Consider the following 288,358-nt stretch of genomic DNA (forward strand, 5'->3'; position numbering starts at 1 on the left):
TCCACTCTCTGTTCACAGAATACATATTTGAATCAAAAAGTCTTACGAGATCCCAAAGGCACTAGAAAGTGTTGCCTTACTCTGGCCTCAGAATCAGCCCTTAAGGCATTCAGATCCAGCTGAAAAGCCCATGAGAGTATTTCAGGCATGGAAAGCCAAGACACTATGGCAAAAAAATGACCTAAATGAAAGATCTCCACGAGTGAGATCCCCGTGGAAAGAACAGGTCATCAAAGAAGGAAGTACCTTTCTCTGAAGGGAGGAGAGAACTTCCACTTTGACTATGACCTGGTCTAAATATGATCAGAGTCGGTGAACTCAAAAGGCTTCCATAGCCTTGGCAACTCATGACAAGAGCCTAGGGTGATTACTGATGCCAAAAACAAAAGTGTCAATTTGTTAAGTCAACAACAGGAGTCACTGTGCACTTACTCCTCATGTAGGATCTTTGTCCTTAATGTGCTGTACATTGTGATTTAGTGCTATAACTAGTACTCAAATAGTATTTTTCACTTTGTGTTTCTATGTGGGTGCAAACTGTTGAAATCTTTACTTAATATATACTAAACTGATCTTCTGTATATAAAGAGAATTGAAAATGAATCTTGATGTGAATGGAAGGGGAGAGAGAGCGGGAAAGGGGAGGGTTGTGGGTGGGAGGGAAGTTATAAGGGGGAAAAGCCATTGTAATCCATAAGCTGTACTTTGGAAATTTATATTCATTAAATAAAAGTCAAAAAAAAGAAAGTGTTGCCTTACCCTATGAAAATAATCTCCAAAAGGAATCTATAATTATGATGGTTGTACTGATAATGTTTGACCTGGTAAAAAACGTTCTAATTGGCATCACTGAATTTCTAAGCAGTATTTTAACTTTTCTCACAAATGTAAAGAAAATCCTGGGAGACTGGAGTTCCCTCTGAATGAAAAGAAAAGAGAGAAATGAAGATAATATCTTACCTTTGAACTTCAGATGCTCTCAGGTAAACACATGACATGATGGAGCTGGCATAGCCTTCTAAAAACCGTGAGGGGAAGGACAAGTGAATGGTTGAGAAGCTAAACTGGAACCCTGACTCCACTGAGCAGCAGAATTTACCAGTACTCCCTAGACTTTTGATTATGTAAGATCATAAACCTTCATTTGTTTGAGACTCTTTCATTCAACTACTTTATTATTTACAGCAAAACAATTTGATTGATGATATGGTACTTCTACTGGAATCTCCAAAAGTCACAAAGGATCACACAACACTATTTACCAAAATGATTCTGCTATGTATCACACTGATCGTGCTCTACCTTGTTTTTCCACCACACTAATTTGTCTCTACCACCCTAGTATCTGGTAGCCTGGAAGAAATCAGGAAACACATCTCAAACAGCATTCCCCACCACCCAACAGAGAAAATGAACAATAGTACTCTCCCTCAACAATGTATTTCTCAATCACTTTGTTAAAGATTTTATGTCCTATATCCTCTGAAGCAACATAGTAAATAAAATAGGTAAATTTGATAAATTCTCTCCAATATTCTCTGTGTGTCTTTATATTCCTTACTTCATTTTACCTAAGGAAATATGTGGCATCCCAACTTCACTTAACATGAGCTTCACTTAACCTGAATAGAAAATTTCTAAGCACTCCTGTCTGTTAGACAGACAGGACTAACAGAACTTCTAGACAGGGTATCCATTACAATAAATTTAGCGTGCTCTAAAATTAGGTTCTTTCTTCCTGGAATAGCACATAGAGAAGTCATTCCCAAGAGTGGGATGGCTGGGTCATATGGTAGGTCTATATTCAGCTTTCTACAATATCTCCATACTGTCTTCCACAGTGGCTTACTAGTTTACATTCCCACCAATAATGGATTAATGTATCTTTCCCCCTACATCCTTGCCAGCATTTCTTTTTTGTTGACTTCAGTATGAGAGCCATTCTAATGGGGGTAAGGTAAAAATCTCATTGTGGTTTAAGATTGCATATCCCTGATGGCTCGTGATTCTGAGCATTTTTTTCATGTGTCTATTGGCCATTTGAATTTCCTCTCTTGAAAAATGTCTATTGAGGGGGCTAGTGCTGTGGCACAGTAGGTTAAAGCCCTGGCCTGAAGTGCCGGCATCCCATATGGGTGACAGTTTTAGTCCCAGCTGCTCCTCTTCTTTTTTAAAAAAATATTTTATTTATTTATTTGAGAGGTAGAGTTACAGTGAGAGGGAGAGACAGAAAGAAAGGTCTTCCTTCCATTGGCTCACTCCTCAAATGGCCGCAATAGCCAGATCTATGCTGATCCAAAGCCAGGAGCCAGGAGCTTCTTCCGGGTCTCCCATGTGGGTGCAGGGGCCCAAGCACTTGAGTCATCTTCTACTGCTTTCCCAGGCCACAGTAGAGAGCTGGATTGGGAGAGAAGCAGCTGGGACTAGAACCAGCACCCATATGGGATGCCAGCACCCCAGGCGGAGGATTAACCTACTGCGCTTCAGTGCTGGCCTTGCTCCTCTTCTGATCCAGCTCTCTGCTATTGCCTGGGAAAGCATTGGAAGATGGCCCAAGTCCTTAGGCCCTGTACCCTCATGGGAGATCCGGAAGAAGCTCCTGGCTCCTGGCTTCGGATTGGCACAGCTCTGGCCATTGCAGCCATCTGGGGAGTGAAGCAGCAGATTGAAGACCTCTCTCTCTGTCTCTGCCTCTCTCTGTAACTCTGTCTTTCAAATAAATAAATAATTTTTTTAAAAAAGAAATATATCTGTTGAGGTCCTCTGCCATTTCCTGACTAGGTTGTTTGGTTTGTAGTTGTTGAGTTTCTTGAGCTCTTTATAGATTCTGGAAGTTAATTCTTTGTCAGTTTTACAGTTTGCAAACATTTTATCCCATTCTGTCAGGTGCCTCTTCACTTTGCTGAGTGTTTCTTTTACAGCACAGAAGCTTCTCAGTTTTATGTAATCCCAGTTGTTAATTTTGGCTTTGATGGGCTGTGCTTCTAGGGTCTTTTCCAAGAAGTCTTTCCCTATGCCAATGTCTTGTAGGGTTTCCACAATGTTCTCTAGTAATTTGATGGTATTACATCATAGATTTAGGTCTATGATCCATTTTGAGTGGATTTTTGTGTAAGGTGTAAGGTAGGGGTCTTTTTCATACTTCTGTATGAAGGAGATCTAGTTCTCCTTCTCACTTCTGTATGTGCAGATCTAGTTTTCCCAGCACCATTAGTTGAAGACACTGTTTTTGCTCTAGGGATTTACTTTTGCTCCTTTGTCAAAGATAAGTTAGTTGTAGGTGTGTGGATTAATTTCTGGAATTTTGATTCTGCTCCCTTGGTCTACATGTCTGTTTTTATTCCAGTACCAGGCTGTTTTGATTTTAACTGCCCTGTAATATGTCTTGAGGTCTGGAATTGTGATGCCTGCAGCTTTATTTTTATTGTTTAAGATTGCTTTAGCTATGCAGGAGTTTCTTGTGCTTCCCTATGAATTGGGCATCATTTTTTCTATATCTGAGAATAATGTTATTGGCATTTTGATTAGGATCACATGAATCTATAAATTGATTTTGGTAGTATATTTTGAAGATGTTTATTCTTCCAATCCATTAACATGGAAGATTTTTCCACTTTTTAATGTCTTCTTCTATTTATTTCTTTAATGTTTTGTAATTTTCATTGTATAGATATTTGTCATCCTCAGTTAAATTTATTCCAAGGTATTTAAATTTTTGCAGCTATTGTGAGTGGATTGATCTTAGAAGTTCTTTTTCAGCTATGGCATTGTCTGTGTATATAAAGCTATTGATTTTTGTGTGTTTATTTTATATCCTGCTACTTTACCAAACTCTTTTATGAGCTCCTAAAGTCTGTTCATGGAGTCTTTTGAGTTCCCTATATATAAAATCATGTCATCAACAAAAGAGATAGTTTCAGTTCTTCCTTCCCTATTTATATCCCTTTGATTTCTTTTTCTTGCCTGATGACTCTGGCTAAAACTTCCAGGACTATATTGAATAGCAATGGTAAGAGTGGGCATCCTTGTTGGGTTCTGAATCTCAGTGAGAATGCCTCCAATTTTTCCTCATTCAGTAGGATGCTAGCTGTGGGTTTGTTATAAATTGCTTTGATTATGTTGAGGAATGTTCCTTCTATACCCAATTTGCTTAAGGTTTTCATCATAAAAGGGTGTTGAATTTTGTCAAATGCTTTCTCTGCATCTATTGAGATGATCATATAGTTTTTAGATTTCAGTTAGTTAATGTCATTTATCACATTTATTGATTTTCAGATGTTGAAACCATCCCTGAATGCCAGGAATAAACCCCACTGGGTGAATGATCTTTCTGATGTGTTGTTGAATTCAACTGGTTAATACTTTGTTGAGAATTTTTGCATCTATGTTCATCAGGGATACTGGTTTACAGTTCTCTTTCTCTCATGTATCTTTTTCTGGCTTAGAAATTAAGGAGATGCAGACTCCAAAGAAGAAGTTTGGGAGGATACTCTCCCTTTCAATTGTTTTGAATAGCTTGTGAGAACTGGAATTAGTTCTTCTTTAAATGTCTGGTAGAATTCAGCAGTGAACCCGTCAGGACCTGGGCTTTTCTTTGCTGGAAGGATCTTTATTACTGATTGAATCCCCGTCTTGGTTATTGGTCTGCTTAGGTGTTCTATGTCTTCATGACTCATTTAGGTAGGTTGTATGTGTACAGGAATCTATCCATTTCTTCTAGATTTCCCAATTTGTTGGCAAATGGTTCTTTATTGTAATTCCTGATGATTCTTTTTATTTCTGTGGTATCTGTTGTTATGTTACCTTTTTCATCTCTGATTTTGTTGAATTGGGTCTTCGGGACTTCTCTCTCTTCTTTTTTCTTTCTTTTTTTTTGTTAGTTGAGTCAATGGTATGTCAACTTTGTTTATGTTTTCAAAAAACTAGCTCTTAATATCATTGATCTTTTGTATTATTGTTTCAATTTTATTTCTTCCTTAATTTTAATTATTTCTTTCCTCATACTAATTTGAGGTTTAGTGTTTGTTGTTTTTTTTCTAGATCCTTGAGATGCATTGGCAGCTCATTTATTTGGTGACTTTCCAGTTTCTTGATGTAGGCACTAACTGCTTTAAACTTCCCTCTTAACACTGATTTTGCCGCATCCCATAAGTTTGGTACAAGATATTGTCATTTCATTCATTTCAAGAAATTTTTTAAATTCTCTTTTGATTTCTTTTATGACCCATTGTTCATTTAGGAGTATGGTGTTCAGACTCCATGTGTTTGCATATGTTCTCAAGATTTTTGATTTGTTGGTTTCAAGCTTCAATCCATTGTGATCAGAGAAGGTGCCCAGTATGATTCTGATTTTGAATTTGCTGAGATTTGCTTTATGGTCTAGTATATGGTTTATCACAGAGAAAGTTCCAAGCACTGCTGAGAGGAATATGTATTCTGCAACTGTGGGATGAAAAGTAGATATCACTTAGGTTCATGGTGTCAGTTAGTTCTGTTGTTTATTTATTTTCTGTCTGGTTGATCCACCCATTGATAAAAGTGGGGTGTTGAAGTCCTTCGTTAATATTGTTTTGGAGTCTATGTCTCCCTTTAGATCTATTCACAGTTCTTTTAAATATCTAGGCATGCTGCAATTGGGTGTATATACATTTATTATAGTCATGTTGTCCTGTTGTATTGATCTGTTAATCATTGCATAGCTTCCTTCTTTGTCTCTTTTACCAGTTTTTGTGTTAGTCTACTTTCTCTGATATTAGGATGGCTACACCTGCCTTTGTTTTTTTTTTTTCTATTAGCATGAAATATCTTTTTCTACCCTTTCACTTGCAGTCTTTGTGTATCTTTGTTGGTGAGGTATATTTCTTGTAGGCAGCAAAGAGATGAGTCTTGTTTTTTAATCCATTCAGCCAGTCTGTATATTTTAACTGGAGAGTTGAGTCCATTTACATTCAAGGTAACTATTGATAAGTAACTACTTGACCTTGTCATTTTTCTGTGAATATTCCTATTGTTTACTTTGGATTTCTTTTATACTTTTACTGGGGGATGTTTTTGTATTCATTTTCTTTCATGATTATGGTTTTTTTTTCTATATTTCTATGTATAGCACATCCTTTAGCATCTTTTGTAAGGCTGGATGCATGGTGACAAATTCTTTCAATTTCTGTTTGTAATGGAAGGTCTTTATTTAACCTTCAATCATAAGTGAGAGCTTTGCAGAGAATAGTATTCTGGGTTGACAGTTTTTTTTTCTCTTAAGATATATAAATATATATTGCCATTGTCTTCTAGCCTGTAGGGTTTCTGATGAGAGGTCAGCTGTGAATCTAATTGGAGCTCCTCTGAAAGCAATCTGGTATTTCTCTTATTCACTTTTTAAAATCTTCTCTTTATGGTTTAATGTAGAATGTTTGACTACAATGTGTCGTGGTGAAGATCATTTCTGGTCATATCTGTTAGGAGTTCTATATTCTTCCTGTACTTGGACATTCCTTTCTTAATCCAAATGAGGACTGTTTTCTGTAAATATTTCACTAAAAAGGCCTTCTCATCCATCCTCACTTTCCACACATTCAGGCACTCCAAAGACTCCAAGATTCGTATGTTAGGTCATTTGATAACATTCCATAGATCTCAGGGGCTGGCGCTGTGGCACAGCAAGTTAAAGCCCTGGCCTGAAGCACTGACACCCGACATGGGCCCCAGTTCTAGTCCTGGCTGCTCCTCTTCCAATCCAGCTCTCTGCTATGGCCTGGGATAGCAATAGAAGATGGCCCAAGTCCTTGGGCCCCTGCACCCACATGGGAAACCCAGACAAAGCTCCTGGTTCCTGGCTTTGGATCAGTGTAAATCTGGCTGTTGTGACCATCTGGGGAGTGAACCAGTGGATAGAAGACCTCTCTGTGTCTCTGCCTCTCTTTGTAACTCTGTCTTCAAAATAAATAAAAAATAAATCTAAAAAAAGCAGCTGTTTTGTGTCCTCTGGACAATTGTACCCTAGTGGAACAAGATATGTCTAATAGTACCCAACATGCTGAGTTATATACTACTTTGTTGGCCAGAAGGCATGCTTTGCAAGAAGGCCAAAGTCAAGATCATTGTTTACTAACTCATGCATAGTTGTGAATGGCATAACCCTATGGTCAAATAAACAATCACAAAAAATATGAAGTTTAATGGAATTATTTCTGGTCCAGAAACTTGTTTATATAAGACCTCCAAATATATAGAAATGTTTTACTGATGTATCAGTTCACCAAAAGGACAACAATTACAGGTTTGCTTTTAATAATGTAGTAGCTACACTTGCCAGACCAGCTCAATTTCCTAAGATGGTCATACAAAGACAAAATAAAGAACATAAGGCTATAAATAACTCCTGGAAGGGAATTTCCATTTCAGAAGTTCATAATCAGGACTCAGAGGGATATATCATGCATATAATTGGTTTAAAGACAAAAACATACTTGGGCCAGCATTGTGGTACCAATGCTACCACCTCTGACACCAGATCCCATATGGAGCACGGGTTTGAGTTGCAGCTGCTCTGCTTCCAGTATAGCTCCCTGCTAAAGTGCCTGGGAAAGCAGTTGAAGGTGAAGCATGTACTTGGACCCATGTACTGACCCAGATGGAGTTCCTGGCTCCTGGCCTCAGCCTGACTCAGCATCGAAAGTTGCTGGCAGTTGAGAAGATAATTCACAGGTAGAAGATCTCTTTATCTGTGTTACTCTGCCTTTCAAACACATATAATCAATCTTTTTTAAAAAAGAACGTACTTTCACACTACAGTAAACTAGACAATAAGTCATTGTGAAACTTGCTTTAAGTTTAAACACCAGTATACAAATAAAAGGTTAACTAACAAACCAAAGATGTATTCAGATCATTCCAACAGAATATTCAGGCCCTTTGCCTAATGAAAATATTTTTAAGTTTTGCTGTATCCCATTCCCAGGCAAGCAAGCTGAGGGATTTAACATTATAAAACCTGTAGAGTCATTAGATATCTCATGTTGGCATACCTAACATTGAATCTGACAAGGAACTAACATTGAATCTGACAGGGAACATGCTTCACAGCTAAAGATGTTCAACAATGGGATCGATCCAAAGACATATTTAGAACTGCCTTATAATACAACTGCCCAAGATACATTAAATGAGTTAGTGAATTGTTTAAAAACAGTTAAAACTAATAAGGGCTATTAACCTTCCAATTTGGAATAAGAACTTATGAAAAGTTAGCTATTGGGGCTGGCCCTGTGGCACAGTGGGTAGAGCCACCACCTACAGTGCCAGCACCCCATATGGGTGCCAGTTCATGTCCCCATTGTTCATTTTCAAATCCAGCTCTCTGGTATGGCCTAGAAAAGCAGCAGAACATGGCCCAAGTGCTTGGGCCCCTGCACCTGTATGGGAGACCTGGAAGAACCTCCTGACTCCTGGCTTCAGATCAGCCCAGCTCTGGCCGTTTTGGCCATTTGGGGAGTGAACCAATGGATGGAAAAACTTTCTCTCTATCTGTAACTTTACCTCTCAAATAAATAAATAAATAAAATCTGAAAAAAGAGAAAATCTAGCTACTTATTAAACTCTAGAAGTAGATATACTCCAGATACTCCTCTAAAAGCATTTTTTTTGAGAGTCAGCAAAGTTAGATTTATTGACATATGTGGGCAGGCAGGCAGCCAGAGGTTGACTGCTGCTGCTAAAAACATGCTATAATTAAGATAAACTCAAACATTTTTTCAACCATCTAGACAAATACTTTATACTAAAATCCTTAAGGAATTGAAACTCCAATAATATGTCCCTAAACATGGAGATATTTTAACCCAAAATTTAGGAAATACTCTGTGCTACCACAGAGAAAGGAATAATGGGAATGATTAAGATTAAAATACTCTTTTCTTTTATGGGATAAAACTGGTTTATGTTTATATCTCATTTAATTACTACTAATATTTTGACTTCAATGATGTGTTCTTACCAGCGATCTGTATGTCCTCACAATCAGGCATAGATTTTTTTTTTTTTTTTTTTTTTTTTTTTTTTTTTTTTTTTTTTGACAGGCAGAGTGGACAGTGAGAGAGAGACAGAGAGAGAAAGGTCTTCCTTTGCCGCTGGTTCACCCTCCAATGGCCGCCGCTGCAGCCGGCGCACCGCGCTGATCCTGGCAGGAGCCAGGAGCCAGGTGCTTTTCCTGGTCTCCCATGGGGTGCAGGGCCCAAGCACCTGGGCCATCCTCCACTGCACTCCCTGGCCATAGCAGAGAGCTGGCCTGGAAGAGGGGCAACCGGGACAGAATCCGGCGCCCCAACCGGGACTAGAACCCGGTGTGCCGGCGCCACAAGGTGGAGGATTAGCCTATTGAGCCAAGGCGCCGGCTAGGCATAGATTTTTTTTTCTCTGCCTGCCCTGGATCTGCCAATGCTTAAATTATGCTACCTACCTACTCTTGTATATAATTGTATATAATTTATGCACTTTGGGAACATGAAGTTCCAAGGGGTGACATCTCTTGCTGTACTCCAATTAATGATTCCACTTGGTCACTGTTTATCAACATTCCTTCAGCAAGTCTGATAATGCAAAGGAACAAGCATAGGTCTCACATTTTAGACATGGAATCAAATAAAAATATTACTTGTGATCCCCTTTTAAAACTTACACAAACCTGCCATATAACAATGGATCACTTGACCTAAATTTCTCTAGATTATTTAAATAAATAATTTATTTGTTATTTATTAATTATTAAATATTCTCTAGATTATTTAGATTATGGGGAACATTATGACTACTCAGATTATGAAAAAGGTTCAGGTTTGATGATAGTAATTCAAAGGATGATAAGGATCACAAGAAAGATGTTGCTGATTATGAAGCTAACTCTATGACTTCTACTTTTTTTTTTTGTTTTTTTTTATCTTTTATTTAATGAATATAAATTTCCAAAGTACGACTTATGGATTACAATGGCTTCCCCCCCATACCGTCCCTCCCACCCACAACCCTCCCCTTTCCCACTCCCTCTCCCCTTCCATTCACATCAAGATTCATTTTCGATTATCTTAATATACAGAAGATCAGCTTAGTATACATTAAGTAAGGATTTCAACAGTTTGCTCCCACACAGAAACATAAAGTGAAAAATAATAGATGATTTTTTTAAATGATGATGAAATCAGATCAGACCTATTGTCATGTTTAATCCTAGTGAGAGTCAAGTTGGGAATTACTTTTTTTTTTTTTACAGAAGATCAGTTTAGTATACATTAAGTAAAGATTTCAACCTTTTGCACCCCCATAGAAACACAAAGTGAAATATACTGTTTGAGTACTCATTATAGCATTAAGTCTCAATGTACAGCACATTAAGGACAGAGATCCTACATGAGGAGTAAGTGCACCGTGACTCCTGTTGTTGACTTTACAAATTGACACTCCTGTTTATGGCATCAGTAATCTCCCTTTGCACCAGTCATGAGTTTCCAAGGCTATGGAAGCCCCTTGCATTCTCCGACTCTTATCTTGTTTAGACAAGGTCATTATGACTTCTACTTTAAAAATGTACTTTTGTTCTAAATAATACCTTTCCAAACATCTTTACTTTAGAGATTCCACCTTTATCTTTTATTCAGGAATATCCTTGGGGAGTTTCTTGGGATTATAACCACACCACTTCCATTACCAAACTTCTCAGTGTTCTACATCCACTAAAACCTCTATTTGTGTTACAGCTACACTACAACAATTTGTCACTCACTACTGATCTTCTCTTCTCCTCTTCAATATCTCGCATCCCATCTTTATCATTAGTAAGTGGCAAATTAAGTCATAAGTAGATATATCAAGAATTCCTGAAGTTAAAATACAATTACTATAATGTTATGATACATTCACCCACAATCTAGCTCATCAGTTTTTTTCATTCAGCAGACACTGATAAAGCCATTCACTGTTCCAGGTGTTAAGATTTCAGAAGCTAACAAAACTCATCAAGTTTTACATTTTGTTGTATAATATGCTAGGTAGCATAAATGCCAATAAATAAACAGGAGAGCAGAGTATTGCTGTATTAGACAGAATAACCAAGAAATCACACTCATATTGAATGGAATATTATAAAAATTCTCTTTTTGAAATATCACTCATAACATCTCAGATCCCTTCTTTAAGAGACTGTTGAATTTTAAATATTTGCTTTTCCCAAAGCCCATTACTCTCTCTCTCTCTCTCTCTCTGTGTTTTTGTTTTGTTTTGTTTTGTTTTTTTGACAGGCAGAGTTAGACAGTGAGAGAGAGAGAGAGAGACAGAGAGAAAGGTCTTCCTTTTTCCATTGGTTCACCCCATAATTGGCTGTTACAGTACCCACTGTGCATTCTAGACAGAGTCTAGAACTATCTGAGTTCTCTTCCCCCTCTCTTTTCTGTCATATCATTCTTCCAAGCAGCAGACATTAATCTTCCAGCAGGCAGAGCAGTAAAACAGTGCCCTCTGGTGTTCTTCTTACATTACTCCAGCTCCTAAATCCTATTTTCTTTGAGAAAAAGAACTCAGGAAAATGAAATACTGGCAGCTTTCATTTATATTATAGCTGGCATTTTAAAGAGTACTTTTAGGAGCAGGTGTTTAGCCTGGTGGTGAAGACACCCATATCCACACTGGAGTGCCTGAGTCTGATTCCTGTCACCAGCTCCTGACCCAGGCTTCCTGCCAACGCAGATCCTGGGAAACTACAGGTGATGGCTCAAGTAACTGGTTTCCTGCAATCCACGCAGGAGACCTGGATTGAGTTTCTGGCTTCTGGCTCTGGCCCCAGCCCTGTTTCTGTCATTGAGGGTATCTGAGGACTGAGGCATACAGCTCTCACTCTGCTGTCTCTGTACTTTTCAGATAAATAAATTCACCTTTAAAAAAAAGAATGAATGAATGAACACTTCCTACCTATTATTTCATGTGGTTGTGCAACATTTTCCATAAGACCAGTAGCCTGTTGAGGGTAGGAACATTTTCTTGTTCCTTGTGTGCTTACAGAGAGCAGTCTTTCCAATAACACACCCATCATGTAGGCAGGGAGAATTCAGTAACTTCAAAGAATAAACCCCTATGTTACAAGAAAAACAGACATTATTATGTCCTTGTTATTTACAGATAGGAGGGCACTTCTAAAAGTTCATGGGAAAATGGAATTCAAGAATAAGTTAAGGCTGGTGCTGTGGCATAGTGGGCTAAGCCTCTGCCTACAGTGCCGGCATCCCATTTGAGTGCCGGTACTAGTCCCAGGTACTCCTCTTCTGATCCAGCTCTTTGCTATGGCCTAGAAAAATAGTAGAAGATGTCCCAAGTGCTTGGGCTCCTGCACCCACATGGGAGACCCAGAGGAAGCTCCTGGCTCCTGGCTTCAGATCAGCTCAGCTCCAGCCTTTGTGCCCATTTGGGAAGTGAACCAGCAGATTCCGATCTTTCTCTGTCTCTCCCTCTCTCTGTCTATAACTCTACCTTTCAAATAAATAAATAGATAAAACAATAAATTCATTTTGGAGCAAAAATGGTTGAAATATGTGTTTATGTGGGATCTTCAAAAAGTTCATGAAGAGGTGGTATTTAACCTAGCACTGAAGATGCCAATGTCTCATAATGGACTTCTTGGATTCAAACCCAGCTCCGGCTCCTGACTCCACCTTTCTGCTAATGTGAACCCTGTGGGGGATATGATGATGGCTCAAGGAATTGGATTATTACCACTCACATAGGAGACCTAGGCTGAATTCCTTGCTTCCAGCTTCAACTTGGCCCATCCTGGCCATTGAGGACTAAATTTAGGGGATTAACAAGTAAATAGGAGTCTCTTTCTTTCTCTCTCTTCTTTCCCCTCTCTCACACACACATGCACACACACACACACACAGTCTAGGAGAAGACAGTTTAAACAAAGTGGAGAGAGTACAGTTTCAGGGAAGAGTTAGGGACAAAAGGGCAGAGGAAACTATGCAGATTAGAGGGACAGTTTAGACCTACGTAGAGGGTATAGACTTGGGCAGCTTAGGACTCCAGCAGCTGATAGCCTCTGCAGCAGCTTTGTAGAGTGAGATGAGATCATACTGCAGTAGCCCAAGCCACTGTTGATAAAGCTGCAGGAAGAGTCTAGAGGGAATATAGCTTGGAGCCCCATGGGGGATAGTGTACTTGCCAAACTAGAGGAGAAAAAAAATGGGAGGCACGTTTCTCTCGCCCCAATCACCCTGCAAAAGTGTGCTGTAACAAACCAAGAGAGTAGGCCCCATTTTGGACATACGTAACAGATGCACCAGTTCGTGTCCATGCCCAACAACCAACAAAGCAGAAACTATGAAGTTTAGCTGAGAGAACTGACATGGTCCTGGGTGCATGTGACTGCAGGAGGCTGTGTGCCAGGACTGTGAAAACACTGAGGCTATGTGGGAGGGCACAAGGTGTGGCTGCGACTTTAGGCAGTGTGGGAGGATCCACATGCCCAGAGCTCTCAGGTTACCTGGTGAGGGACATTGCTGGGGAATATGAGCTTACAATGAAACTACACAGATCCTTTTTGTAGTCCTTGTAGCAAAGTGGAAATAATAATATACCCACTGGGGCTAGCACCAGGCACTGGTCTCTTTTGAGGAGAGGAGGTAAGCAGAGTCAATGCCTACAGAGAAGAACAAAACTCCACTTTCATTTAAAAAAAAAAAGGAGGGGATTTATCATTCATAAACTGGATGTGTCACCTTAGACACGCCCTTCACCCTGGAGAACTGTATAGAGCTCCCTGGCCACCACACACCTCTAGGTATTCACTGAAAGCAGACACTCCACTAATCCACACAGACATAGTGCAAAGATAAAAGCTGCCATAGCAAAAAAAAAAAAAAGAAGAAGAAGAAGAAGAAGAAGAAACCAACAAGTATTTCTACAAATGTCAAATGACACGTCAATTCAAGAAACAAGAATAAGGAAGACAATATGATGCCCCCAAAAGAACTCAACACTTCAATACTAGATTTTGAAGATAGAAGAAATGCCAGAAATAGAATTCAAAAAATTGATCATAGGTTACTCAGAAGTAATCAGACAAAAATACAGTAATGAAATTTATACATTACATGAAAGAAAATTTCTCCCACAAAATTGAGATCTTAAAGAAAAATCAAAGTGAAATCTTGAAAATGAAAAATTTAATAGAACAAATAAAAAAGGGAGTGGAAAACCTTAACAACAGAATTGGTGAAGCAAAAGATAAAATATCCAATTTAAAAGGAAAAGCACAGGAAATTATACAGTCAGACCAAACACAATAAGAAGAAATTCGAAAAATAAAAAACACTATTAAGAAACTACAGGATACAGTCATAAGACCCAACATATGTGTTAGGAGTTCCAGAGATGTGGAAAAACAGAAAGGATCAGAAGGCCTTTTTGGTGAAATAATAACAGAAAACTTCCCTAATTTGGAGAAAGAAAGGGACATCCAAGTAAAAGAAGCACACAGAACCCATAATAGACATAACCAGAAAAGCTCTTCACCACGATACATAAATCAAACTCTTCACAGTAAAACATAAAGAAAACACTCTAAAATGTGCAGGAGAGAAACACCAGATTACTTTCAGAGGATCTCCAATTAGACTCACAGTAGACGTTTCATCAGAAACCCTACAGGCTAGGAGAGAATGGCAAGATATATTTCAAGTCTTAACAAAAAAAAAATGTCAACCCAGAATACAGTAACCTGAGAAAGCTCTCATTTATGATTTAAGGTGAGAAAAAGACCTTCCAAAACAAACAGAAATTGAAAGAATTTGTCACCACTTGTCTAGCCTAGCAAAATATGCTTAAGAATGTGCTACACACAGAAACACAGAAACATGGTCATCACTACAAAAGAAGGTAAAGGAAGAAAATCTCCGAGTAAAAGTATACTGCTGCTCCTCCGCACGCGGAGGAGCCGCACCGGACCGGGCGCTTGTTGTTCCCCTTTTTTTACAAGTCCTTTCTATAGTAAAGTAAGAATAAGTAAACAGCAAACTCCCAAAGCAAGAATGAGTAGAGAGAAATGAGAAAGAACGAAGTAACAAACTTCCCCGCGAACTCTCCAACGCACTCTCCAACCAACCCACACCACCATGCCGTCTCTCTCCTCCTATATAGTCCTCCTCTGCCAATCCCAACTCGGCCGCCCACACGCCGAGCACGCCGCTCTCCTCCAATCAGGAGCAGCTCCTGTAGCTTGTCAAGTTGGTGAGAGGCAGCTGGGTAGAAGCCGTTTACTCCTCTCCCAGTGCCATATTGTGGGAGAGCAGATGCATAGAATAAGTCTTAATTTCAGTAACAGTCTAGTCCGAGTTGCTCCCCACAGTATACAAGAAATCCAAACTAAACAATAGGAATATTTATGGGAAAATGGCAGGGCAAAGTTGTTACTTATCAATAATCACCTTGAAAGTAAATAGCCTCAACTTTCCAGTTAAAAGACATAGACGGGCTGAATGAAATAAAAAGGAAAACCCATCTATTTTCTGCCTACAAGAAACACAACTCACAAACAAAGATGCACACAGACTGAAAGTTAAAGGATGGAAAAAGACATTCCATGCTAACAGAACCCAAAAAAGAGCTGGTATAGACATCCTAATATCAGACAAAATAGACTTCAACACAAAACTGTTAAAAAGAGACAAAGAAGGACACTATGTAATGATTAAGGGATAAATTCAACAGGAAGATGTGACTTTTGTAAACATATATGTACTTAATTACAGGGCACCTGGTTATTTAAAAGAAATCTTAAGGAATATAAAGGGAAACATAGACTCAAATACAATAGTAGTGGGATTCAATACTCCACTTTCAGCAGTGGACAGATCAACCAGAAAGAAAATCAGCAAGGAGTGGTTTACACGATGGGCTGGGGGCACCAGGCAGTCCCATACAGTCTCTGAGCTGGGCCACACGTTGTTTTCTCTGGACAGTAGCACTGGGCCACGGCTGGGCCTGTGGTCAGCTGTGGCCTCCCCCCAGGGACCCCGCCCCACCCTGGGCCACTGTGAACAGAGCCGTGGGGGTGCCGGTTCTGGCTTTAATTTGCTGAGTGACCTTCAGCAAGTCACTCAGCGTCTCTGGGCCCCTGAGGTGTCCACGGTTTCCTTCAGCCCTGCTCGAGGTTCGAGCCCACACAGGTCTAGTGGGCTGAGTCATGTTCACAGCCGTGGAGCCAATGGAGAGGAGGCTGCTGGGGTGGGCCGGGCCCTAGCTATGCCCTGCCACCTGGCAGGCTCGTCATGGGTGCCGTCACCTCCCTTCTGAGCCTCAGGGCTGTCGGCCACCGCCGAGGCGGCTCCGTGGGTTAGCTGTGAAGGGAAGGCAGGAACTGACACGTGAGGACGAGGCCCAGAGCTGGTGGTCGTGTGGGCAGTGAGAACGAGCTCCTGGGTCCTGGAGCCCTAGGATGGGACAGGCCACCTCGCGCACACCGCTTCACCAGCCTTCCTCACTCTTCCACGGTTCCGAACGAGGTGCCCAGGGGCTGTGTGTGGCCAGCAGGTCCCATCTGGGTCCTTGTGAGGCCTGGGGACCAAGGCACGAGGGTTGTTCCCACTGTGTACGCCTGCGGCACCCTTGGGTCCTAACTCAGGGGAAAGGCTCACGGCCCAGGGCATGCTGAGTGGGCGCTGAACAGGGGACAGGCTGTGCGCAGTTCCGGGGAGCCCCCTGAGCTTTTTCTGGAAGGAGCTTCCATCACCAGAGCTGTGCTCTTGCAGCTGGGTGAACACCTGCTGGTCATAGCCCTGGGCCATTCCTACGGAGGTGGGCAGCTGGGCTGGGAGTGCCAGAGGCACCCTCTGGGTCCTGGAGTCCAAAGAGCTGCAGAGCAGCCCCGGAGTGTGTTGTGTGCGCACCGGGTAGCTGGGCCACCACTGAAATAAGCAATAAGTAGATTCCTGGGATCGGTCAGTCCCCTGCAGGTGGGCCTTGAAGCGACCTTCCCTTCCAGAGGGCAGTGACCCTGTCCCTAAAGTTGTGTGGTGTCCAGGGACCCGCGGAGCACATCCTGAGAGCCCTCCTGTCCCTTTCTGCCCCGCTGGCAGCCCCTGGCTTGCTAGGGTGGGACTGCCTGTGGGACGCATCTGAAATGGAGCCACGACCGCGCCTGGGTACAGCTGGTGGCCGTTTGGCCGCAGCTCAGGGTGATGCCCAGCTCTGCCACTAGCAGGGCGACACGGGGCCAGCCCCTCCCTCTGGAGCTGGGGTGCTGAGAGCCCCACCGTGAAGTCGGCCACTGGCCCAGCCCCGCTCGGGGGCCTGCCACCCTGAAGTCAGAATCTGCTGAGCAGCTTTTAGGCGGGCGCATTTCTACCCACGAGTTATGCTACACACCAGTGTTTAAAGAGAAAAAAGTGACCTTTCATTTTTTTTTCCTGAGACTTGAGAGTGAGCAAACTGCATACTACTGAATTTTTAAAGAGCAGACTGCACGACTGCGGAGCGGCACAGGCGTCTGTTCACGCCGTGCTGGCACAGCGCTGGCTTGAGGCGGTGCCCGCAGTGAGACCCGTAACCCCCCGCCCGCAGCCGTAGCCGCGGGTGTCCGGCCCGTTTCTACCTTCTGTTGAACCACTTTGATTTGGGGAGAGAAAATAGAGCTTTTTGATAGTGTGGTAAACACGATGATTTTAACTATTTTAGTAAAAGGAGTAGCAGATAGCTACAGAACTTTTCATCCTACAGTTGCAGAATACACATTCTTCTCACTAGTGCATGGAACCTTCTCTAAGATAGATTACATGCTAGGCCATAAAACAAGTCTCAGCAAATTCAAATGAACCTAAATCATAGCATGCATCTTCTCAGACCACAATGGAATAAAGGTGGAAATCAGCAACTCAGGAATCTCTAGAACATATGCATACACATGGAGACTGAACAACATGCTCCTGAATGAACAGTGGGTCATAGAAGAAATCAAAAGGAGAATCAAAAACATTCTGGAAACAAATAAAGATGACAACACAACATATCAAAACTTATGGAATACGGACGGGGCCGCGGCTCAATAGGCTAATCCTCCACCTAGCATCGCCGGCACACCGGGTTCTGTCCCGGTCAGGGCGTCGGATTCTGTCCCGATTGCCCTTCTTCCAGGCCAGCTCTCTGCTGTGGCCAGGGAAGGCAGTGGAAGATGGCCCAAGTGCTTGGGCCCTGCACCCCATGGGAGACCAGGAGAAGTACCTGACTCCTGCCATCGGATCAGTGCAGTGCGCCGGCCGCAGCGTGCCAGCCATGGTGGCCATTGGAGGGTGAACCAATGGAAAAAGGAAGACCTTTCTCTCTGTCTCTCTTTCTCACTATCCACTCTGCCTGTCAAAAAAAAAAAAAAAAAAGTATGGAATACAGCAAAAACAGTGTTAAGAGGAAAGTTTATAGCAATACGTGCCTACATCAAGAAACTGGAAAGGCACCAAATAAATGAGCTATCAATGCATCTCAAGGACATAGAAAAACAACAGCAAACTAAAGCTAAAATTAGTAGGAGAAATGAAATAGTTAAAATTATAAAAGAAATAAACAAAATTGAAGCCAAAAACAATACAAAAAATCAGCAAAATGTACAGCTGGTTTTTTGAAAAAATATACAAAATTAACACACCATTGGCCCAACTAACCAAAAAAAGGAGAGAGAAGACCCAAATTAATAATATTAGAGATGAAGAAGGAAATATAACAATAGATACCACAGAAATAAAAAGAGTCATCGGAAATTACTACAAAGAGCTGTATGCCAACAAACTGGGAAAACTAGAAGAAATGGATACATTCCTGGACACACACAACCTACATAAATTGAGCTGTGAAGACACAGAAAACCTAAACAGACCCATAACCAAACCAGAAAATGAATCTATAATAAAGACTTTCCCAATAAAGAAAATCCAAGGACTACATGGCTTCACTGCTGAATTTTACCAGGCATTTAAAGAACTAAATCCAATTCTTCTCAAGCTACTCAAAACAACTGAAAGGGAGGGAATCCTCCCAAAATTCTTTCTATGAAGTCAGCATCACCTTAATTAATAAACCTGAAAAAGATACAACAGAGAAAAAGAACTACAGACCAATTTCCCTGATGAACATGGATGCAAAAATTCTCAATAAAATTCTAGCCAATCAATTCCAACAACACATCAGAAAGATCATTCACTCAGATCAAGTGGGATTTGTCCCTTGTTTGCAAGGATAGCTCAACATTCACAAACCAGTCAATGTGATATATCACATTAATAATCTGAAGAACAAAAACCATATGATTAACTCAATATATAAAGAGAAAGCATTTGATAAAATAGAACACCCTATCATGATGAAAACTAAGCAAACTGAGTATAGAAAGAATATTCCTCAACACAATCAAGACAATTTATGACAAACTCATGGCCAGCGTCCTAATGAATGAAGAAAAGTAGGGAGCATTCCCACTGAGAACCAGAACCACACAAGGATGCCCACTCTCTCCATTGCTATTCAATAGCGTCCTAAAAGTTTTAGCCAGAGCCATTAAGAAAAAGAAATCAAAGGGATACAAATTGGGAAGGAGGAAGTCAAGTTATCTCTATTTGCAGATGGCATGATTCTATATACAGGGGCTCCAAAAGACTCCAATAAGAGACTATTGGAACTCATAGAAGAGTTTGGTAAAGTAGCAAGATATATAATCAATACACAAAAATCAACAGCCTTGGGGGCTGGCGCTGTGGCATGGCAGGTAAAGCTTCCACCTTCAGTGCTGGCACCCCAGATGAGTGCTGGTTTGAGCCCCAGCTGTTGTACTTCCAGTCCAGCTCTCTGCTGTGGCCTGGGAAGGCAGTGTAAGGTGGTCCAGGTCCTTGGGCCATTGCACCTGCATGGGAAGACCTGGAGGAAGCTCCTGGCTCCTGGCTTCAGATAAGCTCAGCTCCAGCCATTGCAGCCAGATCAGGAGTGAACCAGTGAATGGAGGATCTCTTTCTTCTCTCTCTCTCTCTCTGCCTCTCATTCTCTCCCTATGTAACTCTGACTTTCAAATAAATAAATCTTAAAAAAATCCCACAGGAGAGCTCAAAAAGCTAAAGCAACCTTATACAACAAAAACAAACCCAGTGCATCACTATCAGATTTCATGACATACCACAGGGCAGTTATAATCAAAACAGCCTAGTTCTGGTAAAAAAAAAAAAATAGATGGATAGACCAATGGAACAGAGTAGAACACCAGAAATCAATCAAAGCATATACAACCAACTTATATTAGACCAAGGAGCTAAAACCAATCCCTCAAGCAAGGACAGTCTCCTCAACAAATGGTGCTGGGAAAACTGGATTTCCACATTTGTAAGTATGAAGCAGGACCCCTACCTTACACCTTATACAAAAATCCATTCAAAATGGATTGACCTAAATCTATGAACTGATACCATCAAATTATTACAGAACATTGGGGAAACCCTGCAAGACTCTGGCATAGGCCAAGAGTTCCTTTATCATACTTAGTGAAATAAGCCAGTCCATAAGGGACAAACACCATGTTCTCCCTGATCTGTGATAACTAATAGAGCACCTGAAAAGAAATCTGTAGAAGTAAATTGACACTTTGAAAGCAATGACTTGAACAGCCCTTGTCTTGACTGTTGAGGAAGTTTTTTTTTTTTCATACTATTTGTTGAACTCTTTTTTTTCCCCCACAGGCAGAGTGGACCGTGAGAGAGAGACAGAGAGAAAGGTCTTCCTTTGCCGTTGGTTCACCCTCCAATGGCCGCCGTGGCCAGCGCGCTGCGGTATTTGTTGAACTCTTAACACAGAGCTAATCATATGTGCATAAAGTATATTGAAAATAGATCTCAGTAAAAAATAAGAGTGGGAATAAGAGAGGGAGGAGGAACAGTGGTTGGAGTATGGGTGGGAAGGTGGACATGGTAGGAAGAATCACCATTTTCCCAAAGTTGCAATTATGAATTGTATGAAGTTTGTAACTATAAAGCTGTATAGTTCTGCATACATTCTATGGACTTACTTCTAAAAGTACAGTTTAAAGACTTGCCATGGGACCCTAAATCCCCTTAAGCTGGGTGGTAAAAATACCACCTTTAACTTAAAGTGATCATATGGATAGGATTAAGCGTTAAAGTGATCACATAGGCCAGTGCCTCGGCTCAATAGGCTAATCCTCCACCTAGCGGCACCGGCACACCAGGTTCTAGTCCCGGTCGGGGCACCAGATTCTGTCCCAGTTGCCACTCTTCCAGGCCAGCTCTCTGCTGTGGCCAGGGAGTGCAGTGGAGGATGGCCCAAGTGCTTGGGCCCTGCACCCCATGGGAGACCAGGAGAAGCACCTGGCTCCTGCCATCGGATCAGTGCAGTGTGCCGGCCACAGCACACCAGCAGCGGCGGCCTTTGGAGGGTGAACCAATGGCAAAAGGAAGACCTTTCTCTCTGTCTCTCTCTCTCACTATCCACCCTGCCTGTAAAAAAAATAAATAAAAAAAATAAAGTGATCACATAAATAGGATTAAGTGTCTGGTAATAATGATATTAGATAGAATTAAAAAGGAGTGAATGCTCCAATATGGGACACAGTCCACTAGCAGACTCATAGAATGACAATCTCTTTAAGTAGCACTCTGACCTCAGAATCAGCCCTTAAGGCATTCTAGTCTGGCTGAAAAGCCCATGAGAGTATTTCAGGTATGGAAAGCCAAAGCACTGTGGTAAAAAATGTACTACGTGAAGGAAAGGTGGGTGAGACCCCAGTGGAAAGAAGTCATCATCAAAGAAGGAGGTACATTTCTCTGAAGAGAGGCGAGAACTTGCACTTTCCTTATAGCCTTGGCTAAACACTGATGGAGTTTGTGGATTCAAAAGGCTTCAATAGCCTAGGCAGCTCATGTCAAGAGCCTTAGGTAATCACTGATGTCATACATAAGAAAGTTAATTGTAAATAAACACCAGGAGGGGCTGGTGCTATGGCATGGCAGGTAAAGACGCTGCCTGCAGTGCCAACATCCCATATGGGCACCGGTTCAACTCCTGGCTGCTCCACTTCCAATTCAGCTCTCTGCTATGACCTGGGAGAGCAGTAGAAGGTGGCCCAAGTCCTTGGGCCCCTGCATCCATGTGAGAGACTCGGAAGCAGCTCCTGGCTCCTGGTTTTGGATTGGTGCAGCTCCAGCTGTTGTGGCCAACCGGGGAGTGAACCAGCAGATGGAAGACCTCTCTCTCTCTCTCTCTCTCTGCCTCTCCTTCTCTCTTGGTGTAACTCTTTCATATATATTGATAAATCTTTTAAAAATTAACAACAGGAGTCACTGTGTACTAACTTCCCATGCAAGACTTCTGCCTCAATGACTTGTATTATGAAAGTTAACTGTAAAACTTGTTCCCAAAGATTTATTTCATTTTAGTGTATTATGAAGATGATATGAACAGCCCTTGTCTCGACTGTTGAGAAAAAAAATTTTTGTGTGTGTAAATTGTTGAAATCTTTACTTAGTATACAGTTAGTCTTCTGTGTATAAAGTTTTGAAAATGAATCGTAGTGCAGATTGGGACTAGGAATTGGAGAGGGAGAAGGAGGAGGGGTGGGAGTGTGAGTGGGAGGGCAGGTATGTTGGGAAGAATCACTATATTCCTAAAGTTGTACCTAGGATGTGCTTAGCATGAAATTTGGATTCCTTAAATAAAAGCTTTCTTTGGGAAAAAAAGAGAGCTCTTGAAAAGATGTGCAGTATATAAAAACTATGCAAAAGCTGGCAAGCCTCTTTTCCCCCACTATCACATCCTCCTTCTTCCTAATTAAACACCGCTTCATATAACTCAAGATTCCATATGCAGTCTGAGTAATACATTTATTGAGAATAATATTCGAGTACATGCAACTTTTATATTATTCCATAGCTCTCTTTCATAGTACACAAATATTGAGCTTTATAAAATCCCTAAACATTTCTTCCTTGAAATGCTATTAAGCCAGATTGTTCTTATTCTTTAACTTTAAGACCAAAGACAGACTGTTTGTATTTCAATTTATTTATTGCATTGATTTGAAGGGCAGTAAAACTGAGTGAGAACTTCCATCTACTGGCTCACTCCCAATTGCCCACAACAACCATGGCTGCTAGACTACACTAAAGCCAGGAGCATGGAACTCAATCTGAGTCTCACAGGGATGGCAGAGACCCAACTACTTCAGCCATCCCCACTCCTCCCAGGATGAGCATTGGCAGAAAGCTGGAATCAGAAGCAGAGCCAGAACTTGAATCTGGGCATTCTAATATGAGATGCAGACATTCCAATATGAGTCTTAACTGCCATGCCAATGGCTTGCTCCAGACCATTTATTTTCTCTGAAGTCTCAAGGACTTTTTGGAAGAAAATTGTAAGAAAAAAAAGGGATTTAAGTAATATACAAGAAAAATCATATGTCCTTATTTGAGTGCTATTAAATAAAATTTTAACCCTTTCTTCATTTCTGTCTTATAAAGCAGTTAATAAAATTTCAAAACCTGGAGTTAAAAATGTAAGTCTTTATAATTAAACCAAAAGAGGCTGAGGAAGAGATGAAAAAGATGCCCCTTCCTTCTCCTGGTACATATAAAAAGAGAAATGCAATTCTGCATCATAAGCTACTGAAAATAACCTGATTTTATAAGCTTTTAAATTAAGAAGGTTCCTAAGAATATCAATTTATTCTACTCAGCAATATGAGGACTGCAAATGTCCCTAGCTATCACTAGAACCTCTTCTATTCTTTGTTAAAAATAAATCCATTTTCTGTTAATATACTATTTGAACCAAAAGGCCTTGTAAGACTCCAAAGACATTGAAAATATTGACTTAAGGGGCTAGGGTTGTGGTGCAGCGGGTTAAAGCCCCAGTCTACAGCATCCCATATGAGGGCCAGTTCTAGTCCTGCCTGCTATACTTCTGATCTAGCTCCCTGCCAATGTACCTGGGAATGCAGCAAAGGATGGCTAAAGTCCCTGGGCCCTGCACCCATGTAGGGGGCCCAGGAAGAAGCTCCTGGCTCCTGGATTCAAATTGGCTCAGCTCTGGCCATTGTAGCTGTTTGGGAAGTGAACCAGAGTATGGAAGACCTTTCTCTCTCTATCTCTACCTCTCTCTATAACTCTCTCTCAAGTAAATAAAAATAACTCTTTTTAAAAAAAGGGAAAGTATTAACTTATCCTGTAAAAATAACTTACAAAAGGAATTTGTAATTTTTTAAATTTAATTTTTTTATATATTTGAAAGCAAGAGAGAAAAACACAGAGAGAGATCTTCCATTGAATGGTCCACTCCTCAAATACCTGCAACTGCAAATGCCTGCAACTCAGACAGAAGCTGAGAATTCAATTTGATCCTCCCAAGTGGGTGGCAGCAACCCAATTACTTGACCAGGGAGTGCATTAGCAAGAAACTGGACTGGAAGAGTTGAGATTTAAATTAAAGCACTCCAATATGGGATGTTGGCATATCAAATGGTGTCTTAACCACTAAAATAAAAATAAAAAAACTCATCCCCCAGAATTTGCAATTCTGATTGTCTTATTGGTAAGATTTTGACCTGATAAGAATGTTATAAATGACATTTCTGTATTTTACCATATTTACATCTTTGTTATATTTTTTAAATCTGAGAGTCTAAGATAGTTTCATTTATATTAAAAATTGTTTCAATGATGGTACAAGTATAAGCATGACAGACAAGGGAAATCATTCTACAATCAGAAATAAATACAGATGTCATTAAGAACAACCTCTTTCTTGATGTGATCATCCTGTCACAGAACAGGTATCTAGTCCCCCTGAGATACTGCATCACACTAGGGACCCAGGGTTCATGGTGCTGCTCATCACTATGAGCATTCAGCAATGACAGAGCTAAAAGAGCCTTGCTAAGAGAATGGCTATGCTGCTGGACCCACGAACATCAGCAGGGCCACTAACATTTATTATATTAGCCCTCTGGACAAGAACTTGGATGTCCTGATGAACAATATCCCCAGGGTGAGTCATCTTGTTCATGTGATTGTTGACAATGTTCTCCAAAATCAGAGCTTTTGATGAGAATCACATGAATTCTTATGAAAGGTCCATCAACATAAGTCTTCTCCAGACTCCCTTGTTAGCAATCTTATAATCCCAATTCTTCAAAGTCTCTGGTCATCTGACCAAATAATTAATTACTACCCATTAATCAGTATAGACCCTTATCTTAGGCCATTTCAGTCTCATAGAGATATGAGTCTTAAAGTTCTATGCCCTGGCAAAATTTCCTAAGTCAACCATTATCAACTGTTAGAGTATTATGCATAATGCTTGTAAAACAAGCTAAAATTATCCTCCTCCTTCTCCAGAACGGGTCATAGGAAATCTCTCCAATAAGTGAAAGTGGGAAGTAACTGCAACATTGTGTGCCTTTAGGACCAACTTGAGTCCAATGCTATATAAACCACTTCTGTCTGATAATGCTATCCTCTTAGTTTTGTCCAGCTTTATAATTCTGTGGATCAGGTAATATCCAGTTCATAGTGAGAAAATCAGACAGCACAATCACCTGCAGTGTCTCACAAGCAGGAATTTAATCCTAACCAGGTTTTCCACCACGATTTCACTATAGGAATGCCATAGCCCACAGGCTCCACTAACATCTTACACAGACACTTAAAAACCAGTCAGTCCATAAAAGGAAAGCATGAGCTGTTTATCAAGGCAGCCTAGATGAAATGAAGAGACTTTCCTTGCAATAAGCTCTCCTCAAAGCTGGCCGTCTTTTAAGTCATGCTATTAATAAGTGAGGGCTTCCCAAAAATGGAGGTGCCTACTTTGGCTACCTGGTTCATCTCATTTCTCCTTTAGAAAAAGAATCCTAAATTCTATCTAAGAACCATGCAATAATGAGCTCAAGGAAACTGAGACTCTCCCTCTGCTCCAGCAGCTAATCCATGATTGAAGTAATCCCATTCCCTTTTCCTAGAGACTGATCTGCAGTGCACACATGACTTGGCTCTGGTAAATGAGACATGAGATTAAGAATCCTGGGGGGCTGGCGCTATGGCATAGCAGGTAAAGCCACCGCCTGCAGTACTGGCATCCCATATGGGCGCCAGTTCAAGTCCTGGCTACTCCATCTCTGATTCAGCTCCCTGCTAAATGTGCCTAGGAAAGCAGCAGAGGATGACTCAAGTTCTTGTGCCCCTGCACCCACATGGGAGACCCAGAAGAAGCTCCTGGCTCCCAGATTCTAGCTCCTGGCTTCAGATCAGCACAGCTCCACCCATTGCAGCCATCTGGGAAGTAAACCAGCAAATGGAAGACCTCTCTCTCTCTTTTTCTCTTTCCCCCTCTCTGTAACTCTGCCTTCAAATAAATAAATAAATCTTAAAAAAAAAAAAAAGAATCCTGGGAGACTGAGACATGAGATTAAAAATACTGGGGGGCAAGGGGGGCAGCACTGTGGCGCAGTGGGTTAGCGTCCTGGCCTGAAGTGCCAGCATCCCATATGGGCACCAGTTCGAGACCTGGTTGCTTCACTTCCAATCCAGCTCTCTGCTATGGCCTGGGAAAGCAGTAGAAGATGGCCCAAAGTCTTGGGCCCCTGCGCCCGCGTCATGGGAGATCCAGAGGATGCTCCTGGCTCCTGGCTTCAAATCAGCACAGCTCTGGCCATTGCGGCCAACTGGGGAGTGAACCATCAGATCAAAGACCTCTCTCTCTCTCTGCCTCTCCTTCTCTCTCTGTGTAACTCTGACTTTCAAATAAATAAATCTTTAAAAAAAGAATACTGGGAATGATTTTTCTCTGGATAAAAACAAAGAGAGTAGAGTGAATAGAAGACCCTTTGCTTTGTGCCTTCAGATATTATAATATAAAGACGTGACATGCTGGAGCTACCAGAACCATCTTGCAACCGTGATTGCAAAGACACGGGAATGACTGGCACTGAGGCACAGTAGGCTAAGCCTCCGCCTGCAGCGCTGGCATCTCATTTAGGAGCTGGTTTGTGTCCCAGCTGCTCCTCTTCTGATCCACCTCCCAACTAACGCACCTGGGAAAACAGTAGAAGATGGCCCAAGTGTTTGAACCCCTGCATGTACATGGGAAACCTGAAAGAAGCTCTTGGCTCCTGGCTTCAGATCAGCTCAGCTCAGGCTGTTGTGGCCATTTGGGAAGTGAACCAGTGGACAGAAAAGAAAACCTCACTCTCTGTGTCTCTTCCTCCCTCTGACTGTAACTTTACCTCTCGAATAAATAACTAAATAAACCTGTAAAACAAAACAAAACGAAAAAACACAGTAGGTAGACTGGACTAGAGCCCTGCCCCCTGCCATCACCGAGCAAGCAGAACCCACCAACCCCTAACAGACTTTTGGTTATATCAGACAATAAACCTGCATTTGTTAAGCCTCTTTTATTCAAATATTCTATTATTTTAGGCAAAACAACCTAATAAGTACCTCCATTGCCACATCCTAAAATCATAGTGGATCACAGAACACCATTTACCAAACTGATCCTGCTGCTAATCACAGTGCTTGTGCCTACCTTGCCTCTCCTGCCACACTACTTGGTCTCTACCACCCTAGTATCTCATCCTGATAGAAAACAAGAAGCCCATCTCAACTAGAACATCCACACCAACCTACGTGAAAAACAAATCTTGGCACTCTCACTCAAGAACACATTTCTCCATAACCTTGCTGAAGAGTTTGTTTTCTGGGCCCTCTCAGGGAGGGAAGCATATGATAAATTCTAACATTCTTCTCTGTCTCTTTGTTTTCCTTCTTTTACATTATCTAAGATAACATCTAGCATCTTCATTTAACATGGGTCATTTTTGAACTTGGGTTTCTGACTATGAATAGAACAATTTTAGCTACTCCTTTCTGCTACAGCTAGTACAACAAATACAGAACCTTCTAGTGAGGGCATCCAACAGGATAAATTCAGCCTAATCTAAAATTAAGTTATTCCCTTGCCCTAGTACTCACAGAAGTCATTCTCATGAGAATTGGTCCAATTTTTATCAGTATGCATTAGGAAAATATGATATTACTTTAGTATATAACCTTTCTCCCTTCACATTTAGTAATTGCCCCTAACTGCTTAGTCTGAAGATAATCATAAATGTGAAGACAATAGGGATGGTAGAAGACAGGAATGAGGAAATTGGCTTTCCCCTTATAGGGCTGCTGCTTATGCAAGGTCCTTATATGGTCTTCAAATCAGCGAGTGACATCCATATCAGATAGGCGAGAGAAAATGTTTCAGTCAACAAGTTAAAATTAGTCAAGATTAGAGATTTATGGCTACCTGATTCATCTGAACTTTTCAATATATCCTATTCTTTTCCAATCAATGTCCTAAGAGACCTGGTGTTCCTGTGATGTTAATCAGTGCTATAATTGGAAATCCACAGGGTCAGATTCTTAAGTTGGCTTCTGGCTAGTTTAGCCACAATGAATTAATTAATCTTCTACCATGAATAAATGAATTAATGAATCTTCTACCATTGTCATGGAATACCCTTGGGTTACAGATCATATCATGAGCCAAGATCTGAAATTCGAGTTTGCCATTCTCTTTCATTAAACTCCCTGGAACTTTTAGAAGCAACTACTTATCTCCACAGACTCTGAATAACCCATGAACTTAGTCTTCTGATAATAGCTCTATGGTCCCCAAGGTCTTGCCTTCACTATTTATTTTATTGCATGAAGTCAGAGTTGATTTTTTTAATAACTGATACACTTCTGCACAACTGGAGTTGCTCACCCTCCTTAGTCTCATCTGAGTTTTCACTGACTTCTGTTTTGACCAGTTCTGATATATAATCCCAGACTGACCCATTCATTTCCTTGACGGTCTGTTTTCTTACATCACTACAGGAACTGTTTTTTTTTTTTTTATAACATTTGCTATCGTGGTAAGTCACTGAAATAAATTCTGGTTTATTTAAGATGTTAAGACATTCATTAAATACATAGATCACAGAATTATAATGACTATAGGTAAATTTGTACAGCTTGGAATTTTAGCCAAACCTAATAGTATTACCGATCTGGTGACCATTTTCCTTGCCCTCAGCCCAAGGATGCAGACTGAATCATCAATGCCACCCTTGGACACAGGATGCCACCCTGACTTGGTTGTCATTTATGTCCCAGAGAATTTATCATACTTGCAACCACTGCTTTCACCAGAGAGAGTCCCTTGGAAGTTAACAGCTTTTAATTTAAGGTCTTAGACACAATTGAGATAGGTGGAGCCTGAGTTCTTTGCCCATTCTTTAATTGTGAGAAAACATGTTCAAACTCATAAGATGGTGAATTCCCCAGGTATAAGAAGAGAAATTTAATGTCAGGCATAAAAATAATGAAAAATATCCACTATGAACCTAATTTTGGACTCATTTGTTTTGTTTCCTGACCTAAATGAAATTAGGGACAGGAATCCATAGCTTTTCCAATGAACTTCATATACAGAGAAAAAAGTGCAGACATGTCTAAAGTGATATTTAAAACCCCTCTTCTCCTAACTCGGGTTTGCCTCAAACCAGGAAATAGGCAATGGATAAAGGGAAAGGGTTTGCTGCTTCCCGTTTCCCTTCACCATCCCTTCTGTCTCTTGCTAACTACTGTATCAAGCCTCCTCCATTGTCCAGCTTAGATGGCAGGGCTATCTGGAGCCACAGATGGTATTTTAGTACAGTTACCATCTGACACTGGTACCCTTCCAGCTCATCACCTTAAAAAATTTTTGTTTTATTTATTTGAAAGGAAGAATTACAGAGAAGGAGAGAGAGAAAGAAAGAAAGAGAGAGAGAGAAGGAAGGGAGGGAGGGAGGGAGGGAGGGAGGAAGGAAGGAAGGAAGGAAGGAAGGAAGGAAGGAAGGAAGGAAGGAAGGAATCGATCTTCCATCTGCTGGTTCACTCTCCAAATGGCTACAACAGCCAGGGCTGGAGCCAGGAGCTTATTCCAGGTCTCCCACGTGGGTGGCACGGGCCCAAGCACTACAGCCATCCCCTGATGCTTTCCAGGCACATTAGCAGAGAGCTGGATTGGAAGTAGAACAGCCAGGACTCAAACCAGCATCCATATGGGTTCAGTACTTCTGTTCTGAATGTCAGAGTCTGAAGTTGGTACAGAGCATTACACAGAAAAAGAGGGGGAGTGGGGATGAGTATGTTGTGCAGGAGTTAAGATGCCAATTCAAATATGTGCATCCCTGGGGCCAGCACTGTAGTGTAGTAAGTTAAGCTGCTTTCTATGATTCTGGCATCCCATATTGTGGGGAGCAACTCGGACTATACTGTTACTGGAATTAAGACTTATTCTATGCATCTGCTCTCCCACAATATGGCGCTGGGAGAGAAGAAAACAGCTTCTGCACAGCTGCCTCCAGTTCAGCCAATAAACTGTAGGACTTGCTCCTGATTGGAGGAGAGCAGTGTACTCGGCATGTGGGCAGCCGAGTTAGGATTGGCAGAGGAGGACTATAAAGGAGGAGAGAGACGGCATGCACCAGGAACATCTAAGGGGAACATTTAGGGGAACACCTGTGCAGCCCCCGAGAGAGCCGGCCGGCGGTGTGCCGCTCCCCTGCGGAAGTGGGGAATGTGGCCAGGGGGAACCGCCCTTCCACGGAGGTGGAAGGGACAGTAGCCAACCCGGGAAGAACCAGCAGCAAACCCGGGGACGGCCGAGCAGACGAAAGACAGCGCAGGGTCCTGTGTTGTTCCCCCACGAAGACGGGGAGCGACATAATGGTGCCGTGACTCGGATATGAAGCCTAGGCAGGGTTTAGTGTCGTTCCTCCATGAAGAGGGGGAGCGACATAATGGTGCCGTGACTCGGATAGGAAACCTAGGAGGGAAGAAACGGGAAGAAGTGGAAAATACTGGAGAGAGAGACTAGCAAACAGCCTAGGGAAAAGCCGGATGAAAAAGGTGCCGGAAGAAGCTATTGAAAGCCTAGGCATAGACTCAGATACGGACTACGGGGGGAAGTTGGGAGAAATCTCTAAGGTTGAAAGCGAAAGTGAAAGCTAGAACAAACAGACTCGGATGCGGACTGTGGGGAGAGGCCAGGAGAAATGAGGGAGGAGTATTGTTGGAGGAAAGCTTGGGGAAACATACCGGGTAGAGAAAAATGTTAGGGAAATTGAAGCCGCGGGGGGCAGGCCGAGGCGGAAACGAAAGCCACTTTGGGATTCTCAAGTTAGCCCGGGAATAGGGGGCGAAAAGTTAAAACCAGAAGCAGAAACGTAAGCCCGGTTGGGATCCGTCTGATTAGCCCGGGGAGCAAAGGACGGGAAGCCAAATCGTGGGGCGGAGACGTGAGCTGGGTTGAATTCGCCAGGTTAGCCCGGGGAACTTGGATTGAATACTAGTGGCGGAGACGCAAGCTACGCTGTGTGACTCGCGGAGGCTGCCGCGCGCAGACAGAGCGTGCGGGGCTCAAGTAGATAGGGAACACGGGGCTAGTGAGAGACCGCGGAGTGTGCGCGCGAAGCCGAGCCGCGCAGAGCCGCGAAGCCGCGCAGATGAGAGAGGCGCGGGCTGAAGCGGCTCAGAGCCGGAAAGCTGCCGAGAAGCGGCCTCGGGGCAGGCGCCGGGAAGCTGCGGGGATAAGAGAAACAGAAGTTTAGAAGTAAAATGAGAAAAATAGGAATGCTGGAAGATAGAAGTAAAATGGGAGAAATAGGAATGCCCGGAGATAAAGAAATAGAGAAATAGAAAGGCCTCCCCACAATATGGCAATGAGAAAGCTTGGATTCGGTCTGCCTGATTAAGGCGGTAAGCACCAGCAGGCGGCTCGACCAGAGTATGAGCTGCAGGTCACCGAACACAGGCACGCATCAGCGCCTAAAAACCTCCTCACAACATGGCGAAGAGAGGACCCAGATTCGGTTTGCCTGATTGATAGGACTTGTAAGAACCTGTGGCAACTCTAGCAAGTAGAGCAGAGTGTGTGCCGCGGGACACCAAAGACAGGCGCGTATCAACGCCAAAAAATAAAAAGAAAGGGGGATCTGTGGGGAGCAACTCAGACTATACTGTTACTGGAATTAAGACTTATTCTATGCATCTGCTCTCCCACAATATGGCACTGGGAGAGAAGAAAACAGCTTCTGCACAGCTGCCTCCAGTTCAGCCAATAAACTGTAGGACTTGCTCCTGATTGGAGGAGAGCAGTGTACTCGGCATGTGGGCAGCCGAGTTAGGATTGGCAGAGGAGGACTATAAAGGAGGAGAGAGACGGCATGCACCAGGAACATCTAAGGGGAACATCTAAGGGGAACACCTGTGCAGCCCCCGAGAGAGCCGGCCGGCGGTGTGCCGCTCCCCTGCGGAAGTGGGGAATGTGGCCAGGGGGAACCGCCCTTCCACGGAGGTGGAAGGGACAGTAGCCAACCCGGGAAGAACCAGCAGCAAACCCGGGGACGGCCGAGCAGACGAAAGACAGCGCAGGGTCCTGTGTCGTTCCTCCACGAAAAGGGGGAGCGACACATATGAGCTCCAGTTCGAGTTCCAGCTGCTCAACTTCCCATGCAGCTCCCTGCTAATGGCCTGGGAAAGCAGTGGAAGATGGCCCAAGTACTTGGTCCCTTGCATCCACATGGGCAACTTGGAAGAAGCTCCTGGCTCCTGACTTTGGAGCAGCCTGGCTCTGGTTGTTGTGGCCATTTGGGGAGTGAACCAGCAGATGGAAAATCTCTCTTTCTCTCTCTCTGCCTGTGCCTCTCCGTAACTCTGCCTTTCAAATAATGGATAAGTCTTGAGAGAGAGAGAGAGTGAGAGAGAGAGAGAGAGAGAGAGGAAAGGGAGGAAGGAAGAAGGGAGGGGAGGAGGGAGGGAGGGAGGAAGAAATGTCTTTTGCAATATTTTCCCAGTCTGCAGCTTATCTTCCTTTCTGTTGACACTAACTTCCACTGAGCAGAATGTTTTTATATTATCCATCTGTGTTTTCATGCTGTGTACTTTTTCCATTAAATTCCTTAGCACATTAATCATAGTTGTTTGAAATTTATGGTCTGATAATTCCAACATCTCTGCCAAATGTTGAGTCTGGTTCTGATACATGGTCTGTCCATTCAAACTGTGGTTTTGCCTTTTAGTGTGCCTTATACTTCTTTACTGAGAGCCAAACATGATATGCTGATAAAAGGAACTACAGTAAACAGGTCTTTAGTGACGTACTGCTAAGGTATAGGGGAAAGGGAAGAATTCTATAGTTACATGGTTTGATTTCAGGGAGAACTTTGAACCTGTGCCACTGGGCTTTGAACTCCACGATTCTCAGTTCTTTCTTTTTTTCTCTCTATCCCCCCACCCCCAACTCCTTTAGGTGGTAAAGGATGGCTATAGGATGTTCGGATTAGGTAGAGCCTTTCTCTTGGACTGGTTAAGCTCTGGTACAAACCACAGGAAGAGAGTTACCAATTGTCGCTCCCCCTCTTCGTGGAGGAACAACACTAAACCCTGCCTAGGCTTCATATCCGAGTCACGGCACCATTATGTCGCTCCCCCTCTTCGTGGAGGAACGACACAGGACCCTGCGCTGTTCTTTCGTCTGCTCGGCCCTCCCCGGGTTTGCTGCTGGTTCTTCCCGGGTTGGCTACTATCCCTTCCACCTCCGTGGAAGGGCAGTTCCCCCTGGCCACATTCCCCACTTCCGCAGGGGAGCGGCACACCGCCGGCTCTTCTCGGGGGCTGCACAGGTGTTCCTTCAGCTAGATGTTCCCCATAGATGTTCCTGGTGCATGCCGTCTCTCTCCTCCTTTATAGTCCTCTTCCGCCAATCCCAACTCGGCTGCCCACACGCCGAGTACGCTGCTCTCCAATCAGGAGCAAGTCCTACAGTTAATTGGTTGAACTGGAGGCAGCTGTGCGGAAGCTGTTTACTTCTCTCCCAGCGCCATATTGTGGGAGAGCAGATGCATAGAATAAGTCCTAATTCGAGTAACTTAGTCTAGTCCGGATTGCTCCCCACACCAATTAAATAGTTCCTCTTGAAAGCAAGCTTTGTTAAGAACAGAATGTTCTAGGTCATCAAAGAGGTACCTTTCTCTGAAGAGAGGAGAGAACTTCGACATTGACTATGACCCTGTCTAAATATGATCAGAGTCGGTGAACTCAAAAGGCCTCCATAGCCTTGGCAACTCATGACAAGAGCCTAGGGTGATTACTGACGCCATAAACAAGAGTGTCAATTTGTTAAGTCAACAATGGGAGTCACTGTGCACTTTCTCCTCATGTAAGATCTCTGTGCTATACATTGAGATTTAATGCTATAACTAGTACTCAAACAGTATTTTTCACTTTGTGTTTCTGTGTGGGTACAAACTGTTGAAATCTTTATTTAATGTATACTAAATTGATCTTCTGTATATATAGAGAATTGAAAATGAATCTTGATGTGAATGGAAGGGGAGAGGGGAGCGGGAGAGGGGAGTGTTGTGGGTGGGAGGGAAGTTATGGGGGGGGAAAGCCATTGTAATCCATAAGCTGTACTTTGGAAATTTATATTCATTAAATAAAAGTTAAAAAAAAAAGAAAAGAAAAGAAAAAAGAACAGAATGTTTTGCCACACTTCAAACTAGTTACTTTTCCACTCCCCCTGATGGGAGCAGCAGGGGATTTGCCTCTGACCTTCATTGTGAGAATTCATGGAAGTCAAGTTCACCCAGTGTTAAGACTGGTTCCCCTGGAATTCATAACTCTCAGATTAATCCAAGATACATCTCCAACAAATTTGTGAATTAAAATTCAGGTTTCCCTACCTCAGTAACGGTTCTTGAAGGGGCAGGCCTCTAGTCTGGTAAGTCAAGATGTTCCGTACCTGTCTGTCTGTGTCTCTCACTGTGGGGCAGCGGCTTCCCCTGTGACCTTACTTCTCTCATGGCCTAGGAAAACTGTTAATTTTGCAGTTTGTTCAGCTTCTTGGTAAGATGGAGTGTTGCTTTCTAAAAGTCCTGTTATTCTTAAAGAAGTCTCTATAAAAATGCAAGTCTCTCTTCACAGAAAGTAGACAATATTTTTTACCATAGGGAAAAGAAAATTAGCTCTCAGCTTAATGCTCTTCACTCCCTCCCCTCCCCACTAACACCCCCCCCTCCCTAGCCAGAAAGTGCTTGCTGCATTGCAAGCAGAAGTGCTGGCATATAAAAGGCATGGGACTGGGAGACAGGATGGTCTTTTCTGCTTCTGGACATCCCTTTCAAGGAACAAATGTTCTGTCAGGTTGTCGCGAGACTTGTGTGGGAGAATAGCAGAAATAAAGATGGAGAGGTAAGCAGGAGATTACACAGGGCCTAACTGGCTAGCTACAGGGTATTCTATACATCTTAGCTCTTGGAGATCTTTATTTTTTTATTTTTTATTTATTTTTTTATTTTTTGACAGGCAGAGTGGATAGTGAAAGAGAGACAGAGAGAAAGGTCCTCCTTTTGCCGTTGGTTCACCCTCCAATGGCCACCGCGGCCGGCGCACCGCGCTGATCCGAAGGCAGGAGCCAGGTGCTTCTCCTGGTCTCCCATGGGGTGCAGGGCCCAAGCACTTGGGCCATCCTCCACTGCCTTCCCGGGCCACAGCAGAGAGTTGGCCTGGAAGAGGGGCAACCGGGACAGAATCTGGCGCCACAACTGGGACTAGAACCTGGTGTGCCAGCGCCGCTAGGTGGAGGATTAGCCTACTGAGCCGCGGCGCTGGCCAGAGATCTTTAAATAGTATAATGACATTTCTTTCTTTATTTAAAAAAGATTTATTTGATTTATTTGAAAGGCAGAGTTAAAGAGAAACAGAGAGAGAGGGCTTCCATCCACTGGTTCACTTCTCCAATGGCTGCAAGGGCCGAGGCTGAAGCCAGGAGCCAGGAGCTTTTTCCAGGTCACTTATGTGAGTCCAGGGGCCCAAGAACTTGGGGCACCCTCCACTGCTTTCCCAGGTGCATTAGCAGGGAGCTGGATGGGAAGTGGAGCAGCCAGGACTCAAACCGATGCCTATATAGGATGCCAGCACTGCAGGCCGTGGCTTTACCCACTGTACCACAACACCAGCCTCAACGTTTCTTTCTTTATAACCTACCTCATTCAATAGTGTTTTGGGGCAGAAAGGAAATGGCATTGATGTAGGTTCAGAAAGATCACTATGGGGGCATTATTTCCGAACTGGCATCAAGGAAATCAGATCGGGGGCTCTTTCAGTAACCCTGTAAGAAATGACTAGAACCTGAACTAAGGTAGAAGCAGTGGGGAGCAGGTGGGGGACAAGCTGGAGGACCTATTTAGGGCTTGCTGACAAGACAGATTGCAGGGACCAAGGAGACCAAGGGAGAGGGAGAAGTTGTGACTCCCCCATTTCTGGCTTGGGCAAAGAGGTGTAAGGTCTCAACACACACAGAAGGAAGAAGTCCTTTAAGGAGAGAAACATATGATGAGCTTCCCAACAATTGAGTTTGAGATAATCCCAAGGGAAGAAGTTCACTGGTAGGCCCATATATGGAGGTTAGGAGAGCCATTCTGATTACAGATACTAATCTGGTGTCATCCTCATATACGAGTGTAGTCAAAAAGCTCATGGAGGGGCTGGCATTGTGCCATAGTGGGTAAAGTCACCGCCTGAAATGCTGGCATCCTATATGGGTGCCGGTTCAAGAACTTCCCATGCAGATCCCTGCTGATGCCACTGGGAAGGCAGTGGAGGATGGTCCAAGTACTTGGGCTCCTGCACTCACCTGGGAGACCTGGATGAAGCTCCAGGCCCTGGCTACTGCAGACATCTGGGGAGTGAACCAGCAGATGGAAGATCTCTCCTCTCTCTCTCACTCTCTAACTCTGCCTTTCAAATAAATAAATCGTGTTTTAAAAGCTTACAGAAAATTTGAAATAATAGTATGAGCTTATTTTGGCCCAAATAAAATTTTGAAATCAATGCATGGTCTTTTTCATAATAAATATTTTCCAAGTTAAAAAGAAAAGGTTGCTCTAAAACTAATACTCTTAATTTCATTTTTCCCACAGACGTTTAAAAGGCCCTCTCATATAACAAGAAGTCAAAAGCCACGGTTTGGATGAGAAGGTGGAGTGGGAAAGGGTTTGGGCAGAATTTTCGAGATTACCAACGCTTATGGAGTATACTTAGAAAAGCACCATGAAAAGACTTAAAGCAGAGCAGCCTATTTTAAGAACATCTAGCACCCATAGCAAGCAGAGTTTTCCTCTAAAACATCAAACGCTCCGCCCTCTCTCTCTATACCCTATGACCCATGTCTTAAGCCTTTGCCCTCCTCTCGAAGGTTCTTTGCCAAGTTCCCTCCTGTGTACTACAGCCCCGCCCGGCCAATCCAACGTACCCCTCAGAAGCTGCTGAAAGACGAGCTTGGGAGGTCTGCTGAACAAACTGCCCTCCTTCTGCCCGCCTGTATCCTTATTCCCCAAGTTTGAGTCCCTTGAAGGGCTGTATGCCACTCATCCTGGCATCGCCAAGCGCACACGCCACGCTGTAACAGGTGCGCTCTGTCTCGCGGGCTCCCAGCCAGACTCCCGTTCCCTCGCCTTCCTCCACTCTTTATAAGCCTTCTTTTCCAAGGCTGGACCAAAACTACACGGGGTCACCGTTCCCGTCCCAGAAGCTGTGTGAGCAGCCCTGACCAGCAGGCGCGGGTCAGCCGGGCCCGCTCCCCGGCGAGGCCACCCCTCGGGCACCGCCCTCCGGGTTGGCGTCCTCGCGGACGTCGCCTCAGGCCCCGCCCCCGCCGCACGCCCCGCCCACTTCCTCGTCCCCGCTCAAGCGTCCCCGGATGCCAGAGCCCGCGCGGACCCGATCCCGAAGACATGGCTAACAAGGTAGCTCTCGCCCCGTCTTGGGCCCCGGGTCGAAGACAGGGAGAGCAGGACGTGGCCGCTGACCGCTAGCCCCGGGGCGTGCGGGGCTGCGCGCGGGACGGGATCCCGCTACCCGGGTGCAGCGGGGAGGGAGGGAGGGAGGCTCTGTTGCAGCTCCTCACTTTGTTGGCTGCTTCGGGGACTAGCGGAGCGGGCTGGGGGATGGGAGAACCGGGCGTGGGGGCCGGGCCTGGGCTGGTCGGAGCGGCCGTGGCTTGCAACCAACCAGTCGTCCTTGCAAGCGGCCAAAGCCGCGACAAGGCCAACGATCTGAACCCGGTGTTGCTCGCGTTCCGGTCATTGACTTCATAAGCGCGGCTGAGCAGAATTCCAGTGCCACCGAGCGGTGCGTTTTGTGAGGACTCCTGGATCCTGTAACATTTTGAGCACAAGTTTATCGACCGGTTGATACTCTGCTTTAACCCTTGCCTAACCGGCGAGCGGTTTACCGCGTTTCAGCGCTGTGCTTGGCTGTCGCAGCACGGATGGTAGAGTCGGGATTCCTGGGCGACAGGTTCCTGAAATGCACATTCGCCGTCCAAGGCAGCGTTATACAAATGATGTGAATAAATCACTCTGCCGTTGTTCCAGTGCTTTGCAAACTTTGGACATTTTCTTTTTTTTTTTTTTTTTTTTTTTGACAGGCAGAGTGGACAGTGAGAGACAGAGAGAGAAAGGTCTTCCTGCGCCGTTGGTTCGCTGATCCGATGGCAGGAGCCAGGAGCCAGGTGCTTTTCCTGGTCTCCCATGGGGTGCAGGGCCCAAGCACCTGGGCCATCCTCCACTGCACTCCCTGGCCATAGCAGAGAGCTGGCCTGGAAGAGGGGCAACTGGGACAGAATCCGGCGCCCCGACCGGGACTAGAACCCGGTGTGCCGGCGCCGCAAGGTGGAGGATTAGCCTATTGAGCCACGGCGCCGGCCTGGACATTTTCTAAGAAGATACGTGACCTTAACTTTTCAGAGTTTAACAGAAATGATGAACTTCGATCTTTCAAACTTTATAAGTTGGCATTTTTTTTTATTATCAAAATGTCTTTATTCTGAGAAGGTGAAAAGTTATTCCTATGATAATCGAAATGTTAAAGTAGAGCAGTTGGCCTTGGATCTGGAGTGGGGCTTTGTTTTGCTTAGATTTGTAAGGGAAAGGGAAAGGTAAGCAGCTTTCAAATATTTTTCAAAGGAGTGAGGCATCAGATTTAGATTCTGATTTATTTAGTTGTCACATTGGCTCAGTGTTGTGATTTTGACTTTGGGGATATTATTTTGAGATTTCAGCACATTGAAATGAAGAGATTGCAATGCTGTGTCCAGATTCTCTGTATTATCCAATTTAATATCTGCATTTTCATTTTTCAAGTGGTGCCTCCCAGCCTCACCCATTTACCCAAGCCACTCCTTGTTTCTGGATACAGTACACCTCTCCTTTTCCTCCTCACTTTGTTCTGCTGCTACTGATTGCTACTGATAACTTCTTACTTGGCAAAGCTGCCACTGTGCCAAGGACTGTTAGTCATAAACCTTTTCACACAGTCCTCCTAACCACCTGTGTGTATGAAGGGGCTTCAAAAAAAAAAAGTCATGGCAATTTGCATAATATGTTAATTTCCATTTGTCCATGAGCTTTCTGAAAAGCCCCCCTTAGATGTTTTATTACCGTTTATAGCTATGCTTTCCTCACTCATCAGTATCCAGTTTAAAAGTGGCGCATTCCCCAACCCACCACGGAGAGTGCATTCTTTTTCCCACTTTCCTCTCTGAAGGACTTTGTGCCTGTCTCTTTAAATCACACTTTTTCAGTTGTTGACTCTTAGGTCTGTCTCCTGTGAACCTAGTTGTTTGCAGCCTTGATCCTGTTAACAAATTTCCTAAGCATTACGTCAGTTGTCAACCTTCCTCATGCTGACTGTAGTCTCTGATGGTGTACTTATATAAGCCAATCGAGCTTTTCAAAATACTATTTTATTTTGTAGCTAATATTTTTAAAGTGTTATTAATGAGATAATCATACCTGTGTTTGTACCAAGTCTTCAAAATGCAGATATATTTTACAGTTACAGCATATCCTAGCTCAAACTGTTTTCCAAGTGCTCAATAACCACATATGAAAAGAATTAATTTATTTATTTGAAAGACAGAGTTACAGAGAGAAGTAGAGCCAGAGAGGGAGAGAGGTCTTCCATTCTGCTGGTTCACTCCCCAAATGGCCACAACGGCCAAAGCTGTGCTGATCTGAAGCCAGGAGCCAGAAGCCTCTTCTGGGTCTCCCATGTGGGTGCAGGGGCCCAAGGACCTGTGCCATCTTCTTCTGCTTTCCTAGGCCAGAGCAGAGAGCTGGATCGGAAGTGGAGCAGCGGGACTTAAACCGGCATCCATATGGGCTGCCAGTGCTGAAGGCTGGGGCTTTAACCTGCTGCGCCACAGTGCCAGCCCCCCTTAATTTTTATTTATTTGAAATACAGTAGACAAAGCCAGATCTTTCATCCACTGGTTCCCTCTCCAGATGCCCACAACGGCCAGGGCTGAGTCAGACCAATGTCAAGAACCCTGTCTGGATCCCTTGTGGCCTGAAATGTTGAAAACACAAAGTTTTCAAGTACTGCTGCCCTCATGTGTGCACATTAGTAGGAAGCTGGACCAGAAGTAGAGGTAGGACTCAATCCCAGGCACTGCAATATGGGATGCAAGCATCCCAAGCAGCAGCTTAACCTGCCACACGACAGCACCCACTCCATCAACCTGCATTCTTAACCTGTTTTTAATTATGCATTGTAGAGGATCACTAAATAGTTGATGAATAAAATTATAATCAAAAGAGGCTTTTGTATTTGATCATGTGGTCATTTCAGTTAAAGCTTTTTAAATGTATCCTGTTGATACAAAATCTCAACACAGTTCTCCTATCATTTAGATGTGTCTTTGTGAATCTGTGATACACTTTCCAAAATTAACATTCACTTGTATCTAAATTGACCAATTCATAGTTTAAGAGGAAAAACAGCTTACACTTTTTCTGTCCATTTCAGGTTATCAAGTGCAAGGCTGCAGTTGCCTGGGAGGCAGGAAAGCCTCTCTCCATAGAGGAAATAGAGGTCGCACCCCCAAAGGCTCATGAAGTTCGAATTAAGGTAATGATACAGCTAAGGCGCTGCAAGAAAAGACTTAAAATGAGGTCTCTGGGTAGAAGAGTAGATCTGAGGTCTGTGGAGGATAAGTCCCATCGGGGAGTGACAAGGAGATGGCGCTGAAGGTTATCCAGCTCTAGAATCATGCACCCTTGTCTCCAGCCTTGTGTTCTGATCTTGTGCTAGGTAGCCATCTATGTGGATAACTGGATGCTGCAGTTGACCTTGTGTAGCTTTATTTTCAGGTGACTTTCGGATGCTCTCCTTTTTGCTGATCCCATGACTCTACCATTATGGTGACATGTTGGAAACAAATGTTTTCAGTTTTGTCAGTAGGGACTTCAAATAAGACTGGGGAAGAGGTTGCTGATTGACTGGAGCAACAAGCAAGTAAAGTCGGCTTCTTAGAGAGCTTTCAGATGAGCTGACCTGGCAGCAGAGACCAGTGTCCAGGGAGTTTGTGTTCCGCTGCTTCTCCGCTGTGGCAGAGCAAGTTGCCCCTGGAGAGAGGCGCACTGCACAAAGCAGCCAGCTGGAGAGATCCTGGAAGCTTGATGTTTATAAAACTTCGTGTTTTCAGCATTCTGCTTCCTACTTGTTTTGATATAAAATTAACACTTTAAAGTAGTAACTGATAAATAAAACTAATATTGTAGGGGAAAAAAGAGTTACAGCTTTTTTTTTTTTTTTCCTGTGACATCCCTTTATCTGACTTCCAAACGTACCATACCAAAGTCATGTACCCCAGGATCATACCTGTGAAGTCAAGGAGCCCAGGACCAAGAACCTTTTGAAGGTCCTTTGTCCACCAGACCTGGGAATCTGAAATCTTACAGTACTTCGAATTGTTTTCTTCAAATTCAGGAATTAAGCTGGTTATGATTTTGCCACTGAAGATAATGTTTGCCCTGGATAGAAGAGTAGCAGTGAAAGGAGTGCGTTAAGCTGTCTTCTCTGAAACTGCTGACAGATGGGAAAGAATGTCTCTTTGTAAGTGGGCACATAGGCCAGAAGCAGAGGCATAAATATGAACACTCCAAGATTTGCCTTTCTGCCTTTTGGTGGTTGGGAAAAATGGTACTTAATAGCTAGAGAGATAGGGATAAAGGGCTTATTTAAGTAAAAATTATATGTGTTTTTTTTTTTTTTTTAAGATTTATTTATTTGAAAGGCAGAGTTACAGAGAGGCAGAGGCAGAAAGAGAAGTCTTCCATCTGCAAGTTCACTCCCCAAATGGCCACAACGGCCAGAGGTGGGCCTGTCTGAAGCCAGAAGTCAGGAGTTTTCTTCTGCATCTCCCATGTGGGTGCAGGGCCCAAGCACTTGGGCCATCCTCCACTGCCTTCCCGGGCCACAGCAGAGAGCTGGATTGGAAGTGGAGCAGCCAGGACTCAACTTGGTGCCCATATGGGATGCTGACACTGCAGGCAGTGGCTTTACCCACTGTGCTGCAGTGCCGCCCCCTATGTGTGCTTTCTAAAAAGGGAGTTGGTTCCACTACAAGCTCTGGATTTTGACCCAGACTCGAGTAAAGTGGCATGTTTCAGAAATAGTACCTTTGCAGCCATCTCATTTCCCAGCAATCAGGAGGAAGCCAGCAGTGAGATAGGCACAGCCTGTTTTGTGCACGGATGATGACACCTCTCCATGCCTAAAGATACGGTGCCTGTAAAATCCCTTGCACACCCTGCCTTGCAAATATGCACTGGAAAGGGGAATAGATAATCTGCATTTCATTGCCCATAAGTGTACCATGGCTTTTATGCACCTAAAATAATGCCGCTAGTTCTAATTGTTAAGATGCCGTGGGTTATCAGCACGTGCTGATTTTTTTTTAATAAAGATTTATCTATTTACTTGAAAGAAACACAGAGAGGGAAAGAGAGACTAATCCTCCATCCACTGGTTTACTCTTTTGTTTTGTTTTGTTTTTGACAGGCAGAGTGGACAGTGAGAGAGAGAGACAGAGAGAAAGGTCTTCCTTTTGCCGTTGGTTCACCCTCCAATGGCCGCAGCGCACGGCCGGCGCACCACGTTGATCCGATGGCAGGAGCCAGGTACTTAGCCTGGTCTCCCATGGGGTGCAGGGCCCAAGCACTTGGGCCATCCTCCACTGCACTCCGGGCCATAGCAGAGAGCTGGCCTGGAAGAGGGGCAACTGGGACAGAATCCGGCGCCCCGACCGGGACTAGAACCCGGTGTGCCAGCGCTGCAAGGCGGAGGATTAGCCTAGTGAGCCGCGGCGCCGGCCCATCCACTGGTTTACTCTTAAGATGGCCAAACAGCCAGGGTTGGGCCATACCGAAGCCAGCAGCCAGCAGATTCCGTCAGGTCTCCCACTTGGATAGCAGGGACCCAAACACCCAGGCCATCCTCTGCTGCCCTCATAGGCCATCATCAGGGATCTGGATGGGAAGAGGAACAGCCAGTGCACTAACCTGTGCCCACATGGGTTGTCAGCATTGCAGGCAGCAGCTTCACCTGCTACACTACAACGCCAACCCCACCTGCTGATTTTAGAGAGGTTAAAATATGAAAGAAATGTGTTTTAGAATCCATGAAATATATTAAAGTAAAATGCCTTTCATCTGACCTGTGCCTCACTCTGAATTGCATGCGCACACACTTAAATGCGGAATATTTTAATATGCTCGTAGATCTTCGCCACTGCAGTTTGCCACACCGATGCCTATACCTTGAGTGGAGCCGATCCTGAGGGGTGTTTTCCAGTGATCTTGGGACATGAAGGTGCTGGAATTGTGGAAAGTGTTGGCGAAGGAGTTACTAACCTGAAGGCAGGTAAGGAGAGGATTTGAATTATTTGATGGTTGTGGCTTATTTTATAGTGAAATGATTTTTCTGATGTTACACACAATTTATGAACAGGTTACTGCCAACACTTGCTTTTTTTCTCTCACTAGAAAAGCACAGATATTTGAGGGTTTTTTTTTTTCTATTTTTATTTTCAAGCTACTGTTTGTTCACAGCTCTTTAAATATATTTCTAGAGCCAGTTTTGGCAAACCAAGCAAGAATTTGTAAAGAAGCATTAGTGAGCCAGTATTTTGATGTACACAACCTCCTTGTTCTGCAGTTACTGTGAAAAGTTTCATTTAGATAACAGTTCTGAAAAAGACTTTTCTGATGGTCAGACAGTGTCTAGATGGTGTAATGTGGGTAAGGTTCTATAGCTTAAAGCTGTTGACTTTGGCAAGCCGCACCCGCTGACAGGGGTGAGAATTTGCAGGGCTGATGTATCCACTTAGAAACAGATGCTACCTCTTCTAGATAATGTCTTCGCATTTGTTTCCCAGGTGATACTGTCATCCCACTTTACATCCCACAGTGTGGAGAGTGCAAGTTTTGTCTTAATCCTAAAACAAATCTTTGCCAGAAAATAAGGTTAGTATATTTCTATTTTATTCTTAAAATAAGAGGTCATATTAACAATGGTAAGAAATAGTGTGGCAATTTATAACATGCATTTTACATACATTATTTCATTTCTGCTGCTAGAGTGTTTTATTTATTTGCTAGATGGAGAGACAGAGATAGAGCTCCCATCCGCTGGTTTACTCCCCAGATGCTCAGTAGCTAGGGCTGGGCCAGGCTGAAGCTGAGAGTCGGGGGCTCAGTACAGGTCTTCCTTGTGGGTGGCAAGAAACCAACTACTTGAGCCATCCCAGAGTGCTCATTACCAGAAAGCTGAAATCGGGACCCAGGCACTCTGACGGGATGCTGGCGTTCCAAATAACCTCTTAACCACTGGGCCAAATGACCACCTCTCACTTCAGCTTTAAAATGATACCACCATCACTGGTACTGGAATTGCTCATTTTCATAGATGAGAAAATAAAGACTCAGAAAATCAGGGGTTTGCCCAGGACTACCAGCTATCAAGATATAAAACAAGTTTCTGGATAGCTCCTCTTTCAATAACACTCAGCCAAGTTTTCCAGAATGTGTAGTAAAGAAGGACATGCTTGTGAGATTAAGCAAAGTCATTTTTATGAGCCATTTTATTGTCCATTAAATCAAAGTAGTAAAACTTACCTCATAACGCTCATAATGTTAATACCTGGGGAGACTGTAAGAGGTAACGAAACCCCTTGACACAGAAAAGATAGTTAATCTATTGTACTACCATAGCAACACTTGAATAACTGCTTCTTTGAGGCAGTCTTAAATTTAGGAGCAACCTAAACATCAGTAGGAGTATGGATAAAAGTGGTATTTGCGATGCAGTTGTGACATACCATCAAAAATGAACTACTACTGTTTGTTCCCTTCTTTTGTTTCTTTATTAAGGTAGAACATAATACATTTAATAAAATATTTATGGCATTCAGATCTTAAATGTACAACTTAATGAATGTTTAAACACACCTGCTGGTTAGAGCCCTCACCAGATTAAGAGAGGGAGCCCTACCAACACCCCACAAAGTCCCTTGTGCCCATTCCAAGGCAACATCTGCCTCCCTGGAAAGGTTACCACAGTTGTGATTTCCTCTACTGTAAACTGTTGCATGACCAGAATCTTGCAGTTGTGTGCTCTTTTGTCTGGTTTCTGTCATTCACAATGTCTGTGCAATATAGCCAAGTTGCTATGTGCATCAGAGGTTCATTTCTGTTGCTCTGTGGTAGTTGCATTCCAAATGCCACTGTTGATCCATTTTCCTGTTGATCAACATTTAGGCTGCTCCCAGCATGGGGCTGTTATGGTTACTGCTGCTCAGAGTATTCTTCCACATATCTTTTGATGGGTGTGTGCTGTACTTTGTTTTGTTTTTTTTTTTCCTGGGGTAGGAGTTGGCCAAGTTACAGGATGTGCATCTAGAACTCTCCAACGTGACAGTAAGCAGTTTACACTCTTGCCAGCGCTGTAGGACAGATCTGTTCTTGCATTTGTTTTCTAATAATGTTGACAAAATTAGCTTAGATTTTTGTAAAGGAAGATTCCATTTATTAACCCAGTTAATTTTCATAAAGTTTGAGCCAAAAAATATCTGACTGTTTTGACAAGGAATTTCAAGTACAGTCTTAAAAATTTTGTGGCATGTCAGGTATAATAATGGTGATGGGCTTTTTGTGGCTGTAACTTTTCAGAGGAAGAAATTCTCCCGAGGCCTATATTGTATCCTATGTCACCTTTTATTCAAGAAACTCCTCTGGGGCCAGCATTGTGGCACAGCAGGTAGAGCCAGCATCCCATATGGGTGCTGGTTTGAGGTCCAGCTGCTCCACTTCTTATCTAGCTCCCTGCTAATGACCTGGGAAAAGCAGCAGAGGATGGCCCAAGTATTTGGGCTTCTTGCACCTGCACAGAAGACCCAGAAGAAGCTCTTGGCTTTGGCCAGCGCCACAGCTCACTGGGCTAATCCTCCGCCTGCGGTTGCTGGCACCCCCGTTTCTAGTCCCGGTTGCTCTTCTTCCAGTCCAGCTCTCTGCTGTGGCCCGGGAAGGCAGTGGAGGATGGCCCAGGTGCTTGGGCCCTGCACCCACATGGGAGACCAGGAGGAAGCACCTGGCTCCTGGCTTCAGATCAGCGCAGTGTGCCAGCCATAGTGGCCACTTGGGGGGTAAACCAACGGAAAAAGGAAGACCTTTCTGTCTCTCTCTCTCTCTCTCTCTCTCTCACTATCTAACTCTGCTTGTCAAAAAAAGAAGAAGCTCCTGGCTTTGACTTAGCCCAATCCTGGCAGTTGAGGCCATTTGGGAAGTGAACCAGTGGAAGGAAGATCTCTTTCTCTAACTCTTTCAAATAAATATATAAATCTTTTTTTAAAAAGAAAAGGAAAAGAAATTCCTCTAGGAGTGACCATTTGGTTAAGATTCTGCTTTTGAGATACACACTTTCTTTGTCAGAGTGCAAGGGTTTGAGTCCTGGCTCTGTTTCCGATTCCAGAGCAGCAGATAATCCCTCAGGTTCTCAGGTCTCTGCTACCCACTTGGGAGACCAGATTGAGTTCCTGGCTCCTGGCTTTGACTTGGTTCAGTCCCAGCCTTTGAAAACATTTGAGTAGTGAGCCAGTGGATGGAGGATCTGCTTGTGTAACTGCTGGTTTTGGCTTTATCCTTTATAAAGTTATTTGCTCACAGAGTTTTATGATGGAATCTTACATTTTCCGATCCTAATGTTTTACCTCTATTTAAAACAAGTTTGGTATTCAATTCTAGAAAACTGTTGAATATTGGAAAACTTCTTATAAGTTTTGCTGAAAAGGCAATGCTGAAAGGTGCTAAATTATTAATAATAAGAAATATACTTTTGGTCTTATTACACTTTACTGGTCATTATTTTAAAAACTGATTTATTTCTTCTGTGACTTAAGAAACCTGATTCCTTTTTTTTTATTTCATTTAAGTTAAACAAATTTCATGTATTTCATATATACAGATTTAGGAATATAGTGATACTTCCCACCCTACCATGCCTCCTGCCTACCCTCCAATCTTTCTTCCTCCTCCCTCCCCAAATCCCACTCTTAATTTTTACAAAAATCTATTTTCAGTTTACTTAATGATCATAAAGTTTACCCTACATTAAGTAAAAAAATTGAACAAACAGTATGAAGGAAAAAATACTGTTCCTTAATGGAAGACACAAGGTCTGTAAACAATCATTGAATCTCAAAATGTCCATTTCACTCCAGTACATTACATTTTAGTTACCTTGGATCAGGGAAAACATATATCTTTTTGGGATGGGCTTATTTCACTAAGTGTAATGGTTTCCAATTGCATCCATCTTGTTGCAAAAGACAGGATTTCATTTTTTTTTTACAGCTGAGTTGTACTCCATAGTGTATATATACCATAATTTCTTTATCCAGTCAACAGGTGATGGACATCTGGATGGATTACATATCTTAGCTATTGTGAATTGTGCTTTAGTGAACATGGGGTACAGATAACTCTTTCATATGCTGATTTCTTTTGGATGAAACCTGAGTCTACCCTGTCATTTTCCTTTTTTGTTTGCATAGAGTCACTCAAGGAAAAGGCTTAATGCCAGATGGTACTAGCAGATTTACTTGCAAAGGAAAGACAATTTTGCATTACATGGGAACCAGCACATTTTCTGAATACACGGTTGTGGCTGATATCTCTGTTGCTAAAATAGACCCTTCAGCGCCTTTGGATAAAGTCTGCCTTCTGGGTTGTGGCATTTCTACTGGTTATGGTGCTGCATTAAACACTGCCAAGGTAAGAGAGCAGCCTGGGGTTCAGTTTATACCTTCTAATTCAGTTCAGCAAAGCGTTGCTGCAACAGTGACATTGACCTGATCTGTAGAAACCTAGTGATCTGCTTTACTCTTCTGCAATGAGTGGTTTATTGACTGTCTTCATATTTAGGTGGAGCCTGGCTCCACTTGTGCTGTCTTTGGCCTGGGAGGAGTTGGATTGGCAGCCATCATGGGCTGTAAAGCGGCTGGTGCATCCCGGATCATTGCCGTGGACATCAATAAAGATAAGTTTGCAAGGGCCAAAGAGTTTGGTGCCACTGAGTGTATTAACCCTCAAGACTTCAGTAAACCCATCCAGGAAGTACTCGTTGAGAAGACCGACGGAGGAGTGGACTATTCCTTTGAGTGTATTGGCAATGTGAAGGTCATGGTGAGTGTGCTTGGCTTCCTTTCAATTTGGTTGGTGGACCTGCTTTTTTTTAATGTGGTTTCTTTAAGATGAAAAATTGTTTTGTTTTTGCAAAGGAAAAAATTTCTTTTCATAAGAATTATTCTGATAGAAGAAGAGGAAAAAAACTGAGCTATAAATGGGATGGGGATACATCATCTCAGGGAAAGATGAAAAAATCTATTCCTTCTGATGCACACTAAGTGTATATGTCTCATAATTTATTAAATGAAAAGACAGAATAATGCAGTTGTAGAGAGCATTGGCTTTCAGATTAGGTACACATCCACTTGCTAACTCTGTGGCTTGAACAAACAGCTTTCCATTCCTCTAAGGCTCAGTTTCCTCATCTATATAATGTCAGTAGTGACAGCTCCTTGACACGAAGTGGGCACTCCATAAAGGTGTTAAAGGCAATGGAATTTCAGGTGAGGATTTACTTTTTTTAATAACAGAAAGCAAATAAAAGCTGAAGTTCTTTCAACTTGTATTGATATTTATCCAGGTTAATAATTTTAAAAATATAACTGTTGAAAAAAATTAAACATTAAATTTGGATGTTCTGTTGCGATTTTTTAAATAAAAGCTTTATGCCACCACCACCTCCTTTCCGACTGGAAGTTTCTGGGGAGGAAGTTATTCTCAGCAAATGTACTGACTTCAGTGTTTTGGTTGTATCTCTGTTCCTTCAGAGAGCAGCACTTGAGGCGTGCCACAAAGGCTGGGGCGTCAGCGTGGTGGTTGGAGTAGCTGGTGCAGGTGAAGAAATTTCCACTCGTCCATTCCAGCTGGTGACAGGCCGCACATGGAAAGGCACTGCCTTTGGAGGTAATTCCATGATAAGATGAGTACATTTTCTCTTGATATTTTCATTGGATTTTTGAGCCCAGGCTACCTCCTTCTCATTCCTAAGTTGTTACAAGGATATTTTAATAATAGGGTTTGAAAGTCAGTATTTATCCCTGGACTGGGCAGGGGCTCAGCTTCTTCTGAAGCCCCTGGACAGTTGTTACACAGCCTTTGAAAAAAAAGAAAAAAAAGTTCAGGGGCCAGCATTGTGGCACAGAAGGTTAAGCCACCTCCTGCAGTGCCAGCATCCCATGAGCTCCAATACAAGTCCCAGCTGCTCCGCTTCCAATCCAGCTCCCTGCTAATGGTTGGGAAAGCAGCAGCAGATGGCCCAAGTGCTTGGGCCCCTGCCGCCAACACAGGAGACTCAAATTGAGTTTCTGACTCCTGGTTTTGGCTTCGCTCAACTCTGGCTGTTTCAGGCATTTGGGGAGTGAACCAGCAGATGAAATATCTGTCTTTTCCTCTTTCTAAGTCTTCCTTGCAAATAAATAAGTTAATCTTTTTTTAAAAAAAATCTAGTAATGAGGAAGCAGTTGGAGGGTGGGCAGGGGGAGAAACTGTAGGGTCAGCCAGCAGCAGTGTCAGCCACCCTGTTGTTGATACCATGAACTTAAATAGGTTGTCCTATTTTTACTCATCTGTCCAGAGTGCAGTGATCCCTGGGTGTGAACATGTCTCTGTCTGAATACTCCCAATTTCAGCAGCAATCAATACTGTGTCTGAAGCTGAAAGTATAGTTTTTTATATTTTTTTAAAGATTTATTTATTTACTTGAGAGGCATAGTTACAGGCTAGGGGAAAGACAGAAAGACAAGGAGAGACAGAGAAGTCTTCCATCCACTGGTTCACTCCCCTAATGGCTGCAACGGCCAGATCCGAGCTGACCCAAAACCAGGAAGCAGGAGCTTCTTCTGGGTCTCCCACCTGGGTACAGGGACCCCAGGACTTGGGTCTTCTTCTACTGTTTTCCCAGGCCATCAGCAGGGAGCTGGATCAGAAATGGAACAGCCAGGATTCAAACTGTCGCCCATATGGGATGCCAGTGCCACAGCCAGATGCTTGACCTACTACACCACCAAGTCAGCCTCAACCTGAAAATATTAAACTAGACAAAAGCTTCCAACAAAATTGAGTAGCTTCCAGATTTACCATTTTTCAATTGTGTGATCCTAAAAAGCCCTCATGTATTTGAACTGCCAGCAGAATGCTGGGAAACAGTTTCTACCTTTTTGTGGCTGCTCAGTGAGGGAAGACAAAAGACATCGAAATGTTTTATATTTCCCAACATCTAAAGTTTTTATAGGCTGCTTAACAATACACTTATATCTCACTGTCTTCTTAAGAAAGAAAACTCAACATGGGTTTTGAATGATCCAGGTGCAACAAGATGTCTGTAATTAGCTCCCCTACCTCCTATTAATGCCACTTCTTTTGAAAGAAAAAAAGACTGGGAAAACGTGCTTAAATGAGTAGTTTGACCAGTTTTCCTTCTTTTTTTTTAAGGTTTTTATTCATTTATTTGAGAGGTAGAGTTACAGACAGTGAGAGGGAGAGACAGAGAGAAAGGTCTTCCTTCTGTTGGTTCACTCCCCAAATGGCCACAATGGCCAGAGCTGGCCAATCCAAAGCCAGGAGCCAAGTACTTCTTCCTGGTCTCTGATGCGGGTGCAGGGGCCCAAGGACTTGGGCTATCTTGTACTGTTTTCCCAGGCCACAGCAGAGAGCTGGATTGGAAGAGGAGCAGCCGGGACTAGAACTGGCGCCCATATGGGATGCGCCATGGCGCCAGCCCCAGTTTTCCTTCTTTACCCTACAGATCTTGCATTAGAAAACATCATTGTAAGCTTTTTACTTTCTAGAGCCTGGATGTACACCACAGCTGGGTTATCTCAGTGCACATTTGCAAAACATGCTTGCTGGGAGCATTAGAAAGAGCACTCCATGCCTGAGTGACTGAGCCAGGGGTCTTGGTGATAGCCTGTAACCGAAGTCCCATCCTAGCACACACTGGCTGAAAAAAAAGTAGCAGAGACATTAGCTGTCTGTCACCAGATTTCAGAGAAAGAAAAATATCCCTAGAATTTGTAGGTGGAAAAAAATTAAATTTGGCAGAGGATATAAGAAGGGAACTAGTAAAACGTCTTAAAGGAAATGTGAAATGTCCAAAGAACTCATAAAAGGTAGGGAGGCTTCTTTGTTGATCTATTGATTCATTCAAGATAAGGAAGAAATTAAAGCATCTAATGTTGTTAAAATCTCACTTAGCTGAAGAATTACTACTTTATTTCTTGATTTCATGTTTTTGTATTCCGAGATGCTATCTATTTTATTGTTGAATATAAAATCAGAGAAATAAAGTCTTGCATCCCATCAGCTTTTTCTGACTTAAAATGTTGTGAGTATAGAAATCTTTGCTGTTGTGGACTTAAGTAAACTTGTTGCTAAGATTTCTATCCTAGGTAGTTTAAAAGTCTCAACTGGCCAATCTTAATGAGATTTTAGTAAATCTTCATGCAGAAATATAATAATACTCTAAGGTGTTTACTTCTTTCATGACTAAAGGTCTGTGTCGAATTCTTCCTCTACTCGATACTAATTTTGAAGTTTTTCAGTCCTCTTCAATGCATCAAAAAATCCATTCTCCTAAATGTCACCCTCTCACCCTCTAAGTAGTAAGTATACAGTAGAAATCTGTTGAACAAATAGATGACTAGATGATTTCTTTCAGGATGGAAGAGTGTGGAAAGTGTCCCAAAGTTGGTGTCTGAATATATGTCCAAGAAGATAAAAGTTGATGAATTTGTCACTAACACGCTGTCTTTTGACCAAATTAATGAAGCCTTTGAGCTGATGCACTCAGGGAAGAGGTAAGCATTAGTGTAGAATGTAGTAAGATTTGGGGTTGATGGGGGAGCAGGTGTCAAAAATAGCACAATTTTAGTGGTGTCAGAAGATGAGGCATCATTAAAACCGTTTGTGTGTACTGCGTTTTTCCCCTACAGCATTCGAACTGTTGTAAAGATTTAAATTCTCATGGAGAACAAGTCCATCCTGTACCTTCCTTCTTGTCTGATGGGAGCAGCCTGATGCACAGGACAAAGATCCTCCACGCTCACACCTCTTACATCTTCACTAGTACCCCAGGGAACAGTGTTGTGCCACACAAATCATGGTCTCCTTCACATGTACAGTTGCTGGCTCACTAAGCAATTTTCTAACAAAATAAAACTAATCTCTGCATTGGTGTGGAAGTTGTCATCTCTGTTGCAGGCTCCATTTGTTCTCAGGCTTCCTTTCCCCATAGTTTGCATCCTGTTCAGGAAAGGAGGAAGACACGGGGCAAAGGAGAGGTTTTGAGCATTCAGTCTCTGCTGCCAATCCCAGTTAACACTCAGGGGACTTTGAAGGCCTTTACTAAAGCACAGATTTTTCCAAGGCATCATTGGCAGATTTCATCAGCATCCAAGTCAGCTTCTGTAAGAGTATCTTTTGGGGGTGAGGGAGGATTTGTTTATTTGAAAAGCAGAGTTACAGAAAGACAGAGAGACCTTCCAATGGCTTTTATTAGTCAAACCTAGTAATCTGAAAATGGTGACGTGGTTCTTTTAGTCTGAAAAGTAAAAAGAAGCCAAAACTGGTATGTTATCCTATGATCTTGTTAATCCACTGTCACATTCAGATAGTGGAGGAAATATTATGAAAAACACACACTCCTCCCCTCCACCACACACACAAAAAGTACAGGTGACCAGTTAGGTTTATATTTTCCCAGAAGTGTCCATGTACAGAATAGCATTTATACATTTCCTTTAAGTTACATGAAAAGGAATATTTTTATTATTATTTCATTGTATTTGAAAGGCAGAGAGATCTATCCACTGGTTCAACCCCCAGGTACCCACAACAGGTAGGACTGGACAAAGGCAGAAACTAAAAACCCAGAACTCAATGCAGACCTCCCGTATGGTGGAAGAGACCCAAGTGTCAGCCATCACCTGCTACTTCCCAGGTGCACATTACCAGGCAGCTGGATCAGAAACAGAATAGCAGGGACTCAAACCATGCACTCTGACTTGGGATGCCCACATCCCAAAAAGCATCTAAACTACCATGCCAAACACCTGCCCCTAAAAGGAATATTATTAACAATGTTCTTTGCCTTTGATTTTCCCCACATGACAGTGTAATTCTTTTTTTTTTTTTTTTTTTTGGCACAAGAGATCTGCCATGCACGTGTCTTCTGGTTAGATTGAAGCCTTTTAAATATTTTTTTCTGTACTTTCAATTAATAGTTTAAATGTTCCCTAGAGCAAGCCGTTTCCTCTGATGGCTCTTTGGTGCATTTGCAGCTCCCAGGCAGAGTGGCTCAGCTTCTCTCCAATTTTTGCTGAGAGGGCTGGAGACAAACTATGGGCTTCAGTAGCCCCAGCCACTGACCCAGGTAAAATGGAAGGAAGAACAAGGTAAAACTAGCTTCTAGCCCAACTGCAAGAACCATGTTTTGTTTTGTTTTGTTTTGTTTTGTTTTGTTTTGTTTTGTTTGACAGGCAGAGTTAGAGAGAAAGGTCTTCCTTCCGCTGGTTCACCTCACCAAGTGGCCACTACGGCCAGTGCGCTGAGCCAATCCGAAGCCAGGAGCCAGGTGCTTCCTCCTGGTCTCCCATGCAGGTGCAGGGGCCCAAGGACCAGGGCCATCCACTGCCTTCCCCAGACCAGCAGAGAGCTGGTCTGGAAGAGGAGCAACTGGGACAGAATCCGGCGCCCCAACTGGGACTAGAACCAGGGGTGCCAGCGCCGCAGGCGGAGGATTAGCCTAGTGAGCCGCGGCGCCACCAAGAACCATGCTTTTTACCCGGCTAAGTTTAGCTCAGCCTTCTAGGAACGAAAGTATACTGCTTAGGTAACTGCAGTACAAAGCAGTGACAGAGAGTAGTTGAGGAGAGTTAATGGCTTAGACTTTTTTCCCCCTTTATTTTTCTTCTGCATACTGCAGATATACATGCATGAACATGCAGGACAAACTTTGCATCCACCACTACAAAAAGCAAAGCAGTATAATGTTACTCAAGTTCTGACCAGACGATTAGTATTTCCATCACAGCACATATCCCTGACCTGGCAGGTTTAACAAGTATTAGCATTTCCTGGCTCAAAGAACAACTGTCCCAGAGATCCAGTATAAAGAACCAATTTTACAAGAATCTGAATACATAAGGACTCTTGGGTCATGGACCTAATAGTCCACCAATAGGCGTAGTCTTTTTAAGATTCTTTGACTACATCTTGGATCTAAGATGCTGCATCTACTGCTAAACCACCTGGTTTTTAGAACAAATAAGCAAAGGCTGAAAACCATTCACTACATGTATGTACACCCAAGATTATTCTGTCACCTTGGAAGGAGCGTTTGGACTTTTGAAATTGCTTAAACTGCTCTCTTAAAAGATCATTTTAGGGGCTGGTGTTACGGCACAGCAGGTAAAGCTGCCACTTGTGATGCCAGCATCCCACATAGGCACCAGTTAGAGCCCTGGCTGCTCCACTTCCGATCCAGCTCCCTGCTAATGGCCTGAGAAAGCAGCGAAAGATGGCCCAAGTGCGTGGGCCCTGCACCAACACTGAAGACCTAGAAGAAGCTTCTGGCTCCTGGCTGTTGAGGCCATCTGGGGAGTGAACCAGCAGATGGAAGATCTAACTCGTGGAAATAAATCTTTAATAATTTTAACAGTGAGTATTAACTTGCATCATACATTTTGTGCCTATTAGTAAAATGGACTTTTTAAAGGATCTTACATTTTGAAACATTTAGAATTTTCTAAGCATCTTTATGATTTGTAACAGGAAATTTTTCCTATGCTTTAACACTTTTAATAAATCTTTCTTGCTTTTCTAGTTTTAGCATGTTGGACTGTTCTGCCTTCTATTTAACCTACCTGGTCATATGCACTTGAGAAAGTCCACAGTCAGGCATGTCTGACTGAACAAGTTGTATTACAAGCAGAGGAACATACAAAGTACAACGTATGGGCAATTGGGTCATTTTGGAAGGAGATGAAGAAAAAATTACATTATGTCCAAAATTCTATTGTAGAGTCCATTAATGTTGTGCACAATTTATCCCAAACATAAATGGCTCCAAAAATACACATAGTGGTAGCTGGATTTATCCTATTTGAAAGCAAAATTATTATTACCTGGTCATTCTCAAAGTATGAATCTGGAGAAGCAGAAACATTGTCCATTCACAGAATGCTTCAGAACTTTCTCCGCTTAGCTGACAAGCTGCCAAGGAGGCTGATGAACAAAGTCCTAAAGGAACTCACTGTTCTGTGGGTTCTAAAGACACTTTGCTGACCCAGGGAAAACAGCCAAGTTTGGAGTCAATTTTGTTTTAATTAACATGCAAAATCAGGTGTTGTCATCAAATAAATAGCTTTTTGAAAAAGTATGCTGCAAACACATTTAAGAAAACATTTTATGAAGGAAATTTAGATAGCTATATAGATAATAAATTAATAGAACTATTCCAAGTGAACTGTGTCTGTAAACTACAGAACCAACAAGAACGTACAAAGTCCTCCATTACACAAGATACCCTTTGGTGGACTTTTAGGGGAACAAAAACAGCAGCCTGGGATCTCACAGATTGTTTTGTATCAGACAGGACACTAACGGGATTCCTGCTGTAGGAGGTAAATGTGCACACGCTCCTTTCAAGAAAGGGATGAAAAATCCACCAGACTCAAGGCCAGTTTACATGCACTGAAATACGCTTGACTGCCAAAGCATCGGGATGTTTTGAACAAACCAAATGTCAGAAACATACATTAAAATACATTGAAGAGGCTGGTACCGTGGCGCTGCCTGCAGTGCCAGCATCCCACATGGGCACCAGTTTAAGTCCCGGCTGCTCCACTTCCGATCCAGCTCTCTGCTATGGCCTGGGAAAGCAGAAGATGGCCCAAGTCCTTGGGCCCCTGCACCCACATGGGAGACTCAAGGGAAACTCCTGACTCCTGCGTTTGGGATTGGCACAGCTCTGGCCTTTGTGGCCATCTGGGGAGTGAAACAGCAGATAGAAGACTTCCCTCTTTCACTCTGCCTCTGCCTCTCTGTAATTCTGCATTTCAAATAAATAAATAAATAAATCTTAAAATACATTGAAGTCTTTCTCTAATCTACATTGCAATACTAAATGTTTTCAACTTTGGCTCTTTTCTCAGCAATCACCCAAAGCTCAACTTTGGTGATTTAAGTTTTTAAAAACATCTAGCTTCAGTTGTGTGGTAAGCAAACTTGCACTAGAGTCACATTAAATACGGAATAAAACATTGCTAGGTTGTCACAGATCACAGGTAAGTGGGTGATCTGTCCTCCTAACCACTCAATCTGGTTTAAAAAAAAAAAATTGTAGAAATCAGAAGCCTGGTGTCCTGATAGTTGGTCTTGTGCTCAAGACACCACAGTGCAAATGTGCTTGCAACTATGGAAGATGCTTATTCTTGGTGTGAGTTCATTGTTGGGAGTGGGATGAGGAGGCTGGAGTTACAGTGATAAGGCTGAGAATCTCCTTCCCCAAGAGATGGGACTCATCACTAAAAGCCTTTACAGTAGCAAAAAGGCTGGACTTCAGAGCAATTTCCTGAGAAAATTCATTAAAATATTCTGAACTACTAACAAACGCATTAGTGGGAAGTGAAAATACTTACAGAAATCCTTTCCTGAGTGTTCTACATACTGACTTTCTGGCACCTTTTTGTAAACTAACATACCGATGTTGACACTTTAAAATAACCACAGAATCGCCATATACAGGCAGTTCTATTGCTCACCCTGACCCTCGGAAATGGAAGAGCAGAACATGCAACCACAGCCACTGTATTCCCGCTGTCTCTTGCAAACTACTCAATGTAGACACTATTGTTCTGTTTTTCCTATTGAGCACCAAAAAGAAGACACATGAGGAGGCTGTCACAAAGCTCTGAGCAGCAGCCACCAGGAGGCCGCCTACCCTCGGATTTCAGACACAACAGGGCCAAAAATCTCTATGTGCAGATCCTGTGCTAGCTAAGCTCATCTTTCCCTGAGGGTTCATTTTTAAAACAAATGAAAAGACCACATAAAATTAAAAACTTTTATTAGTTTTAGCCTAAAACTTTATGTAACCTATATTATGAAGCAACTTGTTCCTAGAACATAGATGTTCAGATGTCATTTTCTAATAGAAAGGAGCTGGATAAAGTATTACATTGTACATCAACCGTCAGGACAAGAGCTGATCAAGTCCCTGTTTCTCATAGTGTCCATTTCATTTCAACAAGTTTCCCCTTTGGTGCTCAGTTAGTTGTCATCGATCAGGGAGAACATATGATATTTGTCCCTTTGGGACTGGCTTAATTCACTCAGCATGATGTTTTCCAAATTCCTCCATCTTGTTGCAAATGACCGGGTTTCATTGTTTTTGACTGCTGTATAGTATTCTATAGAGCTGGAAAACGAACCATATCGTAAGTGGTATGATGTTCTTCGGCAGCCAGAGAGCTCCGTAGAAGTGAAACACCACGTCTGGTCAGAATCTTTCACACCACCTCAGGTTCTCTCAGTATTTTAACTCAAGAAACACTAATACCCTCGCAAGATTCTCTGCATTCACTGCTGAAAATGTAGCTCAGTTTATGAAATTTAGAATGAAAAGCAGACAAAAATGACTTCAAATGTTATGTCCTGTGAATTGAAAGAATCAAACTTTGTAGCTATTATTGGGATTCACTTTGGTGCAGTAATCCTGAAATGAGTTCACATGTCTGGGAGGCTCAAACCAGTAAGTAAATATTAACAATGGTTAAAACCAACGTTCTCAGAGAGGGAGAAGGAAAATATCAATAAAAGACAGGAAAGGATGATGAAGAGTTCCTGTTAGATTGAAAGTGAACATATATAAGTGAATCCAATTTATTTAAAAAGATGCATTTGCTCCCTGAAAGATTCAAAATACCATTTTCCATAAAAATAAATCAAGACTCCTGGAGAAATAGCAAATTCTGAGTCTGGGGAAAGAAATTGAGACAATCTTGCTGTGGTAGGAAGTACACAGGATGGTGGTTCAAATGAGCCAAGAACAAGCTTAAAGACGCACCCAACTAGTCAGATACAAAACAGCTATGATAATTAAACAGAATTTTGAAAAATAATCCATGAGCTCATACTCACGGACACTCAAAATAACTGGGTAATAAATGAAGTACTTCTTTGTAGAAAAGGATCAGCTAAGAAATGTGTAGAGCGCCTGACTCGGAACATGCCAACCTGCAGTCACTGATGTAAAAAAATGATGGTTTTAGGCAATTCTCAATGAATACTAAAACCTTGAGTAAACAGTGTGTCACAATGGTCTCCAAATGTCTCCTCCAGATTACTTAAGAAGATGTTTATAATGAAAAGACATTCCAGACACCAAGTGATCAATCTTAGCATCAGCAGCAATTTGAAAATATTACTTGCCTCCTTAAGTGATGCAATGAATAGACCATACATCATGCCAGTGATATAGATCTAACTGGCTTGATTATAATACAGTTATTAAAATGTCAAAAGGGGTTTCTAGAATAAAGATTACACATCAATGAAATGCCATTGATTTGGATCCTGGATTTGAAAATAAAGAAAACCTTTAACAAATAAACATTTTGGGGGAAATTGAGAAAGTCTGAATTTGTATAATTACTTAACTCTGTATTGATGTTAAATGTCTTGGGCATGAAACTATATTGTAATCATGTGGGAGATTTTTAAGATTTATTTACTTGAAAGGAAGGGGATGGGAGACAGAAAGATCTCCCATCCACTTGTTGACTCCACAAATGGTTGCAACAGCCAGAGTTGGGCTGATCCAAAGCTAGGAGCCAGGAGCTTCTTCCAGGTCGCCCACGTGGGTGCAGGGGCCCAAGCACTTGGGCTACCCTCTGCTGGTTTCCCAGGCACATTAGCAAGAGTAGCCAGAACTCAAACCAGTGCCCATATGGAATGTCAGTGTCGCAGGCCACAGCTCTACCCACTACACCACACAGCCAGCCCCTATCCTTATGTTTTAAGAAACACACTGAAGTGTAATGGGTGAAGTGTGCTGCCAGTTCTTTCAAAAGAAAAATACTTGCAGAGAATGCAATGGTGGCAAAGTGAACAGTTGAAGATAAAAAGCAAACACACTTTTCTTCTTCTAAATTGTAATTCCACAGTTGTGGGAGGACTGTTAGTGAAAGTTAACGTAGGGGCCATCAACACAGGGCTGGCACTGTGGCATAGTGGGTTCAGCTGCTACCTGGGATGCCAGCATCCCATGTGAGTCCCTGCTCTCCAATTCCAATCCAGCTCTCTGCTAGTGCACCTAGGAAAAGAGCGAACGGCGGCCCAGATGCTTGGGCCTCTGCACCAACATGGGAGACCCAGATGGAGCTCCAGGCTCCCAAGCTTGGCCTGGCCCAGCCCTGGCTGCTGTGGCCATCTGGGAAGTGAGCCAGTGGATAGATCGAAGTTTACTCACTTGTTCTCTAACTGCCTTTCAAAGAAATAAATCTTTTACAAAAAAAAAAAAAAAAAAAAAAAGTTAACATAGAGGGAAGGCATTTGGCTCAGCAGCTAAGACGCCACCTTGGGATGCCAAGCAGTACCTGCATCCCATCTCAGAGTACCTGTTTTGTGTCCCAGCTCCACTCTCCATTCCAACTTTCTACTAACACTTTTCTGCTAATGCACACTCTATGAGGAGTGTGGGCCTCCGTCACCCAACATGGAAAACTCAGACTGAGTACCAGGCTCTTAGATTCAACCTGGCCCTAGCCTGGCCCAGCCATGGCTGTTGCAGGCATTTGGAAAGTGAACAAGTTGATGGAAAACGTGTGTGTGTGTGTGTGTGTGCACGCATGCACAAGTGTCACATGCATGCTTATGTGTCTCCTTCTGAAAATGACTAAAAATTGTTTTAGAAGCTAATGTAAGGGCCGGCGCGGCGGCTCACTAGGCTAATCCTCCGCCTTGCGGCGCTGGCACACCAGGTTCTAGTCCCGGTGGGGGCGCCAGATTCTGTCCCGGTTGCCCCTCTTCCAGGCCAGCTCTCTGCTGTGGCCAGGGAAGGCAGTGGAGGATGGCCCAAGTGCTTGGGCCCTGCACCCCATGGGAGACCAGGAGAAGCACCTGGCTCCTGCCTTCGGATTGACACAGTGAGCTGGCCATAGCAGCCATTTGGGGGGTGAGCCAACAGAAGGAAGACCTTTCTCCCTCTGTCTCTCTCTCACTAACTCTGCCTGTCAAAACAAAACAAAACAAAACAAAAAAAGCTAATGTAGAGGCTGGCACTGTGGCATTGGGGGTAAAGCTGCTGCCTGAGTCACTGGCATCCCATCTGGGCACAGGTTCAAGTCCCAACTGCTCCACTTCCGATCCAGCTCTCTGCTATGGCCTGGGAAAGCAGTAGAAGATGGCCCTAGTTCCTGGGCCTCTACACGTGCCTAGGAGACCCAGAAGAAGCTCCTGGCTCCCGGCTTCAGACCAGTGCAGCTCTGGCCTTTGCAGACAACTGGGGAGTGAACCAGTGGATAAAAGACCTCTCTGCCTCTCTGTAATTCTGCCTTTCAAATAAATAATTTTTTAAAAAAAAGTTAATGTAAAAAAAGGAATAATTTTTTTAAAAGTGGAATGCTGAAACTAGATGCTTTGTCACCTAAGCCTAATAAATGGCATTATTCACCAGTGTGGTGATTTTTCTTTTCACGAAAAAAATTATCCAGGTTTTTTTCTTGAGCTTATTTTCTAAAGCAGACACTGAAAAAGTTCTGTTAACATCACTTCAGTTCATAAAACGCTCCCCTAAATACTCAGCATCCTCTGCCTTTAAAGCTCTCAAAACTCAGCTGTCCTCGCACGCTGCCGCCAGACTGCTGAATTCAGCACAGTACCACAACTATTGTGCAGCCATACCCCGAAAAAGGGTCTTCACTCATGAGCTTGTTTCAGACGATGACACTTGAATCCAGGCATCCGACATGCCATGTGGGCAACCCAACCAGTACTTAACTGTTACACCAAATGCCCACCCCAGGATTCTAAATTGTGTCAGAGTGCAGAGTCAGTAAGAGGGGTTTGCTGTATTGTGATCCAGCACTCCCAACACTGCTTCTATTTGGTATAGACGCTAACTAAAAGGGAGAACACGGATGGATGGATGGATGGATGGGTGTAGAAGAGCCTGGAAAGACAGCGCTCCCTTTTACGACAGTGAGGTTAAGATTTTAGCGTGAACAGACCCCTCGAGAGGTCCTTTCAGAGAAGACAGCCCAGTTCCTGCCCATTTCCTATGATCACAATAGGGCACCTCTGACTGCGAGCTACAGCTTTGACAGTGACGTTGTCCCTCCCTAAAGATAAACAAATCTGAAGTCCCAGCTGGAAAAGGCTGAGCAGAAAGAGAAACAGACCATGGGGACTAAAGGAACCTATGAAGAGTTATCCCAGAAGTCATGCACCTGCCAAGGTGACCTGCTCCAAGCCCTACAGAAGGTGAGGCCACACCCTCTCATCTCCAGGGATGTTTTGGGCCCAAGAAATGTCAGAGTAGCTGAGAAGCACAAGAGCCAGCTTCCTGAACACCTGGCTCTCTTCAGGACCATCTCAGACCACTGCATGGGCCCTACTATGTCCACCCAGAGGAGGCCTGCTTCCTCTTATGGAGGCGTTGTGGGGTGCAGGTCAAAGCTGGAGGGCGAATGGAGTAAGTCTTTGTGCCTGTGAGTGACTACTCAGGAGCAGGCTTTTCCAAAGCCTGGATTGTCAGGGAAACTCATGCCCCATCCCCGTGCCAATCATGCCTGGCTGAGCCACTCTCAGATTGGAAAGAAAAGTGGAAGTATGGGTGAGGGGCAGCAGCACGCAGGGTGTGTGCGGAAAGCCAAGCACTGTCAGTTCCCGTCCATCTCTGGAACGCTAGGCAGTGACTGGGTGCACCATCCTGGCAGAGCTGGTTTCAGATGATGCAGTCGGCCTGCCTACCCCCACCCTTCCCTCTGAAGCCCATAACAAACGCGGCAAAGCTGATGACTGCACTGTGGGATAATCAGTCAAACTCTTTAATCTCCCTTTACACATTACATTAACATTCATATTGCAAGGCAGTCCATTCACAAATAGTACAGTTTGATAAAAACATCACGCACATACCCCCAAGAGTCTACCAGATTCAGTCACTTTACTAAATCATTAAAATAATAAAAGTAATGAAAACATTATCATAATTCTTTAAAGCAATAAGGTCTGAGGCACTCTGGGAAAGATGTTCTCTTACAAGTATAATGTGTCAGTGGTATCAAATTATATTACAAGACAGTCATCAGAGACCCAGTAATAAAGTACACTGTAATGACAATGACTTTATGATCTGGTATGTTCACTACATACAATCCTATGTGGACAACTGTGGAAAGGAACATAGATATTGGGCAGCTGGGGTCCTTTCTAAATGAGGTTCCTAACTACGCAAAGGTGAGGTGTGTTTTTAGCACACCGAAGACGCTGCATCCCTACTGCAAGGTTACAGTACGCAGAGACATTCCTTTTCCACCCCTACCAGGTTCACTAAAGGTTAGAGTCGAAGAGCTCAGCTGACTCACTGTGCTCACAGCTGGAGAGAGGTCAGAACTCTCTCCCCAGCATCCTCCACAGTGCGACCTCCCCCCTCCTCGCAGTATCTCCAAGGCATACCTCTGAAATCAAACAGAGGGGAAGAGGGCTTTTCCCTCCCATTTCTGACAAAACTGAGGTCAGAAATAGCAGTGTATTACAAAATCCTCGTGTCGTGCAGCCACATGGCCGTTTCTGCCATAAACTAGACTCAAAAAAACCTGATACACCTTCTTCCAAAGTGACTTTTCCCACATTCATGTACAGTACACACTGGTGAGATGGTCACGTTGAGTGAGTGCTTCCCTATGCACAATTACGCGGGGAAACAATTAGCAGAGGAGAGAGGGAGGCATTTCCCAAGAAGGAATCAGATCACTGCTAAGGACGGGTCCATGGACGACAGCAAGTAACCCTGTCAGCAGCATCGGCACAAACCCCAGGTCACATAGTGTTCCGTAACTATGTCTATGGAATTCAAAATGTATATATATTTCCATATATATATAATACAAAATAAATCTAAAGAACTGCTAAAGTTCCAAGGATGCTCGTCTTCAACAGTCACCTGGAAAGCAGCTGGCTCCTTACGGCTGGTTTGCGGCAGTGACAAAAGCAACTAGAAGCAGGTTTAAGTAAAAGTGCTCAAAGGGCAAATGAGAAAACAGGTGTGCAGAGATGGGGGCAGGGACTGAGTTGAGCAAGGTTTCCTTTATTCTTCTCAGCCTGTTCCAACTCAAGACAAGTTCTTGAGGACACATAGCAAATGCTGTAGTCTTATCTATCATCAAAACAAAACTAGTCATAAAAAATTTCCTCTTCCTTCTGTACTCTCAACAAAATGCACAGTACAGTAAGAAGGTAAATGGAGACGTCTCTTCTCATCGCAGGAGAAACTAGAATTGGGACATGAAGTGAGGCCGCGCACTGTCGAGCCGCCGGGTCAGGATCTCACAGCCAGTGTCCGTGACCAGCAGCGTGTGCTCGAACTGAGCAGACCGCTTTCCGTCTCTTGTCACCGCCGTCCAACCATCTGGCCAGGTTTCATCCTGCCACCCACCTTCAACAAACAAACAAAACAAATGAAGAAAGTCCTTAATTTGAACACTTAAACTTTTCTAAATTAACTGTCAAGGTAAGTACCTTATCAAGGAGCAAAAACAACTAGAAAATTCATTATTAAGATCCCTTCGGCTACTTCAACTAATTTAGCTCAAGCCTTTCCAACTTTAGTACCAAGGAACTCATGATATTTTCATTTTCTTGGGTGCTGAAACTTCACCTGTTTTTGTGTTTCCCAGGACCAAATCAAGATGGTACTTCCAAAATAAACACACTGCATCTCGTTTTAGAAGACACACTGATCACTCATCATAGCCTCTTAGTGGTAACCTGAATTAATGAAATCAGTCAGCTCTTTCCTAGTGTAACTTTGGCATCAGACTAAACCATGCATGGCCTGTGTATGCTGTGAAGGAAATAATGTGAATTTTTATATTATGACTACATTTAATTCCTGCTATGATTTTTAAATGCCAGGCACACCACCAGGCAGCAGGAATGGATCATACTGTGAAATTGTTTGTAGACCACACTGCTGTAACCAGAAAGAGGTGTAGAGAGGAAAGAGACTGGCGAGATGGTAAGAATATGAGGAGGCAGAGAGGCTGGAGAGGAACTGAGACCAGAAAAGGAAAGCAAGGGTCAGTGCAGGTAGCTAGCAGACAGTGACAGCAGTCGGGGAGTCGGGGAGGCTTAAGGAAGGGAGAGCAGAAAACTGAGGTCCAAAAGAATCTGAGGTAGAATGAGAAAAGTAATTCTGGTAAATATGTATTTACAAAGACTTTCTTGTTGCAAAATTAAATGTCAAAAAAAATTCAATATGTTCTTCACTTTGAGCACTCTTCGGGTGAAGCGTATTACGTGTAGACCTCAATGACTCACATGCACAAATCCCCAAACACTGCAAACACAAACTCTGCAGTGAAGTAACCTACTTTTGCAATATTAAATTCCAAGCTAAGAAGAAAATAGGAAGCAGCTTAAAGAAAGTTAGCTCATGTTTTGTTAAACAACTAAGGATGAGTAAATAGTTGGTTTTTAAATGTAATGACCTTTACATAACTGGATTTAAGACATACTTGCCACTCTGACTTTATCCTGCTCTGAAATATATCCTGCTCTTTAACATAGTCAAGTCAAACATATCTACCTTCTTTGGATTTGAGACTTTGCATTCGAGGGCTGGGATTTAACCTAACAAGTTACAGTAAAGTATCTGTTATTTTTTTTAAAGATTTATTTATTTATTTTGAAAGCCAGAGTTAGAGAGAGAGGAAGAGTAGACAGAGATCTTCCACTTGCTGGTTCATTCCCTAACCACAACAGCCAACCCCAGGTCAGGCTAAAAGCCAGGAGACAAGAACTTCATCTAGGTCTCCCACATGGGTTGGAGGAGCCCAAGTACATGGGCCATCTTCCACTGCTTTTCCCAGACCATCAGCAGGGAGCTGGATCGGAGATGCCAGTGTCTCAGGCCGTGGCTTTACGTGCTATGCCACAATACCAGCCCTTACTTGCTGTAACTGGATGATTATCTGAGCTGGCTCCATACAAACTTACTTGTTCACCACTGGAAATAGCACACTATGGCTCACCAAACAGGTGCCAGTTAATGAAACTATGTAGGACCTTCAAAACATTCATGGAAAATTGAATTAAAAGGTAAGTTTAGTTTGTGCAAAATTTTGAAATCCATGCACAGTCTTCCAAAAGTTTATGAAAAATGCACATTATAAAAAAACTGAAGTACTCTCATAGCCAAAAACACACTTTCCTCCACTGCTGATACACTTACTTGATCTTACAATTGGCTGCACGAGAACCTTACTCTCATTCTACAAGGATGACAGAAGCACTGCCTCACATTTGATTTGTGCATCCCTTTAAAGTACACTAGGCATTGCATGTAAATATAAATCATCTCAATTCTTACAGCAGTCCTGGGCTGCTTGACAAGATAAGGTTTTCAATTTTTATTTGACAGAAAAGGGCAATAAAGAATCAGGTTAAGAAGGGAGCCTCTACAACGACTTCCAAAGATCCCACTTCCTGGTATTCAGGCCCTGTGTGAGGCCCTCCTCTCCTCGGAGGTGGGCTGGATTCAGTGACTCACTTCTCAGGCAGAGATTATGAAAGTCACTCCCGAGGGTAAGTCACAAAAACACTGGGAGGACCCGGAGAGGAGATACCCTTCACTACAGGTGCAGAACACACAGGCCTTACTGGCACTGCTCATTCTGCGTCCCAGCCCCAGGAAAGCACGAGCAGAAAGCACGGCCCCGTTGTCATGATGGCTCCGACAACCTCACAAGGCCAAGTCTGCTATCACTGTGACCTGCCTATCACACAGGACTAACCACAGTGGTGCTGGGACAGAAAGGCTGCCAGGGCTACAGGAGTCTCTGTCGTGCTTTCTGCACGACAGCAGGATGCGACGAGACGATGTGAGGGCAGACCCTGAAGAGTTAAGGGTCACCTGTCGAGACTGAAAAATTCTGCCACACAACTCAGTCGGTGACTTGGGCAAGCTGCTTACCCCCTTCAAGGATCAGTCTGTGCCTCTGTGTGAGTCTAATGGGGATAAACGGCTACCTCATTACTATGGAGAATTCCACCACATAACCACACCTGCCCCAGGGTGGGCGGTTCAGCAGATGGTCTAACTTGTGTCTTCCTCCTCATTCTCTTCCCTGTCAATCAGGTTCTAGACAGGCATGATGTGGGATACTCTTGACAACAATGTACCCTTTGACAGGATCTTTATAAAAAGGGACCAGAATTCTAGTACTTCAGCATCTACCAACAGCAGAAATACCTCCTATGAGTATTATTTTCTCGTCAAGTCTTAAAAAATTTAAAGTTCTCTACATGAAACTCAATCAAGTTAGAGACGGGAAAGGGATTGGTAATGAAGCACAAAAAGCAAGCGGTAGACCAGACCTCTGATCTGATAAATAATCAGAAATAGGTAAAAATACAATTAAAGAATGTTAAAGTATCAATTTTCCTCACCTTCACAAATCATTGGCTCAATCGTAAATACATGGCCCGACTTCATTACTCCAACTGCTTTATTTTCTGAAATTAAAGGAAAAAAAATTTCAAAAGATAGTAAAAACCAGCAACTGAACAGCTCAGTAGAAAATAGTACTAACTTATATTCCCAACAATGAGTCTTAAATGACTTTCTCCTGTCCTGAATCCCTTAAATTTATCATTCAACAAACGGACAGGTAACCAGCAGTTTCAGGGCACATTCTGCTCAGGTTGTCCCTCGGCAAATCAGACATCCATGGGGTGGATTTCAAACACGAGCATCACTTCTGTAAAAGGAAAAATGCTATCATTTATGTTATTGCATGGTTCGAACTGTAATCACAGAACCAAACAAACTTCTATTACTCTTCCAGGTACAGCAATGTGAAGATGAAAGGAGAATAACAGATGGTTCAGATGCCAGAGGCCCCCCACTTTTCTGTGGGGGGACACGTTTTTGTCTGTAAAGGCACAGCCCATAGAAACTGCTATACAATATTCACAAAGTTTTCTAAGTCATCTTGTTTTCCTCATCTTCAAGGGGAGAGCAAAGCCTCTGCATGCTACCATATTTTCAGAAATGCTGGAGAAACCATTTTCTTCTAGGTAAAAAATAAATTCCATTCCTAAATACTGTTTTGTAGCTTTTTTGTCCAACTTCACTGATAGTATTTTTCAGGACCACCATGAGACATGCAGGTATGAACTAAAGTGTCCAGACCTGTCATCTCTCAAAAAATGCCAAAAATTTTAAATACAGGAATAGGCCTTTTCAGATAACCTAAGACAAAAATCGAGAACTAGCTTCAATTTCAGATTCAAAAACTGGTAGGGACAGCAAGTAATGCCTGCATTTGCTCTAACTGACCACTAGATGGCAAACGCATGAGCCTTTCTGGGTTCCTTTGTAAGGCTGTTGAAGGTCATGATCCCATTGGCAATCAGCAGCAAATGTATCCAATGTGACTCCATCTGTGGAACTCTATTCTTTCTAGAGATGGTCTGATCTCACCTACACATTTATATTCCTACACCCTCCTGGTGAACAGCTAGCATGTTGCTTCCTACTACCTTGGGTACTGCCAAAATACACTTCATGTAGATTCCAAATCCTGAATTTCACAAAATCTTTAAAGAAAAAAATAAAAATATTTTTGACTTTTTACTTCTAATCTAGTAAACTTTCCCTCAAAACTGTAAGCAATTTATTACACACACATAACCAGCATATATTCCCTTGGGGAATACCAAAAAGAAAAAATGTCAAGAGTATCAGTGTGCTGCCACAAAAAGAAGGAATCTAGAGCTCTGCTGTCCAATACAGCAGCACTGAGACTTCGAGCTACACAACAACCTGAAAAGATGGGCTCATCAGTGTAAAACACCCTGGATTTCTTTCTTTTTGTAAAGATTTATTTATTTCTTTGAAAGTCAGAGTTACACAGAGAGGAGAGGCAGAGAGAAAGAGAGAAAGAGAGAAAGAGAGAAAGAGAGAGAGAGAGAGAGAGAGAGAGAGAGAGAGAAAGAGAGAGAATCTTCCATCCACTGGTTTACTCCCCAGATGGCTGCAACAGCCAGAGATACACTGATCTGAAGCCAGGAGCCAGGAACTTCCTCAGGGTCTCCCACGTAGGGGCAGGTGCCGTCTTCTACTGCTTTCCCAGGCCATAGCAGGGAGCTGGATCGGCAGTGGAGCAGCCAGGACTCGTACCGGCGCCCATATGGGATGCCGGCGCCACAAGCAGCGGCTTTACCCACTACACCACAGTGCCAGCCCCAACACTCTGGATTTCAAAGACTAAAACAGAATGTAATCTCATGGATTACAGGGAACTAGAAGATAAATATAAGGGCAGGCATTTGGCCTAGTGTTTAAGATGCCAGAATTTTGTCATCGGCTTCTGCTCACACCCTGGGAGGCTGAAGGTTTTGGTTCAGGTGATTGGATTCCTTTCCTGCCACAGATGCGGGAGACCCACACTGCACTCCTGGCTTTGGCTTCAGCCTTGGCGCAGCACAGCCCAGGGCCACTGCGGGCTCTTCTCTACATCTCAAATAAATAAACCATTAAAAAAAAAAAAGGAGAGAGAGAGAGAAAGCCTATTTTGGTTCAAAAAGTCTTGAAACACATGCAAAGGTTTTTCATAATAATGTATTTTCCACAAACTTTCAGCTCCGGCTGTTGCGGCCATCTGGGGAGTGAACCAGAGATGGAAGACCTCTCTCTCTGTCTCTCCCTCTCACTGTCTGTAACTCTACCTCTCAAATAAATAAATAAAATCTTAAAAAAAAAGGAAATCACTCAACTAATATACATTATCCATGTGACTCACAAATACAGATACTGTATCATGTACTTTTAAAAAATTGTACCTGCTTTTAAATACCTATCTCACAGAATCATTTTAATATACATTCTAAATGTAGGCCACTATCATTACTTCCCAACCATTAATGACTTACATAAAGCAGCAAACAACCTTTCACTGAACAAGGAATTTTCTTAGTTATACAAGAACTTCCTGGTCCCTCTCTCATTTGGGTTAAGAATAGAGTTACAAACCAAGGCAGACATTATTTACATTTCAAAAGGTTTCCCTGCCATACAAAACTCCCCCAGCAGCTTCCTTTAACACTTCCCTAAAGGGATTACAACATATTTTGTTTTGTATAAACTCAATTTACACTTGAATGCTCATAAACATATCAAATGTATAAAGTGAAATACGCCTAGTGCCTGCCTCTGTCAGAACTAAGTAAATGTAATATGAAGCTCAGGTGGCAGCAGCTCATGTCAGTCGCACTACACTTTGCCAACATCACCATGACCCATGTCTCCTTCTCCCATAAATTCTGTCTCTCAATGGCCCTTCTCTAATCTAAATCCGAGTTCGCAGTTGCCATTGCAAGAGCTGTTTTCTCACTAAGTCCCCTGCACATATTCTTTCTCTCTCTCTCTCACACACACACACACAGTAATCAGAATAGGTACTTCCATTCTGAGAAAAGGAATGCACACTCAGGTGATTCAGAATTGTGATCAAATGATTCATAATGTATCATCATCATCATCATCCCTCAAGTATATATTAGGGCATTACATGTACTATTTTCCTGCACTGCTTTTGAGTGTTTTTCCTGTATTCTCAATCCTCACAGCAATTTCATGAAAGTATCAATCCTACTATTGTTCAGATGAGAAAATCCAAGCACAAGAGATATATGTGTTTACATAGCAATAGTGTTTACATAGCAATAGCTCAATATACATGCCAAATCCTCTCCCAGGTCACTAGGTGTAGACAGCTTTCACTTTTGGCACTAACTTAACAGGCTCACTTCTGCACATGACTTCTCTCTCAAGAAAAAAGGCCTTGTTTTTACACTTCCTGTGTGATTCTAGCATCCAGCTTTCAACTCGAGGACATGTGTGTTTATTCCTCCTCTGTCTCTATCATCAGATTGTAGATAACAGACAAACACTAAGAACTCAAATCAAACTAATTAAGATGGACTGATTTCACCAAAGGAATCAGAATGGTAATGGCCAGTCAAGGGGCAGAGCGCTGACTGTTCGCCAAAATTAATTTGCTTTCTTTCAAGAAATGCTGATGGAAAGTGAATGTAAATGATTTATGCCAATTCCAGCCTGTGGGGAGCAATCCGGACTAGACTAAGTTACTCGAATTAAGACTTATTCTATGCATCTGCTCTCCCACAATATGGCGCTGGGAGAGAAGTAAACAGCTTCCGCACAGCTGCCTCCAGTTCAACCAATTAACTGTAGGACTTGCTCCTGATTGGAGAGCAGCGTACTCGGCGTGTGGGCAGCCGAGTTAGGATTGGCGGAGGAGGACTATAAAGGAGGAGAGAGACGGCATGCACCAGGAACATCTATGGGGAACATCTAAGGGAACCCGTGCAGCCCCCGAGAGAACCGGCCGGCGGTGTGCCGCTCCCCTGCGGAAGTGGGGAATGCGGCCAGGGGGAACTGCCCTTCCACGGAGGTGGAAGGGATAGTAGCCAACCCGGGAAGAACCAGCAGCAAACCCGGGGAGGGCCGAGCAGACGAAAGAACAGCGCAGGGTCCTGTGTCGTTCCTCCACGAAGAGGGGGAGCGACACAGCCTGCCTCAATAAAATCTCTCAAGTACAGGCCTCCTCCAATCGTCCTTCACTCTCCCTCTACGGCATCTTCCCCACCAACTGTTGTCTGAAGGCAAGTCCCAAAGTACTCATGAAAGCCCTTCTTGGATAAAGATGAGCCTTAGTCACAGTGCAATGGCCCTGACCCCATGGTGACAAAACACACCCATTTGTGTGTTATATGAGCAAGAAACAAACTTGGAGTGTGTTTGAGCAAACATAAATTAGGGGTGAGGACATTTTCATGAGCTAACAGATTAATCAATACAAAACAGTAGGTCCTGTTTAATGTTTGGTTAGTACTTGTTGAATAAGTGAGCAGCATACGCAAAATCTCTGTGGACAGTACTTACTGGCATAATGAGGGACGTTGGGGGCTGTGTGGAAAAGCTTATGAATCCCATGCCCACAGTAGCTTCGAACAACTGAAAACCCGTTTGCTTGGGCATGTTTCTGAATAATGTTTCCCAGTTCTCTGTATCGAACACCAGGTTTCACTGAAAGGAAAAGAGAAAACTCATGACATGGAGTAACAATCACTAACATTTGGTAAGCAATTACAGTCCATTTGCCAGGAACCTCTCTAAAGGCTCTGTATGTCTTCATGCTGAAACTAACAGGTAAGGAGACTTGGGCACACAGAGGCCATGTGGCCAGCAAAGGACAAAGCCCTGATTCCCAGAGCAGCACCAGAGGTCCAAAAGAGGAAGACAGTTTGCAAAATTAAGAAGTTGAAGATAGGCATCTTTTTGCTTCCTCTAACAACAGGTAATAAAACAATGGAAAACACACCTCTCTTTAGATCCTTCCCTAAGGCCAAATGTTCTGTTCTAGTAAAGTGAGAAAAACATTGTATCAAGAGAAAAACAACGCCAGAAAGTTAACTTGAGTCATTCTAAGGTTCAGTCTGGTCAACTTCTCAAAGAATTACTTCCCCTGGGCTTCTTTATCTCCATAAAAATGATTCTCAAACTATTCATAGTTGCCTGTGTGGTAGATACTAGGGGTAACGTAAAAAAAGGTACTCTCATTCTATATTTCCTATTTAACTTTTATGGTTTTTATTACTGTTTTAATAAAAAAGAAAATGAAACACGTGTTTCTCATTGCTCTCAAGGCTCTCCTAGCACTAAGACCCCAGGAACTGGATATGGCACACGGCTGGGGGTGGGGGTGGAGGGTGGGGACTGCACAGATACAACAATACTGAAATCATCAGTATTCAATAAAGAACACCCCAGGCTGGCAATGTGCACAGGTCAGGCCCCCAGCTTCGATACTGGCACCCTGCAATGTGCACCAGTTCAAGTCCCAGCTTTTCTGCTTCCAATCCAGCTGCCTGCTAATGTGCCTGGGAAGGCAGCAGAAAATGGTCCAAGTACTTAAGCCCCTGCTACCCACACGGGAGGACAGGACAGTCCAAACCTCACTATTGTGGCCATATGGAGAGCAAATGAGCTGATGGAATTTCTCCCCCTCCCACTCCCCTTCTCTCTATTGCTCTGTCTCTCAAATGAATAAATAAATCTTTAAAAATAAAGAAAAACAGAAAATCCTTGTTGAGCAATCATGAGAGGACAGGAGATTTTTTTCCCTAATTCTCAAACTGAAGGCAAATTTGGTCCCAAGACTAGTATCTGGAGACATTTTGGCTGTCGCACAGGGATGATGGTGAAACTGACACCTAATGGGTAGAGATCAGGAATGTAGCTAAGCCTCTTATAACACACAGGGCAGGCAGGCCTCTACAATAAAAAATTATCAAGCCCAAAATGCAGACTGGGAAACTCTATTCCAGAAGGTTAATTTCAACAACTTTTCAAACTCTCCAGTGCTCTACACAAGAAAACAGTCATGTTAGTGTGAAGTAAAGGGCAGAAATGACTTTAAGGTATTGTTAGCACTTTTCAGATATCAAGCACCTATGTCCCAGAATTTCCTGGCTACTGTTGGGAAGACTCCAAGTTCTCATAGTTTCTTGTTAATAAGATCTAATTTTGTGTCTTTGTGAAATAATATTAGAGTTTTCTGATTATCTGAATCAACTCAGAGAAGCATAAAGGATATAGACACTGAACATATTATCCAGCAGATACACTAAAAATTATTTAAAACTAAATAGCAAACTAAACGCTGGGCCAGCATGTGACTTAGCAGGTAAAGGCAATGCCTGCAGTGCCGGCATTCCATATGGGCGCTGGTTTGAGTCTCGGCTGCTCCACTTCTGATCCAGCTCTCTGTTATGGCCTGGGAAAGCAGAAGATGGCCCAAGTCCTTGGGCCCCTGCACCCGTATGGGAGAATCAGAGGAAGCTCCAAGTTCTTGGCTTCAGACGAGCCCAGCTCCAGCTGTTACAACCATCTGGGGAGTAAACCAGTGGATGAATGACATCTCTCTCTCTCTCTATCTCTGCTCTCAAATAAATCTTTTTAAGAAAAACAAAAAAAAAAACACTAAACACTAAAGTTCTCACTTCAAAATATCACCAAGGATACTGAAGTTTTTGAATAATCATCAGTGAATAAGTAAAAATGAATTTTACATATTAATATACAAAAAAATCACATTCTTTCATTTTAATTTCTTCATTTTACTAAATTAATAAAAACTTCATCATCTCCCATCCATGCTAAAGAGTGGACTAAAAATGGGCAAGCGTGCCACAACAGGCTAAGCCACAGCTTGGGATACCAGCATCCCAAAGCACAGTGCCAGTTCAAGTCCTGGCTATACCACTTCTGATCCAGCTTTCTGCTAATGCATCCTTGGGCCCATATCATCCAAGTGAGAGACCCACATGGAGTTTCAGGCTACTGCCTTCAGCTTGGCACAGCCCTGAGTATTGTGGGCATTTAAAAGGTAACTAACCAACAGATGGAAGTATAAGGGTACACTCTCATGCTCTGTCACTCTGCCTTTCCAATAAACAAATAATAGAATGAGGCCTATTGAAGTAACACCTTGACAGTAGGGACTCCATTTTGGAGCACTTGAGACTCCATTCTGGGAAGATGCCCCCACCCCCACAACACACCGTGAGACGCTGGTCTGAAACTATGATCTAAAACAGTTGAATAATAGCAGTCCACTACATCACACTTGGAAGAGCATAGAAATCCCCTAGCATGATTGCTCAAGCTTGGAAGTGGATAGGCCACACCTGGGTTAATGATAAAAATGTAATTTGTTGGCCGGCGCCGTGGCTCAATAGGCTGGCTAATCCTCTGCCTAGCGGCGCTGGCACACCGGGTTCTAGTCCCGGTCAGGGCACCGGATTCTGTCCCGGTTGCCCCTCTTTCAGGCCAGCTCTCTGCTATGGCTAGGGAGTGCAGTGGAGGATGGCCCAAGTACTTGGGCCCTGCACCCCATGGGAGACCAGGAGAAGCACCTGGCTCCTGCCATCGGATCAGTGCGGTATGCCGGCCGCAGCGGCCATTGGAGGGTGAATCAACAGCAAAAGAAAGATCTTTCTCTCTGTCTTTCTCTCTTTCACTGTCCACTCTGCCTGTAAAAAAAAAAAAAAAAGTAATTTGTCTATGTCCTACATATGATTAAAACCAATATCTGGATTAACGTCAAAATTATAATTGAAATTGTTAAGATTGTAACTGGTATTGTCAAGATTATAATTGATACTAGTTTCGCATAGGTTTTAGGTCAGCTTGACCCCGGTAACCATGTATTCCTCCCTGTTCCTAGCAACCATGAATTCCCCTCCCAATTTTGTGGTTTTTGCCTTTATAAACCCTGTTGCTTTGGGCTTCAGGGTCGAGAGTTCTTTAGGGCAAGAGCCCACTCTCCACTGCCGGCAATAAAGGACCATCAAATTTTATCAATGTGTGGCGCTCCTTTGTTTGCTCGCTCAGGTATCTTTGTTGCACAGGTTACACATGCTAATGTGAAAAGGTTTCTAAGATATTAATAGCTGACAAACACCAAATTACAGAACATCACTAACAGCACAATTCTATTTAACCTAATTAAATGCATAAACATACATGTTTGTCAATGTTTCAATAAGGACACAGGAGAAAGCAAAAATCTAAATGTTAACAAAAGTGATGGAAAATGTAAGGAAAATTGTAAGCATGTAGGAGGACTGCTCATTTTTCTCTGACTGTTTGACTTTTTTATAATCAGGACATCATATTTACACAGGTGAAAGAATGAAAAAGTATAAATAAAAACTCCACTACAGAACTATCCACACAATCCTCTTCATTTATCACAGAAAGACTGTCACAGAAGAGCAAGGAACGCTGGGTAGTCATCTGGTCCACCCCCATCTAAGGATTCCCAAATCACCCAATCACCCTTAACCCACCCCTACTACAGCCAAAGCGAATCTGAGTAGAGGAGCACAGAGGCAGCAAACACACAGTCGCGCAGAGGGCACTCCTCATCGCCCACCCACACACAGCAGCACCAACGGGTGCCCGCACTGAGGCTGACCTGCATCAATGGCTTGCATGAGACACTCGTACGTGGTCTGAACAAGCTTCCGTGCTCCCTCATCCACTTCGCCAACAAAAAACGTCTCATTCAGGTCCCCGTGATAACCGTTGCGATACAGAGTAATGTCCACTGCAAAAGAAGGTACAAATAGGAAGACAACATTTCTTTTTCCCCCCCAAAAAAATTACTCTTAACATGATCGCTTCAAGCAGCCTAAAGAAAAAGAGCTATTGCATTCTCAAATTAGACACCAACAAACATACAGTTACTGCCCAACAGCAACTCCTGGAGTGCAATGTAACCACACTCACTGTGAAGAACAGGAGCACGGCCATGCAGCACAAGCCAGATGCTAGTTTTTTATGCTCTTAAAGTAACTGGACCAAGAAAAATGTATGCAGGATGCAATCATGCAAGATAAAAAAAATTGAGTCAGTAATAATGAATTGAGGACTTTGTTACATTTTGGCATTAAATAGAAAATACTATTCTCACTATCTTAAATAGGCTTCTTCCTCCTTTTAGGGCATAAGTAAACAGAAAAACTCAGAAACTGTTCTACACTTCTTTTTAGAAAAACTCATTTGCCTTTCACTTCTATGTGAATATCATCCTCTTTTTTCCCAAAAATATACATTACTGTAATAAATATACTCAATATATAAACTATATCATTAAAACAAATATACCCAATGTAGGGGGGCTGGCATTGTGGTGCCTGTTGGGCACCGGTTCACGTCCCAGTTGCTCTGCTTCTGATCCAGGCCCCTGCTAATGTGCTGGAAAAGTAGCAGAGGATGGCTCAAGCGCTTGGGCCCCTTCACAAACGTGGAAGACCAGGAAGAAGCTCCTGGCTCCTGGCTCTGGTCTGGCCCAGCCCTGGCTGTTCCAACCATTTGAAGACTGGACCAGCAGACAGAAGGTCGGTCTCTCTTCTCTCTACCCTTCCCCCTTTTTTAACTGTGCCTTTCAAATAAGAAAATAAATCTAGAAAAAGAGAGAGAATGAATCTGTGCAAATCTTTAACTATAATTAGAAAAATAATTTTAAAAAATATACTCACTGTGCATTTGTAGAGCATATAAAATAAATATTTTAAAGCCTTGAATTTTAATCAACCTCCACACTGTAGTATAGGTGGTTCAGCTTTAGCACAATAAGCACAGTGAAAAAATCTCACACACTACATATGTAAGCCAAATAATAGGATTTATGAAAATCTACGAAACTTTATAAACAGCCACTCTAACTAAAGCAGTAACAATTCGAATGAAAAACAATGCCACAGCTAACTCCACCATCACAGCACGCATCACCAGTCTGCAGCCTTTAACACCTGGGCTCATGCTTCCTCCATCTGAGGATGAAAGAGACTAATTTCACCAATGTGAACCTTAAAATGCCATCTAAGAGAGCTTTCTCCATCAGTACTGTTTTCTAATCACAGGGAGAATGTCTTTCCAGTTTCTTCCTCTACATCTGCAGGTTCCCAAGACACTAAAACATAGAAGCCTTAATTCAAAGCCACTTCCACTCAGGAAAGGCACTTCTATGAGATTTTCAGCTTTTTCTTAAGGTCTTCATATATAGCTAATAGTTTTTCTGCATCTATAAGAAAAACCTGTCCCGATCTCTTTAAAATCATTACACTTAAAAAAAAATCAATCAAATAAAAAACACTACTTTGGGACAGGTATTTGGCACAGTTAACATGCCTTTAGCAGTTAACATGCCTTTTGGGATACACTCATCCCATGCTGGAGTGCCTGGGCTACAGTCCCAGCTTCCTGCTAATGTGCACCCTGGGAGGCAGCAAGTAATGCCTCAAGAACTTGGATCAAGGCCATCCATGTGATGTAGCCAGACTGAGTTCCTGGCTTCAAAATAGCCCAGTTCAAGCTGTTGCAAGCATCTGGAGAGTGAATTACAAATGGGGGAAGATCTTATCCTCTCTTTCTAAATAAATTAATTAAAAACACACCATTTCAACATTACTTTCCCATGTCACTTTTCGCCTATTTATCAATCACATATGAGATAACAGGTATTAAAGAAAACATGCTAAACCAGGCACATCACACTAGAATTATCTTAAAAGCAACAGGTACAGAGACTGGCACTGTGGCACAGTGGGTTAAGCTGCTGCCTGTGATGCTGCCATCCCACAAGGGTGCCAGTTTGAGTCCTGCCTACTCCACTGTCCATCCAGGTCCCTGCTAATACTTCTGGGAAATCAGTGAAAGATGACCCAAGTTCTTGGGACCCTTAATCCATGTGGGAGACCTGGATGGATGTCCAAGATCCTGGCTTTGGCCTAGCCCAGTCCTGGCAGTTGCAGCCATGTGGAGAGTAAATCAGCATATCAAGGATCTCTCTCCTCTCTCCCTCTCTACCTCTCCTTTTCTCTGTAACTCTGCTGTTCAAACAAATAAATCTTAAAAAAAAAAAAGCAACATGCTTAAAACTTTAAGAGAGATTTCTGCAGATTCTCTCTTAGAGATGCTGAATTTTAAATAGAAAATAAGTAAGTACAAAAACACAAGTCACAGTCACACTGTTAAAACGTTACAGTTTGTTTACTCAGAGTGACAGAAGTCCCATGTACATAGTTCTTACCATTAACAATATCACCTTCTTGCAAGGGCCGTCTGTCTGGAATTCCATGGCAGATGACTTCATTCACTGAGGTACAACAAGACTTTGGGAAATTATAATAATTCAGAGGAGAAGGATAGCAATTTCTTGCAATGCATGCCTAAAATGAATTCAAATGCAGAGAAAACAATTTTCAATGTGCAGAAGGAAAAAAATTCTGGGTATGCAATGACTCCCCTTTTAAAATGTGAAAACTGTTGGGCAGATGTACTACAAAGAACTTATTTAGAAATAGTACTAGATATTATATAACAAAGTTTCACTGTATACACATCAGTTTATGGGTGACTGAATAATTTTAAAGAAAATTTACATATTTCAAATACATAAACATTTACTATATTACGATTCCATTTTAGAACTGCTTGTAAAAATCACCTTAAAAGATAATATTTAAAGCAAATACTAATAAGTACTTTTAATGCAATAATTTCTTATATACAAACAAGTCAATATCCCTATGATCAAAAAATGAATATTAGTATAATTAACAAATCACAAAATACTTCCAGGAACATTTTAATTACTACATTCCCGGGAACAACAAAGGAACACTATGAGAGAAAACGGTCTAGTTTCTTTTTTTTTAAATCTTTTTTTAAAAAATTATTTATTTATTTGAAAGTCAGAGGTACACAGAAAGAGAAAGAGAATCAGACAGAGAGGTCTTCCATCTGCTGGTTCACTCCCCAAATGGCCACAACAGCCAGAGCTGCGCCAATCTGAAGCCAGGATCCTGGAGCTTCTTCCAGGTCTCCCATGCGGGTGCAGGGGCCCAAGGACTTAGGCCATCTTCTACTGCTTTCCCAGGCCATAGCAGAGAGCTGGATGCGAAGTGGAGCAGCCGGGACTTGAACTGGTGCCCATATGGGATGCCAGCACTGCAGCCAGTGGGTTTACCCACTACACCACAGTGCCAGCCCCCAAAATGGTCTAGTTTCCACAAGTCTTCCATTACTTGGATGGTTCCACACAGCGGTAATCACAGTATCATTTCCATTTCCATACTGCCACACCGTCTTCAGGCTAATAATATTTTAGTGCTGGCATAAAATGCCATTTGTGGAACTCATCATAATTTTACTAGCAATTCCACTATTATTGGAAATCTACATTAATTTGAAACTCCCTCAATTACAAAAAAGAAAATCTTAAAACAAGTAACTACATGCCTGTGGCCTTTTCCTTACTTAGAGAATTAACTCTACATATCCTGTAGCAGTATAAATAGTTTAGCGCACAAAGAATCAATCACAAAGAATCAATCAACCAGTCATTGCTGCAAATGTTAACTCTATCACTTAGAAGCTCTGTAATTTGGGGACAGTGTTGTAGAGTAGCAGGTTCAGCCACCACCTGTGATGCCAGAATCCCATATGGGCCCTGGTTTGAGTCCTGGCTGCTCCACTTCCAATCCAGCTCTCTGCTAACACTCCTGGGACAGCAGCAAAAGATGGCTCAAGTGCCTGTGCCCTTGCCACCCATGTGGGAGACCTGGAAGAAGCTCCTGGCTCCTAGCTTCTGCATAATTCAGCCCTGGTTGTGGCAGTCATTTGGGGAATGAACCAGCGGATGGAAGATCTCTCTCTCTCTCTCTCTGTAACTCTTTTAAATAAAGAAGTCTTCAAAAAAAAAAAAAATGCATCCTTTGGACAATTTAACTTCTCTTTTCCCCAGTTTCCTTATCTATAAAATGGGGCTAACAGTACCTGCCCTCAAGACTTACTGGGGATATTAAATGAGTTAAACAAAGCAAGCACTCAAGAGTACTTGGCCAAATAAGAAGCAGTCAAAATGCTATTCCTGCATATTACACATTTCACAATAATAACTAATGGAATATCCTAAATCAGAATTTTAAAATTCTGAGTAAAACAATTTGAAAATATTTGTGTAGCTCAAGACATTCCAGCAAATTCTTTCAAATTCTAATTTATAATACTGACACTAAGCAAGAGTGTGAGTAACCACTTTCATCATCTCTGCACACAATGGAAATAAACATTTTTAAAACACTAAATTACTAGGTTGCATAGATTATATTTGTTTGATTACCAAAACAGGTTCAATCCATTTTTCATGTGTTTAATTAGCTACCATTCTCCCTTTGCAAAGGATCTATTCACATAATAATTCATCTCCTAGAATCTTAAGGTCTCTATGACAGACAATCTTCATTTTTTTAAAGAAAGTAATTCCTCTATTGCATATACTATATGTATACTAGACTCTGTTTAATGGCTGTGGATATGAAAGGGAACATCTGCTGCTTCAGAAGTCATATTCCTTTCTTATTTCAGAGTATTTGGTGCATACACAGGAAGGATTTACTTAAAGCACTGACAACATCAATCACTTTATAAAAGCTCAACTGAAGTGCTTATCAAGTATGTGGTTTCAGAAATGAGATCTTCCAACTTCACTTCAGACCTTAATGTCACAAGTCCTTAAAGATAAAAATACTGATGATTGGAATGTTTTCCGTATTTGTAACAAGGCAAAAATCTCCTTCCAAATTAGTTCAACCAAGTTACTTTAGAGATTCAGAATTTAAGTCTACTTAAATTTTAGAAGCCTAAAATTTAATAAGAATTTTTTTCCAAAGTAAAAAAAAAAAAAAAAAAAAAATGAAAGCTCTTACTAAATGTACAGCATGATCTATTTCTTCAGTAGTTACACCTGGTTTGATCATCCCCGCAGCAATGTCCAAAACTTCTCTAGCAAGCTGAAAAAGAGAAAATATGCAGAAAGAAATGACCCTGAAATAGAAATCTGTACTGTCTTAGATTCTGTGGAAGACTGGTAAAATGAATCTCTCCTTCAATAAAAATAATTTTGTTAATATAAACATGTCATTTCCTACAAAATTGAGCAAATTTTGTAGAAACACAAAATTATTAGCAAATAATTTAACAAGTGAGCCTAGGGTCAGCAATGTGGCTTGGCAGGTAAAGCCAACACCTGCAGTGGCGATATCCCATATTGACGCTGGTTCGAGACCCGGCTGGTCCACTTCCGATGCAGCTCTCTGCTGTGGTTTTGGAAAGCAGTAGAAGATGGCCCAAGTTCTTGGACCCCTACACCTGCATGGGAGATCTGGAAGAAGCTCCAGGCTCCTGGTTTCGGATCAGCTGCAGGTCTGGCCATTGCAGCCATTTGGGGTGAACCAGGGGATGAACGACCTTTCTCTTAGTCTCTCTGCGTCTGCATCTCTATAACTCTGTCTTTCAAATAAATAAATATTTTTTAAAAAGTAAGCTTGATTTTAATGCAAAATATGTATATGCTAAATAACCAATTGCTAAAGGTTGAGTCTTCTCACATTTCTATAATGGTATAGGAAAAAAAGGAAATTAAAAAAAAAAACAGAGAAAATAAGTGGTAAAGATACGAACTTCACTAGACTACCAGAGAAAATCAGTATTAAATCACTTTTACATAAAGTGTTGCATAAAAATCTTAAGTATCACATCGAGATGAACAGTATCAATATAATTATTTTTTTCTTTTGAAAAAATATAGACGTGATTTTTATCTGGTAAGTAATAATCACTAACACAATATCATAGGTATTTCAAAATAAGACCTTCAATACGAGCCAAAAACTTTGTCTTATAATTACATGTGAAAATAACAAAATATCACAAAAATATGGTTCTTTAAAAAAATACAAAGGTAATAGAAACAGAATGTCAACTAAATATAGATTTGCCACCAAATTAAGTATTAAAAAAACTGTGGCAACAACTATGGCTAATCAGCCTTAAACTGTAACAACCTGTATAAACCAGCAGGATTACTGACTGTGTCTGCCTCTAAGGTCATGCTTAAACATGTCCCAGCTAATAGTTAAAAGTAACTCTTACCCTACATACAAGTCGCATCCCTTCTATATCTTCAGATGAGAGTAATTTAATTTGAGAAGTACCTTTAAGAGCCTGTTCAGATTCAGACATTCCTGCAATGGAAAATCAGTAAGTAAAACCAAACTGAACAGAAATACCTAGTATTGGTTAGCATAACATATCCCAGATGACATAATAATAGTCCAGTCTATCACACGATATTTCATAATATTTCATAACGGCCCAAGTTAGTTTTTTTGTAAAAACAGTCTCCAAAAAAAAAGGAATTTGCTACACAAATTGAAGGAAGAATTCTAAAGAAAAAATTTCATATTGTTAGAAATCAGCCAATATTTTTGGAGCACATATTAAATGACACCCAGTGTGCTAATAAACTCAGTAAATGACTGACATTTGAATAGTGCCATAAAATTTACAAACTGATTTCATGATCACCATCTAATGAAGCATATATATCAACAACTGGCAAATCAATTTTTGAAAGGGAATCTTAAGTCAGTATATTTCAAACTGCAGTGTCACCATGTAGCAGACTACGCTATAGCTATAAATAAATACAGTAGGAGTAAATATTGCCATGAAATATTTTATTGTTGTTTACGTATACATGCACATATTCATGTTACAAAGTCTATGTCTCACTCTGGGACATAGTCAAAGAAGTTTGAAAAATACTGCCCTAAGAATATTAATAAAATTAGTAAGCTTAATTCAAATTTTACATACATTTAAATGTAATAAAGTCAGTAGAGAAATTAATTCAAAATATGATAAAAGTAATGCAATAAATCATCAACAAAATCTTCTTTATAAGTACTGGTAGAAGAATTTCAAGTAAAATATTAGCAAACAATACAGTAAACATGTATTATACTATTACTTTAATGAAATTCATACCAGAAGGCCGGGATAGTTCAGTTTAGCAAATCTATTCACCTAATTCATCACAGTCATAGGTTAGGAAAACAAAAATAAATGATCATCTAGAAAGGATAATTCTGATAACATGGTCGGTTACCACTTTAACATAAATACAATCTCAAGCCAAGAAACAGTATCACAGATTGCTTACTAGCAGCACTGTTATTGTAACACTGTTCTGGCTACACTAGCAAATGCAATTAAATGGAAAAATGAAATAAGATGCATAAAATTAGAAAGGAAAGGACAAAATTCTTATCAATTTCAGATACTCCTATATCGCCCTGGAACAGAAGAAACATCTAGCAAGTGACTAAAGGAACTGAGCAATTTCACAAACTACAGAGCAAAGATATCAAAATCAGTATCCTTCCCATAAACAAATCATAAGCTAAAAAAATACAGAAGATGCTATTCACAAAAATAACTGAAAAGATAAAGTAACAAACAAAGCCTTAGAAGACCTATATGAAGAAAATCTAAAATCACTAAAAGACATAAAGGAGATTTAAATAAAACAGAAAAACATACCCTGTTCTTGGATAGGTAGATGCAATATTGTAAAGGTGTCAATTCTTCCAAAATTAATCTATAAAGTTAATACTATCCAAATAAAAAAAATGCCAACAGGATATTTTTTGGAATCAGACAAGCTGATTCTAAATTTCATATGGGAAAACAAACATATAAGAATAAACAGGAAAATTCTGAAAAAGAGGAAAGATGGGGGCAACAAAATCTACCAAAGATTAAAACATTATATAGCTATAATAATTAAGAATTTGGCAATGGCATAATTAGACAAACGGGCTTATGAAACAAATTAGAATCCAAAAAAATAAAACCAAAGACATGAGAATTTAATATATAATGATATAGACTGCATTTCAAATCAGTAATAAAAAGACTGATTTTTTTCTGAATAACTGTGGTGTGATACCAGACATTCTTCTGAGAAAAATAAAAGCTGTATCCCTATAAAACTCCTAAAACTGGGGCCAGCGCAATGGTGTAGCAGGTAAAGTCACCACCTGCAGTGAAAGCACCCCATACAGTCTCCGGTTCAAGTCCCAGCTGCTCCACTTCCAATCCAGCCTTCTGCTCAATGCACCTGGGAAAGCAGCAGAAGATGGCCCAAGTGCTTGGGCCATTACACCCACTTGCGAGAACCAGAAGAAGCTCCTGGCTTCAGATCAGTGCAGCTCCAGTTGTAGCCATTTGGGGAGTGAACCAGTGGATGGAAGACCCCTCTCTGTGCCTCTGACTCTCTCTAACTCTGCCTTTCAAATACATAAATAAATCTTAAAAAGAAAAAAAAAAAAAGAAAAAAACTCCTAATGCTAAATAAATTCCAGATAGCTCACGAATTTTTTTCACAAACACAAAAAGACTGAAACCATAAAATACTGCAAGAAAACATGGGCAAATGCTTTGTAACCTCTGAACCAAAAAGGTTTTTCTGGATCACAAGGCCATACAAATATCTTAAAAGAAAACATTATTAAATTGTGCTAAATAAAAATGATAAACCGAGAAAAGAAATACAATACACATCAAAGGATTACTGACCTTAATACAGAAGGAAAATACAGAACGATATGAAAAACACTAATAACCTAACAGGGAAAGAAAAGGCTATCGATATGAACAGATAGCTCAAAAAGAAAGAAAATACAAATGACTTTTAACATGACAAGATGCTCAGCTTTATTTAAAAATGTACATTAAAATAATAGCAAAACACAATTTAATTCAGATTAGCAAAAACAAGAGCCCTGACAACACATTATGCTGGGGAAAATAAAGGAGAAAAGAAACTCACATGTTTTCAACAGGACTAACAATTGGCGTACTAGCTCTCAAAATCAAAACTGATCTACTCATTTCACTTTAAGTTAGCCTACAGACATACCCTCACAAGTAGACAAAGATGTAAATCTAAGAATAGTTACTGCAAATTGGTAGATGCAAAAACCTGAAATTAATCTAAACATCCATTGGTGAGAGCCTGGTTTAATAAACTGCAATACACCCACACAATGGAATACTTCAGTCAACAGCAACAAAAACAGAGGTGGCTTTAAATGGCCTTATAAAAAATATTTTCAAGATATATTGAAAGAAGAAAGAAGACAGCAAGGTGAAAAGGTATATATAATGTGATCCTTTTCATCTAAATGGAGGAAGGGGTTAAATACGTGCTCACACAGATAATATCTAGAAAGTTGTGCAACGGGCCAGCGTGGTGGTGTAGTGGGTAAAGCTGCTGCCTGCAATGCCAGCATCCCATAAGGGAGCCGGTTCAAGTCCTCTTCCAATCCAGCTCTCTGCTATAGCCTGGGAGAGCAGCAGAAGATGGCCCAAGATCTTGGGCCTCTGCACCAGTACAGGAGACTCAGAAGAAGCTCCAAGCTCCTGGCTCCTGGCTTTGGTTCTGCCCAACTCCAGCCGCTGGAGCCATTTGGGGAGTGAACCAGCAGATGGAAGACCTATCTCTCTGCCTCTCTGTAACTCTGCCTTTCACATAAATAAATAAATCTTAAAAAAAAAAAAAAGTTGTGCAACAAATTTGCAATAGTAGTTACTTCTAGTCTAGGGAGTAGGATTTACTTTTCAACGCATAACATTTTATTATATAATAATTTACCTTGTCTATATTTTAAAATACAAATCAGTAGTACTATATTTGAGAATATTAGAGAATAATAAAATTTCATCAATGGTATTCTATCATTCAGATTATCCTTTCCTTCAGTTTATCTATTTTTTTTTCTATTATTTTTTGACAGGCAGAGTGGACAGTGAGAGAAAGAGAGAGAGACAGAGAGAAAGGTCTTCTTTTTGCTGTTGGTTCACCCTCCAATGGCCACCGCGGCCGGCACGCTGCGGCCGGCGCACCGCGCTGATCCGATGGCAGGAGCCAGGTACTTCTCCTGGTCTCCCATGGGGTGCAGGGTCCAAGCACTTGGGCCATCCTCCACTGCACTCCCAGGCCACAGCAGAGAGCTGGCCTGGAAGAGGGGCAACCGGGACAGAATCCGGCGCCCCGACCGGGACTAGAACCTGGTGTGCCAGCGCTGCAAGGCGGAGGATTAGCCTAGTGAGCCGCGGCACTGGCCTCCTTCAGTTTATCTAAAATAATGAAGTTTAAATTTTAGACATATAATCATAAGAACTTTAGAGTTCCTCAGGAAATCAAGCAAAAATAGCTAAGTAGACCAAATCACATGAAATTGTTGATATTCAACCATTTTGGACATGCAAATTCAATAATTCCACACAGCCCTATTTAAATATACTGTAAGGCCTTGAGGTCAGAGACTATTCCAATGGACCTATGTTGCAAATTACCTAGATAGATACTTCTCTGGGTATCTTGCTATTATTATCTATAAAATGGAGAAGACAACAGAACCTACCTCAAGAATGCTGCAAGTGTTAAATGGAGTAACACGTACAAAGAACTTAGCACAGTGCCTGACACATAGTTAAGCAAAAATAAATACCAGTTATTATTAAAGAAGTACCATCATCATCATCTTCATCATAACTACCATTATCTATGCTACTGCTACTATTTCTCTATTATTGCTGTAGCCCAGAATCTTTAATCTGTAGTTAGGCACTCAGGCCTCTACAGCTACTCTACCCTAAATACACACATGTAGCAGGACATACACGACATGTTAAAATCAAATCTGGGAGGGGAGGGTTTTTTTTTCTTTTTTTAAATCTAGAGGTTAAGGTAACCACATAAAATGTAGTAAAATTCTGAATGTCTTCTTTAACAGCTACATAAAGAATGTTTTAAGACCTGGGTAGATTTCAAAAGAGGGGGATGAATCTTTAATTCTCTCAAGGTTCTTATGCGACTTGAAAGAACAAAGTTTCCATTTAGTAAAATTCCAGCACCGAACGTTTTCTACAAGAAAAGGGCCCCTTCCCTTCACAGCAGTCATCAAGCCAACACACTGAAAAACGAAGAACCAGCCCAGCAGAACTTACCTAGGGGATGATCAGCATAATCTGGCCTTTGAATGTAACTTGGCACTGGCCTTGTTGGCATCTAAAAACATCAATGAGATTAGGTAAAACCTATTTACTAACAAAGAAAATAAAACTGGGGAAAATGTTGAGGAAAAATGTTGAGGAAAAAGCTCACTCAAAAGTTTTTAAAAGAGAAAAGTTTTAAATGAGATCTAAAGTACTGTAACACAAATCTATCTCCCTCAGACAAGCTTGACTTAGCTAGCATTAGTGCTCCCCTTTCTTAGGAAATAAATCCACAAAAGGGAAAGAATAGCCAAGACCAGGAAGGAGCTGAGATTAGATGCAGAGCACAAGACTCCTGTGCTGGTTCAAGCGTACTGGCAAGCTGACAACAGTGAAGTACCTAGAAGTAAACATGCAGCAAACCCGTGTGCCAAGTGGTCATCTCTGGGAGGTGGGATTATGGAGACTTCCTTAGGTATGGGATATTTTCCCAAATTTTTAAAGTTAAAAATGTATCGCTTTAATAAAAAGAAAAAATTACAAATATACAGTTCAAATATTTAAGGATACAAAGTAGAATTCAACTTCAGTGAATGTTCTATATTAAAACTCTGAGTTCTATGGAGCTAGATTTCCTGGGTTCAAATCCTAGCTCTGCCCCTTACTGCCTGTGCAATCTTAGACAAATGAGGTTAATCTGTGAAATAGACATAATGCATCATGGGAGTTTAATGGTGTTTAATGAGGTAATATTAAAAAAAGGTATACATGGTATTCTACACATTAAAAAAAATGATAAAATAAAACTCTTAAACCCTATCTGCAAGAACATGGGAAGCGATAGGAGCTTTAGAAAAGCTATCTAAACTAAGGTAGAAATAAATATACATTTAAAATGTTTCAAAAATGGAGGGCAGGGTTTGGCACAGTGGGTTAAGATGCTGCTTAAGACACCTGCATCCCAGATCAGAATGTCTCCCCTCCTGATTCCAGCTACCTGCTAAGACACACCCTAGGAGACAGCAGTGGTGACTTGAGTTAACTGGTTTCCTGCCACCCCTGTGGGGGACCTGCACTGAGTTCCCAGCTCTAGGCTTGCAAAGTTATGGTGGTTAACTGGGGAGTGAACTAGCAGATGGGGAAATCTTTCTCTGTGTTTCTGTCTTTCAAGTAAGTAAAGACAATTTAAAAGAAAAATTTTCAAAAGATGAGTAATATAAATTACCACAATGCCAGCCAGAAAATATCTATTCCATCTTACAACATTGTGTTTTAAAATTTAGGTTTTAAATTTTAAGTTTTAGTCCTTTCATCTAAAATTTCACACTTCTCCCATGATCGCCAATTGTCCATACAAGCTCCCAAATGCTGACACACAAACATTAAAGAACTGGAATGTAAGTTCCTCTGCAAATTCAATCCTGATTATATGATGCACCATTGTAATACAACTTCTGTGTACCATTTTAAAAGAATGTTAAATTTTATTACCTTATTTACTCACCAGTGGATAGTGTGGTCTGAGTTTACCAGTATATCGATAACCTGCCCATGGGTCAGTGTTAATATCACCCTCCACAGACCAGGAAGACAGTTCTCGCTTTGCCTTTTCATCCTCTGGGAGACAGGTGAACAGAGGTGAGAGGTAGATAGAAAAAAAGAAACAGGAATGCTTCAATGGTTAAGCTACTGAGTGACACCATACTTTAATCACCATGTGTTTAAAACCCAACAAATTTCCACCCTTAATCATCAAATCTACTACTGTACCACTATAGTCACTACTCTTTTAATTCCTTTTAGAAGACAGAAATGTCTTGGAATAAAAGCCCTATCTAAACTCTTAAGTTTTTACACTGTATCAAATAGGAACAGCTCTTAAAACTGTTGTTCTCAAGTAAATGCTAAACATATTCCCTCTACAATGTTAATTAAAAGAAGGTCATTTTTAAAATATGATTTATGAGTCCTAGCAAAACCTTCCAAACTGACATGAGATGTTACAAGTGACTCTATGCTCCCATTAAAACAAACTAGGTAACCCCAGAACAAACCTAAAACCAAAACTAATAATTTCCCATTTAATGAGTAGTCTCCAAGTCAGTATTTCAAGTGCTTTGAAAATTTCACGACCATCATTTGCGTCTTTTCCAAAAGGGATAATAGAAACAGACAGGGAAAGGGGAGGGTCAGGGGAGCAATCTGTTCAAAGTTACTGAAAACAGTAGAGAAGTTAAGAAAAGATCCCGGTGTGCGGCCAGTGCCCTGGGTTAAAGCCTGGCCCTCAGCACTGGCATTCCCATATGGGCGCTGTCCCACTTCCGATCCAGCTCCCTGCAAAATGCACCTGGGAAAGCAGAAGATGGCCCAAGTGCTTGAGTCCCTCTATCCATTTGGGAGACCCAGAAGAAGCTCCTGGCTCCTGGCACTGATCGGCGCAGCTCCAGTTGCGGAGGCCATCTGGGGAGTGAACCAGTGGATGGAAGACCTCTCTCTCTCTGTCTCTACCTCTCTCTGTAACTCTGTGACTCAAATAAATAAAATAAATCTAAAAAAAAAAAGAAAAGAAAGAAAGAAAAGCAAGAAAAGAACTCCAGAGCTAGCACTGTGGCGGCCTGGGTTGCCGGTATCCCATGTGGGCATCCCATGTTAGCGCTGGTTTGTGTCCTGGCTGCTCCACTTTTTTTTTTTCCCCCAATAAGGAAAAAAAATCTATGTTAGTTTTTTTTTTTTTTTGAAGATTTACTTATTTATTTGAAATTCATAGTTACACAGAGAAAGAGGCAGAAAGAGAGAGGTCTGGCCGGAGCCACGGCTCACTAGGCAAATCCTCCACCTGTGGCGCCGGCACACCGGGTTCTACTCCTGGTCGGGGCGCCAGATTCTGTTCCAGTTGCTCCTCTTCAGGCCAGCTCTCTGCTGTGGCCCGGGAAGGAAGTGGAGGATGGCCCAAGTGCTTGGGCCCTGCACCCCATGGGAGACCAGGAGAAGCACCTGGCTCCTGCCTTCAGATCAGCGCGGTGCGCCGGCTGCAGCGCGCCGGCAGTAGCGGCCATTGGAGGATGAACCAACAGCAAAGGAAGACCTTTCTCTCTGTCTCTCTCTCTCACTGTCCACTCTGCCTGTCAAAATAAATAAATAAATAAATAAATAGTTATCAAAAAGCATCTCAAAAAAAAAAAGAGAGAGAGAGAGAGAGAGGTCTTCCATCTGCTGGTTCACTCCCTAGTTGGCCACAACAGCCTGAGCTACACTGATCTGAAGCCAGGAGTCAGGAGCTTTCTTGGGGTCTCCCACGCGGGCGCAGGGGCCCAAGTTGGGCCATCTTCTTTTGCTTTCTCAGGCCACAGCAGAGAGCTGGATCAGAAGTGCAGTAGTGGGAACTCAAACTGGTGCCCATATGGGATGCCAGCACTACAGGTGGCAGGTTTACTTGCTATGCCACAGCGGTGGTCCTTGCTCCACTTTCAATCCAGCTCCTTTGTAATACGCTTGGGAAAGCAACATATAATCCAAGTGCTAGGGCCTCCACATTCACGTGGGAGACATGGGTGGAAGTAGCTCCAAGCTCCTAGCTCCTGGTTTTGAATGGGCCCGCCTCTGGCCGCTGCAGCCATTTGGGGAGTGAACCAGCAGATGGAAGATCTCTCTCTGTAACTCCGCCTTTCAAGTAAACAAACAAATCTTAAAAAAAAAAAAAAAATTGCCAGCTCCAATGCAATACTCTCTCTGCAGACCATGTGGTCAACTACAGGGTCAAAGCACCTCGTGAAACAATGGACAAGAATGCAAACATACGGCCAATCGATTCACATCTCTTTGGAAGAGAATACATTTGCACTATTATATATAAAATAAAGGGATAAAAAAGAAGTTTCTGCAATGCTACTAAATTTTAAATATCTTCTCTGCTCTAGAGGTCAAGAAAACACTGTAAATGTTAACGTCAACAAGAAAACTATTTCTCACCCCAGCACAAAAATGGACTCCATTCAATGCCACCCAGAGTCAAGCATTATAAAAAATAATTCAATATACTAAGAAGCTGAGATTTGCTTCAGCTAGTAATTGAATCAAGTGATTTTGTCCGAAACATGAACCTCAAGAACAACTTTCCCATGGAACCTAGAACAGAAGAGCAATCAAGACACAGGATTTCTGCTTTAGTACGCTCCCGGAGAGTGAACAGGGAGAAGGCCAGGATGTAAAAGCGTTCAAAGCTTCCTGCTGATCTGCATTCCTATCCTTCCACAATCTATTTTCAAGAGAACTGAAAGCAGATCTCGAAAAAATAAGTTACCTAGACAAGTTCTTTACTGAATTCAAGATATAATTTATTTATAAAAACATACACTAGAAAAGGAAGTTATTTTACATGTTTAGGCTCGATCTGATCTGAGTCGTAAATGCTGGACATATAACCGATACATAACCTGAGCTGAACAGGGATTGGTGGCAAATTGTCTAACAACTGGTCTTTTTTTAAAATTATTATGAACATATAGGACATAGTAAATAAACACTAGTAAGCTGTCTTTCAACCATCACAATGTAATAGGTCCAGGTAAAATACAGGTAGTACCTGATACATGCAAGGTCTTGTCCAAAGTGCACTAAATATCCAGGCTTTATTGTTTAAGGTTCTATGTAGTTTTTTTTTTTTTTTTTTTTGACGGGCAGAATTAGACAGTGAGAGAGACAGAGAAAGGTCTTCCTTCCGTTGGTTTACCCCCCAAATGACCACTACAGCCGGCATGCTGAGCCAATCCAAAGCCAGGAGCCAGGTGCTTCCTCCTGGTCTCCCATGAGGGTACAGGGGCCCAAGCACTTGGGCCATCCTCCACTGCCTTCCCGGGCCACAGCAGAGAGCTGGCCTGGAAGAGGGACAACCGGAACAGAATCCGGAGCCCCAACTGGGACTAGAACCCAGGGTGCCAGCGCCGCAGGCAGAGGATTAGCCTAGTGAGCCACAGCGCCGGCCATATGTAGGCTGCCTCTTCAGCTGATACAAAATAACTGCACATGTCTCAGCTTTGCCCAGGACAGGATTTTTTTTTTTTTTTTTTTAAGATTTATTTAGTTGAAAGGCCAAGTTATAGAGAGGCAGAGGGGCAGAGGGGCAGAGGGAGAGAGAGAGAGACAGACAGACAGACAGACAGAGAGAGAAGTCTTTTGTCTGCTGGTTCATTCCCCAAATGGCTGCAACAGCCGGAGCTGCGTCAATCCAAAGCCAGGAGCCAGGAGCTTCTTTCAGGTCTCCCACGCAGGTGCAAAGGCCCAAACACTTGAGCCATCTTCCACTGCTTTTCCAGGCCATAGCAGAGAGCAGGATGAGAAGTGGAGCAGTCAAGACTCAAACCGGCACCCATCTGGGATGCCAGCACTACAGGCAGCAGCTTTACCTGCTACACCACAACGCCGGCCCCTGGGACAGGACTTTGTGATCAAAATTCTTTCAGAGATGATAATGAAGCAGTTGTTGAGCACTTACCATGCACTATACACGTATTTTACATGGATTTGCTTATTTAATCTACACAACGTACACTGTAAGTAATCCAGGGCAGGTGTGTGGTACAGCAGTTAAGTCCCACTTGGGGGGCTGGCACTGTGGCATACCAGACAAGGCTGCTCATGGCCTGAGATGCCAGCATCCCATATGGGCACTGGTTCTAGTCCCAACTGCCTCACTTCCTGACTGCTTCACTTCCAATCCAGCTCCCTGCTAATGTACTTAGGAAAGCAGCAGAATATTGCCCATGTGTTTGGGCACATGTACCTATGTGGGAGACCCAGATGAAGCTCCTGGTTTCAGACTGGCCAAGCCCTAGCCACTGAGGTCATTTGGGGAATGAAACCATGGATAGAAAGATCTCTCTCTAATTCTTTCAAATAAATAGATAGATAGATGGATAAATAATTCTTTTTTAAAAAAAATTAAGGAAAAAAAAAAAATCCCACCTGGAATCTAAGTGTCTGGGACCCTGCCACCCACATAGTAGCCCCAGAGTTCCAAACTCCTGGCTTTGACCTGACCCAGCCCGAGCTGTTGTAGGCATTTGGGGAGTGAACTACCAGATGGAAGATGGATCTTTGTCTGTCTCTGTATATCTCGTTCTCTCTGCCTTTGAAGTAGAAATTAAAAATAAAAATAAAGAAAAAAGGAATAATCCATGGCCACAAAGTTTCATGGAGCCAGTTCTAAAACCCTTTTTCTGTAATCCAAAAAAGTCAAGCATCCTAGTATGCAGGGGCAAAATAGAAGCAAAAGTACTACTTAGAGATTTTTTTTGTAAATATAGGATATTTATAGCATATTTATGGCTTCTCAAACAGTATCTATCATATTCTTCCTTTTACTTCTGGAAAACAGGAGACAAACACTAAAATTTATCGTGATACATTTAGAAAATGTAAAATAATAATCTTGAGATGTGCAGTGCTACAATCTCTACAGATCATTCTAAAAGTGAATGCTACATTAAGAACACATTCTGGCAGGAGATACAGTGTGGGACATGTGCACCCAAGCATCAGCATACATGCTTTTAATTAAGGGCTTGACAATCTGGTCTTTACTGTGATACATAAAGACACTCTAGGGGCCAGCTCCGTGGCATAGAAGGTTAAGCCTCCGCCTTCAGTGCTGGCATCCCATATGGGTGCTGGTTGGAGTCCCCGGCTGCTATACTTTTGATCCAACTCCCTACTAATGTGCCTGGGAAAGCAACAGCGAATGGCCTAAGTACTTGGGCACATGCACGCCATGTGGGAGACCTGAAGAAGCTCCTTGCTCTTGGCTTAGCCCTGGCCCAGCCCCAGCTGTTGCAGCCATCTGGGGGCTGAACCAGCAGATGGGAGATCTCTCTGTCTCCTACTCACTCCTCCTACCCTGGCTCTTTCAAATAAATAAATCTTTTTTAAAAAAAGCAATTATAGATCAATATGCCACATGAACATTAATTAAAAAACAGTCATCCTTAATCAGGGATCAGTATACACTACACTTTAAAAAAATTAAGAGAATATACCACTTTCAGGAGAACTACTTGTCCTGTTACCTCATCAATGTTTCTTAGAATAAAGTACCATCTTTTAAGATACCCTAGATACTTAACATTCTTTTTTCCTAATGTGTTTCCTGGTAACTCTTCTTGCTTTGAAGCCTGCCATTCTCTACACCATTCCCTCCTCTAAGGCTGTCACCCACAATGGTGTACTAGGGGTCAATTTATCAGGTTGTAAAAGGTACAGGGCTAGTCAGCTAAGGGTTATCTGCATCCAATATATCCCAAACGGATAAAGAACACCAAGCTTACCCAGTCAAAAAACCATCCCCACAAACCCAATAAGGCATCACCTAAAAGACGGCACTGCACTAAACAACAGAGGTAGAAGTGAAATCCAAACAGCCAAGTCCAGGCCTTATGTTCATTTTCCACAGGGTACACCTGCTATTTAGTATAGGTCAAACTGCAGTACCTCTGTCCTTAGAAATCCAGTACTGAAGATACGGGCACACTTCAGTGAATTACCAATCCTTGGGGCAGAAACATATCCTAAGCTCTCTTATTACTTAGGCTTGACCCTTTGTTCTTTCCCATGCTTTCATTTCCTGAGTATAAAATGTTAATAACAGGTTCAAAAATCTCTACAATGTATCTAACACATTAAAAATGGGACATGTAATGTATACATGTATGCTTAAATGACATTTAAACTTCTCTATATTTTGAGGTAACAAATCAAAATCAACAAATCCTTTTGTACTTGATAAACTTCACTTATACACATCATTTTCCTCCTGTTTAGCCACATTTCCTCCCACATACCATACATTTCCACTGAACACAGAAGTCACTTTATACAAGCACAGAAAGTACTTGGGTATCTTTTTAAAATTTTTATTTCCATGTCCTTCAAATAATAATTTAAATGACCTCAATTAGATGTGCTTTGATAAAACAATTTACCAAATTTCATTAAATCATCCAACTCCTAAAAAATACACAAATAGATGAGTCAAAGATACCAGCATCAATTTCAGTAAGCTGAAACAAAAACCTAGAATCAGGTGCTGTCTGCCATGCCTTCATCCAACAGGAATGCCTTTATCAATTTCCAGGGACTTATAACGGGCTATCTTAAGCCAGCCATAAGAAGTAGAAAAACCGGGCTGGCGCCGCGGCTCACTAGGCTAATCCTCTGCCTTGCGGCGCCAGCACATCGGGTTCTAGTCCCGGTCGGGGCGCCGGATGCTGTCCCGGTTGCCCCTCTTCCAGGCCAGCTCTCTGCTGTGGCCCGGGAGTGTAGTGGAGGATGGCCCAAGTGCTTGGGCCCTGCACCCCATGGGAGACCAGGATAAGCACCTGGCTCCTGCCTTCGGATAGGTGAGGTGCGCCGGCCACGGCGGCCATTGGAGGGTGAACGAACCAATGGCAAAGGAAGACCTTTCTCTCTGTGTCTCTCTCTCTCACTGTCCACTCTGCCTGTCAAAAAAAAAAAAAAAAAAAAAAAAAAGTAGAAAAGCCATTTACATCACAGCTGCATGAGTAGGGCAGACTGCAGTAGTTAAGCTGCAACCAACAGGTTCACTTTGTAGAATCACGTGTAGTAACTAAACATTAGACTATGGGTAACATTAAAACACCAGAAAAAAAAATACAGTCATCCCCAGAAAAAAAATACAGTCATTCCTTGGTATCTGTAGGGGACTGGTTCCAGCACTTCCCCTTCCCACTGTGGACCAAATCCTTAGACACTCAAGTCCAAGATCCTTGCATAAAATGTTCAGGGCAGGAGGCCAGTTCTGTGGGCGCAGAGATGAGCTGCCATCTGTGGTGCTGGTATCCCATATGGGTGCCAGCTGGCGTCCTGGCTGCTCCACTTCTGATCCAGCTCCTTGCTGATGGCCTGGGAAAGCACCTGAAGATGGCCCAAATCCTTGGACCCCTGCCACCACAAGGGAGACTCAAGAAGCTCCCAGCTCCTGGCTTCACCCTGGATTAGCCCCAGCAGTTGCGGCCATTTGGAATATGAACCAGCGGATGGAAGATCTTTCCCTCTCTCTCTTTCTCTGTGCCTCTCCTCTCTCTCTAACTCTGCCTTTCAAATGAATAAATAAATCTTTAAAAAAAAAATGGTCAGTGAAGACACTTGCTTTCTGAATATTTTCAATACATAGATGAAGAATGCACAAATGTGGAAGGCTGGCTGTAATGTAATTTTGAGTAGAAAAGGCAATGTGAATTGAAACTAGACATACAAAAAGTGAAGCCAAGTGAAAAGTTCACGTGTTCCCTGCCTGCAAAGTGCAAACACTTCTAGGAAAGAGAATGCCAAAAGTTCAGGTATGTATTAAATGTTGTTCAAGCAAAGCAAGATCCATCTATCCTAGCAACTATCTCCTGTTTTCATGTTAAATATGTGAACAAAGATGAACAAAGATATCGCGCAGCCATATTTTATATTCATAATTACCTACTTAAAAAAAGGTCATTATTCTAGTTTTCAGGATTATACTTTCAGAACAGTCTTGTCTTATATATACTTTTAGAAACAACAGAACTGTCTTCTGGAACAAAAGCCACATATAAGACAAACAGTGTAAGGATACATGATTTTACTTACTTGCTTTCTTATGTAGTAACTTGTGAGTAGCCCAACTTCCTTTAAAACATTCCTAAAAGATCAAACAAGGAAATTAATACCAGGCCTTTCTTAATTCAAAACATTTTTAAGGAATAAAAGATACTAGAAATAGTCATCTCACCAAACTAAATATCTGAAAAATATTCAGAAATAACACCTACTCGAAATTTCACTTCAAAAAGCAGTCTAAAATTCACTTCAAATAAGCAAGAAACATTAGACTATGTTAAATAGCAGTTATATTTCAATTTTATGTCACCAAACTAATCTGAAGTATTTTAAAATAACCATTAATCAATTAGTCAATCACACACATGAAAAAAATAACAAGGAGACATTTGCAGATTCTTCCATTATTTATAGGAAAGAGATTCCCAGTCAGTTGCACACACACAGAATACCCATCTTGAGCAGGTGCCATATTCACTACGGTGGACATAGGCTCTGAGGTAAGGGACTGTAACAGAGTTTACCACTGCTGCCCAGAGCCAATCCAGGCTTGGCACATCACTGAGTCTCAGTAACTTAGTTAACTGACAGGTCAGAATGGATGAGGAGCAGGCATTTAGCCTGGTAGTTAAGATGCCCTTACACCACATCCTAGTGCCTGGTTTCAAATCCCAGCTCCGGCTCCTCACCAATGCAGACCCTAGGAGGCAGCAATGATGCTCAAGTTAACGCCCACTTGAGAAATCTGGATTGTGTCCCCAGCTCCTGGCATTCTCATTCTCCTTCTGACTCTCAATCTCTCAATTAAAAAAGAAAAATAACAAAAAAAAAGTGGTTAGGGAAAAAAGTGGATAAAATAAAAAAATTCAGACTTTTCACTCACAAAGATATGTTCATGTTACATATTGTAGACACCAGTAATAAGTAACAAATTGGAGGAATGAATTCTAGTAATAAATCAGAAAATAATTTAACTGGACAATGATTTCATTTATGTTTTGTTTTTGTTTTTAGAGATTCTTTTATTTATTTGAAAGCCAGAGTTACAGAAAGAGGGAGAAACAGAGAGAGCAAGCTTCCATCTGCTAGTTCATTCACCAAATGGCTGCAATGACCAGGGCTAAGCCAAGATGAAGCAAGGAGCCAGGCGCTTTATCCAAGTCTCCCACGTGGGTGCAGGAACCCAGGCACTTGAGCCATCCTCCACTGCTTTCACAGGCACATTAGCAGGGAGTTGGATCGGAAGTGGAGCAGCTGGAACATGAACCTGTGCCCATTTCGGATGCTAGAGCTGCAGACGGCAGTTTAATTTGCTGAGCCACAGTGCCAGCCCCAATGCTTTGATTTTTATAGTTTCCTACATAGAATTCAAAGATATTCGAATAAATCATTAAAAATACTAAGAAAATTCACAAATTCCTACAAACACTGCACCACTGCAGTCAACAAAGAAGGCATAGGCAACAGAAAAGCTAAGGAAAAAAATGTGAAAACACCTAGTACTGTGCAGCCATCAAACCACATTACACCAAGGACAAAAAGGCTTTCCTCCCCCTGAGGTTTGCCCAAAGGCCCTGCAGCATCTGCACCTTCAGCTCCTCCGTCCTGGGCCAGGAGTTTCACTACTTACCCTTCACTCTCCTTGTAACCTCACAGCCTGCCACACTGAAGTCCAGAAAACCCCAGTACACTCACTCCTTCAAACTACAATCTACAATCTGAATAGATTTCAATTGTATGGAAAGGTACCAACAGCAGTAAGACTTTCCAGTTTTTAGGTTTAAACTAAAACTAAGCTAAGTGTGGCAGGCAGAAAAGATGTCACTATCTGCCAACAGGAACCTGTGAACAGGATAGCTTACTAGACTGATCTTCAGACAGAAGATTACCCCAGTTCATCCCTACGGGCCCAGTGTAATCACACAGTCCCTGCAAGGTAGAGGAGGGAGTCTGAGGAGAGAGTTGTAAGCACCGAGCATCAGGGAGAGTGCTGTTACATCACGTGCCTGAAGATGGGAAAAGGAGGGCACAAGCCAGAGAATGAAGAGAAGGGTACGGGTTCTCTCCTAGATCCACAGGGAACACACAACTGCCAACACCTGATTTAGTCCCAAGCCCTGGGTCAGACTTCTGACCTTCCAAACTGTAGGATAACACATCTGTTTTAACTCACCAAGTTTGTAATAATCTGTTATGACTGCTATAGAAAGCTTTTTAAGGTGGGAAATTGAGTTTATCCTTGCTACCAAACAGTGCAAACCCCTCCAAAGAGTCATAAAGTTCAGTTCTTCCCTACTCAGTTACAGCAAACTGGTAGAACAACATTTATCTACCACTACATCACAAAAGAGAGCTGTTACAAGAGTCTTCATCTCTAAATGGGATTAAGTGATTTCTTCAATATTATCACACCTACAGAGAATAAGAAAGGTCAGTGTTAAACCACAATGAAGACAACACAGTAATGACTATAACAGCTCCCATTACTGAATATCTGCACTATTTCATTTAATCCTCAGGAAACCTGACAAGGCAAGTGGGCTATCCCCATTTTACATGACAAACCTGAAGCACAGGCAAGCTAAGCAGTTTGTCTATCATATCACAGAACAATGACAAGGCAGAACACTCTGACATAAGGTCACTTGGCTTAAGGTCACACTTTCTCAACTGCTTTACTGTGTTTGTGTGTGTGTATAAATGTGTGTTATACTCAAAGCATTAAGTCAGCACCAAACTTGGAACTGAAAAGCACAAGTCTTTTATAAGCATAAAATTAAAAGCCCTAAAATTCTATCCTCAAGTCTAGGAAATGATGATAACCATTCTCTTGGGTTCTCAGTTACTTCACCTATCAAATGAGATTGACACCTCCTATAATGTGGGTTTGATTATCTCCAGGAGGAGATAATACAGCAGACTAAATGAGATAATGCAATTAACACCCACAAAAGTAGTTAAAGTGGTGTCTACTGGCATGTAGCCAGTACAGATCTGTTTCTAATAGGAATCTGATCTGAGAAATGTGTCATTAGTCAATTTCATTGTTTTGTGACCAGCACAGAATGTACTTATAACATCCTAGATAGTATGGACTATTACACAACTGGGTTACATGGCACATACCTTTGTAAGTGTGGAATGTGGCTAACCAAAATGTCATTATGCAGAGTGTGACTATTCCAATACATAGAAGCCATTGACATGCCAGTGCTTATGACTGGGCCAGCTGATGAAAATATCTTCAGAATATGTTGGAGAATGAATGCAGATTAACGTTATCATGTACATAAAAGCTTTTTCCAAACTGTAGAGAGAACCATCAGCTGCTTTCATTATTACATTCTGGAACAGACTGTACATTGCCTACTCCAGTCCTCCACCTGTAAGCTGCTACTTACATGTCCTAATACAAAGGGCTAGCTCCTCATTACTCATGGTAACTTACATGGAGAGGGCAAAGCCACATGATTTTAAGAAATATGACTTCAGTAAGCAGTTAAATCTTTTCTCTTCCCTCCCTTTCCAGAAACTATTACATATCAGAAACATAATTAGCAAAAATGGCAAGATAGCTAGTTTTTCTGTCTTCCAGTTTAGCCAGCCTATAGCAGAAATGTTTATGGCCCTAAGACTGTCTATAAGGAAAACAACAGGAGTGGAGAAAGAAGTGAAAAGAAAAGTACAGGAAGGGAAGATGTCCTAGAACTCCAGTCTCAGTCATTTTAGAAACCACAGGGTCCAGGCCAGCACTGTGGTGCAGCAGATTAGCGCAGCTCTAGCCGTTGCAGCCATCTTGGGAGTGAACCAGTGGATGGAAGACCTTTCTCTCTCTCTCTCACTCTCTCTCTCTCTCTGCAACTCTGCCTTTCAAATAAATAAATAAATCTTTAAAAATAAAAAAGAAGAAAAAGAAGAAACCACAGGTTGATCAGCACTGTGGCACAGCTGCTTAGGCCATGGCTTGCAGCACCAGCATCCCATATAGGCACCAACTTGAGCCCTTGCTGTCCCATTTCCAATCCAGCTCCCTGCTAATGCACCTAGGAAAGCTGCAGAAGATGGCCCAAGTGCTTGGGCCCTTGCACCCACGTGGGAGACCCAGATGAAATTCCTGGCTCCTGGTGTCAGTCTGGCCCAGGGTTGACCATTGTGGTCGTTTGGGAAGTGAACCAGTGAATGGAAATCAATCAATCAATCTCTCTCTCTAATTCTTCCTTTCAAATAAAATAAATCTAAAAAGAAACAAACCAGAGTCTGCTAGGCCTGAGGCAAAATCCTACCATGGCCATCATTTCTGAATGCCGGAAAACAAAGTTAGAGGTCTCTCAAGGCAAGTATTTGGCATGAAGTTGGGAAAGCTGCATCCCAGTCAAGGCGCCTGGATTCAGATCCCAGCTCTGCTTCCTGCTAGTGCATATCCTAAGAAGCAGCAGGTGATGGCTCAAATAGTTGAGTTCTGGCCACTCAAGGGAGACCTGGATTCAGTTTGCAGCTTCTGGCTTGAGCTTATCCTAGCTATAGCCCTTCTAGGCACTTGGAAAATAAATCAGCAGATGGAGATCAGGAAGGAGGGAGAGAGAGAGAGAGAGAGAGAGAGGAGGAAAAAGGCAGACTCTCTCTCTCTCTTAAATGAATAAATACAAGTAAACCAAAAAATTAAATTGGGGAGGTGTCTTCAAACGTAAAGCAAAATTACAGTAAGTTGAAACTAAAGAGACAGTATTAGAGCATAAAGCCAGTAAGTCTAGCATGTGAAAAATAAGTTTCTGAAAGGAAACTGAAAATGGAGAGCAAAGAAATAACTTAAAAGTTTTCCAGGCCGGCGCCGCGGCTCACTAGGCTAATTCTCTGCCTGCAGCGCCGGCACCCCAGGGTTCTAGTCCTGGTTGGGGCGCCGGATTCTGTCCCGGTTGCTCCTCTTCCAGGCCAGCTCTCTGCTGTGGCCCGGGAAGGCAGTGGAGGATGGCCCAAGTGCTTGGGCCCCTGTACCCTCATGGGAGACCAGGAGGAAGCACCTGGCTCCTGGCTTTGGATCGGCACAACGCGCCAGCCACAGTGGCCATTTGGGGGGTGAACCAACGGAAGGAAGACCTTTCTCTCTTTCTCTCTCTCTCTCACTGTCTAAATCTGCCTGTCAAAAAAAAAAAAAAAAAAAGTTTTCCATAATTGAATTACAGGAGTTTACAAGCTGAAAAGACCCAAAAAAGATAAAAACGGAGTACACCAAGGCATTCAACATGAACTTTCATAATACTGGGGACAAGAGAAGTTTCAGCAAGCTTTCAGAGAAGAGGGATGAAAATTACAATACTGGAAAAAATTATGAACCCCAATGGCATCAGAGTTTTCAACATTAGCAGCTAAAAGAAAACACAAAACAAGATTAAAATTCTGAGAAAACAATCTCCAATCTAGCATTTTATACCCAAACTAAAACTCAAGTTTCAGAATATAACAAGATAGTTTCACACTAAGCAGAATCTCAAAAACGTACTTCCCATACAATCTTTTTCAGCAAGCTACTATTGGAGCTATTTCCTGCCCCCCCCCCCAATAAACAAAACAAAACAGAATTTAACCTAAGAACAGAAAGAGTAAACAAACAAGACAAGGGCCTAAGAAAGACCTCAGGATGACATCTATGAAGTCAACCCAGGCATCAAGGAGAGTCAGAGATTTCCAATTTAAAACTGATTAAATACTAAATGTACTTACAAGTATTAAGAAGAGTTCTATACAATTGTAGGAACAAACAGTAAATGTTAAAAGAAGGTAAAACAGGAAAGCAGAATTTGTATACCAGTAGCATTTGACAAGGTAAATGAAGAATAACTTGTAGTTAAAAAGTTACAGAAGGGGCCAGCGCCATGGCACAGGTTAATCCTCCTCCTGCGGCGCCCACATCCCATATGGGCACCCGGTCTAGTCCCGGCTGCTCCACTTCCAATCCAGCTCTCTGCTATGGCCTGGGAAAGCAGTAGTAGATGGCCCAAGTCCTTGGGTCCCTGCACCCACATGGGAGACCCAGAAGAAGCTCCTGGCTCCTGGCTTCGGATCAGCTCAGCTCCAGCTGTTGCAGCCATTTGGAACTAATGGAAGGAAGACCTTTATCTCTGTCTCTCCCTCTCACTGTCTGTAACTCTACCTCTCAAACAAAGTAAATAAAAATCTTTAAAAAAAGTTACAGAAAGTTAATTTGATTAATTGCAGGCATTTTACCTCTTTATTAAGACAATAAACATAAGCTCAGTGAAGAAAAATATTACTTATTGTGAATTAGGATTCAATATAAGATATCCTTAAAAACATACATATATATGCCCACTGCTCAAGAAACCCATGTAAATTATCATCTAGTAAAAATCAATTTTAAAAGAAAAACAAAGAACTCCAAAATGAAACATGATTTACAGAAGATGAAAGCTGCCGATCTTCCACTCAACAGCAACTCTCCCACACTGCCACACGTTGTAGGCAGGAACCGACAGATATCATAAAAACACGGTATTAATATAACCGGTGGTCTACAGACACTGTAATAACTTCAAGTAGCTGGTAACGGCAACAAATAGCTTAAACGCTGAGATACTCAGGTGCAGCCTGACACTGGCAAGTGAACATCGTTAATGTTTAATGGCATCATCTAGGTTGAGTATCCATTTCAACATCTAATTCCTACAGTAAAATTCACAACTTTTTTGATTACTGAATCCTTTGAGAGCCTTGGGAAAGCAAATTTTATCCTTTATACTGTCCATGCTTCTAGGAATTTCTTTAACATCAACTTTTTTGCCGGAATCCCTGGCTGACACACCTTTCTTCATTCACAACTATTTTCCTCACTTACATCAAAAGGTTCACCTCACCTTCACCTCACCAAGTTCCTCCGCTGAAAATAAAGAGCCTCAGGAAAGGCAACGACAACAGCACTCCCTGGTCATCCCCATAAATTTCCTCTCCAAGTCCCTTTACATTCTAGTTAAATTTCACTTGTAGTATCATCACTTTTTTGCAGGGTATATTTCATCTATATCGGTCAAGTCTTTTTGATTGTCCATTTCTATAAAATGTCATGTGAGTTTATCACTGGGAAACAAGAAAGTAACACAACTACACACTTTGCTATCCTTGTGTGAACGCAGTGATACAGTGGTCAGTCACTGACAGCCCTTGATGGAAGCAGAGGGATCAGTCACTGATAAACGCAATATGCTATTATTTACCCAGAGACCAGGGGCTCAAGCCAGCAGTGAAGTCTGTGATTCATGTGATGACTTCCGCAATGTAAACCATGGTACTGGGGGTCCGTTTTTTTAACTAAACTGTGGTAACTAAATTCACTGAATTCATGCAGATCAAAACCACACAAAAAGAGATCTTCCTTTATGTAGTTAGCAACCTAATCCATTCTACTTATGAAACTTCTCTAAATTGGTTATATGGGCAAAATACTTTTCCATCACCCCAGCACCTTTTTAACCTCATAAAAGCTGATAGCTGATACACATTCCCTTAAAAAAAAATTAACAATCCTGTTCCAAATGACTCAAACACAGAAGCTTCCACACTAATTAGATAAAAAGAAGAGGCAAAAGGAACCATCAGAGAGCTAGTGTAAGAGAAGCATGTAAAATATTACAAAAATAAGTATAGTATCTCCACCTAATATTTTAATATTAGAAAAAAAAAACACACTGTCTACTTATTACTAAGGACAAGCCATAATCTATAAAGGTCTGTTAGAAGGGAAAACTAAGGTTATGGCAGTGGCTAAAATTACATACTTTGAAATCAGACTTGTACCCTAGGATGGTCATTTATTATCTTTAAGAAACTGGGGTGTGGGGGCCGGTGCTGTGGCATAACGGGTAAAGCCGCCACCTGCAGTGCTGGCATCCCATATGGGCGCTGGTTCATGTCCCAGCGCTCCACTGCCGATTCAGCTTCTGTTATGGCCTGGGAAAGCAGTAGAAGATGGCCCAAATCCTTGGGCCCCTGCACCCCCGTGTGAGACCCAGAAGAAGCTCCTGGCTCCTGGCTTGGCATCAGTCCAGCTCCAACTGTTGCAGGCAATTGGGGAGTGAACCAGCAGATGGAAGACCTCTCTCTCTTTTTCTCTCCTCTCCCTGCCTCTCCTCTCTGTGTGTAACTCTTTCAAATAAATAATCTTAAAAAAAAAAAAAGGAGAAGAAATTAGGGTGTGGAGATTCTTAATTATCTCTACATTTCATTTCCTTTAATTGTAAATTAGGGAAAATAACTGCATAAAATATGACCAATAAGTTCTCAACGATAATTATCAATTGCATTATTTGTAAATGCAATTTAAATTTGAAATTTGAAAAGATAATGAACTAGATATGTATCTATAATGTGTGTCAACTCTGTCCTAACTTTTGGTGTATGAAAATTTATGTGGGGCCAGCACTGTGGCATGAGTTAAAGCTGCTGCCTGCAGTGCTTTACCAGCATACCATATACTGGTTTGTGTCCTGGCTGCTCCACATCTAATCCAGCTCTCTGCTATGGCCTAGAAGGGCAGTAGAGGATGGCCCAAGTCCTTGAGCCCCTGCACCCATGTGGGAGATCTGGAGAAAGCTCCTGGTTCCTGGCTTCGGATCAGTGTAGCTCTGGCCATTGCGGCCATTTGGGGAGTGAACCAGCAGATGGAAGACCTCTCTCTCTCCCTCTCTCTTTTCCTCTGCCTCTCTGTAACTCTGCCTTTTAAATAATAAATCTTTTTTTAAAAAAAGAAAATTTATGTGCAATTAGACAACTAGTGATGACTATGGACTGCATACATGACCAGTATCCAGTGTTCAGGGATCCTGCACATTGGGAAAGGGGATACAAGAGCCAGGAGAGGGGTGAGCACTGTGGAGGAATGGGTTAAATCCCCACTTGGGACTCCAATATCACAGTGCCAGTTCAACTCTAGGCTCCCCTGCTCCTTGTCCAACTTTCTGTTAATATGACCTAGGAGGCAGCAGATCACAGTTCAGATGCTTGATTCCTGATACCCATGTAGAGATTTCAGGCTACCTTTGCAGGTTTTACTACTGCTGGCATTTGGAGCATGACCAGCAAATGGAAGGCTAATATGTGTGTGTGTGTGTGTGTGTGTGTGCACGTGAATGTGCACATGTGTATGTGTCTGCCTTTCAAAGTGATGAAAACAAATAAGCATTAAAAAAAAAAAAAAAAAAGACTCAGAACCTCACCACGTGGGAGACCCAGAAGCTCCTGGCTCCTGGCTTCGGATCGGCCCAGCTCCAGCTCTTGTGGCCGGTTGGGAAGTGAATCAGCAGAAGGAAGATCTTTCTTTCTGTCTCTCCCTCTCTCTGTAACTCTACCTCTCAAATAAATAAATAAAAATCTTAAAAAAAAAAAAAAAAAAGGAAGAAAATGTTATCAACTACTGTTGCCAGCACCACGGCTCACTAGGCTTTGCAATGCCGGCACACCGGGTTCTAGTCCCGGTCGGGGTGCCAGATTCTGTCCCTGTTGCCCCTCTTCCAGGCCAGCTCTCTGCTGTGGCCCGGGGGGTGCAGTGGAGGATGGCCCAAGTGCTTGGGCCCTGCACCCCATGGGAGACCAGGATAAGTACCTGGCTCCTGCCATCGGATCAGCGCGGTGCGCTGGCTGCAGCGCACCAGCCGCGGCGGCCATTGGAGAGTGAACCAACGGCAAAAGGAAGACCTTTCTCTCTGTCTCTCTCTCTCTCACTGTCCACTCTGTCAAAAAAAAAAAAAAAAAGGTAGAAAATGTTATCAACTACTAACAGTATGAATCCAGAGGGCCCTTATTCAAAGAAAGTCAGTCACAAAAGGACAAATACTGTCTTATTTCATTTGTATGACACATCTCAAATTCCAATACAGAAAGAAAAATGGTGGTTAGCAGATGCTGGGGATAATGGCATAGCGGACTCACTCTTTAACACAAACACAGCTTCGCTTCTGCAAGATAAAGAAGTTCTGAAGATGTTTCACAACAATGTAAATATACTTAACACTACTAAACTATGTACTTAAGAACTGTTAGGATGAAGTGTATGTGTTTGTTGCCATGGGTCTCCAAATCCCATTACACTGGGTGATAAAAATGTCATATTAAGTGTTAAAGTGTTACAGTGAACATTTAGATAGGATTATTAAGTGTCCAAGTGACCATATAAATAGTATCAAGTGTCTGGTAATTATAATAGAATTAAAAAGGAGAGAATGTTCCAACATGGGAAGCAGCCCACACAGCAGACTCATAGAATGACAATCGCTTTAAGTAGCACTCTTGATCTCAGAATCAGCCCTTAAGGCATCCTGGTCTGGCTGAAAAGCCCATGAGAGCATTTCAGGCATGGAATGCCAAGACACTGTGGCAAAAAATATTCTACATGAAGGATCTCTGTGAGTGAGATCCCAAAGGAAAGAAGTGGCCATCAAAGAAGGATGTACTTTTCTCTAAAGGAAGGAGAGAACTTCCACTTTGCTTATGGCCTTGTCCAAATACTGATGGAGTTTGTGGGCTCAAATCGCTTCCACAGCCTAGACAGTTCATGTCAAAAGCCTCAAATAAAGAAAAAAAAAAGAAAGAAAGAGCCTTGGGTGGTCACTGACATCATACATAAGAGTGTTAATTGTCAAATTCCTAACAGGAGTCACTGTGCACTAACTTCCCATGCAGGACCTCTGTCCTCAATGGGTTGTATTATGAGAATTAACTAGGATATTTGTTCTCAAACAGTTTTGTGTGTGTATGTCTGTGTTTCTGTGTGCAAATTGTAGAAATCTTTACTTGCAATAGAGTTGGTCTTCTGTGTACAAAGTTAGTTGAAAATGAATCTTAATGGAAATTTGTTGTTGTGGATTCGTTTCTGAGAGGAGGAACATGGTGGGGGCAAGAGGCGCAGAATCACCACACAGACCCTGGGAGTCAGGTGAAAGCAGGCCTGAGGCAAGCAGCCTGCAGACTCCTTTATTTCACTTGCTACAGCAGCTTATATAGCCAAGGCAGCCAATCAGGTCAAGGGGCAGTCTATGCCCTAACCAATCACACCCTGTTGCCAGGCAGTTTCTGTTGCCAGCCACCATCTTGGCATGGCCTTTTCATTCCACCACAGAAAATGGAACTGAGAAGGGGAGAGGGAGGAGGATGAGGGGTGGGAGTGTGGGTGGTACGGCGGCAGGTATGGTGGGGAGAATAACTATATTCCTAAAGTTGTACATATGAAATTTGTATTCCTTAAAAAATAAATTAAATTTAAAAAGTATATGTGTTTGCTACCATAAGTTTGGAAAGACATATATAAAAAAAAGTTACCAAACTGTATAGTATGCATAGCAATCACTCTATTTTGTTTGGAAAAAACAAAAACAACAAAGTAAATGTCTTCTATGGGCCACACACTGATTTAAGCACTTACTATATTAATAGTCACAAAAACCCTAAGAGATAAGTACACTTATTTTAAAGATGAGAAAACAGAGGCACAGGAAGATTAACTAATATATCCCCAAAACATACAACCAATTAATGGCAAAGTCACTTATAAATGCATGCCCTCCATACTCTTGAGTACATAAATAAAAGTCTAGAAGACAATCAGTTAAGATCCCTTTAGGATATTAGGATCATGCTACTTTTCTTTTTTTTTTTTTTAATCTTTTATTTAATGAATATAAATTTCCAAAGTACGACTCATGTGTTACAATGGCTTCCCCCCCATACCGTCCCTCCCACCCACAACCCTCCCCTTTCCCACTCCCTCTCCCCTTTCATTCACATCAAGATTCATTTTCGATTATCTTAATATACAGAAGATCAGCTTAGTATACCTTAAGTAAGGATTTCAACAGTTTGCTCCCACACAGAAACATAAAGTGAAAAATAATAGATGATTTTTTTTAAATGATGATGAAATCAGATCAGACCTATTGTCATGTTTAATCCCAGTGAGAGTTAAGTTGGGAATTGATAATTTCTTTTTTTTTTTTTTTTTTTACAGAAGATCAGTTTAGTGTACATTAAGTAAAGATTTCAATCGTTTGCACCCCCATAGAAACACAAAGTGAAATATACTGTTTGAGTACTCGTTATAGCATTAAGCCTCAGGGTACAGCACGTTAAGGACAGAGATCCTACATGAGGAGTAAGTGCACAGTGACTCCTGTTGTTGACTTTACCAATTGACACTCCTGTTTATGGCATCAGTAATCTCCCCATGCACCAGTTATGAGTTTTCCAAGGCTATGGAAGCCCCTTGAGTTCTCCGACTCTTATCTTTTTTAGACAAGGTCATAGTCAAAGTGAAGGTTCTCTCCTCCCTTCAGAGAAAGGCACCTCCCTCTTTGAAGACCTGTTCTTTCCACTGGGATCTCACTCACAGAGATCTTTTTGCCAGAGTGTCTTGGCTTTCCATGCCTGAAATACTCTCATGGGCTTTTCAGCCAGATCCGAGTGCCTTTAGGGCTGATTCTGAGGCCAGAGTGCTATTTAGGACATCCGCCATTCTATGAGTCTGCTGAGTGTCTCACTTCCCATGTTGGATCACTCTCCCCTTTATTTATTCTATCGGTTGGTGTTAGCAGATACTAGACTTGTTTATGTGCTCCCTTTGACTCTTAGTCCTTTCATTATGATCAATTGTGAACTGAAATTGATCACTTGGAATAGTGAGATGGCATTGGCACATGCCACCTTGATGGGATTGAATTGGAATCCCCTGGTATGTTTCCAACTCTACCAATTGGGGCAAGTCAGCCTGAGCATGCCCCAAATTATACATCTCTTCCCTCTCTTATTCCCACTCTTATGTTTAACAGGGATCACATTTCAGTTAATTTTCTTTTTTTTTTTTTTTTTTTTTTTTTTTTTTTTTTTTTTTTTTACAGGCAGAGTGGACAGTGAGAGAGAGAGACAGAGAGAAAGGTCTTCCTTTGCCGTTGGTTCACCCTCCAATGGCCGCCGCGGCCAGTGCGCTGCGGCCGGCGCACCGCGCTGATCCGATGGCAGGAGCCAGGAGCCAGGTGCTTTTCCTGGTCTCCCATGGGGTGCAGGGCCCAAGCACCTGGGCCATCCTCCACTGCACTCCCTGGCCACAGCAGAGGGCTGGCCTGGAAGAGGGGCAACCGGGACAGAATCCGGCGCCCCGACCGGGACTAGAACCCGGTGTGCCAGCGCCGCTAGGCGGAGGATTAGCCTATTGAGCCGCGGCGCCGGCCACATTTCAGTTAATTTTCAACACTTAAGAATAACTGTGTGATAATTACAGAATTAAACCAGTCATATTAAGTAGAACAGACAAAAAAAAATACTATGAGGGATAATGTATTAAGTTGTCCATTAGCAGTCAGGGCTATGCTGATCAAGTCACCATTTCTCATAGTGTCCATTTCACTTCAGGAGGTTTCCTTTTTGGTGTTCAGTCAGTTGTCACCGATCAGGGAGAACATATGGTACTTGTCCCTTTGGGACTGGCTTACTTCACTCAAGGATCATGCTACTTTTCATGTTACATGCTTCTGGTTTTAAATTACTGCAAAGATACACATACTATTCTATATTATGAAAAACCAAAGGGGACATTTACGTTTTGAAAAAAAAAATCATCTTAATGGAACAGCTAGACCTCTATCTCTACTAACAATCATCTCCCTGTATTTCCGTACTTGGACTGATCATTAAAACTAATTTACTTGCTACAACACACATGCCTCAGCTTGCTCCTACTTTCATAAACAAATCCTTCCCCTGAAAAAAGGTCCTCTCCTTGGCCTTAGCACACTATTTATCATATTTATATACCTTTTTCATTTGCCAAAGTCCAGTTCTTTTTTTTTTTTTAAGATTTGTTTATTTCTTTGAAAGTATTACAGAGGGAGAGCGAGAGACAGATTGAGATCCTCCATCTGTTTGTTCACTCCCAAAATGGCCACAATGAAGCCAGGAGCCAAGAACTCCATTCAGGTCTCCCACATGGGTGGGCAGGGACACAAGCACCTGTGTCATCTTCCACTGCTTTCCCAGGCACATTAGCAGGAAGCAGAGCACCTGCAGAGTGAACTGCTACTCAAATGGTATGTCAGGGTAACAGGCAGCAGCTTAATCCATTATGCCATAGTGCTGGTTCCTGAACTTGTTTTTAGCCCCTTCAAGAAGCTTTTCAGATCCTGTCTTGACCTACACATCACTTTCCAGCTACTTAACATGCTGCTCTGAAAAACCGCCCTTCAGCTGTTTCACTTGAGTCCTCCATCAGCAAAGTTTCTTGATGTCACCACTACTCCTCTCCAAGGAAAGATGTACCAATAGCTAAATGTACACCAAATACCCACATCTAGATTTCTAAATACATTATTATCAGAAAGTAGGGTTACTTACAAACAGAATTGATTCCAGATCTGGGATAGGGAAAGCATAAGGTAACTGATTTGCCTTATACCAGAAAGCTGAGAAGAAATCAGAGGCTAATGGGAGAAGCTCAAATGGATACAGAAACCATTCATAAAGGTGTGGTATCACTGATCAAATCGGAGACAACCCTGAACATCAAACATCTGCAACCACTACCTTAAAATAAAAAAATGTATTTACTTGAAAGGCAGAGTGACAGAAAGAGAGGGAGATACAAAGGGGGAGGATTTTCCACCTGCTAGTTCATTCCCCAAATGCCAGGCAGGGGTGGGCCGGGCCAGAGCCAAGAGCCTAAAACTCAGTCCAAGTTTCCCTCACCAGTGATAGGGAACCAAGTACTTGGGCCATTAGCAGTATCCTACCTCTTCTCTTGGCTCCTTTCGTCTTGCTCTCCTCTCGTCTCTCTTCTCTCCTCGTTAGCTCCTTTCCTCTCTCTCTCCTTCTCCCTGTTGTGAACACGTGGCTCTCTTGGCTTCTCTCTTCTCTCCTGCTCACTCTCTCTAGCCTCCTCTTCTCTCGCTCTCTCCTCTCCTCTTTCTCTCTTACTCTCCTTTTCGCTCTTTGCCCCTTTCCTCTGGTCTGCTGTGTTTTCCCCAATAAACTCATTCCCTTAAAAACAAAACAAAACAAACAAACAAACAAACCAGTATCCTACCAGGTACATTAACATGAAGCTGGACTGGGAGTGGAGTAGTCAGGACTATATAACCAGCACTCCGACATGGGATGCAGAGGTCCAAGCAGTGTCACAATGCACACCTTACCACCTTTTTACTGAAAATATTAATTACGTTACTATTTTAAGTGGAACATACTTCATTTACTAAGTGATGAGAGGAAAACTCTTCAGTGTGTGTGCTCGGAGGTGTTTATGAGGGACTCAGCTATTATATGATAGAATTAGGTGAAACCGCTACTAGGAACTCCTCTTGAAATGATTATCAAACAGCAGTGACGATGGACACTAATACCTCTAGAAGAGAGATTGCTGAGGAATGCATACTCTCACAGTGCCTCCGTATCACTCCATAGATTACATGCTAATTACAAAGTGGAAAATAGATATTAACAATGGTGATCTGTTAGCAACCTCCTTAACCAACTGATCAAATTGAGAACCCCCAGCAATGGAGCAATCAGGCATTATGTGCCTCCTGATATGATGCAATATGAAGTACATAGAATCACCTATGAGTCTTGTCAAAAGTGTTTAACCAGGAGCAGGTGTTTCCCATAGAAGTCGGGACACTGCTGGGAACTCCTGCATCTAGTATAGGTGTACCTTGTTTTGAGTCCCAGCTCTACCCCTGATTCCAGCTTCCTGCTAATGTGCATCCTGGAAGTCAACAAATGATAAGCATTTGAGTGGCTACCACCCAACTGGGGAACTGGGCGTAGGCTCCTGGCTCTAGGTTACCCCAACCCTGGCAACTGTAGCCATTTGGGAAGTGAACCACCAGACGAAAAATCAAACTTTCCTTCTTTTGTATAAATAAAATAAATTAAAAATAAAGATTAATTGTTTAACCAGAATCTAAGTAAGCATTAGGACTTAATTTCTGGCTTGCAGAAAATATAGGAAATAAAAAAAGACACTCAGAATATCAAGTAATCAAAATTATACATGACAACTAAGAAGTCTCTTCAAAAACTCCAAATGATGAAAATAAAGATGAGAGGAATGTTCTAAACTGAAAGAAGCTAAGAAACATGAAGATGAAACACTGTATCAGAACTTTCATAGGATCCTGAGTCCGTAAAATTAAACAAAAATCCAGCTCTTATAAAGATGCTCTCTCTCTCAAAAAAAAAAAAGATGCTTGGGATGACTGAAAATTTTGAATAGGACTGGCTACTAGACAATACTAGGGTGATTCTTGCTCCTTTTCTTAGGTGTAATAATGGCGTTACAGTTAAGAAACAAGAGTGACCTTGTCCGTGGAAGAAGCATGCTGAATATCTTAATGATGAGTGGTTGTGCTCTTATTTGCAAATGTTTCAACAAATACACACACATTTACACACAAAGACGTACAGATAAAACAGAGGAAAACATTAATTTAGATAATGAGTATACAGCAATTAGTTATACAGGCAGAGTATCCTTTCTCTGTAATGCTTACATAAGCAGTGTTTCCAATTTTTGAGTTTTTATGATTTTGCAACATTTGAATAGACTTCACTGATTAAGCATCCATACTCCAAAAATCTGAAATCCAAAATTCAAAAATTTTATGTCAGCACTCAAAAGTTTCTGATTCTCCAATAAAGATGTTCAATTTGTGCTATTCTCTAAACTTCAATTTGTTTGAAATGTCACAATAAAAAGCTGAGGGAAATTCAATGAAATAACAAAAGCTCAAGGTGGGAAAAAAAAAAAAAAAAAAAAAAACCTTGTCTACAACTCATACTAGTGATGTAGGCAGGCAGATAGGATAAAATTGATTACATTTGTGAGCTGGGAGGCCACGCCTTCACCACACCCCCTGTGTGATGGCTTGCCCCTACCTGACCCCACCTGTATGCCCACCTGCCAATCAGGCTACATAACCACTCTCTTTTGGAAGTGGATAAAAGACCTGGAACACAGTGGGCCTTGCCCCTTTATTCACCATTATTGCCCTTAGTTGCCCTTGTTGCCCCGCGCCTTCGGGGCATGCGCTAAGGCCACTCTCTCTGCCTTTGCTTCACTACCCCGGCTGCTAAATGCTTGCAGCATGTGGCTCCTGGCCTGCTCTCTGCTTAGTATGGACCCCAACTTAATTTCTAGACTTTTCTTTCTCCCTTAGATAGAGCCCTCATGCATTTCTCTCACTAAATAAAAAGTTTAAAAACCTTACCATGCTGCCTGATCGATCTATTTGAGCCAGTATTCAGAATTCTTCTCTGAATTTGTGGCAAGAACCCACACAGCTTGTTAGTTTTGGGAAATATTAATAAGCAAAACAGTTTCACTAGTACCTCCCTGCCATTTATCATTTTGCAATTCCTGTCTATAGCTATAAAGCAAAACATAAGTCCCTTGAGGACAGTTAATATTTTAAATTTTTACAAGTTTACAGATATGAAAATACATAAATGAACACTGCTATTGTAACTAACACAATACACCACACCAACAGAAATAAAAAATCCTGTTAATTTCCAGTCCTAGCCAGGATAGAAAACAAACTTTCTGATGAGAAAAGTTAAGTATGACCACTTTGGAAAATGACCTGGCACCATCAAAACAAAGCTGAACACATATCCCGTGACTCCTAGGTGGATAGCCAACAGAAACTGAAACACAGGCACCAAGAGTTAGATACAAAGTTTAGATAAGCACTGCTTATGGTATAGGAGCAAAACCTGGTACAACTCATATAACCATTAAAACAAGAATGAATAATTTATGATATATTGATTCACGGGACTATCAATGAAAATGAATGACTACAGCTACACACAACACGGACAGATCTCAGAAGATAATGTCAAACAAAGCAGGTGGCAGAGAATACTACAGTGATTTTGTTTATAAGAATTTCAAAAATGTCAAAATTAAACAATGCATTATTTAAGGAATCCAACATATGGAAAAGCAAATAAATGATAAACACACGATTCAGGACACAGAACCTGCTGGGCGAGGGATGCAAAGGAGCCTTCTCACCTGTTTTCCTCACAATGCTTTTTTACTAGGTTAGGTAGTAACACACGGGCATTTTACCATGTCATCTTGTTTCTTTAAATTTCATACATGATTTAGTAAAATAGTTTTTATTTTTCTCAACACCAAAAGCAATTTAGAATAAATACATAGATACTGACTTTAAGGCACTTAACAAACCTCAGTTCAAAAGTAATACTAAAATATTCATATAATAACTGCATTTATATTTTTTCTACGATTTAACACCAAACAATGCAAAGTTGTCAGAATGCAAATGGTCAAACCAATTCCCATACCAGTTAGTGAAATACTCAAATAATAAAACAAATCCCTATTCAGGGGCAGGGAAGTAGTCACACCATATCTAAATCTAATTTTAGCTATTTTGCTCAATGATTTAGGTTTGTAACTTGATGGCTAACCGTAACCTTCAGAATCTGACACAAAGTGTAGTCCTGTTGCATTTATATCCAGACAGATACTTTAATACAATTCCATAATACAAGTAAGTCTTTGTTGCCTTTCATTCTGTCATGATACAGGAAATGGGTAAAGTCATAACTGTACTTAACATTTACACCCTAACCACTCTTGAGAACCTTGAGATTATGACCCAAATAAATGCAGAGCCCACTGACAGGGTTTTAAAGAAATCTTTCCAACAAACAGCACAATCCTGATCCATCAGGAAGAAGTCTCTACTAAGCCTTGCAGCCAAACAAACCGGTTACTGAAGACAAAAGCAGAGAGAACTTACCTATAATGAGTAATCTGGGCAAGGTTTCACAGGGTCCCTCACCCAAATTCAACTACAGCTACTAAGCATACACACACACACTGAGGAAGGCAGACTTGGCTAGAGTAGGCTGAATTGTTTTCTAGTCCAAGCCAGAAACAAGACTGATACCAATCAAACAAATCAAAATAAGGAAACTTATAATTATGCTTGCAGCATGTGGCTCCTGGCCTGCTCTCTGCTTAGTATGGGAGAATTATCTGTCCAGACATGAAAAAAAGATTGCTTCACTTTAACTCCATGGGGTCAGGAGAGGTTCAGGATAAAGCAGAAAGGGTTATAATTATATCCCACTACATTTAAACTCTTGTGTGAAGAGAGGCACAATTGTTGTTGTATAAAGTATCCCTGCCTATGTGACATCTATCTAGAAGACTTTGCTCTTGATTTCACAGATAATTCCCCATTAATATAGAAGTATTTACTATGCCACTGCTTCTCCCTCCTAATACACAGTGTTAGGTATGTGCTTAGATATGCACTTCTCTCTGTCATCCCTACCAAATTCACTAAGACCAAACCAAAACCTCTGCAAATATACCAAACCTTCCAAGGGGCTCACCTTAAAATAACTGTGGTTAAGGATGGGCACTAGGACTTGTGGTTAAAATACCTATATTTCCCATTGGAGTACCTGGAGTTTGATGACCAGCTCTTGACCACAACTTTCTTCAATGCAGATCCTGGGAAGCAGTAGTGATGGCTCAACCTGTTGGGTTCCTGCTACCCATGTGGGAGACCTGGATTGAGTTCCCAGATCACAGCTCTGGCTTTACAACCATTTAGGGAGTGAACCAGTCGATGGGATTAAGAGTTCTCTCTCTCTCTCTCTCTCCCCTTTGTTCTCACTCTCTCTACCTCTCAAATAAACTAAAAAAAAAAAAAAAAAAAAAAAAAAAGTGTTGAAAATTTTTTCAATCCACAAATTAAGTGAACAGAAAAAGATTACATCTATTTCCTACAGCACTTCCATTTCCGAAATGATCAGAGTTTAAGACTTGTATAAGTTGACTAGTGACCACTGAAATGATGCCTGCCTTTTTTTTTTTTCCCTACAAATTCTACTATAACACAGTTCCTGTTAAAATCCCAGTAAAGGCCCACAAACCAACAAGAATCCACTGTGAGAACCATGTTCTAGACAGGACATACAATCAGCCTGGGAACGTTTAACCCTGGTTACATGTATAAATTCTACCATCATCAGGGACATTTGTTGAAGAGTAGTTAAACAGCTACTAAAAAACTGTAAGGAAGCAAGGGCATTTGGTGCAGCGGTTATAACACGGCTTAGGAGGCCCACATCCCATTCCAGCATTCCTAGTTCAACACCAGGTTCCACTTCCAATCCAGCTTCCTGCTAATGTGCACCTTGGGAGGTAGCAAGTGGATGGCTTATGTACTGGGTTCCTCCCACCCACACAGGAGATCCAAATGGAGTTTCAGGCTTCTGGCTTCAGCCTGCTCCAGCCCTGGTTGTTGTGGCATCTGGGGTATGAACTAGCAATCTCTTCTGTCTACACCTTTCAAATAAAATGAAAATTAAAAACAAAAAAACAGTTTAGACACGGGAACAAGGTCATGAAAAGAGCAAAGCTTGGTGTGGTGCTGCCATTTCTTCCTCCTCTGTGTCTCACACAGAGGTTCCAACACCACCATGTTGGGACAGAGCATTGAGAGGCTCAACCTATGTGGTCTGTAGGAGCCACAATGAGTCCAGAGAAGAATTTGCCATTTTCAGTGGAAAACAAGTGGAGGCTGCTAATAGTGGTAACTTTATATTTTGGATTTGGATTCTGCACTTTTCTTCATAGTATGCCACCAACCGCTTACAAAAAAAGGAAGCTTTAGTTCATTCATTTAACAGATAATGAAGAGCATTTCTCTCTTTGAAAAATGGATCAAACTCAAACTCATAGCATACTGGATATGTCTGTAAATAAACTTATGACATGAAAAAAATACTTTAATTGGAAAAAAACTATATTCCACCACAAGTGAACAACAACAGCACATCCATAACAACGAACTATTCAGCATTTACAAAGGATAACGTAAATGTAGCCAGACATAACATTCCCAACATACTGGTCAAGACACAAGGTTGGGGAAATTTGGTGAGATTACATAAGGCATGGTGCCATTTTAGTAAAAATATACAGAAGCACATGCACATAAATGTATGTAATATACAAATATGTTTATGACAATATGCACCAAAAATTTCAAAGAAATTATCTCTGGGTAACTAATGGGTTTTACTTGTATTTAGTATTTTTCTACAATAAACAGCTAGTGAAATTACTTGGTTTTAAAAAATCGTATATACATTTGCTTACAAACTCCAACAGCTGTACTCAAACTCGCCTACCTTACTGCAATTATCTAAGGGTGGTCTGAAGCAATATGAGCAATTTAAGAATTTAAAGAAAACCCCCACAAATAAAAAGTAGAAAGTAGCACTATCTCCACTGATGATGAAGATGAATTCCAAAACATCCTGCATTGTTGGGAACTCTGTTACTGAATAAGGAACAGTTTCACCTAGCAGGGCTGTGGCTCACAGACTGCCACATATCAGAAAGGCAATTCCTTCCTCAGCTTCCAACTTCAACCTCCAAGATTCAATTAATCACCTTACCTGCCACTTTCTTTGAAACAACGTGCTGCAACAATTTGTTCAACTTGTTCATAAATAATGCTTCCCAAATTTTTAAAAGCTTTCCTTAGAACTGATTTCAAAAGCATTATTTATGAAGTTACACGTATAATAAAACCATTTACTGAACACTGTAAGGCACTTTGCATACCCTTTTATTGACTTTCCCCTCAATTCCATTTAGAGAATTCTCCAGATAGCCTTCTCTTATAAATCAGAAGATGACAAGGACCCAAGGACACAGTAGCAAAGATTTAAACCAAAGTCCTACTCCAAACTCAGCCTCCTTCCATTCACACTACACTTACTTCCTTCCAAGTTCTACTGCCCTATAAACAGTTACACATCACTCAAGTTCTCAGCTGATCCTTTAACGCAGGACAAGACAGCAAGTTCCTTGCTATTCACTAAGTTAAACAGCAGCTTAAAAATGGAAAGGAAATTAAATTCAACCATAAGTGAATAAACAGCAGAACATCGATAACACATTACACCATTCAGCCTTCACAGAGGATACTTAAGTGCAGAATCTATCTGTCTGCTTTCCAAAGCAGAACCATTGATTTCTTCGATTTAATGAACTGAGTGCCATGTGCAAAACACAGCCTCTATCCTCAAAAAACTGAAGACAACACATACACACACTACTTTTAGGAATCAATACTTGTATCAAGAAAAACAACCAAACACCAGGAAATCTTGGAGAGTTCAATTTTCAAGTAAAACAGCTTCTACTCCTTTAAAGGATCAAAACATATTAAAATTTAGATATAAACATCTCTACTTCATTAAACACAAAGTATGGTTTAAAAATAAAAAAGAGCCAAAATTTATGAAGTTTAATGTGCTAAGTGCCTTACATATAAGCATTTTCTCTTTCCCAAAACCATAAGATAGGCACTACTAATGGGGCCCATGTTTAAAGGATGTAACAGAGCTTATTTTCCAAAGTCACACAGTTAGCAAATGGTAGAGTTGAGATTCAAATGCAGCACCCCTCTACTTCTGCCTTTTGATACATTTATTCATTGACTGAAAACACTTCCTGACCTTCAGCATACAAAGCATTGTACTATGAAATGATAGGACAATGAATAAGACAGCTTATGCAGGAAGTTCATCTGATTAGTTCATTTTGTTTTGTTTTAATTCAAGAGGCAGACAGAGTTCCTATCCATTTTTTGACTCCTCAATTGTCCACTACAGCCAGGACAAAGCCAGGAGCCAGGAACTCCATCTATGTCTTCTATATAGATGATAGGGACCCAACTACATAAACAATTACCTGCTGCCTACTACAGTGCTCTTAGCAGGAAGCTGGGGATGGGGCGTGGAGCCCAGAATCAAAGGAGCACTACAATACACAATGTAGGCTTCTTAACCACTAGGCTATTGACCCAGAAAGTTTTGTTTTCTAACAAGTATGGTGACTACAGATTGTATAAAATGTTGTAAAGGAAATATACAATGCAATATGACAGAATAATTGGTAGCATTACTTCTGTGCTGGGAAGGCCTGGAAGAATTTTGCAATCTGCTCTCAAAGACAAGCTGGGCAAGGACCAGAGATGCAAGGGGCACGGCTGAGAACACTCCTCGCTAGGAAATGATCAGAGAAGCAGCAAAGGAAAACCCTATTTTCACCACAGATGTGGAAACAGGCTCATAAAAAGAGACTTGATCAAGGTTGCAAGCTGGGATTGAAAGGAAAGTTGTGAATTCAGAAAACAACAGATGACATTCTGGGTAAAGAACATAAACACAGCCTCTACCCAGAGCAAGAAAGCAAGGCTTGACTCAGAAGAGTATCCTGCCTGTGGGACTGCAATCCTAAAGCAATGGGAACTCTATTTTAAAAGCTGATTGGGGTATGGCAGTTTCTGGCGACCTGGGAGTGAGTTTTCTTGCTAACACATGTACCAGGAGGTAACAGGTGATGGTTCAAGTTTTTGGTCCTTGGCACCCACTTGGAAGACCTGGACTGAGTTCTCAGCTTTGGCCTCTGCGAACAGCTTGTTCCAGTCCTAGCTATTGCCAGCATTTGGGGAACGAACCAGTGGATGGCAGATCTCTGTCTCTTTCAAATAAATAAAATGAACAGGTAAAATTTTAAAACCAGACTGTGGGAGGTGGTAATACAAATGAGGAGAAAGATAGCTGTGAGACCACTCTGGAAATGTTTGACTTACAGACACCAGAAATACACCTGCAAATCCAACATGGAATAGCCCCATCCTATTACACTGAATAAACCTGACAGGTTTCCACAAATGTGTCAGTTATTTTCCCACAAACCCCAGTGATTCAATGCTCTACTGAATGTCACCTAAGCTTGTTGAGCACGATTTCGTATTACTGTTTGAAAAATTTTACAGCGAAGTGTCAGTACGCATTAATTCACTCACCACTAGAAAACGCTACGTACTTTTAAACACTGTAAACTGTATTACTCGTCTCAGAAGCGAGGCAATTTTCAAAGGCAAACTATCGTTTAGGTCCAGATCCCAGATGGACCTCAATAAATAAGAATATGAACATTTAAAGAATCCAAAAGATCTGTATTGGGTTTGGCTTGTTGAGTAGACCCGAGGCTATTTTTAGATAAAGCACTCCATGTGTAACTTTTTCCAAATGATATCATCAAAGATTATATCCTATCTAAAACAAGACCTATATAACAGCTAAGATCTTAAAGCGATCATCTGCAAGTATTGTGACCTTAGGATTGCATTTATATATTGACTTTCATATGTTTACGTTTTTATCCATTTTATGCTTTAAACTACTTATTTGTATTTTCTGTTTTATTGCATTTGCTTTTATGCTATGCATTTACACTGTTATGTATGGCAGCGTGAAACCGTACTGGCACCCTTTAAAAATAAAAAACAAGGTCTTACATTGTATCAGCATTTCACGTTCACCGGAGATGAGAACCAACATGTCAAACACAAGGAAAGCGATCTTCATCGCCCTCTCTACAGGGTGAACACCGAAACTCAGAAAGATGAAGGAACTTGGCTAACTCAGTCTCGCACACGAATGAACCAGCCTAACACTGGACTCCTAACCAACCTGCTCTCTTCTACTGGGTCTCCGAATGCAGCTGGAACCCTAGTACCCTTCAGGAAGCACAAACACGAGCACACTCTCCACGCGGGACCCCACGCAACGCCGGGTTCGCTCCACTGCACAAAACTGATTGAAAAGCACTCCAGACTTTAGCATAACCCTCGAGGGCTGACTCGGTGGGAAATTGAGTAACAGCGATGACTCATCCGTTCATTTAGGGTTTTCTCAGTTAATAATCCTGGATGCAGTAACAGAAGCAAGGAACTACACAGACCCCTCTCTACCCCCAACCCCAAAGTTGCTCAAGTGTCCAAGCGCGGTAGTTAAACACAAAGAAGTAAGGCTGGAGCGAACCTCCTTCCGCTCCGAGGCTCAACCCTCCTGAAGCGACCCAAACCACAACGCCCTGCGGCGGGTCGCTTCGGACGCCAGGGACTACCCGTCCCCGCAGCCTGCCGCGCCCCGGAGCCGCCCCTACCTGCCCGGGACAGCCCACACACCTGGCAGCCCCCGCCCCTGCGGCGAGAACCTGCCCCTAACGCGGCGCCCCGGGGCGGCCGGGCGACCCGGAGCAAGTCCGCTTCCGCCCCGGCTCACGTGGCCGCCGAGACCGCGCCCCCGCCCCCGCGTGGGCCCGGAGCGACCCCGGCCGCCGGAGCCCCGGGACCCCCAGAGGCCGGAGGGGCGGCGACGCCGCGGGCGGGGGGAGGAGGAAGCGCGGCAGGAGGAAGAGGAGGAGCGCGTCCCGGCGGCCGCGAGGGCAAATGGGGAAGGGAGGGGGACAGAGCAGGAAGGAGGGGGCCCGGCAGCGGCGCCGGCGAGCGGGTGTCTACCTGCGAGCAGAAGTACGAGCCCTGAATACCCAGCTTGATGCAGGTGGGACACTGGAGCTTGGCCTCGCTGCTGCAGCCGTCCGTCTCGCACACGCGCGCCTCCACGGCCGCCATGCTGCTTGCCTGCTGGAGGAGCGCCTCACCGAGGAAGAGGAGCAGGGGGCAGGGAGGAACGGCCGCGAGGGGAGGGGAGAGAGCCCGAGCCGGGGGGGAGGAGCTCGGCGCGCCGCGGGCCTGGGCGCGGAAGAGGGAGGAGCGCAGGGCGGTGCGCGCCCCGCCCCCGCCCGCGCGCGCAGCTGGAGCCCCGCCCCGGCGCCGGCGCCCCGCCCCCCAGCGGCGACGCGCACGTGGTGGCCGCGAGGGCGTCCAGCGGGGGCTTGCGCCGGATTTGGGCCGAGGCGGGGGTGTCGGTGCTGGGCCGCGGAGGCCAGGTAGGTTCCCCGAGCACAAGCCCGCTCTGTCATAGCGGCAGATACGAGGTTGTCCTTACTGAGGGAGAGCCGGGAGCCCTGAGTGCTCGCACGTTCGCAGGCGGTCGGAGCGGGCGCTCCCCTCCTCTGCACTGCTGCTCCGGATCCTCCTCAGAAAGTGACGCCCTTTTTGAAGTTCTGCTTCTCCCTAAGCGGTGTGCGCTGTGAGGCGTCCCAGTCACCCCTCAGTCACTAAAAGAACAGCCAGGGAGCTGTCAAGGGGGCGGTGCGCTGAGATTTGCATGTGTCCTCCCCCGCCGCACCTCTCCCTTTCCCAGCCTATGCTGTTAGTAACACAACGACCGGATATTCTGCACAAGCAATTTTTTGTATTGTGCCAGTTGATGGTTTAAGCGGTAGACAATCTCCTCCGATGCAAACCTATGGGTCAATAGAATTCTTCAACAGTATCCCCTATCTACTATTTTTTATCTGGTGACCTCCTGTGGTTAAGAAAGAAAGAGAGGCTAATGTTTATTGATCATCCACTAAATGTTGTGAGCGTTGTTATCGAGTTACTTGAATTTTTCCCTCATATGTAACACCGGGAAATCTGGTATCACTTGTTTTTAATAATTTTGTTTTCCAGTGTAAATAATACAAATAAAAAATCAAATAAGTGTTCATATACATATATGTATGTATGTATGATATATACGTGTATATGTATACATTCAATATTTTAAAATGAAAACTGGACTATATCATGTTGAAAGAGTGGCATGGCAAAGAGATTTTCCATCCAGGAGTTCATTCCCCAAATGCCTGCAATACTGGGACCTGAGCCATTTCAAAACCAACCTGGATGACAGGAACCCAGACACTTAAAAGCTGTCATCTCCTGCTTCCCAGAACACATTAGCAGGAAGCTGGACTGGAAGCAGAGTAGCAGAACTCAAATCAGCACCCCAGTATGGGAAGTGGGCGTCCCAGGCAGGGGCTTAACCTGCTAAGCTACAATACCTGCCCTCACCTGCTTTCTTTAATTAGGATATTGTGAAGTTCCTTTATTGCCACTAAATATAATTTTCCCACATAATTTTTGGTTTTTTTTTTAAAGATTTATTTAAGGTTTATTTAATTATTTGAATGGCAGATTTACAGAGAGGTGTGGGCAGGGGTGTTCCATCGATGATTCACTCCCCAGTGGCCAAAGTTGCTGCAAAACCAGAGCTTCTTCCGGGTCTCCCACATGGCTGCAGGGGCCCAGACAGTTCGGCCATATTCTCCTTTCTCAGGCCATAGCAGAGAGCTGGATTGGATATGGAGCAGTCGGGACTCAAACTGGTGCCCATATGGGATGCTGGCACTGCAGGCGTCAGCTTTACTTGCTATGCCACAGTGCAGGCCCCACCACATCATTTTTTAAAGATTTATTTATTTATTTGAAAGAGAGAGAGAGCTTCCATCAACTGGTTCACTCTCAGATAGCTACAGAGCCAGGAGCCAGGAGCTTCCCCCAAGTCTCTCACATGGTTGACAGGGGCCCAGACACTTGTGCCATCTTCCACTGCTTTTCCTAGGCCATTATCATGGAGCTGGATTGGAAGTGGAACAGCTGGGACATGAACCTGCACCCATATGGGATGCTATCTTCATAGGTACAGCTTTATTGGCTACACCTTAGTGCTGGCCCCACTTTTGTCATGTCATTTAAATGACTACATAATGTTCTATTGCATGAATAACTTACTGAACCAAATCCACTAATAATAGATATTTAAGTTAATTTTAAGTTTTCTATGTTATAAGCAAGTATTGCATATCTCTTTAGCTAGAACTTGGCATGCATCTTACTTTATTTAGGAGATAGATTTTTGTTGTTGTTGTTGTTGTTTTTGTCTTTTGAGGGAGAGAGAGAGAGAGAGAGCTCTCATCCACTGACTTACTCTCCAGATGCCTGCATTGGCTTGGCGAGAAACTGGAACTGGATTATTTTGAGCCATCACTGCTGCCTCCCAGAGTCTGCTAGCAAAAAGAGTCAGGAGCTGGAAGCAGGCATTGAACCCAGGCATTCCAGTTACTGCATCAAAGGGTTTTCACTGTCTACTATTCATTATATAGTTAGCTGTATTTTCACATATGTCAGTTATAAGAAAATGTCTAGGGTCCCTTTTCAACACAGAATGGAAAATTAGTGTTAGCTGACTTGCAGATAAAGCAAAACTCACTAGGATTATTAATAGTAGCCAACTCACAAGAGGAAATTAAAGTACAGAGAAGGAAGGAAGAAGATAACTGTAACTTAGGTGATATCTGGGAAGATGGTACTCCCATAGTACTCAGCCAAAGAGGAACCGGGGAGGGACCTCTATGCTAGATTATACATGCTGTAATTGCTTGGGCTGCGCCTACTCCTGAGACAGGGATCTTGCAAGGCCAATAATAAAGTCACTTTCACAACCATTCCTGAGTGCTGTGCTGAGGATATTTTCCACATCAGTGCAATTCTCTGTAAAACATTATTTAAAAGAGAAATATAGGATGGGCATTTGGCCTAGCAGTTAAGGCTGCAAGACATCCATTAGTTGGGATGTCACCAGTTAATCAGCCTCAAGTGGAAGTTGCTCATTTGCTTGTAAAAAGTAGATAGTGGGAAGGGATTGTTCTCCAAAGAATGCCTCTCAGTAGTTTGCCAAGGCCTTTATGGCAAGAATTGGAGCAGTGTCCAAGATGTAGGAAACAGGGAGCAGGAAGGCGGTCCCTGCTTGTAGTGTATGTGCATTGTATGTTCAAAATCTGACTCAACGTGGTTTATTGAAGTTCTTTAACCATTCTTTGTACTGGTCTGGTGCCCTTTAAGTACGGTGTTACAAGATAAACTTTTCTGGAACATCCTGTGAAAAACAAGCTCAACAGAGTAAATTGTTTCACAGTCTCTGCCTTTGGTTCAGTGCTCCCTTTTTTTGCCTAGATATTACACTCTTGCTTGAAAGATGATTAAGATTCCGCATTTCGGACTGGCGTTGTGGCATAGTGGGTTAAGTCACTGCCTGCATCCAATATGGGCACTGCTTTGTGTCTGGACTGCTCCGCTTCAGAGCCAACTCCCTGGAAATGGCCTTGGAAAACAGCAGAGGATGGCTTAAGTGCTTGGGCAGCTCACCCATATGGGAGACCTGGAAGAATATCCTAGCTCCTAGATATGGCCCTGCCCATCCCCTGCAGTTGAGGCCATTTGGGAGTGAACCAGAGGATGGACGATCTCTCACTCATTCCCCCCTCTCTCTGTATCTCTGCCTTCCAGTTGTATAACTAAATTAAAAAAAAAAAATGGGGCAGTCTACACAAGAGCACCTTGGTTCAATGTCCAGCTTCCTGATAACGCAAACCCTAAGAAAAATCAATTGTGTGGTGGCCCAAGTAATTGGATACTTGCCACACACTTGGAAGATCTCGATTGTGATCCCAATTCCTGTTAACAGTCCAGCCCCACCAAAGCCGTTGTGAGCATTTTGGATCTGAACCCATAGATAAAAGCTATTTTTCTTTGTTTCTCTCTCTCAAATAATTTTCTTTTAAATTTATTTTTCAAGGATTACAAATTTCGTAAGTACAACTTTAGGAACAAAGTTATTATTCCCACCATACCTGCCCTCCCACCCCTCCTCCTCCTCCCTCTCCCCTTCCCAGCCCCATTCTCCATTAATTCATTAATTCATTTTCAATGAATGAATGAATTTTCAATTAACTTTGTACACAGAAGACTAACTCTATACCAAGTAAAGATTTCAACAATTTGCATACATGCACACCAAAAAAACTCATTGAGAACAGAGGTCCTGCATGGAAAGTTAGTGCACAGTGACTCCTGTTGTGTATTTAACAATTAATACTCTTATGTATGACATCAGTGACCACCTAAGACTTGACATGAGCTGCCTAGGCTCTGAAAACCTTTGAGTCCACAAACTCCATCAGTATTTGGGCAAGGCCATAAGCAAAGTGGAAGTTCTCTCTTCCCTTTAAAGAAAAGGACAACCTTCTTTGATGGCCACTTCTTTCCACTGGGTTCTCACAGAGATCTTTCATGTAGAACATTTTTGCCACAGTGTCTTGGCTTTCCATGCCTGAAATGCTCTCATGGGCTTCTCAGACAGACCAGGATGCCTTAAGGGTTGATTGTGAGGTCAGAGTGTTACATAAAGCGATTGTCATTCTGAGTCTGCTGTGTGGGCTGCTTCCCATGTTGGAACATTTTCTCCTTTTTAATTCTATCTATTATTACCTGATACTTGATCCTATTTATATGATCAATTTAACACTTAATCATATATATATATATATATATAAAATCACCTTAAAACTTAATATGATCACTTTAACAAGAAGGCATTTTTACCACCATGCTTAATGGGATTTGGAGTCCATGACAAGTTTTTAAACTGTACCCTTAGAAGTAGTCCATAGGAATGTATGAAAAACAGCTTTATACAGCTTTACAGTTACAAACTGCCTCCTCCCTTTCTTATTCCCATTCTTATTTTTTACTGAGATCTATGTTCAGTTGACTTTATACTCATATGACTAATTCTATGTTAAGTAAAGAGTTCAAGAAATAGTATGAAGAAAAAGAGAAAACTGAAACTTGACAGACAAGACAAGGACTGCTCAAGTCATCCATTCTTGAAGTCTCAATTTCACCTCTACAGATTTCATTTTAGGTGCTCTCTCAGTTCTCACAAATCAGGGAGAACATGTGTTATTTGTCCCTTTAGGACTGGTTTATTTCACTAATATTTCACTATGACATTCTCCAGATTCATCCATTTTGTTGCAAATGTCTGAATTTTCTTTTTTTTTTTTTACTGTTGTGTAGTATTCCATAGTTTACATATCCCGTAAATTCTTTATCCAGTCTTCAGTTTACAGGCATTTAGGTTGATTGCAAATCTTCATTATTGTGAATTGAGCTGAAATGAATATAATGGTACAGGTCACTCTTTAATATGCTGATTTATTTAAGTTAATTCCCAGAAGTGAGATGGTTGGATTTAGATGAGAGGTCTATATTCCCATTTCTGAGGTATCTCCATGCTGTCTTCTGCAGCAACTGCACATTCCCACCAAGAGTGGATTAGGGTATCTTTTTCCCCACATTATCCATTGCCAGCATTTGTTGTTTGTTGATTTTTGTATGACAGATATTCTGACTGGGGTGAAATGAAACCTTGTTGTGATTTCGATTTGCATTTCCCTCACAGCTAATGATCCTGAACATTTTTTTTTTATGTGCCTGTTGTCCATTTGGGTTTTCTCTTTTGAAAAATGTCTGTTTAAGTCCTTTGCTCATCTCATAACTGGGCTGTTTGTTTTGTTGTTGTGGTGTCTTGATCTCTTTGTTTTTGTATCAGTACCAAGCTGTTTTGATTATAACTGGTGGTATGTTTTGAAATCTAATATTGTGATGCCTCTGGCTTTGTTTTTGTTGTGTAAGATTTCTTTGTGGCTATTCGAGGTCTTCTGTGCCTCCATATGAGTTATAACATCAGTTTTTCTATATATGAAAAGAATGTCTTTGGTATTTTGAATGGTATCACGTTGAATCTGTAAATTGCTTTTGGAAAAGACATTTTGATGATATTGATTCTTCCAATTCATGAACATGCAAGATTTTTCCATTTTTTTTGTATCTTCTACTATTTCTTTCTTTAATGTTTTGTAATTTTCATTGTAGAGATCTTTGACATCCTTGGTTAAATTTATTCCCAAGCATTTGATTTTTTTGGTAACTGTTGTGAATGGGATTGATCTTAGAAACTCAATCTCAGCCTTGACATTGTGTGTACAAAGGCTGTTGATTTTGGGGTATTGACTTTATAGCCTGCTACTTTACCAAACTCTTCTCTGAGTTCCAATAGTCTCTTAGTGGAGTCTTTTGGACCCCTATGTATAGAATCATGTCATCTGTAAACAGGGATAGTTTCACTTCTTCCTTCCCGACTGTATGCCCTTGATTTCCTTTTCTTGTCTAATGGCTCTGGCTAAAACTTCCAGGACTGTATTGAATAGCAGTGATGAGAGTGGGCATCCCTGTCTGGTTCCAGATCTCAGTGGGAATGCTTCCAACTTTTCCCCATTCAATAGGATGCTGGCTATGGGTTTGTCATAAATTGCTTGATTGTGTTGAGCAATGTTCCTTCTAAACCCAATTTGCTTAGAGTTTTCATCATGAACGGGTGTTGTATTTTATCAAATGCTTTCTCTGTATCTATTGAAATAATATGGTTTTTGTTCAGTTTGTTAATGTGATGTATCACATTGATTGATTTGCAAATGTTGAACCATCCTTGCATACCATGGGTAAATCTCACTTGGTCTGGGTGGATGATCTTTCTGATGTGCTCTTGGATTTGATTGGCTAGAATTTTGTTGAGGATTTTTGCATCTATGTTCATAAGGAGAATTGGTCTGTAATTCTCTGTTGCCCCTTTTTCAGCATTAGGAATTAAGGTGATGCTAGCTTCATAGAAAGAATTTGGGAGGATTCCCTCCATTTCAATTTTTTTGAATAGCTTGAGAAGAAGGGGAGTTAGATCTTCTTTAAATGTCTGGTAGAATTCAGCAGTAAAGTCATCCAATCCTGGGCTTTTCTTTGTTGGGAGGTCCTTTATTATTAATTCAATTTCTATCTTGGTCACAATCCTGTTTAGGTTTTCCATGTCTTCATGGCTCAGTTTAGATAGGTTGTATCTGTCCAGGAATCTATCCATTTCTTCTAGGTTTCTCAGTTTGTTGGCATACAGCTCTTTGTAGTAATTTCTGTTGATTTTTTTTTTAATTTCTGTGGTGTCTTTTAATACATTTCATTTTTCATCTCTAATTTTATTGATTTGGGTCTTCTCCCTCCTTTTTTGGTTAGTTGGGCCAATGATGTGTCAGTTTCATTTATGTTTTCAAAAAACCAGCTCTTTGTTTTGCTGATATTTTATATTGTGTTTTTTGTTTCAATTTTGTTTATTTCCTCTCTAATTTTAATTATTTCTTTTCTCCTACTAGGTTTCAGTATGATTTTCTGTGCTTTTCCTTGATCCTTGAGATTAATTGAAAGCTGATTTATTTGGTGCTTTTCTAATTTCTCGATGTAGGCATCAATTGCTATGAATTGCTGTTAATTCAACTTTTGCTGTTTCCCATAAATTTTGAGATTTGTATTGTTGTCTTCATTTGTTTCTAAAATTTTTTTTATTTCTCTTTTGATTCCTTCTATGACCCACTGTTCATTCAGGAGAATGTTGGTCAGTCTGCATGTATTTGCATATACTCTAGGGATTCCTGAGTTGCTGATTTCCAGCTTCATCCCATTGTGTTCCAAGAAAATGCATGGTATGATTTCAGTTTTTTGGAATTTTCTGAGACTTGGATTATGGCCCAGGATGTGGTGTATCCTAGAGAAAATTCCATGCACAGGTGATAAGAATATGTATTTTGTAAGTGTAGGATGAAAAATTCTGTAGATATCCATTAGGTCCATTAGGTCTATAGTGTCAATTGACTCTGTTGTTTCCCTTCTGATTTTCCATCTGGTTGATCTGTCTATAGCTGAAAGTGGGGTATTGAAGTCCGCCATTACTATTGTATTGGAATCTATGTCTCCCTTTAGATCCATTAACATTTCTTTCAAATAGCCAGGTGCCCTGTAATTAGGTGCATATATGTTAATAATAGTCACATCTTCCTGTTGAATTGATCCCTTAATCATTACATAGTGTCCTTCTTTGTCTCTTTTAACAGTTTTTGTACTAAAATCTATTTTGTCTGATACTAGGATGGCTATACCAGCTCTTTTTGGTTTCAGTTGGCGTATCTTTTTCTGTCCTTTCACTTTAAGTCTGTGTGTAACTTTCTTGGTGAGATGTGTTTCTTGTAGGCAGCCAGTCTCTATCTTTTAACTGGGAAGTTGATGCCATTGACATTCAAGGTGACTACTGATAATTAACAACTTTGCCTTCTTTCCATACATATTCCTATTATTTACTTTGAATTTCCTTTGTACTTTTATTGAGAGACTTTCTTCATTTACCTTCTTTCATAATGATGACTGTGTTTCTGTGTGCAGCACATCCTTAAGCATCTTTTGTAGGGATAGACTAGTGGTGACAGAGTCTTTCTGTTTGTGATGGAAGGTCTTTATTTCACCTTCATTCATAAATGAGAGCTTTGTAGGGTACAATATTCTGGGTTGACAGTTTTTTTCTCTTAAGACTTGGAATATATCTCACCATTCTCCTAGACTGTAGGGTTTCTGATGAGAAATCAGCTATGAGTCTAAATGGAGATCCTCTGAAAATAATCTGATGTTTCTCTAGTGCACATTTTAGAATCTTGTCTTTATGTTTTACTGTGGAGAGTTTGACTACAATGTGTCATGTGAAGATGTTCTCTGGTCATGTCTATTAGGCTTTCTATGTGCTTCCTGTACTTGGATGTCCCTTTCTTTTTCCAAATGAGGGAAGTTTTCTGCAAATATTTCACTACAAAGGCCATCTAATCCATCCTCTCTTTCCACACCTTCAGGAAATCCTAAGACCTGTGTGTTTGGTCATATGATAATATCCCATAGATCCCCAATGCTGTTTTTTAGTTTTCTAATTTCTTGTTGCTTTTCCTGGTTTGACTTTAAAATTTCCAGAGAATTGTCTTCTAGCTCGGTTATTTCTTCTGCTTAACTGAATCTGTTGTTAGGACTTTCCACTGCATTTTTATTTGTTTTATTGAATTCTTCATTTCCAAGATTTCATTTTGATTTCTCTTTAAGATCTCAATTTCATGGGAGGAATTTTCTTTCATGTCACATACAGAGTTCATGAGTTCATGGATTACTTCTAAGTAATCCCGTGATCATTTTTTGAATTCCATTTCTGGCATTTTTTCTTCCTTTTCCTCTTCACATTCTAGTATTGAAGTGTTGTGTTCTTTGGAGGTCATCATGTTGTCTTCTTTATTCTTGTTTCTTGAGCTGCTGCATTTATTTAGAGGCATTTGTGGACATACTTGTTATTTTTCTTTTTTTTTTATTTTTTTCCTTTGTGGTGGCTTTTGGACTAAACCTCTGTGGCTTAGTGGAGTGTCTGCTTTTTCAGTGAATATCCAGAGGCATGTTCTGCATATGTCCAGGGAGCTCTGCTCAGTACCCCATGGTGTAGGGAGTGTCTAAGGTGACACCTAGGCTGGATGTGGTAAATCTCCTTTTTTTTTTTTTTTTTTTTTTTTTTTTTTTTTTTAAGCAAAATCAGAGGGAAGATTCATTCTACTCTGTCAGTGTTGTCTTACACTCACATTCTTTCCTCAAAGTAGACCAATGCCTGGGCACTAGTCCTAGTGAGTACATTATTCATCTGTGCTGCCACAAGGACCACACAAAGGATCTGTGCAGTCCTTAGTGTGAGCATGGATTCTGCAGCAATGACTCTCACCAGGAAATCAGGGAGCCCTGAGCATGTAGAGCTGCCCACAGTCACTGCCCAAAGTCCTAGCCACACCCGGTGCCATCTCACACAGCCACAGTGTTTTCACAGTCCCAGCACACAATCCTCCCACAGTTCATGAGCACCCAGCCCCTCTCAGTTCTCCCAGACTCAGCAGTTTCCTCTTGGCTGGTTGCTGGGCATGCAGACAGAAGCTGTTACACATGTCCAAAATGGCACCCATCGTCCCTCAGCTATTTACAGGATGCCATGTCCGGGTGGTCTTGGAAAGAGAAATGTGCTCCCCTCTTTTTCCCCCTCTAGGTTGACAGGTACACTGTCCCCCACAGGGCTCCACACTGGACTCCCTCAGGCTCTTCCTGCAGCTTTATCACCAGTGGCTAGGATGGCTGCAGTCTGGTCTCACCTCACTCCAAAGCTAGTGCTGAGGCTCTCGGCTGCTGAGGTCCTGAGTTTTGCGCATTCATACCCTCTACATTTGAACACAGTGTCCCTCTACTTTGCGTGGAGTTTCCTCTGGAGTTTTATCCCTAACTCTTCCTGAGATTGTACTCTCTCCACTTTTTTAAAACTGTCTTCCTCTAGACTAGAGCAGTAAACTCCTTCCCTATTCTACCATCTTGGACACTCTCACCCGAGTGCCTTTCTTACTTTGTCCTTTAAAAAACAGATAACAGGCTGTTTATAATTCTGAACAATAACAGCTTGTTCTTATTAAATTATAAAGAGCTGAAATGTACTTTACCAGATGCCCTGATTAAATTGTATGATAATAAAATTTCTGTTAGTCTTGATTTAACAATGCTTATATGAAGTCATCACCAGGAGAAAAAACTCCCAAGACCTGCCTTACACATAAATATACAGGCTCTTAAAATATTTAAGATATGACATACTCATTTATTTCGTTTTCATGAAGGAATAGACTTACGTGATTTCTTAAAATATTTTATTAATTTATTTTCATTTCATTTGAAAGGTAAAGAGGGGGCCAGTGCTGTGGCGCAGTGGGTTAACTCCCTGGTCTAAAGTGCAGGAATCCCATATGGCGCCGTTTCGAGACCCGGCTGCTCCACTTCCTGTCCAGCTCTCTGCTATGGCCTAGGGAAGCAGTAGAAGATGGCCGAAGTCCTTGGGCCCCTGCACCCATGTGGGAAACCGGGAGGAAGTTCCTGGCTCCTGGCTTTGGATCGGCATAGCTCCGGCTGTTGCGGCCATCTGGGGAGTGAACCATCGGATGAAGGATCTCTCTCTCTCTCTCCCTCTCTCTCTGCCTCTCCTCTCTCTGTGTAACTCTTTCAAATAAATAAATAAATCTTAAAAAAAAAAAATAGAAAAAGAAAGGTAGAGAGGCCGGTGCTGTGGTACACTGTGTTAAAGCCCTAGCCTGCAGCACCAGCATCCCATATGGGTGCCAGTTCAAGTCTCAGCTGTTCCACTTCTAATCCAGTTCTCTGCTATGGCCTGGGAAAGCAGTAGAAGATGGCCCAACTCCTTGGGCCTCTGCACTCTCATGGAAGACCCTGGCTCCTGGCTTCAGATCACCTTAGCTCTGGCCTTTGCGGTCATTTGGGGAGTGATTCAACAGAATGGAAGATCTCTCTCTCTCTCTTTCTGGTTCTACCTCTCTCTGTAATTCTGTCTTTCAAATAAATAAAATAATTAAAAAAAAAAAAAAGAAAGAAAGAAAGGTAGGGAGATAGAGACAGAAACAGAAGATCTTACTTCCACTGGTTCACTCCTCCAGATGCTCACAATAGCTAGGACTGGTCCAAAGCCAGGAGCCAGGACTCCATCCAGGTCTCCTTTGTGGATGGCAGGGACCCAGGGACTTGACCTTCTGCTGCCTCCCAGAGTGTGCATTAGCTGGAAACTGGATCTGAAGTGAAGTAGCTGGAACTTATATGGGATGTGGGCATTCCAAGCAGCATGTTACCAGGCATCAAATACCTTCCCCTGCTCCAACATATGCACTTAAAACCATTTCAAAACTGGATACTCAATAAATTTTAGCTGTTGAGCATCTGTTAGCTTTTAAGAAATGATTTCATAAATGATGTCTTTTAGATATAACGAACTAGAAAATTACTATTGAAATGATTTTTAAAAAACAGGTAAGGATAGTCATAAATAATAAATAATAAAAGAGAAGCCTAATTCTATCATAGCTGCCACCACAGTAATAATGATAGCATAGTCTCTTGTTTAAAAAAAATAGTCTGGAAAGTAGAATAGTAGAGTTAAGAAAATGGGACCATCTGAATTCAAACCCTGATATATCCCCTTTGCGATTAGCTTCTCCTTGCCCTCTCATTTATGAGAATTCGCTCACATGTATAATAAATAATTGAAGGAAATATTCTATTTTATGATGTGTTTTCTAATTCTAGAACTGAAAATAAAGAGAATCTTCCTAGACTAAAAATGAAAATATTGCAAATTAATGTAAAAAGGAAGGATAATTGAGTAATCTTGAGAAAATTCAGTAGTAGTGTGAAAAAAATGTTTTAATGATGAAGTAAAGAGCAAAAGTAAAAATTTACATGTCTCAAAATTAACTATATATTAATATAAAGTTCTAATTAGAGAAAGAATAACCAAAGAAAGTAAAATTGGATATTTAGAAAACCACTAAAAGGTTTTCTGAACACCTAAGTTTAAAAATCATGACAGATTCAAAACTATGACAAAATTCAACCTTATTGTATATTTATTGCACACCTACCATAGCCTAAGCACTGTTCTAGGTTTTCAGGAAACATCAAGCTTTTTTAAAGATATATCTCACAATATGATGATCATAGCCAACAATAATGTATTGTACATTTCAAGATTGCTCTAAGAGAATACCAGATGTTCTCACCACATACACACAAAATAGGTAGTTCAGGTGCCAGCTTTGTTAATTAGCTTGATTACTCCACATTTTTTCATGGACTGTAATATCACTTTATACCCCATAAATGAAAATAATCTCTCCCTTATCCACAAGGAATATATTCCAAGATACCCAGTGGATGCCTGAAGCAGCAGGTGATACTGAACTGTATGCACTATACAGGCATAGCTCAGAGATACTGCAGGTTTGGTTCCAGGCCACAGCAATAAAGCAAGTGCCATGATAGAGTGATTTTTTTTAATTTCCGGTGCATATGAAGTTATGTTTATACTACAGTCCGTTAGGTGTGCAATAACATTGTCTAAAAAATGTATATACCTTAATTTAAAATGTATATACTTTAATTTATTGCTAACAGTTATCTGAGCCTTCAGCGAGTTATAATCTTTTTGCTTTGGGAAGGTCTTGCCTCAGTGTTGATGGACAGACTAGTCAGGGTGGTGGTTGCAAAGGCTGGGGTAAATGTGGCAACTTGTTAAAATAAGACAAAGAGGTTTGCTCCATCAGTGGACTCTTCCTTTCCTTCTCTGGAGCATGTGATGTTGCTTGATAGCATTTTACTCACATTAGAACTTTTCAAAATTTGAGTCAATCTTCTTAGACTCTGTTGTCACTTTATCAACTAAGTTTATGTCATAAATCCTTTGTGGTCATTTTAACTGTGTTCACGACATCTTCACCAGGAGTAGATTCCATCTCAAGAAATCACCACTTTTTGGGGCCAGTGCCGTGGCTCACGTGGTTAATCTTCCACCTTGTGGCGCTGGCATCCCATATGGGCACCGGGTTCTAGTCCCAGATGCTTCTCTTCCAGTCCAGCTCTCTGCTGTGGCCTGGGAAAACAGTGGAGGATGGCCCAAGTGCTTGGGCCCCTGCACCCGCATGGGAGACCAGGGGGAAGCACTTGGCTCCTGGCTTCGGGTTGGCGCAGCGCCGGCCCTAGTGGCCATTTGGAGGGTAAACCAACGGAAGGAAGATCTTTCTCTCTGTCTGTCTCTCTGTCTATAACTCTACCTGTCAAATAAAAAAAATTATAATAAATAAATAAATAAATAAATAAAAATCACCACTTTCTTCAGCCATAAGAAGTACTTAACAATGATTTACATCTTCAGGCTCCACTTCTTTTTAAGATTTATTTATTTATTTGAGAAGTAGAGTTACTGACAGGGAGAGGGAGAGACAGAGAGAAAGGTTTCCATCCACTGGTTTACTCCCTAAATGGGCACTAACGGCTGGAGTTGGGCTGATCCAAAGCCAAGATCCAGGAGCTTGTTCTAGGTCTCCTGCGTGGGTGCAGGGGCCCAGGCACTTGGGCCGTCTTCTGCTGCTTTCCCATGCCATATCAGAGAGCTGGATTGGAAGAGGAGCAGCTGGAATACAAACTGCTACCCATATGGGATGCCGGTGCCATAGACAGAGGCTTAGCCCACTATGCCACAGTGCCAGCCCCCAGGCTCCACTTTTAATTCTAGTTCTCTTGCTGTTTCTACCTTGTCTGCAGTTACTTCCACAGAATTTTTTTTTTCATCAAAGACATATTTAAATCACAACTATTTGCAGAGGATCAAGTCAACTACAAAAATGGGGAAAATAAAATCAGTGGAAGACTCCTGTCCCGCGAGAAGCGAATGCCCTGGGCCCCAGGTCTAAGACAGAAGCTGTGGGTCAGCCCTGCAGGGGCCCCAGAACGGCCGGGAGCAGGAGGCAGCTAGCCAGCTCCGAACTCAACGACACGGACATGTGGGGCCCAGCAGCCGGATGGGACATTCTCAGGCCTCAGGCGTCTGGGGCTAGGGGGCATCTGTGGGGCAGACCCTGGGCAGCTGGCGGCCAGGCACCTGCAGGGCCCACGTCCTGGCCTCGTTTCTCCATGTCCTCTTCCTGGTCATCCTCTGTAGTCCTGCTGGGGACCGAGCAGTCCCCGGAGCCATCTGGGGCAAGGGTGGCTCCACAGAAATTTTGAACCCCTCAAAGTCATCCGTAAGAGTTGCAGTCAGTTTCTTCCAGACTCCAAACACAAATGTTCTTGATGAATCTAGAATAGTGAATCCTTTCCAGGTTTTCAATTTCCTTTGCCCAGATCCATCAGAGGAGTCACCACCTATGGCAGCTGTCGTTTACAAAATATATTTCTTAAATAGTAAGACTCTTTTTAAAGTCAGAATTACTCCTTGATCCATGTGCTTCAGAATGGATTTGGTGTTAGCAGACATGAAAACAACATCCATCTCACTGCACATCTGTCTCTGTCAGAGAGCTTGGGTGACCAGGTGCTTTGTCAATGAGCAATAATATTTTAAAAAGGATTTTTTTTATGACCAGTAGGTCTCAACAGTGGACTCAAAGTGTTCAGTTAAACCATGTTTCAGGGGCCAGCACTGCAGCAAAGTGGGTAAAACTGACGCCTGCAGTGCCAGCATCCCATATGGGCACCGGTTCGAATCCCAGCTGCTCCACTTCCAATCCAGCTCTCTGCTATGGCCTGGGAAAGCAGCAGAAGATGACTCAAATCCCTGGGCCCCTGTACCTTCATAGGAGACCCAAAGGGAGCACCTGGCTTCAGATCTGCCCAGCTCCAGCCATTTCAACCATTTGGGGAGTAAACCAGCACATAGAAAACCTCTCTCTCTCTCTGTAACTCTGTCTTTCAAATAAATAAATAAATCTTAAAATAATAAAAGTATAAAGCATGTTTTAAACAGATGAGCTATCATTCCAGGCCTTGTCATTCTATTTGTAGATCACAGGCTGAGTACAAGGGCCCTTGGATTTTCCTTATGGCAGGTGAGCATCAGTTCAACTTAGTCTTCAGCTGCAGGAGAATCAGTCTGTCCTTTGAGACTTGGAATCCAGTTGTTGACTTCTCTCAGATTGCGAAAGCCCCAAATCGCATCTTCGTCCTATATACATATGACTGTTTCATCTACACTGAAAACTTGTTTGGTGTAGTCACCTTTGTCAATTATCCTAGCCACAGCTTCTGCATAACTTGCCAGAGCATCTACATCAGCACTTGCTGCTTCACCTTGCATTTTTCTGTTACAGAGACAGCTTCTTGCCTTACACTCCATGAAGCAACCTCTGCTAGTTTCAGACTTCCAATCTACAGCTTCATCATTTCTCTTAGCCTTCCTAGAAATAGAGTTAGGATCTCGCTCTGGCTTTGGCTTAAGAAACTGTCGTGGCTGGTTTGATCATCTATGCAGACCACTAAAACTTTCTCCATATCAGCAACCCAGCTATTTTGCTTTCTTATCACCTGTGAGTTCACTGAAGTAACGCTTTTAATTTCCTTCAAGAACTTTGACTTTTTATGTATTGACTGACACAAGAGGCCTAGCCTCTGGCCTGTGTTGTTTTTTTTTTTTTTCATTTATTTATTTTTATTTTTTATTTTTTGACAGGCAGAGTGGACAGTGAGAGAGAGAGACAGAGAGAAAGGTCTTCCTTTGCTGTTGGTTCACCCTCCAATGGCCACCGCGGCCGGCGCGCTGTGGCCGGCGCACTGCGCTGATCCGATGGCAGGAGCCAGGTACTTCTCCTGGTCTCCCATGGGGTGCAGGGCCCAAGGACTTGGGCCATCCTCCACTGCACTCCCGGGCCACAGCAGAGAGCTGGCCTGGAAGAGGGGCAACCGGGACAGAATCCGGTGCCCTGACCGGGACTAGAACCCGGTGTGCCGGCGCTGCAAGGCGGATGATTAGCCTAGTGAGCTGCAGCGCCGGCCCCTGTGTTGGTTTTTGATTCGCCTTCCTCACTAGGCTTAATCATTTCTAGTGTTTGATTTAAAGTGAGAGACACACAACTCCCTCTCACTTGAATGTTATTCATTTGGAAGATAGACTTACAGAGACTCAGAGAGAGAAAGAGGTCATCCATCCGCCACTTCTAATACACCACAGTGCCGGCCCCTAATTTCAATAATTTTTATCTCAAAGACTAGGGAGGCCCATGAGAGAGAGAGAGAGAATGAGAATGAATACAAAGAATAGCCAGTGTTTGGAACAGCAACAATTACCAGTTAAGTTTGCCAACCCGGATGGACACTGTGGTGTCCCAAAACAATTACAATAGTAACATCAGAGATCACTGATTATAAATTACCATGATACAAATAATAATTAAAATTTTGAAGTATTGCAAGAAATACCAAAATGTTACACAAAGACACCAAGTGAGTTCATGGTATTGGAAAAATCATGCCATTGTCTTGCTTGGTAGAAGGTTGCCACAGTCCTTCAATTTGTAAAAAAAAAAAAAAAAAAAAAAAAAAAAAAACACTATGCAAATATCAATAAAATGAAGCCAAATAAGACAATGTAGGCCTGTGCTGATAACCAAAAAGGTTACTGAGTAACCAGTGGACAAGCAGCATATTCAAGATGTATGTACTAGACAAAAGGAAGATTTAAGTCCCAGATGGGATGGAGACAGATGAGTTGAAGTCTCATCACATTACTCAGAACTGCACAAAGGACCTGCATTGTGGCACTGTGGGTTAAGCCACTGCCCACATCCCAGTATAGGCATGCAGGTTCAAGTCCTGGTTACTCTGCTTCCCATCCAGCTTTCTGCTAATGTGCCTGGGAAGTAACAGATGATGGCTCAAGTGTGTGGACTCCTGCCACTCATCTGGGAGACCTGGATAGAGTTTCTGGCTCCTGGCTTTGGACTGCCCCAGACCCAGACCCAGCTGTTACAGGAATTTAGGGAGATAACTAGCAAATGGGAGATCAATCTCTCTGTATATGTCACTCTGCATTTAAAATAAGTGAAAACAAAATAATTTTTTTAAACCTGCACAATTTAAAACTTATGAGTTGTTTATTTCTGGAATTTTCCATTTAATATTTTTGGGCCACAGTTGACAGCAACTGAAACCAAAGAAAGTGAAGTGATGGATATGGGGCAATACTGTATAATGATGTCAATTTACCATACAATAAAACATTAAAAATAAATTTCAATTACACATATATTCAGTTTTATCTCTGTCTCATTTGGGTCTCAACCTGTCTGGCCCTTATGTTGGAGGACCAAAATATTATTGTTTGGTGGTCTTGATCTTATTACTCAAGAAGATAATCCTTATGTGTCCTGCGAAGAAGGTACATAACCAGTTGCCTGAGTTCTAGAAAAGGGTTGGAAGCCACTCAAGGAGTCTCATATTTTTACTTCTCCTGGTCAGCTCCTCTGTGCACAGCTTTCTCTGTGCCAAATCTTGTGTTTTCACTTTCATCTTCTTTGATCTTGTGGATAATGAGTCAATACATAGGTTTTATTCTTTTACTGCCTTTTAAATGAAGCTTTGGTAGAAGGAAAAGGGTATATGGTCATCCTGCCATGCACCACAGGATTCCGAGGTTCATATGGGCTCCCACATAACATTCATTAATCCCAAAGAAAGACTACCTAGAAGTCTGATTGGGAGAGATATTTACTTTGCTTATGGGAGGGATTGCTGGCAGCAGATAGATCAACCAGTAATCCTTACCACCTGGCTGGTATTAAACAACAAACCAGCACAATTGGTTCCCCAAAGATATCAACTCAGAAACACCAGCCGCTGCTATGTGCAGCTTACCCTTCTCCCCATCACCAGATTCTACTTCAAATGTTTATCCTTGTGGTTATCCTTGGTGGTGGGAGGGATGGACAGCTACCCCAGAGGCCACTCCCAGGGCATAAAATGGTCTTTGTCATTGGAGAAGGGCTTCATAAGGAGCCTTCCCTACAATCATACAAAGACATGGTGCTATTCAGTGCTAGCAGAAGTGCCACCAAAGCATTGTTGTAGATTTCTGATGGTACCGAGTATTTTGTTACTAAGAATCTTTTTCATGCACAGATACTCACAATGGTATTCCTGATGAAAGTGAAAACTTAGATCAACCTAAACATCTAATAATGTGGGACTAGGTGAATTGTGGAGCCTACGTGTTTTTTAATTAATTTTTTAAACTTTTATTTAATAAATATAAATTTCCAAAGTACAACTTTTGGATTATAGCGGCTTTTTCCCCCATAACCTCCCTCCCACCCACAACCATCCCATCACCCGCTCCCTCCCCCATCCCATTCACATCAAGATTCTTTTTTTTTTTTTTTTTTTTGGACAGGCAGAGTTAGAGAGAGAGAAAGGTCTTCCTTCCATTGGTTCACCCCCCAAATGGCTGCCACGGCCAGCGCTGCACCGATCTGAAGCCAGGAGCCAGGTGCTTCTTCCTGGTCTCCTATGCGGGTGCAGGGCCCAAGCACTTGGGCCATCCTCCACTGCCTTCCCGGGCCACAGCAGAGAGTTGGCCTGGAAGAGGAGCAACTGGGACAGAACTGGCGCCCCAACTGGGACTAGAACCCAGAGTGCCGGCGCCGCAGGCAGAGGATTAGCCTAGTGAGCCAAGGCACCGGCCTAGATTGATTTTCTTTTTTTTTTTTTTTTTTTTTTTGACAGGCAGAGTGGACAGTGAGAGAGAGAGACAGAGAGAAAGGTCTTCCTTTGCCGTTGGTTCACCCTCCAATGGCCGCCGCGGCCGGCGCGCTGCGGCCGGCGCAACGCGCTGATCCGATGGCAGGAGCCAGGAGCCAGGTGCTTTTCCTGGTCTCCCATGGGGTGCAGGGCCCAAGCACCTGGGCCATCCTCCACTGCACTCCCGGGCCACAGCAGAGGGCTGGCCTGGAAGAGGGGCAACCGGGACAGAATCCGGCGCCCCGACCGGGACTAGAACCCGGTGTGCCGGCGCCGCTAGGCGGAGGATTAGCCTAGTGAGCCGCGGCGCCGGCCTAGATTGATTTTCAATTATCTTTATATACAGAGATCAATTTAGAATATACTAAGTAAAGATTTCAACAGTTTGCAACCCACACAGAAACACAAAGTATAAAGCACTGTTTGAGTAGTAGTTTTACCGTTAATTCACATAGAACAGCACATTAAGAACCGAGATCCTACATGGGGAGTAAGTGCACAGTGACTCCTATTGTTGATTTAACAATTGACACTGATTTATGACGTCAGTAATCACCCGAGGCTCTTGTCATGAGCTGCCAAGGCTATGGAAGCCTCTTGAGTTCGCCAACTCCGATCTTATATAGACAAGGCCATAGTCAAAGTGGAAGTTCTCTCCTCCCTTTAAAGAAAGGTACCTCCTTCTTTGATGGCCCCTTCTTTCCGCTGGGATCTCACAGAGATCTTTCATTTAGGGTTGGTTTTTTTGTTTTGTTTTGTTTTGTTTTGTTTTGTTTTGCCAGAGTGTCTTGGCTTTCTATGCCTGAAATACTCTCATGGGCTTTTTAGCCAGATCCGAATACCTTAAGGGCTGATTCTGAAGCCAGAGTGCTGTTTAGAACATCTGCCATTCTGTGAGTCTGCTTTGTATCCCGCTTCCCATGTTGGATCATTCTCTCCTTTTTAATTCTATCAGTTAGTATTAGCAGACACTGGTCTTGTTTATGTGATCGCTTTGACTCTTAATCCTATCATTATGATCAATTATGAACTGAAACTAATCGCTTTGACTAGTGAGATGGCATTGGTACCTTGATGGGATTGAATTGGAATCTCCTGGCACATTTCTAACTCTACCGTTAGTGGTAAGTCCGATTGAGCATGTGCCGAACTGTACATCGTGGAGCCTATGCTTAACAGAAGATTGTGGAGTCTAAAAATTCTTGCAAAGGTATGTGCTAGCAAAGAGAAATGCTGTTACACACTGGTAACTGTAAAGACAATAGTGAAAACACTTTTTAAAAACAAATAACACCTATCTTTGGTGGGAGAATGAAAGGGTTTTTTTGTTTATATTTTTGTTTTCCAGTATCTCTTAATGAATATTTGCTTTCTTTTTTTTTTCTTCCATTATCAATCCCTTGTGTTTTTTTTTTTTTCTCAAGAAACCTTTTATTTAAGGTATACAAACTTCATGCATGTCATATATACAAATTCAGGGAGCATAGTGGTTCTTCCCACCTTACCCTCCCTCCCATCCACATTCTCACCCTTCTTCTACCTCCCTCTCCTAGTTGCATTCTTATTTTATACTCATAAGATTAACTCTACACTATGTAAAGAGTTCAACAAATAGTATGAAAAAAAATTTTTTTCCTCAACAGTGAGCAAGTGCTGTTCAAACTCCTGGCATCTCAAAATGTCAATTTCACTTCTATAGGTTACATTTTAGTTACTTTGTTAGTTACCACAGATCAGGGAGAACATATGGTATTTGTCTCTTTGGGACTGGCTTATTTCACTAAGTATAATAGTTTCTAATTGCATCCATTTTGTTGCAAATGATGAGATCTCTTGTTTTTACCACTGTATAGTATTCCATAGTGTACATACACCATAATTTCTTTATCCAGTCTTCAGTTTATAGTCATCTGGGTTGATTCCATATCTTCACTATTGTGAATTGAGCTGAAATGAACATGGGGGTACATATAACTCTTTAATATGCTGATTTCTTTTCATTTGAGTAAATTCCAGGAGTGAGATGGCTGGATTTAGATAGTAGGTCTATATTCAGGTTTCTGAGGTATCTCCATACTGTCTTCCACAGTGGCTGCACATTCCCAACAACAGTGGATTAGGTTACCTTTTTCCCCACATCCTCGCCAGCATTTTGTTTTTTGTTAATTTCTGTATGAGAGACATTCTAAGCGGGGTGAGGTGAAACCTCATTGTGGTTTTGATTTGCATTTCCTGATGGCTAGTGATACTGAGCATTTTTTCATGTGTCTGCTGGCCATTAGAATTCCTCTTTTGAAAAATGTCTGCTTGAGGCCAGCGCTCTGGTGCACAGCAGGTTAACGCCCTGGCCTGAAGTGCTGGCATCACATTTGGGCAGCAGTTCTAGTCCCAGCTGGTCCACTTCCCATCCAGCTCTGCTATGGCTTGGGAAAGCAGCAGAAGATGGCCCAAGTCCTTGGGTCCCTGCACCCATGTGGGAGACCCAGAAGAAGCTCCTGGCTCCTGGCTTCGGATCCTCGCAGCTCTGGCTGTTGCGGCCAATTGAGGAGTAAACCAGCGAATGGAAGATTTCTTTCTCTGCCTCTCCTCTCTCTGTGTAACTCTGACTTTCAAATAAAAATAAATAAATCTAAAAAAAAAAGAAGAAAAAAATGTCTGCTCACGTCCTTTGCCCATTTCTTAACTGGATAGTTTGTTTTGTTGTTGATTTTCTTGAGCCCTTTATAGATTCTTGATATTAATCCTTTATCAGTTACATAGCTTGCAAATATTTTCTCCCATTATGTTGGTTGCCTGTTTGCTGAGTGCTTCTTTTGCAATGCCGAAGCTTCTCAATTTAATATAATCCCATTTGTCAATTTTGGCTTTCATTGATCCTCTGGGATCTTTTCCAAGAACCCTTTGCCTGTGCCCATATCTTGCAGGGTTTCCTCAATGTTCTCTAGTAATTTGTTGGTGTTGGGTTGTGGATTTAGGTCTTGGATCCATTTTGAGCAGATTTTTTTGTAAGGTAAGTGGTAGAGGTCTTGCTTCATACTTCTGCGTGTGGAAATCCAGTTTTCCCAGCATCATTTTGAAGAGACTGTCCTTGCTCCAAGGGAATATGTGCTTTCTTAAAGGGGCATGGGGTGGCTGTGTGGGACAGCAGGTTAAGCCACAGCCTACAGCACCAGCATCCCATGTGGGCACTGGTTCAAGTCCTCACTGCTCCACTTCCAGTCCTGCTCCCTGCTAATGTGCCTGGGAGGGCCACAGAAGATGGCCTAAGACCTTGGACCCCTGCCATCCTTGAGGGAAATCTGCAAGAAACTCCTGGCTTCGGCCTGGGCCAGCCCCAATCAGTGAAGTCATGTGGGGAGTGAACCAGCAGTTAGAAGATCTTTCTTTCTCTCTCTCACTCTGCCTTTCAAATAAGTAAATAAATCATTAAAAAAAGATTAAAAAATAAAATGGAGGAGGGAAGCCATATTAAAAAGAAACAGCGGGGCCAGCACTGTGGTGCAGCAGGTTAAAGCCTGGCCTGAAGCACCAGTGTACCATATGGGCACTGGTTCTAGTCTCAGCTGCTCCACTTCCAATCCAGCTCTCTGGAAGCTTCTTCTTCTAGAAGAAGCTCCTGGTTCCTGGCTTTGGATTAGCACAGCTCTGGCTGTTGAGGACATCTGGGGAGTGAACCAGTGGATGGAAGACCTCTCTCTCTGTCTCTACCTGTCTCTGTAACTCTGTCTTTCAAATAAATAAAAATGAATCTTTTTTTTTTTTTAAAAAGAAACAACATTCCTTCAATTTATATAATATGCTATTTCTAACAATACAAACCCTTATAATTTAACCAAAATTTTGTTTCTTTTTTTAAATTTATTTTTCTATGGTTATTTATTTGAAAGGCAGAGAGCCAGACCAAGAGACAGAGAGAGATTTCTCATCTGCAGCTGTTTCACTCTCCAAATGCCCCAGGGCTGGGCCAGGCTGAAGTCAGGAGGTGTTGCCAGGAACTCAGAGATCTCCCAGTTGAGTGGCAGGACACAATGACTTGAGGCGTCACCTACTGCTTCACAGGGTGGGCATTAGCAGGAAGCTGAAATGGAGAGAGGACTGAAGCCCAGGCATTCAAAGCAATAGCTTATCCACCATGGGTAACACCTGCCCCTGTTTCTCTTTAATTAATTGTAAGTTCCAGATGTCAGTTCACTTTTAAAGAGGGGAATTTTATATCACACATCTCTAAAAAGTAATGTCTACGAAAGAGTTCTGGACACACGAGCCTGACAAATTTCTGAAACCATCTTCTCTACTTTTTGTAGGAAACATTTTTTATTCTACAATACTACCTCAGAATTGACTCAAATTTTGTGCTAATGCAACAATTCTACCATCTAAAATGCAGTGCCCCAGATAAATATTAGCCAAGCACTTCAGAGCTTAATTGGAAATATGGGGTCCGCGTCTGGTTTCCTTCCCCACCAAGTAACAAATGACAGTGGCAAGCAGCATTATCTGTTACCCTCTGAGGTTAGCAAGAGATACTGACGAGTCACCTGAATTGATTTCTGCTGACATGTTCTATAATGGATTACAAATAGCTTCTGAGATTGATGACACAGGAAAGTTGAGCTGAAAGTAATATTTTCTAAAGCGAGTTTGGATGTAGTATAAAATAAGCACCATTCTAGCTTTCTGCCTTGAGTCTTTGTGATAAATCTAAAACAAATGGAAACTGAGTAATTAGAGTTAGACAAATAGTCATAAATTGTGAGATACTTGACATATACATTAACACCAAAGCCTCATTGCACATTTTGTGCTTTATTTTTCATTTTAACTGTAAAAGTAATGCATCGTTTACAGGCTGGCAGGATCTAAAACATGGACAATTGATTGCCCAGAAACATAACACTTATATGTAAGGAAATAGCCTTTTCTGTGTTTGCTCATAGCAACCCTCTTGGCAAAAAGAGGAAAAAAGCAAGGGGAAATTCAGTTCTTTCACACCTTCCAGTTGAGTCTCAGATTACACAGAATGGTTTATCGTGTCTTCCAAGTAGAGAGCAGAAAGAGGCTATACTCTACCAACCTGCTTTGGAAATGAGATTTATAAATTCATCAGCTTCCTATGAGCCCCATCCAGCTGTCCTTTCACACTAGTTGGTGGTACACTCACTCACTTGAAGTGAGCTTACTGATTTCCGTTGCTTCCTTTCTCAGCAAATGGTCCTTTTAAATCATTGCTTTCTGTTAGTCTATTTGCATAGCTTTATGTCTCTCAGAGGAACACACACCATGTAGCATATAAATTAAGAATTTTATAGCATCCATTCATAGGCCTTGATTTATGGCAGGACTCCATTTCAGCTTTATTCTGGGTGTGTCTAAAACCAGTGTAAGAGGTGAAAGCTATGGGGGCCAGCGCAGAAGGCTCAAAAGAAAGGTCAGGCATCCCATGAAGGTCAGAATGCCTTTGCAAGAATGCCACTTCATCCAACTATGACTACAGCTGCTGTTCTGAGAATGACCAGCGTGACTGTGTGATACTACTTGATGGAGTGTCTCTTGGTAATTCAAAAAGTGGTCGTGTGCAACCTGCGATTGCATAAGCCATCTACTTTGTTTTACCCCAGTTTCCTCAGTCACAGATGAACAGTACAAGTCAGTCTCTTTCCTTACCTAGCAGTTAAATCACATTTCTTCTCAAAACACTTTCTGAATTTAGGCAAGTTTTTTTCAGTGGTAGTCTTTAAAAAAATTTTAGTAATGCATCACTAGGGATTCTTAAGTAATTTTAAGTTCATTTCTTATGTTTGTTACTCATTACTATTCTATGTATTCTGATATATTTTTATAAAGATTAATAAGATAGGCTTCCAATTCTTAACATTTCATCTATAAATATTTCCTTCTGTAATTTATACAACCTAAATAGGATGTGATGATAAAATGCTTTCGGAGGGCCATTATTAGTGAACCTGCTCTTTAGGCTTCCATTGTCTTGGAATATAAACAAAAATTGAGGTCTTTGAACAGAATAATCCTATATTCCTGATAGTCTGGAATATTGGATAATATTGAAGAAAAGTATTTTCCGTAATAAAATCTCTCCCTTTGCTTTCACTTGAGAACATGTGATAACTTTGTAGCACTATTGAAATAATCTTCCTTAGTAACACTGTTAGTAATATTCAGAGATTGAAATGGAATCAACAGCTGAGTGGGGATGTCCCTGACTTAACTGGAGAGTTATATATCTGCCTTAACTTAGAAAATAGAAGAGAGCTCCTCATATAAAGGACTTTCATAGGATGCAAGAAGAGAGCTCTAGCTCATGGTATTAGTAAAACAAAAAATGTTTGTATTCATGATATTTAGAGACTGGTTATGGTACAAAGAATCCTGTACCAGGTTGTATCTGTGATGATTTAGGAGATTTGAAAAGGCAGATGATTGATTTTGAGGGACAGGAGGGCCTTTTGGAGTATGTTAGTTTGCTAGGGTTGGAATAAAAAAAAAAAAAATACGGGGGGCCGGCACTGTGACGTAGTAGGTAAAGTCGCTGCCTCAAGTGCTGGCATCCCACTTGGGCTGCTCCAGGACTCTCTGCTATGGCTTGTGAAAGCAGTAGAAGATGGCCCAAGTCCTTAGGCCCCTGCACCCACTTGGGAGACCGGAAGTAGCTCCTGACCCCTGGCTTCAGACTGGCACAGTTCCGGCTGTTGTGACCATCTGGGGAGTGAAACAGTGGATGGAAGACCTTTCTCTCTCTTTCTGCCTCTACCTTTATGTAACTCTGCCTTTCAAATAACTAAATAAATCTTTAAAAAAATACTATAGACAAAGGCTGGTGTTGGAGTGTGGAAGATAAAGCCACCACCTGCAATTCCAGCATCCCATATGGGTGCTGGTTCAAGTCCTGGCTCCTCCACTTCTGATCCAGCTTCCTGGTAATATACCTGGGAGACCAGCAGAAGATGGCCCAAGTCCTTGTGCCCTTGCATTCACATGGGAGACCCTCAGAAAGCTCCTGACTCCTCGCTTTGTCCTGGCCCAGCCCCAGCCATTGCAGCCATTTGGGACGGAGGGGAACCAGCAGATGGAAGATCTTTCTATCTCACCCTCTTTCTCTCTGTAACTCTACTTTCAAAGAAATAAAATAAATCTTAAAAAAAAAAAAAAACTATAGTCAGCATAGTTAAACAACAGAAGTTTGGCTAGAAGTCCTAAAGCAAGACATGTGCAGGTTTAGTTTCATCTGAAGCTTTTCTCTGGCTTGTACATGACCACCTTCTCACTGTATCCTCACTTAGTCATCCCGCAGTCTGCATTTTCTGTCTCTTAGTCTCTTCTTATACCAACAGCTGTCATACTGGATTAGGGCCCACTCATATGATCATTTTTAACTTTAATTATGTCCTTAATAGTTCCTTCTTCAAAAACAGCCATATTCCAAGGTGCTAGAATTTAGAATTCAAGGTATGAATTTGGGGAGAGGACTCAAGTCAGCCAATAACATTGGGAAATACACTGTCCTACATCTATCAGAATCTAGATCCAGAAGATGCAGAAGCATTTGCATTGTTTCCTAGTGGATAATCTTGATTATTCACATGGTAATCTAAGAGGTCCAGGGCAAGATGCTTCAACACCTTTCCAGACACAGCAATATTTGTATATGGCTACACAGAAGAGTCAGTTACTGTTGTATCAGTTTTTAGTAAAAGTCAGTAAAGATTTACAGTATTTTCTTCCCAGAGCCTTTGTCAAAGTTATTTGGGCCATTTCACTAAATATCAATAACCAAGGGCTGGCATTTGGAGCAGTCATTAAGTTGCCACTTGAGACATCCATATTGGAGTGCCTGAGTTCAAGTTCTGGCTCTGTTCCCAGTTTCAGCTTCTTCCTAATGTCCTTCCTGAGAAGCAACAGATAATGGCCCAAGTCCTAGCACCCATGTGGGAGATCAGGCTCCTGGCTTCAACTGGACCTTGCCTTAGCTGTTGTGCACATTTGGGAAGTGAACCAGCAAATGAAAGATCTTTGTGTGCTTTTCTTTCCCACCCCTTTCAAATAAATAATTAGTTTAATAAAAGTATGTCAGTGTCTAAACCATGTATATGGTTAGAACATCTCAACCACATATGCATGAACAAATTTATAAACATTATTAAGGAAATGGAGGCTTTATGTGGTATATTTTCAGGATAAATAACTATCATAACAAATAGTCCCAAAATATTGATGTTACATTTTGTATATCTTCTTTGTGCCAGATCTAATAGATGTTTCTGGCTGGGAGGTTCTGGTCAGTTTTTCCTTAAGGCTCAGTCAGAGAACTAGGCACTTGCCATCTGAAATAGGTGGGTTCCAAGGTTCCCCTAGAAGGAGAAGAGAGCACAGGGAAGGCAGAAGAGGTCCTTGGCCTCCTTGACCTGGGTGTGAAGGACATCAGTTTGGTTCACATTGGCTAGAGTCAATCATGTGCCCTACTTGGGTTTACTAGAATGGAAAACATATAGTCCTTAGCTGGTGATCTGCTTCCCAGTGAGAACTCGATACCTGGAACACACAGTAAGAATTTACTTTGAGTATTTATTTATTGACTTCTTTGAGTGATAGAGTAAAAGAGCACTTCTAATCTACTGGTTCACTCCCCAAGTGCCCACAATAGCTGGAACTGGGCCAGGGCCAAAGCTGGGGCCAAGACCTCAATCCGGATTTCCCATATGGGTGGCAGGAACTCAATTATTTGTATCATCACTACTGCCTCCCTGAGTCTGCAAATAACAGGAAGCTGGAGTCAAGCCAGAGCTGGGAATCAAACCTAGGCACTCTGATAAAGGAAACAGGCATACTAACCTACGTTTCAACTGCTCAGCCAAATGTCTGCTTCCAGAATTAGAATCTTTGGTGGTTTGTTAGCTACTAGTCTATTACACACAGCAGCTCTGATAAAAGTCTATTTTAATTCAGTTAAATTGGAAAGACAGTGGTTAAAAGCCAGATGACCTTCCTAGAATCCTAGCTCTGCTGATTACTGGCTATGTGACTCTGGAAATACTGCCAGGCTCTAACCACCTTAGCTCCCTTATCTATAAAATGGGAATATTATTTTGAAGTTTGAACAGGGTAACTGTAAAGCACTAGGAATATTGTCTGGCCCATAGCTGGTGTGCTGTTAAGTGTTAACTGTCTTCTACCCTGCAACAACCATGACTCTTTGCAAGGTGGGCTCAGACAGGCTGGAGAATCCCTAGCCCTGGTTGCAGGGTTGGACTAGGGAGAAGTAATATCAGACGGTGATAGTTCTGCCCCAAAGAGGTAGCCATAAATGAATGATAGACCTATACTCTCTCTTGTAATGCTGATTGTACAACACACAGAAAAAGTCAGCAGTTTGTTGTAGGGGTAAAATTCAAAAAATGAAAAGAACAAAGCCAACCAGCACCCAGAGAAAAGGCAGTGATCAGAAGCCATGAGACAATGAAAGCCAAGAGTAGTCAGAAACCATGAATGGCATAAAGCTAAGAATGACAATAGAGAGAAGTCAGTTCATTGCTCAGTAGCAGGAACAATGGCTATTCTCAGTAGAGAGTAGCTGAGTCACCAGAATGGTATAGTATGGCAGTGGGGACCCACGGCAGCATGAGAACACAATGGCAAGAACTGATAATAGCCTGAGTGATCTTCCAGGTTTGTTCCAGTGAGGCAAGTGGGACCAGCTGCAAGACAGATACTTGTCATCTTCACTTAAAAGCCCATTGCTTAAAGATTCCTTAGCATGCCATTTTGGCTTTGAAAGAGGCTGTCATTGCAGTCACTACGATTCATTTGAAAGTCAGAAGGGAGTTAAGTTCTTTTCTCTTTCCTGATAATACCAGTTGGGTAAATGTGAATCTCAGTTCCAGATAAAATATACAAAAAATGTCCCACATCAAGGCGCCTTCTGATTCCAAATATCTCCTAGCTCTGATTTTACCAGGTATGTAGAAATTAACCTTATTCATTTTTGGAGCATGACTCCCAAACTCCCCAGGGACGTTCATGGTTCTGGAATCTTATGTAGTACCAAGGCATCAAGGTGGTAACAGTCAGCTGGTCATTGATCATCACTTCATAGTCCTGGACGTGCTCCCTTCTGCTTTCTTCCTTCAGATCCAGTAGTGTTTAGCTACTGTGCACCATGTACACAGCATGAATATTTTTTTCAAGGATGAGAATCCAAGCCTAGGATCTCATGCACCCTGCTACAGTTATTCACTTTGGGGGTCAGTTTGTCTCCTCTTAGCATTACCCCAAAGCATGATCTGGGTCTCCATATCTAAAATCCCAGTGTCTCTGTCCCTCATTGAGCGTGTGAAACCTTTTTTTTCTAAACTGAGTGAACTCCTTTGACTTCATCTTTCACCAAGTCATTTATCTCTACCTGGAATTTCTCTCTATTGAGGATTAGCCTTTTGAAATAAAACCCAGAACATTTGCAGGCAACTTCAATGTCCATTCTCACTACATATTTCACTTTGAAAGTGAAAGCACAGGCCAAATTTATCTACTTATGTTAGAGGAAGGTAAAGGAAAAATAAAGAAGTTCAGTATTTTGAAATGTTTTCATTTTTGTTTTTATCTTAGAAACATGAAAGTTCAGATTCAAATTTTATGTTCAGTACCCATAGAATTAGACTTTCTGCTAGCTTATTTTTCTTAATTTTTAAATTTCTGATTGTTAGTATCACTTTATTAACTTTGTTATGAATGCCTGGTAACAAATATGTTTTCCCACTTATCCAAATTGGTATAGATTCTTTTAAACTGGCACAATTCATTGCAGCAGTGGGGGGGTAATTAAAGTCTAGTAGGGTCAAGACTAGCTAGAGATAAACACAGAATACCAAGCTTCAAAGAGACAAAGCATGACTTAAGAACTGGGAGTTCCTTTATAAACTTCCAGGAACTGCATAACATCACCCATTCTCTGTGTCTGTGCTCCCCTTGGTGCCACCAATAAACTGACCCTCTTTTTTGCTCAGTAGTAGGGACACCTGCTATTTTAGCTGCTTCTTCTTGGCTTCTGCTTACATGTGTCTACTGCAAGCTGTCTGGCGCGTAACAAATCTTCCCAGGCAGACGAATCAATTAATTCACAGGCTTTTTATTGGGGTTCCGCTCCCGGGCGAGGTTCCCCAGTCCCAACAGAGCAACAGAGCGGGGGCTGGGGAAGTCGCGCTTCAGAGATTGGGAGTGCTCCTTTTATAGATTCAGGGCATGGGGGTTAAAGGTTGAGGCAGGTCTGATCCTCATTGGTTGAACTTTAGGCACCCGCAGGGACCTTGACAAGGACTTTTCTTCCTTGGAAGTATAGGTAGAAACTTTCCATTCCTGGAAGTATAGGCCTTCCCCCCTTGCGGATCCCAAAGCTACCATCTACTAATGACGTTTTCTCCATCTTATCTTCCATTGTTTGCCTTTGCTACCAATTAGACAGCTCTCAAGAAAAAAATGGTATAAGTCTAATTAGCTATCCCCATCAGAGATTTCCTATGTTATCAACTGAACAGTGGGTTGTAGTTTCTTGAATCAGATTACTGCCATTGTTCATATCAATTGTGGCTAAGGTAGCAGGATTATTTAGGGAGAATTACATGCAAAGGCAATATACTAGACAAGGACTCTAAGGAAGAATCTCTTCAGAAGGGGCTGTGAGCACACAGGGTCTTAAAGGTTGGCATCTTCAATATTGCTGTTAAAAGTAGGGTAAATTCGGAAAATATTGCTCTCAGGATATAATCATACCATTTTCCTTTGGGGATAAAATCCCAGTCTGACTCACACAGACACAATTTGACCCTACAGTCTCTATGAGACAATGACCAGAATCCAAACTGGTATATTTCCCAAAGTCTCAGTTATTTAGACTCAAATAAGAATTTATATAGGGCCAGTGCTATGGTGTAGCAGGTAAAGCCGCTGCCAGCAGTGCCGGCATCCCATATGAGCTCTGATTCAAGACCCAGCTGCTCCACTTCTGATCCAGCTCTCTGCTATGGCCTGGGAAAGCAGTAGAAGATGGCCCAAGTCCTTGGACCCCTGCACCCGGGTGGTATACCAGGAGGAAGTTCCTGGCTCCTGGCTTGGGATCAGCACATCTCTAGCCATTGCAGCCAATTGGGGAATGAACCAGTGGATGAAAGACCTCTCTCTTTGTCTTTACCTCTTTCTGTAACTCTTTCAAATAAGTAAAATAAATCTTTAAAAAACAATAATGATACATTCCCAAGTAACTCCCTAAAATACTTCACCCAGCTTCAATGACAACTTCTGATCTCTTGATTATTTTATATATACATTTACCCAGGTTCCACTAGCTGGGAATACAGATAAGATCATGATAAGTTGGATAACACAATAATCACTGGCTCATGGCATCACCTGCATGGCTCAGGACTTTGATTTCCTTTTGAAATCTCAGTTTCTTGAAGTGTTTTAGGCATCTTCAGTGAGTATCTCATTTAAGTTCACACATTGTGATTCAACAACCTCTCACCAGGTACCACATTTTCTCCCTGGATGTGTTGTATAACCTCTTCCACTGACACATTTCCCTAGAGGATCTGCTCCTGCTCTTTTGGCATGATCACCTTTGCTGAGTTCCACTGATGTTCAGGGAGGCCTCCAGGTCACTTGATGGGCTCCTCAGGCACCGCATTCCCTACAGATGTTGCGAGAACATAAGCTTTTGCCTCTGCCGCATCAGGCATAGCAAGTCTTACCTGCCTTGGCCCCTGCTGTCTTCCAGATTCTGTCTTTAGGTGGTGCATTTACCTCTATCTCTCTTCAAGCACCACCACAAAGGCATTAAAAGAAGGGTTCTTCTCTTCCTCTTGATTGAGATCTTTTTTTTTTTTATTTGCATGTTTTGTATCATAAGAAGGTTGTCCCTATTTTATTTTTTTTAAAGATTTATTTATTTGAAAGTCAAAGTTACACAGAAAGAGAAGGAGAGGAAGAGAGAGAGAGAAAGAGAGATCTTCCATCCGCTGGTTCACTCCCCAATTGGCCACAATGGCTGGAGCTGCGCTAATCTGAAGCCAGGAGCCAGGAGCTTCTTCCGGGTCTCCCACATGGGTTCAGGGGCCCAAAGACTTGGGCCATTTTCTACTGCTTTCCCAGGCCACAGCAGAGAGCTGGATCCAAAGTAGAGCTTCCAGGACTCGAGCCAGCACCCATTTGGGATGGTGGCACTGCAGGCAATGGCTTTACCTGCTATGCCACAGCACTGGCTCCTTGATTGAATTCTAATAGGAGGAGTCTAAACCAGTAATGTTGGTGTTTAATAACTTTCCAAGAGACAAAACTTTTAGTTTTTACTTACAGCCCTCTCACACTCTCCCAAATACTCACTCAGGGACTTATAATGAGAACATACTGAATGATAAGACACCAAACTGCCTACAGAGCCTGTTCTTCTTGGAAGGCCCTCTTGCGTCCTTCTGTTCATTGTTTCGACTTGGTGGATCTTCAAGGTCATTTCTCCCAAGAGGCAACTTTGTCCTCATACAATTGGTTTCTGACAGGCCTACCGAACCAATTTGAGACATCCCTGCTCATGCCTGAAATTTAGCTGACTTCAAATTGGGATTCCCTGCTATGCTTAGATCCTATTTGGTGTATTGTTATTTCCCAGTTCTATCAGGCAGATTAGAAGGAGAACTTCAAGTAATGATGCACAAATACATATGCTCTCTCCATTATAAAACAGAACCAAGGTATCCCTGTGGACATCAGCAAGTGATAACAGATTGACAAAAAATGTTGTTGGAAATGAGAAAAACAAATCCCACTTCTGTTGTATCAGAGCCAACTGGTTAGTCTAATGTATGTAATTAATTATAGACTTGCCAGGTTTCAGCAACTTTGCAGAAATAATTTCATAAATAATAAATCATTGGAATCCAGAATCCTAGAATAATTTAGAAAGCTGTCAGTAGTTCATAAAACCAAAGACAAAGAAAATAAAGACTAAATCTATCATGATAACTCATGGAAAGTAACTAAATTAAATTTTCTTAGAGCAAATTATTTATACAAATCAAACAATAGGGGAAAATGAAGGTCTGAATTAGATCTGTTGAAAAATAGTGAAGTTTATTGTATGTATTTGAAGGGCAGAGTTACAGAGAGAGGGAGGTAAACAGAGATATCTGCCATCTGCTGATTCACTCCCCAAATGGCTGCAATGGCCAGGGCTGGACCAGGCCAAAGCGAGGAGCCAGGAGCTTCTTCCAGGTCTCCCATGTGAGTACAGGGGCACAAGGACTTGGGGCATCTTCCTCTGCTTTCCCAGGTGCATTAGCAGGGAGCTGGATGGGAAGTAGAGCATCCAGGGCTTGGACTGGTGCCCATGTGAGATGCCGGCGTTGCAAGAGGCGGCTTAACCTGTTTTGAAGTATATATTAAAGGTTCAAAGACAATTTACTATGAACCAAGTAAAATTAAATTTCAAATATTATTATAATAAAATCACTAACAATTGATTAAATCATTTTATTTTGTTCAGAGTTTACATATTTCTTCAGTTTTTAGAATACTCATTTATTTGCTTTTTAATGTCTGCACCATTCCCAGAAGAGCATTTTTTCATAGTACACATTCCAAATAATATAATAAAAGAAGAAGTAAATGAATGATTGGCATGTGCAAAAGATAGGATGCTTCCCTTAAATATTTTGGTTGGTGTGGCTGGGGTTACATGGTAGAGTGCTGGGAGCACAGAGCAGAGGCAGACCATGTGGGTTCACACTGACTCTGCACATGTTAACATTGTGAACCTAATACTTAACATTCCTATGCCTCAAGCTCCTCACCTGAAAATAGAAGTAATAGACCCTGTTTCATAGGGTTGTGGTGAAGAGTAGACGAGATTTCATGTGTAAAGTCCTTAGACTATTGCCTGAGATTAATAAAGCCTAAGTGATTATTGTTGTTGTGCCCTTAACTTACTTATTTATGAATACACCTCATCTTAAAAAAATTTTAAACTTCAAAGGATTCTGAACTTTCAAAATTATGTGTAATTAATTTGCTTTATGTAAGCCGAAGCAAAACCTGAAGAAATATTCAGGAAAGAAAATGTCCTGATACTTAAAAGATTTTATCATGAAGTAAGAAGATTCTGAGGTTTGAAGGAAAAGAGGTTTGGGAGTAGGAGACAGTGCTGCTGGGCAAGCAAAAAGCGGAGACAAGAGATTGCAAATCACCCAGGGGCTCCCAAAAATCAGGCACAAGTACTGCCAGTTGACATCTCAGATTTGGTCACTGTATGGACATGATCTTACAGAAGAATTTTTTCTTATGAAATGATTTCTTCCATTTCACAAATGGACATTGTAAATAGATACTTGTGTTGCCCAACATCCAATCCCTTTGGCCATCTGTGATTTCCACCACAGATGTGGTCACAGACAACTTGAACACATCAAGTCCAGTTCCCAGCTTGTCTGGTGTGTGTTTCTTGGCTGTTGCAGGTGCTTTAGCTGCAGGTGCTCGCTCTGGCAGCAAGCGCACGTTGCTTCAAATCCAAAGAGCTTCCCACATCAACGCTGCTGTCAATTGCATTATATTTCTCACAGTAAAATTCGGAGGGAAATAGAACCTTTCTTATTCTTGTGTGTTACAAAGTTCTTAGAAAAAGAACATAGCTTTTTGTTTTTATTGTGTCTGTCTCAGTCTCTTTGTGCTGCCATCTGGGACTGGGTAATTTACAAATAATAGAAATGTGGTTTTCACAGTTCAGAAGGATGGGAAGTTTAGATCAAAGCACCAGTAGGTTCAATGTCTGATGATGACCTGGCTCTCTGCTTCCAGGATGGTGCCCTGAACCTTGTGCTTTTACACAGCAAGCTAGTTCTCTCCAATATTTCTTTTTTTTTTTTTTTTCCCCTTTGGACGGTAGACTGGACAGTGAGAGAGAGAGAGAGACAGAGATACAGAGAGAAAGGTCTTCCTTTTTCCATTGGTTCACCCCGCAATGGCCACTGCTGCCGGCGCGCCGCGCTGATCCGAAGCCAGGAGCCAGGTGCTTCTCCTGGTCTCCCATGCGGGTGCAGGGCCCAAGGACTTGGGCCATCCTCCACTGCACTCCCTGGCCACAGCAGAGAGCTGGACTGGAAGAGGAGCAACCAGGACAGAATCCGGCACCCTGACCGGGACTAGAACCCGGTGTGCTGGTGCCACAGGCAGAGGATTAGCCTATTGAGCCGTGGCGCCAGCCTTTCCAACCTTTTCGTGAGGCATGAATCCATCTTTGAAAGTAGAACTGTCATGACATAATTTCTTCCAAAAGGCCCCACCTCCTAATACCCTGCACAGTGGTGGAGTTAAGTTTCAACATGAATTTGACATAGCAGTGACAAAATGTACTTTATTACATCCCAGCTACCTCACTCATTATGCAACCTGCATTGCCCTGTAGGTATTTGAGCCTTTGGGCCATGTTCAGAAGTAAGTCAAACCACACAGTAAGTCATAACAGCTATTTGGGTAAAGATTTTTAAAACCATTAAAAAGGGGGTAGGAATGAGGCATACCAGTTAAGACACTGCTTATGATGCCCACATCCCACATTCAGCTGCCTAGGTTAGAGATACAGCTCTACTTCAAGCCCCAGTCCATGGGTTCACTGTTTTTTTAAAAAAGAGTTATTTATTTACTTGAGTTACAAAGAGAGGGAGAGATAAAGAGGTCTTCCATCTACTGGTTCACTCCCCCAATGGCCATAACAGTCAAAGCTGAGCCAGTCTGGAGCCAGGAGCTTCATTCAGGTCTCCCACACAGGTGCAGGAGCCCAAGCATATGGGCCATCTTCTGCTTTCCCAGGCTATCAGCAGGGAGCTGGATTGGAAATGAAGCAGCCAGAACTTGAACCAGTGCTCATATGGGATGCCAGCACCACAGGCGGATATTAACTTACTATACTACAGTGCTGGCCCCTGGTTCACTCTTCAAATGCCTGCAACAGCAGGGCTGGGCCATTTCTAAAGCAAGGAGTCAGGACCCAATCCACATTTCCCACATGGGTGGCAGGAACTCAGTTATTTGAGCCATCACTGATGTCTCTCAGGGTAAGCATTGCCAGGAATGTGGAGTTAGGAGCTGGAGCTAGGCATCAAATCCAGGTATTCTGATGTGGGATTTGGATGTCATAACAATAATAACAGACATCTTAGTTGATAGCCTAAGTACCTGCTCTTCCTTCTTTTTTTTTTTTTTTTTAAGTCTATTTGTCTATTTGTTTTAGTTTGTTTGAAAGACAGAGTGGCAGAAAAAGAGAGAAAGAGATCTTCTATCTGCTGGTTCACTCCCCAGTTGCCCAGGATACCCAGGGCCCAGACCAAAGCCAGGAGCCAGGAACTCCATCCAGATCTCTCATGTAGGTGGCAAGAATCCAAATACTTGAGCCATCTCCTGCTGCCTTCCAGGGTGTACATCAGCAGGAAGCTGCTAGGAAATAGAGGTCTAACTTGATCCCAGACACTCTGATATGGGACATGGGTGTCTCAAGCTGAGGCTTACACCCTCTGTACCACAATACCCATTCCTCTCCCTCTGTCTTCAAATGATTGTTTCTGTAGCTTTAAATTTTGTTCTCAACCTGGTTTGATGTCAGTTATATTAGTCTTTTAAAACAAGTCGAGAAGTTGTTCATCTTTATTTTTGCTCCAAAATAGCTAAATAGAATATACAGTATCTGAGCCAGGAAATTTCAGGTAATTTATCAGCAAAACCATTTTAGTCCTTTAGAAAGGGTAATTCTTTGACCAGCTTCTTAACTTCTGTGGTTACTAGCCTAGTTAGCCCTAAGTCTTCCTGCCTAAATTCTTGAAAATATTTTTTTGGCAATAGATGTGCTAATAACATGTTCCTGTGATATTAAAAAGATAATTTTTTTAGATTTTGGAATATATCTGTTCACATTCCTAGTGTGATATATATTTTTTTCTCTGTCTCTCTTTTGTTATAACAGTACATCAAGCTGAGAGTTCCTGAGATGCACATCAGCACAGTAGGAATGGTTTTGTCAAGAATTCCTCTGCACCCAGGATTCTGACTCTCTTGGACAGTGCATGATGAATGCTGCCCGATTTTGTCTCTGATTCTTCACATTTAGTGCTCTGTTACTTAACCATATCCTATTCTGTGACATGCTCATTCATTCATTTTATTTTATTTTTTTAAGATTTATTTATTTGAAAGGCAGAGTTACAGAGAGAGAGGAGAGACAGAGAAAGGTCTTCTGTCTGCTGGTTCATTCCCCAAATGGCCACAATGGCCAGAGCTGGGCTGATCTGAAGCCAGGAGCTTTTGCTAAGTCTCCCACACGGGTACAGGGGCCCATGTACTTGGCCTTCTTCCACTGCTTTCCCAGGCCATAGCAGAGAGCTGAATCCAAAGAGGAGCAGCCAGACACGAACCGGTGCCCATAGGGGATGCTGATACCGCAGGCGGATGCTCAGCCTACTGGGCCACAGTGCAGGCCCCTAGAACATTCTTTAAATATGTTAATGCTTTTTATTTTTTATAGTCTGGTTGGGTTGGTTTAGAGCATTTCTATTTAAGGTGACTTCACCCAGCATTGGTTTTTGCTTTTGATGTGAATTTGCTGGTTTCAAAAACAATACAGACTAGTTGTAAAACATTTAAATATTCCAAAACAACATAGAGATTGATCCACTACTCCGTTAGAACTGCTGTTAACATTTTGATAAACATGCCGTCACATGTCTCTCAATTTTAAAAAGTCATATTATACATGCCTTTTTATAAACTATTTCTTCACTCAGTGATATACTAAAGGCATTTTTCCATTTCAATCACTGCAAATGTATGTTATTTTACAAGTATATAATATTATGTTGTATAAATGTTCTATAATTTATTTGTGTATAATTTTAAGTTTCAAGAAGCAACTAAGAAAAATATGATTTATCTGTAAATTCTTTTTTTTTAAGTTATTTATTTATTTGAAAGGCAGAGTTACAGAGAAGAAGAGAAAGAGAGGGGAGAGAGATAGAGAAAGAGATGTCTTGCATCTGCTGTTTCTTTCCACAGATGGCCACAACAGCCAGCCTGGGCCAGGCCAAAGCCAGGAGCCTTCTGGGTCTTCTATGTGAGTACAGAGGCCTAAACACTCTGGCCATCTTCTGCTGTTTTCCCTAGGTACAATAACAGGGAGCTGGATAAGAGGCAGAGCAGCCAGGACTAGATCCAGCCCTCATAGGGGTGCAGTTGTTGTAGGCAGCAGCTTCATCTGTTGCCCACAACAGTGGCCCCTATTTGTAAAGTCTTAAAAATTGTCTCACCATAATAGGCCTTAAACAACTCTTTAAGTTTACCATTTGCTAGCTCCTCTGCTAAGATGATTTACATGTATTTGTCTGTTTCATGCCTTTTTTTTTTTTCTTTTTTTTCAGGCAGAGTGGACAGTGAGAGAGAGACAGAGAGAAAGGTCTTCCTTTGCCGTTGGTTCACCCTCCAATGGCCGCCGCGGCCAGCGCGCTGCGGCTGGCACACCGCGCTGATCTGAAGGCAGGAGCCAGGTGCTTCTCCTGGTCTCCCATGGGGTGCAGGGCCCAAGCACTTGGGCCATCCTCCACTGCACCCCCCAGGCCATACCAGAGAGCTGGCCTGGAAGGGGGGCAACCGGGACAGAATCTGGCCCCCCGACTGGGACTGGAACCTGGTGTGCCGGCGCCGCTAGGTGGAGGATTAGCCTATTGAGCCGCGGCGCCGGCCCTGTTTCATGCTTTGTATAAAGTAAGAGCAGCAAGGCTTGAATGAAAAGCAAAAACATAGAGCTTATTCCAGGTGCAAAGCACCACAGCTTTTCCACAACAAGGTGATTACAATTTTTTTCTAAGCCCTCTTGAAGCCACTCAATGACTTTTTTATCTGAATCTTCACCTTCACTTCAACAAGCATTTATTGGACCCTTACCAACAAGATCTCTTCACCTATAAAATAAGATTGTTGAGTTAATATTTCTAGGCCTTTTTCCAGATAGAAGACAATGGTATGTGACAAGTGAGTTTGTGTGTTTCAGGAAGAGGAGAGACAAAATGGCTGTAAAATCTCTCTTATCAGGAAAGCATATAGACAACTCTTAGGAAAGTATTAAAGCTTAGGGGTCAGTGCTGTGACACTGTAGGTTAGGCTGTGGTCTGCAGTGCCAGCATCCCATAGGGGTGCTGGTTCAAGCCCAGGCTTCTCCACCTCTAATCCAGTTCCCTGCTAATGTGCCTGGGAGGGCAATAGAAGATGGCCCAAGAGGTTGGGCCCCTGAACCCCCATGGGAGACCCAAAAGAAGCTCCTGGCTTCAGCCTGGCCCAGCCCTGGCTGTTGCGGCCATCTGGGAATGAACCAGCAGATGGAAAACCCCTCTTTCTCTCTGTCTCTCCTTCTCTCTGTGTAATTCTGCCTTTCAAATAAAGAAATAAATCTCTCTTTCGAAAAACAAAAGTCAATTTTGAAAAAAGTATAAAGTTTATTATAAGTATAATTTTAAAAAGTATTTTTATTTCTTTATTTGAGAGGCAGAGAAAGAGGGAGGGAGAGAGATCTGCTGGTTCACTGTCCTAATGCCTACAAAAGCTGGGTTTGGCACTGGGTTGGGACAGAAGTTAGAAACTGGGAACTCAATACAGTCTCCCATATGGGGTGGCAGGAGCTCAATTGTTTAAGCCATCACTGCTGCCTCCCAGGATGCACATAAGCAGGAATCTGGAGTCAGAAGCAGTCAAGAACAGAGCCAAGAGTGGCACTCAGTCCAATATGGGACACAGGAATCTTAACTGGCATCTGAACTGATAAGCCAAACACATACCCCTCAAGTAGAATTCTATGAAAACACATTGGAAGACAGACATATTTGAGAAATCATCATAGAAAAGATGGAAATTGGAGCCAGCACCATGGTGCAGTAGGTTAATCCTCCACCTGCGGCACCGGTATCCCATATGGGTTCTGGTTCTAGTCCCAGCTGTTTCTCTTCCAATCCGGCTCTCTGCTGTGGCCTGGGAAAGCAGTGGAAGATGGCCCAGGTGCTTGGGCCCCTGCACCCACGTAGGAGACTGGGAAGAAGCTCCTGGCTCCTGGCTCCTGGCTCCTGGCTTCAGATTGACTCAGCTCGGGCCATTGCGGCAAACTGGAGACTGAACCAACAGAAGGAAGACCTTTTTCTCTGTCTCTCCCTCTCACTGTCCAACTCTGCCTCTCAAATAAATAAATAAAATCTTAAAAAAAAAAAAAGATGGAAATTAGGCTGAGCTTGAATGTTAAGTATATAGAGGACAAAAATTCAGATGAGTGGAAACAATCTGTAATTAAATATGAAGAGTAATGGAAAGGAGGAGACACAGACACTGTCTATTTGGCCCTTAGGATCCCCTCTTTGCCATGCTCCACTCTGCCCCATCGTGCTCTGGATCCTGGGAGCTGACCTGCTGTGGTAGACTGGCGTATCCTCCAGCTTCCAGTTAGCTGCAGCTAATGTGGAGATAGGAGGGTCGGGGGAGAGGGAAGTTGACATTTTTACTCTCCTGGTCTCATCCCTACCAAATTTCCATGGCTTGCTCCCTGTACTGAAAGCCAAGGCTCTTGACCAGAGTCCAGCTCCATCCATTCCCTTTTCCTCTTTCTGGTAATGTTCCCTTCCCTTACTCCTTTGAACCTAAAGATTATGTCAGTTCACCACCCACCCCAAAACTAGCCTTAGGTCACTGCATTACTTCCTGCTGGCCCTATAAACTTTGCCCACGCTAAGATCTCCTGTAATTACTTAGTTTAATATTCCATCATTTCTTGCTGTTATTCTAATACTCTGTTTGTGATTATAAGTAATCATTTAATATACCCTTATATTTTGTGCTTCATTCATTTATTTGTTTAAATTTATTTGAGAGAGACAGGTAGACACAGACAGAGATAGCACTCCAATCTTCTCTCCCTCAAATGCCTACAACAGCCAGGGCTGAGCAAGGTCAAAACCAGGAACTCTGTCCAGGTTTCCTATGTGGGTGACAGGAATCCAAATATTAGGGTCATTACCTGCTACCTCCCAAGGTTTGCATTAGCACAAAGCTAGAATCAGAAGTGAAGCCAGATTTGAATCCAGGTACTCTGATATGAGATAGAGACATTCCAAATTAAGCCAAATGACTGCCCCTGTTTAATTTTTGAATTATAATATCTTACCTCTTTTCTTTAATGCTAATGGTATTTCTTAATGCCTCTGCATTTTAGTAATTATGAAATCATAGTTTATCTTCTCAGTGATGTGTAGGTTCTACCTTGCCCTTTGGTCCCTGACCAAAAGCTGTCATTAAGTCAATAATGTGTGAGTATGGCCCTTTAGGAAAGATGATGTGCAAATTTGTGAAGTATTGCATATTTAAAACAATAAGTAAAAAATAATTCAAAGATATATATTACAATCAATGTCATCTTACAATCCAGAAAGTACAATATTCATAAGGCATAGAAAAGGCTCACCTCAGATTCTCATGGGAAAAAGACTATTTGTACTTCACTCAATAGGCAGCTGAGTGCAACTATTGGGCTTCTGAATGGAGTGCTGTAGTTAGGCTTGTGATAAAAACTTTCAGCAGTGTGAAGGGTAGACTGAATAGAAATGCCTGATTGGATCTGGGAAGATCAATTAGACTGCTATTGCAATAATTTAGATGAAAGGCTATGAAGATCCAAAGTGGGACAACTAGAGTGGAAATAAAGAGGATGGGGCCGATTTAAAGCCTGGTAAGTCTTTAACAGTTACAATAAAAAACAGCTAACTCAGGATAGCCCAGGTACTGGGTTTAAGACTTAGAGGAAATCTGAAAGGTGAAAACAGGCCCACAGGGCTTCCTTCTCCTGGATGGAAGCTAGGGAGGATTTCTCGAGCTCATATCAAGAAGCTGGAAGCTCATGAGACCACATCAGTTAAAGCTGGGTGCTGGGTAAATGAAATTCATTACTGTTCCTACAATTTTTGTGTACTCTTTGGAATTTTCCATAATAAAAGGTCTTCTAAATACAGAAGAATTTGGACTAAGCTGAAAAAAAATAGAGAGGCAAAAACCTTAGAGGTTAAGAGCACAATCTCTTGGCATGACTGTTATATTCTGGTATTTAGCCATAGCAAGGTACCTGAATTTCATTTCTGACTCTGGCTCCTGACTCCGTCTTTCTGCCAATGCAAACTCTAGGAGGTGTAAATGATGGCTCAAATAATCAGATTCCTAGCACCCATATTGGATACTTGAATTGAGTTCCAACTCCTGGATCCAGCCCTGACCCATGCTATGAGCATTTGGGGAGTAAGCCAGCAGATGAGAGCACTCTATCTCTCTGCCTCTCAAACAAAAATTATTTTTTTAAAGAGATAAGTTTATTTTGGTGCAAAAAAATTAAAAGCCATACATACAAGGGTTCTTCAGATAGTTCCTGGAAAATGCAGATTATGAAAAAACTGTGATTTTGAAATTTTTGCACCTAAATAAACTTTTATTTTTGTTCTTTTCCACAAACTTTTTGCAGTAGTATCACATATATATTGATTTTCAGCTACAATTCATTCTCCAAGGCAGGTCATAGAAGTTATAATTTTCACCAGCTATTGGCTGGCTATGGAGAAATTTTCTGATGTGTCTTTGCCCAAAAGATCATAAGACCCTCCTCATTCCAGAAGGTTCCTGCCCCATGCAAGAGGAAGGAGAGCTAAAGAATGTGAGCAGACACAGGCCTTGGAGATTCACCAGCCAGACTATCAGCAGTCATTCCCACGCAATGAAGTCTCCATAAGAACTCAAAGGACAGGGTTCAGAGAGCTTCCAAGTATCTGAAGATGTGGTTCGTGGATCTTGGGGCTCCCAGAGAGAGCATGGAAACTATGCACCCCTTCCCTGATACCTCATGCAGTGCATCTCTTCATCTGTGTCCTTTGTAATGCCTTTTATTCATAAACTGGTAATTGTTCCCCTGAATTTTTTGAGGCAGCCTGGCAAATTAATAGAACTCAAGGAAGGTGTCATGGAAATCCCAACTCATAGCTAGCTGGTCAGAAGCACAGGTGAAATGGTACCAAGATGCTTGCCACTGGTATCTAAAATGTGAGGAGAGGACAGACATTTGGTGCAGTGTTCAACCTGCTGCTTTGGCCTGCCACATCCCATATTGGATTACTTGGGTTCACGTCCTGACCTCATGCCATATTCTTCCTGCTGATGTATTATATCTAGGGAGGCAGCAGGTGATAATTCAAATAATTGGGTCCCTGGCACCAATGTGGAGGACACAGATTGAGTTCCTGACTCCTAGCTTTGGCCTGGTTCACAAAGGGAAAGTTTTCTTACTCTATAAAGAGCTTCTAAAGTCAATAATGCAATGACCTAAAAATCCCATAGAAAATGGACAAAGACATGAACAGATACATCATCCAAGGAAATTTACATATAATTTTTTAAATTAAAGATTTATTTATTTATTTGAAAGATAGAGTTACACAGAGAGAGGGAACCTCAGAGAGAGAGATCTTTCATGTGCTGGTTTACTCCCCAAATGGCCGCAATTTCCGGGGCTCCAAAGCCAGGATCCAGGAACTTCCTCTGGGTCTCCCACATGGGTGGCAGGGGCTAAAGCCCTTGAGCCATCTCCCACTGCTTTTCCCAGGCTATTAGCAGGGAGCTGGATGGGAAGTGGAGCAGCAAGGAGTTGAACCATATGGGATGCTGGTGCTGTAGGTGGCAACTTAACCTGCTGCTGTGCCACAGGGCCAGCCCCTGTATTCTCCTTAAAAATGAGAAGAAACCTTCAACTTACTCATTAGAAGATGTATGTAAATGAAAACATTATAATACTGTATTTCATGAAATTACAGTAGCACAAAAGTTTGATATCTTACTTTGTCAGGATATGAGGCAGCATTGCCATATGCTACTGAGAGTGTTAATTCATTCAACCTTGGCCTAGAATGTTTTATAATATCTCTAAAAGATTATACATGCACATGAGCTTTTACCAAACAGTTCCTCTTCTGAAGGCTATTCCATAGACATACACGTGAAATGACATAGCATAATGGAAATTAATCAAACCATCCTTTACATTAGAAAAATATTTAAAAAGGCAACATTGGGCCTGGCGCTGTGGTGCAGCAGGTTAACGCCCTGACCTAAAGCGCTGGCATCCCCTGTGGGCACCAGTTCGAGACCCGGCTGTTCCACTTCCGATCCAGCTCTCTGCTATGGCCTGGGAAAGCAGTAAGAAGATGGCCCAAATCCTTGGGCCCCTGCACCCACATGGGAAACCCGGAAGAAGCTCCTGGCTCCTGGCTTAGGATCAGCACAGCTCCGGCCGTTGCGGCCAATTGGGGAGTGAACCATCAAATGGAAGACCTCTCTCTCTCTCTCTCTCTCTCTCCTTCTCTTTTCTCTGTGTAACTCTGACTTTCAAATAAATAAATAATTTTTTTTTTTAAAAAAAGGAACATTACAGGGATAGGGACTGGTTGAACAATGAGAATCAAAACAGAAGAAACAGGTTCTGGGGTGATGCTGGCATCCTATATGAGTACCTATTCAAGTCCCAGCTATTCCACTTCCCATCCAGCTCCCTGCTAAAGGGCCTGGGAAAGCAGCAGAAAATGGCACAAGTACTTGGGCCCCTGCTACCCATGTGAGACACCCAAATGGAATTTCATGCTCCTGGCTTCAGCCTGCCCCAGTCCCAGCTGTTGCAGCCATTTGGTGAGTGAACAAATGTATGATGCTTTCTCCCTCTGTCTCTTCTGCCACCCTCTACACTCTCCCTGTAACTGCATTTCAAACAAATTAATAAATCTTTTTTAAAAAGAAATAAATAGGATCTGGAATTCTACAACACAGTGGGATGAATATAGTCCACAATAATGCATTATTTACTGCATAAAAAATGGGAAGACAGGAACTGGTAAGTGCCAAACAAAGAAAAGATAAGGAAATAAAAATGCTAATTGCCTGATTTTATTAGTTTATGCCATGTATACACATGTTGAAGTATTGCACTGGGGACCAGGTGTTTAGCCTGTTGGTTAAAATGCCAACATCCCACTTTGGAACTCCTGGATTGGATTCTAGGCTCTGATCTTAATTCCAGCTCCTGCCAGTGCAGACCCTGGGAGTCAGGGGTGATAGCTCAAGTAATTGGGTTCCTACCACCGTTGTATGAGACCTAGATTAAGTTTTTGGCTCCTGGCTCCTGGCTCCAACCCCAGCCATTACAGGCATTTGGAGAGTGAACCTCAAATAGGATAGGAGCTCTGTTTGTCTCTCTATCTCCATCTCTGTATCTCTCAAATAAATAAAAAAAAATTTAAAAAAAGAAATATTGCACTGTAACCCATAAATGTACACAAGTATTACATGTTAGTCAAAAAATTTCTTAAACATAGCCGGCGCCACGGCTCACTAGGCTAATCCTCCGCCTTGCGGTGCCGGCACACCAGGTTCTAGTCCTGGTCGGGGCGCTAGATTCTGTCCCGGTTGCCCCTCTTCCAGGCCAGCTCTCTGCTGTGGCCAGGGAGTGCAGTGGAGGATGGCCCAAGTACTTGGGCCCTGCACCCCATGGGAGACCAGAAGAAGCACCTGGCTCCTGCCATCGGATCAGCGCGGTGCGCCGGCCGCAGCGCACTGGCCGTGGCGGCCATTGGAGGGTGAACCAAAGGCAAAAGGAAGACCTTTCTCTCTGTCTCTCTCTCTCACTGTCCACTCTGCCTGTCAAAAAAAAAAAAAAAATTCTTAAACTTAAAACAAGCAAACACAGAAAAGACTGTATTAAACGGGTCAAATAATTTATTTTTCATCTATAAAATAAATCAGTGCATCTTTGCAGATAATAGATCTTTCTATATTCTTTTTTTTTTTTTTTTTTTTTTTTGGACAGGCAGAGTGGACAGTGAGAGAGAGAGACAGAGAGAAAGGTCCTTCTTTTCCATTGGTTCACCCCCCAATGGCTGCTGCAACATCCGAAGTGATCCGAAGCCAGGAACCAGGTGCCTCTCCTGGTCTCCCATGTGGGTGCAAGGCCCAAGGACCTGGGCTGTCCTCCACTGCACTCCCGGGCCACAGCAGAGAGCTGGACTGGAAGAGGAGCAACCGGAACAGAATCCAGTGCCCCAACTGGGACTAGAACCCGGGGTGCCGGCGCCGCAGGCAGAGGATTAGCCTAGTGAGCCGCGGCACCGGCATCTATATTCTTAGTGGTGGCATCTACAAATGTGCTAAACAAAAAAAAGGTAACACAACCAACAGTATATATAATATACTCACATTTGTGTGCATGGATAGTTTGAATATATACTACTTTGTATATGTACTTTCTGTACATATATACTCAAAAATAAGCAGTAGTACAGAGATACAATTTTTAAAGGTACATTTAGTGACGTTATCAGCTAGATAAGTAAGGAATGTAAATTTCTTCCATCTCCTACTGTCCATCCTACATTTCTCTAGTTCTCCCTCCATGTTGGCTTTGTCCTAAAGCTTGTTTCTTATGGTCAGGAGATGGCCATAGTAGTATGAGTACTCACAGACACAACTTACAGCAAGAAAAGTATAGTGTTGCTTCAGGCTCAGTGTCCTCTGAGTGAAGAAATCTTCCCAAAAGCCCTCTAGTGGACATCACCTAAATGCCACATTGGCTGGTTTTGGTATACCTGCCCAGTCCTCACCCTGCCACTGGAAAAAATAATTGGGTTTACCATAAACAGCTCACACCAGTGATGCTCAACCTGAGGTGATTTAGCCCTCCAGAGGTACTTGACAGTTTCTAAAGGTATTTTTGGTGTCACATGATAGACAAAAGGTGCAAATTCTACCATTGAGTAGAATCCAGCGTTAGTGCTAAACACTCTACAGTGCCTAGAACAGCCCTCCTAAGCAAGAATTACCTAACTCCAAATGTTGACAATGTGGTAACTGACTTAGATAGACCCATGTTGGTAAGTCAACCTCCATAACCTCTGCAAAAACCTTGACTTGAATAAGGTCAAATTTATCTGCTTATCCTCTCAGTTATGCCGCCTCTTCTAACTTTCTACCATGGGTGATGTACCTCTGCTTTTGTCTAGAATAAGGAAACTATAAGAAGGTGCCAGTAGGACTCCAGAAGATGAGAACTCCTGGGGCCTGTGTTGTGGAACAGCAGGTTAAGCTGCGCCTCCAGTGTTGGCATCCCATATGGATGCCAGTCCAAGTCCTGGCCGCTCCACTTCCCATGCAGCTCCCTGCTAATGTGCCTGGGAAAAGCAGATGATGGCCCAAGTGTTTGGGCTCCTGTACCCATGTGGGAGATCCAGATAAAGCTCCAGGCTCCTGGCTTCAGCCCGGCCCAATCCTAGCTGTTGTAGCCTCGTGGGGAATGAACCAGCAGATGGAAGATCCCTCTGTCTCTCTCCCTCTCTCTCTCTGACTTTCAAAGAAATAAATATTTTTTAAGAAAGGTAAGAACTGCTGTTTCCACATGGAGAAAGCTAAGCTATAGATCTATAGATATTCTCTATATTAAGTAGGGAAAATAAAAAGGAGAGACTATTTGAGAATAGCAAAATAATTGCTAAAATTTAATTTACTGTATTTGGAGGATGAGAGAGAGTCCATCACTGGAGGGATGATGACAAGATTTTTAGAAAAACAGAGACTGGAAGATGACTTTATTATTGACCAGGGTAAAGAGTTCAGGAAAACAAACATTTAGATGAGGTAAAAGAAGACTCATATGGTGTTTTAGTTGTTTTTAAGATTTAGTTATTAATTTGAAAGAGTTACACACAGAGACAGAAACAGAGAGAGAGGTTCTCATCCACTGGTTCACTCGGCTGGTTCACAATGTCTGAGGCTGGGCTGGGGCTGGGACTGGGCCAGGCTTGAGCCAGGAGCTTCATTGGGGTCTCCCACATGGGTGTCAGGGGCCCAAACATTTGGGTCATCTTCCACAGCTTTTCCCAATGCATTAGCGGAGAGCTGAATCTAAAGTGGAACAGCTGAGACTCAAACTGGTGCCTATATAAGACACTGGCGTCGCAGATTGCGGCTTTATCTGCTAGGCCACGACACTGGCTGACTTATATGGTTTTGATATGAGCAGGGAGATAGCAAACAAAGAGGAGCTGAGGGTTGCTAGTATGTGCACCACAGCTCCACACGCACCACCCTTACCCCCACCCTGTTCCCTGCAGGCTGCTGCTGCCCAGGTTCCACTGCTAAGACCCAGTACTGGCTAGAAATATCCAATATTGTTGCAGACTGTGTTCCTGCAAGGATCTCTAGGTCATTACCATGTTGTTATAATAAAATTACCATGACTGACACAATCACCCCCCTCATTCATCTAACGCCATGACATTTCCAAGATTTAAAAAACAGGGGGAGCATAGAAACTGATAGTATTCAAGGCTGGCCCCAAACTCCACCCTCTGAATATTCAGTTAAGTCTCACCCCAACCACCACTCACTATGTTTCCAGATAGTATGGTCTCAAAACTTGTTCATTGCAGTTCTCTCTCCTGAAGTTGTTCAGGCTCATTTCTGGAGTTTGTACTTTCACTTTAAACTAATCTCATTTGTATCTGTGTCTCTTCCTTGAATTCTTTGTCATGTGGAGACAAGAACTTGGACCAAGCCTAGTCAGGGGCCACCTCCACAACTTTTTACACTATTTACCTTCATCAGCATTCATCTGGCTGTAATGATCAGCATTAATTTTATAGGGTTGAACTTGAGTATTATGACCTGTTCAGTAGTGGCAAATGTCATGACTTTGTTAACATGACAAAAGGAGATTCTTGGCATACAGGTCAGTTCCCATGCTTGCATTCTAGGGCCTGAGCAATGCAGGCAACACACAGTCAAATTCATCCTTCTGGGCATTTCTTTTTAAGATGAGAAGGAGACCACCAACAGTCCCATCCCCTTTGTTAAAACATTTTTTTGTTATTGTTCAAGCAGGCTACATTGCAACCACTTAGTTTTAAGCTTCTTGGTTACCAGTCACAACCATTTTGCGCTTCCCTAAACTTACACCCAAGTCATCGTGATTGAATTAAAAAAAAAACACTTTATTTTATTTATTTGAAAGGCAGATTTATACAGAGAGAAGAAAAGACACAGATATCTTCCATTCCCTGGTTCACTCCCCTAATGGCTGCAACAACCAGGGCGAGACCAAGCCAAAGCCAAGGTCTTCTTCCAGGTCTCCCATGTGGGTACAGGGGCCCAAACAATTGGGCCATCCTCTGCTGCATTTCCAGGCACATAAACAAGAAGCTGGTTCAGAAGTGGAGCAGCTGGGACTCAAACTAGTACCCATATGAGATACTGGTGCTGCAGGTGATGGCTTAGGCTGTTACACCACAATGCCAGCCGCATCGTTATTAAATTTTGGTAATTTCTACTTACTGGGGGAGCTATCTCTGATATGACATTTCACCTTGAATTTTTTTATTAAGTCCTTTATTAGCCAGAAACTGAGAGCAGGCTCATGCCTCTAGATCTCTGGACCCCAAGCAGAGGCAAGGGTCGGGCTTTTAAAGCTGAAAACTGCCTTCCCATTTGGAGGGAAACAAATAGGAACAAGGTACAGGGAGCAACATTTGGCCGTTACTGTTTTACAAACAATTGCAGATGCTATTCAGAACAATTACAGGTGCTGGGTGTACTGCCAAACAGGATTCAGTGGGGAGACTTCACAGAGCCACAGCCTGGGTTTTGAAAAGTCCTGGAGTTGTTCACATGGAGTGGGTGAAAATAGAGACATCGGCCAATATGGAGTCACTTCAGTTTCTCCTTCCACTTCATTCCCCACTTCTTTTTAGTAAAGAGTCAAAGCATTTGGTCGTCTTCATTGTCCAAAGGGTTATAATGAGCACTCAAATGAGTTTAACAGAAGCTATGCATTGCTTGGTAAAGTTAGCAACCAGTTAAGGATACAAGGACCAACAATTACTAGCCTGATGAGAACGAGTGAGTCCAAGACAAGTTAGGAGGGTAGTCAGCCAGGGATTCCAGTTAAACCAGATATGGTACTAGGAGATGTTTGTTTCTCCTTTTTGTTGGCATTCTAGATTTTCTTTTGTAGGATGTCTTATTATGTCTGATTTGTTATAAAAATAGCAGGATTCATCTGATGACACACAGAAACCCCCCTGAGAGAGAAACAGTAGATCCAGTCCCTGTCTATTTTGTAGGACAACCTCTGCGAGAGACACTACCTGGCTGTGTAACAGAACAATAGAAGATTGGTCACCTTCAATTTTTTAAGAACTTAGAAACTACCAGTCCAAAGGTGAATGTTCTAATTCCAGGATATTTAGTTGTGGAAGAGACAATTAGAGAAATAGACCAGTCCACTAGCAGTCTTAGCTTGGGGTTATACTTTTGTCTGCTACTGCACCCGTGATAGCTGTGCTAGGCCAAATGGATTACAGATCACCCTATGCTTGGTCCCAAAGCTATAGCATTTTAACTTATATTTAGGAACATGCCCTCCAAGACAAGGAAGATGGGAAATGGAGAGGTGAAAGGCTTCTCACCACTTGTTTTGCCAATAGAATTTGGTCATGTCCCTCTAGATGACCCCTCTCTTCATGATTACCTCTTGGTGGTTTCCTGTTCTTCTCTGCCAGAGGGCATCAGTTGGGACCATCCAATCTGTTAGATAGATTCTATTGAATTGGGATGTCAAAGGAGAAGGGGTCAAGGTCTTGGCTTCTTTCTACTAAGGAAGCTTATTGATTTCTATAAAAATTTGCATACCAAGGGGGATCAAAAAGGGTAACCTGTGTAAGGCACAAAATAAAGGGCAAAGGGTGTCTCTTTTCTTATACTTGCATAACTAAAAGCAGCCACACTAGTGATTCTTAGAAAAAAATGTGCTGTAACGTGAAATTCTATCTCCAGTTGGAGTAGAAGTTGACAATTTTTTTAGTTTGTGAAGACAAATATCTTTTTTCACCTAATCGGGTAATGAATGCATTACATTTTCTCATTTTGTTGTCACTTGGCAGCATGCCTTTCTTGTAGCTTTGTGAATCACCCAAGTTTACCCCACACACACCTCCCATTTTTGTTATTATTTAAATTATTGGTCCAGTGCAACAACTTGGTACTTAGAAATATTTGAATCATTCCTAACCAACTTCCTCTTGGCTCAGAATCTTCTGAACACTTATTTTTCTTTCTTTTTATCTAGACTCAAATGCATTTTCTGATCTTATATCAGTACCTCACCAGTTTCATCAGCTTGAATGACATTTGTCTTATAGATACTCTCCTCAGAGTCTAAGAGCTATTTTTCTCCTAATTTTAAATATTATTTTTGTGGCTGCTGCTGCAGTGCCAGCATCCCATATGAGCACTGTTTCGAATCCCAGCTGCTCCATTTCCAATCCAGCTCCCTGATAATGTGCCTGGGAAGGCAGTGAAAGATGGCCTAAGTCCTTGGACCCCTGCACCTACATGGGAGAGTCAGGAGAAGTTTCTGGTTCCTGGCTTCAGATCAGCACAGCTGTGGCCGTTGCAGCCATTTATTGTGTGAGCCAGCAGATGGAAGACCTCTCTCTCTCTCTCTCTCTCTCTCTCTCTCTCTCTCCCCCCCCCCCTCCCTCTCTGTAACTCTGCCTTTCAAATAAATAAATACATCTTTGGAAAGTAGTATTTTCAAGCTTTCATTTTATTTGAAAGGTGTAGGTGGTGGTGGGGGGGGGGTGACGGGGGACTGATCTTCCATGGTTTATTCACTACTTAATCACTCCTCAATCACTCCTCAAATGTCCACAATAGCCGGAGCTGGGCCAAGCTGAAGCCAAGAGCAAGGAACTACATCTGGGCCTCCTGTGTGGGTGTCAGGGACACAAGTACTTGAGCCTTCATCTGCTACCTCCCAGAATGAACATTAGCAGGAAACTGAATCAGAACTGTACAGGAGCTAGGACTTGAACCAGGCACTCTGGTATGGCGTGCGGGCATCCTTAGTGGCGGCTTTACTCACAGTGCCACAATGCTAGCCCTGAGGTTACCACTGTAAAACATTGAAGTGCATAGCTCTGGATGTTTTCTTTTTTTTTTTTTTTTTTAAGATTTTATTTATTTATTTGAGAGGTAGAGTTACAGACTGTGAGAGGGAGAGACAGAAAGGTCTTGCTTCTATTGGTTCACTCCCCAAATGGCTGCAGCAGCAGGAACTGTGCCGATCTGAAGCCAGGAGCCAGGTGCTTCTTCCTGTTCTCCCATGAGGGTGCAGAGGCCCAAGGACTTGGGCCATCCTCTACTGCTTTCCCAGGCTACAGCTGAGAGCTGGATCAGAAGAGGAGCAGTGGGGACACGAACCAGCGCCCATATGGGATGCCAGCACCACAGGCAAAGGATTAACCTATTGTGCCATGGAGCTGGCCCCCAAATGTTTTCTTATTATTGCTCTTTGAAAATATTGGTTGGTTTTACTGTATTGTGGTCAAAGCTCATTCATTTTATAATGTCCATGCTGGTCAATCTGGCTAACCACTCAACTGCATATGATCTTAGCTTGCCTCAGCTTTTCTTCTGTAGCAAACACTCCTTTCTTGGCAGCCCATTACTCTCTCCATTTTCTGTAACCTGCTCTTCTTTCCCCTCCAACTATGGAGTCACAAAAGCTACTAAATTGTTACAAATGCCTTCTCCCACCCTGGTCAGAGTTGACCAGTCCACAGGTGATCATAGAATCCAAGTTTGGTCCTTCATCATAACACCCACCCTTGCTGGACTTGGTTGACGGGCACAAGCACCTGACCCAGAACTCTGCCGTCCATATTATTGCTTTAACACAGGACCACTGAAGTCGGTACCATCATGGTGGCAAAGCCTTTGGGATGTCGGTGAGGTCCAGAGGTTTTAGCAGCCAAGTTTCCTTCCATTTGCAGGAAGTCGATTTATAGTGAGAATGAAGCAGACATGGAGGACACAGATAAGAGACAGGAAGTTTTGGAGTCATTCAGGTTCCCTGCTCCTGAGACCTACTTGCATTCTTATCCTTTCTAAGTTCTTCCAAATCAAAGAGACTCAGGATTAAGTCCCCTCTTTTGCTTATGCTAGGTTCCTAAATAACAAACATATCCTCTTCTGTCTAAGGAAACTCTGATTTCATTCCTTCCATCTCTGGAACATTTCTTTGTTTAGGTGGTAATGAAACATTTTAAGGTATGCCACTAAGGTTACATTAGGCGATTGTGATAAATACAGGTTGCTCTTTCTACAGGAAATACCTATCAGAAGCCATTGGATCAGACCAGCAGTACTTTTTGCTTGTTACCAGTATGTGAATGAAAATAGGCAGTGAGTGACAAAGGCAGTGGGCAGATTTACAGTCAGAATCATATTTAATACTCTGTGGAGCATTAAGCCATCAAAGCTTATTTAAGTCAGAGTCAAGTGAAAATATTCCTTCCTCATATCCACTCATATTTTCAAAGTTCAAAGTACATTTTTCATCAATCTGTTTACAATCTCTGATGAATTTGATGTCATATTAATTACTAGTACTCAGACTAGAAATTCCATTTGTAGTATGGCAAGTTCTGACAAAATGTCTCAACATTAATTTATTGAAAATTTTCTTTTTTAAAAACAAATTTATTCTTATTTATTTGAGAATCAGAGTAAAGAGAGAGAGTGAGAGATAGAAAGAGAGAGATCTTCCATCTGCTGGTTCACTCCCAAATGGTCACAACAGCCAGGACTAGGTCAGGCTGGAGCCAGGTTTCATCCAGGTCTCCCACATGGTGCAGGGGCCAAGCACTTGGCCATCCTCTACTACTTTCCCAGGTGCATTAGCAGGGAGCTGGATCAGAAATGGAGCAGCCGGGGCTCAAACTGGTGCCTATATGGGATGCCTAGGTTGCAGGAGGTGGCCTTACCCACTATACAACAATACCAACCCCACACTTCTGATCCAGCTTCCTGCTTGTAGCCTGGGAAAAGTAGCAGAAGATGGCCAGTTCTTGGGCCTCTGTCACTCATGTGAGAGACCCAGATGAAGCTCCTAGCTCCTGGCTTTGGCCTGGCTCCCCCCTCACTGCTGCTGCTGCTGACTGTGGAATCAAACAGCAGATAAAGACCCTCCCCCTCTCCTTCTTTCCCTCCCTCCATTTCTAATTCTGACATTCAAATAAATAAATAAACCTTTTTAAAAAACTTAAAAAGAAATGGAAATTCCACCAAATTAATGGGAATACATCATATATTGAAGCCACCTGAATCAGCCATGCAGGCAGCAGCTTAACCGTCTATGCCATGACACCAGCCCCAACAATATATTAGTTTAAACCTTTTTTATGCCAAAAGATATATCAGGTACATCAGCAGCATTTGGGGCTTCTGCTTGGTTTTCAACAGTCTGAGATTTATAGAGCTGTTCCATGTGGTAGACTGGTGAAATAAATCAAGATATGATAGGAAATACTACCCCTGCATCCTTTCAAGCTTTAAGAGTGCTATTATCAATCACTATTCTTCTGATAAATATATTTCTTTTGGTTCTCTATCTTTTTTTTAAGATTTATTTATTTATTTGAAAGTCAGAGTTACACAGAAAGAGGAGAGGAAGAGAGAGACAGAAAGGTCTTCCTTCTGTTGGTTCACTCCCCAGATGACCGCAACAGAGTTGAGCTGAGCTGATCTGGAGCCAGGAGCCAGGAGCTTCTTCCTGGTCTCCCATACGGGTGCAGGGGCCCAAGGACTTGGGCCATCTTCCACTGCTTTCCCAGGCCATAGCAGAGAGCTGGATCCGAAGAGAAGCAGCCGTGACTAGAACTGGTGCCCATATGGGATGCCGGTGCTTCAGACCAGGGCGTTAACCCACTGTACCACAGCACCTGCCCCTGGTTTGTTATCTTTTTCTAAAAAGCTTTTCTTATTTGAAAGACAAACTGACAGAGAGAAAGGGAGACATATTTTATTTATTGTCTTACTTCCAAAATACCCATATCAGCCCAGGTAGAACCAGGCCAAGGCCAGGAGCCTGGGTCTCTCACATGGGTGTCAGGGACTGAGGCACTTGAGCAAAGTGCATTAGCAGGAGGCTGTATTGGAAGAGGGGTGGCCTGGACTTAAATCATAGTGACATGGGATGTGGGTGTCCCAAGAGGTAGCTTAAACAGCTGCACCACAACCCCCACCCCTGGTTTATTATCTTAATTAGAGTAAGGGGAGGGGCAGTTTTAGAGGCCTGCATTGGACCTTACCCCTTATGATAGCTCTTTTCCCATGGGCCAAGAGGCCAATTATCAAGTGTGCCTATTTTGGTTATACCTACACCATGGGTTTGTTGATGGAGTAGACTCTCTGTAAGCCAGACCCTGACCAGGATCCCATTTAATACCTCAATGCCACATAACTACACTGGGGCTAGAATAATGCTACGGTGCTGGGTATCAGTTTCAGGGCAGACCTGAATCTAACAATATTAGAAATGTTTGAGGCACAGCGGGTTAAAGCCCTGGCATGCAGCACCAGCATCCCATATGGGCAATGATTTGACTCCCGGCTGCTCCTCTTCCAATCCAACTCTCTACTATGGCCTGGGAAAGCAGTGGAAGATGGCCCAGGTCCTTGGGGCCCTGTACCTCTGTGGGAGACCCAGAGGAAGCTCCTGGCTCCTGGCTCCTGGCTCCAGATCAGCTCAGCTCAACTCTGTTGCGGTCATTTGGGGAGTGAACCAACAGAGGGAAGACCTCTCTCTCTGGCTCTGCCTCTCTCTGTAACTCTGCCTTTCAAATAAACTAAATAAATCTTTGAAAACAAAAAAGAAAGAAATATTTGAATAGTCCCCCTTTCCAAGGCATGCAATTGCCAAATGGCTGTAGATCCCTTTGGGAAAGACTGTGGGACTATCAGCCATACTGCTTGCTGCGGTTCTTTTCTCCTGATACCTAACTTCATCAGCCAATGGGGTTTTGAATCTAAAAGTTGGCAGAAATCCAGGAACAAGACAGAAGATTGTAATGTTTTATCAGTAAATCTTCCTTTGGTATCCTTACCAACCATCACTGATTTCTTTCTTTCTTCTCTCTTTTTTTTTTAGAATACGCCTTGTTGGGGGCCCATCTGTTTTGTACCTGGAGACTCCATGTCTTAGTAACTATTTCCATAACTCTGAGGGACAGGCCCCCTTGAGTGCTACACACTTTCGAACATCCAAAATATCCTTATCAATTCATATTTATTAAAAGATTAACATCTAGAGGCTCTCTGTGAAGGGTGGACAAGTGTTCATTGTACTATTTCAATGTTTTTTCTAGTAAATAATGGAACAAAGGTAAAAACTATGAACAAAATAAATATTGAAACTAAGGATAAGAATTATTGACTATATATATTTTTAAAGATTTATTTACTTGAAAGGCAGAGTTATAGAGAGAGAGGGAGAGACGCCAAAAGAGATTTTGAATCCGCTGGTTCACTCTGTAAAAGGCTACAACAGCCAGTGTTGGGCCAGGCCAAAGCCAGGAGCCAGATGCTTCATCTGGGTCTCCCACATCGTTGACAGGGAGCCAAGCACTTGAACCATCTTCCACTGCTTTTCCAGGCATATTAGTAGGGAGCTGGATAGGAAGTGAACAGCCAGAATATACCATCACCCATACAGGATGGCAGCATTGAAGGCAGTCACTTAACCCCCTATGCTACTACACCAGTCTCAGCAATATATTATTTTAAATCTTTTTCATGCCCAGAGCTTTAAGTTTGTTGTGATGTGTTATGCTGATACCACACTTTTGTGGAGAGTAACATGAATTCATATATATAAAGGTCAAAATTATGTTTGTGTGCTATAAACCATTTAATTCTAATGGTGAAAATTCATCCTGAGGGAGTCATCTAAGATATAAAGAGAAATTTCTCATGAGTATATGCATTGGAGCATATTCAAAATAGGAGAAAGCTGGAAACAACTCAAATATGTAATCATGGAAATAGTTAAGGAAATTGTGATCTATCTATTCAGTGGAATATTCTCTTTTTCAAAGATTCATTTATTTTAAAGGCACAGTGACAGAGAGAGGAAAAGAGGAAGAGAGGTGGATGGGGAGAGAGAGAGAAAGAGAGATATTCCATCTGCTGATTTACTACCTAAATGCCTGCAAAAGCCAAGGCTGGGTCAGGATATGGGCATCTATTTTTTTTTTTAAGATGTATTTATTTATTTGGAAAAGTGACAGAGGGAGACAGAGAGAGAAAAAAAAATCTTCCATCCACTGATTCACAGCCAGGTCTAGGCTAGACCAAAGCCAGGAAGTATATCCTGGTGTCCCACATGGGTATCAGGGGTCCCAAATACTTGAGCCCTCTTTTGCTGCCTTCCTAGTCACATTAGCAGGAAGCTGGATCAGAAGCCAATACCATGACTTGAACAGGCACTTAGATACAGGACGCCGGCAACAGTGGAATTAGGCATTGTGACCAGTGTCTTAATCAATAGCTGCTTTTTTTTGTAATTAGCAAAATATTAATTTCCCCTGTTTTTTTTTTTAACGTTAATTACTGATATTTTCCAATATATTTCCAAAATCTCTTTCAGGGGACCGGTGTTGTGGTGTGTGGGGTAAAGCTGCTGCCTGGGACACCAGCATCCCATATGGGCAAAGGTTTGTGTCTTGCCTGCTCTGCTTTCAGTCCAGCTCCCTGCTAATGGCCTGGGAAAGCAGCCCAGGTAGACCCATGCCACCCATATGGGAGACTGGGAAGAGGCTCCTGGCTCCTGGCTTTGCCTGGCCCAGCCCTGGGTGTTGCAGCCATTTGTGGAGTGAACCAGTGAATTGAAGATCTTTCCCTCTGTCTCTCCCTCCCTCTCTGTAATTCTGCCTTTAAAATAAATAAATAAATCTTTTTAAAAAATCTCAGGATGAGATAATATCCTGTTTATCCATATTGTCATCTTATTTTGTTGTAAAATGAAAATGTTATCACATTAAACTCCCCTTTGAAAAATTTCTCTACTTTCATTGGGAAAGAAACAAAAACATGGAAGATTATAAGGGAGAACTTTCAAACAAAGTCAGTTTTTTTTTTTTTAAGGCACCATTCCATAAGTTGCCTTGCTATCAATCCAACAGTATATTTCATAAGTTGACCTAGCATGGCATTTTGCCATTTCTCAGAAATCACTTTTACATGCTAAATATACCTAGTCTGCCAATGTACAGATCTGGCAGACCCTTCACCATTCTCAAAAGCTGACTTTCAAGACGGGCGTTGTGGTGCAGCCAATTAAACCACCGTCTGCTGCACTGACATCCCATATGAGCACCAGTTCAAGCCATGGCTACTCCATTCTGATCCAAATTCCTGCTAATGTGCCTGGGAAAGCAGCGGAAGATAACCACGTGGGACACCTGGATGAAGCTCCTAGCTGCTGACTTTGGCCTGGCCCAGTCCTGGCCATTGCAGCCATTTGGGGAGTGAACCAATGGATAGAAGATCAATCTCTCTCTCTCTCTCTCTCTCTCTCTCATTCTCTCTTTGCCTTTCAAATAAAAATAAATAAATCTTTTATTATTTAAATCTGACTTTCTATAATCTCAGGGATGGATGTGATAAAGTTTGGCTCCCTGTGTCCTAATTTTCCATTACAGATCTCTGGTTGCTATTGGTCAATTTGTACTCAATGCATCCATGGAGAAAACAAGAGTTTTCCCTACAGGGGCTGGTATGGTGGCACAGCAGGTTAAGCCACTGCCTGTAACAACAGCATCCCATATCAGAGTGCCAGTCCAAGACCCAAGTCCCAGTTGCTTCACTTCCAGTCCAGCTCCCTGCTAATGTACCTGAGAAGATGGAAGAAGGTGTCCCAAATACTTGTGCCCCTGCCACCCATATTGGATATCCACATAGAGTTTTGGACTCTTAGCTTTGGCCCAGCCCAGTCCTGGCAGTTGTGGCCATTTGGGGAGTAAAACAAAGGATGGAAGATCTCTCTGTCTCTATCCCACACTATCTTTCAAATAAATAAAATTAAATCTTTTTTTTTTTTTTTTGACAGGCAGAGTGGACAGTGAGAGAGAGAGACAGAGAGAGAAAGGTCTTCCTTTGCCGTTGGTTCACCCTCCAATGGCTGCCGCTGCAGCCGGCGCACCGCGCTGATCCGATGGCAGGAGCCAGGATCCAGGTGCTTTTCCTGGTCTCCCATGGGGTGCAGGGCCCAAGCACCTGGGCCATCCTCCACTGCACTCCCTGGCCATAGCAGAGAGCTGGCCTGGAAGAGGGGCAACCGGGACAGAATCCGGCGCCCCGACCGGGACTAGAACCCGGTGTGCCGGCGCCGCAAGGTGGAGGATTAGCCTATTGAGCCACGGCGCCGGCAAAATTAAATCTTTTTATCAAAAAACTTTTCTCTATATAGCAAATTTTTAATACAGATTTCTCATTTTTCCCCAAAAAACTATAAATGGCATTTTTTGTATAGTTAACATACAGATATGGTCAAAGTATGATTTCATGGATCACATTGCTTTTTGCCATACAAAGAGAATTTTTTTTATTATGTTCAAAGAGGGAGAGAACAAATCTCATAGGGAATACACTCAATGGATTAGGTACATCAGTGACATAGTAAATGAGTTCCAATATTATTATTGAAGCCTAGTTGCACAATAGGACAGAATCAGGCCTCTGTGCAAAATCAAGTCAGTGACATTTGAGGTGTGCCATTGTATGAAAAGTTCCCAGGGGAGATGGTAGCCAACACTACCAACAATCAGAAACCCCTGACAGCACAAGTAAAGTCCCTCAACCCTAGAGTTGGTGGGTAAGTGCATCCTGGGAGATCAGCTCAGATGTCAACAGGCGGTGGCCTTGGTGCATCCTGGACTGTCTTCTTCAGAGAGCCACTGACAGCACAGTTGTGTCACAGCACGTGCTGACAGAGTGTAACCTGTCTTCATGTAAACTCTCAAAGGTCTGTCAAACTCTTGAGTTCATGTAGATTTTGAAGTCCAGTAGTTGGGGTCATTAACTCACAGATGAGGATTCATAAGGTGCAATGTCATGTTCTTGAGGGGAGGGGAATATGCTCTAAGTTTTTATCACAGCATGTATCACTCATGAAGCAAGCTATCTACGAGTTTGGGATGATTTCAGAACTAAATAACAGACTTCCTTGGAGTACCATCGCCATTATCTTACTGTTTAGTTTTATAAGACCATAGCCATGATTTTCTCTTAGAAACTTGAAATGCTGACCGGCGCCGTGGCTCACTAGGCTAACCTCCGCTTGTGGTGCCAGCACCTCGGGTTCTAGTCCCGGTTGGGGCACCAGATTCTGTCCCGGTTGCTCCTCTTCCAGTCCAGCTCTCTGCTGTGGCCAGGGAGTGCAGTGCACCCACGTGGGAGACCAGGAGGAGGCACCTGGCTCCTGGCTTCAGATCGGCACAGGGCACCCGTGGCAACGCGCTGGCTGTAGCAGCCACTAGGGGGTGAAGCAACGGAAAAAGGAAGACCTTTCTCTCTCTCACTAACTCTGCCTGTTAAAAAAAAAAAAAAAAAAAAAAAAAAAACTTGAAATGCTTAGAATTTTTCTAGTACATTCCATGTTTTTATGTAAGATACTGAATAGATAGTGGGGACGGATGTCTCTTAAACTCTAAAATGAAAATAAGGGATCAGGTTCAGATGAGTTAAGTATTTATGCAAGCCAAAATGTTTCAGTGAGCAAGATTCAGCAGTTCAATTGTATAATGAGTGTAAATCACCTTGTTGGGGACCAGTATTGTGATGCAGCAGGTTATGCTGCTGCTTAACTCCAGCATCTCTTATCAGAGAGCCAATTCCAATTCCTGGGAGCTTCTAATCCAGTTTCTGTCTAATGCATGCAGGTAGCCTGCGGAGAATGGCCCAGGACATGGATCCATGCCACCCATGTGGGAGACCAGGATGGAGTTCCTAGATCCTGGCTCTGTCCTTGGCTCAGCCCTGATTATTGTGGGCCTTTGGAGAGTGAACTAGTAGATGGAAGGTCTCTCTCTCTGTCACTCTGCATTTCATATAAGTAAATAAATCCTTGGGGGAAAAAAAAACTTACTAACTTTTTCTGGGCAACATTAGCTTTTGGATTTTTAAAAGTAACCGGTGGGTGTTGTCTCAGGAGGTTAAACCGCTCTTTGGGACACTCACATTCCATATCAGAGAGCCGAAGGTGTAGTATTCTCTCTGCTGCTGCTGCTGCTTTTTAAAGACTTACTTATTTATTTGAACATCAGAGCTACAGAGAGAGAGAGAGAATCTTCCGTCCACTGGTTCACTCCCCAGATGGCCACAACAGCCAGGGCTGAGCCAAGCTTCATTTGGGTCTCCTATATGGGCCATCTTCTGTTGCTTTTCCCAGGCCATTAGCAGGGAGCTGGACCTGAAGTGGAGCAACAGGACACAAACCTGTGCCCATAGGTGATGCCAGCTTTGCAGGCAGTAGCTTTATCTGCTACGCCACAATGCCAGCCTCTTCCCTCTGCTTCTGATCCACCTCCTGCTAATAATGCACCCAGGAAGGCAGCAGATGAGAGCTCAAAGACTTGGATCCCTGCCACCCTCGTGGGAAACCCAGATTGAGTTTCTGGTTTCTGGCTTTGGCCTGGCCCAGCCCTGTTGTGGGCATGTGCAAGAACTCTTCCCTCTCCCTCTTGCTTTGCATTTCAAGTAAAAAGAAATAAACTGTTCAAAAATGGAGTAAAAAGTAAAATAAAGAGTATGCATTTGCTCCTTGGGTTTGAGTCTCAGCTCCACTTCTGACGTACTTCCTGCTAAAGGACACCCTGGCAGTTTGCAGAAGATGGCTAAAGTACTTGGAGTGCCTGCCACTATGTGGGAGATCTGGATTAATTCCAGGCTCCTGGCACATTTCTTTCTTTAGACAAATATAATGCAACACTTATGCATGTAACAATGAAAGCTAAGATGTGCTTCCCTGAACTTTCACCTAAACTTTTGATTAAATTTTAGGTGTGTTTAAAAATTACAGGAGGCCATTGTTTTCGACTAGACCCCTGTGCTAGGGACTCAACAAATACCAGACTAAAAATAAAAATGGAGCCACTTACGCTAAAATGCTAAGTGACCAAGCTGTTTTTCTGAACTTCTGAGAAGTCAGGATTAGAAAAAAACAGCCAATTTTCCCAAACTGGTCAGTTTTATTCAGCAAGATAAAGAAATTCCCTGTACCTTAATCCTTATACAAAAATGTGACCTCAAGTAACCTGATGTTAACCAATCAGCTACTTGCCTATTGTCCTGTCTTTGCTCTTTACAAAGAAAATAACTTTGTAATGACCAAGCTGCTTTTTGTTGTTTTTTTGTTTTATTTCTGTTTTCTTAAGTTCTTCTAAGTCTGTAATACAAATCTCTTTTTCTCTGCCCACTGGAGCATGCATTCTATTTTACGGAATGTGTTGTTGCTCATTTCTAGAATAAAAAGTAATAAAGCCAAGTAGGATCTTCAAATTGTTGTGATTTTTTTTTGTCCTTTGACAGGTATTTAGATCCTGAATTATTGAAAGTCTACTGATATTACTCCATATATTTATTGTTTTTCCAAATTTCTATTTTGTGTGGGGAAGTTTTTTTTTTTCCTAATTCTGCATTGCCTTTAGCTAACAGCTAAATAAATAACAGATCTTCTATAAGTTTATGGAAATATGTATGAACAAAATAGGTTAAAAATTTTTGGCAAATGCCTAGGACAGAATGGTGTCAGTCAGGATCATCCAAGGTTATTATTATTATTGCCATAAGATTTATTTATTTATTTGAAGGGCAGAGTGACCAGAGAGAGAAAAAATCTTCCATCTGCTGATTCACTCCCCCAAATGGCTGCAATGCCAGACGCAAGTCGGGAGCTAGGAACTCCATGTGGGTGGCAGGGGTCCAAGGACATGGACCATCTGCTGCTGCTTTCCCAGGAGCATTAGTGGGAAGCTGGATCAGAAGCAGAATTTCAAGGACTTAAAGCCACACTCTGATGTAGGAACCAGGTGTCTCAAGTCATGGCTGAACCCTCTGAACCACAGCCTACCTCTGTAAATTCTTCTAATTGAATGTAGATTTTATTCATTGTGCTACAGCCTCCTGTAGTGTTTTTGACTTTCATAGGTGTAGTTCAAGAAAATGTTGAGAATTTGGGTCACTTTGAATTCTTTCTCAGCCTGGTAGGCAAACATTCCATGGATATGAACTGGCTCCAGGTTCTTTGGTTCCCTAACAATGAAAGTTGACAGAGGGCCAATGTGCATCCCCCTGCCCCTCAGAAAAGTTCAGTTGGGGCTTAAGCCTGAATATAAGGGAAACAGCATGGTGGGAAGATGTTCTGCTGACTAGTTCAATGACAGGAGCTGGGCAGGAATTTTTATTGGATGGGGAGGGGTGATGACAGCCCCTCCCTAAGCACACTGTGCTTGGCTCTATGCACAGCTTGGAGTTCTGTCTCATCCCCCACTGCACATGACACTTCTGTTTCCACCTGCCTTGGTGTTCTGCATAGAATTTATTTATTTATTTATTTGCACACAACATGCTCAAAATGGCGGATTTGCTCACTGCTGCCAACACAGGAAGGTAGTTTGTCAGTCACATTGGGCTGCTCTGGGCATCTGTGCAAGCTGGGTAAGTCTCTCTAACAGGGCAGTATGGAGTCTTTTATAGTTAGTATCTGGATGCTCTTTGCCCATGATTGACTTGAGGCTGGAGATGGATACATAGTTAGGTCAGGAGGGGCGGGATCTAGTGAGCCCTGTCTCTATCTTGTGTCAGATACAGTGTGGAAGAGGAAGTTTAGGAATCCTTCAGAGCAGAGGTGTTGCCTCAGCAGGGCTCAGGAGAGCCTTGCCTGGCATATGTAGCCTGCTATCTTGGGTTACCCATGTCTGGAAAATATCTTATTGTTGGCCCAAACCACTACTTACATAAATTTTCTACATACTCTCTGCAGATTATTTCTTTTTGCTTTTTATTTTTTATTTATTTGCAAAGCAGAAGAGAGAGAGAGAGAGAGAGAGAGAGAGAATGAACTCATCTTCTAGTTTACTCCCTAAATCCTTGCAACAGCCAGGACTTGGCCAGGCTGAAACTAGGAACCAGGACCTCAATCCTGGTCTCCCAGTTGATGGCAGGTACCCAACTACTTGAATCAGCACCTGCTGCTTCCTAGGGCATGCATTAGCAGGAAGCTAGAAGTGGGAGCACAGTCAGGCCTGGAAACCAGGCACTCCAATATGGGATGTGACTATCCCAAGTGATGTTGTCCCTGCAGATCATTTTTTGTTCATTATTTAAATGAGTTAAAAAAATCTGTAGAGATGGAGAGAGGGAGAGAACTCTTTTCCGTTGGTTCATTTCCTGAATAGCCACAATGGTTATCAGCTGGGTCCAAAGCCTGGCAACAGGAACTCAGTCCAGGTCTCCCAAGTGGGTGGCAGGAATCCAGTTACTTAAGCCATCACTACTGCCTTCCAGGGTCTGCATTAGCAGGAATCTGAAGTCAGGAACCACAGAGGGGTTGAAACCAGGAGCTGGGTGTCAAACTCCAATATAGGACATGGGTATCCTAATTGGAGTCTTAACTCCTAGGCCAAACTCCTACCCTAAATGATCTTTTTCTTTAGTTGATGCAAATATAATCTAGTTAGTATTACATATGGGTGATTAAGAACCCTGAATATAGAACTGCATTTTTGAGAACATTAACTTTTCTGAGCCCCAGTTCCTTTATCTGAAAAATCAGTGTATCTACCCCACAATGCTTTGAAGGTACTGTAAGTATATGTAAGCTACTTAATTTAGTACCAGCCACAGTAACTTTTCTATTATATACATAATTAGTCTTGAGGCTAGACTTAAAAAATAATCTACACTTGGATTTTCCCCAAATATTTGTTAGAAGTCTACCTACAAATTATAAAGATAATATTTTAGTAGTGGACACAATCAACAATTACTAAAATCATGTTTAATATAATATCAGCTTTACAACCAGTCTTGTGAAGTAGTCTGAAGTAAAGGTAGCATAGTCAAGGAATCTTTCCCTCCAGAGATGGCATTGAAACAGGACCTCAATGAAATCAAGGAGTTATGTACATGACTGTTTCATTCATTATGTGAAGTGCTCATTTTGCTGCTTGTTAGCTGCATCCTTTGGTTCTTAGTCACACTTCTTTATATGGGGACTGAACTATTTATTTGTATGACTTGGTATGCCAACCAGATTTTACACTCCAGGAAGGAAGTGCCTTCCTGTGTGCTTTAAACATCCTTCATTGATTACACAGTTCTCATTATTAATTTAGTACTTCTTGGACAGTTTCTTATCATTTAAGTGAACTTAAGAGTAGAAGTGCTTTGAATAGAAACAGGTATTTGGAAGATCTTATCAGAGAAAAGCAGCTATGGTATGGACAAGAGAATCTTGGGAGTCAAGAAAACTGGGTTTGAGTTCCAGCTTACCACTTTTGGATGTCCCCTAATTTACTGAGCCTGTTTCTTTCTTTCTTTTGTTTATGTGTGTAGGGTTTATTTGAAAGGTGGAGGGATAAGGGAGAGGGAGAGGGAGGGGGGGAGAGTGAGAGAAAAGGTGAGAGGAAAGAGGAGAAGAGAGGAGAGGAGAGGGAAAGAAAAGACATATCTTTCATTCATTCTCCAAATGGCCACAATGCCAGACTGGGCTGAGTTGAATTCAAGAAGAATCCAGGAACTCCACCTGTGTCTTGTATATCAGTGCTAGTAGCCCAAGTACTTGGACCATCCTCTGCTGCCTTCCCATGAGCATTAGCAGGAAGTTGGATCAGAAGCAGAGCAGTGACAACTCAAACTGGGCACTCTTGATACAGGATGCTGGTGTCCCACGCGGTGGTTTAACCTGCTAAGCCACAGCAACAGTTCCACTGAGTCTGTTTATCTATAAAATGGGGATGATCATTGTTGCATCCACTCGTCAGCTAAAACAAAATATTACAAAAACTAGTGACAGTCACACATGAATTTTATTGAAAATGAGAAGCAAATGAGAGACAAATGAGAGGCAAGGTAACCCGTTGGGACCGGCCACTGAGTGGGACCAACACTCCTTACCAGAGTGCGGCCCCCAACAGCCGGTTATGCAGCTTTTTATAGTATTCTGTCCACTAGGGCTCACAATTTTGAACTGGACTCCTGGTATGCAGTGAACAATAAAGAGGAAAAACAGAATATGGTTGTAAGATAACAGTTAACAATAACAGATCCAAGATATAGTTGTAAGATAATAGTGAAGGACACATTTCGGTCAACCTAGTTCCTGGGAATTTGGGCCTGCATAGTTTCACAAGATACACCCTTAGCCATTAGCAAGCAAAGCTAATATGTACAGAAGCAAGAGGTCTGCAATTAGCTTTTAGCCACACTCACTCCATTTTGATTCTGATTTTACAATAATATTTAATTCATATAATTCTTGTAAAAGTTAAATGAAGTAATCAATATGAAAAATATTTGATATAGGGAATCAAAGATAGCTTGACTTTTGAGTATTTAGAAATTTCGAATATCCTCAAAGATAATATTCACAAGAATTCTTAAATGGGCAGGCATTTTTTTCTAATGGTTAAGATGCTGGTTAAGATGTCCACATCTCATATCTGAGTGGCCAGGTTTTGTGTCTCCCTCTGGCTCCTGACTCCAGCTTCTTCCTCATACAGACCCTGAGAGGCAGTGCTGCTGGCCATATAGGAAAACTGGATTGAGTTCCTGGCTCCCAGCTTTGGTCTAGCCCAGTTCAGCCCCTGCAGTTGAAGGCATTTGAGGAGTGAAGCAGAGATGAGAGTTTGTTCTGTCTCTCTCTCTTTCTCTGCATCTCAAATAAGTAAATACTTTGACAGAATACTTAAATCATACTAAAAATAAAAATAACAAAGTTATGTCAATATAATATTTTCTCTTGTTAATTACAGATAACATTGAGTGATTACTATGTTCTAAGAACTGTTCTAAGTATAGTACATGAATTAATTCATTTATTCTTCACCCTAATCTTTCAAGATACATAATGTTATTTTACCCATCTAAGTCAGTGAGGCACAAAAAAACTAAATATCCTGCCTATGGTCACACAATGATGGTAGAATTGGGATTATGAGCCAAAATAGTTTGACTCCAGCACTCATGTTCTTAAATACTAAAACACACAGTTATAATTTAAAAGACTATCTTTTTTTATATGACAGGTAGAGCTATAGACAGTGAGGGAGACAGAGAGAAAGGTTTTCCTTCCACTGGTTCACTCCCCAAATGGCCGCTATTGCTGGCGCGACGCCGATCCGAAGCCAGGCGCCAGGTGCCTCCTCCTGGTCTCCCATGTGGGTGCAGGGGCCCAAGCACCTGGGTCATCCTCCACTGCTTTCCCAGGCCACAGCAGAGAGCTGGACTGGAAGAGGAGTAACTGGGACTAGAACCTGGTGCCCATATGGGATGCCGGTGCCGCAGGTGGAGGATTAACCTTGTGAGCCACGGCGCCGGCCCCTAAAAGACTATCTTGTTAGAAGCCACCATTGTATTTAAAATCACTAAAGAAAACAAGAATAACAATAAAAAGCAATAGAGTGTGTATTAAACTATCAATATAAGCAAGCTTTTAAAAGAGTGAACAAGGTTTAAAAATGTATTAACTAGAGGTTGGTTTGGATATCTAAAATTACCATCCAACATTACAATATTAAGGATCGTTTATAACATGATTTCAATCTTCTGTCTCAAAACTTTCTTATTTTAAGAAATATGTTTACTTAGTGGTGATCAGAGGCTAAAATGGGACCTACTGTAACAGAATATCTAAAATTCTGAAGGCTATTATATAAACAAACAAAAATGTAGACAGTAGGCAGTCATAATTTTAGGGGCTAGATTATAGCAGGTATGAGTTTGAAACATAGCTGAAAAACTTGCAAAGCAATGGCTTTCATTATCTGGAAGCTTATAAAATTCTAATGCTAAAGAGATAAACACATAATAAAAACAACTAATATGGTCTATCAAATTATTTAAAATATTTTACCATGAATTAAATCTATAAAGACTAATAATATACCAGCTTGAGGGATATATTATGTGGAGAAAAGGTGATGGTTATTTCCAGATGCCAGATGACATTCATGCATCCAGACACAATAGTTACCATGATGCTATGCTGAGCCATGGTAGTTATGGCCACTAGATAACTCAATATTGTGAAGCAGTATTTTAACATCATATGCCATTCCACAAATATAAACGTTTAATAAAACTTTCTTTTCCTTAAACATATGCACAAATATGGAAGGTAATAAATGTATTTTTGTGAATTAATAGAGAAAAATACAAAGTTCTGCTGTATATATTTGTTTATTTGAAAGGCAGAGAAAGAGAGACACAGAGATAGATATCTTCCGTGTGCTGGTTCACTTCCCATATGCCCCATAACAGCCAGGACAGACCAGGCCCCAGAGAAGCCAGAAGCCAGGACCTCCATCCTGGTCTCCCACATAGGTGACAGAGGCCCAAGCACTTGGGCCATCTTCCACTGCCTTCCCAGGTGCATTAGCAAAGAGCTGGAGTGGAAGTGAAGCATCTGTGACTCAAACATGTGTTCCAATATGGGACACCTGTGTAGCAATCGGGGACTTAACCTGATGCACTACAATGCTGGCTCCTACTTATTTTTAAACATTTATTTTCACCCACTTGAAAGGCAGAGCGATGCAGAGAAGAAAGAGAGTGGGTGAGGGAGAGCAAGCAAGCTCTTCCATCTACTGATTCACTTCCCAAATGGACACAAGAGCCAGCACTGGACCAAGCCGAAGCTAGGAGCCAGGGACTCTATCCAGGTCTTCCATGTGGATGGCAGAACCCAAGCTCTTGAGTCATCACCTGCTGCTACCTCACAGGATGTATTAGCAGGAAGCTGGATGGGTAGCAGAGTAGCTGAGACTCCATTCCAGACACTCCATTGGAGATGAGGGCATCCCAAGCTGGGACTCAGCCTGCTGTGCCACAAAACCTGGCCCTGCTGTGTTTATTTAGGATTGGCAAAAACAAAACTAAACAGAGCAACCACACACACACAGAATTCCAATCATTAACTCTTTGACATGTGATTTTAGGCAAAGATATGTAAATGCGCCATAAAACACATGCAAGAAAGCATATACAAAAATTAAACTGTCAAGAACAGGAGCATACCTAGATATTGTAAAAGTCTGAGTCGTGACTGACAAGAGTGGGGGGACCTTTTGGATCAAGGGAAAATTTAACAAAAATGGAAGATTGATTAAGAAAAGTTGAATTTTAAGAACATCACTTGCTTTCAGTCCCATATGAGTATTTCCTTGCCAATCTGATTCTTTGTGGTTATCTAGCAGTTTTGGGAAAATAGAACATCTATGCTGTCTCTTCAAAGAAGTTACCCACATAAACTTTCAGCCAGCAGAAAACATCAGTGAGATCAGCTGTAATGATTTGGATAGTGTAACAGTAGTCTCTGTGAGTAGAAATTCATTATCTGTTATTTAGAATTCTACTTCAGAACCTACTGGAGCTAAGCTGACCAGACAAAATCTTTCATTAATCACTTCTGACATTCAGGTAAACCAAAACATTTGAACAGGCAATGGCTTTGAGTTCTCAGGCAGCCTCAATTATGTGTTAGTCAACCCAAGCATCCATTATGCACTCAATAATAGGTATGACACAGCTCTGGGCTTCAGCAAAACCATAAGGAGGCAGGCACAGGCAGCCTGCTTATACTGCTGTTGCTGGTGTCAACATTCTTAAGGTGCATGGGAAATAGTGATGAGGTAGTCTTCCTCATTAGAACCTTATAGAAGCACTCCACTAGGTTTCTTCATCTCTGTGTTGTATCCATGAGCAGACTGTGCAGAATAACACTGTCCTGAGAAATGGGAGCACAGTACCTTAGAGGGAAAAAGATACGCAGAATGCCAGCGTGGGGACAAATTTCTAATAACCAGTGATTATTGGCAACTTAATTTCCCAATCATTGAAGCCTCAGCAGGTGGCAGCTACAGTTGTAAAGGGAAAAAAAAAGTCTTGAAACTGTAAGATTGCACTGGCACACATCATCAGGTAACAAAGTAAACAAAAGAAAAATGACAAACTTTGCTTTTAAAAACAGCAGCAGGGGAAGCAGCTGATCCTATAAGTAGGAACGCGGCTGCTTATTACGGAGCATTTATAGAGTCCTGGAGTCCCATGCATTTTCAAAGCTGGTTACAGTCATTACCACAGCACACCCTTGTGAGGTAAGTGTATTATCACCTTTGGTTCATCCATGAAAAAGCTGAGGCATTGAATGAGTAAGCGACCCGCCTGAGGAGAATGAGTCAACGTCAAGAGTCATAGTTGACCCGGCTCAACGGCTGCTGACGGTCAGTCCAGGGCTTAGTCAGCGGGGCCCGGAGTGGCTTCCCTGGCTGGCACCTGGACTTGGGCTGTTTCCCCTCACGTTAAAGCAGACTCTTGGAACCGACTGGACGGAACGTCCAAATAATTTTTTCCTTGCCCGCAAGACTCAGCCCTGCGATCTCGGGCTCAGGATTTGGGGCAGAAGCCGTCGGGTCACTCCCCCTGCCCCTAGCCCGTGGCCAGTGGGTCCTGCGGGAGGTTCCGCCCATCGCCCATCGCCCATCGCCCATCGCCCGTCGCAGTGATGGCAGCGAACGTCTACCAGCGTTAGCGGAGCCGGGGGACGGGGGAGGGTTGACCGCTTCAAGGACTCTCCATCGCCACCTCCTTTCGAAACGAAGAGAAAATGGTAGGAGGTCACAAGAAAACTAAATAAACGCCCAGGACCTCAACCAAGCCAATGAGACGTTGCGCGTGCTGAGCCTGCAGTTCCCAGCCTTCCGGGGAAGATGGGCGGACAGGGCGACAAAGGGCACGGTAGGCATGCCCAGCACTAAGCGCCCACCGCTCCAACCACCGCGGCGGAAGAGCGGAGGACTGAGAACCACTCTGCTGCACGCGAGTGTCCGCCGCCTTCAGAACCGCGCTCCCTACCCAGCTACCACGTGACCAGTCTTTTTTTTTTTAAACTTCTTTGCCTCAAAAAAAAAAAAAAAAAGAGAGAGACTCAACTTCCCAGAAGCCACTCGTTACCCACGCAGCCGCAGTCTTGCGCAGGCGCCGCCGGGCCAAACGGACACGTCCGTCACGTGGGCAGTAGCTAGCCAATCCGGTTTGAATCTCATTTTTTTCCTCTCACCCCCCTTCAGGAGCGGTTGTGCGATCAGATCGATCTAAGATGGCGACTGTGGAACCGGTGAGTATTGCCTTTGGCCCCCACCCCCACCGGTCCCCGCGCTCCGTCTCCCTTCGGACTGGGGGATCCCGCGGGACGGCGTTCCTGGCGTGCACGCTACCCCTTGCCGCCCCCTCCCCCTCTTCTTGAGTCTGACCTCCCGCGGGCAACTGGGGGCGCCCCGGAGGCTGGCCGGGGCGGCGTGTAGCGCACACGTTCTGGTGGGGGCCCCAGAGCCGGGGGAGACGGGTGGGGGAGGGGCGGCGTGGCGCCTGCCGCGGAGCCGCGAGGTGTCTCCCGGGATGTTGGGTGATCGGGGGCCTGGGCTAGGTGTGTGGGGAACGTGTCTTGGTGGTGGGAGGGCGCAGGGTCGGCCCCGAGCCGGCGCCGGGATCCACGGCGAGGGTGGGCGGCGAGCCGGCCTGGATCGAGATGGAGGGAGCCCCGGGGCAGCCTTTCCTTCCCGCTCTCCCGAGTTCCCTCCCGAGTTCCAGCCCCGGCGCTCGGGTGTGCGCTGCGCGCGGAGGTCCTCGCTAGACCGGTGGGCTGGCGAGCCGGTGGGCGCGCGATGCCTGAGGGCGGGTTAGGCGGGAGTGCTGCGGCGGCACGCGCGGGGAAGCCTCGACCTCACCGAGCAGAGCGGAGAGGGACGAGCGCATGTTAGCCCTGCGCGCCAGAGAGTTGCCGGGGTTGGCGGCCGCGGCGGCCAGAGAGGTTTGGTGTGGGGAGGAAAGCCCGGTGCTGCGCGGGGAAGCGCTCCGAGGAGGACCAGGGGCGGTGGAGGTGAGAAGGGGGATCACATTGTCCTCGCCCCTCCACGCTTGGGACTTGGCTGTCATGGAGGAGGGAAGGGGGAGGAGCGAGGCCTGCGGATCGCTGCCGCCGGTCTGGTCGCCGGCCGGACCTGCTGCATTTCACACGCGCCTGTCTTCCATTCATTCATCCTTTCCGCGCAGTGCGCACGCCTCGGAGAATGCGAACGGGTCTAGAGCCGTCCGTTCTTCTGAGTCTTACCGTCTGGAAGATTTCGAGGCAGTTTATCAGGGATAGAAACTTCTAAAATTACTTTTTAATTAAAAAAAAACTTTTTATCTGTGCTACAAGATTTCCTCTTAATGTGGGCACCATTTTAAACGTGACCGACGCAAGCCCTCCCCAGGTCAGAAAGTTGCTAGTTCTCTCTAAAGCGGAGGCTGTCTTGTCACAGTTTGGGTATGCCGGCACTGGCTCACCGAAACTTCTGGGCCTGTGTTGTTGCAGTTTTAGGAATGTCACATCTGTACGACAATCTCTCAGGTGCAAAATGGAGTATATTAGCAACCAGAAAACCTTTGACACTCTGGAACCAGTTCTAGACCTTCGTTGCCAGGCATTTTTGTGTATCTTTCCTTGGTAGATTGTGATTCGGATAATACTTTACCAGTTTGCCTTGATTTTTAACAATAGTTTTATACAACTCAGTAGACTACAAAAAGGTTTATTTTTCATTACATTGTTGTACAGTGCCTTTACCTTGTTGCCGGAGTTTAAATCCGCTTGAATTGACTCCGAAGTTGATGATACAGTTAACTGACTTTGGAACATTAGTGTTGCATGACGTTGATGGAGAATAAATATGTAAAATTGAAAGCCCCTTTGAAAAAATTTCGTGTTCACTTTGATTGGATTTGCTCCTACTTAATCATGCCAGTATAAGAAAAAGGCATTACAGCTGGTTAGAGGAGCAAAGCTATAAAAAGTGTCTAAACAATAAAGTGATAATGTATTCTGTGAATACATTAGATCCCTTGGATTTTGCTAAGCTATGCAGTTTTGTTCAGCAGCACAGACTAGAACATGAAAGTGGTGAAGGACTAATTTGAGTCAGTAAATATTTATAGCTCCTGATGAGTTTAGGAAGTTCTACCAAGTGTTCTTGGGATACAAAGTTATACCTTCTTCAGTGTGAATTCCCAAGGAGCTTAATTCGCTGGAGTTGTGGTCAATGATACAGTATTCCAGTGCTGACTTGGGGAAGTTTGTATAGTGTGTTTAAATTTGGAAATAGGGAATCTGAAAGGTGTGAAGGTGGAAATCTAGATCAAAATCATAATATTTTGAGGTTTCATGTAAAATACTGTTGAAGTTCTCAGTTTTAGTGATGATATGCAAATTTTTGGTACTTTTAATATACCCTTGTCCACAGGCTAGTCCTGTAGAATTTTCAACAATTTTTAAGTAGTTGCTTTACTTTTTTGGAACTGTTGACTAGTATTGGATTGCAGTTGAGGTACCCTTGCTGAAGCTTACAGAAATCATGTTTCTTTATTGTTACTTGAGCTAGATTTTGAGTTTCCTCAATACTTTTCTGCTGTGCTTAATTGTAAGCACTTAAAAAGCCTTTGGTTTTTCCTGTTTATCCCACCTTTCATAGGCATTTGGGCAGTTTTTACCTCTGGAAATTATGTAAAACAAGTCTCTTTCAGTGTAGTGTTGCGTGGTGGTTTTTTTTTTTTTTTTTTTTTTCCCTAAAGTGCGTGTAAGACTTAACAGTCACATTAAGATACGACTTCAAATATTTTGTTGAGACTCTTTTTTGAAAGGAAAAATTAAGGGAAGCATTTCATCTCCTTACAGGTAACGTGGCAAAGTTTTGACATTGGGACTAACAGTACTCTCCTGTTATCCTGTTGGCATTTAAATTAAGTGGATGGGTTAGAATTAGACAGTGAAGGTGGTCAAGCAATTTGCCCAGGCCATCTTTCCTCCAGTGGGTTAGATTTCTTGGTAGCTTTATTTTCATTTTGTATCCCTCTTAAAGGTTTTTGTTCTTTTTGTACTTGTACCTCTTTTTTAAGAGGTTAATTTTGTTTAGTTAAACTGAAGATACATAATTTTTACAATTTCAGAAAAATGCTTATTTTCATCTTATTGAAAGGCAGAGTGACAGAGGTAGAACACATAGCTCTTGAACTTTTGTAATTTTATAAGCGAATCATCTTGGACACTCAGCTGACCTAATGCTTGCCCCTTTTTTGGTACCTTAAATGTGCTTTGATTGTGGAGTTTAATTAGAGTAAATAAGACTTAAATATGAAGCAGCAAATACATATTTGTTACCTAATTGAAGCAGACCTTTAGTGAAAGAAATGAAGTGTATTAGTAAACTGAATACATTTATTCTGGTGTTTATAAGTGGAAAACATGAAATATTCTGTTTGGTTTTTATGAGTTTAAAAATATAATAGAAGTATTAGCAGTCCTGGACTTAACAAAGGGGCTGTGAAATTGTTCTAGGAATGGTCATGTCTTTTCCTTCCCTGCTACCTCTGGAAATTTCATTAATTTCCTGTTACTTGTGAGTTGCACCATCTTTGTTATAGAGGCTTTTTTTGAGAAGTAAATATGTATTGGTTCTAGTCTAATAATATCTGTGATCATGAAGACTGAAATTTCTCAGTCTAGCTGAAAAATGGGAATAAGGTATCTTACAGTGGTTTTTTAAAAGGATTTGTCCACTTGAAAGAGTAATAGATCTTCCATCTGCTCATTCAGTCCCCCAAATGCTCATCACAGCCAGGGCTAGGCCAGGATGAAGCCAGGAGCCCTGTGTTCTACCCAGGTCTCTCATGTGAGTGATAGGAACCATCGCCCAGTGCCTCTCAAGATGCATTAGCAGGAAGCTGGATTGGAAGCGGTTTTCCTTCAAACGGTCCTAGTCATTTCTGGAGAGAAAAGGATAATTTTTGTCTCAAAATACTGGTAGTCATTTCTAGGCCCTGAGAATGTGGTCAGCAACCAGTGGTTTGTTTCCCCAGTTGGGACTTTTCGATATATTATTCCATAGAAACAATGAGAGGCTGAAATTCAGTCAGTTGGTACGTTTCTCTTGAGTCATGAAATCTACTCAGGATTGCATTCTCAGGGATATGGATTTAAAGTTCTAAGCAATGGACTTTAAAAAATACCTTTTAAACCTAACCTGTTTATAAGAACTGTTTTTAATACAGGCAGATCTTTTATTTCTTACTAGCTGCTAACGTACAGTTCTGTCGGGCACCACACTAAGTGGTTTATGTGTATTAATTCATTTATTCCTTATAGCAGGCCTATGAGGAAAGTGTACTACTAGTTCCTAGATGAGGAAACCAAGACAGATATTAAGTAACTTGGTGTGACTAACTTGCTCTAAGAACATACAGCTAATAAATGGGGTGGAGTTCAAAAGAAAGCAGCCAAGTTCTAGGGTATGTGTTCTTAATCTTGGAATTGTATTTCCAATGTACTATCTTTGATCTCAGAAGGGGAGAATGATTTTGATCAACTTAATAGCTATTTTGTTACAGTTATTAAATAAAATGTATAGATATTTGTTTTTAGGTCCTGCTGTACTAAAATGTTGGGTAACAAAAGTATAGAATGGCTAAAATATAGCACCTCAGTGTCTGACTATAAGGATTAAGTAGTCTTCCCTTCTAAGACCCTCACCCCATGAATATCAAAATGTGCAGATACTCAGGTCCCTCATTTAAAGTGTTGTTGTATTTGCATCTAACTTCTGTACATCATCATGTATACTTTACTATATGTAATTTGTGTTTATTATTTTAAAGATTTATTTGTTCTATTTGAAAGGCAGAGTTACAGAGACAGAGGGAGAGACAGAGAGAGATTGATCTTCCATCTGCTGATGGAGTCCCCTAATGGGCGCAATGGCCAGAGCTGGGCCAGACCAAAGCCAGGAGCTAGGAACTTCTTGGTCTCCCCTGTGTGGGTGCAAGGGCCCAAACACTTAGGCCATCCTCCACTGCTTTCCCAGGCACATTAGCAGGGAGCTAGAGCAGAAGTGCCAAGCAGCCGAGAATCAAACCAGCACCCATACAGGATGCTGGCACTGCAGGCAGTAGCTTAACCCGCTAAGCCACAGTGCTGGCTTCTGTTTTATTATTTTTAAAAATGCTTATTTTTATTTGAAAGGCAGAGTGACACAGAGAACCTTTCCATACATTGTTTACTCCCAGATGCCCACAACAGTGAGAAATGGACTAGGCTAAAGCTGGGAGCCTGGAATTCCATCTGGGCCTCTCACATGGGTGGCAGGGGCTGAAGTACTTGGGCCATCTTCTGCTGCTTTCCCAGGGAAATTAGCAGGGAGCTTCATTGGAAGCAGGTTAGCCAGTACTCTAAACAGTGTTCTGATAGGATGACAGCCTTGTGAATGGTGGCTTAACCTGCTGAGCCACAATACCAGCCCTAGGGTTGATTTAACATGAAAAATATGAAGAATCTTCAAAAAGTTCTTGAAAAATGTGTACTGTGAAAAAGTATGCATGGCTTTACAATTATTTTTTAAACTTTTAATTCCATTTTCCATGAACTTTTTGAAGTATCCTTGTATTAGGACATAGCTTGATACAGGCGAAGTATTATCTGTCATTCATGTGAAAAAAATGTATTTCCTGGGGCCGGCATTGTGGCATAGCAGGTTAAGCCACTGTCTGCAGCGTCCGCATCCCATATGGGTGCTGGTTCCAGCTCTGACTTCTCCACTTCCAGTCCTACTCTCTGCTAATGTGCCTGGGAAATGCAGCAGAAGCTGCCCCAAGCTTGGGCCCCTGCACTACTGTGGGAGACCTGGAAGAAGCTCCTGACTCTTGGCTTCAGCCTGGGCCAGCCCTGACTGTTTATGCCCTCTGGACAGTGAACCAGCAAGGAAGATTCTGTCTGTAACTCTTAACTTTGCCCCCCAAAATACTTATATGTAAATTTGTTGCAAGTGTTTGAGAATTCTAATAGAAAAGACCTATTCTATCACCTGTGGTGATAGAAATGTTGTCCAATACAGCAGCCACTAGCTGCACATTGTAGTTGAGCACTTGAAAATGTAGCAAGTGCACTCCGCGAGTGAGATCAGTGGAAACAACAGGTCAACAAAGGAGGTACCTTTCTCTGAAGGGAGGAGAGAACTTCGACGTTGACTATGACCTTGTCTAAATATGATCAGAGTCGGCGAACTCAAAAGGCCTCCATAGCCTTGGCAACTCATGACAAGAGCCTAGTGTGATTTCTGATGCCATAAACAAGAGTGTCAATTTGTTAAGTCAACAACAGGAGTCACTGTGCACTTACTCCTCATGTAGGATCTCTGTCCTTAATGTGCTGTACATTGTGATTTAATACTATAACTAGTACTCAAACAGTATTTTTCACTTTGTGTTTCTATGTGGGTGCAAACTGTTGAAATCTTTACTTAACATATACTAAACTGATCTTCTGTATATAAAGATAATTGAAAATGAATCTGGATGTGAATAGAAGTGGGGAGGAAGAGGGAAAGGGGAGGGTTGCTGGTGGGAGGGAAGTTATGGGGGGGGCATTGTAATCCATAAGCTGTACTCTGGAAATTTATATTCATTAAATAAAAGTTAAAAAAAAATGTAGCAGGTGCAACCAAGGAAATAAATTTTAACCATTGGTTAATTTTAATGATGTTAAATTTAATTAGCCATGTGGGGCTGGTGCTGTGGCATAGATGGTAAAGCCGCTGCCTGCAGTGCCGGCATTCCATATGGGCACCGGTTCAAGTCCACGCTGCTCCTCTTCCAGTCCAGCTCTCTGCTATGGCCTGGGATAGCAGTAGAAGATGACCCAAGTCCTTGGGCCCCTGCACCCACATGGGAGACCCAGAAGAAGCCTCTGGTTCCTGGCTTCAGAATGGCTCAGCTCCAACTGTTGCGGCCATTTAGGGAGTGAACCAATGGAAAGCTTTTCTCACTGTCTCTCCCTCTCACTGTCTGTAACTGTACTTCTCAAATAAATAAATAAAATCTTAAAAAAATATTCAATTAGCCACCTGTAGCTAGAAGTCTCCTAAATCGCACAAATTATCTCTGGAATCTAGACATCCTTTGGTGTGTATAAGTACATGTGTGCATATTTTAACTTCGTAAGGTACACCTGGGTATAATTAGTTTGGTTAGATAAGTTATTGTTTAATTTCATCCTGGAAAGTTTCCCTTTTTATTTTAAACATCCAAAAAGAATTACTTGGTATTGTATGGAATTAAAATTCTCATGTGAGTTAATTTTTTAAAAAGGTTTATTTATTTGAAAGGCAGAGTTAGAAAAAGGGAAAAACAGACAGACAGCTTCCATTCACTCCTTCGTTCCTCAAATACCTACAATGCCAGGGCTGGGCCAGGCTAAAGCCAGGAGCTTCATCTGGGTCTCCCATGTGAATTAAAGGACCCAAAGACCTGGATCATCTTCCCTTGCTTTCTCCCAGACCATTAGCTGGCTTGAAAGTGAAGCGTGGGGCCAGCGCTGTGCTGGAGTGTGTGAGGCTGCCATGTGTGATACTGGCATCCTATGTGGGCGCTGGTTCAAGTTCCAGATGCTTTAATTCTGATTCAGCTCTCTGCTATGGCCTGAGAAAACAGTACAAGATGGCCCAAGTCCCTGGGCCCCTGCACCCTCTTAGGAGACCTGAAGGAGGCTCCTGGCTCCTGGCTTCGGATCAGCCCAGCTGCATTTGGGGAGTGAACCAGCAGATGGAAGATATATATTCTCTCTCTCTCTCTCTTTTCCCTTCTCTCTCTTCCCCTCTCTGCCTCTCTAACTCTGCCTTTCAAATAAATAAATAAATCTTAAAAAAAAAAAAAAAAAAAGAAAAGAAAGAAAAGTGGAGCAGCCAAGAATTGAATGGCACCCTTTTGGGATGCTGGCATCACAGGTGGTAACTTAACCCACTCCACCACAATGCCGGCCCCACAGGTTAATTTTCTTTTTTTACTGTGTTTTCTGTGTGTGTGTGTGTGTATAAGCAGTAACTTACAATGTTCAAAACTCAGATTTTGTGCCAGAGTATCTAGTGAAGTCATCTCAAACTGATCCCCAACCAGCCCCAATTACGTTATCTTTTCTTAGAGACTTTTATATATATTAACAAGCAAATATGTCTTTTAAGAAGCATAGGGCTGGCATTGTGGCACAGCAGATTAACAAGCACTTGTAACACTGGACCCACATATGAGAACTGCTTCACTTCTGATCCAGCTCCCTGCTAATGCACCTGGGAAAGCAGTAGGTGATGGCCCAAGTACTTTTGGATCCATGCTTAACCCACGTGGGAGACTCAAATGGAGTTCTGGGCTCCTGGCTTTCAGGCTGGTCCATTCCTGGCTGATGTGGCCATTTGGGAAGTGAAACAGTGGATGAAAGATCTGCCTCTTTCTGTCTCTCTGTCACTTTGACTTTCAACTAAGTAAATAAACCTTTAAAAAAATGATGCCAGCTATATGCATTATTATGCATTATGTTTTTCACTTAATAATGTTTTATAGAGCATTATTTATCAACATGTAAAGCTTGTCTTTTTCTCATGGTAAATATTGGATGGTGTAGTTTTAACCATTATTTTTTTTTTATTTGACAGAATTATAGACAGTGAGAAAGAGAGAGAGAAAGGTCTTCTTCTGTTGGTTCACCCCCCCCAAATGGCCGCTGCGGCCGGCACTGTGCTGATCCGAGGCCGGGAGCCAGGTGCTTCTTCCTGGCCTCCCATGTGGGTGCAGGGGCCCAAGCACTTGGGCCATCCTCCACTGCACTCCCGGGCCACAGCAGAGAGCTGGACTGGAAGAGGAGCAACCGGTACTAGAACCCGGCGCCCATATGGGATGCTGGCGCCACAGGCAGAGGATTAGCCTAGTGAGCCATGGCGCCGGCCCCTTAACAATTATTTCTGTATTAATCAACATTTAGGTAGGGGGTGGGTAACATCTGACATGTGAAATCATTTGGTCTGGCTGTACTAAGGCAACTTAGGTGGGGCTCAAAATTTAATAAATTATAGCAGGTTAATTTTTAAATTGATAATTTTGTTAAAGATTTATGTATTCATTTGAAAGTCTGAAGTTACTGATTTACAGAGAAAGAGGCAGAGAGAGAGCGATCGATCTTGCATATGCTGGTTCACTCCCCAAATCGCTGTAATGGCTAGGGCTGTGCCAGGCCAGAGCCAGGAGCTTCATCCAGGTCTGTTATGTGGGTGCAGGGGTCTAAGGATTTCAGATATTCTCTGCTGCTTTCCCAAGCACGTTAGCAGGGATCTGGATCGGAAGTGGAGCAGCGGGGACGCGAACTGGTGCCCATATGGGAAGCCAGTGCTGCAGGTGGCAGCTTTACCTGTTACGCCACGGGGCCAGCCCCAAAATTGATAATTTTGTATGGCGCATAAATGATGTTATGAATATCCAAATAGTCCTTGTCAGAAAAAAGGACTCCGGCCCCTGATTTACATGATTTCCAAGCATTTGCCATTTCAAACACTGCTGTGATGAGCAGCCTTTTACTTACATCATTATCTGTAAGATGTTTCGTCAACAAAATGAATATTTAAAAATTATACTGGTCAAAGTGTTTCTACAACTAGTGTTGGCTATCAGACTGCAGTTTTTAAAGCGCACCTCCCCATTTGAAAAATATTTAGGGGAGGGGCATGATATGGCCTGGCAGTTATGACCCTCATATTGGAATGCCTAAGTTTAAGTTCTGGCTCTGCTCTTGATCCCAGCTTCCTGCAAATGTGCACCCTAGGAGGCAGCACTTGATGGTTCAGGTGGTTGGATCCCTGCCACCTAAGTGGGAGTGCTGGATTGAGCTCCTGGTTACTGTCTTCAGCCTGGCCCAGCCTCAGCTATTGTGGGCAATTGGAGATTTAAGCAGTACATGAGAGCTCTCCATCCTTGCCTCTCAAACAGATTTTTAAAAACGGGCTGACATTTTGGCTCAGCATGTGAAGCTGCTGCTTGCATCCCACGTCCAAGAGCACCTGTTTGAATCTGGTTCTAGCCCATTCAAGGTTGGGCCGCTCTACTTCTGATCCACCTCCCTGGAAATGTGCCTGTTGGACCTCCTTTTACTGTTGCTGACTTCCTGTCACCTGACCTCTGTGAACACATCTTTGATCAGCTGTGGTACTGATCAGCCTCCTCATTTGGTTTCTTATCTCACTTTGCTGTGTCACATCTGCAGTACTTTCTGAAGAAAGGTACATAAGAGTTTTTGAGGCCTTGACTACTAAACAGTGAGATGCCCATAGCTTGATGGGCCATAGAATTCTTTTCCTCAGAATTTTGAAGTCCCTGTGCTGTTGTTGACAGCTGTTGATAAAATCTGAAATTATGCTAATAGCTTTTTTGTGGAGAGGGGGTGTATGTGACAGTCCTCTTTCACTTATTCCTTAGAAATTTGTAGACACTTTCCTTGTCCGCATTTCCCAGTGACATGCTTTAATGTGAGTCTGTTTGCATCCTTTGTTGGGTACTAACTTAATGGGGCTTTTTCCTAAAGCAACTCACATCCATTACTTTGGACAGATTTCATTGGTGACTTTTTTCCTTTCATTTTTTCTTCTCTTTGAATGGGTATTCAAATATTGGATGTCTTAGTTCTTTGGGAAATTTCACCTATATCCCTACCTTTGTATGTTTCATTTTTAGCTTCTAAGTGTTCTCTCTCTCTTTCTCACCCCTACTCCCTTCTTCTTCACTTCCTCTCTGTCTTCTGAATGCTCACTTTTCTGGCTTCTTGTAGTTGTTTTATGTGTGTAAAATCTTAACATCCCTTTGAGAACATGTGTGGATATATATTTTTAGATGCATTTTCTTCTCCGTGCCTGTTTTCTCCAAGTTGCTTGTTTTTCTTTTTAACTCCCATGCCAGCAGTCCAGTGACTTGGAGTGGCAGAGGGGATCAAGGGATCTAGTTGCTTCCTAAACAGCTTTCACCTCCCTTCTTCGCTCCCAGTTCTATAAGTGCTGCCAGCTTCTGACTTTAAGACTCTTACATATGTTGATCAGCTATCGTTACTCCACTTATATTCCAGCTCTTTCCCACTTTCTCCTGCTCTGTTGCTCTGTCCACACTTATCGGTGAATTTTTTTTTTTTTTAGGCTTCTGAAACTTCTTTACTATGTATAGTTTTAGTAGGATTTAGGAAGGGGGCAGTGTTGGAATCATTCTGTTTTCCAGACAATGGAGTGCCTATTATGTGTCAGGAACACTTCCTCTTTAGTGCTTAAAAGGCTTTCCCCTTGACTTTAAAGTTAATTGAGTTCCTGAACAGGAGAGAAATAACACATACTTTTCTGTCTTCAATGTGTTGTATTATGAGAATTAACTGTAAAACTTGTTCTCAAAACAGTTTGTGTGTAAGAGTGTGCATGTGCGAGCACACAAATTATTAAACTCTTAGTATAGAGTTGGTCTTCTGTGTATAAAGTTGGTTGAAAATGAATCTTAATGGAGAAAGAGACTGGGAATGGGAGAGGGAGGAGGAAGGGGGGTGGTGGGAGCGCAGATGTGGTGGGAAGAATCACTATATTCCTAAAGTTGTACAGATAAAATTTGTACTCACTAAATAAAGCTTCTTTGAGGAGTGGAAAGTAACTTAATGTTGCATTCTGATGATAGAAAACAATGTTACAGTTTTTGTATATTGGCAAAATAATGCCAAGAATGATAAACCTAGCAAGTAATTTGCAGCTTTAAGTGTAAGTACCTTCCTTAAGTGGCTAGGAATTATAAAACCTGACAAGTAATTTGCAGGATTCATAACTAAAAGCTATGTATCGGGGGCCAGCGCCGTGGCTCAATAGGCTAATCCTCCGTCTGTGGCGCCGGCACACCGGGTTCTAGTCCTGGTCGGGGCGCCAGATTCTGTCCTGGTTGCCCCTCTTCCAGGCCAGCTCTCTGCTGTGGCCAGGGAGTGCAGTGGAGGATGGCCCAAGTGCTTGGGCCCTGCACCCCATGGGAGACCAGGAGAAGCACCTGGCTCCTGGCTTCGGATCAGCGCGGTGCGCCGCCGTGGCGGCCATTGGAGGGTGAACCAACGGCAAAGGAAGACCTTTCTCTCTGTCTCTCTCTCTCACTGTCCACTCTGCCTATCAAAAAAAAAAAAAAAAAAAGCTATGTATCTACTGAAGAATACAGAAGATGCCTTTAATAAGTGAAGGATCATTGTTTGCTTTTGAAAAAGACCTAGTGTTAGAAAGATGTTAATGCTTCTTGAATTTAATACCCAAATTCAGTATAAATGGAATCAAAATGCCAAAATTTTTGCAGGTGAGGTGAGGTATTATACTTGATGCTGGAGTCTAAAGACTGACCCACTTGCTAGAAATTTCTTTTAGATTGTAGAGGGTTGTAAAAAAGGAACAAAACCAAAGAAGAGTAAGTCATAGATTACAAGCCTACAGTATTTACCATCTGGCCCTAAATAGAGTTTGCCAACTGAACAATTGTAAAATTTATTTGGAGGTATAAATGAAAATTGACAGTAAATTTTTGAAAAGGAAAAGAAGCATGGGGAACTTTACCACAAGGAAAAAAATTATTAAAAGTAACTTTAGAAATATATTGATTCATAGAGGGATTGGCAGATCATTGGAAAACAACAAACAGTCCAAAACTAACATATATATTTGAGCTTCAGTAAACTTTTATTTTTAAAGATTTTATTTATTTATTTGAGAGGTAGAGTTACAGAGAGAGAGAAAGAGAACCATCTGCTGGTTCACTCCCCAAATGGCCGCGATGGTTGGAGTGGAGCCAATTCGAAGCCAGGAACCAGGATCCTTCTCCGGGTCTCCCATGCAAATACGGGTCCCAAGGACTTGGGTCATTCTCTTGCTTTCCCAGGCCACTGCAGAGAGCCGGATCAGAAGAGGAGCAGCTGGGACTTGAACCAGCACCCCTATGGAATTCCAGCACTGCAGGCTGAGGCTTAGCTCACTGTGCCACAGCACTGGCCCTTCAGTAAACTTCTGTTCTGATATATTTAGAATTTTTAGGTCAGAGTGAAGAAAATAAAAATCTATACTCCCAATATCTAGTGTTTTCTTATATGTTGGTAGGCTTCTTTGTACCATTTTTTTCCTCCCTGTTTCTCCTCTAAGTGCCTTTTCTTTTATGCATTTTATTTTATTTTACTTATTTTTTTTTGACAGGCAGAGTTAGAGAGACAGAGAGAAAGGTCTTCCTTCCGTTGGTTCACCCCCAAATGGCCACCACAGCCGGCACTGCGCCGATCCAAAGCCAGGAGCCAGGTGCTTCCTCCTGGTCTCCCATGCAGGTGCAGAGCCCAGGCACTTGGGCCATCCTCCACTGCACTCCCGGGCCACAACAGAGAGCTGCACTGGAAGAGGAGCAACCGGGACAGAATCCTGCGCCCCGACCAGGACTAGAACCCAGGGTGCTGGCGCCACAGGCGGAGAATTAGCCTAGTGAGCCGCGGCGCCAGCCCATGCATTTTATTTTTTAAAAGCGGTTTTAAGTTTGCAACAAAATTGAGCAGAAAATATAGTTCCATACCTCCTGCACCCACACGTGCACAGCTTTCCCACTGTCTTATACCAAAGTGGTGCATTTATTACAATGGATTGATTCATTGTTATGCAAAGTCCAATGGTTAATTTAGGGGTTCACTCTTGTTATTGTACATTCTGTTTATTTTGATAAGTATAGAATGATATACATCGTTATTATAGTATCATTCTGAATACTTTAACTGCCTTAAAAATTCTCTGTTCTGCCTTTTTACCTACTCCCTCAACCACTGATCTTTTTGCCTTTTCCAAAGTGTCATCATAGTTGAAATCACAAAACATGCAATCTTTTTGATTGGTTTGTTTCACTTAGTAATCTGTATTCTGAATTTAAAGTTGCCCCTGCTTTTCATGGCTTAATAGCTTAATAGTTCACTCTTTTTTTTTTTTTAAGATTTCTTTGCCTTTTTTTTTTTTTTTTTTTTTTTTTTTTTTTTTTTTTTTTTTGGGATTTGAAAGCCAGCGTTAGAAGGAGACATCTCCGAGATAAGTCTTCCATCCATCCATTGATTCGCTTTTTAGATGGCTGCAACTGCCTGGGCTGGGCCAAGCTGAAGCTAGGAGCTTCATCCTGGTCTACAACTTGGGTAACAAGAGCTCAAGCACTTGGGGGTCGTTCCATTGCTTTTCGCAGGCACATTAGCAGGGAGTGTGGTCGGAACTGGAATAGCTGGGACATGAACCGGCACTCATGGGATGCCGGCATTGCAGGTGGCAGCTTTACCTGCAATGACACAACGCCAGCCCCCTCCCCCTTTCCCTAAGATTGATTTATTTATTTGATAGGTAGAGTGATAGAGTGAGAGACACACACACACACACACACAGAGAATCTTTCATACATTGAATGGTTCACTCCCCAAATGACCTCGTCAGCTAGAGCTGGACCGGGGTATAAGCCAGGAGCCTGGAACTCCATCTAGGTCTCCCATGCAGTCGGTGGAACCCTGGTACCTGAACCATTATCTGCTCCCTCCCTGGATGCACATCAGAGAGAAGCTGGATTGGAAGTGAATGCAGGCTGACTATGGGATATGGCTGTCCAAAGTGGTGGCTTACCCCACTGTGTGCAACAATGTCCACCCCATTCTTATTTTTAAATATGAATCTTCTGGTAGCCTTTGCTATAAATAGTGGTGACATTTAAATTTTATTGTCAGCCTTGCTATTTTAGGTCACACTTCTCTTTGTTTTGTCTGTGTCATCATACTCCCCTAAATCTGAATTTGTAATCTTGTTTTAGGCTAGTAATTTGGTCAGTAGATGCTTTTGTTCTCTTAGAAACTATTTTAGGGGCCGGCGCCGCGGCTCACTAGGCTAATCCTCCTCCTTGCGGCGCCAGCACACCAGGTTCTAGTCCTGGTCAGGGCACCGGATTCTGTCCCGGTTGCCCCTCTTCCAGGCCAGCTCTCTGCTGTGGCCCGGGAGTGCAGTGGAGGATGGCCCAAGTCCTTGGGCCCTGCACCTGCATAGGAGACCAGGTTAAGTACCTGGCTCCTGCCATCAGATCAGTGCGGTGCGCAGGCCGCAGCGCACCAGCCATGGTGGCCATTGGAGGGTGAACCAACGGCAAAGGAAGACCTTTCTCTCTGTCTCTCTCTCTCCCTCTCAACTCTGCCTGTCAAACAAAAAAAAAAAAAAAAAAAAGAAAGAAAGAAAGAAACTATTTTAGGGTCCAGCACTGTGGCATAGCAGGTAGGGCTCCACCTGCAGTACCAGCATCTCATGTGGCCTCAGGTTCGAGTCCTGGCTGCTCCATTTGTGATCCAACTCTGCTATGGCCTGAGAAAGCAGTAGAAGATGGCCTAAGTCCTTGGGCCACTGTACCTGCATGGGAGACCTGGATGAGGCTCCTAGCTCCTGGCTGTAGATCTGCTCAGCTCCAGCCGTTGTGGCCATTTGGGGAGTGTGCCAGCAGATGGAAGATGTTTCTCTGCCTCTGCCTCTGCTTCTCTGTAACTCTGCCTTTCAAGTAAGTAAATAAATCTTTTTTTTAAAAAAATAGCTTATTTTAAAAAGTTAAATGCAGGATACAATAAGGCATTTAACTTAGTGATTAAGACACCAGTTAGGATGCCAGTATCCCATGTTGGAGTTCCTGACCTTGAGTCCTGACTCTGGCTCCTGATTCCATCTTCCTTCTAATGCAAACCCTGGGAACAACTCTAGTGGTTGGTCCCTGCCACTCATGTGGGAGACTTGCATTAAAGTTTCTGCCTTTGGCCTGACCCATTCCCTGTCTATGCCTGCATTTGGGGAGTGGATTAGCAGATTGGAAGAAGTTCTCACTTTCTCCAACTCTATCTCTGGTTCTGTTTATCTCTTTCTCTTTGTGCCTTTTTCTTGCTCAAATAAAATTTAGGAAAAGGTTAGTTTATTTTGATGCAAAAATTTTGAAATCCATGTAGCTTTTTTTATATTTCTCATGAACTTTTTGAAGACTCCTTGTATTACTTGGATATGAATGTTAATTATTCAACTTCTATTCATAAAATTTTCTTCATCTTGAAATTTAATTTAAAAGACTAGCTAGCCAAAACTTTGGGTTTGATATGCTCCATTTACTCATCCATCTTCCAAATCCTTCATGTCCTCTTGAGTGCTGATTTCTAATGGTAACTGACAATTGTTGGTCACTTAAGTGCCAGACTCTTGTGTTGTCACTGAAAATCCTCTTTCTACAAAAGAAAAAAGTGATACTTGCTGTGATATTAAGGACTTGCCCTAGATCACTTGAATTTTTATTATTTAAAAAAAAATTTCTCCCTACTATGCTTATCTTAAAATTTAAAGGTCTGACCAAATAGGGACTCATGGAATCCAAGCCTTTAGCCAGTTGACTGTATTGCCTCCTGGTAGATTAGGGATTGGTAAATCTGGGATTGCATTTACTGTTTTATTGAGAAAAACTGGTAAAGTCAGAGGCTAGTATACAAAGACTGTAAGTTACAGCATTATTTGGAACTCTAGAGGATGGTATATGGGTAAATGTGGCTACAATTCTTCCTCTTCCTCTTCATCTATTCTACTCTCCTCCACCGTCTTAGGGGCAGAGAACCAAAGGGAGGTGGAGAGCATGCTCTTATCCCCCTGGTTAACTACCCAAATGTCCACAAGTGCTGAAACTGGACTTGGAATAAATCTTTTAAACAAAAATATGTTAGGGAGTAGAGGAAAGTGAAATCTTTTTTTTTTTTTTTTTTTTTTTGTAAAATCAACCGCATAACCTGCACAGTGTCTGACCCTTCAGTATCCCTTGAGTAAATATTTGCATAATGAGCAGCCAAGCACCCATGCAGTTAGTTTTAACTGCTCAAAATACTTATTTTTTTTTGTTTTCTGTGTATCAGAATTTAATTGCTTTTCATTTATTTGCTTAATCTTCACAATAATCCTTTAAGTGCTATAATGCCTATTTTAAGACAAGGAAGCAGGGGCACAGGGAGGCTAAGTTGCTTGCTCATAATTAAACAGTGGTGAATTGCAGAACTGGGATTTCAACCTGGGCATCATCTGAACCCAGTTTCACTTTGGTGAAACCTTTTAAAAATACATTACCAACCTAATATTTTTGAAAAGTGAAACAAATGAAAAAAATGCAGACAAAATGCAAACATTCATATATTCCCTTTTTATATTTCATCTCACTGTAGACCGGTTTTTGGGCCAGCTGTAAGTAGTCTGTGGACCACACTTTAAGTTACTGCTTCAAACCATTGTTAGTGCCAGGGAAGCTATTGATTTTTTTCTTACTTCAAATTAAGAGTTAGGTGATATCTCCTGAACTGGAGAGGGAGAAATCCTGGAAGTTTCCTGAGTAATTATATGTTTGAAGGAAATAGGGGACACAGATTGGACATTTTGACAGGAAGGGGCTCATCACTATTTCAAGAAGTTAATGTGTGTATAGATTGAGAGTTAGTGAGAAACATAAATGTTCAAAACCATAGAAAAGAACGTGGTTTTGGAATTAAAGCAATATGATTTTTACATGGTGAGAATAATCTAAAATTTAGTCAGACTTGTTAAAGAAAACACCAAAGAAGTGGTATTAGATCCGAGAAATATTTAACTTTATATATTAGGAATGTCCTGCAGGATTTAACGTCTGCTAATTTTTGCAGAAGGTATTGAAAAGCTACTTGAGATTCATTTCAGGGAATTGTTAGATTGTCCCATCCTGGCTTGCCTTTTTTCTTGGACTCACCTTCTCTGACACTAACAGTGAACCCCCTGGGACTGCTAAATTATAATACTGAACATTTTTCTTTGAGCCTGTTTAAAAACAGATTTTAGGGGTGTCAGCGCTGTGGCTCACTTGGTTAATCCTCTGCCTGTGGCGCCGGCATCCCCTATGGGCGCCGGGTTCTAGTCCCGGTTGCTCCTCTTCCAGTCCAGCTCTCTGCTGTGGCCAGGGAGGGCAGTGGAGGATGGCCCAAGTGTTTGGGCCCCTGAATCCTCATGGGAGACCAGGAAGAAGCACCTGGCTCCTGGCTTCAGATTGTCAGCGCTAGCCATGGCGGCTATTTAGGGGGTGAACCAACGGAGGGAAGACCTTTCTCTCTGTCTCTCTCGCTGTCTATAACTCTGTCAAATAAATAAATTTTTTAAAAAAATTTATACTTTGCAAACTAGTTGTCTTTTTCTGTTCTCTGACTTGCCTTCTGTGTTTAATCTCTTTGACCGGTTTGTTAATAGCTTCCATTGCCCACAAAATGGAGGGTACACTTTCAGCTTGACCTCTGAGGCCTTTCACAATCTCTATTCTTCCAGCTCTGACTTTGGTTTCACGAACTGTTTCAGCTGATTGGTTACATTGTTTGGATAAATGCTGCACTATTCCATAGCTTTGCTCTGTCTCCCTAGTCTGCCTACTGTAATGTGTTATACAATGGCTTTCAAGGACAGGTTGTCTTTTAGGCTAAAAATCTGATTATTTTGAGAGTAGACAGTCTGTTAATTTAGTCTTTGCTTTTTTGTTAAGATAACTTTTGTACTTGGGAATATTGCTAAAAATATGGACTTTTAATGTGTAGTTTCCACTAAAATTTGCTAGTTGGGAGACTACCAGTCTGAGAAAGTGGTGAGAGGGATGTGGTAGTACAGGGGGTAAAGAGTTTTGTTTTTAAACGGAAAGTAAGTTTAAAACTCTTTATTTTCCATGTTCTGAGTTGTAATCTTAGAAGTAACTGTCTCTCTTAAGGTAGAACTTATTCTTTAAATTTGTGTTTAAGTTCCTATACAGATCAACATGATAATCATATTTCCTTTTCTTCCTTAATCTGTCTTTTGAGAAGTTGATGGTACAAGTGTCATATCACCCTGCTGTACCTATCTCATGGTATGTCCTAAATCCCAAATGCCTCAGTTGAATTAGCCTTACAAAGAATCTTAAGAGGCATCCAATTTCAAAATACCTTGATTCCATTTTTAAATTCAGTTTGTATTAAAAGTACTTAATAAATTAAGAGAAATAGTAATTTGGAGACTTGTTATGATTATTTTGAAGATAAAATGCAGCTTTTGTTCTGATTTTGCATAGTTCTATAATTATAAATCATTTAAGTTTTTTGTATTTGAGAGGCAGGTTTACTCCCCAAACATCCGTGATGGCCAAGGATAGGCCATAGACAAAGTCCAGGGTCAGGAATTCAATCCAGGCCTCCTCACATGGGTGGCTGGGACCCAATTATTTGAGCCATTCTTATTGCCTTTCTGGGTCTACATTAGTGGGAGCTAGAGTTGGGAACTGGAGCCAGAACTCAACAGCACTGACAAGGGAAGTGAACATCTTAACTGCCATGCCAAATGCCTGCCCCTATAAATCACTTTTTGGTTGAATAATTTCATACAAAATGGCCATGATTGTGGACATTATTTCTCATATATAATACGATAAGCTCAAAAGGTATAGGTATTTGATGTTTCTCATAAAATTGTGTAATTCCCCAGAGAACCAGCCTGAAAGTTTTAAATAATATCCCACACATGAATGGTACGTTTCATTTTGCTTTCTCTAAGTAGAAGAAAGGAAAAACAGCTTGGTTTTTTGTTTTTGTTTTTTTGACAGGCAGAGTGGACAGTGAGAGAGAGAGAGAGAGGTCTTCCTTTGCCGTTGGTTCACCCTCCAATGGCCGCTGCGGCTGGTGCACTGCGCTTATCCGAAGTCAGAAGCCAGGTGCTTCCACCTGGTCTCCCATGCAGGCGCAGGGCCCAAGCACTTGGGTCATCCTCCACTGCACTCCCGGGCCATAGCAGAGAGCTGGACTGGAAGAGGAGCAACTGGGACAGAATCCAGCGCTCCGACCGGGACTAGAACCGGTGTGCTGGCACTGCAGGCTGAGGATTAGCCTATTGAGCTACGGTGCAGGCCAAGTTAAGAGGCTTTTAACAAATAAGTTGAGGGGGCCGGCACCGTGGTTCACTTGGTTCACTTGGTTAATCCTCCACCTGTGGCGCTGTCATCCCATATGGGTTCTAGTCCCGGTTGCTCCTCTTCCAGTCCAGCTCTCTGCTGTGGCCCACAAGGGCAGTGGAGGATGGCCCAAGTGCTTGGGACCCTGCACCCGCATGGGAGACTGGGAAGAAGCACCTGGCTCCTGGCTTAGGATATCGGCGTAGCTCCAGCCGTGGCGGCCATTTGGGGAGTAAACTAACAGAAGGAAGACCTTTCTGTCTCTCTCTCTCTCTCACTATTATCTGTCAAATCAATTAAAAAAAAATAAGTTGAAACAAAAGAAAATGATTTTATAATTAGGCATGTCTTACTCAGAAATCTGTTTAACAAGTTTCTTCACACTTTAAAATAATTTATCTGCAAAATCAGGAAGCTTTAAGTTGAAGGTTTTTTCAAAAAATTATTTTCATTTTATTTGAGAGACAAATACCATCCATCTGCTGGCCCATCTCCCAGATGCCTACAATAGCCAGGACTAGGCTAGATTGAAGCCAAGAGCCCAGAACCCATTCAGAGTCTTCATGTGGGCAGCAGGGGCTCAAGTGGGAGAGGTCATTCACTGCCTCCTAGGGTACACGGGAGCAAGAAGCCAGATCTTTAAGTGGAGTATTAGGGACTTGAAGGCACTCTGATACAAGATGCAGGCATTCCATGCTGATGACTTCACCTCTCCAGGTGTCTAGCTCATTGCTACGATATTTGGATTATTGCTACTGATAAAGAATAGCTTATTGAGATAAGTAGACGTTCACTCTCAATGGCCACAACGGCCGGAGCTGCGCCGATCCAAAGCCAGGATCCAGGAGCTTCTTCCTGGTCTCCCATGTGGATGCAGGGGCCCAAGGACTCCTGCTGCTTTCCCAGGCCACAGCAGAGAGCTGGATTGGAAGAAGAGCAGCCTAGAACCTGTGCCTGTATGGGATGCCAGCGCCTCAGGTGGAGGATTAACCTAATGCACCAGGGCGCCAGCCCCAAGGGAGAAAGTTTTAAATGAATTATATAGAGGGTCACATTTTGGACCTCTGAAACTTGTGATTACTCATTATTGTTACTTCGTTGTTTTTTATGTACTGAGGTAAAAAGTTTAAATATTGTGAAAGCATGGTTTGTCATGAGGATTTTGAGCTTCTGAGTAAGTTTGAGAATTTACACTACAATGAGTTAAGCATCCCTTATCTGAAATCTGAAACTTTGAGCACTGACATGGCACTACCAGTAGAAAATGGCACACCTGACCTCATGCATGGATTGCAGTCAAAATGCAGGTGCAAAACACACCCTTTATTCAGCATCTACAAGGGAAAAAAGTCCCTTTCACTTGTTACACACAGACTTTGTTTCATCCACAAAATTAAAATTACATACGTATATATATACGTATATATATACGTAAAGGCAAATGTATGTAAATGTATATATAAGGTATATATGAAACAAATGCATTTTTTGTTTAGCTGCCCAATTTAGCTTAATGTGTATTTGCAGATACTCCAGAATCCAAAGCAATTTTTGATTTCACATATTTTGGATAAAGAATACTCATCCTGGACTTAGCTTTAGGAAGGAAGGATAACTTTGGCTGTCATACCCAATCTCACTTTAAACTCACCATTATTTTACATCTCCCTTTAAACTATTAATAGTCTTTTATATGTCTACTCATTTGCTTGTATTTACATCTTCTAGTGATTCTCATTCTTTTTTGTACCTTCATGTTACCATCTGGATTATTTTTCCTTCAAGCTAAGGATTTCCCTTTGGTATTTCTCTTACTTTGAATCTGTTGGGTTGTGTATTTGTGTGTGCACTGAGACTATTTTTACCCCCCCCCTTTTTTTTTTTAATTTATTTGAAGGTCAGAGCAATAGAGAGGAGGAGACAGATTTTTCCATCCACTAGTTCACTCCTGAATGGCTGCAATAGCCAGGTCTGGTCAAGTGGAAGCCAGGGGCCAGGAACTCCATTCAGGTCTTCCACATGAATGACAGGGGCCCAAGTACCTGGGCCATCTTCCGCTGCTTTCCCAGGAGCCTTAGCTGGAAGCTAGGTCATCGGAAGCAGAGCAGCCAGGACTTAAAGCAGCACTCCAATATGGAGTGTGAGTTTCACAGGCGGTGTACTTAACCTGTTGTACCGTAGTGCTGGCCCCCTCCTTCATTTTTTTTCAAACATTTATTTATTTATTTATTTAACAGGTAGAGTTATAGACAGAGAGACAGAAAGGTCTTCCTTCTGTTAGTTTACTCCCCAAATGGCTGTCAGGGCTGGCGCTGCGCCGATCCAAAGCCAGGAGCCAGGTGCTTCCTCCTGGTCTCCCACGCAGGTGCAGGGCCCAAGCACTTGGGCCATCCTCCACTGCCTTCCTGGGCCACAGCAGAGAGCTGGACTGGAAGAGGAGCCACCGGGACAGAATCTGGCGCCCATATTGGATTCCGGCGCGACAGGCGGAGGATTAACCAAATGAGCCAGGGCGCCGACCCCCCTCCTTCATTTTTGAAGGACATCAAATTCTAAGATGAAAGTTTTTTAACTTCAATACTACAATGTCGTTCTTGTTGTCTATGGCTTCCACAGTTTCCATTGAGGAGGTAACGGTTCTTATTTTTGTGTAAACATTTCTAACCACTTTTGATATATTTATTACCTCTTCATCTTTTTTTTTCTGTAGTGTGATTCTGATGTACCTGAATGTAGTTTTATGTTTATGTTTATACTTTTTGGTGTTTCTGACCTGTTTAAATCTGTGACCTGGATTCGATCAGATTTGGTCAAAATTTTAGGAGTAGTTCTTCTATCCCATTCTGTCATCTTGTCCCTGAACCTTTTAAGCACGTTCTGCACATTTCTTACACTCTGTTTTTTTTTGTATTCTTTGTGCATCAGTTTATATTTTCTTTTGACCTGTTTTCGAGTTTGCTAAGCCTGCATCCTGTTGAGTTTGGTCTGCTGTTATTCATTTAGTGAACTCTTAATTTTAGATATTGTAGTTGGTATGATTTCATCAGGGAGCTGAAGGTTTTCAACCCACTCACTACCTAGATCAGAACTCTGTTTCTGAAATAGTGGGGCAGCCTCAGAGGTTTTGGCTAAGTTTAAGAGTCAGCTAGGGACCTGTGAGTCTTTTTTCAGATAGATTTGTTTTTGTGATCACTCTGCTGTACTCCATTTTTCTCTGTTACCTTGTTGCCCAAAGCACACTTGTGTTAGTCTCTAACTTCTTGTTTGCTCTATCCATTGAAAGGATCAGTTTTAAGCTAGCTGGGTAGGAAATAGCGTGCAGTAATTATCTGAAGACTTACATTGACTGATGAGAAAATGCTGGTAAAAATGTTGAGTGATGTTAAGACTAACTTCTGTATATAAACTTTAGGGCATGTAAACATTTACATTCATTCAGTTAAAAAATCAAGCCGAATAAGATTCTATTGTTGACCACAGAATCATTAAAAAAAAAACATTATGAGTAAAATGAGGACATGGCTTCTGCTGAGTAACATTATTGGTTTAATGGGGAAGTTCCTGTAATAAATTGAGAATAAAAAATGTATTCTGTGGAATGAGTACTTAATCATAAGTCTGTTTGATGTGTTTGAAATTCATACCTTTTGGCCAGCGCCACGGCTCACTTGGCTGGTCCTCCGCCTGCGGTGCCAGCACCCTGGGTTCTAGTCCCGGTTGGGGTGCTGGATTCTGTCCCAGCTGATCCTCTTCCAGTCCAGCTCTGCTGTGGCCCGGGAAGGCAGTGGAGGATGGCCCAGGTGATTGGGCCCTGCACCCACATGGGAGACCAGAAGGAAGCACCTGGCTCTGGGCTTCAGATTGGTGCAACGCGCTGGCCGTAGCAGCCATTTTGGGGGTGAACCAATGGAAAGGAAGACCTTTGTCTCTGTCTCTCTGTCTCTCTCTATCAAAAAAAAGAAAAATTCATACTTTTTTTTTTAAAGCTTTATTTATTGGACAGAGAGAGAAAGATCTTCCATTTGCTAGGTTACTCCCCAGTTGCCCAAAACAGGCAAAGCTAGGCCAGGCTGAAGCCAGGAGCTTAAAGTAGGAACTCCATCCAGGTATCCCATGTGGGTGGTGGGTACCCAAGTACGTGGGCCGTTGTCTGCTGACTTCTAGGCATATTAGCAGAAAGCTGTGTCAGAGTTGCAGAGTAGCTAGGACTGTAATGAGGCACCTGGATAAGGGATGTGTGCATCCCAAGCAGTGGCTTTACCTGCTGTGCCCTGGAGCTACCCCCATGCATAGATTTTTTTTTCTTAATTGGCATTTTCCAGGAACTTTTTGATGACCCCTCTTCAATTTATATACTTTACTGTGTTAACACACATCTCTGATTTTTGCTGATTCAGTTTGTGTTTGTGTGTGTGAGTCTGTGTGTTTATGGAAGAGAGGAAAGAGCTTTTGTTTCAGCTTCTGGGGCCTTTCCTTAGCTACCTGTTTTGTTGATGCTAATTTATAAAATGGTGAAAAGCTACATGATAGAATGAGGATCCCTAACATAAGGCAAGGACCCGTGTATTATTGTCTGTTATTGTCTTGATCATCCGATCAGCTTTTTTTGGGGGGGAGCAGTCATCTTAATACAATTAGTTGTTTCATTCTCCAAGCTTCAGTTTTATTCCTTCCACCTCTTGCCAATAACATGTATGCTTCAGTGTGATTAAGAAAGGTAGTTGAGGGGCCAGGGTTGTAGTGCAATAGCCGTCACTTGGCCTGCATCCTATTTTGGAGTGCTAGTTTGAGTCTGGCTTCTCCATTTCAGATGCATCTTCCTACTGTTGAACCTGGGAAAACAGTGGATGATGGCCCAAATATTTAGGTCCCTGCTACCCAAATGGGAGACCAGGATGAAGTTCCTGGCTCTTGGCTTTGGTCTAGCCCAGCCCTGGCTGTTGTGGGCAGTTCAGGGGTAAACCAGGGGATGGAAGATCGATCTCTTTGTTGCTCTGGCTTTTAAATAAATATTTTTCCACCAAAGTTGATTTCCCTATCTTTGTTTCATGATCCCTGACAGTCTTGATATTTAAAAAAAAGCAAATGGGGGCCAGCACTGTGGCGTAGCAGGTAAAGCTGCTGCCTGCAGTGCTGGCATCCCATATGGACGCCAATTCGGGTCCCAGCTGCTCCGCTTCCAATCCAGTTCTCTGCTGTGGCCTGGGAAAGCAGTAGAAGCTGGCCCAAGTCCTTGGGCCCCTGCACTCTAGTGGGAGACCCAGAAGAAGCTCCTGGCTTCAGGTTGGTCCAGCTCCAGCCGCTGCAGCTGTCTGGGGAGTGAACCAAGAGATGAAAGACCTCTCTCTCACTCTTTTTCTCTCTTGCTATAACTCTGACTCTGACTCTGCCTTCAAATAAATAAATAAATCTTTTAAAAATGCAAATGAGAGGGTAACTATATATATAATTATTTTATTTTTAATTTGAGAAATCTTTTGCATTTAACAGATGGCTGAAAATGGAGAGTCTGGTTCTTAGAAGTTAGTCTCTGGTCTATTTTATGAGAGAGCTGCAATAATTCCATCTCTTTAAAAAGATATGCAGCAATATTGGTCTAAGTTTATTTAGAATATTGCCATCATGGAAATGTTAGGAAGTTTAAAATGTTTTGTATTACTTTCTACTAGGAAACCACCCCCACTCCTAATCCCCCACCCGCAGAAGAGGAGAAAACAGAGTCTAATCAGGAGGTTGCTAACCCAGAACACTATATTAAACATCCTCTACAGAACAGGTAAGCTTTTGACACCCAAGTTTTCTGACCTCAGCCATGAGGCAAATGGTACACAGGGCTGGTTTGAAGGGGAAAGTTAGATGAGACTATTTTTAGATATGCTAAGGTAGAAGATTCCATTCGCATTTGGATGGTCCATGACTAGCAAGCATGTTTATGTGTGTTCTGACCTCACAGAGTTCTAGAGGGAAAGATTGGTTTGAAATTCTTTAGTGTATAGAATCTTAAGGGCAAATGACTGGGATACCAACACATAGGGAGCTTTGTTCATGGAGAATGTCTGTGGACAACTTAGACATGTAAACTAGGACAAAGTGGTGATCATGAAAACCAAGAAAATGTTTTGTTGTGAGGATATAATGGATAATAGCATATGGGTGGGAAAAGTCAACTCAAAGCCTCCAAATATCCATTAGATTAGTTTTAAAAAAAAGTCCTTGCTAGTTTGAGAAAAGATTTTTTCTTTTTTCTTTCCTTCCTTCCTTCCTTTTTCTCTCTCTCGCTTGCTCGCTCTGTTTTCTCTCTCTGTTTCTGTTTCTTTCAATAACAGTCTTGGGGCTGGCATTAATGGCATAGCAGGTAAAGCTGCTGCCTGCAATGAATGCAGCATGACATGTGGGCCAGCATAACATATGGGTGCCAGTTCCAGTCCTGGCTGCTCCACTTCCAATCCAGCTCCCTTACTAAAGGCCTGGGAAAAGTAGCCGAGGTCCTGCTGCCCATATATTGGAGACTCAGATGAAGCATCTGGCTCCTGGCTTCAGCCTGACTCAGCCCTGGCTTTTGGGGCCACTTGGAGAGTGAACCAACAGATGGAAGCGCATTTCTCCTTTTCTTTCTTTGTCTCTGTCTCTGTCTCTCTCTCTCTCTCTCTCTCTCTCTCTCTGTGTAACTCTGACTTTAAATAACAAGAAAGAAAAGGGTAAAAAATGCAAACTCTTGCATGGCAATGCAAATTTATTAAACTAATGCTAAGTTATGCAGAATTGCATCATTTTAATTAAAACTGAGTTTGCATGTGGCCATCCCAAAGTGTTGTAACATTAGATTGGTCACTTTTAAATACTGTGGCTCCCTTTACACACAAACACTAATGCATCCAAAGCAACAAGGCCTTGTTAAAATAGTAATAGTTACTTCAAATTAGTGTGATAGCCTTGTGAACAATTACACGTTTAAAATTACTTCCCAAGTTCACTCCCACAGAACTTGTCCACCACTTAACATCTCAACCAAAACATTAGGCTTGTAAAATAATCACTAACAGGCAAATGTACTAAACTTGTATATTCGGTATTGCAGATTTATTTATGCATAAGCAATCAAGGGATTCATACGGTCTGCAGCCCAGAAGTCTGAAAGTGATTTATAAAAATTGTTAAATCATTTAAATATTGTTTAAAAATGCAAACTTGTTATACACCCCACACTGTACAAAAAACTAGGAACTTTGTTCCTGTGTAAACAAAAAAGGAAACATAATAGGATTTGAAAAGTCTGGATATTTCCTTCCTTATAGATGTTAAAGACAACATCCATTAATTAAAGACATTATACTGAAAGGACTATCATATCTTAAAGACAAGTTCTCTGTTTCTTCAGGTTTTTGAAAAATTATGCAGCTGTGTCATTAACCATAGGAGTTTGTACACTACAATGATAATGATCTTGAATTTCTTAAAAATATTATAAATAAGCTTCAGTTATCAAAGAAATGAAGTTTTCTGGAGTGGTCCATTAAGAGAAGCTCTTTGGACTTTTTTATTAATTAAAATAGTGATACTTTTAGAATTTTTGTTCTACTCTAATGCAAAGTATGGAGCAAATCAAAATATATAGTACACCATTTTTATACATGTGCAGCATTGGTAGATGAAGATTGTATCTTACCATTAATACTGGATGTAGCCTTTTATCAACTGCATACGCCTGGACATAAGTAAAAATCTTTTGTGATGGTGAAAAGTGACTAGAATATACTAGCTAATTCTTTTCATCTGCCTCAAATGGTGCCACTGCAGGAAAGTCTATTTAAGGTTCTGGTGAGTTTGACAAACTTGGAATGGTACCACTGAATTGGGGAATAGTTCTCATCTGCCTCAGAATTAACAGTGCACTTTTATATGTTAAAGCAACTGATATAATGACCTTTTGTGGGCCTTCCCAGTTGCTGGAGTTTTTGTGTTAATTTGCCACACAAGATCTCTTTAACATTTATTTTTGATTTTGCAGAGAATTCTAATAATGTACAGTTCCATTGTCTTGCTAGATTTTGACCTGTTTTTTTCCTACAACTCATCTTCCAAGTTACACTTACTACAAACCAGGATCATTTGAACATTATTAATGTCTTTAACTTGAAGATTCTCTTTTCTCAAATCTGGTAAATCATTCAGTATGAATTGTGCATTGTTAGAATAGACTAATGTAAAACTTAATCCATTTTTCATATGTAAATCACTCATTCTGAGTTTCATATCAGTCATAGGAAATGGTTAGCACAAAATTATGCTTACTTATAATAGTTTCACAGTAATTACACGGATGGTATCGTGTTTCATTTAAACCAGCAATTGCCCAGTATTTTGTGTTACTACCTCATATAATTTTACCTGAAAATAAACCTGAGAAATGTATAACTATGTAATCATTTAAGCCATTCATCATGTGTTAGCATAAGTAACATTTTTTAAATGAAGAAACTATTATTTAAAATAGAAAATACATAATGGAAAGAATATTAGGTTGGCATTTTTGCAAATGTCTTTAAAGAATCTGACTTTAAACAAAATTTTTATCTATTTGAAAGTCAGAGTTAGAGAAGGAGAGGCAGAGAGAAAGATCCATCCTCCATTGACTGGTTCATGCCCCAAATGGCCGCAATGGCTGGGGCTGGGCCAGGCCAAAGCCAGGAGCCAGTAGCTTTATCCAGGTCTCCCATGTGGGAATAGGGGCCCAAGGACTTGGGCTATTTTCTGCTGCTTTCCCAGGTGAGTTAGCAGGCAGCTAGATTGGAAATGGAGCAGCAGGGACTCGAACCAGCCCAGAATCTGTCTTTTAATAGAAATCAGTTGGATTTTTATAGCTGCTTGTGTATTCAGTCTGCAAATAAAATTGTTTAGTGGAAGTATAAGAAGAAAATATGGCTTCACATTTATTAATGTTTGGAAAAGGAAGGAGAGTTTTTAATGGCCCTAAAATATTGTAAATACTTTGCTTTGATACTAGGTTTCTTACAGGTTAATAGCAATGTGGAATCTGAAACCATGTCCAAGAAGTTTTCCTAGTATTAATTAAAATCCATTAGTTTATCTTATATTTGGAATGAATCTCTTACTTGTGCATGATTTTATAATATACATTGGTCATTTGGAAAATACTGATTCAGTGAGTTACAGAGATCTTCCAGATGTTGATAAATTTCATTATATTGTATTAAGTAATAATAATTAATAATACCTCTAAACTTCTCAGAAATATGTTTATTTTTTAGGAAATTATCAAGCTTACTGTGACAAAAGCTTTCTAAAATTCTGATTTTTTTTCCCCCTGAAAGCTCAAATTTTAAACTTGCTTATTTCATTTTTCAAGAAGTAACCATGGTTTATCAGTGAAATGAGTAAAAAGCCACAATGACAGTCCACAGATAACACTTCTAAAAATTTACTTACTTATTTGAGGGACAGAGAACAAGAGAGAGCACATTCTCCCATCTGCTGTAGGTAGCTGGCTGGAACTGAAGCCGGTTGCTGAGAACTCAATCTAGAACTCCCACTCAGGTGGGAGGGATCAAGCAACTTGAGTTGTCACCACTGCCTCTCAGGGTCTGCATTGGCTTGAAGCTGGAGTCAGAAGACAGATGTATATATCATAACCTGGCATTTGATATCATAACCAAGGGCCCACACCTCAATGCAACATTTTTATTAGTGGGAAAATAAAAATTTTCCCGTGAGTTTGGTACAGGTTTTCTTTAGTGTTGTCTCTAGTTCTCTCTCTCTTTTTTTTTTTATTATTATTATTATTTTTTGGACAGGCAGAGTGGACAGTGAGAGAGAGAGACAGAGAGAAAGGTCTTCCTTTGCCGTTGGTTCACCCTCCAATGGCCAGCGCACCGCACTGATCTGAAGGCAGGAGCCAGGTGCTTATCCTGGTCTCCCATGGGGTGCAGGGCCCAAGCACTTGGGCCATCCTCCACTGCCTTCCCTGGCCACAGCAGAGAGCTGGCCTGGAAGAGGGACAACCGGGACAGAATCCGGCGCCCCGACTGGGACTAGAACCCGGTGTGCCGGCGCCACAAGGCGGAGGATTAGCCTAAGTGAGCCGCGGTGCCGGCCGTCTCTAGTTCTCTTGTAATAACTGATAAACTAAATGCTCTGTTAATGGTTGTTACATATTATTTAGTGAATAATGACCCCAAAAAGATGAAGAGTTTCTTAAGTTTTTATTTTATTATTCATTTGCAAGGCAGAGAAACAGCTAGACAGATATCCCCATCTACTGCTTCACTCCTCAAATGCCTGTGTCAGCCGGGACCTGGGCAAGGCCAAAGCCAGGACATAGGAACGCAATTCAGATCTTCCATATGTATGAGAGGGACCAGCTACTTGAGCCATCACTGCTGCTTCCCAAGGGTATCCATTAGCAGCAAGAGCTCAGACTCTTAACCAAGGCACTTCCATATAGGACCCAGGCATAATAAGCTGCGGCTTAACTGTCGCATCAAATATCTGCCACCCTGCCACTTCAGAAACTTTTTTTTTTACTGCAATTAAGCTTTTTCTTTCGAATATGTTGAATCCTTTGTTGAAATTGCATGGAACCACAAATGTGAAGGATAGACTATAAAATGATTCAGAGAATACTGATTTAATTCTTCTACTGGTGAATCATCATGAAATGGTAACATTTAAGTTTAGTATTTTGTGAGTTTATCGGCAAGGTTTTTTTTTTTTTTTTTCTTTAAAAGATTTATTTATTTGAAAGAGCTACATAGAGAAGGAGAGGCAGGGGGTCTTGGATCTGCTGGTTCTGGTTCACTCTCCAATTGGCCACAGCAGCCAGAGCTGCACCAATATGATGCCAGGAGCTTCTTCCAGGTCTCCTACCCAGGTGCAGGGCCCAAGGACTTGGCCATCTTCTACTGCTTTCCCAGGCCATAGCAGAGAGCTGGATCGGAAGTGAAGTAGCTAGATCTCAAACCATTGCCCATATGGGATGCCGGCACTGCAGGCGGCCCATGTCTGCAACATTTTAGAGAAACTGTCACATATATTTCGGGTATATATTAGCGGTTATATATAGGACAGACATGTCTTTGTAGCATTACTCATTATTTTCCTAATTGTGTGTTTGAGTTTAATCAGGTTTAATAATTCCCCTCTGTCCTTAGTATTTCCATTTCATTCTCTGGACTAACAGCTTTTTGTCCCTCTGAATTTTCAACATAACTGTTCTTATCTTTCTTTATGGTTAAGTGCTTCTGCTCTTAAATAAATGCTTGCTCATCTCTAGTAGCATTTAACAAACTATAATTGTCTCTGTCCTACATTTTTGTGAAATTTCTTGATTGATAATCCTCAGAGGGTCTCTTGCTGTAGCAGAGGCTCTGATATATAGTACACATAAGTTACTTATTTGTAATATGATAGAAATAGGGAAAACTACTCATTATTTTCCACATAGTAACAACCTCTTTTAAATTTTTTTAAGATTTTGTGGTAAAATACACATAAAATTTGCTATCTTAACATCAGTAATGTTAAAAATACTATGGTGTGCAGCCAATCTCCAGTCCTCTCTTTATCTTATAAAATTAATGCTTGGGCCGGCGCCGTAGCTCACTTAGTTAATCCTCCAGCTGCAGCGCTGGCACCCCATATGGACACCAGGTTCTCGTCCCGGTTGCTCCTCTTCCAGTCCAGCTCTGCTGTGGCCTGGGAGGGCAGTAGAGGATGGCCCAAGTGCTTGGGCCCCAGCACCCACGTGAAAAACCAGGAGGAAGCACCTGGCTCCTGGCTTCGGATTGCTGCAGCGCCGGCCATAGCGGCCATTTGGAGAGTGAACCAGCAGAAGGAAGACCTTTCTCTCTGTCTCTCTCTCACACCATCTATAACTCTACCTGTCAAATAAATTAAAAAAAAAAAGTTAACGCTCTATGGGGCCGGTGCTGTGGCAGTAAGTTAATTTCCCACCTGTGGCGCTGGCATCCCATATGAGCACCTTTTCTAGTCTCAGCTGCTCCTCTTCCAATCTGGCTCTCTGCTATGGCCTAGAAAAGCAGTAGAAGATGGCCCAAACTCTTGGGCCCCTGCAGCCGCGTGGAAGACCCAGAAGCAGCTCCTGGCTTCTGATCGGCCCAGCTCCGGCTGTTGTGGCCATTTAGGGAGTGAACCAGCAGATGAAAGACTTTTCTCTTGGTCTCCCCCTTTCATTGTCTGTAACTCTACCTCTCAAATAAATAAATAAATAAATTTTTTAAAAAATTAATGCTTTATAATCCATTAAAGAACTCCTTATATCCCCCTTCCATTCCCTTGGCTCTGGCAACCACCACTCTACTTTGTCTCTATGAACTTGACTACTCTAGGTACCTCATATAAGTGAAATCATGTAGTATTTATCTTTTTCTGACTGGTTTATTTCACTTAACATAACTTCCTTAACCTTTAGAGTTGCCATCCTCCTACTTTTGGCTATGGAGAGAGAAACTGCATTAACTATCACATTTGACACTTGACTTTTTATTTTTAGGTGGGCGCTCTGGTTTTTTAAAAATGATAAAAGCAAAACTTGGCAAGCAAACCTTCGGCTGATCTCTAAGTTTGATACTGTTGAAGACTTTTGGGCGTAAGTACCCCTTTATTTTAGATTGTTACTAGTTTTATTTGTGGTTTTTCATTTTAATTTGAATTGATGAAATAGTGGGTGAAGTAAACAGTTAATCTTTTTCCCGTAGAACTACCTTTTCTGTTTGTCCATCTAATGCGTGTTTGAATTAGGGATAAATCTTCATCAGTTGTCAGAAGCCTTAGTCTTGTAATCCTTTAGTCATTAATGTTTTCTATTCCTTGTCCTGGGATATTCTTTAAAGAGAATCCTTTATTTCCCCTAGAACTTTTGACAATTGGTTGGCACTTGTTCCTTTTAATGGTTGCCCAGATATATTTGCCTCATAAATGGGTATTTTAGAGCATTGTGGGGTTCCTGTTTCTGCAGACCCTCTTCAGAGTACTGTCTGAGGTTTTGAGATAGTAAAGATTTGAAGTGTTCAAAATTCAGAGGGCTGTCAATAAGTGTCTGTTATGATAGTTTATTTATTTCTTTATAAGTTGTGATCAGCTTCAAGAAGAATAGTGAATTTTTTTTTGAGATTTTGTTTTTGAAAAGCAAAATATTGGAATCTGGGATTATGAACTTTTATATGACTTCAAAATTAATTGTAAAATTATAAAGTCTTTTCCAAGAAGTTTTGATGCTGATTCTCTAAAAGATGATTTAGTGTGTTTTATTGACTTGGAGAATGTATAGAGAGATTTTGTTTGAGAATTTGAAAGGTGAAATTTATAAGCACATTATTTTGTTTTTGAGAGACAGGTAGACAGAGGATATCTATCTATTGGTTCACTCAACAAGTGTTCATAGTGGCTGCAGGCCTGAGGTTGAAGCTGGGGCCAAGAACCCGCTTAAGGTCTCTCACATGGGTGCCAGGTATCCAGTTAATTTGAGCCATTACTACTGCCTGCCAGGACCTACGTTAGCAGGAAGTTGGATCCAGAAGCCTGAGACAGATAGTAAGCCCAGCTACTCCAGTGTGGAATGTAGGTGCCTTCCCCCTATTAAACAAAGAGATTTAAACCACCTAGCAGTTATCTAAATATTTTAATTTATACATCTGTATTTTAAAATCATATGTATGTTGAATTAGTGCTGCTGCTCTTAATGTTTTATTGTGACACCCTGAGTATATTCTGCCTGTGTACCAAGAAATGGATTGTGGTTACAAAATTGTTACATGCAAACTTTCTCAAGGGCAGAAATGGTATTTTTCAGTCTATTTCTAGTGCTTGCCCTGAAATAGATTTAGTATTACTGTGTATGTGCATCACTAAAAAAAGCCAGACAGAATGATTAAGGAAAACTATAAATTATGAACTAGCCACTTTGAGTTGGATTTTTTTTTAAGGATTGATTTATTTATGTAAACAGTAGTTAAAGGGGGAGGGAGAGACAAGCTACAATGGCCCATTCAGGACCAGGCTGAAGTCAGGATCCAGGAACCCCATCCTGGTCTCCATGTGAATGGCAGGGGCCCAAGTACTTAGGCCATGTGCTGTTGCCTTCCCTAGGTGCGTTAGCAGGAAGCTGAATTAGAAACAGCACACATGGGCATTCCAATATAGGACACCAGCTTCGCAAGCAGTGGCTTTAATCCACTGCGCCACAATATCTGCCCTAAGATGAGTCACTTTTTACTAAAAGTAATAACTTTTTAAAAATAGATTTATTTTATTTATTTGAAAGCCAGAGTTACAGAGAGAAAGTAGGAGATTAAACATCCACTGGTTCACTCCCCTAAATGGCCTCAACAGGCAGGGCTGGGCCAGGGCAAAATCGGGAGCTGGAACTCCATGTGAGTGACAGGGGCCCAAGTACTTGGGCCATCCTGTGCTGCTGTCCCAGGAGCATTATCTGGGAGCTGGATTGGAAATGGGGCAGCCAGGACTGGCACCCATAATGGGATGCTAGTGTCTCAACTCCTGTACTACAATGCTGACTCCTAAAAGTATTATCTTTAAAAAAACAAAAATAGAATTACATTTAAGCTCTATTATTTCATAGATGTAGTTGTCTAGATCTATGTTTTATCCTTCTTCACAATATCAAGTGGTTTTTCCTATAATTTTGTTTAATCAAGACTTCATAATTCTATAGTCTATTTCACCAAAAAAAAACCCTCATCAGTCTCTAGAAAACAAAAGTCTACTACCCTTCCCAATCAGGTTTGCATTTAGCTAGTTTGGCTTTCACCAGTTTACATAAATTGTATTTCTAACTTGTCCTTTAGTTAGAATTTTGCTGTACACTTTAGTTATGTGTAAGCAATTTTATTACATAGTAGATTTTTTCTTTTCTCAAAAAATTTACTTTATTTACTCAAAATTTACTATAAGGGAGGGGATAGAGAGATCGTCCATATGCTGGTTTACTCCCCAAATGGCTGCAACTGCCAGAGCTTCCTCCTGGTCTTCGATATGGCTACAGGGGCCCAAGCACTTGGGTCATCTTCCACTGTTTTCCCAGGAGCATTTGCAGGGAGCTGGATCAGAAGTGGAGTGGCTGGAACTTGAACTGTTGTCCATATGGGACGCTGGTGCTAGATTTCATCTTTATGCTGTGCCACATTGGTGGCCCCTGCATAGTGGATTTCTACACCATAATTTAGAGGTGTGGAGGAATTCTTCAGCTTTCTATTAGCATCTTCAATCATGGGCCTGGCTTTGTGACACAGAGTTAAACCACTGTCTACAATGTCAGCATCTCATTTGATCTCTGGTTTGAGTCCTGGCCATTCCACTTCCCATCCAGTTCCTGGGTAATACACCTGGGAAATCAGCAGAAGATGGCCCAAGTACTTGGGCCCCTGTCACCCAACATGAGAGCTTCAGGCTCCTGGGTTTGGCTAAGCCCTGGCCATTTTGGCCATTTGGGAAATGAACCAGCAGATGGAAAAATCTTTCTCCCTCTCACTCTCTCTATGTAACGCTCCCTTTCAAATAAACCTTTTTAAAAAAATCTTCAATCACTTCATAATTTCTATTTTTCTAACAATTTAGTGAAAACAACCACTAAGTCATTTTGTATTTATGGTCTGTGTGGTCTTAGGACTCTGTTTAAATGTGCCATTATAAGTTCTTACTATAAAGTATAAAGCCTTAGCATACCAGAAAGGAGGACAGCAAAAAAGAAGCATTTGTCTTTTCTACCTTTGAGTGCCATTGAAGAAGGTCACTCCCACATTATCCATTACTGTTTCTTAACTAGTGGTGCTAATTCTGTAGTTGTCAGTATTCAGGCTTCTTTTATTGCCTAGTGTGGGCATTGGGTAGTGACTCAGTAGTCCTTAGGCAGTGTCATACTATCTTACCCAAACTGAATGTGTATGTTATATTATGCAATATGATTGAAAGGTTGCCAAATTGCTTCTAAAATTCTGCCTGAAATATTCCTAGACTGTTAAAATAGCATCTAAACATGAATAAGAGAAACATCCATAATCTATGATTATATTGATAGGATCATCATTTCTACTGTCCAGTATTGGAGATAGTCAGAGTCTTATTCTTGCCAGTTATGTAGCAATTTTTGCTGTGAGAGACTTCAAGAGATCAAATGATCTGTCCTTTTACCTTTAGGCAAGTAAGTTACCTCAAATGTTACTGTGTTATTTTGATAATTACAAAATAAGTTAGGAATACATATTCTAGGATTCTATCCGATATTTATTTAAGAAAGCTTTTATTCAATGAATACAGATTTCATAGGTACAGCTTTAGGAATATAGTGGTTCTTCTCCCCACTCCGTCCCACCTCCTACTCCCTTTCATCCCATTCTTCATTAAGATTGGTTTTTAATTAACTTTATATACAGATGACCATGCTTCCCATGTTGGAACATTCTCTCCTTTTTAATTCTGTTGTTATCACCAGACACTTGATCTTATTTATGTGATCTCTGACACTTAGTCCTATCTATATGATCAATTACATACTTAATATGATCACTTTAACACGTAATATGGCATTAGTACTACCCAGCTTAATGGGATTTGGAGTCCCATGGCAAATTTTTAGCTTTACCCTTAGGGGTAGGGCTGTGGGAATGTGTGCAGAACTGTACAGCTCCTCCCTCTCTTATTTCCACTCTTACGTCTCACTGGGATCTACTTACATTTGACTTTATATACCTATGATTAATTCTATGTTATGTAAAGAGTTCAATCAATGGTATTAAGTAGAAAAATAATAATAAACTGTTCCTTGACAGTCAAGACAAGGGCTGTTTAAGTCATTGCTTCTCATAGTGTCAATTTCACTTCTACAGGTTTCCTTTTAGGTGCTTTGTTCATTATTACAGATCAGGGAAAATATATATTATTTGTACCTTTGGGACTGGCTTATTTCACTAGGCATGATGTTTTCCAGATTCATTGATTTTGTTGCAAATGACTGGATTTTTTTTTTTTTTTTTTTTTTTTTTTTTTGACAGGCAGAGTGGACAGTGAGAGATAGAGACAGAGAGAAAGGTCTTCCTTTTACCATTGGTTCACCCTGCAATGGCCACCACGGCTGGCACGCTGCGGCCGGCGCACCATGCTGATCTGAAGGCAGGAGCCAGGTGCTTCTCCTGGTCTCCCATAGGGTGCAGGGCCCAAGCACTTGGGCCATCCTCCACTGCCTTCCCTGGCCACAGCAGAGAGCTGGCCTGAAAGAGGGGCAACTGGGGAAGAATCCGGCACCTCGACCAGGACTAGATCCCGGTGTGCTGGCGCCACTAGGTGGAGGATTAGCCTAGTGAGCTGCGGCGCCGGCCCGCTGTGTAGTATTCTATAGAGTACATATCCCCTAATTTCTTTCTCCAGTCTTCCATTGAAAGGCATTTAGGCTGATTCCATGTGTTAGCTGTTGTGAATTGAGCTGCAATAAATATGGGGGTGCAGATGACTTTTATTTGCTGATTTTATTTCCCTTGGGCAAATTCTGAGGAGTGGATTGGCTGGGTTGAATGATAAGACTGTATTCAAATTTCTGAGGTATCGCCAAACTATCTTCCATAGTGGTTTTACCAGTTTGCATTCCCACCAACAGTGGAGTAGGGTACCTTTGTCCCCACATCCTCCCCAGCACTTGTTGTTTGTTGGTTTCTGTATGAAAGCCATTCTAACCCTGATGAAGTGAAACTTCATTGTGGTTTTGATTTGCCTTTTGCTGACTTTACCCCCTATTTAAATGATTATAATTCCAAGGAGTAGAGCCTTGAACTATGTACTTCATTTAAAGCTTCCTTTATTGTGCTGCCTAACCAGGAAAAGTTTGTGGTATTCAGGAATTCTTGGTCTGTTCTACTCTTGGATACCTTGAAGGATGATGATAGTGACTATTTCAGTTACGGAATTCTGATGAACTGGAAGTTTGCTTTTCTCTTGATTTGCCTTTTGGTGTGATTGTGAACAAACTGTTAGCTTCATAAATTCTTTTATCTATTTAAAACAGTATCATACCTCTGCCTTCAGTGTCTTAGAATAAATGTATGTGCATTGAGTTATCTATCAAAATATATTTTTTCAGAATAAATTAAAAATATTTTCTTGAAAAAAGTATATATCATAAGTTGTTTCATGAAAGATGTTTTATCCATTTCAGAAGTTGACTACATTAAAGTTATACAAACTTCTGTTCATTTTTATATTTTCTAAATGTCTCTATGTTAAGCACTTAAACTATTATGTATTCTATGTTTTTAATTGTCCCTTTCTTTTGCCTAGTCTGTACAACCATATCCAGTTGTCTAGTAATTTAATGCCTGGCTGTGACTACTCACTTTTTAAGGTATGCTTAATTGATGACTTTATATATTTATTATGGGACCTAGCCATTCAGGTATTCATTAAGAAATCTTGCCACCAACTTAGAAACAACGTATAGCATCATGCACAAGCTAATGGTTAAATTGGCTTTACTGGCCTTTCGCATCAATAGGTTTTACTCTATTTATAATACAAATAAGAAATTTAGAGAGTCTCCCTCCATGGACATATGTTGAGATTAATTTTGAAAAGAGCACTGATTATCCGTCCAGTTCCTTTTTTATATCTTTACATAGCCTGAGTTTCTCAGGCATTCTTACCTTAGAGTGTATGAGTCCTTGAGATATTTATAAATGGGTTTTGTCAGACAGTTGGGGGTGGGGAGGGTATTTATTAACTCTGAAATTATGTAATTTTTGACGGGATTTTCTAGGTTTAGAAGTGTGTGTAGCTTCTAAAAGGTGTCTGCTACTCAGAATTTAAGGACCTCCAAAAAAATTGAAATTCAAGGTTTGGTGGCTAATATATGACAAAATCAGAACTCAAATTCTGCAACCTTAGGACTCAGGCTTTAAGTCATGCATGAAAACTCTACCACTGGTAGTTTTATGGATAGTAACGTAAATGTTGCTTGCAATTTCTAGTGTTTATCTCCTAAAGTAAAAATAATACTATTTTCTAATATTGTTCTGTTCTTATTACCCTGTAGGATGGCATTGAGCCTATGTGGGAAGATGAGAAAAACAAACGGGGAGGACGATGGCTAATTACGTTAAACAAACAGCAGAGACGAAGTGACCTCGATCGCTTTTGGCTAGAGACAGTAAGGTTTTACAGTTATTCAGTCCGAGAGACAGTTTTAGAACATTTGATACTTGCGTTACATTACATTTCTATTTTGGTTAATTTAAGAGTTGATAAGAGGGTGGGTATTGTGGCACAGCAGGTGAAACCACTGCTTGGGATACCCTCATATCTAGTACCTGAGTTCAGTCCTGGCTGCTGTATACCTTCCCATCCAGCTGCCCTTTACTGCACCTGGGAGGCAGGTCCAAGAAGTTGGGTTCCTGCCTCCCACATGAGACCGGAATGGAGTCCTGATTCCTGGCTTCAGCTCCTGGCATTTAGTAGTGAACCAGTAGATGGAAGATTTTTTTAAAGATGTATTTTATTTATTTGAAAGAGTTACAGAGAAGTAGAGAGAGAGAGAGGTCTTCCATCGGCTGGTTCACTCCGCAAGTGGCTACAATGGCCAGAGCTGAGCTGATTCAGTCAGGAGCCAGGAACTTCTTCCAGGTCTCCCACATGGGTGCAAGGGTGCCCAAGGACTTGGGCCATTCTCTGGTGTTTTCCCAGGTGCATTAGCAGGGAGCTGGATTGGAAGTGGAGCAACTGGGACTCAAACCAGTGCCCATATGCATTGCTAGCACTGCAGGCTGTGGCTTTAACTCACTGTGCCACAGGGCCGACCCCAGATATATATCTTTAAAAAAACAAAAAAGGATTTAAAAATACTCAAAACAGAAAATACTAAGTTAGCAGCCATTTTTATTCTATCATGTGAATCCTGTGTACCCACACTGGGACAGTGAAACATTCTCACAAGTCAGGTATACAGTGATTGACAGTTAACTGCCATCTTCCACAATAAGTTCACACTGAGCATTTTATTAACCTCAAAGTTAATAGAACCTCACATTTGTATGATTGATGCTTTTTTTTTTTCAACTTATAGAATTGCTATTAATGTGTTCAGTGATTTTTTTTTTTTTTAGATTCATATTGGATGTAAGCTGGAACTTTTGGATTTAAGTGACACATTAAATATGTGATAATAGGTATTTTCTATAGTCAGAAGTTCCAGACCCCGAACTTTCAGAAACAGGGTTTATGGTCTGCTTTTCCCTAGTGCATAACATAATATCCGTTTTAGTTAGCACTTATTAAGTTAAGCACTTGATAAATATTTGAATGTAATAAGAGATAATTTTGACTTTGGTGATCAGCAGTAATTACCACTTTATAATTTCACCTTAAAAAGGGCATTTCAGTTTTACAAGGTAACAGCAATGCTTTCAAACTGTGCTATAGTGATGGCTGCACAAAAATGCTGAATGTACTTAATGCCACTAACCTGTATACTTTAAAATGGTTAAAATAGCAAATTTGTTTCGTAATTCTTTTTACAAATTATTTTTAAACTCAGTAATGTATCAATGATTGAGTTTCAGGTTAATAGATCTGTATTATTATTTTGAATAACTGTAGAATTCTATTTGGTATATATAAAATAAATTATTATCTCTGCACTGATGAATTTTTAAATTGTAATGTTTGGTATTAATGATACCTTGACAAATACCCTTAGCTGTACATCATTTTGTACCACTTTTTAGGTATAGTATTAGAGAAATAGAAATATAGATTTTAAACATTTACTACATATTACTAAACTTCCTGGTGCAGAGATAAAAATCCATGTACATTTTATCCTGTTTTCATTAGTTTCCTTATATCTTAAAATATAGCAGATTGTGTACATTTTGCTAATCAGAAAGCTTAACAATCATAGTCTGTTGCTGTCATTGCTGCAGGGTCATTTCCATTACTTCTTTGTGAACTCTGCTATTCTAAAATGGTAGTAAGTACTCATGAAAAGCGGGAGCAAGGTAGCTAATCTAACTATGAGTAGCTATTTCAGTTATTTCCTGAAGAATTTGTTGGCCAAAAAGTATAAGCGATGATGGAGCAAATGAATATTAATAAAATTCAGCTTTGTATGTCCTGACATCAGTTGCCCAGTTTGCTGATAAAGTTAAAACAGCTCTTAATGTACTTGATATGAAATTAACAAGCAGTCGGATTGGCATTGTGCCTCAGTGGATTAAGTCACTGCCTGCGATACTAGCATGCCATTTGAATGCCTGTTGGAGTCTGCTGCTCCATTTCCCATCCATCTCCCTGCTAATGTGCCTTGGAAGGTAGTGGAAGATGGCCCAAGTTCTTGGGTCCCTGACACCGTGTGAAAGACCTGGATGGAGTTCCAGGTCCTGAGTTCACTCTCACAAAGCCTGGCTATTGTGGCCATTTGGGAAGTGAACCAACGGATAGAAGATTGCTGTCTCTCCCTATGTGTCATTGTGCCTTTCAAATAGATAAGTAAAATCTTTAAGAAGTGTAATTTATCAAGCAAATGTTTTTCAGTGCAAGAAATTATGTATATGAATAAAGTTTAGACACTTAAAAATCAACTCAATTTAAAATTTTAGTCTTGTTTAAATACAAACAAGTATGGAAAGAGATGTTTGCAGTCTAATGAGTGGTTCATAATCTATTGAATGTAATTTGCTTTTTTTTTTAAGCTGCTGTGCCTTATTGGAGAATCTTTTGATGACTACAGCGATGATGTATGTGGAGCTGTTGTTAATGTTAGAGCTAAAGGTGATAAAATAGCAATATGGACTACTGAATGTGAAAATAGAGATGCTGTTACACATATAGGGTAAGTTTTGCTTTTTGCCTTTTTTGCTTTTACAATATGAAGATAAGTAAAACCAGAAGATTTTCTGTTTATATCTTTTAAAATACTGAAGCTTGCAGATTGTTACTTTTCTTATATTGTTTTTGTGGATACTTTTACAATTTTGAACTGTGGTGGTGCTCAGTGTCTTCATATTTTTTCATTTCTATATAAGTGTATTTTTCTTAGTGGAATACATGATCATTAGAGCAGTCCAGTTTGACATGTAGCAGTTAATACATTTACTAAATGAGAATGCAAGTTTCCTTTTTCTATTTTGAAAAGTAGAATTTGAAAAAATACAGCTTTGAAAAACATTAATACTGAAATAATTCATTGAGCACATATATGCTACATACACTTTTCATTGAAATTTAAGTAAGATATGAGTTTTGTCTGTATTTACTTACTTTTTAAATTTTTTTAATGATTTACTTATTTATTTGCAAGATAAGAGTTACATTACAGATAGAGAATGAGAGGGAGAGATTTCCATCCATAGCATCCACAGGTTCACTCCCCAAATGGCGCAGTAGCCAGGGCTGGGCCAGGCTGAAGCTTGGAGCCTATAACTCCATCTGGATCTTAGTGTCATCTGCTGCTTTCCCAGGCCTATTAGTAGCAGGGAGCTGGATTGGAAGTGGAGCAGCTAGCACTCGAACGGTGCTCATATAATGGAATGTGGGCATGTGCTGGCAGAGGCTTAACCTGCTTCCTGCCCACAAAACCAGTCCATGAGTTTTGTATGTATTTAAAACCCACATTTGTGGGTATTTGTACTCTTCTGGTCATTTTTATTTGCAAAGTGATTGCTAACACTCAAACATCAGTATTAGCTAGGATTTTCTTTTTACTACACTTAAATTATTAAAGTTTGGCTTTAAGTGTTGTTAAATTTAAATACTAGGGTCCAGTGCCATGGCTCATTTCGCTAATGCTCTGCCTGCGGCGCCAGCATCCCATATGGGCGCTGGGTTGTAGTCCTAGTTGCTCTTCTTCCTGTCCAGCTCTCTGCTGTGGCCCGGGAGGGCAGTGGAGGATGGCCCAAGTGCTTGGGCCCTGCACCCCATGGGAGACTGGAAGGAAGCACCCGGCTCCTGGCTTCGGATTGGCGTAGCTCCGGCAGTAGTGGCCATTTGGAGAGTGAACCAATGGAAGGAGGACCTTTCTCTCTGTCTTTCTCTCTCTTACTGTCTAACTCTGTCAAATAAAAAAAGTTTAAATACTAGTTATTGAAAGGTCCAAATATGTTTGATTTTCCTCTTTTTGATTTTTCAAATATTGTAAATTTCTCTGTGAACATACTTCTTGCCTAAAACCAAAGATATAGAAACTTATTTGAGAGGCAGATAAGAGACAGAGATCTCTCATCTGCTTGTTCACTCCTCAGATGCCTGGGAACTGGGAACTCAATTCAAGTCTTCTTTGTAGGTGGAAGGGACTCCATTACTGACTCTTCACTGCTGCCTTCCAGAGTCTGCAGTAGCTCTAATGTGGAAAAGGAATGTTTTACGTGGTGTCTTAACCACTTAAATGCCTTCCCTGACTGCATGGTTTTTAAAGAGCAGATTTATGTGATTTTGCAGACAAGATTTAATCTTTCTTTTTTTTTTTTTTTTTTTTTTATTTTTATTTTTTGACAGGCAGAGTGGACAGTGAGAGAGAGAGACAGAGAGAAAGGTCTTCCTTTGCCGTTGGTTCACCCTCCAATGGCCGCCGCGGTCGGCGCACTGCGGCCGGCGCACCGCGCTGATCCGATGGCAGGAGCCAGGAGCCAGGAGCCAGGTGCTTTTCCTGGTCTCCCATGGGGTGCAGGGCCCAAGCACCTGGGCCATCCTCCACTGCACTCCCTGGCCACAGCAGAGGGCTGGCCTGGAAGAGGGGCAACCGGGACAGAATCTGGCGCCCTGACCGGGACTAGAACCCGGTGTGCCGGCGCCGCTAGGCGGAGGATTAGCCTAGTGAGCCGCGGCACCGGCCTAATCTTTCTTTTAATACAGTATCACTGCCCTTAGAATAACTTCATTGTGGACTCATTACATTTTGTTCTTAAAATAGTCACATCTTATTTGGAAATCATGTTGTAGGGTTAATACAGCAGAAGTTCTGTGTGTTTTAAATTACCCTTTAAAAATAAGTTCAATATGTTGAATTTCTTTGTGTTCAATCTTGTCAGTAATGGATATGATAAATGTAACTGGGTAGTGATATATAGTGTTTACTAGGCTTCAAATGTATTATAGCATTTTAAGGAATGAAAATAGGTATGTGCAGGGTACTGGTTTTTTTATAAGTATGTTGTAAGTTAAGTATGCTTCTGACATGATTCCACATACCTACTTGTGATAATCTGAGTGTGTTTTCACTCCTGGACTATGAATGTCATGAAGTCCAAGGAGGATCCCTGCTTTGCTCACCATTTGGTAATTACCACATTACCTGGTACATGCTTGATTGACTGTAGCAAAGATTATTGTGAAAATGAAGAGTACATTATGCTAAAAAAGATGTGTAATTTCCTATTTCACTCTAAAGCCCACTTTTTTTAAAGTTTCAAAACTAATTTTAATTAAAAAATTTTTAAATATTTGTTTTAGTTTTTAAATTTAATTAATTTTTTTAGGTGAACAAAAATTAATAGCAGCTTTCCTTCTTTTTCTTCCAGGAGGGTATACAAGGAAAGGTTAGGACTTCCTCCAAAGATAGTGATTGGTTATCAGTCCCATGCAGACACAGCTACTAAGAGCGGCTCCACCACTAAAAATAGGTTTGTTGTTTAAGAAGACACCTTTTGAGTATTCTCATAGGAGACTGCGTCAAGCAATCGAGATTTGGGAGCTGAACCAAAGCCTCTTCAAAAGCAGAGTGGACTGCATTTAAATTTGATTTCCATCTAAATGTTGCTAAGATATAAGAGAAGTCTCATTCGCCTTTGTCTTGTACTTCTGTGTTCATTTTTTTTTTTTTAATTTTGGCTAGAGTGTCCACTACCCCAATCAAAGAATTACATACAGTATACATCTTCCCCATGATCCTTATGTGTTCCTGGCCCATTCTGTAATAGTTTAGTAGAATTATACAAACACATTTTACCCATCCACAATATTAAAAAAAGAACTTACATTTCTATACCTTACAGGAAAAAAATACTGTTTATGTTCCATTGTATGCAGGAGCATATTTTGCTGGTTTGAAAGAGTATGATGCATACAGTTTTCTAGCAATTTTCCTTGTTTCTTTTTACAGCATCATCTTTGCTGTACTTTTGCTGATGGCTGCTAGATTTTAATTTATTTGTTTCCCTATTTGATAACATTAGTGATTCTGATTTCAGTTTTTCATTTGTTTTGCTTTTGTTTTTTCCTCATGTAACATTGGTGAAGGATCCAGGAATATGACACAAAGGTGGAATAAACATTAATTTTGTGCATTCTTTGGTAATTTTTTTGTTTTTTGTAACTACAAAGCTTTGCTACAAATTTATGCATTTCATTCAAATCAGTGATCTATGTTTGTGTGATTTCCTAAACATAATTGTGGATTATAAAAAATGTAACATCATAATTACATTCCTAACTAGAATTAGTATGTCTGTTTTTGTATCTTTATGCTGTATTTTAACACTTTGTATTACTTAGGTTATTTTGCTTTGGTTAAAAATGGCTCAAGTAGAAAAGCGGTCCCATTCATATTAAGACAGTGTACAAAACTGTAAATAAAATGTGTACAGTGAATTGTCTTTTAGACAACTAGATTTGTCCTTTTATTTCCTCCATCTCTATTGAAGGAATTTGTACTTCTTATTGCCAGGCAGTCTCTGTTATGTCTTCTCTTGTAGTGTCTTCCCACATGAACAACATAAGTTTGCAGTACTAGTACATTATGTTTATTACAATTTTAATTAAATAGGTAGTATTATATATATGGAATTAAGCTGATATGGCTATCTTTTTTTTTTTTTTTTTATAAAGTAAGGCATAGTCCTTCAGTCTTAGGTAACTAATGTACCATTAATATCTTAAAATTCCTGAGAATTGGGATCTTGGTGCATATTCCTTTGATTGGTAGGAACAGTGGTTGTAAAACTTGGTTTCTGGATTGAGATGTTTTTATGTAATTGTCAATGATAGCATAGGGTAGGGGGCATATGCATTAAGAATTTTGTTAGTGTTGCTGTCTAAACAGAATGGAATAAACAGGAATCAAGATGTTTATATTGGTAAATTGTTATAGTATGGTTTTCTGTAAACTTGAAAACTTGATCTACTTTTTGTAGGTGTGATATGAAAGCAGACATTTTGTCTATAATGCATAATGAAATAGCTTAGACCATTTGAAATAAAGCATGGCTACCATAGACTAAAGAGTAAGCTGAACTAAGAGTGGAAATTTTAGTTGAGAGGAAAATTTGATTTTAAATGGTAATTACGAGTTGATCATTTAAAAACTGATAAACCTGATGGAGATCCTGTATACAATAAATGTGAAATTAATAGCATTGATTTCATTGTAGAATTTCAGAGCATTTTGATGAGTACCGCAAATTACCATCCTAATATTCTCAATGCCGTAAATGCCTCTTGTGCATTATTGTGGCAACTGAATCTTTTGTGTTCATATTCTCAACATGTTGTACCCTAGTGTCTGCTATTTAAGCTTGGGTGACTGGTAAAGCTGATGTGTTATCTGTGTTGACATGTGTGGCTATGCACACTTCAAGAACTTGCTTAAAATTGGTGGTGATTAGTGGTGTATTGGTAATGGATGAGTTTAGAGTAGTATATCCATTAGAAATTAAAGATACTCTAAGATGCAGTTCAGTTTTAAGAAGTAACAGTTTTTAGGGGTAGAGGAGGAATAAAACATTAAATGTACACAATTCTTAGAAAAAAATAACAGCATTTGATTATCATTACCATTTTGGAATCCCTATTTTAAATCTTCATAGAGTCAAGGAGGGATTATACATTACTGTGAATCATTTCTGGCAGTTGTCACTAAAATATCATAGGGACTTGCAGCTTTCTGTAACATCACTAGCATCTTACTTCCTGTCTCAACAGGATATTGTAAATGTATTTTCATAATCAAGAATTGAAATAATGTTTAATGGATAAACAGTAGTTCATTGTAGGGATGTGACATTTTATCTGATTAACTTTATTGCCCCTGTTTGGCACAACGATTGAGGAATACTATGTAAGAAATAATTTCTGTACTTATAAAGTAATGGTTATGTGTGCTAAGCAATGCTCCAGTCACTTTACAGTGCACATTAACCTGCATAATAATGCTTTCTGAAGTATGTGCTGTTAATCCATTCTACAAATGAAAAAAACAAGTATTAACTTCACAGCTTGTTGTTTGCAAAGTGTGAATTAGAATCCTGGGAATTTTGTTCCAGAGACTGTAAGTCAATATTACCCCTTTTCAGTAGAATAGGGCCTATTTGTAATAGGCTATCTTAAAAAAAAAAAAAAAAAAAGATTTATTTATTTATTTGAAAGTCAGAGTTACACAGAGAGAGGAGAGGCAGAGAGAGAGAGGTCTTCCATATGATGGTTCACTCTCCAATTGGCCGCAACAGCCGGAGTGCACCAATCCGAAGCCAGGAGCTTCTTCCGGGTTTCCTATGCGGGTGCAGGGACCCAAGAACTTGGGCCATCTTCTGCTGCTTTCCCAGGCCAAAGCTGAGAGCTGGATCGGAAGTGGAGCAGCCAGGACTAGAACCGGCGCCCACATGAGATGCCGGCGCTTCGGGCCACAGCGCCGGCCTCTGTAATAGACTACCGAAGTTGTATCAGATTATATTCAGCTTATAGGTAGGCGTATAAACATCTCTCCACTTTACTTACTTTGGTAAATCTATTAATGAATCCAGTAATAGATGGAAATTTTTTAGTCTCTATTACCAACAACTAAACTAGTCTGGGGAGTTTTGAACATTTGGAGGCAAAAGGTACAGGAGTATAGTATAAGTGACTGTTTCATACACAGTTTTAATTATATGTGCTCTATAGTATCTTCTAAGATAAATGGCAAAATCTAGATTCTTAAGTGCTGAAGTTGTATTCAAGAGGCTAATTTAAGTTTAGTAAGTCATTGTGATATAGCAGTGTTTGACATTTTTTTAAAAAAATTTATTTTATTTATTTGAAAGAGTTCAGAGAGAGGTAGAGAGACAGATAGAGTGAGGTCTTCCCTCCGCTGGTTTTCTTCCCAAAGGGCAACAATGGCTAGAGCTGAGCCAATCTGAAGCCAGTAGCCAGGAGCTTCCTCTGGGTCTCCCACATGGGTGCAAGGTCCAAGGAATTGAGCCATCCTGTGGTATTTACCCAGGCACATTAGCAGGGATCTAGATTGGAAGTGGAGCAGCCAGGACTCGAACCAGCACCTATATGGGATGCCAGTGCTGCAGGATGTGGCTTTAACTCACTGTGCCAGTGCCAGCCTGTGTTTTTACATATTAAACTTAGAACAAGTTAATGACAGATTTCTGTGCTACCTGTTATTTCTAAATCTTTCTTATGGTTTGCCTACCTTTACTGAGTACTGGGGGAAAAAAACTAAACAATTGAGTTTTCTCTCATGGATTAGACCTTTACACAAATTCAGAATTTTAAGCCAGATTGACATTGAAAAGCAAAATTCATTCGAGTCTTTGGAGACCAGTATAAAAATTGGGTGTCTAGAAACTTATAGCAATTCTATATTGTGACATTAAATCTATGTGATCATTCTAGTTATTTAAAAAATATATGTTTAGCAAAAAGTTTGAGGCTACTTCAGAAAACTTGTGAATATATGGAAGTTAAAGATAAGTTTATTTTGGTGCAAAGTTTTTTGAGATCTATAATCTTTTTTTTCCACCTGATTTTGTTTTTTTTTTTCTTTTATTTAATAAATATAAATTTCCAAAGTACAACCTTTGGATTATAGTGGCTTTTCCCGCAACAACCTCCCTCCCACCTGCAACCATCCCATCTCCCACTCCCTCTCCCATCCCATTCTTCATCAAAATTCATTTTCAACTATCTTTACATACAGAAGATCAACTTAGCATATACTAAGTAAAGACTTCAACAGACTGCACCCACATAGACACATGAAGTATAGAGTACTATTTGAGTAGCAGTTTTACTGTTAATTTGCATAGTACAACGAATTAAGGACAGAGATCCTACCTACATGGGGAGTAGGTGTACAGTGACTCCCGTTGTTGATTTAACAATTGACACTCTTATTTATGATGTCAGTAATCACCCAAGGCTCTTGTCATAAGCTGCCAAGCCTATGGATGAAATCCATAATCTTAATGCTGGTTTTCCATGAACTTTTTGGGAACCCCCTCAAGCCTGACAGTGTAGTTTCAGGGTTAAGATTGGTCATTCAGCATTGAAGTGGAGAAGCGTAATTCGAGCTTCTTTTCCCCAGAAGTCCAGGACAGCTCATTTCTCATCATTGGCTAAAACAAGAAAGTCTGGTATTCGGTCTACACTATGCAGTGTACAACTGATGAGTTTAGTGTCAAAATTTTGGTCTTCCTAAGCATCTTATAATATTCTTGTCATTCTGTTTATTGTGGCTTTATGAAGTAGATAGGCTGCCTTCCTACTACCTTGGGTAGTTGTAGCTTTTTAGTATTCTTGTGTCTTCTGCTGATAGAAGCAAAAAATGATAGGTGTAGGAATGTTATCAGGTGGGTAGTGTTCTCATTTCCAATTCAGAGCAACCAATTTTCACATTTTAATCTTATCCCTTTTTTCTTTAGACTTTGTAATTCCTTGTGATTTTCAACAGAAGTCACTTCGCTACCTTCTGCCTTCAACATAGCTTTTAGATAATAATTCATGATTAAAACTTGCAATGTGGTATACTTCTGCGTACATACGGGTTTTGTAATTGTATTGATCACCTCTATTTACTATGCTCTGGGAGTTGGGCATATACTAAGAACAAAATGGACTGGGTCCCTGATCTAAAATTTTAAAAGCAGGCATATATACAGTATAAGTGAGTCTTCATAAGGTTCTACAGATAGTTTTTGTTCTATTGGACTAGAACTCCTAGGATTTATATTACCTGGGATTATGTTATCCAGAGGTAAATACAAAATGATCTTGGTACAAAGACTTACAACTCGAACTTGGAGTCTAAACAGATCATGCCACAGGGGAACTGCAGCAAACCTGCACTTAACAAATTACAGCTTTTGCAAGACCTTGTTTCTGCTTTGTTACTGAACTATGTGGTTGTCCAAGCAAAGTTTTGTGACTGTTTTTTGATTGTGTGACTGCACCTTAAAGAAATCTCACCTTTCATTATTTTGAGTATATGTTATTTTTAATGTGTCTGCATTGGTGTGGATTTAGAGATAGCAGTCATTTCTCCAGCCACTTTCCCCAAATAATTGTTCCTTGATTTTTTTTTTCCTTCACTGTTTGACCCACATTAAACATTACATATGCGTATTTTATTTTTCTTCCCTACAGGAGGGTAGAGGGTGAAATTTTTCTGTCTCCTTCCATCCCATTCTTTTCAAGGTACCATTCAGGTTTCTTAGAAATGTCTAGAAATTTTCTTTGCATGCCCCAGATGTATGTGTGTGCACATGTTTGTAACTTTGGTGACAGAAATCATTTTTTATTGGTGATTTCCACACTTACTGTGGTGCGCGTGGAAGGCATTTTTATTAATTGTGTAGTGTTCCACTATATGGATTCATTTCCTATTGGTGAGTAGACTGACTTCCTCCTCCGTCCTGGACTTGTTGCCTTCATACCCAGTACTGTTTGTCCTGTGTCCATGTAGTGAGCGTGAAGAAGACAGACTGCGTTTTTTCTGCAGTGCTCTCCAGCACTTACTCTATACTTTTGACACTCAGACTCTTCTGCTGCACAGAGTGGACCATTATTTGTTTTGCAGTTTTCTAAGTTTTGCAGTTGTAGTCATCATGATTTGTTGTCTTCTGGTGAGTCTTACGAGTCAACGTTGTAAATAAAAGTAAAATAATGTATTTGGTAGATTGTACTTTTTCCCAATGAAAGGCAGGAGCTAGTATCTACTTCCATTTTAGGACCATAAATGTTAGGAAATCTTCATTCAAATGCTGTGATGGTAGAGGTGGTTTTATTATTTAGCCTTATACTGAGTTTCCTAATTTTCTAAATGAAAGTATTTCTCGGACATCTTTATTTTCATAATTTGTTTTCCTTGGTATTTGGTTTGTCTCAAACTATAATTTTTCTGCTTTAGTTTTATTCATCCTTTGACTTGATATCACGTGAATGGTGTGCAGAATACCTATGGGTTTTTTTTAAGGATTTATTTATTTGAAAGAGTTACACAGAGAGAAGGAGAGGCAGAGAGAGAGAGAGAGGTCTTCATCTGCTGGTTCACTCTCCAATTAGCCACAACATCCCGAGCTGAGCTGATCAGGAGCCAGGAACAACTTCTGGGTCTCCTACATGGGTATAGGGGCCCAAGGACATGGGCCATCTTCCACTGCTTTCCACTACATAGCAGAGAGCTGGATCGGAAGAGGAGCAGCTGGGACTCGAACTGGCCCCATATGGGATGCCGGCACTGCAGGTAGCAGCTTTACCCACTATGCCACAGCGCCAGCCCCTTGACATTATGTTTTGATGTTTAGGATTTCCATAGGAAATGTGAGGTCTAAGATTTGTTTCAACTTTACCCTGTTTTGTATTGTTTCTTTTTGTCAAAATGACATTGAAGCATTTTGCGTATACTCTGGGGACTCTTGTGTTCTACCACTGCCTTCAACATAGCTTTTAGACAATAATTCATTATTAAAACTTGCAATGTGGTACACTTCTGCATACATACGGGTTTTGTAATTGGGCCAGAATGATATTTAAGGGAATCAAGTTACTGTGTAGCACAACTGTTCTTTTAGGAAGCCTCTAATCATTTGCCTCTCTTCATGCCTTTTAACATTTATAAGGGTTCTGCTGGCTTGTCTTCATGTACTGTGCTTGGCTTCACTTGTACCAGTGATTTTGCAATCTGTGTCCTTAACCGTGATATTCTCCTGTTCTTAATTCTGTTTTTCTTTGCTGAGTAGATCTTTGTTAGAAGTCTGCAAATTGCAAACTGTAGGCCAAATATGACCCAGGTTATGCATCTAGAGCTGTTTTGGTGCCACACTGGCAGACTTAAGGGGTGACTGGTTGTAAGGCCCAACTTTGCTCTCTGACTTTAAATTTTCTGTAGTGATGATGTTGTTGGCAAAAAGCAGGTATTTAACCCACTTGGCATTTTCTGTTGACTTCCAAAAATTCCTACCTAACAATGGCTTTATCATCAATATGATCAGTGAAGCTTCATTTGCATCCTTATCTACCTCTTCTCACCTTCCACTTAGTGTCCTGTGTCCACTTGTAGCTTCTCAAATTTGTCTCCCTCTGGTTGTTCCTGTCTAGATTCTTATCCTGAATGATACCTCAAGTAACCTCCCTACCTTTTACTTATGCCTTCAATTATTATGCTTCTTGTTTAAAGTGGAAAATACTGACACCTATGTACTTATTATCATTGTAATAATTTTTTTAACAATCACTCCTTATGGTTTATAAATTATCCAACAAAGCTATTTTCATGCTGTAGGACTGTCTCACTCGTGTTTGTTGTCTTACCTAAAGCAGCATGTAATGTACATGTATTTGCTTCTTGCCTTAATGCTATAAGTAAAGGAGGCCGAGTACAGTATGAAGAAAAATTAAACCAAAAGTAAGATTAGCATGCCAAATGAGTTCCATAGAGCCCATTCTAGTGGTCAGATGAAAGAAGCAGCAGTTCACTCAAAAATGCAACTGCCATTTTTTGCCGTAAATAATCTAGCAGGCTGTGCCAAAAGGAGAAAGAATCCAGTGAGTACTTCATGGTAAGGTTAAAGAAGAAACACTTGCCCCAGGAAATGTACACACACTTAGGGGCAGACAGCTGGAGTTCAAATTTTCGTTCTGCTATATATTAGCTAGCTGTAACTCAAGTTGTGCTCTAAGCTGGTCTCATCTGATACAAGAAGAAACTCGTAAGACTTAAATAAGTTTCTTTGTATATAGAGCAAAGGATAGTGCTTGGTACGTGGGAGTGTTTAATGGATGTTAGTCAACCTTCTTCCATGAATATTCATAAAAGAGTATCATCCTATAGAACTCTATCACAAATTACAATTCCACAAATGTAATTGGGAGGGGAATCAACCACATTTCTGAGGTGTAAGCTTATTAATCCTAATTTATATAGTTTCAGGGTGGATGGTTTTTAATCTTTTCTTTTTTAAAAGATTACTTATTTGAGGGGCCGATGCTGTGGCATAGCAGGTAAAATCGCTGTCTGCAGTGCTGGCCGCCTATGCTGGTTCAAGTCCTGGCTGCTCTGCTTCCAGTCCAGATCTCTGCTCTGGCCTGGGAAAGCAGTTGAAGATGCTTGGACCCCTGCACCTGCATAGGAGACCTGGAAGAAGCTGACTCTTGGCTTCAGATTGGCCCAGTCCAGCCATTGCAGCCAGGTGGGGAGTGAACCAGCAGATGAAAGACTTCTTGGAAAGGCAGAGAGAGAGAGCTCTTCTGGTTCACTTCCCAAGTGCCCGCTACTGCCCAGGCCAGGCCAAAACCAGGAACTTAGAATCCTACCCAGGTCTCCCATGTAGGTGCAGGGGCCCAATGACTTGGGCCATCTTCTGTTGCTTTCCCATATGCCTTAGGGAGCTGGATCAGAAGTAGAGCAGCAGGACCTCAAACTGGTGCCCTTATGGGATGCTGGTGCTACAGAGGGTGGGTTAACTCACTAAGACACCACCAGCCCCAAATCTAATAGTTTTGATAAAGTGTGTAATCCTCCAAGGATAGTATAACCTTACTTATAATTGATACTGATTTGATACACATAGATCAAATTATAAGTACTATTTAGGGATTCTGTAGTTCTCCTGAAACTACTCCATAGATTCATTAGGCTGAGGGTCCTTGTGTTCCCAGGTTAAAGCCTCCTAACCTAGTGATGTGGTAATGGGTGCATAAATATTTGAATCAATGGTTATTAAATCTGTCAGACTAGCACCCCATATGTAAAAACATGTACCAAAGCGTACATTTATCCCAAAATTTCACAGGTAATATAACATGTTTACCTACTTTTGTTTTTTTTTTTTTTTTTTGCCAGGCAGAGTTAGAGACAGAGAGAAAGGTCTTCCTTCCGTTGGTTCACTCCCCTAATGGCTGTACAGCCGGCGCTGCGCCAATCCAAAACCAGGAGCTGGGTACTTCCTTCCGGTCTCCCATGCGGGTGCAGGGCCCAAGCACTTGGGCCATCCTCCACTGCCCTCCTGGGCCACAGCAGAGAGCTGCACTGGAAGAGGAGCAACTGGGACTAGAACCCCGGGGTGCCAGCGCCACAGGTGGAGGATTAGCCAAGTGAGCCATGGTGCCGGCCAACCTACATTTTTTTTTTAAGCAGGAAAAAATCACTTACTACAGAATAATAATAAGAGTGGAGTAGCTTTAAGTAAAATATTTTAGCTCAAACATAATTATATAGTGAAGTTATCTGATAATTGAATTTATGCCTAATATCTACAATACAGTGACTCAAATGCACACTATTAAATAATTTACTCAGAAATAGTGAAGAATACAGTAAAGTTCTGGATTAAAAAGTACATCAACTTACATTACACTATTCCTGGAAAATTCAGAGTACAAGTTGTGCAAAAATAGATTTCATGTGGGTTTTCAGTACTAATTATTTGGAAAATTTCCATGAATATCTAGGAAAGTATTTGAATATCTTCTGGTTCACTGTGATGCATGTTCATCCCTAAGTAATGCCAAAGGCACTCTACCAGTAATTGTTCTAAAATGTCCCATGAACTTCTGCAGGTGCAGTAGAAGTCAGGAGTACTGTGCCCTCTTGAGAATCAGTCTTGTAGAGCAATGCCTTTCAAATATTGGACACATGAATCAATTGGTCATTCCAACTCAGTTTGCTTAGAGCCACACCTGTGATTCTGCATTTCCAAGAAGCCTCCCCAGATAATGATCCTTGTGCCACATTTTGTAAGTAGCAAGGCATGATGCTGTGTATCTGCTATCTCAAAACAGTAGCCACTGTCCCTATGTAGCTATTTAATAAAAATAACCAGCTACACTACACTGGCCACATTTCAGAGCTCAGCACATGGAGCTAGTGACTATTTGCATAGTACAGATAACTATTTCTAACATCTCTGGAAGTTCTGTTGGACAGCTGTACAGTGTACAGCTCATAGGTGAGCTTTTAATGTTTTGGATGGCAGTGAGTTTTACTGTGGAATAAGGCTCTGAAGAGCAGTCACATGTTTTTAGGAGCAAAGCTTAGAAGATTGCCATTCTCTGTTGAGTTCCATCAAGAACTGTGCCTGAGTGGAATGTCACTGAATCTGCACAGCGGTGGGTCTGGGTTCTGCTGAAAAGAGCTCTACAGCACCAAACACTGCAGCCTACAATAAGAAATATGTTTTATATTGTGTCTCACTTCCTGTATATATGTACTCATATATACCAAAACAATTGTATTTGATTATAATGCAACCTGAAAGTTTCTATGCTAAAAATGATTGTCAGTCCTGTTCATCTAGTCAGTTACAACATGCAGTTTGAAAAATATGCCATTAAAAAGTATGTTGTAATGTGGGCTTTTGGAAATTATAAAGTACTTTATGACAGTTTGCTACTTTTATCATAAAAAAGATTCTAAAGCCTGCAGTATTTGTTTATACCTGGTGGTTTAATGAAATTTTGCTGTAACATAAATACAAAATATATCCCTAGATAACAGGTTGTCTTGCCAGACAGATACTGTTAACTATTAATCAGATAATTAAAGAGTCTGCCAAAAGTGATCAGGCTGGTTTTAGATAGGTTTGCTGTGAATATGTTTTGTGGAAGTGGGATAACAATAGTTAAATTGCAACATTAGTTGCCTATTTATTGTCACACAACTCATGATAATAAACCTGTACCATCTGCAATGACATCAGTACTTTGTGTAGCAGAAGATTCTACATGCACTTTATCCAAATGTGGCATCAAGTTAAACTACAGATTAAAAAGAAGGTGGAAGGAATACACATTGGCTTTTTTATACCACTAGAATTCTGATCCATTAAAAGATGTTTCTTATAACTCAATTTCCCACAAGTATCAAAGAGCACATTAAAATATTGAGCGTCTATTATGTGTAGAATACATAGTAGAGAACAAAATGGAATATGGTTCCACTCATGAACATTCATGATGGTTACAATCTGGAGATCTATAAATGTGTCAGAATTCATTAATACATTTATTAAATGATTATGTACCAGTATTGGTTTATTCGATAAGAAAGCAAAACAAAAATCTCTCCTCCAATGACGTTTTTGTTCTAATGGATTTGTAGATGTGCTCTTTCCTCTTTGGTATGTCTAATGAGAGTTTTTGCCTCATACAAGTCAGTAAAGTTACTTGGTGCTAAAAGGTGATAATTTTCATTTTTAATGGCATGCTTTATCATACAAAAAATGCTGAGTATTTCTCCATTGCAGTAGATTGCACTAGTGTTAACTGCCCTGAATTCCCTCTCCCCCCCCTTCAGGAGCTATTGCTTCTCCTTAACCCCTGAAGTCCATGTCTTTAGTGTAGGTTGGAATCTTAATAGGTTTCACTCCAGGCTAGGAATTGTCAGTGTTTGAACCTGGATGAAAAAGGTTTTTTTAGCTTTTTGTTTTGGCATAGTTACAACTACAGGAAAATTTTAATTCAAGGGATTTCTGCATACATTTCACCTAGATTCATCAATATTAGCATTGCATCACAGTTATTATTATTCCTATCTAAATTTTTTCCTGAACCACTTGCAAGTAAACTGCCACTATTTCAGCCCGAAGTATTTCATTGTGTGTTTCCTAAAATTTTTAGATTTCCCCAACACAAGTACATTTTCTTCCATAACCATAGTACTGTGATCAAAACCAAAAAGTGTAATACACTGGTACAACCTGTAGGTCTCCTGAGCTTTACCAGTTGTCCCAATACTTTGCTAGCTAGCAAGTGGAAGATTAATTCATTGCCATTCAGTTGTCATCCCTTTAGTCTCTAATCTGGAACAGGTCCTCAGTCCTTTGTGTTTAATGACATTTTTGATGAGTATATGATAGTTACTTTGTAGAATATTTCTCAGAATTTTAATGCTATTTCTTCATGATTTTGGTCGGCATGTGTGTGCACTTTTGTCAGGAATAAAACAAGTCTTGCTTTTCTCAGGGCATGGTGGCAGGGAGCATGTAATATTAATCTATCCCATTATCAGTGATCACTTGAGTAAGTGATGTCTGCACCTTTGTGGTTATTGTCTTGTAGTCAAACTTCTTTGAAACTATGTAAGTAATCTTTCTCCTCAAACTTGATTCAGAACTTTTAGTACTCCATCAGTTGTCTTTCCTGAGTCAGTCTATTTGCCAAATGATGATTTTTCTACTTCCATCATCCTTGGTACATACTAGTTGGCTTCCTACCATGAGAGTTTTCCCTTATTAGTTTTTTCAGCGCAGACTCGTGGTTTTTATTTCATTAGTTGATAATAATCCTTGACTGTCATTATTTTGGTATTCAGAGTGCCTCAATGAAAGCTTCTTCAGGTTGGCTCCTTGTCCTGTTGACATAGTCCACATCATTCTTTGGGATTTACTTTTGAATCCAAAACAATTTCTCAGGCTTATTATGTCTCATCTTGTACTTTGCCTACTTTAGCCCTGAAATTGATAGTTTCTCCATGGAGTCTTGATTCTGTTGGTGGAGAATGGAATTTGGTGACCAAGTTCTAGGCAGTTAATATATCTATTGCTACCATATGTTGTTGTCAGTTCTTATAGCATACAGAGCTAGGATATAGAAGTATAATGTATACATACCCACACGTGTTGCTGTTTGTTACCCTGTGTGTGTGTGTGTGTGTGTGTGTGTGTAAATCCACAAGTTCACACTGGTATTTCTAATTCCAATCCAATATCACAGAACTCTTTTCTGCCTTTCCATATATGTGATTCTGTGTACAGTGACAAAGTAGGATGCCATCATCCTCAACATATTTACTCATTGAATTAATTGTAGAGTACACAGAAAATAGTTTAAGAATTATTAGCCTTTACTAAAAGGAAGCTTCTAAATAGAATTAATTAATTTTATCTTTAGATTTAGGGTTACATAGGTCAAATACTGTGTTCAAATTTTGATTCTCCCTCTACCTATCCCTGTCTTTGGTGTGGTTATGTTACCAATTGGAAATATCATTTGTTTTTGTTTGGATTCCATTTTAGACCCCATCATTTTTTAAGATTTATTTGGAAGATAGAGTGATAGAGGTGGAAGGAGGGAGGGAAGAAGAGAGAGACTGATCTTCCATCCACTGGTTCACTCCCCAGTGGCTGCAATGGCTGGGACTGGTCTGGGCCAAAGCCAAGGAGCCCAGAACTTCATCCACTTAGATTCACTTAGATTATCTGCTGCTGCTTCCTCAGGTGCATTAGCAGGGAGCTGGATTGCAAGCTGAATAGCCAGGACTGAAACCAACACTCCTTTTTGTGATGTTACTGCTTAGCTCAGCACACCACGCTGCTGGCCCAGTTTTTGTTTCTCTTCTCTCCCCTCTCTTTGCCTCCCCCCCCCTTCCTTCTCTTTTCCCCTTTTCCTTCTCTCCTTTCCTTTCCCCTTTCCCTTCCCTTTCTTCTCCCTTGTATGTGTAATACGTTAACATGGCTCCAAAGTTTAGAACGATTTATAGTTATACTTAGAAAAGTTATGTCCTCCCTTCTCTAATTCCTCTGTCCTTTTCATCCTGCTCCAACATGTCTCCTATAGGTAACCAAATTCATTAGTGTCTTGGTTTTCTTTGTTTTTGCACAAAGTAGGTACAAGTGTATCTTATTTCCTTTTCTTACACAAAGGGCACTATGCTAGTGATATCACTCTTTGGCACTTTGCTTATTTCACTTGACTGTATCCAGAAAACAGCCCCACATCAATCTGTAGTACCCATAGAAGCATGGCACTGCGTTGTCTGTCTGTACCATGGTTTATTCAGCTACTCTCCTTAAGTGTGATAATATATATTCCCGTATATATGCAATTACAAACAGTACTGCAGTGAATAATCTTGGGCAGATGTATTGTCATGTATCTTCAAGGTAAAATGTGAATTGCTGGGTTAAAAGATTAGGGCTTGTGAGATATAGCTAGTTCCTTAAGGTTTGCATCAATGTGTAGTCCATCTACTTGCATGCATGATGATTCCTGTCTTCTCATAGCTTCAGAGTATATTGTTAATATTTCAGTTTTTGCCAATGGAAAATGAGAAATGGTATTTTGGTGTAGTTTTAATGCTCTCTTATTTTGAGTAACATTGACTATATTCCAAGGGTCATGTGGTACACATGCATGCATGCACATATGTGTTTAAAAATTGTTCTTGTCTTTTTGCATTTTACTCTGAAATTCTTCGTTCTTGCATTTTAGACAGCTACTCTGGTGATTAGTAGGTAATTTAGCTTGCAGCCAAGATGGAAAATTACTGCTGTTGTGGAAGCTACTCCATTACAAAACTTCTCCACTTCAACCTCATTTGCAGTCACTTCCAAGAAGTGTATGTGAGAACCAGCCTTTTGGGGGCCCTGATTCTGATTGTCCCTGAAGCTCCTGTATTTTCCTACTCCTACTGTTTACCGTCTATTCCTGTATTTTCCTACTGCTACCATCCTGTCTACTCAAGAATATCTGCATCCTATCTCTTCCCACCTCTTCTTATATTAGCTGTATTTCACTTGCTTACTAGTAATAGCTTGATGCAAGTTACCATTTTATTTCTTACTATACATTTTTCATAGTCCCTGAGAGATTTTTCTCTACCAGTTGATGAGCTTTACTGTATTTTTTTTTTTTTGCTTTTGTGGTTTTTTTTTTTTTTTTTTTCACTTTATTTCTGATAGTATCTTTGTGTCCTTTTGAAAAAAAGTTACTTGGGGCTGACATTGTGACAGTTGCTTAAGCCAGTGCTTGGGATGTGGATATCTCATATCAGAGTGCAGGTTCAAGTCTTCACACTCTGCTTTCCACCCGTTTCCCTAGTAATGTGCTTAGAAGGCAGGAATGATGGCTCAACTTGAGTTCCTGCTGCCCATGTGGGAGACTTGCATGGAGTTCATGGCTCCAGGCCCTGGATATTATGGCCATTTGAAGAGTGAACCAGCAGATAGAAAATTTCTCTCTCTCTTTCTCTTTCTCTCCTTTCCTCCTTCCCTTTCTCCCCCTCCATCCCTCCCTCCTTCCGTGTGTCTGTCACTCTGCCTTTCAGATAAGTTTTTAAAAGCACTTAGTGAATTAACCATTCAAGTGTACTTCCTGGAATTTTTCCAGTTGTCTCTTGGGGTACTTTCTTGATATGGTCTGAGCTTTGTAAGGTGCCATTGTTGCTCATTTGCATTCCTGCACTGTTAAGTGCAAAGGACATACGTTGAAGGGTATAAGTGTCTTTTGCTCGTGCTCTCTGAGATTTGCCACCCTGGCTCATGACAGTTAGACTTCACATTTTGTGACTGCACAATGGTGTAAAGTGACACATATTCAATAGAAACTACATGACAGATCTTCAATTTTGGTCATTTCTCATGCTAGCAACACGCGTTATGATACTATTGTGATGCTGGGCAGTGGCCGCAGTTTCCAGTCAGCCCTGAGACCATGAAGGGAAACAACCAACCCTGCAGTGTGCTACGGTGCCAGTGTCTTCTGTGGATTAGGTTTTATATTTTTGCATCCCATCAAGCACACAAAACACCCATTTGGGTATGCACCTGAGCTATTTGTTACTTTATTATAACATTAGCTTCAGATGACTTTGCCCAATTGTAGTCTACTCTAAGCTTCTGAGCATATTTAAGGTAAGCTAGGCTAAGCTATGATGTTTGGAAAGTTAGTTGTATTAAGTGTATTTTCTACCTAAAATATTTTAAACTCGTGATGGTTTTATCAGGGTGTAACCCCATCTTTACTTGAGGAGCATATGTACTTACTCCATGCTTTGGAGTCTAGATTATACCTTTTCCATGTTTAATCAAGAAAAGGTCACAAGGCCATCCCCTCTGCCCACCATATTGGAGTTATTTTTGTCCACTTTTAAGGAAGAGAAAGGGAAAAGTGCTGATCTGCCCAGCTATGTCACGTCGTCACGTCTTATTCACGTCTTATCCTCATCGCTGTTATTTCATTATAATTTTGGGAAGGGAGGGAGGTAAGTTTATCTGCCATCTATTATTTTCAGTTGGAAGCAAGATTTTGGTCATTTTAACTCAGACCATCTGTCTTTATTATACAAAATTTATTTACCTTTACTGTTATAATTGATGTGTTGAGTTATAGTCATCTTTTAAGTTGTTTAAATGCTTGATCGCTACTTTTTTAGTGTTTTGCTTTAAACTACTTTGCTTTTGTCTTTCATAAATTTTATTTTTAGCTTTTGTAGCAGATATTTAATGTTTTCAAAAGCATTCTTTACCCTGAATTATTTATCACTGTCAACCATGTCTGTAATGTTTTTACATAGGTGCTGTTATTTAAAAATGCTTCAACTTTTAAACTTCCTAGTCTTTTTTAAATGCCAGATTATATTCAGTATTTATTTTGCATCATATTTTCTCTCATGGGTAGTAATTTAATGATCTTCATCATGTTTTATATTCACATGTACAGCATTTAGATTTATCTCTATTTTACTGACTTACCCTGATGTCCTCATTTTTAAAAATAATGAAATAAGCTTTATTATTTTGATCTATGTAAATGATATTTGCTCATTAAAGATATAAATAATTTATAAAAGTATGAGGATTAAATAGCAAGTTATCTGGAATTTCCTTCCACCTGACCCAAGAGAAGTACTGTTGTTACTTTGGCAGTCAAATTTTCATGCTTTCATGCATTTGCTGGCTTAGTTAAAATTGTTGGACTGCAATTGACCCAAATACTTGACTGAAAGTAATATCAGTAGAGATTTATTTAAATACATGTATATTAAGGCTGGAAGTGAAAGGTCTTGATTTACAGTAGCTTACTAAAGACAAGGCTTTCGATTGGCTTCTCGTGAAATTCTTAGCTTTTCTCTCATAGTAACAAGATGGCTCTCACAGCTCCAGCCATAACTTCCTCAGATAGCTGTATTCAAAAGCAGGAGGCATTGAAATGAGCTGCTTCTCTTTGTATTTCTCTCTTCAAGGAAAAAAATAATATTTCCTGGGAAATCCTTGTGGAATTTTACTTTCCATTGGTCAGATTACACAGTCATGCTTTAGCTGCAAGGGAAGCTGGGAAAAAGTGCTTCTGGCATTTTCTCCTTCTATATTGGGATGTAGTCTTTGAGAGCAAGAGCATGTGATAGGGAATGGCTGTTGAATAGATACCTGCAGTTTCTGTCACACACGTTTAAATAGTACATAATGAGACCATATCACATGAGTTAATTTTTGTGTATACATTTTTTTAAAAATTTATTTCTTATTTATTTGAAAGACAGAGTTGCAGAGAGGTAGAGACAGAGAGAGAGATATCCACTGATTCACTCCCCAGATGGCCATTATGGCCAGAGCTGCGCTGATCCAAAGCCAGGAGCCAGGAGCTTCCTCCGGGTCTCTCACGTGGGTGCAGGGGCCCAAGGACTTGGGCAATCTTATACTGCTTTCCCAGGCCATAGCAGAAAACTGGATTGGAAGAGGAACAGCCGGCACTAGAACCGGTGCCCAAATGGGGTGCTGGCGCTTGAGGCCAGGGCTTTAACCTGCTGCGCCACAGCGCCGGCCCCATGTGTATATACATTTTTCAAGAGAATTCTTATCATACCCAAACCCCACATAATGATGATTAGAAACTGGTACCTCACCTTTCACTAGGCTTATATATACATGTATAAGAGTATATATTGGAGGTTAGTCGTTGTTTTATGAAGTGGGCTTACCTTACAAACACGTGAATCTTGCTTTGCATGCATATTGTATAATACATATCCTCCTAAATCAACAGCATAGATATGATTTTATTTGCTTTAAATCCTATCTGACCTATGTTGTGTATTCACCATATTTATTTAATCACATCCTTGTGTCTAGTTTTTTTTTCCCTGTAAGTGCCATCAAACAGCCTTCTTTTACATATGTCCTTAGGTTTTGAAGCTTTATTTAGATTATAGCTTATGGGGGTGGTGACCCATTGCTGGGTTAAAGGGAATATTATTATACATTTGTATAATTTTAGGCAAATTATTATAAATGCACATATCCCTTCACAGGTATAGATGAGTTCTATTTTATTATCGTCTTTACTCGTGATAGGCATTTGTATGTTCATTTAGTCAGCAAATATTTATTATCTACCATGTGCCTGATGCTATTCTAGATGCTAGAGTAAGAAATTCCTGCTGCTAATGGAGTTTAGAGTCTACTAAAGAGACAGGTACAATATAAGAAATGAAATTTTATCCAAAATACAATAAACAAGTTGGGTAACTGACAAGTTTGTGATGGTGAATGAGGTTGGACAAGCAAATGGAGAACTATGGGAGAGGGGTTTATGTTACGTTGGGTGGTTAAGTTCTGAGGAGTTTACCTTTGGGTGAAGCCTGAACCAAGGAGCAAGCCAGAAAAACATCTTAAGGAAAAAAGATTAAGGCAGAGGGAATTAGCTAGATGATATGGTGGGGATAGAGTGATAGGGGAAGAGTGGAGAGAAACTGGGTCATAAGGAGCAGTCTGGTACTAGATTACATTAGGCCTTGTCAATCAGAGTAGGAACTTTGAGTAAGGTAACCAGTGCTTTAAACTCTTGACAGTCTCATGGATGTAAAGTTATGTCACTGTTATTTAATTTATAAAAATATTTATATTTATCTGAGTAGTAGTATTTTGAACACCTTTTCATATATGTAGTTTTTTTATCTGCCTAATAGTATATGTTCTGCATTTATATATATCATCAATAATTTTTCTGTCAGTTTTATTTTTTACTATTGTTTTAAGCTACATAACAGTTTTGTGTTAAGGCCTTTTATTTTTTTTATTTTTTTTAACTTTTATTTAATGAATATAAATTTCCAAAGTACGCTTTATGGATTACAATGGCTTCCCCCCCATACCATCCCTCCCACCCACAACCCTCCCCTTTCCCACTCCCTCTCCCCTTCCATTCACATCAAGATTCATTTTCGATTATCTTAATATACAGAAGATCAGCTTAGTATACATTAAGTAAGGATTTCAACAGTTTGCTCCCACACAGAAACATAAAGTGAAAAATAATAGATGATTTTTTTTAAATGATGATGAAATCAGATCAGACCTATTGTCATGTTTAATCCCAGTGAGAGTCAAGTTGGGAATTGATAATTTCTTTTTTTTTTTTTTTTTTTTTACAGAGGATCAGTTTAGTATGCATTAGGTAAAGATTTCAACAGTTTGCACCCCCATAGAAACACAAAGTGAAATATATTGTTTGAGTACTCGTTATAGCATTAAATCTCAGTGTACAGCACATTAAGGACAGAGATCCTACATGAGGAGTAAGTGCACAGTGACTCCTGTTGTTGACTTTACCAATTGACACTCCTGTCTATGGCATCAGTAATCTCCCTATGCTCCAGTCATGAGTTTCCAAGGCTATGGAAGCCCTCTGAGTTCTCCGACTCTTACCTTGTTTAGACAAGGTCATAGTCAAAGTGGAGGTTCTCTCCTCCCTTCAGAGAAAGGTACCTCCTTCTTTGAAGACCTGTTCTTTCCACTGGGATCTCACTCACAGAGATCTTTTGGTGTTAAGGCCTTTTATAAAAATACTTTATTGACCTTAGTTATATTTTTTCTCATCCACAAATTGAAAATTATTTGTGAAGTCATATGGAGCCATGTGTGTTATTAGCTTATCCAGGTTCATGGCTCTTGCTACTCTTTTAAATGTAAGGTCTCTATTCCACTTACAGCTTTTAAATACTATATGCGTATGGGCTGGTAGTAGCAAAGTGAAAAGCTTTTGCCATTTAGCAGCTTGTAATTTTGGGCAAATTTCTTAATCTGTGTACTTCCATTTCTTATCAGTAAATAGGATTATAATAGCACTTACCTCATGAGATTGTTGTGAGGATTAAGAGAATTAACACTGCTAAAGTACAAACAACCATGCCTGGCATATTGTATTATGTGTCTGTTACCCAGCTAAGATACCATTCAGTGGATGATTGAAAAAAATACATTTACAGTTATGGAAATTTAATTCAGAGATTATATTAGACACTGATACCATCTTCGGAGGAAAATACAGTACTCAAGAAAGGATCTGGCTGGCACCGTGGCTCACTAGGCTAATCCTCTGCCTGTGGCACTGGCACCCTGGGTTCTAGTCCCGGTTGGGGTGCCGGATTCTGTCCCAGTTGCTCCTCTTCCAGTCCAGCTCTCTGCTGTGGCCCGGGAAGGCAGTGGAGGATGGCCCAAGTGCTCGGGCCCCTGCACCCGCATGGGAGACCAGGAGGAAGCACCTGGCTCCTGGCTTCGGATCAGCGTAGTTCTGGCCATAGTGGCGATTTGGGGGGTGAACCAATGAAAAGAAGACCTTTCTCTCTGTGTCTCTCTCTCACTAATGCTCCCTGTCAAAAAAAAAAAAAAAAAAAAAAAGAATTCAAACTTGATTTTACTTCATAGTGTTAGGGATATTAAAATTTTTTTCAATACTGAAATTTTTTTGAGGAGTGAAAAGATGATTATTTTTCTTATATTCTTGTTTTCTTTTAGTCTAAAAGCATGTGTGGTTTTTATCCTTATTTTCTCTCAAGATTTCCAACTGAGACCCCTGCAATCTACAACTTCAGTTTCCTTTCATTAGTTTGTCTAATTATGGCCTTTCATTTCCATTTCTTTAACGGCTGGTGGCACTCTGATGATTTTTTAAAATAAGAGATGCCCTTGGATCCACCCTGGGTGATCTTACTCTTATCTCTGAGGAGACCCATTCTTTTTCATGTTGGCCAAATGTCTTGAGACAGGTTTTTGACTTGACCTTTAAGTCTAACTAATTAAAATCTAGTGACCTGAGGCCGGCATTGTAGTATAGTGAATAGAGCCATCACCTATAATGCCAGCATCCCATGTGGGTGCTGGTTTGTGTCCAGATGCTTCACTTCTGATTCAGCTCCCTGCTAATGGCCTGGGAAAAGCAGTGGAAGATGGCCCAAGTGCTTGGGCCCCTGCCACTCACCTGGGAGACCTGGATGAAGTTCCAGGCTTCAGCCTGGCCCAACACTGGTCATGGCAGCCATCTGGGGAGTGAACCAGCGGGTGGAAGAATCCCAAATATAGATAAATCTTATTTTTTTTTAAATCTAGAGACCTGTCTCTGATTTACCTACTTATTTTAAGATTTATTTTATTTGTTTGAAAGGCTGAGTTACAGAGAAATAGAAGAAGCGACAGAGAATGAGAGAGAACTTCCATTCACTGGTTCACTCCCCAAATGGATACAATGGCCCACTGCTGGGCCAGGCTGAAGCCAGGAGCCTGGAACTTCATCTGGGTCTCCCATGAGGGTGACAGGGACCAAAGCACTTGAGCCATCTTCCTATGCTTTCCCAGGTGTATTAGTGGAGAGCTGGATTAGAAGTGATTCTGGTGTTGGCGGAATCTGGTATTGTAACCTGCTGCACCATATGACAGCACTCTCTACCTAATTTTTAAGTTTAAAACTGATCTGGAGATAGGCGTTTGGTGCAGCAGTCACGATGCCTCTTGGGTTCCTGCACCCCATAACCAGATCCTGGGTCTAGGCTTCAGGTCCTTTTGCAGGCTTCTGCTGACGTGCATCCTAGGATGCAGCAGATGGTGGCTGAAGTACTTGGGTCCCTGCCACCACATGATTAGACACAGATTGGGTTTTGGGCTCTGGATTTCATCTGGCCCAGCCCTGGCTTTTGCAGGTATTTGGGGAGAGAACCAATGGATGGAAGATTTCTCTCTATCTCTGCCTGCCTTTCAAATACATACTAAATTAAAAATTTTAAAGTTTTCATAAAGCCTCCATGATTTGTGATTTATAATCGTGTTTCCTTAAGCACTTTCTTTGTTGATCTAAGGTGACTCCCTTGTCCACCAATAGTAATGATGGTTTTGGTTGTTCTGCGTGTTCCTTCCCCCTCTGGCTGCTAGATTAGGAACCCAGTTATTTTTGTTTGCTTCTATACGGCTCTGCTTTGGCTCAGCGTCCTGCTGCTAGCAAACTCAGGGGCAGCTCACACTAGTTCCGAGAGGCACTGTTGTTTTCTGTCTTGCGGCCTGTGGGTACCTGTGCCAGAATGTTGCTTGTCCATTATTGACAGCTCTCTGCTCCCTGGACTGTTCTTGAGGGGGAGGGATTCCACTTGGCAGTGTCACACTGATCCCTACGCTCTGGAGTCACAAAATGAAATGTTTGTGAGGTCCGCTCTTTCTGTCAGTGACTTCTGTATCCTCATCCAAAGGCTTCTGCTCTTTATACAGGTCCTGAGGCCTGCACCTGTTCTGGAGGGGAAAGTCCTGAGTCCCTCCATGTGCAGAGATCTGGGAGAAGTGAGGTTTAGAAGAGACCTTTCCCCTGCCTTCTAGGGGAAAGTACTTGGACTGAGTAGAAAGAGCTGAGTGCCAGGAACATGTTCACACTGCCGTCTTCCCAGGAATCCCCTACTCTTGAGCTCTTCATTTTGAGTCATTGGTGGGCATCTTTAGATACATTTTTCAGGGAGATTCATTATGTTGAAATTTCCCAGCCTTTGAATATATGAAATGGCCTTTTGTTTTCCTTACATGTTAAAGGAAATGACTATGTATAATGGTTTAGCATTCTTGGTTGGCAGTGGTTTTCTTTAAAAACTTTACAGATATTAATTATTCTTGGCTTTTACAAATACAGTCAGGAATGCCCCTAATGTGTGTGAGGCTTAAGGCAAGAGTTTGAATGAAGATCTGCTTTCAATATGTTTGACTATATTTGAATCAGCCCAAAAAAGTTAAAAGAAGCATCTTCTTTCCTTGGCAAACACATTTTACTTATAATACTGTTGGGAAAGGCCAATGTTACGACAGTGCAAAATATCACAGATGACTGAATTTAATTGCTACACATATCTTGAGTGTTCAACAACAATGTTTAAATTAGTGATAAAGACATATATCTTTGATTAATGTTTTGTTTCTTTTGTCCAGGTCTCTCCTTCAAGAACCTACTTACTTAGATTCTGCCATCTCTATGTTTAGCTACTTTTTCACTGTTTATGTCTCTTCTTTCTAGATCTTCATTCTGAAGATGTTTCTTGAATTTGTCTTTCTAGAAAAATAATTTCTTTCTTATAATAAGGGTTTTCTCAGTTTATAGTCTGTTGGCAGTAATATAAAATTTAAAAATGTATTCCAAATATATAATATTTAAATATATTTCATCAAAAATGGAAATTAAATATTAAAATTATTTTCATGTTTAAGAAGTTGTTTTAAAATATTAAAATTATTTGTTAAAATTAAAGGATAAAATAGAATATAATGTCTCAATTTTAAATAAAAATTTAAACAACTTAAATTTAATTTTTGAAACTTTAATAAAATGTTATTAAATGGTTCAAAGAAACAAAAATCTTTGTGCTTCTAATGTTCGATGTCCATCTTGTGCCAGTGAGAAGAATCAGCAACACACTTCACCCGTTACTTCTGCAACTATTTATTTGCAAATTTAAGACTAATCAGTTGGTTAATACTGCAAAGTGTTCCACTCGGGGTTCCTGGTGCCAATACTTTTCTATTTGCGAGTCTTTTAAAATGTGGTCTCATTTAGTCCCTTTTAACCTAGAACAGCTGTGTTTCTATCCCTCTCTGTACATGACTGGTTTGCAGAAACCACATCAGTTGTTTTGTAGGCTAATCCACATCCTGGATTTGTCTGGTTGTTTAACTTGTTCCCCTATCCTCTTCCAGTTTATTTAGCCTAAGGTCTTGGCTAGAATCATGATAAACTGTTTTAGAAGAGTGCTGTGGGGCTAATGCTGTGTGTGTCATGTTCTATCCCTTTGGTGAGTGTATAATGTCAAGTTTGATCACTGGCTGGGACAGTAATGTCAGGTCTCTCCACTGAAACTATGTTTTTCTTTGCAACAAGCAGGTAACCTGTGTGGAGATGTTTTGGTTCTGTGCCAATATCCTCTCCAAAAACCTTTTACCTGATGGGGTTTGCTTCCTTGTCTGAATTAATTATTTCACTGAGATTTGCAGGAAGACTTTCCAATTAAATAATTCCCTCTGCATTTATCAGCTGATGCTTTTCTGTAAAGGGGAGTTTTCCCTTGTCAACTGGAGGTAAACTGTAGTTCCTCCCAAGGGCAAGGCAAACATTTAAGTATTCTTTAAAACCACTGATTTTCAGAGCAAAGGATGGTTGCCTATGAGGAGGAAGGAGGATGTAGAGAGAGGACAAGGACAGAACAAGACTTCACTGCTCCTAAACTTTCATGTGGCTTTGATTTGTCTTTTACTGATATTTTCTGTTTATTAAAAAATTAGAGAGGAAGGGGATAACTTGAATATAGCACTCCACCTGAACATCCTTAAAAGGTTACATTCTAAAAATAAAAAGCTTCAAAGAGATCAAATCTTAAACCTCACCTAGGTCATTTTATTGCTGATATAATACAGTCATCTCTTAGCAGCCCAGAGAGATTGGTTCCAAGACCTTCCACGGATACTAAAATCCAAGGATGCTCAAGTCCCTTAAATAAAGTGGCATCATAGTTACAGATAAGCTACGTACATCCTCCTGTCTACTTTAAATAATTTCTAGACTACTTATAATACCTAATACATTGTAAATGCTATGGAGATAGTTGTATTATTTAGGGAATAGTGGCAAGAAAAAAGTGTATATTCAGTACAGACACAATTTTAAAACTGTATTTGAGAGGCAGAATGAGAGAGCTTCCATCTGCTGGCTCACTCCCAAAATGCCTGTAATGGGATAGGGGGAATGGGAACTAAATCCAGTTCTTCCACGTTTGTGTCAGGAATCCATCACTACTTTCTTCCAGGATCTGCAAAAGCAAGAAGCTGGATTCAGGAGCCAGAACTGGGAATTGTGACCAGCAATCCGAAGTGTGAAATAGGTGTCCCAACCAGTGGCTAAATCGTTAGGCCAAATGGTCACCCTGACATCTTTTTATCCAGATATTTTCCATCTGTAGTTAGTTGAGGCTATGGCTACAGAACCCATGGGTTCAGTAGGCTTGTTTTGGTGTTGGAATTATCAGCCGAGATTTTCACTACCAGTAAAAATAAGTATAAATATAACATCAAAAGCTCAAAACATCTCTGTAATATTAAATACACACTATAAATATAAAAATGAGCTCATTTAATAATAAATGTATTTCCTAGTTTTGCCCACTTAAGGAACCTGGAGCAAATGGTGTTCCAACTGGTAAAAGTAAGATTCCCAGGTATAGGAACTCATGCACAAAATTCACATTTATCCCATAGCAAAACACCAAGCTGATGAAATCTGATGGTCTTCCTCTCCCAGAAATGCCTGCACTTCTGCTGCTGACTGTAAGTGGGGAGACACCCACCCACACAAACTAAATCCACCACCTTGAGCTTCAGGGTGGCTGCCAGTGCATCTCGTGGTTGTGGTGCACACACCGGGTCCACTCACTGTCCTGCTGCCCTAATTATTTCACACTTCTGTTTACTCACTCTTCTAAGTCACTTGCTCTGTCCTCACTGTTGATATTGCCTCCTAATTCCCTGAGAAAGTGCAAGCAGTTAGAAGAAAACTTCTGAAGCTCCAGTCACCACATCTACTCAATACCGTTACTCAGGCGGATCCTGGCTGCTTTTCTGTGCCTATTGAACCTCTCTCGCCTCACCACGGTCAGAGCATGTCATTCCCTCCCAGCCTGCTCAGAGACATTCTTCCATCCTTGGCTCTCTCTGTCATCATCGGTTGTCCCTCACTAGTTAATTATTCTTATCAGAATACAAATACATTACTTCCTCCCCCTCTAGGAAACATCTCATCATGCTTCCTCTGCCAGCCACAGCTTTGATTTTCTGCTTTGCAGAAAAGCTCAAAAGAGTGGATTTGTACTTTCTATAGGATCCATGAAGCCACCATTGATATAAATATGGTGCATTTCTGCCTCTCCAGGTTTCCCCATGCCCCTTCCTAGACAGCACCACCTCAAACCCATCATCATGGGTCTGACTTCTGTCATTACTCATTAGTTTTGCCTGATGTTTTTAAAAAAGAAATGAAAATTAAGAAAAATTTAAAAAAAAGAAATACTTAAAAATTTTTATTAATTTTTTAGAGGCAGAGTGATACACACACACACACATATACACACATATCCCATACACTGGTTCACTCTCCAGTGCAACAGCGCCTGTCTGGAACCAGAGCCTGGAACCAGGAACTCAATCCAATTCTTCCACAAAGATGGCAGGGATTCAATTACTTGATCTATCACCACCACCTCCCAGGGTATGCATTAGCGGGAAGCTGGAATGGAGAGCAAAGTGAGGACTCAACCCACGCACTGAGATACGGAATGTGGATGTCCCAATAGCAGCATAATTGCTGCAGCCAACCCCCTGCCCTATTGTTGGCTTTTTGACTTCTGTAACTGGTGTCTTTTGATGAATACTGTTCTTAGTTTTAATGGTCAGTCTTCTGTGGTTAGTGTTTTATTTAAGACTGTCTTAAAAATTGTTCTGATTTATCCTAAAATCTCTATTGTTTCATCTGAACACATTCGGAACTGTGTTACATCTCAGATTAATACTTGTATATCATCATGTTTGATAGGGATAAAGTTTTATTTTGTTAAATATCCAATTATTCCAATACCAGTTATTGAAGGAGCATTCATTCCCTTACAGATTTACATTGACACCTGTCATAAATCAGGTCTTTTTGCTGGCTGTTCTGTTTTGTTGGTCTACTCATATATTCTTATGCCAATCCCATACTGTCGTAACTACTGAAAGTCTGCACCGAGTCTTAAATTCTTGTAGTATAAATCCTTGAAATCTTCTCAAGCTTGATTGAGCTCATCTGGTTCTGTTCTTTTGGTACCTTGTAAAGTAATACATATTTATGGGCTTAACACAAATAAGACCAATTTTGGGTTATCTGCAATCAGTTGATAGGAAAAAGGTCTCTCCCATGATGCTTGAGATAAATATTTTGAAGAGCCTCTGATGACAAGATCTCACCAATGGTATTTTGAATCCTCATAGTCTTCCTCTTCTCATTCCCTCATTCTTTCTGGGCCAATCATGTTAAGCTGAGGGTGAAATTGTTACCTCATACTAGGTCCATAATGTTCATTTTGAGAATAGCAGTGAAAAGTCAAGGATTGGGGCCGGCACTGTGGCGCAGTGGGTTAATGCCCTGGCCTGAAGCACCGGCATCCCATAGGGGCGCCGGTTCAAGTCCCGGCTGCTCCACTTCCGATCCAGCTCTCTGCTATGGCCTGGGAAAGCAGCAGAAGATGGCCCAAGTCCTTGGGCCCCTGCACCCACGTGGGAGACCTGGAAGAAGCTCCTGGCTTCGGATCGGCACAGCTCCAGCCATTGCGGCCATTTGGGGAGTGAACCAGTGGATGGAAGACCTCTCTCTCTGTCTCTACCTCTTTCTGTGTAACTCTTTCAAATAAAATAAAATCTTTGAAAAAAAGAAAAGTCAAGGATTGACAATGGCATCTGTGACACAGACGTGAAGCACAGAATAAAGATGTAGTGAATTCATCCACCATTATAGCATGGATTATCATCGGTACCACTACAGTTTATTGATAATGTATTGAGAAATCTTGCATTTAGATCGGTGGTTCTCAAATGGGAATAATGTTTGATCCCATAGAGGGCGTTTGGCAGTGTCTGCAGATTTTGTTTGTTTCATTGCAATTGGGAGAGGGAAGAGTAGAGGGAGGAAAGTGCTACAAAAGAGGAGTTTCTACTGGGGGAGGCCAAGAATGCTGCTCAGCGTCCCCCCATTAGGCCAGACAGCAACCCACACCACATAGTTTTCCATCCCACAGTCACAGTGCTGAGGATAAGCAACCCCGATCTCTCAGAAAATAAACAAATACACAAGACCAGAAACCCTGTTAACTAGGGGGTCACATATTTCTCTAACAGAATGGTCTGCTGACCTCCTGATTCTGCTATGGCAGATGCAGAATAGAATTAAAGAGAACAGACAGCATGTGCCTTGGTGAGGGACTATGGCACAGGGGGCCAGGAGGTAGGATTGGAGTGTTAAAATAAGCCACATATGGTTTCCCAGAGAATAAAACCAAGAATAGAAGAAGAAATGGTGGTGATGGAATCGGGGGCCAACCCCAGTTCCTTTTAGGGTGAAACAAAGGGTTGATAGCCTGCTCTCACTTCCGTGGGAAACTGTTCTCCACTGATACCCAAATGTGGTGTTTGTTATGTGGAAGAAGACGGAGATAGGCCATGGGGATCTTGAACTTTCCAGAGGGAACAGTTGTGCTTTTTCTTTTTGGTAGCTATACCTTTTATTCTTTTTTAAGATTTACTTATTTATTTATATGAAAATCAAACTTAGAGAGGGAGAAACAGAGAGAGATCTTCCATCCACTGGTTCACTCCCCAAATGGCCACAACAGCCAGCACTGGGCCAGGCCAAAGCCAGGAGCCAGTAGCTTCTTCCACATCTACAACATAGGTGGCAGGGGTCCAAGCACTTGGGCCATCCTCTGCTGCCTTTCCCAGGCCATTATCAGATAGTTGGATGGAAAGCTGAGCAGCTGGGACACAAAACAGCACCCATGCTACACTTTGAAACTATAGTCTCTGCCAACAGTCTTCTCAGTGACCTTGCTCTCCATTAGTGTTATATGTCTTCCTCCCTCTTTTTTTTTTTTTTTTGACAGATAGAGTTAGACAGTGAGAGAGACAGAGAGAAAGGTCTTCCTTCTGTTGGTTCACCCTCCAAATGACCACTAAGGCCAGAACTACACTGATCCGAAGCCAGGAGCCAGGTGCTTCCTCCTGGTCTCCCATGCGGGTGCAGGGGCCCAAGTACTTGGGCCATCCTCTACTGCCCTCCTGGGCCACAGCAGAGAGCTGGACTGGAAGAGGAGCAACCGGGACCAGAACCTGGCGCCCATATGGGATGCCGGCACTGTAGGTGGAGGATTAACCAAGTGAGCCACAGTGCTGGCCCCTTCCTCCCTCTTTTCCTCCCCTCTTTTACTGGTCCTCTTTCTCTTCTAGAGTTAAGAATCCCAGTGTTTGGAAGTCACCCATTCTTTTCTCTCTAATGGGTTACTTCCATTAGCATACACATATTTGGTTAACTCTACAACATTAAAAAATAAAACCTTGCTTAAACCATTTCTCTCTTTTCCAGCATAACTCAAAATAGTTTTGTTTACTCATTGTATCCAACTTTTTTTCTATAAATTTTGTTTGAAGTCTCTTCAGTCAGCCTCACCTACTTCTTTTTAATAGTGGATTTATTTATTTAAAAGTTAGAGAGAAGGCTGGCGCCACAGCTCAACAGGCTAATCCTCCGCCTTGCGGTGCCGGCACACTGGGTTCTAGTCCTGGTCGGGGCGCCGGATTCTGTCCCGGTTGCCCCTCTTCCGGGCTAGCTCTCTGCTGTGGCCAGGGAGTGCAGTGGAGGATGGCTCAAGTGCTTGGGCCCTGCACCCCAAGGGAGACCAGGAGAAGCACCTGGCTCCTGCCATCGGATCAGCGTGGTGCGCTGGCCGCAGCATGCTGGCCACGGCGGCCATTGGAGGGTGAACCAACGGCAAAAGGAAGACCTTTCTCTCTGTCTCTCTCTCACTGTCCACTCTGCCTGTTAAAAAAATTAAAAAAAAAAAAAAGTTAGAGAGAGCACATTATCTTCCATCCACTGGTTCATTCCCCAAATGGCCACAATGGCTGGGGTTGGTCCAGGCCAAAGACAAGAGCCTGGCACTCCATCCTTATCTCCCACATGGGTAGTAGGGGCCCAACAACTTGGGCCTTCATCTGCTACTTCCCCCGGTGCATTAGCAGGAAGCTGGATTAGAAATCAAGTTGTTGTTACAAGTAGTGGCTTAACCCACTGCAGCACAGTGCCAATTCTACCTTCATGTACTTCTAACTTGCCTCCCTACTATCCTTGCTACTCTGTATTTTATTCTCAGCTCCTTGAAATATGCAATGCTGCTTCTCAAAATATTCCAATAGCTCTTCCTTTCTTCTACTAAAAATCACAGTTGTGTCATATCTACAAGACCCTAAAGGATGCAGCCCCTACTATCTCTAATTTTGCTCATCCCACTCCAACTACTCTGGTCTCCTCAATGTTTCTGAAATATTCCAGTCTCAAGGACTTCCCACTGCTATCTCCCCTACCTGGGATGCTCTTTCCTCCAATATTCATATTGCACATCCCTTCACCTCCTCAAATAATTTCTTGGTGAGGTCTAACCTGTTACTCCTTACATTGGGAAAGCCCCATGTAGTTTTTCCAGTCTTCCTCCTCCAGCTCTCATAGCAATCATCAGCTTCTAAACTTGTCTAGTTATTTGATATTTTCTGATTTCTATGTGTGCCACGCACCATACTAGTTGCTGGGGATGCATTAGTGAACAAAAATAGACAAGAATATCTGCCCTCATAGAGCTCATATCTCAGAAGGGGAGACAAGTAAACATAATAAGGAAGTTCTACAGTTTTTAATAGAAAAACAAATTAACGGGCTAAACTTGTGGGAGTGTGTTATAACACTACTTAGAGCAAACTATGTATTAGAAAACAAAAAGCCTGAAAAACTAATAAGCTAAGTATTTCTCTTAAGCAGTTAAAAAAGTAGAAAGAAAGAAATGTTAAAGATGAGAAAACAGGGCTGGTATTTGGTACTGGCATGCCTACGTCCCGTGTCAGAGTGCTGCTTTGAATCCTTGCTCCTCTATTTCAGATCCAGCTTCCGGTTAATGTGCACCTTGGAAGGCAACAGATGATGGCTCAAGCTTAGATCCTTGCCATCCACATGGGAGACCTGGGTTGAGTTCTGGGTTTGTGTCCCAGGCTTTGGCCTGGCCCAGTCTTGGCTGTTGAGGGCATTTGGGGACACCAAGCCAATGGATGAAAGCTCTCTCCCTCTCTTTGTGTGTGTATGTGTTTTCCAAATAAAATGGAAATAAGTGAACAAAATTTTGAAAACAAAAAGAAAAAGAGATAAGAGAATGAGTGAAATAGAAAATATACAGAAAAGAGCCAACAAAGCTAAAATGGATTAATTGGTTAATCTGTTCATCAAAAATAAAAACACAAATAACTGAGACCGGACATTTAAAGGAAGATATCCTAAAAACACTATAAAGATAATAGGCAGTTATTTTTGACAACTGTTTGCCAATACATTTGAAAATTTGATTTAAGTAGACAAATTACAACAAAATGCAACATACCAAAACTGTGGAAGAAAAAGGAGTCATTACTGTTAAAGTATCTGAATCCATTGTTAAAAGCTGTCATGTATTCACAAAAGTATCTAGGTGCAAGTAGTATTAAAATGAGTTTTGCCAAACATTTAGGTACAAATAATCCCTATCTTGCAAACTGTTCTAGACAATAGAAAACGAGGAAAACTTCTCAAGTTATTTCATGACTAGCGAAATGTTGATATAAAAATCCAACAAATATGAGAAAAACCTAAATATCAGTTTTATTTATGAACATGGATCCCAATATCCTAAATAATTTCCAAACAAATTCAGCAGGGGCAGGCAGTGTGGCAAAGCAGATTAAGCTACTGCTTGGGGCATCTGAATCCCACACCCTGCTTATATGAGCTCCTGGGAGGCAGTAGATGAATGTTGAAGTACATCCTGACACTCATGTGGGAGATCTGGTTGGAAGTCCTGGCTTCTGGCTTCAGCCTGCCTCAGTGCCAACAGTTGTAGTCATCTGGGGAGTGAATCAGTGGGTGAAAGAACTCTCCTTCTCTTCCCTCTCTCCCTCTCCTTCTCTCACTTTGCCTTTTGAATAAAGAAATAAGTAAAAAAGTAACTTTCTTTTTTCTTTAAGATTTATTTATTTTATTTGAAAGAGTAACAGAGGGGCCAGCGCTGTGGCGCAGTGGGTTAATGCCCTGGCCTGAGCGCCCACATCCCATATGGGCTCCAGTTTGAGACCCAGCTGCTCCACTTCCAATCCAGCTCTCTGCTGTGGCCTGGGAAACAGTGGAGGATGGCTCAAGTCCTTGGGCCCCTGCACACACTTGGGAGACCCAGAGGAAGCTCCTGGCTCCTGGCTTAGGATCGGTGCAACTCCGACCATTGCAGCCAATTAGAGAGTGAACCATCAGATGGAAGACCTCTCTCTCTTTCTCTTTCTCTTTCTTTTTCTCTTTCTCTTTCTCTTTCTCTTTCTCTTTCTCTTTCTCTTTCTCTTTCTCTCTCTGCTTCTTCTTTCTCTCTCTGCCTCTTCTTTCTCTGTGTAACTCTGACTTTCAAATAAATAAATAAATCTTTAACAACAACAACAACAAAAAGAGTAACAGGGAGAGGCAGACAGAGGCGGGGCGGGGGTTGGGGGGTGGGGCGAGATCTTCCATCCACTGGTTTACTCCCCAAATGGCCACAACAACTCAAGCTGAGCCAGACCAAAACCAGTAGTCAGGAGCTTCATCTTGGTCTCCCACATGGGTACTGGGGCCCAAGGACTTTGGCCATCTTCTGCTGCTTTCCCAGGTGCATGAGCAGGGAGCTGGATTGGAAGTGGTGCCTCTGGGACTTTAACTGGCACCCATTTGGAATGCTGGCACTGCAGAAGCAGGTTTTACCTGCTACACAACAGCACTGGCCCCAAAAGTAACTTTCTTAGAACAAACAAACAAAATTCAGTAGTACATAAAAAAAGACTGTATATCGAGACCAAATTGGATTATGTGAAGATTTCAACATTGGTTTAACAATAGAAAATTCAGCAACAGGGGCCAGCTCTGTGGCATAGCAGGTAAAGCCACCACCTGCATTGCCAGTACCCCATATGGGCACCACTTCAAGTCCTGGCTGCTCCACTTGCAATCCAGCTCCCTGCTAATGAGCCTGAGAAAGCAGCGGAAGATGGCCCAAGTCTTTGTACCCCTGTACCCATGTGGGAGACCTAGAGCAAGCTCCTGGCTCCAGGCTTCAGATTAGCCCAGCTCCAACCGTTGCAGCCATTTGGGGAGTGAGCTAGCAGATGGAAGACCCCTCTCTCTCTCTCTGCCTCTGCCTCTTTATAACTCTGCCTTCCAAATAAGTAAATCTTTTTTTAAAAATTCAGCAACATAAATCAGCAATTAGTAGATTAAAGGAGAAAATATGTAAGATTACATCAATAAATACTGAAAAAGGATATCACCAAAATTCAATATTCATTATTTGAAAAACAGTCTTAGCAAATTAAGAGCGGGAAGCCTCCTTAATCTGATAGAGAGCGTCTACTAAGTTTAGAGCTGACATTAAATTTAACCAAGGAAAGCAAAAATTTTCTTTTGAGAATGGAGAAAAAACCCTTTCCATTTCTGTTGAACATTGGCCCTAGTGGGAGAACTAAGTCTAGAAATGCACAGAGGTAAGACATCAAAAATTGATCATTATTTATAGATAATAGGGTTGTGAATTCAGAATTTAGCACGGTCCTGGATTCATAAATTATATATAAATCACACATGTAGCCTTCACAAAATTAATGAAAAAATACATATTATGAAAAGATTATGAATGAATTTCAAGAAATTTCTACACCAAAAACATGTATTTTGATTATACTTTCCACAAACTTTTAAAAACCTCTTATATATGTATATATCATTAATAAATAGAAAATGAAATTTAAAATTGATAGTGTTAGAATTAGCATGAAAAATATCCAATGAAACAAATCTAATGAAAACATGCTAAAGACTTGTCAGAAACCTGAAACATTCCTGAGACAAATTTGAACAGACCTAAATAAATGACAGGATATGGAAGAACCCATACTAAGATACTATAAAGCTGTCAGTTTACCAATTGGCCCATAGATCTATGGACTCGATGCAATATTACTTCAAATGACAATAGAGACAATATGTGTAAATTGACAGTGATTTAAATTTACATGGACATAAAAGGTTAAGAATAGATCAGATACTCATTCAGAAGACTTTGTTGAGAAAACTTGCTCTCCCAAGTGTCAAAACTTATTTTTTTTAAAGATTTATTTATTTATATGAAAATCAGAGTTACACAGAGAGAGAAGGGGAGCCAGAGAGAGGAGAGAGGTCTTCCATGTGCTGGTCACTCCCCAGTTGACCGCAATGACTAGAGCTGTGCTATCCGAAGCCAGGAGCCAGGAGCTTCTTCCAGGTCTCCCATGCCAGTGCAAGGGCCCAAGGACTTGGGCCATCTTCTACTGCTTTCCCAGGCCATAGCAGAGAGCTGGATTAGAAGTGGACCTGCCGAGACTTGAACTGGCACCCATATGAGATGCCAGCAACTGCAGGCTGCAGCTTTACCCACTACGCCACAGTGCCAGCCTCAGACTTCTTTTTAAGTATTAGAAATTTTTAAAATATGGTCTTTTGGTACAAAGGTCAGAAAATAAGCCAATGAAATAAAATAGAACACCCAGAACTAGAGTTATGAGGAGATGAACATATGATTCAAGACAAAGATTACACTGTGTATCAGTGGGAGAAAGATGGCATTTTCAAAAAATGGTGTAGGAGAATTTAGATATTGCTGTAGGACAAAAAGGAATTTGCGTCCAAACTCATATTGCATGCATGAAAAAAGTAAGTCCTGATGGGATAAAGCCCCAGTGAAAGGCTACACTATGAATCTTTTGGGAGATAATGTCACCATGGCCTGCAGAAATGGAAATAGTTCTTAAACAAGACACAAAAAGCACTAAGAAAAGGATTCACTTTACTACATTACTGTCTGTATAAGAGGTCTCCAAAAAGTCAATGGAAAATATACATTATTAAAAAAACTATGCATTGGATTTCAAAAATTTTTTCCACCAAACCAAACATCTTCATTTTTATTTATTTATTTTTTTAATTTGAGAGATAAAGAAGGCTTCATCCATTGCTTGACTCCCCCCAAGATGTCTGCAATGGTCCAGGCTGGACGGGCCTATAGCCAGAAGCTGGAACACAGCCCAGGTGTCCCATCACATGACCTGCCCCACTCCTCACCTTCGAAGCCAGCAATGACATCTGAAATGCTCCACATGCTTGGAGCCTCTCTGACTTCCACTCCTACTACCAGCTGCAGAAAAAAATTTTTAGGGCTCTAGTGATTAGATTAGGACAACCCAGATGCTTTCTCTACTTTAAGATCAACTGATTAGTAACCTAATGCCATGTCTCTAATATAATCATGGGAGAAACCCCAGGAGGAGCACACCATGGAAACTGTATTAGAATTATGCCTACACCAAAGTTGGAGAAATAAGGACAGGATTATGAAGGTGGGGGTACATGTGACCAGTGGTAGCATGAGGCTACAAAGAAATCTTAACATGATTTTTCCTCTGTAGTTTAATTAAGTGAAGACAACTCTGAAATTCTATTCTCTAATTATCACAAGAAGATTTTTTATGTGGGGTAATTTTGACAATTTTTTTTCTTTTTGTTATTTGAGAGAAGGAGAGCCAGATAAGAAAGATAAACAGAAATGGAGTATTCCTACCTGCTGGTTCACTTCCTAAATTCCCTCAATGGCTGGAGCCACATTAGGGTAGAAGCTAGGAACCAGGGACTCAAACCAGGTCTCCCACGTGGTTAGCAGAAACCCAACTACTTGAGCCATCACTGCTGCTTCCTAGGGTCTGCGTTAGCAAGAATCTGGATTTGGGAACTGAAGCCAGAACTTGAACCCAGGTACTCGGATGTAGGATATAAGTTTCTTTGTTTTTTACTTTTTACTTATTTATTTTTTAAAAAAGATTCATTTATTTATTTGAAAGTCGGAGTTACAGAGAAAGAGGGAGAGACAGAAAAATAAATCTTCTACCCATTGGTGAACTCCCTAAATGTCCAGAATGGCCAGGGCTGGGCAAAGCTGAAGTCAGAAGCCAGGAGCTTGCTCCAGGTCTCCCTTGTACTTGGGCCATCTTCTGCTGCTTTTCCAGGGCCATCAGCAGGGAGCTGGATTGGAAGTGGAGCAGCCAGGACATGAAGTGGCGCCCATGTGGGATGCACGCTAAACCACAATGCTGGCTGCGGGATACAAGTTTCTTTTCTTTCTTTTTTTTCCCCCAAGTTTCTTATCCAGAGTATTAATCATTAAGCTAAAATTTTTTCATAATAATCATGTTTCAGGTTTCAGTTTGTATAGGATAAAAGGAACTATAAAATTGGAAGTATGGCTTTCTTAACCCACCTGTACAAAAGGGATAACTAAAGCTTTTTGAAGGGACCAATGGAAATCATTCAGATACACTAATTCACTATCTCTTAATATTCCAAATAGGAAATGTGTGACTAATTCTATTCTGATATGGAACACTGTCTGAGAATTATTTTTAAAAATTTAAAAGGTATATTTTTAAAATTAAAATTCACTAAATTACCTCATCAATTTCTAAATGAAATCATTTTGTTAGAGTTTCTTCAATAAGCATGAAGATATTTTGTGGAGAATTTACCCCATGTAGTGTATTGTTTTGCTTTCTGAGGGTCAGTTGTCAGACACATTCCAAAAATAATCTCTGACACAGGGTATGGGTATCCAGTTCACTCTTGCCCCCTCATTATAATTTGATCTTTAGGGCTTCAGTATGTTATTTAGAAGCTCAAAAGTTGTCATATAAACGCATAATCTCAGTAACAGTATTTGTAGAAAAAGCAACTTTTCTGCACCACCCACCAGTCGCAGGCCCCATTCCTTTTATATGCACATACTTACCTTCCAGCTTTTATTTCTTATTTTGTTTGTAGATTATTAATTAATTAACTGAGAGGCACAAAGAGAAAGAAAGGGAGAGAGGAAGAGAGAGATAGGAAGAGAGAGAGGGGGGAGAGAGAGCAAGTGCTGCTAACCACTGGTTCATTCCTCAAATGTCTGCAACAACAGGGGCTAGGCCAGCTCAAGAAAGGAGTCAGGAACTCAGCCCAGGTCTCCCACATGAGTGGCAGAGACCCATTTACTTGATCATCACCACTGCCTTCCAGGATCTACATTGGCAGAAAGCTGGAGACAGGAGCTGGAGCTGGGTGTGGAGCCCAGGAACTCTGAGACGGGGTTTAGACACCTTAACCAGTATCTTAAACCCTATTCTAAACGCTGTCTCATCTTCACGTTTTTACAATGCTGTGTGAACATCATCAACTGGAAAGTTAGGGAAATCGATGAGAATTCATTTTTGTAACCACTGCATTTGCTCTATTCCATTTCCAAAGTTTTTATGAGTTGATGAGAAGGAAGCATGTCATGGTAGAAGTGTCCTGTGTTGGGATCCAGGGGCCAGGGTTCTGATTCTGATTGACTCTGCTCCTGTTTGCTTGGGGAATCTTGGACAAGTCTCTCTCTGATCCTCATTTTTCAACCACTGAAGCAAGCTGCATTAGATTATTGCTTTCCAAAGTCTGCCTCATTCATGAGTGCTAAATGCTAAAGGAAGTTTGGCTATATTGGATCAAGGCAAGTTGAAGAGAATTCTTTAATGTAGGACTTCTCAGAACTTTCAATGTGCACATAGGTACTGTGAATTTCCAGAGGGGAGATGCATTATGTTTGTTCTGCTGAACCTGCCCCATCACAGAGCTCTTCTATTGAAAAGCACTTGATAGAAACACTGTCAAGAGTTGCAGAACCTCTTTTTAAAAATATCTGTTCTGCTTTGGCCGGCACCGTGGCTCACTTGGTTAATCCTCCGCCTTGTGGTGCCGGCACACCGGGTTCTAGCCCCGGTCGGGGCACCGGATTCTGTCCTGGTTGCCCCTCTTCCGGGCCAGCTCTCTGCTGTGGCCAGGGAGTGCAGTGGAGGATGGCCCAAGTGCTTAGGCCCTGCACCCCATGGGAGACCAGGAGAAGCACCTGGCTCCTGCCATCGGATCAGTGTGGTGCGCCGGCCGCAGCGTGCCAGCCACGGCGGCCATTGGAGGGTGAACCAACGGCAAAGGAAGACCTTTCTCTCTCTCTCTGTCTCTCTCTCTCTCTCTCACTGTCTACTCTGCCTGTCAAAAAAAAAAAAATCTGTTTAACTGGGTTGTTTGTTTTGTTGTGGAGTTTCTTGATCTCTTTGTAGATTCTGGTTATTAATCCTTTATCAGTTGTGTAGTTTGCAAATAGTTTTTCCCATTCTGTCTGTTGCCTCTTCACTTTCCTGACTGTTTCTTTTGCTGTACAGAAACTTCTCAATTTGAAGTAATCCCATTTGTTAATTTGGGCTTTGGACTGCCTGTGCCTCTGGGGTCTTTTCCAAGAACTTTTTGCCTGCGCCAGTGTCCTGCAAGATTACCCCAATGTTCTCAATTAATTTGATGGTGTCGGGTTGTAGATTTAGATCTTTAATCCATGTTGAGTGAATTTTTGTGTAAGGTGTAAGGTAGGGGTCTTGCTTCATACTTCTGTATGTGCAAATCCAATTTTCCCAGCACCGTTTGTTGAAGAGACTGTCCTTGCTCCAAGGATTGGTTTTAGCTTCTTGGTCAAATATAAGTTGGTTGTAGATGTTTGGATTGACTTTTGGTGTTTCTGTTCTGTTCCCTTGGTCTATCCATCTATTTTTGTACCAGCACCAGGCTGTTTTGATTATAACTGTCCTGTAGTATGTCTTGAAATCTGGTATTGTGATGCCTTCAGCTCTGTTTTTGTTGTATAAGATTGCTTTAGCTATTAGAAGTCTCCTGTGCCTCCATATGAATTTCAGCATAATTTTTTTTTAGATCTGAGAAGAATGTCTTTGGTATTTTGATTTGTGTCTCATTGAATCTATAAATTGCTTTTAAAAGAATAGACATTTTGATGATATTGATTCTTCCAATCCAGGAACATGGAAGGAAGACATCTCTATTGCTTTCCAATACCATAATTCTATAATGATTTCCTAGCCTTTAGGGACCACATTTATATCCTAGTATCAGACTTTAGGTTCACTGACCTAGAAATTTGTCCAGGAAGCAAGAGATGTAGGTAAATAGGTTTACTTAATTTACAGTGATGCCAACTTGAAACCTAAAATATTTCAGAACAGAAATATAGGGACATGACTGACATTTTTATCTCTTGCTAGTAAATGAAATGTTTCCAATTTTAATAGATATTTTGCTCTGACTTTACTAATGTTGGAGTAAAAGTAAATTTCTATTTTGGATTCTGAAAGGATAATTGTTACAATTGTTAAAGTGAGAAAAAGGTTTATGAAACAAGCAGGGCCTTTAAAGACAAATACTGTTGTTGAGGGGATGACATGTTTACCCAGCATTTGCAATTTGAAAGGATTATTTGTACACCTGCTAAATTGCTTCACTGTTATTTTTGATATTCATTTGAAGGACTTTTTAATCGTAATGATATCTGTTTTGAATGCATTTTATAACATTTAATGTAGCTTCTTGTGGTACTCCTTAACAGATATTTTAGACCAGTGTTTCCTAAGTTACTGTGTGTCGCAGGCGAGAAGATAAGATAACATATTTCTAAAGCAGAGTGGGGAACTATTCCCAACCACTTTATTTTGCCAAGTAGGGCATATTTAAAAGCAACTCACAAAAAACAAACACATAAAAAAAAGGCAAAAGCAAACAGCATCTAGTATCTTCTTAAGATTAAAAAAAAAACATTTTAATGTCACAAAGGAAAGAAAATCAGAATAGATTTATTTGAATTTCATTGTTTTAAAGGCAGCGTTACAAAGAGAGGGATAGGGAGTGGGGGAAGGGAGGGGGAGAGGGCGGGAGAGGAATAGGGTGACAGAGAGGGAGAGAGAGAGGGAGAGGAAGAGACAGAGGGAGAAGGAGAGGGAGAAGAAGAGGGGTTGAGAGAGAGCACTAATTCACACCCCAGATGGCTGAGACCACTCAGGCCGGGTCAGGCAGAAGCCAGAAATCAGGAGCTGCATCCGGGTCTCCCATGTGGGTGGCAGTGGCCCAAGCACCTGGGCCATCATCTGTTGCTTTCCCAGGCACATTAGCAGGGAGCTGGATCAGAAGTGGAGCATCTGGGACCTGAACTAGCGCTGCTATAGGATACCATCATTGCAAGTGGCAGCTCAACATGCTGAGCCACAATTTTAGTTTTATGAAAGGTTAACTCTTATTCCCTTTTCCAGCTTGGGTTGAGAACTTCGTCACAAACTCCTTTGATCTGGGAGCCAGCCACTGTGGCAGCCGGGAGGTGGCAGGCAGGTTCCCCCTTACCTGGAAGGCAGAGGTCCTGAGAGGCCAACAACCCGCACAAGAAGGCAGCAATTGCTCAGGTTCTTCACTAGTCTACAGTGTCTGGAGGAAGAGTTGGATTTGTTGGTTGGTTGATTTTGTACTTAAGATCATTTGCTGTTTCTTTTACATTTTCTCTTTCTCTTGCCACCCCTTTCCTTTTCCTTTTTTTCCCCCTTCACTGATACACAATTTATGAACCAAAGTTGCACAGCTATCCTTCAAAGACAGCAAGGTGAGTCAGGGAGGAAATGATTTCTCTGTAAGCTGAGTCAGGGGACATGGCGTGGGGCAGGGTGGGGTGGTCGGTCGTCCTACAAGGCCGTTGGAATTAGGCGTTTTAAATTTCCTCCACAAATGCTTCAGCCTTTGCATGCCCAGCAAGGAAGCACTTTGAGTCAATTATTCTTTGAAATGTTTCTTTTAGTGCCACTGTGAGTTGGTGACATTTTCCTTGGCTTTCTCTCATGACCTATTTATAGGACCTGTCTTCCAAATATGCTTGGTTTGACACTTCAGAGTTTATGAGAAATATGGGAATGAAGTAGAAGAGGGTATGGAAATTAACAAAAAATAAACAAACCCCAAATGAGGAGCCTTCAAAAAGTTCATGAAAAACGTGTGTTATGAATAAATTATGCAAGGATTTCAAATTTTTTTGTGTTTATTTGTTCATTCCATTTTCCACAACCTTCTTGAAGTTTCTTCTACCTTCAACACATAGGAGTGGCCTTGAAATCTAGACCTCTCGGGTCTGGAAGGGCCGAGTCAAGATGGGAGTTACTGAGCTAAGTCTTGGTTTCTCCATATGGTAAGCGTCCAAGAGGCAAATAGTTCAATCTGAAGAGGCACAAAACGGGGACCTGCACAAGTCCATTTTGCCCCTTGTGCACAGGCACACACAGCTCAATGACCAGCCCCAGCACGGAAAGAGAGCACCCCTTACAGCATGAGTCCTTCTTTAACGTGGTAAATGCTGGCCAACATGAGCTCTTCTCATGAACTGTCCCGGAGGTCATGGGCCCAGGCTCTATGAGTCCAAGTGCCAGGATGGTGCTCTACTGATTATGCTGTACCCTTCACTGCTTCAGTGGCCACCCTCTTAAACTCCATGTACAAACTCTGGATGGGCAAACAATGCATTTCATATGGAAGAACCAAAACACGGCTGGAGAGGCCACTTTCTGGAAAGGTTACTTGGATTTTGGAAAAATTTTCTAACTATATCCAAATAGGTAAAATTCCTCTCCCTTCATCAGTTGTGAAGCTAATGATATATGAATTCAGTTTTGTTTCCTTGATCTCACCTTTCTAGCTCTCAATTATCTGCACAGTGTGTATTAGTCTGCTTCTCATTACTTTAACCAAAATCCCCGAGAGGAACATCTTGGGACTGAAAAGGTTTATCTCAGCTTACAGTTTGGAGGTTCCAGTTCATGATCACGTGCCTTCAGAGTCCAGTCTGATGGAGGCTGCTCATGGTGGGTGTGCAGGAACAGCCAGATGGTGAGCCAGGAAGCGGAAAGAACAGCTAGGCAACCTGGAACTCAAATACTCACACCTATCTCAAGGACCACCCTCTCAGGGTATGCCTAAAGACCTAAAGACCTCCTAGCAGACCTGCCTCTCAGATGTCATAATTCTATTAAGTCTCCACCCTTCACTCATCAATCACTAACATGAAGACATCAGAGTTTAAGCATCTGCATGAGTTTGGGGGAGGCAAGTCCTACTCAACCCAAAACACAGTGTTTGTGTTTAAACAGTAGTCCCCATTTACCTGCGGAATCATGTTCCATGGTTTCTGTTGCCCATGACCAACTGTGGTGAAAAAATATTCAAGCAATTTAGACATTTTCAATTACATGCCATTCTGAATAGCCTGATAAAATCTCAAGCTACCCTTTTCTGTCCTGCCCAGTATGATACTCTCCCCACTGTACAGCACATCCAAACTGGTACATTGCTCTACACATTAGTCACATAGGATCTATATTGGTTGTCAGATAGTTGTTGTATTACAGTGCTTGGGGTCAAATAACCTTTACATAATATCTTAATGCTGTGTGATAATCCCTACATTATTCACTTACTTCCTCTCCTGTAAGCATTTTATCATCCCACATCATCCCAAGAAGAACAGTAAGTATAGCACAATGAGATACTATGAAAGTGTGAGAAAGGCCACATTTACATAACTTTCCTTAGAATACATGGCTATAACTGCTTCATTTTAATATTTAGTTATTCATCTCTTACTGCACCTAATGTGTAGATTAAATTTTATCATTGGGTATATGTCTCGGAAAAACCTTTGTATATAGTTTGGTCCTCTCCACAGTTTCAGGCCTCCACTGGGGACCTGAGGACTGTATTGGGTAGGGAATATAGCCCCATGGTTCAAATTTTCAATTTGCAAAAGGGAACCTAGTAAATAATTTCCTTCAATCCAAGTCCCTCCTCTCCTGCAATGTAGTACCTGTTCCCAGAGACCTTCAAGAATTATCCATCTTTTTTCCATCTTGTTGGGACAGGGAGTGGGAAAGGATGTGTCTTGCTCACTCACAAATTCATCTGAAGAATCTTCTCTTGACTTCTGGCCTCTGATTCATTCCTTTTTCCTCCCCTTAGAAGGAGTGACTTACATGATTCATGAGTTTGGGAGAAAAATTGGTATGTGGGACTCAGTCTTTTCCTTCCTCTCAATGCTTTTGAGAGCCAAGGTGACTCTGGCAAACAGACTTTGTGCTCTCCAGCTCCAAGCTGGAACATGTACAGGGGCAGCCCTCACACAGGGAGACTTGTGGGGGGCCAGCCTAGGCGCATGAGATGGCCTGCTTCCAGGACTTGGTACTGGGAAGTCTGTTGGCACGTCCTGAGTTGTGCTGTCTGACATGAGCTTTCTTAACAACAATGAAACATTCTGAATTTCCGTTGCTGCTGTGTCCTGCCAATGACAATGTACCCTCCCAGAAATGTAGGCACATGTGAATGTCCCCCTTTCTTCCCTTAGGAAAAGCAGTAGTGCAGTACTGGATATAGTGCTGTGTATCTAGGAGCTAATTTGCTGTCAGTAGATGGAGGATATTTTAGTTTTTATTTATGGATGCATGGAATTCCATTGTGTCGGAGGATCATTATCTAACCTGTCTCTTATCAATGAACAGTTATTTCCAATATTTTTCTATTATTAATATGCTATAATGACTAACCTTTTATGTACATCATTTCTATACACTCAGATGTTACCTGGTTGATGGAATCCTGTAGTTAGGAATTGCTGGGTCAAAACCTGGAGGACTATTTGGATGCTTTTATCTTTAGGCCACTGAGCCATCTACCTTATCAGATGGCATTCCTCAACCATGGCTTAATAATACATTTTATTTTAAAAATTATTTTTAAAATTTGTTTTATTTATTTGAAATGCAGGGTAACACAGAAAGAGGCACAGAGAAAGAAAGAGAAATGGTCCTTCCATCTACTGGTTTACCCTCCAGATGGCTGCAATGGCCAGGGCTAGGTCAGGTCAAAACTGGAGACTGAAACTTCATCCAGGTCTCCCACGTGGGTGGCAGGGGCCCAAGCACTTGAGTGTCTTACGCTGCATTTCCCAGGCCATTAGCAGGGGGCTGGATTGGAAGTAGAACATCCAGGATTGAAACCGGGGCCCATCAAAGAAGGAGGTACCTTTCTCTGAAGGGAGGAGAGAACTTCCACTTTGACTATGACCTTGTCTAAAAAAGATCGGAGTCGGTGAACTCAAAAGGCTTCCATAGCCTTGGCAGCTCACGACAAGAGTCTTGGGTGATTACTGACGTCATAAATAAGAGTGTCAAATGTTAAATCAACAACAGGAGTCACTGTGCACTTACTCCCCATGTAGGATCTCTGTCCTTAAAGTGTTATACTATGTGAATTAATGGTAAAACTAGTATTCAAACAGTACTTTATACTTTGTGTGTCTATGTGGGTGCAAACTGTTGAAATCTTTTCTTAGTAAATACTAAGTTGATCTTCTATATATAAAGCTAATTAAAAATGAATCTTAATGAAGAATAGGATGGGAGAGGGAGTAGGAGATGGGATGATTTGCAGGTGGGAGGGTGGTTATGGGGAGGAAAATGGCTATAATCCAAAAGTTGTACTTTCAAAATTTATTTTTATTACATAAAAGTTTTCTAAAAAAAGATAAAAATAAATAAAAAAGAAAGAAACTGGGGCTCACATGTGTTACTGGTATTGCCCACAGTAACTTAACCTGCAGCACCACAATGCTGACTCCCTATAATACATTTTGATATATAACACGACATTTAGAAATTGTTTCCTACTATTCTTAATATTTACATATTAATTAGGATTGCATTGATTAATGGAACTACTTAGGGGAATTTATATCTTTCTTTTTTTTAAGATTTATTTATTTATTTGGAAGGCAGATTTACAGAGAGGCAGAGGCAGAGAGAAAGAGAGAGGTCTTCCATCTGCTGGTTCACTCCCTACTTGGCCACAATGACAGGAGCTGCCCCGATCTGAAGCCAGGGGCCAGCAGCTTCCTCCAGGTCTCCCACGCGGGTGCTGGGGCCCAAGGACTTGGGGCATCTTCTACTGCTTTTCCAGACCATAGCAGAGAGCTGGATTGGAAGTGGAACAGCTGAGATTTGATCCAGTGTCATATGGGATGCCAGCACTGCAGGCAGTGGCTTTACATGCTATGCCACAGCGCCAGCCCCAGGGAATTGATATCTTACTGAAGTTATTTCATCCTATGATGTACTTTTTGATTGAGGCTCCTTTTGCTTCTGAGGTTTCCTGCATAAGATCTTGAACAATTCTTTTTAGTTTTATTCCAAGTATTTGCTATTTTACATCTTTAAAATTTTTTTCTTTTTATTTAAAAAAAATTAAGTTGAGGCAGGTGTTGTGGTATAGCAGTTTTAACACCTGTAACCCATATCTGAGTGCCTGGGATCAAGTGCCACTTCAGCTACTCCTCTAGCTTCCTGCTAAGGCACACCCTGAGAGACAGCAGATGATGGCTCAAGTACTTGGGTCCTTGCCACCCATGTGGGAGATCTAGATGGAGTGCCTGGCTCCTGGTTTCATCTTGGCCTAGCCCTGGCTATTGTGGGCATTTGGGGCATGAACTAGAGAATGGAGGACCTCTCTTCTCTCTCCCTCTTTCTCTGTTGCTCTCCTTTTCAAATAAATAAAAAAAAAAACCCACAAACTCACAGGAAAATTACAACAATAATGCCAAGTTCCCATATTCAACTTAACAAGATTTATCATGTCTTAACATTTTGTCACTTATTTTATTATTCTTTTTGTTTTATCTGAACCATTTGAGAGTATATTGTTTTTATCCCGTCCCTTTACTATTTATTTCTTTAGTGTATATTTTCTACAAAAATATTCATTATATCACAATTAAACAGTAATCAAACTTGGGAAACTTAACATTGGTTCAATACTATTCTTTAATATGCAGTCCACATTCCAATTTTGTCAATTGTCCCAATAATGTCCTTTCTTGAACAGGATCAGTCCAGGATCACATGTTGCATTTTTTGTCATGATTTTTCACTCTCTGTTGGAGAACAGTTCCTCTGTTTTCCTTTCTTTACTAAGAAAGGTGTTTTGAAGAGTACACATCAGTTGTTTTCTGGAATGTCTTTCAGTTTGGATTTGTCTCAACTTTTCTCATAGTTAGAATCAGGATATGAGCTTTTGGCTGGGAAACATAAATGCTATTGTGTTCTCAGGGTATCATATTCCCAGACTTGTCCTTGTTCGTTTATTTCTTATTTTGGTAATATTAATTTTGATCATTAACATGACCCAATTTTTTCTTCTCTTATATGTTCTAATTAATTAATATATATGTATATGTGTACATGTGAATGCATGTGAATATATATGAAGTCAAATGTACAGAAATGTTACAAAATATTGTAGTTTCCATATTCTCCCCACCCAGATTTACCAATTTTTAACATTTTGTCACATTTATTTTATTGTTCTCAATGATAAATTGTTTCTGAAGTTAATTTGTATTCAACTACCTGTTGAGAGACACAGGCCTTTCACGTTTCTGTACCTTTCTTACAAGCAGAGGCTCCATCTGCCTCCATCTGAACACTCTTCATTTATGGAAGATAGCTCTTCATAGCTATGGAAGATAGCTCTTCATAGCTATGGAAGATAGATGTAGCGACTTTCTCAGGAAAAGAGGAAAGTTTACATACAGAATTGTGGCCCTTTAAACTCACCTATGTTATGAATCTGGCCTTTTGGACCATTTGTGGTCTGACAATAGTGCACCTTTTATCACAAGTATCACTCAACAATGAACTAATTTTCAAGAAAATCAATGGACCTTCTGTGTTTCCCACCACCCACAGGTGTCTCATTGTGCTGAGTGCTAGAATGTCCTTTTAAAAGACTCTATCCCCAAGATTTCAATTCTGTCTCCATCACCCATCCTTCTAGTCCACACACCTTAGTAAGGCATCTTGGTCACAGAATGCTGCTATTTCCAGAAAAGAGTCATTTATTCTCAGTCACTTCCTGGCGGGGGATCAGAGGAAAGGGGTTATGTAGACTTACTGGAATTCTGTCCTGACCATTCTTGGCTGTCATTTTTTTTCTTTCCTCTAAGAGCCACACTAGGCCTGTCTAGTTGGTATACCCTCCAAGTGGCAGCTAGCCAAAATGGGGCAGCAGAGATTCAAATTTAACTCTGATTCAGGCATCAGGTTCTCTTGTAGGATAAGGTACATCATGAGGATAGCAGCTACTTAGTTGATCTCACGGGTCCCCAAGTCCCCTACAGTGGCCCCCTTGGGCCAGAGGGTGTGACATAGACATAATGGATCTCTGTAAATTTTATTTTAAAAAGCTTTTGTCCATCTTGCAACTGAACTTTTCAGACAAAATGCCTGAGTACAACTAGGATATGATTGGAAAAAACAATGATGTTCTAGTTACTGGGCTGCATTTTGTAGCAATGGAGAGAGAGAACAGTCCCAGCAGCCGGGGAGCAAATGCCCCAGATACTAGAAGTGTAAGACAGGGAAAGACATGAATAATTTTTTTTCCAAAACCATACCTTGAGCCTTCTTCATGAGGGAAAATGCTCAAAAATGTTCTGGTGTCAAATATTTAACAAAAAAAAATGTGCTAGTGTGGTTATTTGAGCAGTGAGAAGGGGATGACAGAGAATAAACAATTATTTTTTAAAATTTGTGTTTCCATCAGCAATGGTGTGGAAGAGGAATGAAAACTAAATTCTCATCTTCCACAGTGGTAAGTTAATTGATGATGCCTAACCTCAATTTTGTTTGTATCAATATTCAGAGTTCACTCTATTGTGGCTATGTAAACCTTATCCATAAATGAGCCAGATGGTAAACTGTTTACTTTTCTTTTTATATACAAAATTTGTAGAATACAAGAAGGGTTGGGCTCTAGCACACAAATGGAGAATTTGACCCTCAGCCTGTTTTCCAAATACTTTCCATTAATTCGACTCTAACCTCTCCATGATTGTCTAAATCTCTGTTCTGAAGTTTTACAAGTGTTGTGTGTACACTCATACTGATGGAACTGGTTCATCATCGTAATCAAAAGGAAGGAAGAGGATGTGCATAAAGATGAAAGTTGGCAACTCTGTTGCAGGGATGCTGAGAAAGTTAATTTTCTGACTGCAGTTGTTTTCTTAGTGAAGTAAAAAGGAAGTTCATTAGTGAGAGTAAGAAAGGACAAGAGGCAGGAAATTTAAGAGGGCAGAAAGTGTGGAAACAGCTGAGGAGGTAACAGTAAAGAAGCAAGGGAAATGAAATAAAATTTCTTATACAGACTGGGGACTTTGTTGAGATTTGTAATCACAAATTTAAAGTAATGCTCATCAGGAGGTTGTTTTTTTTTTTTTTTCCCCCATTTGTCAGCTGCTCAGATTTGGGTACAGAGCAGGCAGAGCATGAGCTGACGGTTGTGATTTTGCTAGGCAAGAACAATAGAAGGCACTAGGGATAGGAGTGGATCTTTTCTGCAGAAGAATGGTGATGATGATGATGGTGGTGGTGGTGATGACGGTGATGGTGATGACGATGCTAGCAATGGATCATGGCATCTAAGCTGGGTAAGGATAGGAAACAGATTGCAGTTTGGGTATTCTAGATACTCTGCTGAGAGAAAATAATTCTTCTAATGAAATTAGTTGCAGGAGTCAACAGGATACAGAAGTCAGTGTGTCGAGACAGAGCCTTCTAAAACAAATGTTTGAAGGTGATACAGCTGCTGGTAATGACCATGTCTAGTGATGATCATGAGTGGAGTCAGGATGGCAAAAGGGGCAGGATTCTGTAAGTGCTTGGTTTACAGAGGACAGGTAATGATGACAACTCAACAACCCTGCTTTGGTGATAGCTAGCTGCCTATTTTAATGACTAATTTCATTTATGTACTGACTCTATAGGAGTCCCAGACTGACATGGAACCCTGCTGTAAGTAAGGTAGCTGAAGAGAAAAAAAGCAAACCACCTAAATATATGTCACTCTAAGTAACAGAAGCCACTAAATATCTTTAGAGGATGCATCAACAGATAACTGGTGAATAAAATGTGGCATATCCATAAAATGGACTTAATAGCCATAAAATAGAATAAAGTGCTAATGCATGCTACAGTAAAGATGAACCTTGAAAACATTATGCTAAGTGAGAGGAGCCAGTTATAAAAGGCCACACAATGTTTAATTTCACTGATACCCAAGGTCTAGAAAAAGCAAGTCTATAGAGACCATACAGGCTGGTGATTTTCTAGGGCTGAGAGGTTGGGTAGAAATGTGGAATGACTACTAATGGGTATAGTTAATGAAAATATTCTAAAATTGATTGTGGTGGAGAGCTATGTGCCAATGGTAGAAACCCTTTAACTGTACACATTCAATCAGTGAATTGTATGGTATATGAGTTATGTTTCAATAAGATGCCTAATTTGAAATAATCCCAGTTGAGTAAGATCTCTGAGAAGACTGAGGTTCAAAAGGGGTCAAGATTTGCTTAGGCTCCACTACTATAGTCAAGATTTAAACTGAGTTTTATGGGGTCTGGGTCAAAATCACGAACTTGACAATGTGCTGCTATACTGGCACTATCGCTGTAATCTTTCATCT

The 288,358-nt window shown here is 41.6% G+C and overlaps 3 protein-coding genes and 1 long non-coding RNA gene across 44 annotated transcripts; 3 read left to right on the forward strand and 1 right to left on the reverse strand.

Moving 5' to 3' along the window:
- Positions 1-37,872: 37,872 nt before the first annotated feature.
- On the forward strand, positions 37,873-52,783 carry ADH5 (alcohol dehydrogenase 5 (class III), chi polypeptide; the record flags this gene model as incomplete). Its single annotated transcript, NM_001082624.1, is given in 10 exon segments — positions 37,873-37,886; positions 37,889-37,900; positions 40,965-41,066; positions 43,721-43,862; positions 44,377-44,464; positions 48,049-48,268; positions 48,419-48,679; positions 49,390-49,525; positions 52,278-52,416; positions 52,552-52,783. Coding segments are annotated over 9 exon segments (1,125 nt in total). The 5' UTR covers positions 37,873-37,886.
- Positions 52,784-62,644: 9,861 nt separating this feature from the next.
- Positions 62,645-123,064, reverse strand: METAP1 (methionyl aminopeptidase 1). Of its 36 annotated transcripts, none has more exons than XM_089303038.1 (12): positions 122,378-122,627; positions 96,981-97,032; positions 88,855-88,967; positions 87,363-87,423; positions 82,437-82,528; positions 81,212-81,295; positions 78,532-78,670; positions 75,913-76,044; positions 74,849-74,965; positions 71,814-71,957; positions 67,292-67,357; positions 62,645-64,277 (listed from the first exon to the last, which is right to left on the reverse strand). In XM_089303038.1, the coding sequence occupies exons 1-12, from the start codon at positions 122,489-122,491 to the stop codon at positions 64,114-64,116; spliced, it is 1,278 nt and encodes a 425-aa protein (XP_089159164.1). In that variant the 5' UTR covers positions 122,492-122,627; the 3' UTR covers positions 62,645-64,113. The 36 variants fall into 36 exon arrangements, with proteins under 36 accessions (XP_089159164.1, XP_089159165.1, XP_089159186.1 ...); XM_089303039.1 differs by lacking the exon at positions 74,849-74,965 and adding an exon at positions 77,252-77,272; XM_089303060.1 differs by lacking the exon at positions 74,849-74,965 and adding an exon at positions 86,777-86,834 and having other exon boundaries at positions 122,378-122,582.
- Positions 122,697-178,955, forward strand: LOC138843525 (uncharacterized). Of its 2 annotated transcripts, none has more exons than XR_016212397.1 (2): positions 122,697-122,808; positions 178,773-178,955. It is a non-coding gene; the product is annotated as an uncharacterized LOC138843525 (long non-coding RNA). The 2 variants fall into 2 exon arrangements; XR_011378338.2 differs by lacking the exon at positions 122,697-122,808 and adding an exon at positions 168,600-168,951.
- A 14,159-nt stretch (positions 178,956-193,114) lies between these two features.
- EIF4E (eukaryotic translation initiation factor 4E) lies at positions 193,115-239,404 on the forward strand. Of its 5 annotated transcripts, XM_089303070.1 has the most exons (8): positions 193,115-193,636; positions 193,969-194,015; positions 219,442-219,548; positions 226,302-226,397; positions 232,094-232,157; positions 232,845-232,958; positions 235,498-235,637; positions 238,321-239,404. In XM_089303070.1, the coding sequence occupies exons 1-8, from the start codon at positions 193,609-193,611 to the stop codon at positions 238,433-238,435; spliced, it is 711 nt and encodes a 236-aa protein (XP_089159196.1). In that variant the 5' UTR covers positions 193,115-193,608; the 3' UTR covers positions 238,436-239,404. The 5 variants fall into 5 exon arrangements, with proteins under 5 accessions (XP_089159196.1, XP_089159194.1, XP_089159197.1 ...); XM_089303072.1 differs by lacking the exons at positions 193,115-193,636; positions 193,969-194,015 and adding an exon at positions 194,257-194,324; XM_089303069.1 differs by lacking the exons at positions 193,115-193,636; positions 193,969-194,015 and adding an exon at positions 194,620-194,777.
- The last annotated feature ends 48,954 nt before the right edge of the window (positions 239,405-288,358 follow it).

The sequence above is a fragment of the Oryctolagus cuniculus genome, chromosome 8, assembly GCF_051225735.1.
Source record: "Oryctolagus cuniculus isolate XC-2025 breed Fujian yellow rabbit chromosome 8, ASM5122573v1, whole genome shotgun sequence".
Classification (NCBI taxonomy): Eukaryota; Metazoa; Chordata; class Mammalia; order Lagomorpha; family Leporidae; genus Oryctolagus; species Oryctolagus cuniculus.

What these genes read in the sequence shown, in the direction of transcription:
- METAP1 (XM_089303033.1), bottom strand. Translation starts at nt 122,491, where the DNA reads ATGGCGGCCGTGGAGGCGCGCGTGTGCGAGACGGACGGCTGCAGCAGC. An exon ending in GGATGCGACTTGTATGTAGG is followed by an intron (nt 81,296 to 82,436) that starts GTAAGAGTTACT and finishes TCTCTTTTTCAG; the next exon opens with CTTGCTAGAGAAGTTTTGGA. An exon ending in TGGAGGAAGCATGAGCCCAG is followed by an intron (nt 76,045 to 77,251) that starts GTGTTAAAGGCT and finishes CTTCTTTTGCAG; the next exon opens with TGGACATTACTCTGTATCGC.
- EIF4E (XM_089303069.1), top strand. Translation starts at nt 194,652, where the DNA reads ATGTTAGCCCTGCGCGCCAGAGAGTTGCCGGGGTTGGCGGCCGCGGCG. An exon ending in GAGGACCAGGGGCGGTGGAG is followed by an intron (nt 194,778 to 219,441) that starts GTGAGAAGGGGG and finishes ACTTTCTACTAG; the next exon opens with GAAACCACCCCCACTCCTAA. An exon ending in ACTGTTGAAGACTTTTGGGC is followed by an intron (nt 226,398 to 232,093) that starts GTAAGTACCCCT and finishes TCTTTTGCCTAG; the next exon opens with TCTGTACAACCATATCCAGT.